Genomic DNA, 288,358 nt, shown 5'->3' with positions numbered 1-288,358 from the left:
GAACTAACACCCTAAAACTTACCCTAAACCTAACACTTACACTAACAATAACCCTAACCCCAAACCTAACCCTAACACTAAACCTAACCCTAACTCTAACCTTAACCATTACACTAACCCTAACAATAACCCTAACAATAACACTAAACCTAAATCTATTCCTAACCCTAAAAATATTCCTAAAGCTAAACCTAACCCTAACCCTATCCCTAACACTAACCCAGACCCCAACTCTAACCCTAATCCTAATTGGAACCCTAACCCTAAACCTAACACTAAAGCTAAACCTAACACAAACTCTAACCCTAACCCTAACCGAAACACTAAACCTAACCCTATATCTTACTTTAACACTAGCACAAACCCTAACCCTAACACTATACCTAACACTTACCCTAACCCTAACCATAACCATAATCCTAACAACTAACTCTAACCTTAAACCTCACCATAAACCTAACCCTAACCTAAACTAACCCTAACACTAATCATAAACCTAAATCTAACCCTAACCCAAACACGAATTTTAAACCTAAGCCTAACCCTAACAGCAACCCTAACCCTAGCCTTAATTCTAAACCTAACCCTAACCCTTACCCTAAACTTAACATGAAACTAAACCTAATCCTAACCCTAACTCTAACTCTAACCCTAAACCTAAAATTAACACTAACACTTAACCTAACCCTAACTTACCCTAAATTTAACACTAACCCTAAACCTGACCAAATCCTAACACTTAACCTAACCCTAACCCTAACTCTAACCCTAACTCTAACACTCACCCTAATACTCACCCTAATACTAACCGTAACCCTAACCCTAACTCTAATGTAACCCTAAATTTAACCCTAACCCTAACGCAAACCTTAACCTAAACCATAACCCTAACTCTAACCTGCCGCAGTCTGCCTGGGCACAATTCAGGAGCCACTTGTCAAAAGAAATTAACTTTATTTTTAGAACACACACACCACACCACACAGTTCCTCAGGAAAACCCTCAGAGCCCAACTGCCACCACCAGCTTCCCACAAGCCTCTCAACCTCCCCCACTCCTCCTGCTCTTGAGACTGATTGGCTGGGTCACGTGGGCAGAGCCAAAAAAAAAGTCTTACAATGAGCAGCTCTGTGATCTGAAAGGGCAGGGAAACAGCCCAATGAGCATCACTGCAGAGGAGCCAATCAGTTGGCAGCTAGAAGATTGCTGGGGCCGCTGTGAGCCAATCATCAGCTGGCAGCTGGAAGTTTGCTGGCAGCTGGAAGTTTGCTGGGGCCCCTTTGGCTGTGGCTCTCAACATCTCCCCCTCTCTGCTAAAAAAAAACAAGCATGTGGCTTAGGGACTGTGCCTGCCTTAGGTTGTCCAATACTACATATGGTCCTTACCCATCATCAGATGAGCTGACCTCAAGGCATCAGCCTCCTGTCTTAGGTTGGTACCATTGCAATTGGATCTTACCCACCATTGACTACAGGTACAGCATACACCCACACCTGTGGATAGGTCTTTGTACCAGCAGGGGGGGTGAGGTTTTTTGCCTCACCTCTGTTGGCACCCAAATTTAGCTGAATGACCATCACAAGCAGAAGGGAGGAAGATACATCAAGCCAATTGACAGCTCCTTTTGGAAAAATTGTACGACCAATGACACCATCAGCAAAAATACCCCAACACTAGCAAAAGTCGCTGCACCAACAGATAGTTCACAATGCATACAAGTGAGTTCACAATGCACAAAAGTGATACATAGTCCAGGCAAGTTCTGAAAGCATACAAGTGAGTTCACAATGCATACAAGTGATACATAGTACAGGCAGGATCTGCAAGCATTTCAGTGATAGCTACTGAGGAAGCTTAATCCTAAGCCTATGCATTATTCTAAACCAAACCTAAACCCTAAACCTCATCCTATCATTATACTAACACTAACCATAACTCTAATTCGAGCCCTAACTTTAAACCTTAACCTATCCCAAACTTCTAACCCAGAACTTGACCCTAATAATACCCCTAGCTCTAAAACTGTCCCTAACGCTAAACCTAACCCTTACATTACATGTAGCCATAAACCTAACCCGAAAACTATCTTTAACCATAACCCTAGATCTGATATTAGCCCTAGCCCTAAACCTAGCCCTAACACTAAAATAAACCATAGCCCTCATCCTAGCCCCAAACATAGCCTTAATCATTACCCTAAGCCTAACCATAGCCCTGACCCTAATTCTTACCTTCACCTTATCTCTAAACCTAGATAAAATGCCATTCCTTAATCGAAACTTAACCCTAAACCTAATCCTAACTCTAGGCCTAAGGTGAACACTAACCCTAGCCATAATCCTAGCCCTAATTTAACCCTATCCCTAACCCTAACCCTAACACTAGCCCTAAGACTAACTAACTCTCACACTAGCCCTATTTCTACTTCTAACCCTATTCATTACTCTAGTCCTAAACCTAGCCCTGACCCTAGCCCTAAACCTGGCCATAACCATTGTTGAATCCTTATTTCTAGTCCTAATCCTAGATCTAACCCTAACTCTAAATCTAACCCTAAACCCAAGCCTAAGCCTAACATTAACACTAGCCCTAGCCATAATGCTAATCATAAAACTAGCCCTAACACTAATCTTTGCAGTAAAAAAAAAACCTAACAATAGCCCTAACCCTAAACCTTAACTTAAACCAAACCTTAACACTACACGTAGACCTAATCCTAGCCCTAATTCGAGTCCTAATCTTAACCTTAATACTAACCCTAACTCTGACTCATATCCTAACACTCACCCTAGCTCTAAACAACACCCTAAAATTAAACCGAACACTTAAAGTAACCTTAGCCTTAATTCGAGTCCTAATCCTAACCCTAAAAATAAACCTGACCCTAACTATAAACCTAACACTAACACTAGCTCTAAATTTCACCCTATCCTTAAACCTAATCCTAACACTAGAGGTTTAACACCTAACCATAACCCTAAGACTAACCCTAGAAACCATAGTTCTTACATTACCATTGCTCTCACCCTAGTTATAACCCTAAAACAAAAAAGCCCTAATCTGAGCCCTAAACCTAGCTTTAAACCTAACCCTAGACCTAACCCTAGCTCTAACCCTATCCCTTACCCTATGCCAAACCCTAAACCTAATGCTAATCCTAATCCTAATTCTATTCCTTAACCTAACCCAAACACTAGCCCTATTAGTAGTCCTAACCCTAGTCCTCATTCTAACTCTAACCATAACCCAACCCTAACCCTAACCCTGACCCTTATTCTGACCCTAACACTAATCATAGGTCTAAACCTGAACCTAACCTTAAACCGAATCCTAACACTAGCCCAACTGGTAACCTTATAACTAAACCTAACCCTAACACTAGCCCTAGAGCTAAACCTAATGCTTATCTATCCATAACTCTAGCCCTAGACCTAAATAAAAACCTAGTTCTAGCCCTAATAATAACCCTTAGCCTAAAGCTAAAAACTAACCCTTCTCCTAGTCTTAACCCTAGTCCTAATTCTGCCTTCACATTAGCCATAACCCTAAGCTGAACACTGACCCTGACTCTAACACTAACCCTCGCTCTAAACATCACCCTAACCCTAAACCTAACCCTAAAACTATACTTAGCTCTAACAGTAACCCTAAAACTAGCCCTAATTATAACAAAGTTCTTACATTTGCCATAGCCCTAACATATTGCAAAACCTAACATGAAGCCAAGTTCTACCCTAGCTTTAACCCTAAAGCTAACCATAACCCTAACCTTAGCCCTAACCCTAAACCTAGGCCTAACCCTAGGACTAATCCTAAGCATAACACCAGCCCTATCACTAGCTCTAACCCTATCCATTACCCTAATGATAACTCTAACCCTTCTGCTAATCCTAGGCTGAACACTAATCCTAGCCTTAACTGTAACCCTATCCATTACCCTATACCTCACCTGAACTCTAAACCTAAAACTATCATTAACCTACCTAACTGTAATGATAACTCGAGCCTTAACCCTAAAACTTAATCTAATAAAAACCCTAACCTGACTCTGACCCTAATAATACCCATAGCTCAAAACCTGACCCTAACCAGAAACCTGAACCTTACAATAGACCTAGCTATAAACCTCACTCTAAAACTCTCCCTAACTGTAACCCTAGACCTGAACATTAGCCCCAGCTCTAACTCTAGTCCTAATTCTAACACAAACCGCTACCCACATTCTAGTCATAAACCTCGCCTTAATCATAAACATATCCCTAACCATAACCCTAAATCTAATCCTCACCCTAGTCCTAAAAGTAGCTATAATCCCATTCCTCAACCTAAACCTAATCCTAACCCTAACCCTAACACTAACCCTAGCCCTAAACCTAGGCCTAACCCTAACCCTAACACTAACCCTAGCCCTAAACCTAGGCCTAACCCTAACATTAACCCTAGTCCTAATCCCACCACTAATTTAGCCCTATTCCTCACCCAACCCTAACCCTAGCCCTAAGACTAACTCAAACACTCACCCTAGCCTTATACCTAGTTCTAACCCTATCCCTTACCATCACCCTATACCTAGCCCTAAACTTAGCCCTAATCCTAGTCCTATCCTTACCCCTAGCTTAAAGCCTAGATGTATACCTAACTCTAATCTAACCCTAAACCTAAGTCTAAACCTCACACTAACACTAGCCCTAATCCTAAAACTAGCCCGAACTCTACCCCTAGACCTAAAACAAAACTGAATCATACCTAGGCCTAATCCTATCTCTAATTTTAGTCCTATCCCTAACCTGAAAACTAATCTGGACTCTGACTCTGACCCTAACATTAAACCTAGCTCTAAACATCATCATAACCGTAAATTTAACCCTAACACTAGACATAGCCTTATCCCTGACTCTATCACTAGCTCTAATCATAACACTACTTTGTACATTAGCCATAGCCTTAACCCTAGCCCTAACCTAACCCCAAACCTAGCCTTAATGCAAGTCCTAAACCTAGTTTTTTTAATATTTATTTTTTAGTTTTTGGTGGACACAACATCTTTATTTTATTGGTATGTGGTGCTGCGGATCGAACCCAGCACCCTGTGCATGCCAGGCAAGCACAGTACTTCTTGAGCCACATCCCCAGCTGCTAAACCTAGTTTTCACCCTAATCGTAAATCTAACCCTAACCCCAAAAAGCCCTAATTCTATACATAACCCTACCCCTAATCTTATGTCTAACCCTATCCATTACCCTAATGATAACCCATTATGCTAACCTTAGGCCTATCACTAGTTCTAAACCTATCCCTTACCATAATCCTAAACTGAACCCAAACCTTAGTCCTAACCCTTGCCCTATCCTTAGCCCTAACCCTAACCATAGATCAAAACCTAACTCTAAATCTAACCCTAACCCAAAGCATAAGCCTAACCATTATAAATAAATTTATAGTTAGACTCTGTGTCTACAGATGTTGGCTTCAATTATTATTTATAATATAGTCATTTGTTTCATAAAAGGCATACCATTTCTGGTGGTGAATAGAGAAGTGAGGATCAGGGGTAGGATGCTATGTTAAGGGGGAAAGGAATGAGGGTATGTGATTAATCTAACTTAGCAACTTTGGAGGAGAACTCTAATGAATAGACAGGGAGAATTTATGGAAGAAGGTATAAATTCAAACTTCTTATCTGTATCCATAAAATTACCCTATGTATGAAAAATAAAAGTTAGGAGGCTAAAAGTGGGATAGAGGGCGAAAGAAAAAAGATGAAAAAATTATAAGGAAAGAAAGAAAGAGAGAGAGAAAGAAAACGAGCAAATAAAGAGGTGGTGAGGTGGGGCCAATGCAATTTCTCTATATCATACAATTCTAGTGATCCAGTTCTTAAAGTCCAATTTCATGGAAAGTTTTTGGTTTCACATATGTTGAGGTTGTGAGGAGGAACCGAGAAGGAAGTGTAGATAATGGATGAGAAGAGCAAGAAAAGAAAAGTAAGAAAGAAAAAAGTCTCTCAGAATGCTGTTTTCTTTTCTTGCAGTAGGTGGAGTTGTCTATTCCTAGCTTGTGCTCAGGGTGGTGGAGGTAGCCAGGGTGAGAGATCTTGAGCTTCTACCTAGAGCCTCCCTACTCTTAGTCTCTGAATTGAAAACAGGTGTCTGTACAGTTATTTTTCTGCATTGATAGCTACATCCCCAAAAGCTTGAGAGAAAAATCTTGATTTATCACAGCTGGACATAGGAGAGTTGGAAACCAGGTACATGGTAATCTGCAGAACCAAGCTGGTAGCCATGCCCACTGATAGATGGCGAGTAAGGTTTTGCATGATGGATTCCATCTATTACCCATGTATGGTGTTTGGTGAAGTGGGTGGATCTGAAGTGACCTTGTTCTGTGTCCAGAGCTCAGTCTGGTGACTTGCAAGCAAAGCCTCTGTGTTCTGTGCTTCCTTCCATCTTTGCAGAGAGTGCCTGTGTGTCTGAGACTGCTGTGTATGCCCAGAGAAACTGTGCAGCCCAGCCTTCCATCTGCACTGAGGGCACCCATGCGGCCCTAATTTTCTTCAAATTTCTATGATACTGGGCAGGATTCATCTTTTCCTTGGCCTTACTATGCTCCACAGGTTTGGGCCTTGTCGGTTCAATGGTTCACTGTCAGGAACATTTTGTATTTTAAGGTTTCCCTTCATTATGACTTATTGATGTGAATGAAAATTGAGCTGGAAATCAAACAGGGTTGGCAGGAGGTACTTGAAACTTCACACAATGAGTTCTCAGTGGGGACTCTCTTGTTTCTTTCTTTTGAAGGTAGGCCAAAGATGAAGCATGCAAACGAAACTGTATCTGTGAGCCCTTAAGGAGAAAACAGAAAAACATGTGCCGCAGCCTGGCTGGGCACAATTCAGGAGCCACTTGTCAAAAGAAATGAACATTATTTTTAGAACACACACACCACACCACACAGCTCCTCAAGAAAAACCCTCAGAGCCCAACTGCCACCACCGGCTTCCCACAAGCATCTTAACCTCCCCCCCTCCTCCTGCTCTTGAGGACAATTGGCTAAGTTACGTGGGCCAAGCCAAAAAATGTCCCCAATGAGCAGCTCTGTGGTCTGAAAGGGCAGGGAAACAACCCAATGAGCATCACTGCAGATGAGCCAATCAGTTGGCAGCTAGAAGTTTGCTGGGGCTGCTGTAAGCCAATAATCAGCTGGCAGCTGGAAGTTTGCTGGCAGCTGGAAGTTTGCTGGGGCCCCTTCAGCTGTGTCTCTCAACATCTCCACCTCTCTGATGAAACAATGTGGCTTAGGGACCGTGCCCGCCTTAGGTTGTCCAATACTTCATATGCTCCTTACCCGTCATCAGATGAGCTGACCTCAAGGCATCAGCCTCCTATCTTAGGTTGGTATCATTGCAATTGGATCTTACCCACCATTGACTACAGGTACAGCATACACCTACACCTGTGGATAGGTCTTTGTACCAGCGGAGGGGTGAGGTTCTTTGCCTCACCTCTGTGGGCACCCAAATTTTAGCTGAACGACCATCACAAGCAGAAGGGAGGAAGATACACCAAGCCAAAAAAATTGGAAAAATTGTACCACCGATGACACCATCAGCAAAAATACCCCAAAACTAGCACAAGTCACTGCACCAACAGATAGTTCACAATGCATACAAGTGAGTTCAAAATGCATACTAGTGATACATAGTCCAGGCAAGTTCTGCAAGCAGTTCAGTGATGGCTTCTTTTGGAAAAATTGTACCACCGATGACACCATCAGCAAAAATACCCCAAAACAACCACAAGTCGCTGCACCAACAGATATTACACAATGCATACAAGTGAGTTCACAATGCATAAAAGTGATACATAGTCCAGGCAAGTTCTGCAAGCAGTTCAGTGATAGCTATTGCAGAAGCTGTAGATTGGTTTTATCTTTGTCTTCACCGGCATTGGGATGAAGATAGGAATTCTGGCAATAATGGCTAAAGGAAAAATTATGTAACATTCCAGATGGCAGTAAAAGAAAATAATTTTCTGAACAATTTACATTATCTTGAACAGAATTATTAAATATAATAAAAAGGAAAGGTGAAAGTAAACAAACAGATCTGTTAACTTCCTTTTTTATCACATACTAAAACAATCCTCAACAGCTGTTTACCAATTTAAATTAAACCATTTAAATCACGTGAAAATAAAAATATTTGGATCCATTTTTTCATGAGCACTCATCATATATGATATATGGACATACATAAATACAAACATACAACACAAAACACAAGTGTGCACACATAATATAATACATACAACACATAACATAATAGTAAAGGCCTTATAACTTTTTACAGGTGAAATCTCCATTGCAATGTTTAAAAACTCTATAATCAAAAAATAGAACTGATCAGCAAAACATTAACCTGGGTCTGTATGAGCACAAAAAACAAAATAGAACTTCATGATGTGGGAAAGGGTAATAATAAAATAGATATTGAAAAAAGCATCCTGGTTCTGTTGCAGATTTAAGGATAACCAAACTGGAGTTTTGGATATCAGCTGTTATGGATTTGAGCCAAATCATCTTCTTTTTGGTCTGTAGAAATCCCTTTAGTTAATCTCTCTGGAATACTAGTCTGTATGTGCCCTGATATGTCCTATAAAGAATGGATCTTTTCTGTCTAGTGTAGAGAAAATATGTATGTCATGTGTAGTATTATCTGCTAAATCATTGCCCAATTTAAGGACTCCAGGCAATGCTGTATGTGCACTGATGTGTTCTATAAAAAATGGATATTTTCTGTCCCAGATTAGGCTTTGTATAGTGAAAAACAAAGAGAAAAGAGTAGAGGAAGGGGAAATCCTACCAGCATTTTCAAGGGATACTATAGCATTAACTATATACTGACTACCGGAAAATAAATTAAATACAGAATCTTTAAACATCACAAAAGCTTAGAATACTGCATTAAGCTCTACCTTTTGAGCTGATTTTAGTACTGGGTACTAAAAATTTAAAAGTTTCATCAGGGGTAACTACTGCTGCTGTACCATTATTTGACCCATCAGTGAATTTATTTGGATCATTCATGATAGGTGTTTTTCTTGTCATTTTTAGAAAAATTACAGGATGTGATGACCAAAAAGGCAACAAAGGATTAGATGGTAAGTGGTTATCAAATGAAACATTAGATTTGCACATGATTATTGCCCAAGTATTTAACTCATTAGCTAACTCATCAATTTGATCCATAGTATATGGAGTAATAATTTTATTGGGAGAAATTCCAAACACTCCCTTTGCTGCTTTTATTCCTTTGAGTATTAATTGTCCTACAGCCTCAGGATACCTAGTAAGAATAGTGTTAGGAGAATAAGATAGATGTATCCATAATAATGGACCTTCTTGCCAAAATACTCCTGTAGGGATATTTTTTGTTGGTAGTACAATAAAAAATAAAGGGAAACTTATATCAATTCTATCCAAATGCATATTTTCCATATATGTTTCAATAATTTTTAATGACTTTCTTGCTTCAGGCATTAACATTCAGGGTGAATTTGGATCTGATGGAAGTTTTAGGATATCAAATAATGGTACCAACTCTCCTGTTGGTATAGCTAGATAAGGCCTTATCCAATTTATGTCTCCTAATAACTTTTGAAAGTCGTTAAGTGATTTGAGTTGATCTACTCGTATTTGAATTTTTGGTGGATGGTCTATGGTTGAGGATAATAGAACTCCTAAATAATTAATTGGAAAATTTAATTGTACTTTATCTATTGCTATCTCTAGATTATAATTTTTAATATGTTTGTAAGTGTGGCATAACACTCTAGCAATGTGTTTTTATCTTTGTGTGCTAATAATACATCATCCATATAGTGAAATATTTGTAGTTCAGGATTTTGATTTCTAAGTGGCTGGATTACTTTGTTAAGATAAATTTGAAACATAGTTGGGCTGTTAGCCGTCCCTTGAGGGAGTACTTTCCATTCATATCTCTGATCAGGACCTTCATAATTCAGTCCACGGATAGTAAATGAAAAACGTGGACTATTCTCGGGATTAATTGGAATTGAAAAAAAAAAACAAACTTTAATATTTATAACTAAGACATACCAGGTTTTTGGCAAAGCAGACAATTGACAAATCCCCGATTGAGCAGGTCCCATAATAACCATCTCATTATTAATGGTTCTTAAATATTGCAATAATCTCCATTTACCAGATTTCTTTTTGGTGACAAAAATGGGAGTATTATGAGGAGATACAGAAGACTGTATATGTCCTTTTTCTATTTGTTGTTTGACCAGGTCATGGGCTACTTGTATCTTTTCTTTAGTCAGGGGCCACTGAGGAACCCATACTGGTCTTTCTGATTTCCAAGTAATTAAGTAATTTTTATTGTCTCAGTGGCCCCTTCTGAAAATCCAACCCATGTCTGTTTGTTCCTTGATCTCTTTGTGTTGGTGCTGCTATACCTTATTCTTGTTTTTCTAATCTTTTTCCTTTCCTAAAACCTTGTCTAGTCATAATAGTGGTTGCATTTTTGTTGATGTTATTTGTTAATATCAAACCTAATTGATCTAGGACATCTCGTCCCCATAAATTTTCCAGAAGATGATCCAATACATGTGGCTGTATAGTTCCTTCACATCCTTCAGGATCCTTCCAATCTAATACCATTGCACTTCTATGGGGATTAGTCACCACTCCTAGGCCTCGAAGCATTTGAGTGCCTTGTTGTAATGGCCAGTGTTTTGACTATTCTTGATGAGAGATGATGCTAAGGTCTGCACCTGTATCCAGTAGCCCATGAAATTCATGTCCTTGAATATTTAGTTTTAGCATGGGGCAAGAATCTAAATTTAAAGAAAGTATAGCCCAATCTACACCTGTGAAGCCGAATCCCTTCAAACCTCTTTCTACAGTATGACTGGAAAATTTATCCTGTAGGCTTTGTATTATTAGTAACTGTGCTATTCTATCTCCTGGTGAAATTACTGATATACCCTTTGGAGAACTGATGATAATTTTTATTTCACCTTCACAATCAAGATCAATTACCCCAGGACTTATTTTAAGTCCTTTTAGAGTAGAAGAACTGCGTCTTAATAGTAAGCCTACAGTTCCTTTGGGAAGAGGTCCTTTTACCCCTGCGGGAATGATTTGAACTCTCATCTCTGGATTTAGTACTGCTCTGGTGGAAATGCATATGTCCAACCCTGCACTCCCTTTGGTTTGTCTGATGAGGGATCTGATGGACAATGTGTCCTGGGCACTACCCTGATGGGGTTGCTGGGTTCCTCCAGTGCTCCATATATTTGTGGTCTTGGGCCCCGGAGCATTGGACCCCCCTGTCCATTTTTTGGCAACCGAGCCCAATGCCTTTCTCCATGATATCGTGGATAAACACCTGGTCCTTTTTCATTTTTTGATAATGGAGTATCCTCTATGGTGGTTTGAGAACGGCATTTATTAGCCCAATGTCTCCCTCTATGGCATTGTGGGCAAATACCCGGTATTGTTCTCCTTTTATACCTAGTTTTGTTAAACCCTCCTCCTATTAGGCAATTTCTTTTAAAATGTACTCTTTGTTCACAATTGTAGCATGTTCTTGGCCTGGCATCTAAAACCTGTTGTACCGCAGCCTCCACGATTTACCCTAATTTAATATATGTGTTTAAATCTTCATGTTTCCATGGTCTAATGACTTCTCTGCACCAATGATTTGCTTGCTCATTAGCCAGTTGTTTTAGTAATGGCATTGCTTGTTCTGTATTCCCCAAAACTCCGTTAGCTGTTTGAATAAGCCTATCTACAAATTCAGCATAAGGTTAATTAGCTCCTTGTATTACCTTAGATAATTGACCTTGTAAACCTCCATGTCCTTGTAATGTCCTCCATGCCCTAAATGCATCTGCAGCAATTTGTGAGTATATGCCAGGATCATATGCAATTTGTTGCTGCTGATCCTCATAAGGTCCCTTTCCTAACAACATATGTAGATTTCTCTGTGGATAGCCAGCTGCTGCATTTCGCCTAGTCGTCTTTTTGCAAAATTCCTCATTGGCAACCTTGCATAACAGGTATTGTCCTCCATTTAGCACAGCTTTATATATATTAGCCCAATCTGCTGGCATCATATTCAAGTTGTTAATGGATTCGACCATGCTTACAGTGAAGGGTGCTTGAGGACCATAGGTTGTTACAGCCTCTTTTAGCTGCTTCACTCTTTTGAAATGTAAAGTATTTGAATTCACTGCCCTCCTGCCTCAAATACAGGGCATGTTAATATTTGAGATCCTGTCTCAGGATCCCATCTATCAACTGCAGGGTTTGGGGGCCTCCCAGCATATGGAGGTGGCCTTGTTGGTTGGACACTTACATCCTCTGGTGATAGAAAGGTGTTAGTAGCAGTCTCCTGTAGAGGTGGTGCTGTTGGTTGGACACTTACACCCTCTGGTGGTAGAAAGTTGTTAGTAGCAGTCTCCTGTTGTAACTTTCCCCCTGATGGCTTTTTCTGCTCTAAACTTTCTTTCTCTGTCTGACTAGCTTGAGAGGCCTTCTCTTTTACTTGAATTTTTTCCTCTGTCTGACTAGTTTGAGAGACCTTCTCTTTTACTTGAATTTTTTCCTCTGACTAGCTTGAGAGACCTTCTTTTTTACTTGAAATTTTTTCTCTGTCTGACTAGCTCAAGAGACCTTCTCTTTTAGTTGAATATTTCTACTATAACTATAATACAACCCAACAAGATAACACCAAACAAAACTGAAACAGAATGAAACAAAAGTGGAACAACAGAAAATCATTATAGCTTTTCTATCCTCCTAAAATGTCCATCCGTCCTTTCTCCCTATCTGTTCCTCAGATGTGAGCATTTTGGTTTTTTTTCTTTTCCATCTTACACATCTCCAGGGACAGGCAACTTAAAACAAAAGTGGAGCAAAACAAAAGAAGAATCTTAAAATGGCTACCCATCCTCTCGCCCTGCCCTCAAGGGCAAGCAGTTTACCTTATCACTTACCCTCAGTCATTTTCTGTGTGGGCCACCAAGTGCCCCAGTCTGGCTGGGCACAATTCAGGAGCCACTTGTCAAAAGAAATGAACATTATTTTTAGAACACACACACCACACCACACAGCTCTTCAGGAAAAATCCTCAGAACCCAACTGCCACCATCTGCTTTCCACAAGCCTCTCAACCTTCCCCCCTCCTCCTGCTCTTGAGGCCGATTGGCTGGGTAACATGGGCAGAGCCAAAAAAAAAGTCCCCCAATGAGCAGCTCTGTGGTCTGAAAGGGCAGGGAAACAACCCAATGAGCATCACCACAGAGGAGCCAATCAGTTGGCAGCTGGAAGTTTGCTGGGGCTGCTGTGAGCCAAACATCAGCTGGCAGCTGGAAGTTTGCTGGCCGCTGATAGTTTGCTAGGGCTTCTTCGGCTGTGGCTCTCAACAAACATGCATGTACTGAAACAAGTCTCCCATCAATTTGATCAGATTTCTTTGATACTGCACACTATTCATTTTTTTAGCTTGCTTCACTAGGCTCCCCAAAGTTGGCACTTCTAGGATCAATGTTTTTCTAAACAGGTAAGGGTTAGTGTTATGGTTAGGGTTAGGTCTAGCATTAGAGCTAGTGTTAGGGATTGAGTATGTTTTGTTCAAATTTCTTTGATACTGGGAAGATTTATCTTTTAACTAGCCTTAGTATATTCCCCAGTTTGGGGCCTTCTCGGTTCAATGGTTTGCTGTTGGGAATAGTTTGTTTTTAATGCCTCACTTTATTTTGACCTATATAGGTTAATGAGAATGAAGCTGGAAATCAGAGGGTTGGTGCTAGCTGGTTGAAATTTCACATACTCAATTAATTGTCTGTGGGCACTCTCTGTTTTCTTCCTTGTAAAAGTAGCGATAAGCTGAAGCATGCAAAACAATTTTATCCAAGTACACTTTAGGAGAAAACAGGGCAATATGCATATACTGAAATACCTCCCCCAATTATTTGGTCAGAATTCTTGGATACTGTGCAGGATTCATATGTAAGCTCGCCCCAGTAGTCTCCCCAAGTTTAAAACTTTTATGATTGAAGGTTCTCTTAACAGGTTAGGCTTAGTGTTATGGTTAGAGTTAGGGTTAGAACTAGTGTTAGGGTTAAAGTTAGTTTTTTTCAACCTTTTGGATACTGTGCAGGATTTATATTTTTTCTATTATTAGTATGCTCCTCAAGTTTGGGCCTCCTAGTAAAAGGGTTTACTCTCAGGGGCAATTTTAATTTTCATCTTTCACTTCATTTTGCCTTATAGGGGTGAATAGAAATGGAGCTGGACTCAAACAGGGTTTGTGCTAGCTGCTTGAAACTTCACACACTCAATCAATTCTCAGTGCACATTCTCTCATTTGTTTCTTGTGGTAGTAGCCCAAAGCTGAATTAGACAGAAACAGCTTTATCTGTGAGCACTTTAGGAGCAAGCTTCAATTTTTTTTGCATGGATTACTTTGATATTGTAAAGGATTAATCCTTTTCCTAGTCTTAGTATGATCCCCAACTTTGGGTTTTCAAGGTTTGCCAGTTTACTGTCAGGAACAGTTTGTATTTATATGTTTCACTTTGTTATGGCCTATAGATGTGAATGAAAATGGAGCTGGAAATCAAGCCGAGTTATTACTAGCTGCTTGAAACTTCACAAACTCAATCAGCTCTCTGTGGGCACTCTCTGATTGTTTCTTGTGAAAGTATCTTAAACTGAAGCATAAAAAAATAATTTATCCAAGAGCACATTATGAGAAAACAGGAAAATATGCAAGTACTGAAATACCTCCCCCAATTATTTAGTCAAATTTCTTTGATACTGCACAGAATTCATCTGTTAGCTTGCCCCACTGGGCCCCTTTATTTGGGAACTACTATGATCAATGGTTTTCTAAACAGGTTAGGTTAGATTTAGTATTAGGTTAGGTCTAGGGTTACAGTTAGTGTTTTGTTAGATTTAGTTTTATTCAAAATTCTTTGATTCTGGACAGGATTCAACTTTTACCTAGCCTTACTATATTCTTTTGGTTTGGGCCTCTTGGGTGAAGGTTTTGCTATCCTGAACAGTTTGTATTTTAAGTTTTCATTTCATTTGACCTATGCGTGTAAATGGAAATGGAGCTGGAAATCCAACAGGGCTGGTGCTAGCTACTTCAAACCTCACACACTCAATCAGTTTTCTATGGGCATTGTCTGATTTATTCCTTGTAAAAGTAGCCCTAAGCTGAAGCATGCAAAGCAACTTTATGTGAGAGCACTTTAGGAGAAACCAGTAAATATGCGTGTACTGAACTACCTCCCCAATTATTTGGTCAGATTTCTTAGATATTGTGAAAGATTCATCTGGTAGCCTACCATACGTGGCTCCCCAAGTGTGGGTCTTCTGGAATCAAAGGGACTATAAACATGTTAAGGTTAGTGTTAGGGTTAATGTTAGGACTAGGATTAGACCTAGTGTTAAGGTAAGAGTTAGCTTTGTTTTCAAATTTCTATCATACTAGGCAAGATTCATCCTTTTCCTATTTTGACTATACTTCAAATGTTTGGGCCTCCTACATAAAGGGTTTTTCTTCAGGAACAGTTTCAATTTTCATGTTTCTCTTCTTTTTGCCGTATATGGGTGAATGGAAATGAAGCTGGAAATCAAACACGGTTTGTGCTAGCTACTTGAAACTTCACACACTCCATTAATTTTCAGTGAGCATAATCTGGTGTTTGCCATGGAAGTAGCCCTAAGATGAAATAGAAAGTAACAGCTTTATCTCTGAGTGCTATAGAAGCAAGCAGAATATTCATGTACTAAAAGAGCTTCAATTTTTTTTGTTGGATTAATTTGATATGGTACAGGATTCATCTTTGACCTAGCCTTAGTAGGCTCCTCAAGTTTGGGCCTTCAAGGTTCAAAGGTTCAGTGTCAGGAACAGTTTGAATTTTTAGGTTTCACTTCATTATAGCCTATAGGTGTGAATGCAATAGAGCTGTAAATCAAACAGGTTGGTGCTAGCTTCATGAAACTTCACACACTCAATCAGGTCTCTCTGGGCACTCTTTGTTTTTTCTTTGTGAAAATACCTTAAGCTGAAACATGAAAAACAATTTATCCATGAGCACTTTAAGAAAAAAACAGGGAAATATGAATGTAATGAAATACCTTTCACCAATTTTTCATCAAATTTCTTTGATACTGCACAAGATTCATCTGTTAAGTTGCACCTCTAGGCTCCCCATGTTTGGGTAGAATTAGGTTAGGGTTGAGTTAGATCTAGTTTTAGAGTTAGAGTGAGTTTTGTTCAAATTCATTTGATACTTGGCATAATTCGTCTTTTACCTAGCCTTACTATTTTCCCCAGGATCGGGCCTTATCCCTTCAATGGTTTGCTGTCAGGAACAGTTTGTATTTTAAGGTTTCCTTCATTTTGACATATACGGGTAAAAGGAAATGGAACTTGAAATCAAACAGGGTTGGTGCTCACTGCTTAAAACTGCACACACTCAATCAGTTCTATGTGGGCACTCTGGTTTCTTCCTTGTGAAAGATTTCCAAATCTGAAGCATGCAAAAACATCTTTATCTGAAAGTACTGTAGGAGACAACAGGGAAATATATATGTACTGAACTACCTCCCCAAATTATTTGGTCAGATTTCTTTGATACTAAACAAGATTCATTTGTTAGCTTGCCCCACTAAGCTCCATTAATTTGGAACTTCTATGATAAAAGATTCTCTAAACAGATTAGGGTTAGGTTTATGGTTATGGTAAGGGCTAGGTTTAAACCTATTGTTAGGGTTAGAGTCAGTTTTGTTCATGTATCTTTAATAATGGGCAGGATTATCTTCTACCTAGCCTCAAAATATGCCCTGATTTGGGCCTTCTCGGTTCAATTGTTTGCTGTCAGGAACAGTTTGTATTTTAAGGTTTCACTTTATTTTGAAGTATTTTGTTGAAGAGAAATGGATCATGAAATCAAACAGGGTTGGTGCTAGCTGCTTCAAACTGCACACACTCAATCAGTTCTCTGTGGGCACTCTCTGTATTGTTCCTTGTGAATGTTGCCCTCAGCTGAAATATGCAAAACAACTTTATCCCAGAGCACTTTTGGAGAAATCTAGGAAATATGCATATACTGAAACACTTCACCCAATTATTTGCTCAGATTTCTTTAATACTGTGCAGGATACATTTGTTAGCTTATCCCACTTGTCTCCCTTAGTTTGGGTCTTCTATCATCAAAGGTTCTCTAAACAGGCTAGAGTGAGCTGTAGGGTTAGGATTAAGGATAGATCTATTGTTAAGTTTACAGTAGTTTTGTTCAAATTTCTTTGATACTAGGCAGGATTTATTTTTTACCTGGCCTTACTATGTTCCCCAGGTTTGGGCCTTCTAGGTTCACTGGTTAGCTGTTAGTATTTCAGTTTTTATTTTAAGGTTTCACTTCATTATGACCTATATGGGTAAATGGAAATGGATCTGGAAATCAAACAGGGTTTTTGCTAGCTGCTTGAAACTTCACACACTCAATCAGTTCTCAGTGAGCATTCTCTGGTTTGTTTCCTGTGAAGTATCCCTAAGCTGAAGTAGAAAGAAAAAACTTTATCTCTGAGTGCTTTAGGAGCAAGCAAAATACTCATGTACTGAAAGAACTTCGGATTTTTTTGGTCAGATTACTTTGATACTGTACAGGATTCATCTTTGACCAACCTTAGCAGGCTTCCCAAGTTTGGGCCTTCAAGGTTCAATGGTTCTGTGTCAGGAACAGTTTGAATTTTTAGTTTTCACTACATTATGGCCTATAGGTGTGCACAGAAATGGAGGTGGAAATCAAACAGAGTTGGTGCTAGCTGCATGAAACTTCACACACTCAATCACTTTGCTGTGGGCATGCTCTGGTTTGTTCCTTGTGATTGTACCTTAAGCTGAAATATGAAAAAACAATTTATCCAAGAGCACATTAGGAGAAGACAGGGGAAATAGGTATGTACTGAAACACCTTCCCCAATTATTGGTCAGAGTTTTTGATACTGGGCAGAATTCTTCTGTTACCTTGCCCTACTAGGCACCCCAATATTTTTACTTTTATGATCAAGCTCTATAAACAGGAAACTTTAGTTTTAGGATTAGGGTTAGGGCTACAGTTAGAACTAATGTTTGGGCTAGAGTTAGTTTTGTTCAAAATTGTTTGATACCAGTCAGAATTCATCTTTTACCTAGCATTACCATGTTTCCCAGGTTGGGCCTTCTCATTCAAGGTTCACTGTCAGGAACAGTTTGTGTTTTAATGTTTCACTTCATCTTGACTTTATGGTTTAGGGTTAGGGTTAGAGCTATGGCTCTGGGTTTTTTTTTGTTTTTTTTTTCTTTTTGGGGGGGGCTAGGGCTAGGGTTAGGGCTAGATTTTGAATTAGTGTTAGGGTTAGGGCTAGTGTTAGGGTGAAGTTTAGGCTTAGGGTTAGGGTTAAATTTAGAGTTAGGGTTAGATGCAGGGTTAGGATTAGGGCTAGGGTTAGTGTTACCATAAGGGATAGGGTTAGAACTAGGGAAACGGCTAGGATGAGTGTTAGATTTAGGACTAGGCTTAGGGTTAGGGTTAGGGTTAAAGCTAAATTATGGCTAGGATTAGGACTAGGGTTAGTGTTAGTTTTAGCCCTAGGGGTAGAGCTAGGTTTAGGATTAGCATTGGGTTTAGGATTCAGTTTAGGAATGGGTGGGATTATAGCTAGTTTTAGGGCTAGGGTAAGGGTTAGAATTAGGATTATGGCTAGGGTTAGGATTAAGGCTAAATTTAAGTCTAGGGTTTCTGTTAGGTTCAGGGCTAGAACAAGGGCTAGAGCTAATGTCATGTCTAGGGTTATGGTTAAGGATAGTTTTAGGATTAGGTTATGGCTATGTCTAGTGTCAGAGCTATGTTTAGGGTAAGGGTCAGGTTTAGAGTTGGGGGTATTATTAGAGCCATAGTCAGGGTTAGCATTTGATTTAGGTCAAAGTTTAGGGTTAGGGCTTGAATTAGTGTTAGGTTTAGGCTTAGGGTTAGGGTAATGGATAGGGTTAGGTTTAGGTTTTAGTTAAGGTTTAAGGTAATGGATGGGTTAGGTTTAGCAATAGGGTTAAGGTTAGCATTAGGTTAGGGTTATGTTTAGTATAGTGGATAGATTTAGAGCCAGGGTTAGGGATATGTTATGGTTTGTATTATGTCTAAAATTAGAGTTAGGTTTAGGGATAGGGCTAGGTTTGGTTTACAGTAAGTGTTAGATTTAGGGCTAGTGTAATGGTTAGATTAGGGTAAGGGTTAGTGTTTGAGCTAGGGTAATGGTTAGGGCGAGGTTTAGGTTCATGTTTAAGTCTAGGGCTATGTTTATGGTTAGGTTTTTTTTTAGGGTTTTGGCTATGGATAGAGATTTCATTACAGTTATGGTTAGGTTTAGTGTAATGGATAATGTTAGATTTAGGGTTGGAGTTAGGGTTAGGGTATGGATTCAGGTACTCTTAGGGTTAGGTTTAGTGTAAGTCTTAATGTTTCAGCTAGGGTTAGGGCTATGGTGAGGTTGAGGTTTATGGTTAGGTCTTGGGATACGTTTATGGTTAGGGTTAAGTTTAGTGTTAGTGATAGGCTTACAATTAGGGTTAGGGTAATTGACAGTGTTAGAACTAACGTTCGAGCTAGGATTAAGGTTTGGATAAGAGCTAGGGTTAGGGTTATGGTTTAGGATAGGGCTAGGGGAATGATAAGGGTAAGGGTTTGGCATTGAGCTAGGGTTAGGTCTAAGGCAAGGATTAGTGTTAGGGCTAGGGTTAGGGTTAGGGTTATACTTAGGTCTAAGTTTAGGCCTAGGATTATGGCTAGGTTTTCTGTTAGGTTTAGGGCTAGGGTTAGGACTATGCTTAGGGTTAAGGCTACTATTAGGATTAAGATTAGAGTTAAAATAGGGTTTGGCCTAGGGTTATGTTTAGAGCTAGTATTAGGGTTAGTGTTATTGCTAGGTCTAGTGTTAGGATTAGGTTTTGGGTTAGGATCAGGTTTAGAGATAGGTTAATGTTAGGGTCAGGGTCAGTGTTCTGGATAGGATTAGAATTAGGGTTAGAGCCAGAATTAGGACTTGTGTTATTTCTATGGGTTGGGTAAGTATTTAGTTTAGGTTAAGGTTTATTGTTAGGGCTAGAACTAGGATTTTGTTTAGGTCTAGGGCTAGAATTATAGCTATATTTAGGATTAGTTTTGGGTCTAGAACTATGTTAGGGTTAGGTAAAGGTATAGGCTTACCAGTAGGGCAAGTGTTAGGGTTAGGTTTAGGGTTAGGGTCATGTTTAAACCTAGGGTTACTGTTAGGATCAGAATAAGGGTCAAGGTTAGGGTTAGAACTAGAATGAGGGCTAGGGTTAGTGATACTGTTCATGTTTAAGATAGGTTAAGGAATAGGGTTAGGACTAGGGTTAGCATTTGGTTTAGGGTTTGGCTTAGGGTAAGTGATAGCGTTAGAGCTAGGGTTAGGGCTAAGGCTAGGGTTAACGTTAGGGTTAGTGTTAGGGTTAAGATTAGGGTTAAGCGAGGGTTAGGACTAGAATTAGGGGTTGGATTTGTGTTAGGGTTAGGACTAGGGTTATGACAACAACTAATGTATGAACTAGGGTTACAATTAGGTCTAGTTTTAGGGTTAGGGTTAAGGCTAGATCTGGTGTTAGGTTTAATTTAAGGTTAGGGTGATGTTTAGAGCTAGGATTAGTGTTAGGATCAGTGTCTGGGTCAGGGTTATTTTTAGAGTTAGGGTTAGGGCTAGGTGTAGGGTTAGGGTGTGGTTTAGGTTAAGGGTTAGGGTTAGAAATATGGCTTGGTTTTGTATTAGGGCTAGGGCTAGAGTTATGGCTCGTTTTAGGAGTAGCATTAGGGTTAGGGTTAGGTTTAGTGTTAGGTTTAGGTTTAGGCTTTGCATTAGGGTTAGATTTAGAGTTAAGGTTAGATCTAGGGTTAGGAATAGGGTTAAGGAAATGGCTAGGTTAGGCCTAGGGTTAGGGCTAGGTTTAGAGTTCCAGTAAGGGATAGGGTTAGAACTAGTTTTAGAGCTAGGGAGAGAGTTAGACTTAGTATTAGGGTTAGGGTTAGGATTAGGGTTAAGGATAGGGCTAAGTAAGGTCTAAGATTAGGGGCAGGGTTGGTTTTAAGTTAGGCCTAGGTTTAAAGTTAGGGTGATGACTAAGGCTATGTTTAGTGCTAATATAGGCTAGGTTTTGTGTTTGGGTTAGGGCTAGGATTATATCTAGGGCTAATGTCAGGTCTAGGGTTATGGTTATGGATAGTTTTAGGGTTAGGTTTTGGCTAGGTCTAATGTAAGGATTAGGTTTAGGGTAAGGGTCAGGTTAGAACTAGGAGAATTTTTAGGGTCTGGGTCATGATTATGGTTTCTTTTAGGTTTGAGTTTAGGGTTAGGGCTGAAATTAGCATTAGGGTTATGGTTAGTGTAATGATAGGGTTAGGTTTAAGGTTCAGGTTAACTTTAGGGTAATTGATAGGGTTGGGGTTAGTGATAGGTTTAGGGTTAGGCCTAGGGTTAGCATTAGGGAAAGAGTTATGCTTAGGGTAATGAATACAGTTAGAGTTAAGTTTAGGGCAAGTGTTATGGTTAGGATTAGGTCTTGAGATAGGGTTAGGCCTAGAATTAGCATTAGGGTATTGGTTATGTTTAGGGTAATAGATTCAGTTAGAGCTAAGGTTATAGCTAAACTTATGGTTAGGATTTGGTCTTGAGTTAGTGTTAGGGTATGGGTTAGAACTCGGGTTATGGTTAGTGTTATGTTTAGTGTAAGATTTAGGTTCTGAGCTATGATTGTGGTTAGGGCAAGGGTTAGGTTCAGGGTTACGTTTAGGGATAGGATTACAGTAGGTATAGGGTTAGTTAGGGGAATAGTTATAATTAAGTTTAGGGTTAGGGTTAGGGTAATTAATATGGTTAGATGTAAGTTTAGGATTAGGGACAGGGTTAGATTTAAGTTTATGGTTTGGTTTAGGTCTATGGTTATGTTTAGGTTTATGGTAAGGGTTAGGGTTTGATCTATGCTTAGGGCTATAGTGAGTATTACTTTAGGGTTAGTTCTAGGGTTAGTTTTCTCTTTAGGGTTAGGATTATGGTTAGGGTTAAGGCTAGGTTTACATTTAGGGTTAGGGTTAGGATTAGGGTGATGGATAGGTTTAGAGCTAGGGTTAGGGCTAGGTTTAAGGTTAGGATTAGGACTAGTTTTAGAGTTAGACTCAGGGATAGTTCTAGGTTTATGTTTATAGTAAGGGTTAGATTCTGAGCTAAGGTTCAGTTTTGAGCTAGGCTTAGGATTAAGGTGAGGGTTAGGTTTTAGTTAGGGCTAGGGTTTGGGTTAGGGTTATGCTTAGGGCTAGGTTAAGGCCTAGGATTACCTTTAGGTTTTGTGTTAGGTTTAGCCCTAGGGTTAAAGCTGTCGGTAATGTAAGAGCAATGTTTATGATCAGGGCTAGTTTTAGGGTTAGATTTATGCCAAGGTTTAATGTTAGGTGTAGATTTTCAGTTAGGGTCAGGTTTAGAAATAGGTTTACAGTTAAAGAAAGAGTCAGTGTTTGGGTTAGAGTTCAAATTAGGGTTACAGCCAGAATTAGGACTAGGTTTAGGTCTAGGGGTAGGGTTAGTATTTGTGTTAGGATAAGGGTTATTGTTAGGCCTAAGACTAGGTTTTTGTTTAGGTCTAGGGCTAGAGTTAAGGCTATATTTAAGATTAGGTTTAGGTCCAGAGCTAGTGTTAGGTTTTAGTCTAGTGTTAGGGTCAGGTTTAAAACTAGGTTTTGTGTTAGGGTCAGATAAAGGTTCAGGGTTAGCGTTCGGGTTTGGGATAATATTATAGCTAGAATAAGGGCTAGGGTCAGGACTATTAATAAGGTTAGTATTTTGGTTAGCCTAAGGATTAGGCATAGGTCTAGGGCTACCATTAGGGTTAGGGTTATTCATAGGGTAAGAGATAGCCTTAGAGCTAGGGTTAGGGCTAGAGTTAGGGTTAGGGTTAAATCTAGGTTTAGGGCTCAGATTAGGGCTAATTTTTGTGTTAGGGTTAGGGCTAATGTTAGGGCAATAGCTAATGTAAGAACTAGGGTTACAATGAGGTTTAGTTTTAGGGTTAAGGTTAGGAGTAGGTCTAGTGTTAGGGTTAGGTTTAAGGTTAGGATGATATTTACAGCTAGGGTTAGTGTTAGGATATGAGCCAGGGTCAGGTTTAGGGTTAAGACTCAAATTAGGAATAGGTTTACTTTTAGGTTTCAGTTTAAGGTTAGGAGGGTGTTTAGAGCTAGGGTGAGTGTCAGGATATGAGTCAGGGTCAGGGTTAGATTTAAGGTTAGGGTTAGGACTCGAATTAAGGCTATGGTTAGGTCTAGCTGTAGTATTAGGGTTTGGTTTAAGCTAAGGTTTATGGTTAGGGCTATTGCTCAGTTTGTTTTACTGCTAGGTTTAGGGTTAGGGCTAGTTTTATGATTAGCATTAGGGTTAGGGCTAGTGTTATTGTTAGGATTAGGCTTAGGGTTAGGGTTAGATTTCAATTTAGGGTTAGATCTAGGGTTAGGGCTAGGACAAAGGATATGGCAAGGGTTAGGTCTAGGGTTAGGGTTATGGTAATGGATACACTTAGAACTAGGGATAGGGATAGTGTGAGAGTTAGAGTTAGTCTTAGGGCTAGGGTTAGGGTTAGGTTTAGGTATAAGTTAGTGGTATGGACAGTGTTAGGGTTTGCTCTAGGTTTAGGGTCAGTTTTAGACCTAGTGTTTGTGTTAGGGTCAGAATAAGGGTCAGGGTTAGCGTAAAGGTTTGGGATAGGATTAGAGCTAGAAAGAGGACTAGTGTCAGGACTTTTAATAGGGTTAGGATTTTGGTTACCCTAAGGATTAGGGATAGGTCTAGGTTTACCAGTAGAGTTAGGGTTTCACTTCAGGTAAGGGAGAGAGTTAGAACTAGGGTTAGGGCTAGAGTTAGGGTAGGGTTAGGGTTAAAGTTAGATTTAGGGTTCAGATTAGGGCTAGTTTTGTGTTGGGTTTATGACTAGGGTTAGGGAAATAGCTAATATAAGAACTAGGGCTAGTTTTAGGGTTAGGGTTAGGGGTAGTTTTAGTGTTAGGGTTAAGTTTAAGGTTATCGTGATATTTAGAGCTAGGTTTAGTTTTAGGATATGAGTCAGGGTCAGGGTTAGGGTTATGACTCAAATAAGAGCTAAGGTTATTGTTAAGTTTTGGTTTAAGTTTAGGATGGTGTTTCGAGCTAGGGTGAGTTTAGCATATGAGTCAGTGTCAGGTATACTTTTTAGGTTAGGGTTAGGACTCTAATTAAGGCTATGGTTAGGTCTGGGTGTAGTGTTAGGGTTTGGTTTAAATTAGGTTTAGGGTTAGGGCTATTGCTTGGTTTTGTTTTACTGCTAGTTGTAGGGTTAGGGCTAGTTTTATGATTAGCATTTGGATTAGGTTTAGTGTTAGTGTGAGTCTTTGGCTTAGGGTTAGGACTAGGACTAAGGATTGAGAAAGGGTTAGGGCTAGGGTTAGGGTTATGTTAAGGGCTAGGATTAGAACTAGTGATAGGGCTAGTGTGAGAATTATTGTTAGTCTTAGGGCTAAGGTTAGGGTTAGGGTTAGGAATAGAGCTAAATTAGGGCTAGGATTAGGTCTATGATTAGTGTTCAGTTTAAGTATAGAATTAAGGTTAGATTTAGGATTCAGTTTAGGGTAAGCTAGGCCTAGGGTTAGGTCCATTTGTAGTTAAGAGTTAGAGTTATGATTAGGGCTAGTTTTAGGTTTAGGGTTATGGCTAGTTTAGTGTTAGGCTTAGGTTTTGAGTAGGGTGAGCTTTGGAGCTAGGTTTATGTTAGGGTCAGGGTCAGTGTTCATGTTAGAGTGGGTGTTTGGGTTAGTGCCAGAATTAGGACTAGGGTTACATATAGAAGTAAGGTTAGTGTTTGTGTTGTGTTAAGGGTGATTGTTAGGGTTAGGGAAATGTTGTTGTTCAGTTCTAGGGCTAGAGTTATGGCTAGATTTAGGATTAGGTTTAGGTCTAGGACTAGTGTTAGGTTTAGGTTTAGGTATAGGATTAGCAGTAGGGCTAATGTTAGGGTTTGGGTTTGGGTTAGGTTCAGGTGTAGACCTATGGTTAGTGTTAGGGTCAGTATAAGTTTCAGGGTTAGGATTAGGGTTTGGGTTATGGTTAGAGCTAGAATGAGGTCTAAGGTTAGGACTAGTAGTAGGATTAGGGTTTGGGTTAGGCTATGGATTAGGGTTAGGACTAGGGTTGGCATTAGGTTTAGGGTTTGTCTTAAGGTAACAAATAGGATAAGAGCTAGGGTTAGAAAGGGTTAGGGACTGGCTTATGGCTAGGTTAGTGTTAGGGTTAAAGCTAGGGTTAATGCTTGGATTAGGGCCAGGTTTGGGGTCAGGTTAGTGCTAGTGTTAGGACTACAGCTAATGTACGAACTAGGGTTATGATTGCAGCCACATTTTGGTTTAGTGTTATGGCTAGTTTAAATGTTAGGGTTAGGGTTAGTGTTAGTGTGATGTTTAGAGCTAGAGTTAGTTTTAGGGTCAGGGTCAGTGTTCAGGTTAGAGTTAGCTTTAGGGTTAAATGCAGAATTATCACTAGGGTTAGGTCTAGGGGTAGGGTTAGTGTTTGGGTTAAGTTAAGGTTTATTATTAGGGCTAGGGTTAGGTTTTTGTTTATGTCTAGGGCTAGAGATATGGCTAGATTTAGGATTAGGTTTATGTCTAGGGATAGTGTTAGGGCTAGTTTTAGAGTTACATCCAATTTTTGCAGTAGAGTTATGATTTGGGCTAGTTATAAGATTAAGGTTAGTTCTAGGTCTAGTGTTTGGGTTAGGTTTAACATTAGGGTGATGTTTAGAGCTAGGGTTAGTATTAGGATCAAAATTAAGGTTGGGGTAGATTTAGGGTTAGGGTTTGGACTCAAATTAGGGCTAGGGTTAGGGATAGGTGTAGGGTTAGGTTTTGGCTTAGGTTAAGCTTTAAGTTAGGGCTATGGCTCAGTTTTGTTTTAGGGCTAGGGCTATGGTTAGGGCTAGTTTTAAGATTAGCATTAGGTTTAGGACTAGTGTTATGGTTAGGTTTAGTCTTAGGTTTAGAGTTAGATTTAGAATTAGGATTAGATCTAGGGTTAGTTCAAGGCTAAGGATATGGCTAGCATTAGTTCTAGGTTTATAGCTAGGATTAGGGTTATGATAAAAATAGGGTTAGAACTAGGTATAGGGCTAGGGTGAGAGTGAGAGTTAGTCTTAGGGCTAGGCTTAGGGTTTGATTAGGTATAGGGCTTAATTAGGGCTAGGAATATGGCTAGGTTTATGTTTATGTTTAGGCTTAGGGTTTGTTTTGTGCATAGGGTTAGGTTTAGTGTAAATAATGGGGTTACAGCTAGATTTAGGGCTAGAACGAAGGTTAGAATTAGGGTTAGGGCTAGGGTTTTGTTAGAGTTATGATTAAGGCTAGGTTAAGGGCTAGGATGAGGGTAGGGTTTGTGTTTTGGTTAGGGCTAGGATTAGTGTTAGGGCAAATGTCACTTCTAGGGTTACCTTTAGGAATATTTTCAGGGTTAGATTTATGGTTATGTTTAGTGTAAGGGTTAGATTAGAGTAAGGGTCAAATTTAGAGCTAGGCGTATTATTAGGGTCAGGGTCATGTTTAGGGTTCTTTGTAGGTTAGGGTTTAGAGTTATGGCTCAAAGTAGCATTAGAGTTTGGGTTAGGGTAATGATAGGGTTAAGTTTAGGGTTCAGGTTAGGTTTAACATAATGATTAGGGTTAAGGTTAGGCATAGGGTTAGATTGAGGCCTAGGGTTAGCATTAGAATTAGGGTTATGTTTAGGGTAATTGGTAGGGTTAGAACTAAGTTTAGGGCTAGGTTTATGGATAGGATTAGGGCTAAGGTTAGGTATAGGGTTAGGGTTAGGGTTAGAGCTAAGGTTTTTGTTAAGGTTAGAGCTAGGATTACAGCTAGGGCAAATGTCAGGTCTATGGTTACGTTAGGAATAGTTTTAGGGTTAGGTTGATGGATAGGTCTAGTATAAGGGTTAGGTTTAGGGGTAGGGTCAGGGTCAGAGCTAGGTATATTATTACAGAAAGGGTCAGAGTTAGGGTTTGGCTTAGGTTAAGTTTAGGATTAGGGCTCAAATTAGCATTAAGGTTAGGGTTAGGGTAATGATAGGGTTAGGTTTAGGGTTCAGGTTAGGTTTAGGTTAATGAATAAGGTTAGGGTTTGTGATAAGGTTAGGGTTAGGCCTAGGGTTATGGTTATCGTTAGGGTAATTGATAGGGTTGGAGCTAGTGATAAGGCTACGGTTATGGTTAGGATTCTGGCTAGGGTTAGGGTAAGGTTTAGGGCTAGGTTTTGGGTTAGTGTTAGGTTTAAAACAAGAGTTAAGTCTCAAATAAAGGCTATGTTTTGGGTTTGGTTAGGGTAAGTGTTAGGGCTATTGCTAATGTATGAACTAGTGTTACAATTAGTGCCAGTTTTAGGGTTAGGGTTAGGGTGTAGTTTAGAGCAAGGGTTATATTTAGGGTCAGTGTCAGGGTCAGGGTTGGTTTTAGTGTTAGGTTTAGGACTCAAAATAAGGCTCCAGTTAGTGCTAGGTGTAGGGTTAGGATTTGGTTTAGGTTAAGGGTTATGGTTAGGCTATGGCTCAATTTTGTTTTAGGGCTAGGACTAGGATTAAGGCTAGATTTTGGATTAGCATCAGGGTTAGGGATAGTTTAAGAGTGAAGTTTAGGCTTAGCGTTAGGATTAGATTTAGAGTTAGGGTTGATCTAGGTTAGGGCTTGTGCTAGTGTTAGGGAGAGGGTTAGCATTATGATAAGAAATATGGTTAGAACTAGGGATATGTCTAGGGTGAGAATTAGAGTTATTCTTATGAGTAGGCTTAGGGTGAGGGTTAGGGTTAGGGCTAAATTAGGGCTAGGATTAGGACTAGGATTAGTGTTAGGGTTAAGCCTAGAGGTTGGGCTAGGGTTAGGGTTAGCACTGGGGTTATGGTTAAGTTTAGGGTAATGGGTGGGGTTATAGCTAGGTCTAGGGCTAGGGTGAGTGTTAGCATTAGGATTAGGCCTAAGGTTATGGTTCAGTTTAGAATTAAGGCTAGGAGTAGGGCTAGGATGAGGGGTAGGTTTTCTGATAGGGTTAGGGCTACAACTCAGGCTAGGGATAATATGAGGTCTAGGGTTATGGTTAAGGACAGTTTCAGGGTTAGGTTATGGCTAGGTATGGTGTAAGAGTTAGGTGAATTTTAAAGGTCAGATTTAGAGCGAGAATTATTATTTCTATCACAGTCAGGGTCAGGGTTAGCATTTGGTTTATGGTAAGGTTAAGGGGTTAGGGCTTGAATTATTGTTAGGGTTAGGTTTAGAGTTAAGGTAATGGAAGGATTTACTTTAGGTTTTATTTAAAGTTTAAGGTAATGGATGGGTTAGGTTTCAGTGATTGGGTTAGGGTTAACATTAGAGTTAGGGTTATGTTTAGTATAATGGATAGTTTTAGAGCTAGGGTTCAGGCTAGGTTATGGTTTGGATTAAGTCTAGGATTAGGGTTAGGTTTATGGATAGGCTAGGATTTGGTTTAGGGTAAGTGTTAGTTTAGGATTAAAGTTATGGTTAGGTTAGGATAAGTGTTATTATTTGACCTAGGGTTAGGGCTAGTGCGAGGGTTCAGTTTAGGTTCACTTCTGAGTTCAAGATTATGGTTGGAGTTAGGTTTAGTGTTTGAGATAGGGTTGGAATTAGGGTTGAGGTTAGGGTTAGGGTAATGGATATGGTTAGAGCTAAAGTTTGGGGTCGGGTTAAGGTTAGAATTAGGGCTAGGGTTAGGATTAAGGTTTTGTTTAAGTTAAGTGTTTGGGTTAGGGAAATGGGTTGGTTTTGTATTATGCCAGGCCAGAGCTAGGGAAAGTTTTAGGATTAACATTATGGTTAGGGGTAGTGTTAGGGTTTGGTTTGGCTTATGATTACTGTTAAATTTAGAGTTAGGTTTAGATTTAGAGTTAGGTTTAGATCTAGAGTTAGGATAGGGCTAAGGATAGAACTAGGGCTAGGGCTAGGGCAAGAGTTATAGTTAGTCTTAGGGCTAGGGTTAGGGTTAGGATAGGATTAAATTAGGGCTAGGATTAGCTCTAGGCTTAATGTTAGTATTAGGCCTAAGGTTAAGGTGGGACTTAGGGTTAGGTTTAAGGTTATGGTTAGGTTGATGGTAAGGCATGGTTTTATAGGTAGGTTTAGGGTTAGGGTGAGGGTTAGAATTAGGTTTAAGGTTAGGATAATGGTTTGGTTAGGATTAAGGCTAGGTTTAGGGCTAGGATTATGATTAGGGCTAATTTCAGGTCTAGGGTTATGGTTAAAGATAGTTTAAGTTTAGGTTTATGGCTACGCCTTGTGTAAGCATTAGGTTTAGGGTTAGGGTCAGGTTTAGAGCTAAGGTTATGTTTAGGGTTCAGGTTAGGTTTAGGGTAATTGACAGTATGGGGGATAGTGATAGGGTTAGGCCTAGAGTTACATTAGCATAAGGGTAATGGATACAGTTAGAGTTAAGGTTATGGCTAGGGTTATGGTTAGGATTAGGTCTTGAGTTAGGGTTAGGATGAGGGTTAGAACTAGGGTTTGGTTTAGGGTTATGTTTAGCCTAAGGGTTAGGTTCTGAGCTATGGTTATGGCTAGGCTGGGAGTTAGCTTCAGGTTTAGGTCTAGGGATAGGATTAACATAGGTTTGGGGTTAGAGCTAGGGTTACAGTTAGACCTAGGACTAGTGGTAGAGTCAGTATAAGGGTCAGGGTTGGGTTAGAATTTGGGATAGGGTTAGAGCTAGAATGAGAGCTAGGGTTAGGGATATTAATAGAGTTAGGGTTTTGGTTATTCTAAGGATTAGGTATAGGTCTAAGGTTAACCTTAGGTTTAGGGGTTTGCTTAGAATAAGGGATTGGTTTAGAGCTAGGTTTAGGGCTTTGGTTAGGGTTAGAGTTAGGGTTAAATCTAGGTTTAGGGCTCAGATTAGGGCTAGTGTTTGTGTTAGGGTTAGGGATAGGATTAGGGCCACGGCTAATGTAAGAAGTAGGGTTAAACTTAGGTTTAGTGTTAGGGTTAGGTTTAAGTTTAGAGTGATATTTATAGCTAGGGTTTGTGTTAGGATAAGTGTCAGGTCAGGGTTCATTTTAGGGTTAGGAATTATACTCAAATTATTGTTAGGTTTATTCTTAGCATTTGGTTAAGTTGAGGGCAGTGTTTAGAGCTAAGTTGAGTGTTAGGATATGAGTCAGGGTCAGTGTTAGTTTCAAAGCTAGTGTTAGAACTCGACTTAGGGCTAGGGATAGGTCTAGGGTTAGTGTTATGGTTTTGTTTAAGTTAATGTTAAGGGTTAGGGCTATTGCTTGGTTTTGGTTTAGTCCTAGGGTTAGGTTTAGGTGTAGTGTAAGTGTTAAGCTTAGGCTTAGTGTTAGGGTTTGATTTGGAGTTAGGGTTAGATCTAGGGTTAGGGCTGGGACTAAGGATAGGACAAGGGTTAGGGCTAGGGATAGGATTATGGTAAAGAATAGGGTTAGAACTAAGAATAGGTATAGGGCGAGAGTTAGAGTGAGTCTTAGGGCTAGGGTTAGTGTTAGTGTTAGAGATAGGGCTAAATTAGTGCTAGGATTAGGGCTAGGTTTATTGTTTGGCTTAAGCCTAGAGTTAGGGTTACAGCTAGGGTTAATCTTAGGGTAAGAGATGGCATTATAGCTAGGTATAGAGGTAGGGTGAGGGTTACAACTTGGGTTAGGGGTAGGGTTAGGGTTAGGGTTATGATTAAAGCTAGGTTTAGGGCTAGGATGAGGGCTAGGGTTTTTTTAGGTTTAGGACTAGGATTAGGGCTAGGGCTAATTTCAGGTGCAGAATTATGTTCAAAGATAGTTTTAGGGTTAGGGTTATGGCTACATCTAGGGTAAGGGTTAGGTGTAGGGTTATGTTCAAGTTTAGAGCTAGGGGTTTTATTAGGGACAAGTTCAGGGTTAGGGTTTGGAATAGTTTAAGGTTTAAAGTTAGGGCTTGAATTAGTGTTAGTGTTAGGGTTAGGGTCATGATAGGGTTAGGTTTAGGTTCAGGTTAGGTTCAGGTTAATAGATTGGGTTAAGATTAGGGTTCATGCCTAGGGTTAGCATTAGGGTTATGGCTTTGGTTATGGTAATGGATAGAGTTAGAGATCAGTTTAGGGCTAGGTTTATAGTTACAAATAGGGCTAGGCTTAAAGCTAGGATTAGGGCTAGGTTTGGGGTTAAGTTAGGGATAGAGTTAGGGTTAGGGCTAATGTAAATACAGGGGTGATATTTAGGGCTAGTTTTACGGCTGGAGTTAGTGTTATGGTAAGGTTTAGGGTTAGGGTGATGTTTAGAGCTAGTAGTGTTAGGGTCAGTGTCAGGTTCAGGGTTAGTTTACGGGTTCGGCGTACAACTCATATTAGGGCTAGGGTTAGGGCTAGGTTTAAGGTTAGGGTTTGGTTTAGGTTAAGGGTTAGGGTTATAGCTATAGCTAGGTTTTGTTGTAGGGCTAGGGCTAGGGTTAGGGCTAGTTTTAAGATTAGTGTTATGGTTTGGCCTATTGTTAGGGTTTGGCTTAGTCTTCGGGTTAGGGCTCGATTTAGAGTTAGGTTTTGTCTAAGGTTAGTGCCAGGGAAAAGGATAGGGCAAGGGTTATGGCTAGGGTTAGGGTTATTGTAAGGAATAGGGTTAGAACGAGTGAAAGGTATAATGTGAGAGTTAGAGATAGTCTTAGGCCTAGTGTTATGGATAGGGCTAAATTAGGGCTAAGATTATGGCTACTGTTAGTGACAGGGTTAGTCCTAGAGTTTGGGTTAGGATTGTAATTAAGGCTATGTTTAGGGCTAGGATAAGGGCTATGGTTTGTGTTAGGGTAGGGCTAGAATTATAGCTAGGGCTAATGTAAGGTCTAAGGTTACAGTTAGGGATAGTTTTAGGGAAAGGTTTAGGGCTAGGTCTTTTGTAAGGGTTAGGTATACGGTAAGAGACAGGTTTAGAGCTAGGGGAATTATTAGGGCCAGGGTCAATGTTAGGGCTTGCTTTAGGTTTGAGTTTAGGGTTACACCTCAAATTAGATTTAGGGTTAGGCTTAGGGTAAAGATAGAGTTAGATTTAAGGTTCAGTTTAGGTTTAGGGTTTTTAATAGCCTATGGGATAGCTATACAGTTAGGCTTAGTCTTATAGTTATTATTTGGGTTAGGCTTAAGTTTAGGGTAAAAGATAGGATTACAGCTAGGGTAAGGGCTATGTTTATGGTTAGGATTAGGGCTAGTGTTTGGGTTAGGGTTAGGGTTATGGTTAGGCTTAGGGTTAGGGTTAGGTTTAGGGTAAGGGTTATGGTTGGATCTACATTTAGGGCTAGGGTGAGGGTTAAGGTTAGAGCAGGTCTAGGGTAAATGTTAGGTTTAGGGCTACGTTTAGCATTAGGGTTAGGGTTACGGTTAGGGTTAGAGTTATGGTAATGGATAGAGTTAGAGCTAGGGTTTGGGCAATGGTTACAGTTAAAATTAGAGTTAAAGTTAGGGTTAGGGATAGGGCTATGTTAATGTTTATGGTTAGGATTAGGGCTCAGTTTAGAGGTAGTGTTAGGATTAGAGTTACTTTATTTGAATTTCTTTGATACAAACCAAGATTCATCTTTAACTAACCTTACACTGTTATCTAATTCTAACCCTAACTCTCACCCGAAACCTAAACTTAACCTAACCATAATTGTAAAACTAATAGCAACCCTAACAAAAACCATAACCCTAACCATAAATTAACCCTAACCCTAACCCTTACCTAACCCTAAACCTAAACCTAAACTTAATGCTAATCAAAACCCTAAATCAATCACTAACCCTAAGCCTAAACCTAACCCTAACACTAACCCTAACTCTAACCATAACCCTAAACCTAACCTTAAAACAAACTTTAACCCTAACCCTAACCCAAACACTAAGGCTAACCCTAACATTAACTCTACACCTAACCCTAATGCTAAACCTAACACAAATCATAACCCTAACCCTAAACTTAAACCTAAAACTAACAGTAACCCTAACCATAACCCTAACACTTACTCTAAACCAAACCCTAACCCTAACCCTAACTCTACCGCTAATCCTATCTATAATCCTAACCCTAACTCTAAACGTAACCCAAAACAAACCCTAACACTAAACCTGAACCTAACTCTTAAACTAACCCTATCCCTTACCATAACCTTAACCCTAACACTTACCATTACACTAAGCCTAACCCTAATGCTAAACCTAACACTAAACCAACCCTAAACCTTACCATAACCCTACACCTTACCAAAACCTAAACATTAAACCTAACACTAACCCTAACAATAATATTAACACTAACACCAAACCTAACCCTAACTATAACCCTAAGCATAACACTAACCATAAAAGTAACCCTAACACTAAGCCTCAACCTAACCCTAATGCTAACCCTAACACTAACCCTATCACTAACCCTATCCTTAATCATAACCCTAAACATAAAAATAACCCTAAACCTAACCCTAACCCTAAACATAACACTAACCCGAACCCTAACACTTACCCTAAACCTAATCCTAACCCGAACACTAATACTAACCCTAAACCTCACCCTATTCCTAACCCTAATCCTAACACTAAATATAAACATAACACTAACCCTAACAAAAGCATTAATCCTAACCCTAAACCTAACCCTAACCCTAAATTAAACATAACACTAACCCTAAATATATACCTAACATGAACCCTAACCCTAACCTTAACCATAACTTTAACACGAACCCTAAACCTAATCCTAAACTTAACCCGAACTCTAAACATAACCCTAACCCTAACAATAACAATAACCCTATCCCTAACACTAACAATAACCCTAACACTAATCCTAACCCTAACCCCAAAACTTACCCTAACCGGAACACTAACCCTATCACTAACACTAACCTTAAATATAACCCTAAACCTATCACTAACCCTAACCCTAACCCTAATACTAACACTAACCCTAATCCTAAACCTAACCTAAAAGTAACACAAACCCTAACCATAAAACTAAATGTAAACTTAATGCTAACCCTAAAACTAAATCTTATCCTAACACTAATCATATCTCTAAACTTAACCCTAAAACTAACACTAACCCTAATCATAACATTCACCCTAAACCTCAGCATAACACTAACCCTAAATCTATCCCTAACCCAAACACTATCCATAACCCTAACCTTAACTTTAACTCAAACACCAAAACTAACCCTAACTCTAAACCTAACCCTAACCCTAACCCTAAAACTCACCTTAACTCTAACTTTAACACAAACTCTAACCTTAACCTTAACACTAACACTACCCCTAAACCTAACACTAATCCTAAACCTATCCCTTACCATAACTCTAACCCTAACCCTAACACTAGCACTAACCCTAACACTAACCCTAACCCTAACCGTAACACTTACCGTAACCCTAGTCCAAACTGTAACCCTAAACCTAATACTAATTCTAACCCTAACACAAACCAACACTAAGCCTAAACCTAACCCTAACCTAACCCTAACACTAAACCACACCCTAACCCTAACCCAAACCCTAACACTAAACCTAACCTTAAAAATAATCCTAAACCTAACCCTCAAGATTACCCTAACCCTAAACCTAAATCAAGCACAAACCCTAACTCTAACCCTAACACTAACCTTAACCCTAACAGTAAACCTAAAACTTACCCTAACCCTAACACTAATCCTAACCCAAACTAAAACCCTAACCCTAAAACTAACCACAGCGCTACCCATCACCCTAAAGGTAACACTAAACCTAACACTAAACCTAACTCTAAGCCTAATTCTAACTGTAACTCTAACCCTAACCCTAAACTTAACACAAAACCTATCCATAACACTAACCCTAACATGAACCATAACCCTATCCCTAACACTAACTCTAACGCTAACCCTAACACTAAACCTAACCCTAATACTAAAACTATCCCCAACCCTAATCCGAAAACTATCCCTAAACCTAACACTAAAACTAACGCTAACCCCAACTGTAATTCTGAACCTAACACTAACCCAAACCCTAAACCTAACCCTAATCCTTACCCAAACACTAACCCTAACCCTAACCCTAGGTCTAACACTAAACCTAACCCTAACCATAAACAGAACCCTAACACTAAACCTAACACTAACCCTTACCCTAATTGTAACCCTATTCCTAACTCTAACCCTAACTGTAGCCCTAAACCTAAGCATAACCCTAACCCTAACATAAACTATAACCCATAACATAACCCTATCCGTAACCTAAACCTAATCCTAACCGTAGCCCTAACCCTAAACCTAATTCTATTTCTAACATGAACAATGACACTAACCCTAACACTAAACATAACCCCAACCCTAACCCTATCACAAAGCCTAACCCTAAACTTAACTTTAAACCTAACACTAACACTCACGCTAATCCTAACCCTAACTAAACCTAATATTAACCATAACCCTAAACATAACCCTATTTCTAACCCTAAAATTAACACAATCCCTAACCAAGACCATAACCCTAACACAAACTATAACTCTAACCCTAACCCTAACCCTAACACTAACCTTAAACTGACACCTATTTTAAAACTAACCCTAACCCTAACCCTAACACTAAACCTAAACCTAAAACAAAACCTAACACTTACCCTAACACTAAACCTAACCCTATTCCTAACTCTAACCCTAACACTAACACTAATCTTAACCCTAACGTTAACCTAAGCCTATCACTAACACAAACCCTAACTCTAACCCTAACACTAACACTAACCATAACCTGAACCCTAACCCAAACACTAACCCTAACCCTTACACTAACACTAAACCTGCCCCTAACCCTAACACTATTCCTAACCCTAACCCTAACATACCCCAAAACCTAACACTAACAGTAACACTAACTATATCATGAACCCTAACCCTAATACTAATCCAAACTCTAACCCTAACCCTAACAATAACATTAAGCCTAACCCTAACCCTAATACTAACCCTAACCCTAATACTAACACTAACCCTAACACAAACCCTAACAATAACACTAAACCCAAACCTAACCCTAACCTTAACCCTAAACATAACAATAAATCTAACCCTAACTTTAACCCTAACACTTACCCAATACTATCTTTAACACTAACCCTAACCCTAACACTAACCCAAAATCTAACCCTAACCCTTACACTAAGCCTAACCACAACTTTAACCCTAAAACTAAACCTAATGCTAAAACTAACACTAACCCTAAACCTAACACAAACCCTAACCCAAACAAAAACTATAACCTGAACCCTAACACTAACCCTAACATTAACCTGAAGCCTACACCTAACTGTAAAATTAGCCATAAACATAACCCAAACCCTAACCCTTGCACTAACCCTAACACTAACAATAATACTAACATTAACCCTAACCCTAACACTAAACATAAACATAACCCTAACACTAAACCTAACACTAACCCAAACACAAAACCTAACCCTAACCATAACACTAACCCTAAACGTAAAGCTAACCCTAACCATAACTCTAACCCTAAATGTAAACCTAACCCTAACCATATCACTAATCCTAACCCTAACCCTAAACCTAACACTAACCCTAACACTAATCCTTATCCCTGACCCTTACTTTTCTCTAACACTAACACTAACCCTAACCTTACCCTAACACTATACCTAAATGACCCATAACCCTAAAACTAACCCTAACCCTATCCCTACACCTCACTCTAACCCTCTTTCTAATCAACCAAAACCCTAATTTTAATTCTAACCCTAACACAAAACCTAAACCTAACCCCTACCCTAACACAAACCATAATTCTTACCCTAACACTAATCTTAACAATAACCCTAACAAAAACCCTAACCCCAATTCTAAAACTAATCCTAACCAGAACCAGAACCCTAACCCAAACCCTATCCCCAAAACTAACCTTAACCTTAAACATAACCCTAAGCCTAACACTAAACCTAACCATAACCCTAACCCTAACCGAAACAATAACCTTAATTCTAATTCTAACCCTAAACTGAAAATTAACCATAATCCTATCCCTAACCCTAACACTATCCATAACCCTAACACTAACACTAATACTAATACTGAACCTAATCCTAAACCTTACCCTACGACTAACCCTCACCCTAACCCTTACCATAACACAAACCTTAACCCTAACCATAACACTAATCCTAACCCTTACCCTAACACTAACCCTAACCTACAAGTAACCCTAAAACTAAGCCTAAACCTAACCCTAAGTCTCACTCTAACCCTAATTCTAATCACAACCCAACTCTTAACCTAACACAAACCATATCCCTCACATGAACACTAATCCTAACACTAACCCTAACCCTAACCCTAACACTAACCCTAACTCTAAAACTAAGCCTAAACCTAACCCAAACCCTACACCTAACCCTAAACCTAGAACTAACCTTAAACATAACCCTAACCCTAATCCTAAAATGAACCCTAACCCTTACTGCAACACTACCCCAACACTAAAATTAGCCCTAACCATAAACCTAACCCTAACCCTAACACTCTCCCTAACCATAACCCTAACACTAACACTAAAGCTAACACTAAACCTAACCCTAACCCTAACCCTTAAACTAATCCTAACCCTCTTACACTAACCCTAACCTAACCCAAAACCTAACACTAACTTTAACACTAAACCTAACCCTAATCCTAAAACTAACCCTAACCCCAACACTAACCCTTTCACTAACCCTAACCCTAAACCTAACACTAACCCTATCCCTAACCCTTACTTTGACCCTAACCCTAATACTAACCCTAACCCTGAAGCTAACACTATACCTAAACTACCCGTAACCCTAAAACTAACCCTAAACCTAACGCTATGCCTCACAATAACCCTCTTTCTAATCATAACCAAAATCCTAATTTTAAATCTAACTTAACACAAAACCTAAACCTAACCCTTACCCTAACACAAACCATAATTCTTACCCAAACACTAAGCTTAACACTAACCCTAACTGAAACCCTAACCCTAATTCTAAAACTAAGCCTAAGCCTAACTTGAACCCTAACTCTAACCCTAACCCAAAAACTAACCTTAACAATAAACCTAACCCTAATCCTAACACTAAACTTACCCATAACTCTTACCCTAACCATAACACTACCCATAATACTAATTTTAACCCTAAACCTATCTGTAACCCTAACACTATCCCTAACCCTACCCTAACACTAACACTAACACTGAACCTAACCCTAAATTTCACCCTACCCCTAACCCTCACCCTAACCCTTCCCATAACACAAACCCTAACCCTCACACTAATCCTAACCCTAAACTTAACACTAACCCTAACCTACAAGTAACCCTAAAACTGACCCTAAACCTAACCCTAAGTCTCACTCTACCCCAATCCTAACCCTAACCCTAACCCTAACCTGTACTCTATCCCTAGCTCTAACACAAACCCTAACCTTTAACCTTACCATAACACCAAAAATATCCCTCACACAAACACAATGTTAACACTAAACCAAACCCTTACCTGAACCCGAAACCTAACACTGACCGTAACCCTAAAACTAACCCTAAACATAACCCTAACATTTAGCCTAAAATGAACCCTATGAGGAACCATAACCCTAACTGTAACACTAACACTAACCCTAACTGTAGCCCCAAACCTAAACCTATCCCTAAACCTAACACTCTCCCTAACACTAACCCTAACACTAACACTAAAACTAACCCTAAACCTAACACTAACCCTATCCCTAACACTAACACTAACCCTAACCCTAACCCTTACACTAACCCTAAACCTAACCATAACCCTCACCCTAACCCTAAAACTAACGCTAACCATAACCCTAACCTAACCCTAATACAGATCCTAACCCTAACCCTAAACCGAGCCCTAACCCTAAAACTAACCCTAAACCTATCCTTAAGCCTAACACTATCCCTGACCCTTACAATAACCCTAAACCTAACCCTAACCCTAACACTGACCCTAAACCTAACCCTAACACTCTCATGAACCGTAATCCTAACACTAACACTAACCCTAAACCTCACCATAAATGTAACAATAAACCTAACACCTACTCTAATCCTAAAGCTAACACTAAGCCTCAACCTAAATCTAACACTAACCCAAACGCTAATGCTAAACCTAACACTAATTCTATCTGTAACTCTAACTGTAATCCTAACCTAAATCCCTAAACCTACAAGTAACCCTAAAACTAAAGCAAACCGAAACTCTAACATGAACCCTAAACTTAACCCTAACCGTAATCCTAACAATAACCCACACCCTAACCCTAACAATAACACAAACCCTAACCTTAATGCTAACCCTAATGCTAACCCTAACACAAACCCTAAAAAAACCTAACCCTAACCCTAACCTAATTTTAACCCTAACCCTTACCTAACACTAACCCTAACACTAACCCTCACACTAACCCTGAACCTAACCCTAACACTAACCCTAACCCCAACCCTAACCCTATAATTAACCGTAATCCTAACCCTAACCCTAAACCTCACACTAATCACAACCATAACTGTAACCCTAAGCCTAACCCTAAATCTGACTCCAAACTTAACCATAACACTAACGATAACCTGAATGCTAACCATATCACAGACACTAACCTAACCCTAACAGTAACCCTAACATTAACCCTAAACCCAACCCTAACCCTAACTCTAAATCTGCCGCAGTCTGGCTGGGCACAATTCAAGAGCCACTTGTCAAAAGAAACGAACTTTTTTTTTAGAACAACACACGCCAAACCAAACCCCCTCTCTGTTTAAACAACAAGCATGTTGCTTATGGATCATGCCTGCCTTAGGTTGTCCAATAGTATATATGGTCCTTACCCGTTATCAGATGAGCTGACCTCAAGGTGTCAGCCTCCTGTCTTAGGTTGGTACCATTGCAATTGGGTCTTACTTGTCACTGACTACCGGTCCAGTATAGAGCCACACCTGTGGATAGGTCTTTGTACCAGCAGGGGAGTGAGGTTCTTTGCCTCACCTGTGTTGGCCCCCAAATTTTAGCTGAACGACCATCACAAGTAGAAGGGAGGAAGATACACCAAGCCAACTGACGGCTCTTTTTGGAAAAATTGTACCACCGATGACATCATCAGCAAAAATACCCCAACACTACAACAAGTCGCTGCACCAACAGATAGTTCACAATGCATACAGATGAGTTCACAATTCATACATGTGATTCATAGTCCAGGCAAGTTCTGCAAGAAGTTCAGTGATGGCTATTGCAGAAGCTGTACATTGGTTTTATCTTTGTCTTCACCGGCACTGGGATAAAGATAGGAATTCTGGCAATAATGGCTAAAGAAAAAATTATGTAACATTCCAGAAGGCACTAAAAGAAAACAATTTTCTTTTTCTTTTTCTTTTTTTTTTAGAAAACAATTTTCTTAACAATGTACCTTATCTTCAACAGAATTATTAAATATAATGAAAACGAAGGGTGAAAGTAAACAAACAGATCAGATAACCTTTTTTGTTCATATATTAAAACAATCCTCAACAGCTGTTTACCCAATTTAAATTAAGCCATTTAAATCACGTGAAAAAAAATATATTTGGATCCATTTTTTGCATGCGCCCTCATCATATATGATATATGGACATATGCACATTCAAACATATAACACAAAACACAAGTGAGCACACATAATATAATACATACAACACATAACATAATAGCAAAGGCCTTATAACTTTTTACAGGTGAAATCTCCATTGAAATGTTTAAAAACTCTATAGTCAAAAAAGAGAAATGATCAGCAAAACATTAACCTAGGTCTGTATGAGCTCAAAAAACAAAATAGTATTTCATGATGTGGGAAAGAGTAATAATAAAATAGATACTGAACAAAGCATCCTGGTTCTGTCGCAGGTGTAAGGATACCCAAACTGGAGTTTTTGGATATCAGCTGTTATGGATTTGAGCCAAATGGTCTTATTTTTGGTCTGTAGAAACCGCTTTAGTTAATCTCTTTGGAATCCAAATCGGCTGCTGTTCTCCCTGTGGAAACACAAACAGAACTCCGACTCCAGTCAGGACCTTTCCATTGTCCTGTTAGTATATCCTTCCAAAGTACCTTGGGCTTATGCACAGTTTTTGGACACATATGCCTTTCTGCAGCACTAAGTCCTGATGAATCCAAATTTTTAAAGTTTAGAGTAAAAAAGGTTATTTTAAGTTTATCATTGGGGAATATATACCCCTTCCCAATTCCCACTTTTTGCTTTAATAAGTACATTTTAATAGTTTGATGAACTCTTTCAACTATGCCTTTTCCCTGTGGATTGTATGGGATTCGTGTTATATGAGTAATGCCAAATGATGAGCAAAATTGTTTAAAAGAGGTAGAAGTATAACCAGGGGCATTATCTGATTTTAACTGTTTTGGAACGCACACAGTGGCAAAATTTTGTAAGCAATGAGCTACAACATCTTTAGTTTTTTCTCCGGCATGAAGGGAGCCCATCAAAAATCCAGAAGTATCAACTGTAACATGCAAATATTTTAATTTTCCAAATTCTGGCAACTGTGTGACATCCATCTGCCAAATATGGTTAGGTATCAATCCTCTAGGATTGACTCCAAGATTAACTTGTGGTAAAAAGGTCACACAATTTTGACATTGTTTTATTATTTGTCTAGCTTGTTTTTAATTATTTTAAAACGCTTTTGTAAACTATTAGAATTGACATGGAATTTTTATGAAAATTTGTAGCTTCTTCTAGTGTAGAGAAAATATGTATGTCATGTGTAGTTTTATCTGCTAAAGCATTGCCCAAACTAAGGGCTCCAGGCAATCCTGTATGTGCCCTGATATGTCCTATAAAGAACAGATCTTTTCTGTCCCAGATTAGACTTTTTATAGTGAAAAACAAAGAGAAAAGAGTAGAGGAAGGGGAAATCCTACCAGCATCTTCAAGGGATACTATAGCATTAACTCTTTACTGACTATCAGAAAACAAATTAAATAGAAAATCTTTAAACATCACAAAAGCTTGTAATACTGCATTAAGCTCTACCTTTTGAGCTGATTGTTTGGGTACTAAAAATGTAAAAGTTTGATCAGGTGTAACTATTGCTGCTGTACCATTGTTTGACCCATCAGTGAATATATTTGGATCATTCAAAATAGGTGTTTTTCTTGTCATTTTTGGAAAAATTGCAGGATGCAATGACCAAAAAGACAATAAAGGATAAGATGGTAAGTGGTTATCAAATGAAAGATTAGATTTGCACATGATTATTGTCCAATTATTTAACTCATTAGCTAACTCATCAATTTGATTCATAGTATATGGAGTAATAATTTTATTGGGAGAAATTCCAAACACTCCCTTTGCTGCTTTTATTCCTTTGAGTATTAATTGTCCTACAGCCTCAGGATACCTAGTAAGAATAGTGTTAGGAGAATAAGATAAATGTATCCATAATAATGGACATTCTTGCCAAAATACTCCTGTAGGAATATTTTTTGTTGATAGTACAATAAATAATAATGGCAAACTTATATCAATTCTATCCAAATGCATATTTTCCATATATGTTTCAATAATTTTTAATGCATTTCTTGCTTCAGGCGTTAACATCCAGGGTGAATTTGGATATGATGGACCTTTTATGATATCAAATAAAGGTACCAACTCTCCTGTTGGTATACCTAGATAAGGACTTATCCAATTTATGTCTCCTAATAACTTTTAAAAGTCGTTAAGTGATTTGAGTTGATCTACTCATATTTGAATTTTTGGTGGACAGACCATGGTTGAGGATAATAGAACTCCTAAATAATTAATTGGAAAATTCAATTGTACTTTATCTATTGCTATCTCTAGATTATAATTTTTAATAAGTTTGTAAGTGTGGCATAACATTCTAGCAATGTGTTTTTATCTTTGTGTGCTAATAATACATCATCCATATAGTGAAATATTTGTAGTTCAGGATTTTGATTTCTAAATGGCTGGATTACTTTGTTAAGATAAATTTGAAACATAGTTGGGCTGTTAGCCATCCCTTGAGGGAGTACTTTCCATTCATATATCTGATCAGGACCTTCATGATTCAGTGCAGGGATAGTAAATGCAAAACGTGGACTATCCTCAGGATGAATTGGAATTGAAAAAATAAAACATCTTTAATATCTATAACTAAAACATACCAAGTTTTTGGTAAAGCAGACAATTGAGGCATCCCCGATTGTGCAGGTCCCATAATAACCATCTCATTATTAATGGCTCTTAAATCTTGCAGTAATCTCCATTTACCAGATTTCTATTTGATGACAAAATGGGAGTATTTTGGAGAGATACAGAAGGTTGGATATGTACTTCCACTAACTGTTGTTTGATTAGGTTATGGGCTGCTTGTATCTTTTCTTTAGTTAGGGGCCACTGAGGAACCAACAGTGGTCTTTCTGATTTCCAAGTAAATTTTATTGTCTCAGTGGCCCTTTCTGAAAATCCAACCCATGTCTGTCCGTTCCTTGATGTATTTGTATTGGTGCTGCTATACCTTGTTCTTGTTTTTCTAATCTTTTTCCTTTCCTAAAACCTTGTCTAGTTATAATAGAGGGTGTATTTTGGTTGATGCTATTTGTTAATGTCAAACCTAATTGATCTAGGACAACTTGTCTCCATAAACTTATGGGAAGATGATCGAATACATATGGCTGTATATTTCCTTCACATCCTTTAGAATCCTTCCAATCTAATACTATTGTACTTCTATGGGGATTAGTTTCCACTCACAGGCCTTGAAGCATTTTGAGTGGCTTGTTTTAATGGCCAATGTTTTGGCCATTCTTGACGAGAGATGATGCTAAGGTCTGCACCTGTATCCAGTAGCCCATTAAATTCATGTCCTTGAATATTTAGTTTTAACATGGGGCAAAAATCTAAATTTAAAGTAAGCATAGCCCAATCTACACCTGTGGAGCCTAATCCCTTGGAACCTCTTTGTACAGTACGACTGGAAAATTTATCATGTAGGCTGGGTATTATTAGTAACTGTGCTATTCTATCTCCTGGTGAAATTACTGATATACCCTTTGGAGAATTGGCTATAATTTTTATTTCACCTTCATAATCGGGATCAATTAAACCATGACTTATCATAAGTCCTTTTAGAGTAGAAGAGTTGCATCCCAATAATAAGCCTACTGTTCCTTTGGGAAGAGATCGTTTTACTGCTTTGGGAAGGATTTGAACTCCCATATCTGGAGTTAGTACTGCTCTGGCGGAGGTGCAAATGTCCAACCCTGTGCTCCCTCTGGTTTGTCTGATGAGGAATCTGATGGACAATGTGTCCTGGGCACTACCCTGATGAGGTTGCTGTGTTCCTCCAGTGCTCTGTATATTTCTGGTTTTGGGCCCTGGAGCATTGGGCCCCCCTATCCATTTTTTTGTCAATGGAGCTCAATGCCTTTCTCCACGATATCATGGATAAAAACCTGGTCCTTGTTCATTTTTTGATAATGGAGTTCCCTCTATGGTGGTTTGAGAACGGCATTCATTAGCCCAATGTCTCCCTCTATGGCATTGTGGGCAAATACCAGGTATTCTATTCCTTTGATACCTACTTTTATTAAACCCTCCACCTATGGGGCAATTCATTTTAAAATGTCCTGTTTGTTCACAATTGTAGCATGTTCTTGGCCTGGCATCCAAAGCCTGTTTTACTGCAGCTGCAATGACTTGCCCTTGTTCTAAAGCCTATTTTACTGCAGCTTCCACGACTTGCTCTTGTTCATTAATGTCTCTACATACTTTAATATATGTGTTTAAAACTTCATGTTTCATGGTCTAATGACTTCTCTGCACCAATGATTCGCTTGCTCATAAACCAGTTGTTTTAGTAATGGCATTGCTTATTCTGTATTCCCCAAAACTCTGTTTGCTGTTTGAATAAGCCTATCTACAAATTCAGCATAAGGTTCTTTAGCTCCTTGTATTACCTTAGATAATTGACCTTGTAAACCTCCATGTCCTTGTAAAGTCTTCCATGCCTTAAGTGCATCTGCAGCAATTTGTGCGTATACACCAGGATCATATGCAATTTATTGCTGCTGATCCTCATAAGGTCCCTTTCCTAACAACATATCTAGATTTCTCTGAGGATAACCAGCTGCTGCATTTCACCTAGCATTCTCCTTGCAAAATTCCTCATTGGCAACCTTGCATAACAGGTATTGTCCTCCAGGTTTACACATATTAGCCCAATCTGTTGGTGTCATGTTCAAGTTGTTAATGGATTCGACCATGCTTACAGTGAAGGCTGCTTGAGGACCATAGGCTGTTACAGCCTCTTTTAGCTGCTTCACTGTTTTGAAATTTAAAGCATGGTGAATTCGCTGCCCTCCTGCCTCAAATACAGGGTGTGTTAATATTTGAGATCCTGTCTCAGGATCCCAACTATCAACTGCAGGGGTTCGGGGCCTCCCAGCATATGGAGGTGGCGCTGTTGGTTCGACACTTGTACCCTCTGGTGATAGAAAGGTGTTAGTAGCATTCTACTGTAGAGGTGGCACTGTTGGTTGGACACTTACACCCTCTAGTGATAGAAAGGTGTTAGTAGCAGTCTCCTGTTGTAACTTTTCCCCTGATGGCTTTTTCTGCTCTAAGCTTTCTTCCTCTATCTGACTAGCTCGAAAGACCTTCTCTTTTATTTGAATCTTTTCCTCTTTATGACTAACTTGAGAGACCTTCTCTTTTACTTGAATCAATATGTCTTCTCCTTCCTCTACCTTTGTCTGAACTGAAGGCTTTGGACTAAGCAAACGAGATACCAGCACCCACAATGTCAATGTGCCTACTGGCAGAGTTCCTGGGCTTTTCTTTTCTATTCTTTTTAAATCTTCTCCATGATGGCTCCATTGTGATATATTTAACAACTCCTCCTTAAAAAGCCATGGGCTACATTTTTTTATTGTATCAACGTATGCCCTGACTGCTCTTGATTTTACTGGGATGCCTCTTTCATCTAACAATTTACTTAACACTCTTTCAGTTTGTTTTTTTTTTACTAATTTCTGATCCCATATTTCTACTATAATACAACCCAACAAGATAATGCCTAACAAAACTGAAACAGAGTGAAACAAAATTGGAACAACACAAAATCATTGTAATAGCCTCCTGAAATGTCCATCGGTCCTTTCTCCCTATCTGTTCCTCAGATGTGAGCAGTCTTTCTTCCATCTTACATGTCTTCAGGGACAGGCAACTTAAAACAAAGGAGAAGCAAAACAAAAGAAGAATCTTAAAATGGCTACACATCCTCTCACCCTGCCCTCAGGGGCGAGCAGTTTACCTTATCACTTACCCTCAGTCATTCCCCGTGTGGCCCACCAAATGCCACAGTCTGGCTGGGCACAATTCAGGAGCCACTTGTCAAAAGATACAAACTTTATTTTTAGAACAACACATGCCAAACCACACAGCTCCACAGGAAAAACCTTCAGAGCCCAACTGCCACCACTGGCTTCCCACAAGCCTCTCTACCTCCCCCACTGCTCCTGGTCTTGAGGCTGATTGGCTGGGTCACATGGGCAGAGCCAAAAAAAGTCCCCCAATGAGCAGCTCCATGGTCTCAAAGGGCGGGGAAACAACCCAATGAGCATCACCGCAGAGGAGCCAATCAGTTGGCAGCTAGAAATTTGCTGGGGCCACTGTGAGCCAATCATCATTGGCAGCTGGAAGTTTGCTGGCAGCTGCAACTTTGCTGGCAGCTGGAAGTTTGCTGGGGCCCCTTCGGCTGTGGCTCTCAACATAAATCTAACCCTAAACCTAACCTGAACCCTAACCCTAAAACTAACCCTTTCACAAACTCTAATCTTAACCGTAACAATAACACTAACCTTAAACCTAACCCTAATGCTAACTGTATCACTAGACCTAATCCTAACCGTAACCCTAAAATTAACCCTAAATCCAATCCTATTTCTAACACCAACCCTCACCCTAACACTAATTTTTACACTACTCCTAAACCTAACTTTAACCCTAACACTAACCCTAACCCTATTCTTAACCCTAATGGTAATCCTAATTGTAACCCTAACCCTAACCCTAACCCTAACCCTAATCCTAATACTTACCGATCTCTAACCCTAACACTAACCCTAACCCTAACACTAACACTAACAATAACCCTAACACTAATTTTAACATTAAACCTAACACAAATCCTAACCCAAACCATAACTCTATAACTAACACTAACACTAACCCTAAGCCTAAACCAAACACTAACCCTAAGCTAACCTTAACTCTAACTGTAACACTAACATTACCCCTAACCATAACCTTAACCATAATACCAAACCTAACCCTAATTCTAATGCTAAATCTAACCCTAATGCTAACCCAAAACCTAAGCCTAACGCAAACCCTAACCCTAAACCTAACACTAAACCTAACACTAAACCTAAACCTAACCCTAACTCTAAAACTAAAGCTAACCCTAACCTGAACCCCAAACCTAAACCTAACTCTATCACAAACACTTACCCTAAACATAACACTAACCCTAACCCTAATCCTAACCCTGACTCTAACCCTAAATATAACCTTAATCTTAACAGTAACGTTAACACTAAACAAAACCCTAACCATAACACAAACCCTAACACTAACCCTAACACTAACCGTATCCCTAAACCTAATCTTACCCCTAACCCTAATCCTAACTCTACACTTAACTCCAACAATAAACCCAACCCTAACCCTAACACTAATACTAACACTAACACTTAACCTTTTTCTCACCCTAACCCTAACCTGAATACTAACACTAACCCTAACCATAACCCTAACCCTATCACTAAACTTAACATAACCTTATCCTAACCCTAATCCTAACCCTAACACAAACCCTAAACTAACCCTAAACCTAAACCTGTCCTAACCATAACTCTAACCCTCAAACTAACCCTATCTGTGACCCTAACCCTAACCCTAACACTCACCTAATCCTAACCTTAAACCTAACACTAACCCTTAACCTAACAATAACAGAAAACCAAACACTAATGCTAACCCTAACCCTAACTCTAACACTAACCCTATCTCTTCCCTAACACTAACCCTATCACTAACTCTATACCTTACTCTAAGCCAAATCCTCACCCTAATGCTACCCTAGTCCTAACCATAATTCTTAGACTTCCCCAAACCCTAACCATATTACTACTCCTAAATGTAGCCCTCATTCTAGTTCTAACACTAACTCTAACCCTGAACTTATTCTAAATCTAATACTAACCCTAGATCAAAACCTGAACCTAACCATAAACCGAACCCTAACACTACCTCTACCAGTAAACCTATACCTAAACCTAACAGTAACACTAGCACTAGACAAACATATTTTTAAATAGAGTCATAAATCTAGCCCAGGCCCTAAAAAATATCTAGCACTAGCCCTAAGAATAATCCTTAACCTAATGTGAAGACTAAACCTCTCACTAGACCAAACTTAATCCTAATTGAGGCCCTAAAATTAAAACAAACCCTAACCCCACAATGACCCTTAATGTAATAAAACCCTAGCTCTAAACCTTATCCTAAACCAAAACCTAATCCTAAAACTAGTCTTATCCATAACCCTGACCCTAACACTAGCCAAAATCATATCCCTAGCTCATAAATTACCCATAGCCCTAATGTTAGCCCTAAAAATCACACAAAACCTAGCCCTTATCCAAGCTCTAAACCTAGCCCTAATCATAACCCTAACCAAAACCTTAGGCCTAACCCTAATGCTAACCCTCGCCCTAGCCCTAACCCTGGATCAAACTCTATTTCTTAGTCTAAACATAACCCTAAACCTAAATATAACCCTAGTCCTGACTCAAACCCTAACCCTCACACTAGCCCTAATCCTAGCTCAAATGCCTACACTTACCCTAAACCTAATCCTAACCATAACCCTAGCCCTAACCTTAGCTCTAACCCTATCCATTACCCTAAAGATAAGACTAACCCAAATGCTATCCCTAGGCCTAACGATAACCCTATCGGTAACACTGACACTATGCATTACTTTAAACCTAACTGGAACCATAAGCCTAATCCTATCCATTACCCTATTCCTAACCCTATCCCTAAAGCTAATCCAATCATTAACCCTAAAACATATCCTAAACCAAACCCTACCCGGACCCTGACCCTAATAATACACCTAGTTCTAAACCTGACCCCTAAACTAAACCTAACCCTTATACTAAACATAGCCATAACTTAACACTAAAACTAATACTAAACATAAACCTAGACCAAACATTAGCCCTAGCCCTAATCCTAGCCCTAACCCTAACACAAACCCTCAGCTTAACCCTAAACCTAGCCTGAATCATAACCTAAACCCTAACCTTACTCATAACCCTAATTGTAACCCTCAACATAGACCTAAAGCTAGCTATAACCCTATCCCTTGCTGTAAAACAATCCTAACCCTTACACTAACCCTAACCATAACACTAGGCCTAAACCTAATACTAACTCTAACACTATTCATAGCCCTAATTTAGCCCTAAACCTAAACCTTAACTTAACCCATAGCCTAACTCTGACTCTGACCCTAAAAATACCCCTATCTGTAAATCTGACCCTAAAGCTCAACGTAACCCTTACAATACACCTGGCCATAAACCTAAACCTAAAACTATCCCTAATAATAACCCTAGAACAGACATTAGCCCTAGACCTAATCCTAGCCCTAACCCTAACACAAAACCTATCTCTAAACCTAGCACTAAGCCTAGTCTTAATCCTTATCCTAACCTTAACCAGAGCCCTAACCCTAATTTTATCCCATGCTCTAGCCCAAAAGGTAGCTGTGACATCATATTTTACCTTAACCCTAACAATAACTCTAACCCTAACCCTAACGGTAAGCCAAACCTAACACTAACCCTATGGCTAATCCTAGCCCTAATTTAAACCTAATCCTATACCTAGCCCTAAGACTAACTCTAACTCTCACCCTAGCCCTATCCAAAGTTCAAACATTATCCCTTACCATAACCCAAACCTAGTCCTATCCCTAGCCCCAACCCTAAATCTAACCACCATCCTAGCCCTAAACCTGGTTGTAAACCCTAAGCTTAAGCCCAAACCTCACCTAACACTAGCCCTAAACCTAATGCTATTTGGAAAACTAGCTCTAACCCTACCTTAGCCCTAAAACAAAATCGAGCCATAATCCTAACCCTAAACCTTAACCTAAACCAAACACTAACCATAAACCTATTTCTAAACCTAGGCCTAATTTGAGTCCTAACCCTAACCATAGAAGTAACCCTAACTCTAAGTCGGACCCTAACAGTCCTCCTAGCTCCAAACATTGCCATAACGCTAACCCTAGAACTAGCCTTAATCAGAAAACTAGTTCTTTTTTAGTCATTGCCCTAATACTAACACAAATCCTAACCATAATCCGAGCCCTGACTCTAACCCTAACCCTAACCGTACCTCTAAACCTATCCCTTACACTAAGGCAAACCCTCTTCCTAATGCTACTCGAGTCATAACCTTAATCCTTAGCATACCCTAAACCCTAACACTATTAATAGTCCTAAACCAGCCCTCATTCTAGCTTTAACCCTAATCCTAACTCTGACCCTTATTCTGACCCAAACACTAACCCTAGATCTAAACCTGACCCTAACCCTAAAACGAACCCTAACACTACCTCTACCGGTAAAACTATACCTAAACCTAACAGTAACACTAGCACTAAACCAAACCTAATCCTAAATATAGTCATAAATCTAGCCTTAGCCCTAAACAAAAACCTAGCACTAGCCCTAACATTAACCCTTAACCTAACGTAAAGATTAAACCTATCACTAGACCAAACACTAGTCCTAATTGTGGCCCTAACCATAATACTAACCCTAACCCAACAATGACCCTTAACCTAATAGAAACCCTAGCTCTAAAATTTATCCTAAACTAAAACCTCACCCTAACAATAGATTTATCCATAACCCTTACCCTAACACTAGCCATAACCATATCCTTAACTCTTATATTACCCATAGCCCTAATGTTAGCCCTAAACATCACACAAAACCTAGCCCTTATCTGAGTCCTAAATCTAGCCCTAATCATAACCCTAACCATAACCTAATGCCTAACCTTAATGCTAACCCTCTTGCTAGCACTAACTTTAGCTCAAATTCTAATCCTTAGTCTAACCATAACCCTAAACCTAAACCTAACCCTACTCCTCACTCAAACCCTAACCCTCATCCTAACCCAAATACTAGCTCAAATGCCTACACTTACCCTAAACCTAATCCTAACCATAACCATAGCCCTAACCTTAGCTCTAACCCTATCCATTACCCTAAAGATAAGCCTAAACCAAATTCTATCCCTAGGCCTAACCATAACCCTATCGCTAACACTAGCAATATGCATTACTCTAAACCTAACCGGAACCATAAGCCTAATCCTATCCATTTCCCTATCCCTAACCTTAACCCTAAAGCTAATTTAATCCTTAACCCTAAAACTTATCCTAAACCAAACCCTACCCGGACTCTGACCCTAATAATACACCTAGCTCTAATCCTGACCCCTACCATAAACCTAACCCTTATACTAGACATACCCATAACCTAACACTAAAACTAATACTAAACATAAACCTAGACTAAACATTAGCCCTATTCCTAATCCTAGGCGTAACCCTAACACAAACCCTCAGTTTAACCCCAAAACTAGCCTGAATCCTAACTCGAATCCTAACCTTAATCCTAATCCTAATTGTAACCCTCACCATGGTCCTAAAGCTAGCTATAATCCTATCCCTTCATGTAAACCTAATCGTAACCCTAACACTAACACTAACCCTATCCCTAGGCCTAACCCTAACACTAACCCTAGCGCTAATACTAGCCCTATTTTAGCCCTAAATATAAACCTTAACGTAACCCATATTCTATCACTGACTCATATCCTAATAATACCCCTAACTTTAAATATGACCCTAATGCTCAATGAAAACTTTACAATAGACCTGACCATAAACCTAAACCTAAAACTATCCCTAATCATAACCCTAGAACTAACATTAGCCATAGATCTAATCCTAGCCCTAATCCTAACACAAAACCTACCCCTAAACCTGGCACTAAGCCTAGTCTTAATCTTTATCCTAACCTTAACTGGAGCCCTAAACCTAATTCTATCCCATGACCTAGCCCAAAAGGTAGCTGTGATTTCATACCTTAACCTAACCCTAACTCTAACCCTAACCCTAACCCTAACTCTAGGCTAAAACCTAACACTAACACTAGGGCTAATCCTAGCCCTAATTTAAACCTAATTCTAAACCTAATCCTATACCTAGCCCTAAGACTAACTCTTACTCTCGCCCTAGCCCTATCCAAAGTTCAAACCCTATACCTTACCATAATCCAAACCTAGTCCTATCCCTAGCCCCAACCCTAAATCTAACCATCATCCTAGCCCTAAACCTGGTTGTAAACCCTAACCTTAAGCCTAAACCTCACTCTAACACTAGCCCTAAACCTCATGCTAATTGGAAAACTAGCCCTAACCCTACCCTAGCCCTAAAACAATACTGAGCCATAATCCTAACCCTAAATCTTAACCTAAACCAAACAATAACCTTACACCTATACCTAAACTTAGCCCTAATTTGAGTCCTAACCCTAACCATAGAAGTAACCCTGACTCTGATTCGGACCCTAACAGTCCCCCTAGTTCTAAATGCCATAATGCTAACCCTTGAACTAGCCTTAATCATAAAACTAGTTCTTTCATTAGTTGTAGCCCTAATGCTAACACAAAGCATAGCCCTAATCCGAGCCCTGACTCTAACCCTAACCCTAGCCGTACCTCTAAACCTATCCCTTACACTACACCAAATCTTCTCCCTAATGCTACTCTAGTCCTAACCTTAATCCTTATCCAAACCCCAAACCCTAATTTTTTTTTTTATTATTGGCTGTTCAAAACATTTCAAAGCTCTTGACATCATATTTCATACATTTGATTCAAGTGGGTTATGAACCCCCAATTTTACCCCAAATGCAGATTGCAGAATCACATCGGTTACACATCCACATTTTTACATATTGCCATACTAGTGACTGTTGTATTCTGCTACCTTTCCTATCCTCTACTATCCCCCCTCCCCTCCTCTCTCATCTTCTCTCTCTAGGCCATCTACTGTAATTCATTTCTCTCCCTTGTTTTTTTTTTCCCTTTCCCCTCACGTCCTCTTATATGTAATTTTGTATAACAATGAGGGTCTTCTTCCATTTCCATGGAATTTCCCTTCTCTCTACCTTTCCTCCCACGTCTCGTCCCTGTTTAATGTTAAGCTTTTTCTCATGCTCTTTCTCCCTGCTCTGTCCTACTTATGGCCCTAATGATAATACTAACCTTAACCCAACAATGACCCTTAACCTAATAGAAACCGTACCTATAAACCTTATCCTAAACCAAAACCCTAAACCTATACCTAACCCAAGCCCTGACTCAAACCCTAACCCTTGCCCTAGCCGTAACCCTAGCTCAAATGCCTACACTTACCCTTAACCTAATCCTAACCATAACCCTAGCCCTAACCTTAGCTATAACCTTATCGATTACAGTAAAGATAAGCCTAACCCAAATGCTAACCCTAGCACTAATCCTAGCCCTAATTTAGTCCTAACCCTAAACCTACCCCTAACACTTGCCTAAAGACTAACTAGAACTCTCGACCTAGCCTTATTTGTATTTCTAACCCTATCCATTACCATGACCTGAACAATAGCCCTAACCTTAGCCTTAACCCTAGCCATAGCCCTAAACTTAGATCTAACCATAACAATAAATCTAAGCCTAAACTTCACCCTACCACTAGCGCTAACACTATCACTAATCCTAAAACTAGCCCTAACCCTAGGCCTAGTTCTAAAACAAAACTGAGCCATAGCCCTATCCTTAATCCTAGCTAACCTTAACCCTAGGCCTGACATTATCCCTATTCCTAGACCTAATCCTAGTTTTAAGGCTAGCCTTAATCCTAACCCTAATTTTAACCCTAGCCCTAACCCTAATTTTATCTCTTGTCCTAGCACTAAACATAACTGTAACATAATACCTTACCCTTACCCTAATGTTAATCCTAACCCTAGCCCTAAACCTAGGCCTAAATCTAACACTAACCCTAGCGCTATCCCTAGCTCTAATTTAGCCCTAACAGTAAACCTAACCCTATCTCTATCCCCAAGACTAACTCTAACTCTTGCCCTAGCCTTATCCCTAGTTCTAAACCTATTCCTTACCATAACCCAAACACTAGCCCTATCCCTATCCCCAAAGTTAGCCCTAACATTTGCCCAATGCTTAAACCTGGATATAAAAGTAAAATTAAGTATAAACCTCACCCTAACACTAGCTCTAACCCTAGTGCTAATTAAAAAACTAGCCCTAAATCTACCTAAACCTAAAACAAAACTGAGCCATAACCCTAATCTTTAACCTAAACCAAACCCTAAAGCTACACCTAGCCCTAAACCTAGCCCTAATTTGAGTCCTAACCCTAACCCTAGATAATCTTGACACTGACTCAGCCCCTAACACTAACTCTAGCTCTAAACATTTCCCTAACACTAACCCTAGAACTAACCCTAAGCAGAAACCTAGGTTTTTCATTAGCTTTTATCATTAGTTCTTATCATAGCCCTAATAATAAAACAAATTCTAGCCCAAATCCAAGACCTAACTCTTTTTTTTTAAAGAGAGAGTGAGAGAGGGGAGAGAAAGAGAGAGAGAGACAGAGAATTTTTAATATTTATTTTTTAGTTCTCAGTGGACACAACATCTTTGTTGGTATGTGGTGCTGAGGATCGAACCCGGGCCGCACGCATGCCAGTCGAGTGCGCTACCGCTTGAGCCACAACCCCAGCCCCAAGACCTAACTCTTTTATAGCTCTAACCCTAACCCTAAACCTAGCCCTAAACCTAACCCTAACCCTCCCTTAAACCTTTTCTCTTTCCCTAAGCCAAACCATCACTCTAATGCTACCCTAGTCCTAAACTTAATCCTTATGCTACTTCAAACCCTAACTCTATTACTAGTCCTATCCTAGCTCTCATTCTAGCTCTAAACCTAACTCTTACCCTGACCCTTATTCTGACCCTAACACTAACCCTAAATCTAAACCTGATCCTAACACTAAACCGAAACCTAACACTTCCCATACCGGTAAACCTATACTTAAAACTAACAGTAACACTAGCACTAGACAAATCCTAATCCTAAATATAGTCATAAATCTAGCCATAGCACTAGCTCTAACAATAACTGTTAACCTAACTTAAAGACTAACCCTATGCCTAGACCCAACATTAATCATAATTCTGGCACTCACCCTAAATCTAACCCTATCCTGAACAATGACCCTTAACTCTAAACAAACTCTAGCTCTAAACCTTATCCTAAGTAAAACCAAAGCCTAACACTGACATATCCATAAACCTGACCCTAAAACTAGCCATAAACATATTCCTAACTTATATTTTCCATAGCCTTAACGGTATTCCTAAACCTCCCACAAAACCTAGCCCTTATCCTAGCCCTAAGCCTAGCCATAATCATAACCCTAATTATAACCCTAGACCTAAGCCTAATCCTATGCTCACCTGAGCCCTAAACCTAGCACAAACTCTAACCCTTACCCTAAACATAATCCTAACCCTAACCCTAGACTTGACTCTAACCCTAACCCTCGCCCAAGACCTAACCCTAGCTTAAATGCTAATACTTATACTAAAACTATTCATGACACTAACCCTAGGCCTCACCCTAACACTAGACTTAGGCATAACCTTATTCCTAGCCCTAACCTTAGTTCTAACACTACCCTAAACCTAATCCTGTCCATTACCCTATCCATAACTCTAACCCTAAAGCTAATTCAATCCTTAACCCTAAAACTTAACCTAAACCAAATCCTACCTTGACTCTGACCCTAAAAATACACCTAGCTTTAAACCTGACCCTTACCTAAACCTAACCTTTACACTAGACCTAGCCATAACCTAACCCTAAAACTAACACTAACCATAAATCTATACCTGACATTAGCCCTATCACTAATCCTAGCCCTAGCCTAACACAAACCCTCCTCCTAGCACTAAACATAGCCGTAATCCTAACCCTAGCCCTAAATCTAATTCTAACCCTTGCCCTAGTCCTAAACCTAGCTATAATCCCATCCCTTCCCCTAAACCTAACTCTAAACCTAGCCCTAAATATTGCACTGATTTAGCCCTAACCATAAACCTAACCCTAACCCTAGCCCTAAAACTAACTCTAACTCTCGCCCTAGCCCTATTTCTAGTTCTAACTCTATCCGTTATTAACCTGAACACTAGCCCTAACCTTAGCCCTAAACACAGCCATAGCTCTAAGCATAGATCTATCCATAACAATAAATCTAAGCCTAAACCCCATCAAACCACTAGCGCTAACACTATCGCTAATACTAAAAGTAGCCCTAGCCGTAAAACAAAACTGTGACAAAGACCTAACCATAACCGTAAACAAACCATAATCCTAGACTTGACATTAGACCTATCCCTAATTCTTACCCTAACCCTTACACAAATCGTAACCCTACACCTAGCCTTAACCCTAGCCCTAATTTGAGTCTACCCCTAACTCTGATCAGTAACACTGATCCTGACTCTGACAGCAACACTAACCCTATTTCTAATCATCACCATAAACCTAAACCTAATCTACACACTAGATTTAGACATAATGCTAAACTTAACACTAGTCCTAAACATAACCCTAGTTTTAACATTAGCCCTAGTCCTAAATAGCCCTAACCTAACTCAAAACCTAGACCTAATCAGAGCCCTAACCCTAGCTTTAACCCAAGTCCTAACCCTAACCCTATCCCTAACACTTAACTAAACCTAATCATAAACCTAAACCTTGTCTTAACCCGAAATATAACCCAAAACCATAGACCTAATCCTAATCATAATCCTAGCCCTATCCCTAGCTCTAATCTTTTTTTTAAATTAATTAATTTATTTTTTATTGGTTGTTCACAACATTACAAAGCTCTTGACATATCATATTTCATACATTAGATTGAAGTGGGTTATGAACTCCCAATTTTACCCCAAATGCAGAATGCAGAATCACGTTGGTTACACATCCACATTTTTACATACTGCCATATTAGTGACTGTTGTAATCTTATCCATTACTCTAACCATAACCATAACCAAATTCTAACCCTAGGCCTAACCCTATCCATTGCTCTAACCTAACCATAACCCTAGTCCTAACTATAGCTCTAATCCAATCTATTACTCTAAACATAAGCCTAATAGAACTCTATCCCTAGGCCTAAACCTAACCCTATCCCTATCCCTAAACCTGTTTATTGCTCTAAAACTGACCTTATCCCTAAACTTAACCGTTTCCATTATCCTAACCCTAACACTAACCCTAATGCTAATTTGAGCCCTAAGCCTAATCCTTAACCTAACACATACCCTAACCCTGACCCTGGCCCTAATAATACCCCTACCTGTAAACCTGACCCTAACCTTCAGCCTAACTCTTACAATAGATCTGGCTATAATCCTTACCCTAAAACTGTCACTAACCATAACCCTAGACCTGACATCAGCCCTATCCCTAATCCTAGCCCTAACCCTAACACAAATCCCAGCCCTAATCCTATCCCTAACTCTATCCTTAATCCTAACCCTAATATTAACCCTAGCCCTAACACTAATTTAATGCTTTGTCTAGCCCTAAATGTAGCTATAACATCATACCTTACTTAACCCTAATGCTACACCTATCCCTAGTCCTAAACCTAGGCCTAAACCTACCACTCACCATAGCTCTAATCTAGCCCTAATTTAGCTCTAACCCTAAAGCTAACACAATCCCTAGCCCTAAGACTACGCTCTCACCCTAGACCTATCCCTAGTTCTAAATGGATCCGTTACCATAACCCCAAACCTATCCCTAGCCCTAGCCCCAACCCTAGCCCTAATGTTCACTCTAGCCCTAAACCTGCATCTAACCCTAACCTTTAGCCTAAAGCCCACTCTAACACTAGCCCTAACCCTAATGCTAATTGGAAAACTAGCCCTAACTGTACCCTAACTCTAAAACAAAAACGAGCCATAAACCTAACCCTAAACCTTAACCTAAATCAAACCCTAACCCTACACCTAGCCCTAAACATAGCCCTAATTTGAGTCCTAACCCTAACCCTAGATGTAACCCTGACCCTTACTCGGACCCTAACAGTAACCCTAGCTCTAAACATTGACCTAATGCTAACCCTAGAACTAGCCCTAATCAGAATCCTAGTTCTTTCATTAGCTGTAGCCCTAATACTAATACAAATCCTATCCCTATTCCAAGCCCTAAACTTAGGTTTAACCCTAAACCTAAACCTAACCCTAACTCTACTTCTAAACCTATTCCTTACCCTAAGCCAAACCCTCACCCTAATGCTACCCTAGTACTAACCATAATCCTTAGCCTACATCAAACCCTATCTCTATTACTAGCCCTAACCCTAGTCCTCATTCTAGCTCTAACCTTAACTCTAACTCTGACCCTCATTCTGACCCTAACGCTAACTCCAGGTCTAAACCTAACACTAACCATAAAGTGAAACCTACCCCTACCCCTACTGGTAAACCTATACCTAAACCTAACAGTAACACTAGCACTAGACCAAACCTAATCCTAAATAGAGTCATAGATCTAGCCTTAACCCTAAACAAGAACCTAGTACTAACCCTAACAATAACAGTTAACCTAACGTAAAGACTAACTCTATGCCTAGACCCAATGCTAGTTCTAAATCTGGCCCTCACCCTAAACCTAACCCTAACCCAAACAATGACCATTACCCTAAAACAAATCCAAGCTCTAAATCTTATCCTAACCCAAAATATAACTAGAACACTAGACTTATCCATAACTGTAACCCTAAAACTAGCCATAACCATATCCCTAGTTCTTACATTACCCATAGCCCTAATGCTAGCCATAAACCTCACGCAAAACATAGACCTTATCCTAGCTCTAAACCTAGCCCTTATTGTAACACTAACCATAAACCTAGACCTAACCCTAAACCTAACCCTCACCCTAACCCTAATTCTAGCTCAAACTCTAACCTTAATCTAAACATAACCCTAACCCTAACTTAGCTCTGACTCTAACCCTAATCCTCACACTAGCCCTAATCCTAGCTCAAATGCTAACACTTACCCTAAACCTAACCCTGACACTAACCCTAAGCCTAACCCTAACCCTAGTCCTAATTCTAACCTTAACCCTAGCCCTAACCTTAGCTAGAACCCTATCAGTTACCATAAAGTTAAGCCTAACCCAAATGCTAACTCTAGGCCTAACGCTAACAGTATTGCTAACACTGACCCTATTCAGTACACTAAACCTAACGTGAACATTAATCCTAACCCTATAAATTACCCTAACCAAAACCCTAACCCTATTCCTAATGATAATTCAAGCCTTAACCTTACATCTTAACCTAAACCAAACACTTCTTGAACACTTACCTTAATAATACACCTAGCTTTAAACCTAACCCTTAACCTAAATCTAACCCTTACACTAGACCTAGCAATAACCTAACCCAAAAACTAACCATAACCATAAACCCAGACCTGACATTAGCCCCAGCCCTAATCCTAGCCCTAACCCTAACCCAAACACTAGTGCTCATCTTAGGCCTAGACCTAGCCTTAATCCTAACCCAAACCCTAACTCTAGCTCTATCTCTAATTTTAACCCTCGCCCTAGACCTGAAATTAGGTATAACCCCATCCTTTCCCCTAACCCTATCACTAACCCTAATCCTAACACTAATCATATCTCTATCCCTAACCATAGGCCTAACCCTAACACTAACCCTAGTACTAATCCTAGCCCTAATTTAGCCCTAACCCTAACTCTACCCCTAACCTTGGCCTAAGACTAACTTTAACTCTCCCCCAGCCCTATATCTAGTTCTAAACCTATCCATTACAATAAACCTAACACAAGCCCTAACCTTAGCCCTAACCCTACCCCTAAACCCTACCCTAGATCTTACCATAACTCTACATTTGACCCTAACCCTAAGCCTAATCCTCAACCTACCACTAGACCTACCACTATCACTAATCCTAAAACAAGCCATAACCCTAGCCTAATCCCTTAAACAAAACTGGGCCATTGTCCTAACCCTAAATGTTAACCTAAACCAAACACTAATCCTAAACCTAGCCAAAACCTTCTAGCTCTAATTCATATCCTAGTCCTAAAATTAACCCTAACCCTGACTTATATTCTAACACTAACCTTAATTCTAAATGTCACACTAACGCTAAAGATAGCGCTAACACTACATCTAGACCAAATACTAACTTCAATCATAACCTTAGTTCTTATATTAGCCATAGCCCTAACACTAGACCTAAACCTAACAGAAAAACTAGACCTAATCTGAGTCCTAACCCTAGATATAAACCTAAACCTAAACCTAGCCCTAGCACTAACCCTAACCCTAACCCTAGCCCTTATCATTGCTCTAACTCTATCACTTACCCTAAGCCAAACCCTATCCATAATGCTAATCTTAGTCTTAATCCTAATCCATAGCCTAATCCAAACCCTAACCCTATTACTAGTCCTAACTCTAGACCTCATTCTAGCCCTAACCCTAATTCAAATCATTACTCTAACTCAAATCCTCAGTCCAAATCTGACCCTAACCCTAAAACAAACCCTAAAACTAGCCCTACCAGTAAACTTATACGTAAACCTAAGCCTAACTCTAGCCCTAGACCTAAGCCTAATCCTAAATATAGCTATAACTCTAGACCTAGACCTAAAAAAATCTTGAGCCCTAGCCCTAACATAATCTTTAACCTAAAGCAAACACTAACCCTATCCTTAGACCGAAACCTAGTTCTAATTTTGGCTTTCACCCTAAACCTAACTCTAACCTGAACACTGACCCTAACACTAACACTAAACCTAGCTCTAAACCTGAACCTAACCCAAAACCTAAATCTAATACTAGACATAGCCATAACCCTAACCCTAAAACTAGCTCTAATCAGAAACCTAGATCTTACATTACACATAGCCTTAACCCTGGGCCTAAACCTAATACAAAACCTAGCCCTATTCTGAGGCTTAATCCTACCCTAAGCATAACCATAATCCGAAATGTAGCCCTAACCCTAACCCTTGCCTTACACATAACCCTAGCTCAAAGTCTAACCCTTAGCTTAAACATAACCATAGCCCTATTCCTAAAAATAAACTTAACCCTATCTCTAATCCTATACTTAACCCTAGTACTAACCCTAGCTCTAAACCTAACCTTACCCTAACCCTAACCCTAACCCTAATAATAAGCCAAGCCCTAAACCTTACCCTATAGCTAACCCTAATCATAAACCTAACCCTCGACTTAACCCTAAACATAACCCTTGCCATAAACTTAACCCTAAACTTACCATAAATCAAAACTAAACTTATCCCTAAACCTAAATTTAACCATAACCTAAACTTAACCCTAAACCTAATCTTACATCTAATCCAATACATTACTCTAAAACTAACCCTAACGCTAATGAAAACTCTAGCCCTAACCCCAACCCTAACCATAACCATAACCATAACATTAGCCTAGATCTAACACTAAACCTAACACTCCCACTATCCCAAAGTGTAGCTTAAACCCTAACCCTAACCCTAACCTTAGCCCTAGCTCTAATCATAACCCTAACTCTAGCCCTAACCCTAATATTAAACCTAGCCCTAATACTAGCCCTAATATAGCCCCATTTCTAACCCTAACCCTAACCATATAATTTAGACTAACTATAATTCTCAGACAAGACCTATCCCTACTTCTAATCTTTTCCCTTACCATAACCCTAACCCAAGCCCTAGCCCTAGTCATAATCCTTGCCCTAGCACTAATTCTAGATTGAAACCTATCTCTAAAACTAACCCTATCCCTTACAGTAACCCTAACCCAAGCCCTGATTCTAGTCATAATCCTTAGCCCTAGCACTAGCTCTAGATTGAAACCTATCTCTAAAACTAACCCTAACCTGATGCCTCAGCCTAACACTGAAACTAGCTCTAACCCTAATTCCTAAAATTAGCCCTAATCCTAACCCTAGCCCTAAAACAAAACTGAGCCATACCCCTAACACTAACCCTTACCCTAGACCAAACCCTAACCCTACACCAGCCCTAAACCTAGCCCTAACTTGAAACCTAACCCTAACCCTAAACATAACCATGACCCTGACTCATATCCAAACACTAAACCTAGCTCTAAACATAACCCTAACCATAAACCTAACGCTAACACTAGACCTACCCCTAAACTTAACCCTAAAACTAACCCTAATTGTAACCCTATTTTTTACAATAGCCATATCCATAACACTAGCCCTAACCCTAATACAAAACTAGCCCTAATATAAGCCCTAACACGAGTTTTAACCCTAAACCTAATCCTAACCCTAGTCCTAAACTTAGCTCTAACCCTATCCCTTACCCTAAGCCAAACCCTCACCCTAATGCTAACCATATTCCTAGCAGTAATCCTTAGCCTAACCAAAACCTAACTGTATAACTGGCCCTAACCCTAGCCTTCATTCTATATCTAACCATAACCCAAACCTTAACCCTATCCCTGATCATTATTCTGACCCTAACACTAATCTTAGGACTAAATCTAAACCTAACACTAAACTGAACACTAATACTAGCCCTATTGGTAACCTTATACCTAAACATAACCCTAACACTAGCCCTAGACCTAAACCTAATCCTAAATCCACCATAAATATAACTATAGACCTAAAGACAAACTAGCCCTAGCCTTAACAATAACACTTACCCTAAACCAAACTCTAACCCTACCTCTAGACCTAACCATACTCCTAATTCTGGCTTTAACCCTAACCATTACCCTAATCAAACACTGTCCCTGACACTGACAATAACACTAGCTCTAAACTTCACCCTAACCATAAAACTAACCCTAAAACTACACCTAGCCCTAACATTAACCATAAAACTAGTCTTAATCATTACACTAGTTCTTACATTAGCCATAGCCCTAACCTATCACAAAAGCTAGCCCTAATCCAAGCCCTACCTTAGCTTTAACACTAAAGATAACCCTAACAATAACCCTAGCCATAACTATAACCCTAAGCCTAATCCTAGACCTAATCCTAACCATAACCCTAGCCCTAACCCTAGCTCTAACCCTATTCATTACCCAAAGATAACTATAATTCATATGCTAACCCTATGCAGAACACTAATCCTAGCACTAGACTTAACCCTACCCATTAACCTACACCTAAGCTGAACCCTAAATCTAACTGTGTCATTACCGATCCCTAAACATAAGAATAATTTGAGCCCTAAACCTACACCTTAACCTAAACTTAACCCTAACCTTGACACTGACTCTAATAATACCCATAGCTCTAAACCTGACCCTAACAAGAAACCTAAGCTTTACAATAGACCTAGCCATAAACCTAACCCTAAAACTATTCCTAACCATACCCTAGACCTGATATTAGCCCTAGGTCTTATCCTAGCCCTAACCCTAATACAAAACTTAGCCCACATCCTAACCATGAACCTTGACTTAATCATAACCCTAACGTTAACCCTAACCTTAACCCTAATTCTTACCCTAGTTCTAACCCTAGGCCTAACCCTAACACTAACCCTAGTCCTAATCCAAGCCCTAAATTAGTCCTATCCCTAATGCTAACCTTAGCCCTAAGACTAACTCTAACTCTCACACTAGCCCTATATCTAGTTCTAACCCTATCCCTTACCATCAACATACACCTAGCCCTAAACGTAGCCCTACCCTAGCCCTATACTTAGCCCTATCTCAAAACCTAGATCTAAACCTCACACTAAATCTAGCCTTAACCCTAAGACTAAATCTAGCCATAACTCTACTCCTATCCCTAATCCTTAACCTAAGCCTAAAACTCACACTGACTCTAGCCCTAACCCTAAGACTAATCTTAAAACTAGTCCTAACCCTAACCCCAGCCCTAAAACAAAATTGAGTCATAGCCCTAACCTTAACCCTTAACCTAAACCAAACCCTAACCCTATACCCAGTCCTAACCCTATCCCTAATAATAGTCTAACCCTAACCCAAAAACTAGCCCTGACCCTGACTCTGACCCTAATACTATCCCTGATTCTAAACATCATTATCACCATAAACCTAACCTTAACACTAGAACTAGACCTAAGTCTAACTCTATAACTAGCTGTAATCATAAACATACTTCATACATTAGTGGTAGCCTTAACCCTAGCCCTAACCTAACCCAAAACCTAGCCTTAATCCGAGTCATAAACCTAGCTTTAACCCTAAACTTAAACCAAACCCTAACCCAAACATTGGCCCTAATGCTATACATAACACTAGCCCTAACCTTAGGGCTAACCCTATCCATTATCCTAACGATAACCCTAACCCTTCTGATAATCGTAGGCCTAAACCTAACCCTATACATTACACTAAACCAAACCTAAACCCTAAACCTAACCCTGTCATTACCCTAACCATAAATCTAACACTAATTCGAGCCCTGCACCTAAACACTAACTTAAGCCAAATCCTAATCCTGACCATGATTCTAAAAATAACCCTAGATTTAAACCTGACCCTAACCAAAAACCTTACACTGGACCAAGCCATAAACCTAACACTAAATATATCCCTAACTGTAACCCTAGACCTGACATTAGCCATAGCCCCAATACTATTCCTAACCCTAAAACAAATCCTAGTCCTCATTGTAGCCCTAAACATAGCCTTAATCATAACCCTAACCCTAACCCTAGTTCTAATGCTAATACTAACCCTCATCCTTGTTCTAAGTCTAGCTATAACCACATCCCTCACCCTGAATTAAACCCTAACTCTAACCCTAACCCTAGTGGTAACCCTTGCCTTATCCTTAGCCCTAGCACTAACACTAGATCAAAATTTAACTCTAAATCTAACCCTAACTCGATGCCTAAGCCTAACCCTAAAACTAGCCCTAACCCTAGCCCTAACATAACCCTTGCTGTAATTCAGCCCTATCCCTAAACCTAATCCTAATCCTAGCCCTAAGACTAACTCTCTCATACTAGCCCTACCACTCATTCTAACCCTGTCCTTTACCATAACCCTAACCCTAGCCTTAACCCTAGTGCTAACCATTTCCCTATCCTTATCCCTAGCACTAACCTTAGGCAAAATGTAACTCTAAGTCTAGCCCTAAACTGAAGCCTAAGCCTCAACCTAACACTAGCCCAAACTATATCACTAATCCTAAAATGAGCCCTAATGCTAGATCTAGCCCTAAAACAAAACCAAGCCATAGCTCTAACCCTAAATATTAACCTAAACCAAATCCTAACCTTACATCTAGACTTAAACCTAGCCCTAATTCGAGTTGGAAGCTGAACCCTAAAACTAACCCTGAACCTGAAACTGACCTTAACATGTCTAGCTCTAAACATCACCCTAACAGTAAACCTAACTCTAACACTAAACCTAGCACTAAAACCCTAAAACTAGACCTAATTGTAAACCTAGTACATACATTAACTGTAACCCTAACCCTAGTCCTAACATAACCCAAAACCTAGCCCTAATCAGAGCCCTAACCCTAGCTTTAAACCTAATCTAACCCTAACACTAGCCCTAATTGTAACCATAACTTTATCCTTATACTGATCTCTAACTCTATCCATTAACATAAGCATAACCCAAACCATAATGATAACCCTAAGCATAAACCTAACCCTATCCCAAATCCTAACCCTTCCATTACCCTCAACCTAACCTCAATCCTAAATCTAAACCTATATTTACCCTAACCCTAATCCTAAAACCATAGGTCTGACACTACTACTCATAGCCCTAGCACCAACCCTAGATCTAAACCTAACTTTAAATCTAATCCTAACCCTTAGCCTAAACCTAAACCTAACACTAGCCCTAACCCTAAGGCTAATCCTAAAACTAGCACTAACCCTAGCCCGAAAATAAAACCAAGCCATAGACCTAACCCTAACCCTTAATAAAAACTAAGCCCTAACCCAACACTTAGCCATAAAACTAGCCCTAACTCGAGTTTTAAATCAAACTCTAAAACTAACCCTGACCCTGACTCTGACCTTAACACTAACCCTAGCACTAAACATCACCTTAACCCTATACCTAAACCTAACAATAGACCTAGCCCTAACCCTAACCCTAAAATTAGCCTGAATTGCAACCCTGGTACTTATATTAGCTGTTACCCTAAACCTAGCCTTAACTTAACCCAAAACCTAGCCTTATTCTGAGCACTATCCCTAGATTTACCCCTAACCCTAACACTATCCCTAATCATAACTATAACCCTAGCCATAACCCTAGATTTAACCCTAACCTTAACCCTAAGCCTAACCTTATCAACAATCATAACAATAACCCTAGCCATACCCCTATCTCTAACCCTATCCATTACCCTAACCGTAACCCTAACCCTAATGCTAAACCTGGCCTAAACTTAACCGTATCCCTAATCCTAACTCTTTCCATTACCCTTAACCTAACCTAAAACCTAAACCTAACACTATGTTTACCCTAATCCTAACTCTAATGCTAATTTGAGCCCTAGCATTAAACCTTAACATATCCAAAACACTAATTGCGACCCTGACCCACAGAGAATCCTTAGCTCTATACCTGACCCTAACGCTAAACCTAAACCTTACACTAGAGGTAGCTATAAACCTAAACCTAAAACTACTTATAACCGTAATGCTAGACCTGAAATTAGCCATAGCCATAATCCTAGCCCTAAACCTAGGCTTAATCCTAGCCCAAACCATAACCCGAGTCCTAACCCTAATTCTATTCCTCACCCTAGCCCTAAACCTAAATATAACCTCATCCTATACCCAAAAACTAACCAAACCCTAAACCTAAACCTAACCCTCGCCCTAAACCTAGCCCTAACACAAAACCTAGTGGTAATCCTAGCCTTTATTTAATCCTATTCTAACCCTAAACCTAGCCATAAACTAACTCTAACTCTTGCCCTAGCCTTAGCCCTAGCCCTAGTTCTGTCCTTAGAATTAATCCTAATTCTAGATCTAAGCCTAAATCTAAACCTAACTCTAAATTTAACTGTACCAATAAGCCTAAACCAATCCCTAACACTAACCCTAACCATAACACTAATCTTAAAACTTGCCCTATCCCTAGCTCTACCCATAAACCAAAACTAAGCCATAGTCCTAATCTTAACCTTAAACTAAATCAAACCCTAACCCTACAACTAACCCTAAAACTAACTCTAAAACTAACCCAACCCTGACACTGACCCTAACACTAATTCTAGCTCTAAACATCACCCTAATCTAAAATCAACACCAACACTATATCTAGCCTTAACCTAACCCTAAAACTAGCCTTAATCATAACCCTAGTTCATGCATTAGTCATTGTCCTAACCGTAGCCCTAACCCTAACACAAATTCTACCCCTAATCCAAGCCCTAAACCTAGCTTTAGCCATAATACTAGCCCTAACCCTAACCCTAACACTAGCTCTAACCCTAACTCTAACCCTATTCCTTACACTAAGACAAACCCTAACCCAAATGCTAACCCTAGTCCTAATCCTAATTCTTAGCCTAACTTAAACTCTAACTGTAATACAAGTTAACCCTAGCCCTCATTCTACCTCTAAACCTAACCCTGACCCTCATCTGACCCTAACAATAACCCTAGGTTAAACCTGACCCTAACCCTAAACCAAACACTAACACTAGCCCTACTGGTAACCCTATACATATACCTAAGCCTAACACTAGACCTAGACCCAAAGCTAATCCTAAATATAGATATAACTCTAGCCCTAGATCTAAACAAAAACCTAGCATAGCCCTAACAATATCCCTTAATATAAACTGAACACTAATCCTACCCCTAAACCTAAACCTAGTCCTATTTCTGGCTCTAATCCTAACCCTAACCCTATCCCCAAAACTGACCTTATTTCTAACATTGAACCTAGCTTTAAACATGAAACTAACTCAAAACCTAGACTTAACACTAGACCTAGCCATAACCATAACCCTGAAACTAGCCCTAAACATAACCCTAGCACTTACATTACCCATAGTACTAAACCTAGCCCTAAACATAACACAAAATCTAGCCCTAATCCTAGGCCTAAACTTAGCTCTAAGCATAACCCTTAGCCTAACCCTAGCCCTAAACCTAGTCCAAACCTAAGCCTCGCCTTAGACCTAAACCTAGCTCAAAGCCTCACCTTTACACTAAACATAGCCCTAGCTCTATCCTAAACCCTATCCCTAACCCTAGCCCTAATCCTAATGTTAAACCTAGCCTGAACTTTAGCTCTAACTATATCCATTACCCTAACCCTAACTCTAACCCTAATTAAAACCGCATCCCTTACACTAAACCTAACTCTAACCATACATGTCAACCTAGACCTAAAACTGAAACTTACCCTCACCTTAGCCCTAACCTTAGTTCAAACACTAACCCTTAACCTAACCTAAATATAACCCAATCCCTAAACTTAACCCTTACCCTAAACCTAAAACTTACCCTAAATCACACCCTAACCCTATCCCTAAACCTAGCCCTAATCCTATAGTTAATCCAAACCATAATCTAGCCCTAACTCTAGCTCTAAACCTGTCCATTACACTAAACATAACACTAACCCTAATGGTAACCCTAATCCTATTGCTGAACCTAACTCATCCATTACCCTAAAACTTATCTGAAACCTAAACTAAACCCTATCCATTAACTTAATCCTAAACCTAACCCAATGCTAATTCGAGCCTTAACCCTAAACCTTTAGTTAAACCAAATGCTAACTCTGACCCTGATCCTGATTCTAATAATAACCCTAGCCCTAAATCTGACCTTTAACCTAAACTAACTCTTACACTAGACCTAGTCTTAACCAAACCCTAAAACTCTATTTATTATTAACCCTAGACCTGATATTAGCCCTAGACCTGGTCCTAGCCATAACCCTAACAGAAACCCTAGCCCTTTACCTAGCCCTAATCCTAGCATTAATCCTAAACTGAACCATAACCCTAGGCCTAATTCTATTTCTAACACTCATCCTATCCCTAAAGAGAGCTATAACCTCACTCATTTCCCTAAATTTAACCTTAACACCAATGCTAACCCTAACTCTAGTCCAGCACCTTAGTCTTACCCTAACACTAACCCTAGCCTTAATACTAGCCCTTTTGTAGCCCTAACCATACCACTAACCCTAGCCCTAATTCTAACCCTAATTTAGCTCTAACCATAAATAACCCTAACTCTAGCCCTAATCCTAGCCCTAATTTAGCTCTAACTCTAACATTAACCCTAGTCCTAATCCTACCCCAATTTAGCCCTAACCCTATCCCTTACCCTAGCCCTAATCCTAGCCAAAATTTAGCTCTAACCCTAATCCTAACCCTAAGACTACTACTATAACTAACTCTAATTCTCACCTAAGCTGTATCCCTAGTTCTAACCATATTGGTTACCATAACCCTAACCCTCACCCTAAACCTAGCACTAGCCCTAGCCCTAAACCTAGATCTAAACCTATCTCTAAATCTAACCCTAACTCTAAACCTAAACCTTAACCTAACACTAGCCCTAACCCTGATGCTAATCCATAATCTAGCCGTAACCGTAACCCTAGCCCTAAAACAGAACAAACCTATACCCTAAACCTTAACCTAAACCAACCCTAACCTTACAACTAGTACTAACTTTAGCCCTAATTCGAGTTCTAACCCTAACCCTAACACTAACCGTGACTCTGAAACTAACCCTAACAATAACCCTTGCTCTAAACATCACCCTAACCCTAAACCTAACCGTAACACTAGACCTAGCCCTAACCCTAACCCTAAAACTAGCACTAATTGCAACAATAGTTCATACATTACCATAGCCCTAATCCTAGACATAACCAAACTCAAAACCAAGCCTTAATCTGAGCCTTAACCCTAGCATTAAACCTAAACCTAAACCTAACCCTAACACAGAACATAACACTAAACTTTACCCTAACACTAGCCAGAATTCTAAACATAACCCTAGCCCTATCACTAGCTCTAACATTATCCACTATCCTAACCATAACCATAACTTTAATGGTAACCCTAGGCCTAACCCTAAACTTATCCCTAACCCTAACCTATTTCATTAACCTAAACTTAACCTGAACCCAAAACCTAACACTATCATTACCCTAACTCTAACCCTAGTGTTAATTCAAGCCTAACCCTAAAACTATCCCTAACTATAATCCTAGACCTGACATTTGCCCTAGCCAGAATTCTATCCCTAAACTTAACAAAAAACAAACCTGTAACCCTAACCCTAACCCTAGCTCTAATCCTATCCATAACACTAGCCCTAAATTTACCTCTAACCCTATCAATCACCCTAAACATAACCCTAATTATAAGGCAAACCCTAGGCCTAAATCTAACCCTATCCCTAACCGTAACCATATCCATTATGCTAAATATAACCTGAAACCTAAACCAAACCCTAACATTACCTAAAAACAAACCCTAATGCTATTTGGGCCCTAACCCTAAACTCTAACCTAAACAAAACCCTAAACCTGACCCTGACCCTAATAATACCACTAGCTCTAAATTTGACCCTTACCAGAAACTTAACACTTACACTAAACATACCCATAAACATAACCCTAAAACTATCCCTAACCGTAACCTTAGACCTGACATTGGCCCTAACTCTAATCCTATCCCTAACCATAACACAAACCCTAACCCTCATCTAGCCCTAAACCTAGCCTTAATCATAACTCTAAAGAAACCCTAGCCCTAATTCTAATTCTGACCTTCACCCTAGCCCTATACCCAGCTTAATCCCATCGCTTACACTAAACATAACCCTAAACCTAAAACTAAACCTAGGCCTAAACATAAGCATAAACCTAGCCCTATTCCTAGCCTGAATTAAGCCCTATACCTAACCAAACTCTAAGCTTAGCCATAAGACTAACTCTCACTCTCACCCTAGCCCTATTCCTAGTTCTAACCATATCTCTTACCATAACCCTAATCCTAGCCATAAACCAAGACCTAACAGTAGCCCTATCCTTAGCCCTAGGCCTAACCTTAGATTTAATCCTAAATCTAAATCTAACTTTATCCCTAAGCCTAAACTTAAACCTAACACAAGCCCTAAACCTAATGCTAAGCCTAAAACTAGCCCTAACCATAGCCCTAGTCCTAAAACAAAACTGAGTCATAGCCCTAACTGTAAAACTTAACCTAAACCAAAACCTAAACCTACACCTAGCCCTAACTCTACCCCTAATTTGAGTCCAAACCCTAACCCTAAAACTACTCTGACCTTGAATTTGACCCTAACACTAACCCTACTTCTAAACATTATACCTAAACCTAACACTAGACCTAGTCCTAACCCTAATCCTATAACTAGCCCAAATCATAACCCTAGTCCATACATTGGCCATAACTCTAAAACTAGCCCTAAATCTAACCAAAACCTAGCCTTAATGCAAGACCTAACCCTAGCTTTAACCCTAAACCTAAACCTAACACTAGCCCAATCCCTAACCCTAAACATAGCCCTAATCCTAGCTCTAATCCTACTCCTTACCCTAAGCTAACCTTAACCATAATGATAACCCTAGGTCTAAACCTAATCCTTAGCCTAACCCAAACCCTCACCCTATTACTAGTCCTAACCCTAGCCCTCATTCTATCTATAATCATAACCAAAATACTAAACCTAACCCTGACACTTATTCTGACCCTAACGATAACCGTATGCCTAAACCTGACCCTAACCATAAACTGAACCCTAACACTAGCACTAGCAAGAAACCAATACCTAACCCTAACCCTAACCCTAGCCCTATACCTAAATCTAATCCTAAATGTAGCCATATCTCTATCCCTAGACCTAAACAAAAACCTAGCCTTAGCCCTAATGATAAACCTTAACCTAACACAAACAGTAGCCCTACCCCTAGACCTATTTCTAGTGATAATTATGGTTTTAACCCTAACCCTAACTATAAACTGAACACCGATCCTGAACCTACCACTAACCCTGGCTCTAAACATCACACTAACGGTAACCCTAAATCTAACACATGATCTAGCCATAATACTTACCCAAAAAGTAGCCCTAATCATAACCCTAATTTATACATGAGTTGTAGGCCTAACACTAGCCCCAACCTAACCCAAAACCTGCCCTTAAGCCAAGTGTTAACCCTAGTTTTAACCCTAACCCTAGAACCAGTGCTAATCCATACCCTAAGCCTAGATCTAACCCTAGTTTTTACCCTACCCATTACCTTAAGCTAATCCCTAAACCTAACCCTAGTCCTAACCTTAATCCTTAGCCTAACCCAAACCCTAACCCTATTACTAGTCCTAACCCTAACCTTCGTTCTATCTCTAACCCTAAACCAAACCCAAACCCTAACCCTGACACTTATTCTTAACCTAACATTAACAGCAGGTATAAAACTGACCCTAATCCGAAACCGAACCATAACATTAGCCCTACTGGTAATCTTATACTTAAACCTAAACCTAACACTAGCCCTAGGCTTAAACCTAATCCTAATTATAGCCATATCTCTAGCCCTAGACCTGAACAACAACCTAGCCCTAGCCCTAACAATAACCCTTAACTTAACCCTGAACCTAACCCAAACACTAACCCTACCCCTAGACCTAACCCTAGTCCTAATTCTGCCACTAAACCCAACACTAACTCTAACCTGAACACTGGCCCTGACCCTAACATAATCCTAGCTCCAAAGCTCACCCTAAACCAAAACCTAATCCTAACAATACACCTAGCCATAACCCTAACCCTAAAACTAGCCCTAATCATAACCCTAGCTCTTACATTACCCATGGCCCTTACCCTAGGCCTAAACTAACACAAAAATTAGCTCTAACCCTAGGCCTGAAAATAGCCCTAAGTGTAACCGTAAACCTAACCCTAGCCCTATCCCAAACCCTAACCTAACACTAGCCCTAATCCTAACATTAATCATAGCCCTAACCATAGCTCTAATTATATCAACTACCCTAAACCTAGCCCTAATCCTAACCATAACCCTAGATCTAACCCTAGCTCTAATTCTATCCATTACCCTAACCATAATCCTAACCCTAATTCTAACCCTAAGCTTAACCCTAACCCTATCACAATCCCTAAACCTATCCATTGCCCTAAAACTAACATGAACCCTAATCCTAAACCTATTCATTACCCTAACCCTAACTCTAACCCTAATGCTAATTTGAGCCCTAAACCTAAACCTTAACCTAAACAAAACCTTAAGCCAAACACTGACCCTAATAATACACATAGCTGTAAACTTGACCCTTACCCTAAATCTAACACTTACACTAGACCTAACCATAAACATAACCCAAAACCTATCCCTAACTGTAACCTTAGACCTGACATTAGCCCTAGTCCTAATCCTAGCCCTAACCTTAACACGAACACTACCTCTCATCCTAGCCCAAAACCTTGCCTTAATCATAACCCTAACCCTAATTCTAACCCTTTCCCTAGCCCTAAACCTAGTTATAACCCCGTTGCTTACCCTAAACCTAACCCAGCCCCTAACCCTAGCCCTAACCTTAACCCTAGGACTAACCCTAACACTAACCCTAGCCCTAATCCTAAACCTGACCCTATCCCTAACTTTAAGACTAACTATAACTCTCACCCTAGCCCTAGCCCTAATTCTAACCCAATTACTTACCATAATCTTATTCCTAGCCATAGCCTAGAATAACCCTAGACCTAACGTTACACTTTGCCCTAACCCTAGATCTAAATCTAAGTCTAAATCTAACACTAATTCTACACCCAAACCTAAACCTAACACTAGCTGAATCTTAATGCTAATCCTAAAACTAGCCCTAACCATAGGCTTAGCTCTAAAACAAAACTGAGACATAACACTAACCCTAAAATTTTACCAAAACCAAACCCTAACATTATATCTAGCACTAAGCCTAGCCCTAATTTGAGTCCTAATATTAACCTTAAAACTACCCCTGAACCTGTCTCTGACATTAACACCAACCCTACCTCTAAACATCACCCTAAACCTAAACCTTAACCTAACACTAGACCTGGTCCTAACCATAATTCTAAAACTATTTCTAATCATAACGCTAGAGCGTACATTAGCCATAACCTTAAACCTAATGCTAACCAAAACCTAGCCCAAATGAGACCTAACCCTAATTTTCTCCCTTAATCCTAACCCTAACACTAGTCTTAACACTAACCTGAACTCTAGCTCTAACCCTAGCTCTAAACTTATACTTTATCCTAACCAAACCCCAACCTTAATGCTAACCCTAGTCCTAAAAGTAATCCTTAGTCTAACCCAAACCCTAACCCTATTACTAGTCCTAACCCTATCCCTCATTCTTGTTATAACAATAACCAAAATTCTAAACCTAATCCTGACCCTTATTCTGACATTGAACCTAAACCAAACCCTAAAACTAGCCCTACCCATAACCCTGTATCTAACCCTAACCCTAACACTAGCCCTAGGTTAAACCTAATCCTAAATCTAGCCATATCTTTAACCCAGACCTAAACAACAACAACAACAAAAAAAAAAAAAAAAACTAGCCCTAGCTCTAATGATAACCTTTAACCTAAGCCAAACATTAACCTTACCTCTAGACCTAACCATTCCTAATTCTGGCTCTAGCCCTAACCCTAACCCTAATCCAAACACAGACCCTGACACTAACACTAACACTAGCTATTCAACTGACCATAACCAAAACCTAAACCTAACACTAGACCTAGCCATAACAGTAAACATAACACTTACATTACCATAGCACTAAAACTAGCTCTAAACCTAACATAAAACCTAGCCCTAATCCTAGGCCCATCTCTAGCCCAAAGCATAACCCTAACCCTAACCTAACCTTATGCTTTACCCTAAGCCTAACCCTCACACTAACCCTAACACTTGCCTTAGACCTAACCATAGATAAAACCTAAAACAGAAACCTAAACCTAACCCTAGCCCTATCCATAAACCTAATAATAATCTAGCCCTAATCATAATGTTAACACTAGCCCTAATACTATTTCTAAAATTATCCATTACCCTAAACCAAACTTTAACCCTATAATAACCCTCGCTCTTATCCTAATTGTAAACCTAATCCTAGACCAAACCCTAAACCTAACCCTTATCTTAGACTTAACCCTAGTTAAAACCCTAACCCTTACTCTAACAGTAACCCTAGTCCAACCCTAAAACTAACCCTAAACCTAAAACTACCCCTAAACCTAACCTGACATCTAACCCTATCCATTACCCTAACTCAAATGATTATCTTAGCCCTAACCTTAACACTAACCCTAAACCTAAAACTACCCCTAACCCTACCCAGCATCTAACCCTATCCATTAACCTAACTCTAAAGATAACCTTAGCCCTAACCCTAACACTAACCCTAACCTTAACTGTAAATCTAACCCTGCACATAATTCTAAACCTAACCCTCACCCTAGCACTAACCCAAGTTCAAAAGATAACCTGTATCCTAAACCTAACCCAAAACCTAACCCTAGCCCTAGCCATAACCCTAACCTAACTAAAGCCCTAATCCTATCCAAAACCCTAGCCCTAACCCTAGTTTTAATGCTATTTATTACCCTAATAATAACCCTAACCCAAATGCTAACCATAGGCCTAACCATAACCCTACCACTAACCCTAACCCTACCAATTACCCTAATCTTAACCTGAATTCTAAACCTAAACCTATCCATAAACTTAACCTTAATTTTAACCCTAATGCTAATTTGAGCCCTAACCCTAATAATTAACCAAACACAAACCTGAAACCTGATCCTGACCCTAAAAATACACCTTACTTTTAACCTGGGCCTTACCCTAAACCTAATATTAGACCTAGCCATAAACCTAACCCTATAACTATCCCTAGCTGTAACCCTAAACCTGACATTATCCCTATCCCTAAAACTTACCCTAACTCTAACACAAACCCTAGCCCTCATCCTAACCCCAAATCTAGCCTTAATTCTAACACAAATGTAACTTTAGACCTAAACCTAATTCTAATCATCTCCCTAGCACTAAACCTAGCTGTAACCCCATCCCTTCCCCTAAACCTAACCCTAAACATAATCTTAAACACAGCCCTAACCATAGGCCTAACCCTAAAACCAATCCTAGACATATTCCTAGCCCTAATTTCACCCTAAACTTAACCCTAACCCTAGCCTGAAGACTAAGTCTAACTATCGCCCTAGCTCTAATCCTAGTTCTAACCCTATCCCTCACCATAACCAAACACTAGACCTAACCTTAGCCCTAACCTTAGCCATAGCCCTAACCCTAGAATTAACCATAACTCTAAATGTACCCCTGAACCTAAACTCACCCTATCACTAGCAATAACACTAACATTAATTGTAAAACTACCTTAACTTTAGCTTTAGCCCTAAAACAAAATGAGTCATAGCACTAACCCTAAACTTTAACCTAAACCAAATCTTAACCCTACATTGAGCCCTAAGCCTACCCATAATTCGAGTACTATCCCCAACCCTAAAACTAACCCTGACCCAGACTCTGAACCTAACACTAACACTAGCTCAAAACATCACTGTGAACTTAAACCTAACCATAAAACTAGACTTAGCCCTAACCATAACCCTAAAATTAGCCCTAATTATAACCCTAGTTCTTATATTAGCTGAATCCCTAACCCTAGCCCAAAAGCTTTAACCCTAACTCTAAACCTAAACCAAGTCCTAACCCTTACCCTAAACCTAACCCTAACTTTAATCCTTGCACTAACCCTAAACCTAACACTAACCCTACTACCAACACTAACCATAACCCTAGCCCTAACCCTAGCTCTAGCCCTATCCATTACCCTAATTCTAACCCTAATGCTAACCCTTGGCCTAACCCTAACACATTCACTAACCCTAACCTATCCATTACCCAAAACATAACCCTAATGCTAAACCTAACCAAACACTAAACCTAGACATAACACTAACCCTAAAACTAGCCCTAATTGTAACCCCAGTTTTTACATTAGCCATAGCCCTAAAGCTAACACAAAACCTAGCCTAGCCTTAATCCAAGCTCTAACCCTAGCTTTAATCCTAAACCTAAACCTAAGCCTAGCCCTAATCCTAACCCTAACCCTAGCCCTAACACTAATGCTAACCCTATCTCTTACCCTAAGCAAAACTCTAACCCTAAAGCTACCCTAGTCCTAAACCTAATTCATAGCCTAACCCAAAACCTAACTCTATTATTAGTCCTAACCCTAACACTCAATCTAGCTCTATCACTATCCCAAACCCTAACCCTAACCCTGAACCTTATTCTGACCATAACACTAACCATAGGTCTAAACCTGACCTTAACCCTAAACTGACCCTTAACATTGGCACTACCTGTAACCCTATATCCAAACCTTACCCTAACACTTGACCTAGACCTATCCTTAATCCTTTATCTAGTGATAACTCTAGGCCTAGCCCTAAACAAAAACTTAGTCTTAGCCCTAATAATAACCCAAAACCTAACACAAACACTAACCCTACCCCTAGACCAAACTATAGTCCTAATGCTGGCCCTAACAATAAACCTAACCCTAAAGATAACACTGACCATTACCCTAACAAAAACCCTAGCTCTAAACCTTATTCTAACAAATAACATAACCCTAAGACTAGACCTAGCCATATCACTAACCCTGAAACTAGCCATCACCATAGGCCAAAACCTACCTCTAACTCTATCCATTACCCTAACCCTAACCCTAATGCTAACCCTAGTTCTAACCCTCACAGTGACTCTAACCCTAATCTTCATCCTACTCTAAACACTAGCTTAATCCCTAACCCTTAAACTTAACCTAACCCTAACACTAACACATGGCCTAAACCTAAACCTAACTTTAACCGTAGCCTTAATCCTAACCTTAACCCTATCACTAATCCTAGCTCTAAGCCTACATATTACCCTAACTCTAACCTTAATATTAATGATAACCCTAGCCCTAACCCTAGTTCTAACCCTACCCATTTACCTAACCCTAACCCTAACTCTTATCATAACCCTAGCCCTGACCCTAAATCTACCCTAACCCTAACCCTGGACATACCATAAACCTAACCCTTGCCATAGAGCTAACCCTTGCTTAAACCCTAAACATTACCCTAAACCTAACTCTAAACCTATCCCTAACCCTAAACTTAAGCCTAACCCTAACCCTAAGTCTAACCCTAACATGACATCAAACCCTATCCAATACTCTAACCTAACGATAACCCTATCCCAAACCTTAACACTAACCTTGAACCTAACCGTAACTAAAATGTAGACCTAACCCTAAATCTAACCCTTGCTCTAGTGCTAACCAGAGCTCAAAGTCTAAACCATACCCTAAACCTAAACCTAAACCTAACCCTAGGCCTAACCCTAACTCTAGCCCTAATAATAACCGTAACCTTAGCCCTAACCCTATCCCTTACCCTAAGCACAATCATAACCCTAAGGCTAACCCTAGGCCTAACCCTAAACCTTTTGCTAACTTTAACCCTATCAATTACCCAAAATCTAACATGAACCCTAAACCTAAACCTATCATTACCCTAACCAAACACTAATGCTAATTCAAGCTCAAACCTAAGCCCTTACCTAAACCAAACCCGAAATCTACTTCGAGCACTAATAATACCCCTAACTCTAAACCTGACCCTTACCCTAAACTGAACCCTTACACTAGAACTAGGCATAAATCTAACCCTCAATCTATCCCTAATGTAAGCCTAAACCTGACACTAGCCCTAGCCCTAATTCTTGCCATACCCTAAAACAAACCCTAGGCCTCAACTTAGCCCTAAACCTAGCCTTGTTACTAAATCAAATCATAATCCTATCCCTAACTGACATTCTAACAGTTGACCTAGCCCTAAAACTAGCTCTAACCCCATCCCTTCCCCTAAACCTATCCTTATCCCTAACCTAAATCTAAACCTAAGCCTAAACTAGGCCTAACCCTAATACAAACACTAGACCTAATCCTAGCCCTAATTTAGCCCTAAACCTAACCTAATCCTAGCCCTAAGACTAACTCTAATTCTCGCCCTAGTCCTATTTCTAGTTCAAGTCTATCCCTTACCATAATTTTATCACTTGCCTTTACATTAGCCCTAAGCCTAACTCTAGCCCCAATCCTATATCTAGCCCTAACTATAAACCTAACCCTAACCCTAAACTAAACCTCTCACTAACACAAACTGTAACATTAATGCTAATCCTAAAATTAGCCCTAACCTAGCCCTAGCCCTACAAAACAATGAGCCATAGCCCTAACCCTAAACTTTTACATAAACCAAACCCTAAGCCTACATCTATTCCTAAAGGTAGATCTAATTTGAGTCCTATCCCTAACCCTAAAACAAACCCTGACCCTGACTCTGACCCTAACACTAACCCTAGCTCTAAACATCACTCAAAACCTAAACCTAAACCTAACCCTAGACCTAGCCCTAACCCTAACCTTAAAACTAGTTCTAATCATAACCCTAGTTCTTACATTGGCTGTAGCATAATCCAGGCCTAACCTAACCCAAAACCTATCTTTACCTTTAACTCTAACCATAAGCCCAATTCTAGCCCTAACCCTTACCCCAAACCAAACCTTAAACCTAATTCCTGACATAACCCAAAACCTATCCTAACCCTAGCCTTAATCCTAACCATAAACCTAGTTCTAATCCCAGCTGTAACCCTATCCATTACCCTAATCCTAATCCTAGCCCTAATTCTAACCTTAGGATAACCCTAAACCTATTCCTATCCCTAAACTTATACATTAACCTAAACCTAACCTGAGTCCTGAACCTAACCATATCCATCAATCTCATCCTAACCATAATAATCTTAACCCTAAAACCATCTCTAAACATAACCCTAGACCTGACATTAGCCCTAGTTCTAATGAAGCCCTAACCCTAAAACAAACTCTAGCCCTAATCCTAGCCCTAATCTTAGCGTTAATCCTAAACCTAATCCTATCTGTAAACCTAACCCTAATTTAACCCCTGCCCTAGTTCTAAAGCTAGATATAACATCATACCTAACCATAAGCGTAACCACAACCCTAGCCATAAACCTAGGCTCAGCCTTAATACTAAACCTAGCTCTAATCCTAGCTCTAAATAAGCCCTAATTTTAACCCCAAATTTAACCCTAACACTAACTCTAAATCTCGCCCTAGCCCTAGTTCTAACCCTATCCCTTATGATAACTCAAACGCTGACTCTATCCCTAGTCCTAACCTTCACTGTAGCCCTAAACCTAGATCTAATCCTAACTCTAAGCCTAAAACACACCCTAACACTAGCTCTAACCCTAATGCTAATTTGAAAACTAGCCCTAACCCCAGCCATAGCTCTCAAGCAAAACCGAGCCATTTCACTGACCCTAACCCTTAACCTAAACTAAACCCTAACCCTACACCTAGCCCTAACTTTAGCTCTAATTCGAGTCCTAACCCTAACCCTAGAAGTAATACCTACCATGACTCTGACCTTAACACTAACCCTAGCTCTACACATCACCCTATCCCTAAACCTAATCCTAACACTAGACCTCACCCTAAACCTAACCCTAAAATTATCCCTAATCCTAATGCCAGTTCTTAAATTAGCCATAGTCCTAAACCTAACACAAAACCTAGCCCTAATCCAACACCTAACCCTAGCTTTAACCCTAACCCTAACCCTGGCCCTAATTCTAAACATATCCCTAGTCCTAATCCTAGCTCTAACCCTATTTCTTTCACTTAGTCAAACCTTTACCCTATTGCTACCCTATTCCTAACCCTAATTCTTTGCCTACCCCAAACACTAACTCTATTACTAGTCCTAACCCTAACCCTAATTCTAGCTCTTAACTTAACCCAAACACTAAATCTAATGCTGACCTTTATTCTGACCCTAACATTAAACCTAGGTTAAACCTGACCCTAACCCTTATCTGAAACCTAACACTAGCCCTAATTTTAACCCTAAAACTAAACCTAACAATAACACTAGCCCTAGACCTAAACCTAATCTTAAATATAGCCATAACCATAGCCTTAGCCCTAACAATAATCCTTAACCTAAACCAAACACTAACTCTAGCCCTAGACCTAACCCTAGTCCTCATTCTGGACCTAACCCTAAAACTAAACCTAACCTGAACCCTGACACTTACCCTAACAATAACTCTAGCTCTAAACCTTATCCTAACCAAATAACTAACCCTAACACTAGACAAACTCTAAATCTACCCATAACCATAACTCTAGCTCTTACATTACCCATATACCTAACACTAGCCCTAAACCTCACACAAAACCTAGCCCTAATTACAGCCCTAAACCTAACCCCAAGCATAACTCTAACCCTAAACCTAGCCCTAACCCTAACCCTAACCCTTGTTCTAGCCCTGACCCTAGCTCAAACCCTAAACCTTACCCTAAACATAACTCTAGCCCAAACCCTAAACCTCTGCCTAACTCTAGCCCTAATCCTAACTGTAACCATAGACCAAACCCTAGCTCTAATTCTATCCATTACACTAAGAATAACCTTAAAACTAATGCTAACCCTAGTCCTAAACCTAACCCTAAAACTACACTAGCCCAGACTGTGAACCTAACCCTCGCCCTAGCCCTAAACCTAGCTCAATCGCTAACCCTTACACTTAACCTAACCCTAACACTACCCCAAGGCCTAATCCTAACCTTAACCCTAGCCCTAACCTTAGCTCAAACTCTACCCATTACTCTAACCCTAAACATAACCTTAATGATAACACTAGACCTAAGGCTAAACCTACCCTAACCCTAAACATAAACCTAACCCTAGATCTAACAGTGAACCTAACCCTAATTCTAAACCTAAGCTAACTCAAAATCTAACCCTAATTCTAAACCTAAACCTAACGCTATCCTAAACCTAAACCTATCTTTTACTTGACATCTAAACATATTACCCTAACCCTAATGATAACCCTAGCACTAACTGTGACACTAACCATGACCATAACCCTAGACCAAACCCTAAATTAATCTTAGCCATAGAAAAAATCCTAGCTCAAACCCTAAACCGTACCCTAAACCTAATTCTAAGTGTAACCTCTGCCCTAACCCTGACCCTAAACATAACTATAGCCCTAATCCTAACCATTATCCTAGCCCTAACCCTAGGTCTAACCCTATAAATTACCTTAACGATAACCATAACCCTAATGCTAACATTATGCCTAACCCTAAACCTATCACAAATCCTAAGCATATCCATTACCTTAAACCTAACCTAAGCCTAAACCTAACACTATCCATTACTCTAAACCTAATTCTAACCTTAATGCTAATTTGAGCCTTTACCCTAAACCTTAACCTAACCCAAACCTGAAGCCTGACCCGAATAATACCCCAGCTCTTAATCTGACCCTTCCCTAAATGTAACACTTTAATTTGACCTAGACATAAACCTAACCCTAAAAATATCACTAACTATAAACCTAATCTGACATTAGTCCTAGCTCTAATTCTTGCCTTAAACCTACCACAAAACCTAGCCCTAATTCTAGCCTTAAATCTAGCCTTAATCCTAAACCTAACCATAACCCTAGAATTAACCATAAAGCTAATCATAACACTAGCCTTAACCCTAACCATAGCACTAAAACAGAACCGAGCAACAGGCCTAACACTAACCTTAACTTAAACCAAACACTAGCACTACACCTAGATCTAACGTAGCCCTAATTTGAATCCTAATCATAACCTTAAAAATAACCCTGAACCTGACTTATATCCTAGCACTTATCCTAGCTCTAAACACCACCCTAAAATTAAACTGAATCCTAACAGTAACCCTAGCCCTAATTCGAGTCCTAACCATAACCCTAAAACTAACCCTGACCTGACTGATAGCTATAAATATTACCCTAATCTTAAACCTAACCCTAACACTTGACCTACCCCTAAACCTAACCCTAATTGTAACCCTAGTTCTTATATTAGCCATTGCCCTAACCCTAGCCTTAAACCTCACACAAAAACTATCCCTAATCTGAGCCCTAAACTAGCTTTAACCTTAACCATAAACCTAACCCTAGCCCTAAGCCTATCTCTTACCCTGAGCAAAACCTTAACCCTAATGGTAACCCTAGACCTATCCCTAAACCTTAGGCTAACCAAATCCTAACCCTATTAATAATCCTAACACTAGATCTCATTCTAGCTCACACTATCCCAAACCCTACCCCTAACCCTGACCCTTATTATGACCATAACATAAACCCTAGGACTAAACCTGTCCCTAAACCTAAACCAAAACCTAGTCCTACTTGTAACCTTATACATAATCCTAACCCTACCACTAGCTCTAGACCTAAATCCAATCCTAAATCTAACCTGAACTCTAGCCCTAGACCTAAACAAAATCCTAGCCCTAGCCCTAATTATTGCTTTAATCCCAACTTTAACTCTAACCCAAACACTGACCCTGCCTTTAACACTTAACCTACCTCTAAACCTGAAATTAACCATAATCTAAACCTAATTCTAGACCCAGCCATAACCCTAACCCTAAAACTAGCCCTAATCATAACCCTACATCTTACATTACCCATAGCCCTAACCCTAGGCCTAAACCTAACACTGAACATAGAGCTAATTTTAGGCCTAAACCTAGCCCAAAACATAACCCTAATCCTAACACTAGATCTATACTTAACCAAAGTCCCTGCCTTAGTCCTAAGGTAGCTCAAAGCCTAACCCTTACCCTAAACACAAGCCTAGATCTATCCCTAACTCTCACCCTAACCCTAGCCCAAATCCTAAACTTAACCTAGCCCTAAACCTAGGTCTAAATCTACCCATTACCCTAACCCTAAACCTAACCTTATTGATAATCCTAGCCTGAACCCTAACGTTAACCCTAACCCTAACCCTAACTGGAAAACTAACCATAGACATAACCCTAAAATTAACACTCAGAATAGCCCTAAATCTAGCTCAAACCATAAACCTAACCATAAACCTAAACATATCCACAGCTCTAATCCTAACCCTATCACTAATTGTAAATCTAAACCAAAATCTAAACCTATCCTAACCCTATCCATTTCCTTAACCCTAACCCTAACGTTAATGATACCCTAGCCCTAAATATAGCACTACACCAAGATCTACCCTAGCCCTAATTCGAGTCCTAATTATAACCTTAAAAATTACCCTGAATCTGACTTGTATCCTAAAACTTATCCTAGCTCTAACACCACCTTAACCTTAAAACTACCATAATCTTATCCCTAGACCTAATCCTAAACCTAGCCCTAAACCTAGCTCAAAACCTAAACTTTATGCTAAACATAACCCTAAACCTAACCCTAACCCTAGTTCTAACACTAACTCTAACCAGAACTCAAGGCATATTTCTAATCATAACTCTAGTTCTAACCCTATCAATTATCCTAACCATAACCCTTACCCTAAAGCTAACCCTAAGCCTAACTCTAGCACTATCACTAATGCTAAACGTATCAATTACCCTAAACTAAATCTGAACCTTAAAACAAACCCTAACTATACCCTAAACCTAACCCTAATGCTAATTTTGAGCCATAAACCTAAATCTTTACCTAAGCCAAACCCTAATCCTAATATTTTCCCGAGCTCTCAACCTGACTCTTACCCTAAACCTAACCTTTACACTAGACATAGCCATAAGCCTAACCCTAAAACTATCTTTAACCATAACCCTAGACCTAATAGTAGTCCTAGCTCTAATCCTAACCCTGAATCTAAAACAAACACCATCCCTCATCCTAGCCCTAAAACTAGCCTTAATCATAGCCTTAACCCCAACCCTAGCCCTAATCCTAATCCTAACCCTAACCCTATGTCTAAACCTAGCTATAACACCATTCTTTATCCTAAACTTAAACCTAACCCAATCCCTATTGCTAGGCCTAATCTGAACAGTAACCCTAGCCCTAATCCTAGCCCTAATTTAACCCTATCCCAAAACCTAACACTAATTTAGCCCTATCACTAACTCTCACCCTAGCCCTATCCCTAGTTCTAACCCTATCCCCTACCATAACTCTAACTCTGGCCCTAACCCTTGCCCTATCCTTAATCCTAGCCTAATCCTAGATCTAAACCTAACTATAAATGTAACCCTAACCCTAAATCTAAGCCTAAAACTAACCCTAGCTCTAATCCTAATACTAATTGTAAAACTAGCCGTAAACCTAACCCTAGGACGAAAACAAAACCGAGCAATAGACCTAACCCTAAACTTTAACTTAAACCAAACCCTAAACTACTAGAAGAACTAATCCTCCCCAAAATAGAGTCCTAACCCTAATCTTAAAACTAACCCTTACCCCGACTCATATCCTAACACTCATCCTAGCTCTAAACATGATGCTAACCTTAAACCAAACCCAAGCAGTAAACCTAGCCCTAATTTGAGTCCTAACTCAAACCCTAAAACTAACTCTGACCCTGACTCCTATCCTAAAAATAACTCTAGCTCCAAATATCACCCTAACCTTAAATGTAACACTAACACTACAACTACCCCTAACACTAACCCTAAAGCTAACCCTAAAGCTAACCCTAATTATAACCCTGGTTCTTACATTACCTGTTGCCCTAACCCTAGCCCTAACACTAACACAAAAACTAGTCCTAATCCAAGCCCTACACCTAGGTGTAGCCCTAAACCTAACCCAAACCCTACCCCTAACACTACCTCTAACCTTATCCCTAAACCTAAGCAAAACCCTAACGCTAATGGTAACCCAAGACCTATCGCAAATCCTCAGGCTAATCAAAACTCTCACCATATTAATAGTCCTAACCCTAGCCGTCATTCTAGCTCTAACTTTATCTCAAACCTCAACCCTAACCCTGAACCTTATTATGACCATTACACTAACCTAAGTCTAAACCTGACCCTAATGCTAGACCAAACCGTAACACTAGCCCTACCAGTAAATTTATACTTAAACCAGACCGTATCACTAGCCCTAGACCTAAACCTAATCCTAAATCTAGACTTAATTCTAGCTCTAGACCAAAACAAAAACCTAGAATTAGCCCTAAAAATAACCCTTAAATTAACACAAAGACTAACCCTACCCCTAGACATAAACCTAGTGCCAATTCTGGCTTTAACCTTAACTCTAACTCTAACCTGAACACTGACCCTGCCTTTAACACTGAACCTATCTCTAAACCTGACCCTAACTGAAAACCTAAACCTAACACTAGAACTAGCCATAACCCTAACCCTATAACTAGTCCCAATCATAAATCTAGCTCTTATATTATCCATAGCCTTAACTCTATGCCTTAAGCTAACACAAAACCTAGAGTGAATTCTAAGCCTAAATCTAGCCCTAAGTGTAACACCAACCCTAAACCTAGCCCTAACCCTAACCCTAACCTAACCCTAGCCTTAGTCTTAAACCTTCCTCAAAGCCTAAACATTACCATAAATATAAACTTAGACCTATACCTTACTGTAAACCCTAACCCTAGCCCTAAACCTAAACTTAACCCTATCCCTAAACCTAGCTCTAAAATTACACCTTACCCAACCCTACACCTAACCGTATTGATAACTAGCCTTAACCCTATCTGTACCCTAACCCTAACCAGAAAACTAACAAAGACCTAACCCTATAACTAACACTTGCCATAGCCCTAACCCTAGCTCAAAACCTAACCCGTACCATAAACCTAAATATAACCATAGCCTTAACATTAACCCTAAAACTAAATGTAACCCTAAACCTAAACCTAAACTACATCTAACCTTACCCACTACCCTAACCCTTATCCTAACCCTAATGATAACCATAGTCCTAACCTTAATCCTAACCCTAAACCTACCATAATCCTGTCCATAGACCTAAGGCTGAACCTAATCCTCAACCTAGCCCTAGCACTAACACTAGCTCAAACCCCAGCCCTTACCCTAAACATAACCATAACACAAACCCTAGCTCTAACTCTATCCATTACCCTAACGAGAACCTTAAATCTAAGGCTAAACCCAGCCCTAACCCTAACCCTAATTTTATCCCTAGCCCTGATTCTAACCTGAAGCCTCAACCTAGACATAAAACTTACTCAATTCTAGACCATACCCTAAACCTAACCATAAGAAAATGATAAGCCAACCCTAACCCTAAACCTAGCCCTCATCCTAAACTTAAAACTAGACTTAACCTTAGCACTAACCCTACCCATTTCCCTAACACTAATCATAAACGTCATGATAACCCTAGCCCTAACCCTAAACCTACTCTAACCCTAACTGTAAACCTAACCCTAGACCTAACCATAAACCTAATCCTTGCAGTAGTCCTAACTCTAGCTCAAACTCTAAGAATTATGCTAAACTTAACACTAAACCTAGCCCTAAACCTAACCCTAACCCTAACCCGACTTCTAAACCTGTCCAATACCTTAACCCTAATGATGACCCTAATCCTAACCCTAGAACTAAACCTAAACTTAACCCTCTCCTTAGCACTAACCCTAGCTCAAACCCTAACCCATACCCTAAACATAACCCTAGCCTTAACCCTAACCCTAACCCTAAATCTAGTCCCAATCCTAAACATAACCCTAGCCCTAACCCTAGCTCTAATCCTATCCATTACCCTAATGATAACCATAATCCTAATTGTAACCCTAGGCCTAACCCTAATCCTAACTCTGACACTAGACCTAGCCATAAATCTTACCCTAAAACTATCCCTAACCATAACCCTAGACCTGATATTAGCCCTAGCCCTAATTCTTGCCATAACCCTAACACAAATGGTAGCCCTCATTCTAGCCCTAAATGTAGCCTTGATTCTAACCCAAACCCTAACTCTAGCCCTATCGCTAATTTTATCCAACACCCTATTTCTGAACCTTGCTATAACCCCATCCCTTACCTCAAATCTAACCATAACTATAACTCTAGACTTATCCCTTACACTAATCCTAGACCTTATCCTAACCCTAATTTAGCCCTAACCTACCACTACCACTAAGACTAACTCTAACTCTCACCCTAGCTCTATTCCTAGATCTAACCCTCTCCCGTACCATAACCCTAACACTTGTCCTAATCTTAGCCCTAAAACTAGCCCTAGCCCTAATCCTAGAACTAACCATAACTCTAAGTCCAACCCTAACCCTAAGAGTAAATCTCACACTAACATTAGCCCTAACACTAACACTAATCCTAAAACTAGCCCTAATCTAGTTCAAGCCCTAAAAGAAAACCGAGCAATAGCCCTAACCCTAACCCTTAACCTAAACCAAAAAAATAACCCTACACCTAGCCCTAACCTTAGCCCTTATTCCAGTCCTAACCTAACTCTAAAACTAACTTGAGCCTTAGTATGACCTTACACTAACCCTAGCTCTAGCATCACCCTAAAAGTATACCTAACTCTAAAACTAGAGCTAGTCCTAATTGTAGCCCTAAAGTAGCCCTATCATAACTATAGTTCTTACATTAGCCTTAGCGCTAATCCTAGCCCTAACCTAGCACAAAACCTAGTCTTAAACTGAGCCCTATATCTCGTTGTAACCATAACCCTAAACCTAGCCCTAACCATTATCCTAAACCTAAACCTAACCCTAAAACTTGTCCTAACCCTAAACCTAACCCTAAACTTAATTCTAAATATAATCCTAGCCCTAACTCTAGCTCTAACCCTATCCATTACCTTAAACATAACCCTAACCTTAATGCTAACCCTAGCCTTAAACTTAACCCTAATCCCAAACCTAGACCTGACACTAACCCTAAACATCGCCCTAGAACTAACCATAGCTCAAACCCTAACACTTACCCTAAACCTAACCCTAACACTAAACCTAGTCCTAACCCTAACCCTAATCCTAGCCCTAATCCTAACCCTAGACCTAAACCTATCCATTACCCTAAACATAAGCCTAAACCAAACATAGCTCTAAACATAGCTCTAACCACACTCATTACCCTAGCCCTAACTATAAACGTCATGATAACACTAGCCCTAACCCTAATCCTACTCTAAACCTAACTGTAAACTTAACCCTAATCCTAACCCTAAACCTACTCTAAGCCTAACAGTAAACGTAACCTTAAACCTAATCATAAACCTAAACCTTGCCGTTGTCCTAATCCCAGCTCAAAACCTAACACTAAACTTAACACTAACCCTAGTTCTAAACCAAAATCTAATCCTACCCATTTAGGCCTAACACAAAACCTATCACTAACACTCCCCTATCCATTACCTAAACCTAACCTAAACACTAAACCTAACCCTATCAATTACGCAAACCCTAAGCCTAAACCTAATGCTAATTCAAGCCCTAAAACTAAACCAAAACCTAACCGAAACTCTGAACAAGACACTGTTTCTAATAACACACCTAGCTCTAAACCTGACCCTTACTCTAAACATAACCCTAACTCTAGCCCTAGACCAATTTATAGTACCAACCTTATCTATTGCCTAACCCTAACACTAGCCCTAAACTTAGTCCTAAACCTAGCCCTAGTCCTAAACTTAGAACTAAACCTAACTCTAAATCTAACCCTAACTCTAAACCTAAACCTCACCTTAACACTAGCCTAACCCTAATTCTAATATGAAAACTAGCCCTAACCCTAGCCATAGCCCACAAACAAAACTGAGCTATAGTCCTAATCCTAATCCTTAACATAAGCCAAATACTAACACTACACCTAGTCCTAACCCTATCCCTACAACTAATACTGACCCTGAATCTGACCCTAAAATTACTTCTAAACATCACCCTAATCCTAAACTTAACCCAAACACTAGACCTAGCCCTAATCCTAACCCTAAAACTATTCCTAACCGTAAAGCTAGTTCTTACATTAGCCATATACCTAATGCTAACACAAAAACTAGCCCTAATGTGAGCCTCAACCCTAGATTTAACCCTGTCCCTAACCCTAACACTAACCCAAATCATAGCTCTAACCCTATTCCTTGCCCTATAATAACTAACCCTATCTAACTAACCCTATCCATTGCCCTCAACATAACCCTAACCCTATGCTAACCCTAGTTTTATACTTAACCCTAATCCTAAATGTAGACCTGAGACTAATCCTAACCATCACCCTAGTCCTAGCCATAGCTCAAACTCTAACACTTACCCTAAATCTAACTCTAAACTAACCCTAGGTCTAACCCTAACCCTAACCCTAGCCCTAATCCTAACCATAACCCTAGACCTAAACCTATCCATTACCCTAAACATAAGCCTAAACCAAACATAGCTCTAAACGTAGCTTTAACCCAACCCATTACCATAACCCTAACTATAAACGTCATGATAACACTAGCCCTAACCCTAAACCTACTCTAACCCTAAATGTAAAATTAACCCTAGTCCTAAATCTAAACCTACTCTAACCCTAACTGTAAACCTAACCCTAGACCTAACCATAAATTTAACCCTTGCCATAGTCCTAATCCTAGCTCAAACACTAACAGTTACCTAAACTTAACACTAACCCTATTTCTAACCCTAAATTTAATCCTATCCATTTAGGCCTAACCCTAAACCTATCACTAAAACTACCCCTATCCATTACCTAAACCTAACCTGAACACTAAACCTAACCCTATCAATTATGCTAACCTTACCCCTAACCCTAATGCTAATTCGAGCCCTAAAATTAAACCAAAACCTAACCCAAACTCTGAACAAGACACTGACTATAATAACACACCTAGCTCTAAACCTGACACTTACCCTAAACATAACCCTTAAAGTAGACCTAGCCATAAAACTAACCCTAACAGTATCCATAACCATAACCCTAGACCTGACATTAGCACACTACCTAATTTTTGCCTTAAACCTAAAACAAATCTGAACCCTCATCCTAGCCCTAAAACTAACCTTAATCCTAACACGAACACCAGACCTAGCCCAAACCCTAATTTTAACCCTTTCCCTAGTTCTGAACCTAGGTATAACCACATCCCTTCCCCTAACTGGAACCCTACCCTAGCACTGTCACTAACAATAACCCTCGCCTAACCCTAATCCTAATTCTAACACTAACCATAGCTCTAATCCTAGCCCTAATTTATTACTAACTGTAACCCTAACTCTAATCCTATCCCTAAGACTAACCCTAACTCTAGCCCTAGACCTATTTCTAGTACCAACCTTTTCTATTGCCTAACCCTAACACTAGCCCTAACCTTAGTCCTGACCCTAGGCCTAGTCCTAAACCTAGAACTAAACCTAACTCTAAATCTAACCCTAACTCTAAACCTAAACCTCACCCTAACACAAGCCTAACCCTAATTCTAATTTGAAAAACTACCCCTAACGCTAGCCATAGCCCATAAACAAAACTGAGCTATAGACCTATTCCTAATCCTTAACCTTAACCAAATCCTAATGCTACACCTAGTCCTAACCCTATCCCTACAACTAATACTGAACCTTACTCTGATCCTAAAATTAATTCTAAACATCACCCTAATCCTAAACTTAATCAAAACACTAGACCTAGCCCTAATCCTAACCCTAAAACTATGCCTAACCATAAAGCTAGTTCTTACATTAGCCATAGCCCTAACCCTAACACAAAAACTAGCCCTAATCTGAGCCTCAACCCTAGATTTAACCCTAACCCTAACCATAACCATAACCCTAACCCTAACACTAACCCAAATCCTAGCTCTAAACCTATTCCTTACCCTAAGCCAAACTCTCACCCTTACACTACCCTAGTTATAACCCTAATCCTTAGCTTACCCTAAAAACTAACTCTATTACTAGTCCTAACCCTAGCCCTCATTCTATCTTTAACCCTAACCCAAAGCTTAAGCCTAACCTTTACCCTTATTCTGACCCTAACACTAACCCTAGGTCAAAGCCTGAACTTAACACTAAACCGAACCCTAACACTAGCCCTGCCAGTAAACTTATACCTAAACTTAACCATAATACTAGCACTAGACCTGAACTTAATCCTAAATATAGCTATAACTCTAGCCCTAGTCCTAAACAAAAACCTAGCCTTAGCCCTAAAATAACCATTAACCTATCACAAAGAACTAGACCTAACCCTCGTTCTAATTCTGGCACTAAACATAAACCCAATGCTAACTTGAACACTGATGCTTACACTAACGCAAACCCTATCTCTAAACCTTATCCTAACCCAAAACTTAAACCTAACATTAGACATATCTATAACCATAACCGCCCAAAATAGCCATACCATAACCCTAGCTCTTATATTACACATAGCCCTAACACTAGCCATAAACGTCTCACAAAACCTAGCCCTAATTCAAGCCCTAAACCTAGACCTACGCATAACCCTAATCCTAATCCTAGCCCAAACTCTAAACCTAATTATTGCCCTAGCCCTCATTCTAGCTCAAAATCTAACCCTTACCCTAAACATAACCCTAGCTCTAAGTCTAACCCTTACCCTATCCCTAATCCTAACTGTAACCATAGCCCAAATCCTAGCTCTAACTTTATCCATTACCTTAAACATAACCCTAACCCTAATGATAACCCTACCCCTACCCCTACCCCTAACCCTAACCGTAGACCTGATTCTAAACCTAACCCTCACCCTAGCCCAAACCCTAGCTCAAACCCTAACATTTACCCTAAACCTAACCCTAAAACTAACCCTAGGAGTAACCCAAACCATAGCCCTAATTCTAACCTTAACCCAAGACCTAACACTAGCACTAAACCTATCCGTTGCTCTAAACATAAGCCTAAGCAAATGCTAACCCTAGGCATAACCCTAACATATCCCTAATACCAATCCTATACATTACTCTAAACCTAACCTGAATTGTAAACCTAACTCTATCCATTACTCTAACCCTAACCCTAACCCTAACCCTAACCCTAATTTGAGCACTAACCTTAAACTTTAACCAAAACCAAACCCTAACCCAGACTCTGACCCTAATAATAACCTAGCTCTATACCTAACCACTACCCTAAACCTAACCCTTACACTAGACCTAGCCATAAACCTATCCCTAACACTGTCCCTAACCATAAACCCTAGACGTGACATTAGCCCTAGCCCTAATCCTAGCCCTAACCCTAACACAAATCCTAGCCCTTTATACTAGCCCTAAACCTAGACTTAATCCTAACCCAAACCCTCACCCTATCCCTATTCCTAATTATAACCCTTGCCTGAGCACTGAACCTAGGTATATAACCTCATCCCTTCCCCTGAAACTAACCCTAACACTAGCCCTAATCATAGGCCTAAACCTAACACTTTTCATAGTACTAATTCTAGCTCTATTTGAACCATAACCTTAACCCTACCCCTAACGCTAGCCCTAAGACTAACTCTAACTCACACCCTAGCCTTATTTCTATTTATAACCCTATTCATTACCATAACCCTCACAATACCTCTAACCCGAGACTTAACCCTAGCCATAGCCCTAATGCTAGATCTAACCATAACTCTAAATCTAACCCTAATCTTAAGTCTAAACCTCATTCTACCACTAGCTCTAACAATATTGCTAATCCAAAAACTAGCCCTAACCCAAGCCCTAGCCCTAAATCAAACCCAAGCCATTGCTCTAACCCTAAACCTTAACCTAAACCAAACCCTAACCCATAACTAGCCATAACCCGAATTCTAATTCAAGTCCTAGGCCTAAAATTAACCCTCACCCTGACTCATATCCAAACACAAATCCAGCTCTAATTATCACCATAAGCCTAAATCTAATGCTAACACTAGACTTAGCCACAACCCTAACCCTAAAATTAAACCAAATCATAACCCTAGTTCTTACATTGGCCTTAGCAAAACCCTAGCCCTAACTCTAACACAAAAATAGCCCTAATCCGAGCCTAACACTAGATTTAACCCTAACCCTAACCCTAAAACTAGCCCTAAACCTAAACCTAATCGTAGCCTTAACTCTAGCTTGAATCCTATCATTACCCTAAGTCAAACCCTATTCATAATGCTAACTCTGTTCTAATCCTAATCCTTACCCAAACTCAACAATAACCCTATTACTTACCCTAACACTAACCTTCATTCTAGATCTAACCCTAACCCTAAACCTCACCCTACCCTTCACAATTATTCTGACCCTAACATTAATTATAGGTCTAAACCTGACCCTAAACCAAAACCGAAACCTGAAACTAGCCCTAACAGTAAACTTATACCTAAACCTAACACTAACACTAGCCCTAAACCTAAACCTAATCCTAAATCTAGCTATTACTCTAGCCCTTGACCTAAAAATCTTAGAGCTAGCCCTAACAATAACCCTTAACCTAAACCAAACACTAATCCTACCCCTAGACCTAACCCTGGTCCTATTCTGGCTTTCACCCTAACCCTCACTTTAACCTGAACACTGGCCCTGACACTAACATTAAACCTAGCTCTAAACCTGACCCTAACCAAAAACCTAAACTAACACTAGACCTAGCCATAACCCTAACCCTAAAACTAGCTCTAATCAGAACCCTAGATCTTACATTACACATAGCACTAACACTAGGCCTAAACCTAACACAGAACTTAAATAACCCTAACCCTAATCGAGCACTAAACCTACCTTAAGCATAACCCTCACCTGAACCCTAACCATAGTCCTAACCCTAACCCTAACCCTCACCTTAGTCCTAACCCTAGCTCAAAATCTAACCCTTAGCCTAAACATAACCCTAGCACTATCCCTAAGCATAACCCTAACCGTAGCCCTAATCCTAAACTTAACACTAGACCTAACACTAGCTCTAACCCTAGCCATTACCCTAACTCTAACACTAACCCTAATGATAACTATATCCCTAACCATAAATGACACCCTAACCCAAACCATAAACCTGACCCTAGACCTAACCCTAAACCTAAACATTGCCATAGCCTTAACTCTAACTCAAACCCTAACTCTTACCCTAGAACCAACTGTAAGCCTAGCCCTAAAACTAAATTTATACCTAAAAGCTAAACTTACATCTAACCCAATCTATTACCCTAAACCTAATCCTAAACCTAATGAAAAACCTAGCTCTAATCCTAAACCTAACACTGACCACAACACAAAACCTAACCCTCGTCTTAGAACTAACCCTAGCTCAAAACCTAACCTTTACCCTAAATTTAACCATAACCCTACACTAAGCTAGGGTTAATAGCCCTAACCCAAAACCTAACCTAACTCTAGCCCTAATCCTAACTTAACCCTAGCCCTAATCTTAGGTCTAACCCTATATATTATCCTTATTATAAACCCTAATCCTAATGCTAACCCAGGCATAACCCTAATCCTTTTGCTAATCCTAAAGCTCTCCATTGTCCTAAACCTACACTGATACCTAAACCTAACCCAATCAATTAGCAAAACCCTAACCCTAACCCTAATGCTCATTTGAGTCCTATCCCTAAACCTGAACTTAAAACAAACCCTAACCCTGATCCTAACCCTAAAAATACACCTAGCTCTAAACCTGACCCTTACCCAAAGCCTAACACTGACACTAGACATAGACACAAATCTAACCCTAAATCTACCCCTAAATGTAACACTAGACCTGATATTAGCCCTAGCCCTAATTCTAGACCTAACCCTACAACAAACCCTAGCCCTCATCCTAGCCCTAAACTTAGCCTTAATCATAACCCTAAACCTAACCCTAGCCCTATCCCTAATTCTAATCCTCACCCTACCTCTAACCCTAACTATAACACCATATCTTACCCTAAAATTAACTATAACCCAAGCCCTAACACTAAGCCTAAGCTGAACACTAACCCTAGCCCTAATCCTAGCCCTAACTTAGCCCTATCCCTAAAGCTAACCAAAACCATAGGCCTAAGACTAACTCTCTCACCCTAGCCCTAGCTCTTGTTCTAACCCTATCTTTATCGTAACCATAGCCCTAGACCTAACCCTTTCCCTATAGTTAGACCTAGCCCTAATCTTAGATCTAACACTAAATTTAAATCTAACCCTAACCCAAAGCCTAAGCCTAACACTAACACTAGCCCTAACCCTAATGATATCTTATAACTAGTCCAAACCCTAAACCTAGGACTAAAACAAAACTGAGCAATAGCCCTAACCCTAAACCTTAACTTAAACCAAACCCTAACACTACACCTAGACATAACCCTAGCCCTAATTCGAGTCCTAATCCTAACCTTAAAACTTACCCTTACCCTTACTCATATACTAACACTGACCCTAGCTCTAAAGACCACCTTAAACTTAAACCAAATCCTAACAATAACTCTAGCCATAATTCAAGTCATAACCCTAACCTTAAAGCTAACTCTGACCCTGACTGATATCTTCACAGTCACCCTAGCTCTAAACACAGCCTTCACCTAAAACCAAACACTAACAGTAACCCTAGCCTTATTTGAGTCCTAACCCTAACCCTAAAACTAATCCTGATGCTAACTCATATCCTAACAATAACCCTAAATATTACCCTAACATTAAATCTAAACCTAACACTAGACCTAACCCTAACCCTAACCCTAAAATTAACCCTAATTGTACCCTGGCTCTTACATTAGCCAATGCCCAAATCTAGCCCTAACCTAACACAAAAACTAACACTAATCCGAGCTCTGAACCTACATTTACCCCTAACCCTAACCCTAACTCTAGCGTTAACCCTAGCTCTAAGGCTATCCCTTAACCTAAGGAAAACCCTAACTTTAATGGTAACCCCACACCTATCTCTAATCCTTAGGCTAACCAAAATCCTAACCCTATTAATAGTCCTAACCCTAGCCCTCATTCTAACTCTAACCCTATCCCAAACCCTAATGCTAACACTGACCCTTATTCTGACCCTAACACTAACCCTAGGTCTAAAACTGACCCTAACCTAGACCAGTCCCTAACACTAGCATTAGACCTAAACCAAACCATAAATCTAGCCTTAAATCTAGCCGTAGACCTGAACATAATCCTAGCCCTAGCCCTAACAATAATCCTTAATCTAACTCAAATATTAACCCTACCCCTAGACCTAAACCTAGTCCTAATTCTGGCTGTAACCCTAACAATGACTCTAACCTAAACACTGACCCTGCCTTTAGAGTAAATCTATCTCTAAATCTGATCCTACCTGAAAATCCTAACACTAGACCTAGCCATAACTCTAACCCTTCAACTAGCCCTCAACATAACCCTAGTTCTTACATTTCCCATAGCCCTAACCCTAGGCCTAAACCTAACACAAAACCTAGAGATAATCCTAGGTCTAAACCAAGCCTTAAGTATAACCATAACTCTAACCCTAGCCCTAACCCTGACCTAAACCTCGCCTTAGTCCTAATCCTAGCTCAAAGGCTAAACATTACTCTAAACATAAACCTACACCTATCCCTCAATCTAACCCTAAGCTTAGCCCTAATTCTAACCTTAACCCTAGCCCTAAACCTAGCTCTAAACCTATGCATTACTCTAAACTGAAACCTAAGCTTATTGATAATCCTAGGCTTAGTGCTAAACCTAAACGTAAATGGAAAACTAAACCTAGACCTAACCTTAAACCTCACACTTGCCATAGCCCTAACCCTAGCTCAAAACCTAAATCTTACTATAAGCCTAAACATAACCATAGCCCTAATTCTAAGCCTAAACCACAATTTAATGTTAAACATTGACCTAAATCTACATCTAATCGTATACATTACCCTAAACCTAACCCTATCCCTAATGATGTCCCTAGCCCTTATCCTAACCCTAACCCTACGAGTACTATAATCTTATCCCTAGACATAACCCTAAACCTAACCCTCACTGTAGCCCTAACCCTAGCTCAAACCTAACCCTTATGCTAAACATAAACTTAAGCCTAACCCTAGTTTTAACCCTAACCCTAACCCTAATTCAAGACCTATTCCTAACTATAAAGCTAGCCCTAAACTTAGCTCTAATCCTATACATTATACTAATCATAACACTTATCCTAATGTGAACCCTAGGCCTAACCTTAACCCTATCGCTAACCCTAACCATATCCATTACCCTAAACCTAATGTAAACTCTAAACAAAACACTATCATTACCCTAACACGCACCCTAGTGCTAATTCAAGCCCTAACCCTAAAACCTAACCTCAAACAAACTCTAACACTGACCCTGTCCCTAATATATCTCCTAGCTCTAAAGTTGAGTTTTAAACTAAACCTAACCCTTACACTAGACCCAGACATAACACTAATCCTAACCCTATCCCCAACCATAAGCTTAGACCTGACATTAGCCATAGCCCTAATTCTAGCCCTAAACCTAACACAAACCCCAGCCCTTATCCTAGCCCTAAACCTAGCCTTAGTCCTAACTCTAAACCTAACTTTAGACCTAACCAAAAAACTAACCCTAGCTCTAATCTTACCCCTAATTTAGTCCTATTCCTAACCCTAGCCCTAATCCTAGCCCTATGACTAACTCTAACTCTCACCCTTGCCCCATCCCTAGTTCTAACCCTATCCCTTAACGGAAATCTAATCCTAGCCCTAAACCTATCCCTAACCCTAGTCATATTCTTAGCTCTAGCCTTAACCTAGATCTAATTTTAACTCTAAATCAAACCCTAACCCTAAGTCTAACCCTAACCCTAACCCTATCTCTAAATCTAAATTTAACCCTAGCCCTAAAACAATCCAAGCCATAGTCCTAAACCTAAACCTTAACCTAAACCAAACCCTAACCCTAACCCTAACCTAGCTCTAATTCTAGTTTTAAGCTGAAAACTAGAACTAACACTGACCATGACACTGACCATAATACTAACCCTAACCCTAAACCTAACACTAGACCTACTACTAACCCTAACCCTAAATTTAACCCTAATTGTAACTCTGGTGCTTACATTAGCCTTACCCCTAATCCTAGCACTAACTTAACCCCAAACCTAGACCTAATTCAAGCCCTAACTCAAGTTTTAACCCTAACCCTAATCCAAATCCTCGCCCTAATCAAACCATAACCCTAGCCCTAACCCTAGCTCTAAATCTGTCCATTGCTGTAACCATAACCCTAGGCATAAAGCTAACCCTATCCCTAATCCTAAACCTATGCATTATTCTAAACCAAACCTAAACACTAAACCTCACCCTATCATTACACTACCACTAACCATAAAGCTAATTTGAGCCCTAACCTTTAACCTTAACCTATCCCAAACTTCTAACCCAGAACATGACCCTAATAATACCCCTAGCTCTAAACCTGACCCTAACCCTAAACCTAACCCTTACATTACATGTAGCCTTAAACCTAACTCTAAAACTAACTTTAACTATAACCCTAGATCTGATTTTAGTACTAGCCCTAATCTTACCTATAAGCTTAAAATGAACCATATCCCTCATCCTAGCCCCAAAATGTGCCTTAATCATAACCCTAACCCTTACCATAGCCCTAACTCTATTTCTAACCCTCACCCTATCTCTAAACCTAGCTATAATGCCATCCCTTACCATAAACTTAACCCTAACCATAACCCTAACGCTAGGCCTAAGGTGAACACCAACCCTAGCCCTAATCCTAGCCCTATTTTAAACCTATCCCTAACCCTAACCCTAACCCTAGCCCTAAGAGTAACTCTAACTCTCACAGTAGCCCTATCCCTACTTCTAACCCTATCCATTACCATAATCCTAAACCTAGCCCTAATCCTAGCCCCAAACCCAGCCATAACCATTGCCAAATCTTTATTTCTTGTCCTAAACATAGATCTAAACCTAACTCTAAATCTAACCCTAACCCTAAGCCTAAGCCTAACATTAACACTAGACCTAGCCCTAATGCTAATCAAAAAACTAGCCCTAACACTAACCCTTGCTGTAAAACAAAACTGAGCAATAGCCCTAACTCTAAACCTTAACTTAAACCAAACTTTAACACTACACCTAGACCTAACCCTAGCCCTAATTCGAGTCCTAATCTTAACCTTAATACTAACCCTAACTCTGACTCATATCCTAACACTCACCCTAGCTCTAAACACCACCCTAACCTTAAACCAAACCCTAGCCTTAAGTCAAGACCTAACCCTAACCATAAAATTAAATCTGACCCTGACTATTAACCTAACACTAACACTAGCTCTAAATTTCACCCTAAACTTAAACCTAATCCTAACACTAGAGGTTTAACTCCTAACCATAACCCTAAAACTAACCCTAAAAACTCTAGTTTTTACATTAGCCATTGCTCTAACCCCAGCCATAACACTAACACAAAACTAGCCCTAATCCAAGCCCTAAACCTAGCTTTAACCTTAAATCTAGCCCTAACACTTGCTCTAACCCTATCCCTAACCCTATGCCAAACCCTAAACCTAATTCAAATCCTAATGCTAACCCTAATCCTTAACCTAACACAAACCCTAACCCTATTAGTAGTTCTAACCCTAGTCCTTATTCTAGCTCTAACCATAACCCAAACCCTAACCCTGACCCTTATTCTGACCCTAACACTAATCATAGGTCTAAACCTGAAACTAACCCTAGTCCAAACCCTCACACTAGCCCTACTGGTAATCTTACACCTAAACCTAAACCTAAACCTAACACTAGCCTTAGACGTTAGCCTAATCCTAATCTATCCATAACTGTAGCCCTAGACCTAAAGAAAAACCCAGCCCTAGTTTTAACAATAATCCTTAGCCTAAAACCAAACACTAAACCTTCCCCTAGACTTAACCCTAGTTCTAATTTTGGCCTTCACATTAACCATAACCCTAAATTGAACACTGACCCTGACAATAACACTAACCCTAGCTCTAAACATCACCATAACCCTAAATCTAACCCTAAAACTGTACTTAGCTCTAACATTAACCCTAAAACTAGCCCTAATCGTTATGATTAGGCATTAGAAAGTTCTTACATTTGCCATAGCCCTAACCTATCGCAAAATCTAGCCCTAACACAAGCCCTATCCTAGCTTTAACCCTAAAGCTAACCATAATCCTAAGCTTATCCCTAACCCTAAACCTAAGCCTAACCCTAGACTTAATACTAAGCATAACACTAGCCCTATCACTAGCTCTAACCCTATCCATTACCCTAATGATAACCCTAACCCTTCTGCTAAACCTAGGCCGAACCCTAATCCTATCCTTAACCGTAACCCTATCCATTACCCTACATCTCACCAGAACTCTAAACCTAAAACTATCATTAACCTATCCCTAACCATAATGATAACTCGAGCCTTAAACCTAAACCTTAATCTAATAAAAACCCTAACCCTGACCCTTACCCTAATAATATCCATAGTTCTAAACCTGACCCTAACAAGAAACCTAAACTTTACAATAGACCTAGCTATAAACTAACCCTAAAACTCTCTCTAACTGTAACCCTAGACCTAATATTATCCCTAGCTCTACTTCTAGTCCTAATCCTAACACAAACCTTAGCCCACATCCTAGCTATAAGCCTCACTTTAATCATAAACCTGGCCCTAACCATAACACTAATTCTAATCCTCACCCTAGTCCTAAAAGTAGCTATAATCCCATCCCTTAACCTAAACCTAACCCTAACCCTAACACTAACACTAACCCTAGCCCTAAATCTAAGCCTAACACTAACACTAACCGTAGTCCTAATCTCAGCCCTAATTTAGCCCTATCACTAACCCAAACCTAACCCTAGCCCTAAGACTAACTCAAACACTTACCCTAGCCTTATACCTAGTTCTAACCTTATCCCTTACCATCACCCTAAACCTAGACCTAAACTTAGCACTAATCCTAGCCCTATCCTTACACCTAGCTCAAAGACTAAATCTAAACCTAACTCTAAATCTAACCCTAAAACTAAGCCTAAACATCACACTAACACTAGCCCTAATCCTAACATTAATCCTAAAACTAGCACTAACTCTACCCCTAGCCCTAAAACAAAACCAAATCATAACCCTAACACTAACACTTAACCTAAACTAAGCCCTGACCCTACACATATCCCTAATCCTATCTCTAATTCTCGCCATAAAACTAACTTGAAAACTAATCTGGACCCTGACTCTGACCTCACCATTAAACCTAGCTCTAAACATCATCGTTACCGTAAACTTAAGCCTAACACTAGACGTAGCCCTAACTCTGACCCTATCACTAGCTCTAATCATAACACTACTTCATATATTAGCCATAGCATTAACCCAAGCCCTAACCTAACCCAAAACCTAGCCTTAATCCAAGTCCTAAACCTAGTTTATTTTTATATATATATTTTTTTTTTTAGTTTTCGGTGGACACAACACTTTTATTTTATTGTTATGTGGTGCTGAAGATCAAACCCAGCGACCCATGCATGCCAGGAGAGCATGCTACTTCTGCTGCTACATCCCCAGCCCATAACCATAGCTTTAACCCTAAATGTAAATCTAACACTAACCCAAACAAAAGCCCTAATCCTATACATAACCCTACCCCTAATCTTATGTCTAACCCTATCCATTACTCTAATGATAACCCAACCCTTATGCTAACCCTAGGCCTAACCCTAACCCTATCCATTACACTAAACCATACCTAAACCCTAAACTTAACACTTTCATTACCTTAACGCTAAACCTAGTGATAATTTCAAGCACTAAACCTAAACCCTAACCTAACCCAAACCCTCACCATGATCCTGACCCTAATAATAACCCAACCTCTAAAACTGACCCTTAGTATAAACCTAACCCCTACACTGGACCAAGCCATAAACCTAACACTATCCTTAACTGTATCCCTAGACCTGAAATTAGCCTTAGCCCTAATACTAGCCCTAACCCTAACACAAACATTAGCCCTCATCCTAGCCCTAAACCTAGATTTAATCAAAACCCTAAACCTAACCCTAGAACTAACCATAATACTAACACTTTCCCGAGCACTCAACCTAGCTATAACCCAATGCCTTACCCTAAATGTAACCCTAACTCTAACCCTAACCCAAAGTCTAAACCTAACCCTAACACTAGCCCTAATTTAACCCTATTCCTAACCCTAACCCTAACCCTAGTCGTAAAATTAACTCTAACTCTACCCTATCACTAGTTCTAACTGTAACCCTTACCATAATCCTAAACATAACCCAAACCCTAGTCCTAACCCTTGCCCTATTCTTAGCCCTAGCCCTAATGATAGATCAAAACCTAACCTTAAATCTAACCCTAACCCGAAGCCTAAGCCTAACCATTATAAATACATTTATACTTACACTCTGTGTCTACAGATGTTGGCTTCAATTATTATTTAGAATATAGTCAGTAGTTTCATAAAAGGCATACCATTTCTGTTGGTGTATAGAGAGCTTGGGGTCAGGGGTATGATGCTATGTTAAGGGGGAAAGGAGTGAGGGTATGTGATGATTCTAACTTAGCAACTTCGGAGGAGAACACTAATGAATAGACAGGGAGACTTTATGGAAGAAAGTATAAATTGAAACTCTTTATCTGTATTCATAACATTACCATATGTATAAACAGTAAAAGTTAGGAGGCTGAAAGGTGGATAGAGGGAGAAAGAAAAAACAACAAGGAAATAAAGAAAGTGAGGGAGAAAAAAATAAGAGCAAATAAAGGGGTCGTGAGTTGGGGGCCTATGCAATTTCTCTATGTTGTACTATTCTAGTGATTCTGTTCTTAAAGTACAATTTCATGGAAAGTTCTTGGTTTCACATATGTTGTGGTTGTGAGGACCAGAGGGAGAAGGGTAGAGGAGACTGGATGAGAAGAGCAAGAAAAGAAAAGTAAGAAAGAAAAAAGTCTCTCAGAACTCTATTTTCTTTTCTTGCAGTAGGTAGAGTTATCTATTCCTAGCTTGAGTCTCTGTGCTCAGGGTGGTGGAGGTATGCTGAGAGGGCTTGAGCTTCTTCTACCTGGAGCCTCCCTACTGGTAGTCTCTGAATAGGAAACCAGGTGCCTGTACAGTTGCTGTTCTGCATGTATAGCTACACCCCCCCACACAAAACCTTGTGAGAAAAATCTTGAGTCATCACAGCTGGAGGCAGGGGAGTTGGAAACCAGGTACCTGATAAGCTGCAGAATCAAGCTGGTAGCTGTTGAGAGCCACAGCCAAAGGGGCGCCAGCAAACTTCCAGCTGATTGGCATACAGCAGCCCCAGCAAACATCCAGCTGATTGGCTCACAGTGGCCCCAGCAAACTTCCAGCTGCCAGCTGATTGGCTCCTCTATGGTGATGCTCATTGGGCTGTTTTCCCATCCTTTCAGATCACAGAGCTGCTCATTGGGGGACTCTTATGGCTCCGCCCACATGACCCAGCCAATTGTCCTCAAGAGCAGGAGGAGTGGGGGGTTAAGAGGCTTGTGGGAAGCTGGGGGTGGCAGTTGGGCTCTGAGGGAATGCCTGAAGAGCTTGTGTGGTGTGGCATGTGTGTTCAAAAAATAAAGTTTGTTCTTGCTTGATAAGTGGCTCCTGAATTGTGCCCAGCCAGACTGCAGCATTTGGTGGCCCATAGGGGAACAACTGAGGGTAAGTGATAAGGTAAACTGCTCACCCCTGAGGGCAGGGCGAGAGGATGGGTAGCCATTTTAAGATTCTTCTTTCGTTTTGTTTTGCTTTTGTTTTAAGTTGCCTGTCCCTGGAGATGGGTGAGATGGAAGAAAAACTGCTCAAATCTGACAAAAAAACTATTTGCATGTGAGGAACAGATAGGGAGAAAGGACGGATGGACATTTCAGGAGGATAGAAAGGCTGATATAATGATTTTTTGTTGTTCATTTTTGTTTCATTCTGTTTTCGTTTTGTTTGGCATTATCTTGTTGAGTTGTATTATAGTTATAGTAGAAATATGGGATCAGAAGTTAGTAAAAAACAAACCAAAAGAGTGTTAAGTAAATTGTTAGAGAAAGGAGGCATCCCAGTAAAATCAAGAGGAGTCAGGGCATACGTTGGTACAATACAAAAATGTAGCCCTTGGCTTTTTAAGGAGGAGTTGTTAAATATATCACAAAGGAACCATCATGGTGAAGATTTAAAAAGAATAGAAAAGAAAAGCCCAGGAATTCTGCCAGTTGGCACATTGCCATTGTGGATGTTTGTATCTTGTTTTCTTAGTCCAAAACCTTCAGTTCAGACAATGGTAGAGGAAAAAGAAGACATACTGATTCAAGTAAAAGAGAAGGTCTCTCGAGCTAGTCAGGGAAAGGAAGAAAGTTTAGAGCAGAAAAAGCCATCAGGGGAAAAGTTACAAAAGGAGACTGCTACTAAGACCTTTCTATCAATAGAGGGCTGAAGTGTCCAACAAACAACGGTGTAGGCTCCACAGGTGTAGATTAAGCTATGTTTTCTTTAAATTTAGATTTTCGCCCCATGCTAAAACTAAATATTCAAGGACATGAATTTATTGGGCTACTGGATAGAGGTGTAGACCTTAGCATCATCTCTCGTGAAGAATGGCCAAAACATGGCCATTACAACAAGCCACTCAAACGTTTTGAGGCCTAGGAGTGGGGACTAATCCCCATAGAAGTGCAATGTTATTAGATTGGATGGATCCTGAAGGATGTGAAGAACCATACAGCTATATGTATTGGATCATCTTCCCGTAAATTTATGGGGACGAGATGTCCTAGATCAATTAGGACTAATATTAACAAATAACATCAATTCACATGGGTCCACTATTATGACTAGACAAGGATTTAGGAAAGAAAAAATATTAGGAAAACAACAACAAGGTTTAGCAGCACCAAAACAAATACAATAAGGAACATACAGACATGGATTGTATTTTCAGGAGGGGTCACTGAGACAATAAAAATTACTTGGAAATCAGAAAGACCAGTATGGGTTTCTCAGTGTCCTCTAACTAAAGAAAAGATACAAGCAGTCCATGACCTGGTCAAACAACAATTAGCAGAGGGAAATATACAACCTTCTGTATTTCCCCATAATACTCCCATTTTTTTTTCATCAAAAAGAAATCTGGTAAATGGAGATTATTGCCAGATTTAAGAGCCATTAATAATGAGATGGTTATTATGGGACCTGCTCAATTGGGGATTCCCCAATTGTCTGCTTTGCCAAAAACTTGGTATGTTTTAGTTATAGATATTAAAGATTGTTTTTTTTTTCAATTCCAATTCGTCCTGAGTATACTCCAGGTTTTGCATTTACTCTCCTTGAAATGAATCATGAAGGTACTGATCAGAGATATGAATGGAAAGTACTCCCTCAAGGGATGGCTAACAGCCCAACTATGTGTCAAATTTATGTTAACAAAGTAATCCAGCCACTTAAAAAATAAAAACCCTGCACTACAGATATTTCACTATATGGATGATGTATTATTAGCACGCAAAGTTAAAAACATATTGCGAGAAAGTTTTGCCACACTTACAAACTTATTAAAAAAATATAATCTAGAGATAGCAATTGATAAAGTACAATTAAATTCTCCAATTAATTATTTAAGAGTTATATTATCCTCAACCATGGTCCGTCCACCAAAAATTCAAATACAAGTAGATCAACTCAAATCACTTAATGACTTTCAAAAGTTATTAAGAGACATAAATTGGGTAAGGCCTTACCTAGGTATACCAAGAGGAGATTTCGGACATTTATTTCATATCCTCAAAGGTCCATCAGATCCAAATTCACCCCGAATGTTAACGCCTGAAGCAAGAAAGGCATTAAAAATCATTGAAACATATATGGAAAATATGCATTTTGATAGAATTGATTTAAGTTTGCCTTTATTATTTATTGTACTACCAACAAAAAATATTCCTACAGGAGTATTTTGGCAAGAACGTCCATTATTATGGATACATTTATCTTATTCTCCTAACACTATTTTTACTAGGTATCCTGAGGCTGTAGGACAATTAATACTCAAAGGAATAAAAGGAGCAAAGGGAGTGTTTGGAATTTCTCCCAATAAAGTTATTACTCCATATACTATGGATCAAATTGATGAGTTAGCTAATGAGTTAAATACTTGGGCAATAATCATGTGCAAATCTAATGTTTCATTTGATAACCACTTACCATCTTATCCTTTATTGTCTTTTTGGTCATCACATCCTGTATTTTTTCCAAAAATGACAAGAAAAACACCTATCATGAATGTTCCAAATATATTCACTGATGGGTCAAATAATGGTACAGCAGCAATAGTTACACCTGATCAAACTTTTACATTTTTAGTACCCATACAATCAGCTCAAAAGGTAGAGCCTAATGCAGTATTACAAGCTTTTGTGATGTTTAAAGATTCTGTATTGAATTTATTTTCTGATAGTCAGTATATAGTTAATGCTATAGTATCCCTTGAAGATGCTGGTAGTATTTCCCCTTCCTCTACTCTTTTCTCTTTGTTTTTCACTATACAAAGCCTAATCTGGGACAGAAAAGATCCATTCTTTATAGGACATATCATGGCACCTACAGGATTGCCTGGAGCCCTTAGTTTGGGCAATGATTTAGCAGATAAAACCACACATGACACACATATTTTCTCTACACTAGAAGAAGCTACAAATTTTCATAAAAAGTTCCATGTCAATGCTAATACTTTACAAATGCATTTTAAAATATCTAAGGAACAAGCAAGACTAATAATAAAACAATGTCAAAATTGTGTGACATTTTCACCACAAGTTAATCTGGGAGTCAATTCTAGAGGACTGATACCTAACCATATTTGGCAGATGGACATCACACACTTGCAAGAATTTGGAAAATTAAAATATTTGCATGTTACATTGATACTTCTTCCGGATTTTTGATGGGCTCCCTTCATGCTGGAGTAAAAATCTAAAGATAATATGGCTCGTTGCTTACAAAATTTTGCCACTGTGGGCATTCCAAAACAGTTAAAAACAGATAATGCCCCTGATTATACTTCTACCTCTTTTAACAATCCTGCTCATCATTCAGCATTACTCATATAACACGAATCCCATAGAATTTACAGGGACAAGGCTTACTTGAAAGAGCTCATCAAACTATTAAAATGTACCTATTAAAGCAAATAGAGGGAATTGGGAAGGGGTATATATTCCCCAAAGATAAACTGAAAATAACTATTTTCACTCTAAACTTTAAATTTGGATTCATCAGGGCTTAGTGCTGTGGAAAGCCATATGTGTCCAAAAAATGTACATAAGCCCAAGGTACTTTGTAAGGATATTCTAACAGGACAATGGAAAGGTCCTGACCCAGTGATTATCTGGAGTCGGGAGTCTGTTTGTGTGTTTCCACAGGGAGAGCAGCAGCTGATTTGGATTCCAGAGAGATTAACAAAGGTCCTGACCCAGTGATTATCTGGAGTTGGTGTTCTATTTATGTGTCTTCCACAGGGAGAACAGCAGCCGATTGGGATTCCAGAGAGATTAACTAACGTGATTTCTACAGACCAAAAAGAAGATGATTTGGCTCAAATCCATAATAGCTGATATATATGGAACTCCAGTTTGGCCATCCTTACATCTGTGACAGAACCAGGAGGCTTTTTTCAATATCTATTTTATTATTTCCCTTTCCCACATCATGAAGTTCTATTTTGTTTTTTGAGCTCATAGAGACCTAGGTTAATGTTTTGCTAATCAGTTCTAATTTTTGAGTATATAGAGTTTTTAAACATTGCAATGGAGATTTCACCTGTAAAAAGTTATAAGGCCTTTACTATTATGTTATGTGTTGTATGTATTATATTATGTGTGCACACTTGTGTTTTATTTTGTATGTTTGTATGCACGTATGTTCATACATCATATATGATGAGCGCTCATGAAAAAAAAATGGATCCAAATATTTTTTTTTTCTTATTCATGTAATTTAAATGGTTTAATTTAAATTGGGTAAACAGCTTTTGAGGATTGTTTTAATATGTGAACAAAAAAGGAGGTTAACAGATCTGTTTGTTTACTTTCACCTTTCCTTTTCATTATATTTAATAATTCTGTTCATGATAATGTAAATTGTCCAGAAATTTTTTTTTTCTTTTAGTGCCTGCTGGAATGTTACATAATTTTTTCTTGAGCCATTATTGCCAGAATTCCTATCTTCATCCTAGTGCCGGTGAAGACAAAGATGATAGCTATCACTGAACTGCTTACAGAACTTGCCTCGACTATGTATCACTTGTATGCATCGTGAACTATCTGTTGGTGCAGCAACTTGTGGTAGTGCCAGGGTATTTTTGCTGATGGTGTCATTGATGGTACGACTTTTCCAAAAGGAGCCATAAATTGGCTTGGTGTATCCTCCTCCCTTCTCCTTGTGATGTTTGCTCAGATAAAATTTGGGGGCCAACAGAGGTGAGGCAAAGAACCTCACCCTCCCACACACTGGTTCAAAGACCTATCCACAGGTGTGGCTGTATGCTGGACTGGTAGTCAATGATGGGTAAGATCCAATTGCAATGATACCAACCTAAGACAGGAGGCTGATACCTTTAGGTCAGCTCATGTGATGACGGGTAAGGACCATATGTAGTATTGGACAACCTAAGGCAGGCAAGATCCCTAAGCCACATGCTTGTTGTTTAAACATAGAGAGGGAGATGTTGAGAGCCACAGCTGAAGGGGCCCTAGCAATCTTCCAGCTGATTGGCTCACCATGGCCCTAGCAAACTTCCAGCTTCCAGCTGATTGGCTCCTCTGTGGTGATGCTCATTGGGCTGTTTCCCCGCCCTTTCAGACCATGGACCTGCTCATTTAGGGACTCTTTTGGCTCCACCCACACGACCCAGCCAATTGGCCTCAAGAGCAATAGAAGTGGGGGGTTGAGAGGCTTGTGGGAAGCTGATGGTGGCAGTTGGGCTCCGAGGGAATGCTTGAAGAGCTCGTGTGGTGCAGCATGTGTGTTCTAAAAACAAAGTTCTTTTCTGCTTGATAAGTGGCTCATGAATTGTGCCAAGTCAGACTGCGGCAGGTAGCCATGCCCACCAATGGATGGTGAGTAAGGTTTTGCAAGATGGATTCAATCTATTACCCATGTATCATGTTTTGTGAAGTGGGTGGTTCTGGAGTGGCATTGTGCTGTATCCAGAGCTCAGTCTGGTGACCCTCAAGCAAACTCTGTTTTCTGTGCTGCCTTTCATCTGCACAGAGAGCACTCGTGTGGCTGAGACTGCTGTCTGCCCCCAGAGAATCTGTGCAGCTGAGCCTTCCGCCTGTTCCGAGACCACCCATGGGGCCCTTTTTTTTCAAATTTCTATGATACTGGGCAGGATTCATCTTTTAATTAGCCTTACCATGCTCCACAGGATTGGGCCTTGTTTGTTCAATGGTTTGCTGTCAGAAACAGTTTCTATTTTAAGGTTTCCCTTCATCATGGCTTTTTGATGTGAATAAAAATTGAAGTGGAAATCAAACAGGGTTGGCAGGAGGTGCTTAAAACTTCACACAATCAGTTCTCAGTGGGCACTCTCTGGTTTCTTTCTTTTGAAAGTAAGCCAAAGATGAAGTATACAAAAGCAACTCTATCTGAGAGCCCTTAAGGAGAAAACAGAGAAACATGTATCTACTGAAATAAGTCTCTCAACAATTTGAACCAGATTTCTTTGATACTGCACAGGATTCATTTTTTTTTAGCTTGCTCCACTAAGCTCCCCAAGGTTGGAACTTCTAGGATCAATGGATACATATAAACAGGTAAGGGTTAGTGTTACCATTAGGGCTAGCTTTAGAGCTAGTGTTAAGTTTAGAGTTTGTTTTGTTCAAATTTATTTGATACTGGGAAGATTTATCTTTTACCCAGCCTTACTATGTGCCCAGTTTTGGTTCTTCTTGGTTCAATGGTTTGCTATTGGGAATAGTTTGTTTTTAATGTTTCATTTCATTTTGACCTATATGGGTAAATGAGAATTGAGCTGGAAATCAGAGGGTTGGTGCTAGCTTGTTGAAACTACACATACTTAATCAGTTGTCTGTGGGCACTCTCTGGTTTCTTTCTTGTAAGAGTAGCCATAAGATGAAGGATGGAAAACAACTCTATCCAAAGCTCGTTAGGAGAAAACAGGGAAATATGCATGTACTGAAATGCCTCCCGCAATTATTTGGTCAGATTTCTTTGATACTGTGCAGGATACATCTGTAGCTTTCCCCACTAGTCTCCCCAAGTTTAAAACTTTTATGATCAAAGGTTCTCTTAACATGTTAGGCTTAGGGTTAGGTTAGAGTTAGGGCAAGTGTTAAAATTAGTGTTAGGATTAGAGTTAGTTTTTTTTTCAACTTTTTGTATACTGGGCAGGATTTATCTTTTTTCTATTCTTAGTATGCTCCCCAAGTTTGGGGCTCCTAGTAAAAGGGTTTGCTCTCAGGAGCAGTTTTAATTTTTATGTTTCACTTCATTTTGCCCTATGGGGTCAATGGAAATGGAGCTGTACTCAAACAGTGTTTGTGCTAGCTGGTTGAAACTTCACACACTCAATCGTTCTCAGGGCACTTTCTCTCATTTTTTTTTCTTGTGAAAGTAGCCCAAAGCTGAATTAGAAAGAAACAGCCTTATCTGTGAGCACTTTAGGGAGCAAGCATCTATTATTTTACATAGATTACTTTGATATTATACATGATTCATCCTTTTCCTAGTCTTAGTAGTATCCTCAAGTTTGGGTTTTCAAGGTTTGCCAGTTCACTTTCAGGAAAATTTTGAATTTTTAGGTTTCACTATACTATGTCCCATAGTAGTGAATGAAAATGGAGCTGGAAATCAAACATAGTTAGTACTAGCTGCTTGAAACTTCACACACTCAATCAGCTCTCTGTGGGCACTCTCTGATTGTTCCTTGTGAAAGTACCTTAAACTGAATCATGAAAAATATATTTATCCAAGAGCACATTAGGAGAAAACAGAGAAATATGCACATACTGAAATACCTCCCCCAAATATTTGGTCAGATTTCTTTGATATTGTGAAAGAATCATTTGTTAACCTACCCAACTTGGCTTCTCAAGTGCGGGACTTCTAGGATAAAAGGTACTCTAAACAGGTTAAGGTTAGCATTAGGGTTAGTGTTAGGAGTAGGATTAGACCTAGTGTTAATGTATGAGTTAGTTTTGTTTTCAAATTTCTATGATACTGTGCAGGATTCATCTTTTTCCTATTTTGAATATACTCCAAATGTTTGGGCCTCCTACATAAAGGGTTTGCTTTGAGGAAGAGTTTTAATTTTCATGTTTCTCTTCTTTTTGCCTTATAGGGGTGAATGGAAATAAAGCTGGAAATTGAACACGGTTTGGGCTAGCTGCTTGAAACTTTCACACACTCCACCAACTTTTAGTGAGCATAATCTGGTGTTTACCGTGGAAGTAGCCCTAAGATAAAGTAGAAAGGAACAGCTTTGTCTCTGAGTGCTTTAGGAGCAAGCAGAATACCCATGTACTGAAAGAGCTTTAAATTTTTTGGTTGGATTAATTTGATACTGTACAGTATTCATCCTTGTCCTAGCCTTAGTAGGCTCCCCAAGTTTGAGCCTTCAAGGGTAAATAGTTCAGTGTCAGGAACAGTTTTAGGTTTCACTTCATAATGGCCTATTGGTGTGAATGGCAATGGAGCTTGAAATCAAACAGGGTTGGTGCTAGCTGCATGAAACTTCACACACTCAATCAGCTCTCTGGGCACTTTTTGGTTTTTCTTTGTGAAAATACCTTAAGCTGAAGCATGAGAAACAATTTATCCATGTTCTGTTTAAGAAAAAAAAAAAACAGGGAAATATAAATGTACTTCCCCAATTTTTCATCAAATTTCTTTGATACTGCACAATATTCATCTGTTAAGTTGTGCTGCTAGGCTTCCCAAGTGTGGGACTTCTATCATCATAGGTACTTTAAAAAGGATAGAATTAGGTTAGGGTTGGGTTAGATCTAGTGTTAGAGTTAGAGTGAGTTTTGTTCAAATTCATTTGATACTTGGCATAATTCGTCTTTTACCTAGCCTTACTATTTTCCCCAGTTATGGACCTTATCCTTTCAATGGTTTGCTGTCAGGAACAGTTTGTATTTTATGGTTTCCTTCATTTTGACCTATACGGGTAAATGGAAATGCAACTTGAAATCAAACAGGGTTGGTGCTTTCTGCTTAAAACTGCACACACTCAATCAGTTCTATGTGGGCACTCTCTGATTTCTTCCTTGTGAAAATTTTCTAAGGCTGAAGCATGCAAAAACATCTTTATCTGAAAGTACTGTAGGAGACAACAGGGAAATTTACATGTACTGAACTACCTCCCCAAATTATTTGGTCAGATTTCTTTGATACTGCACAAGATTCATCTGTTAACTTGCCCCACGAGGCTCCCTTAATTTGGGACCTCTATGATAAAAGGTTCTCTAAACAGATTAGGGTTAGTTTTATGGTTAGGGTAAGCACTAGGTTTAAAACTAGTGTTAGGGGTAGAGTCACTTTTGTTCATGTATCTTTGATACTGGGAAGGATTCATCTTTTACCTATCCTCACAATGTTCCCTGGTTTGGGCCTTCTCAGTTCAATGGTTCGCTGTCAGGAACAGTTTGTATTTTATGGTTTCATATTATTTTGAACTATTTTGTTGAAGAGAAATGGAGCACGAAATCAAACAGGGTTAATGCTAGCTGCCTGAAACTGCCCACACTCAATCAGTTCTCTGTGGGCACTCTCTGGTTTGTTCCTTGTGAATGTTGCCCTCAACTGAAGCATGCAAAGAAACTTTATCCCAGATCACTTTGAGAGAAATCAAGGAAGTATGCATGTACTGAAACACTTCGCCCAATTATTTGCTCAGATTTCTTTGATACTGTGCAAGATTCATCTGTTAGCTTGCCTCATTAGGCTCCCTTAGTTTGGAAATTATAGAAGTTCATAGATCAAAGGTTCTCTAAACAGGCTAGGGTGAGCTGTAGGGTTAGGATTAAGGATAGATCTAGTGTTAGGTTTACAGTAGTTTTGTTCAAATTTCTTTGATATTAGGCAGGATTTATATTTTACCTAGCCTTACTATGTTCCCCAGGTTTGGGCCTTCTAGGTTCACTGGTTTGCTGTCAGTATTTCAGTTTTTGTTTTAAGGTTTCACTTCATTTTGACCTCTATGGGTAAATGGAAATGGAGCTGGAAATCAAACAGAGATTTTGCTAGCTGCTTGAAACTTCACACTCTCAATCAGTTCTCTGTGAGGACACTCTGGTTTTATCCTTGTGAAAGTATCCCAAAGATGAAGCATGCAAAAAGAACACTATGTGAGAGCATTTTAGGAGACAACAGGAAAATATGCATGTACTGAACTACCAACCCCAATTATTTGGTCATATTTCGTTGATACTGGGAAGGATTTATCTGTTAGCTATCCCCGCTAGGCTCCTCAACTTTGAGGCTTCTATGATCAATGTTTCTCTAAACAGGTTAGGTTAGAGTTAGGTCTAGTGTTAGGGTTAGAATTTGTCTTGTTCAAATTTCTTTGATACTGGACAGGATACATTTTTACCTAGCCTTACTATGTTCCCCAATTTTCGGCCTTGTCAGTTGAATTCTTTGCTGACAGGAACAATTTTTATTTTACTGATTTACTACATTTTGGCCTACATGGGTAAATGGGCATGGAGCTGGAAATCAAACAAGGCTAACTGCTTGAAACTTCACACACTCAATCAGTCCTCTGTGGGCACTCTCTGGTTTGTTCCTTGTGAAATTAGTAATAAGCTGAAGCATGTGATGCAAATTTATCTGAGAACACTTTAGGAGAAAACAGGGAAATATGCATGTACTGAAATAGCTCCCCCAATTATTTTGTCAGATTTCTTTGAAACTGCCCATGATTCATCTGTAAGCTTGCCCCACTAGACTCCCCAATTTTGAAACTTCTATGATCAAAGGCTCTCTAAACAGATTAGGTTTAGGGTTAGACTTAGTGTTAGGATTAGGTTTAGACCTAGTGTTAGGGTTAGAGTTAGTTTTTTGTTGTTGTTGTTTTGTTTTGTTTTGTTTACAATTTCTATGATACTGGGCAGGATTCACCTTTTTCCTATCTTTACTATACCCCAAATGTTTGGGCCTCCTATGTAAAAGGGTTTACTCTCAGGAACAGTTTCAGTTTTCATGTTTCTCTTCTTTTTGCCCTATAGGGGTGAATGGAAATGAAGCTGGAAATCAAACAAGGTTTGTGCTAGCTGCTTTGAACTTCACACACTCGATAAGTTTTCAGTGAGCATTCTCTGGTTTGTTTCCTGTGAAGTATCCCTAAGCGGAAGTAGAAAGAAATAGCTTTATCTCTGAGTGCTTTAGGAGCAAGCAAAATACACATGTACTAAAAAACTTCAAATTTTTTTGGTTGGATTATTTTGATACTATCCAGGATTCACATTTGACCAATTTTAGTAGGGTCCCCAAGTTTGGGCCTTCATGGTTCAATGATTCAGTTTCAGGAACAGTTTGAATTTTCAGTTTTCACTACATTATGGCCTATAGGTATGAATAAAAATGGAGCTGGAAATCAAACAGTGTTGGTGCTAGCTGCATGAAACTTCACACATTCAATCACTTCACTGTGTGCATGCTCTGGTTTGTTTCTTGTGAAAGTGCCATAAGCTGAAGCATGAAAAATCAATTTATCCAAGAAAACAGGGGAAATAGGCATGTACTGAAACACCTCTCCCAACTATTGGTCAGATTTTTTTGATACTGGGCAGGATTCATATGTTACCTTGTCTACTAGGCACCTCAAGTTTGGGACTTTTATGATCAAGCTCTATGAACAGGAAAGGCTTAGTTTTAGGATTAGGATTAGGGCTACAGTTAGAACTAATGTTCGGGTTAGAGTTAGTTTTGCTCAAATTTCTTTGATACTGTTCAGGATTCATCTTTTACCAAGCATTACCATGTTTCCCAGGTTAGACCTTCTCAGTTCAAGGTTCACTGTCAGGAACAGTTGTGTTTTAAGGTTTCACTTCATCTTGACTTCTATGGGTTAGGGTTAGGGTTAGGGCTATGGCTCGTTTTTCTTTTAGGGATAGAACTAGTGTTAGTGCTAGATTTTGAATTAGTGTTAGGGCTAGGACTAGTGTTAGTGCTAGATTTTGAATTACTGTTAGGGTTAGGACTAGTGTTAGGGTGAGTTTTAGGCTTAGGTTTAGGATTAGATTTAGAGTTAGTGTTAGATCCAGGGTTAGGGTTAGGGCTAGGGTTAGTGTTTTAGTGAAGGATAAGATCAGAATTAGGGAAACAGCTAGGACGAGATTTAGATTTAGATTTAGGACTAGGCTTAGGGTTAAGATTAGGTTTAAAGATAAATTAGGGCTAGGTTTAGTGCTAGGGTTAGTGTTAGGATTAGGCCTAGGGGTAGGGCTAGGTTTAGTATTGGTTTTAGGATTAAGTTTAGGGAAATGGGTGGGGTTATAGCTAGATTTAGGCATAGGGTGAGGGTTAGAATTAGGATTAGGGCTAGGGTTAGTGTTTAGGTTAGGATTAAGGCTAAATTTAGGGCTAGGGTTTCTGTTAGGTTCAGGGATAGAAATAGGGCTAGGGCTATGTTTAGGGTAAGGGTTAGGTTTACAGTTAGGGGTATTATTAGGGTTAAGGTTAGGGTTAGCATTTGGTTAAGGTCAAAGTTTAGGCTTAGGGCTTGAATTAGTGTTAGGTTTAGGGTTAGGGTTAGGGTAATGGATAGGGTTAGGTTTAGGTTTCAGTTAAGGTTTACGGTAATGGATGGGTTAGGTTTAGCAATATGGTTAAGGTTAGCATTTGGTTAGGATTATGTTTAGTATAATGGATAGATTTGGAGCTAGGGTTAGGGCTATGTTATTATTTGGATTAAGTCTAGAATTATAGTTAGATTTAGGGATAGGGCTAGGGTTTGGTTTATGATAAGTGTTATGTTTAGGGCTAGGGTTATGGTTAGGTTAGGGTAAGTGTTAGTGTTTGAACTAGGGTTAGGGCTAGGGCAAGGGTTAAGTTTATGTTTAGTCTAGGGATATGTTTGTGGTTAGGTTTTGGTTTAGGGTTTGGGTTATGGCTAGAGTTTTCATTACAGTTACAGTTAGGTTTAGGGTAATAGATAATGTTAGATTTAGGGTTACGGTTAGGGTATAGACTAGGGCTAGTTTTAGGGTTAGGTTTAGAGTAAGGCTTAATGTTTCTGCTAGGGTTAGGGCTACGGTGAGGCTTAGGTTTTTGGTTAGGTCTTGGGATAGGTTTATGTTTAGGGTTAGGTTTAGTGTTAGGGATAGCATTATAATTAGGGTTAGAGTTATGGTTAGGGAAATTGACAGGCTAAGAACTAAATTTCAAGCTAGGATTAAGGTTAAGATAAGAGCTAGGGTTAGAGTTATGGTTTAGGATGAGGCTTGGGTAATGTTTACCATAAGAGTTTGGCTTTGAACTAGGGTTATGTCTAAGGCAAGAGTTAGTGTTAGGGTTAGTGTTAGGGCTAGAGTTAGGGTTAGGGTTATGCTTAGGGATAAGTTTAGGCCTAGGATTATGGCTAGGTTTTGTGTTAGGTTTAGGGCTAGAATTAGGACTATTGTTAGGGTTAGGGCTACTGTTATTGTTAAGATTAGGGTTAAAATTGGGTTAGGGCTAGGGTTATGTTTGGGGCTAGTATTAGGTTTAGGGTTATGGCTAGGTCTAGTGTTAGGATTAGGTTTTGAGTTAGGGTCAGGTTTAGTGATAGGTTAATATTACGGTCAGGGTCAGTATTCCAGATAGGATTAAGGTTAGGTTTAGAGCCAGAATTTGGACTAGTGTTACATCTAAGGGTAGGGTAAGGGTTTAGTTTAGGTTAAGGATTATTGTTAGGGCTATTGCTAGGAATTTGTTTGGGTCTAGGGCTAGAATTATAACTATATTTAGGATTAATTTTGGGTCTAGATTTAGTGTTAGGTTTAGGTATAGTAATAGCTTTACTGGTAGGGATAGTGTTAGGGTTTGTCTTAGTGTTAGGTTCAGGTTTAGACCTAGGGTTACTGTTAGGATCAGAATAAGGATCAGGGTTAGTGTTAGAACTAGATTGAGGGCTATAATTAGGACTAGTAACACTGTTAGTATTTAAGTTAGGCTAAGGATTAGGGTTAGGACCAGGGTTCAAATTTGGTTTAAAGTTTGGCTTAGGGTAAATGATAGGGTTAGATCTAGGGTTAGGGCTAGGGTTAGGGTTAGGGCTAGGGCTAGTGTTAGGGATAAGATTAGGGTTTAAGCTTGGGTTAGGACTAGAATTAGGGGGAGGATTTGTGTTAGGGTTATGGCTAGGGTTATGACAACGACTAATATATGAACTCGGGTTATGATTAGGGCTAGTTTTAGGGTTAGGGTTAGGCTAGGTCTAGAGTTAGGATTAATTTAAGTTTAGGGTGATGTTTAGAGCTAGGATTAGTGTTAGGATCAGTGTCAGGGTTAGGGTAATTTTTAAAGTTAGGGTTAGGTCTAGGTGTAGGTTTATTATTTGGTTCAGGTTAAGGGTTAGTTTTAGAGATATGGCTTGGTTTTGTTTTATGGCTAGGGCTAGGGGTAAGGAAAGTTTTAGGATAAGCATTATTGTTAGGGCTAGTGTTAGAGTTTGGATTAGAATTATGGTTATGGTTAAATTTAGAGTTAGGTTTAAATTTTGAGTTAGGTTTAAATCCAGGGTTGGGCTAGGGCTAAGGTTAGAACTAGGAATAGGGCTAGGGCAAGAGTTAGAGTTAGTCTTAAGGCTAGGTTTAGGCTTAGTATAGGACTAAATTAGGGTTAGTGCTAGTCTTAGTGTTAGTGTTAGCCCTAGGGTTAAGGTTAGGTTTAAGGTTATGGTTAGGTTTAGGGTTATGTTTAGGTTTAGGGTAAGGCATGGGGTTACAGGTAGGTTTAGGGCTAGGGCGAAGGTTAGAATTAGGGTTAAACCTCAGGTTATGGTTTGGGTTAGGACTAAGGCTAGGTTTAGGGCTAGGATTAAGGCTAGGGCTAATTTCAGATTCAGCTTTACACACAGTTTTAGAATTAGGTTAGATGTAGTGTAAGGGTTAGGTTTAGGGTTAGGGTCAGGTTCAGAGCTAAGGGTATGGTTTGGGTCAGGGTCATGATTAGTGTTTGTGATAGGTTAAGGTTTAAATTTAGAGCTCAAATTAGCATAGGATTAGGATTAGGGTAATGATATAGTTAGGTTTAGGTTTCAAGTTAGGATAAAGGTAATGGATAGGGTTAGGATTAGGGATATGGTAAGGTTTAAGCCTAGAGGTAGCATTAGGGTTAAGGTTATGGTTAGGGTAATGGATAGGGTTAGAGCTAGGTTTAGAGCTAAGGTTATCATTATTCTTAGTGCTAGATTTATGGTTAAGGTTAGGGTTAAAGCTCGGTTTAGGGCTCAGATTAAGCTAGGTTCTGGGTTAATTTAGGGCTAGGATTAGAGTTATGGCTAATGTAAGAACTAGGGTTACAATTAGGGCTAGTTTTATGGTTAGGGTTTGGGCTAGGTCTAGTGTTTAGGGTGATGTTTAAAGCTAGGGTTAGTGTTAGCATCAGAATCAGGGTTAGGGTTAGTTTTAGAGTTCTGCGTATAACTTGAATTAGGGCTAGGGTTAGGGCTAGGTGTAGGATTAGGTTTTGGTTTAGGTTAAGGGTTAGGGTTATGGCTATGGCTCTGTTTTGTGTTAGGGCTAAAGCTAGAGTTAGGGCTAGTTTTAGGAGTAGCATTAGTGTTAGGGTTAGGTTCAGTGTTAGCTTTAGGCTTAGGCTTTGCATTAGAGTTAGATTTAGAGTTAAGGTTAGATCTAGGGTTAAGGCTAGGGATAAGGAAATGGCTAGGGTTAGGCCTAGGGTAAAGGCTAGGTTTAGGGTTAGAGTAAGGAATAGGGTTAGAACTAGATTTAGTGCTAGGGAGAGAGTTAGACTTAGTTTTAGGGCTAGGGTTAGGAATAGGGTTAGGGTTAGGGATAAGGCTAAGTTAGGTCTAAGATTAGGGATGGGTTGGTTTTAAGTTAGGCCTAGGTTTAAGGTTAGGGTTATGATTAAGGCTATGTTTAGGGCTAATATGGGCTAGGGTTTGTGTTCCGATTAGGGCTAGGATTATATCTAGGGCTAATGTCAGGTCTAAAGTTATGGTTATTGATAGTTTTAGGGTATTTTTGGGCTAGGTCTAATGTAAAGATTAGGTTTAGGGTAAGGGTCAGGTTAGAGCTAGGGGAATTATTAGGGTCAGGTTCATGGTTAGGGTTTCTTTTAGGTTTGAGTTTAGGGTTAGGGCTCAAATTAACATTAGGGTTCTGGTTAGGGTAATGATAGGGTTAGATTTGGGTTCAGGTCAGCTTTAGAGTAACTGATAGTGTTGGGTGTAGTGATAGGTTTATGGTTAGGCCTAGGGTTAGTATTAGGGAGAGGGTTATGTTTATGGTAATGGATACAGTTAGAGTTAAGGTTAGGGCAGGGTTATGGTTAGGATTAGGTCTTGAGATAAGGTTAGGCCTAGAGTTAGCATTAGGGTATGGGTTATGATTAGGGTAATGGATACAGATAGACCTAAGTTTATAGCTATATTTATGGATAGGATTAGGTCTTGAGTTAGTGTTAGTGTATGGGTTAGAACTGGGGTTATGGTTAGTATTTAGTTTGTGTAAGAGTTAGGTTCTGAACTATGATTAGGTTTAGAGCAAGTGTTAGGTAGAGTGTTATGTTTAGGGATAGGATTATGGTAGGTTTAGGGTTAGGGTAAGGGTTAGGGAAATGGTTATAATTAAGTTTAGGGTTAGGGTTAGGGTAATAAATATGGTTGGATGTAGGTTTAGTGTTAGAGAGAGGGTAAGATTTAAGTTGAGGGTTAGGTCTATGATTATGTTTAGGTTTATGGTAAGGGTTAGGATTTGATCTATGGTTAGGGCTATAGGGAGTATTGGCTTAGGGTTAGGTCTAGGATTAGTTTTCTGTTTAGGGTTAAGATTATGGTTAGGGTTAAGGCTAGGTTAACAATTAGGGTTAAGGTTAGGGTTAGGGTAATGGGTTTAGAGCAAGGATTCGGGCTTGGGTTAAGGAAAGGATTAGGACTAGGTTTAGGGTTATTCAGGGATAGTTCTAGGTTTATGTTTATAGTAAGGGTTAGGTTTTGAGCTAGGTTTAGGTCTAAGGTGAGGGTTAGGTTTGGGTTAGGGCTAGGGTTCAGTTTGGGTTATGCTTAGGGCTAGGTTAAGGCCTAGGATTACCTCTAGGTTTTGTGTTAGGTTTAGGCCTAGGGTTAAAGCTATAGGTAATGTAAGAGCTAGGGTTATGATTAGGGCTAGTTTTAGGGTTAGGGTTATGCCAAGATCTAGTGTTAGGTTTAGATTTTTAGTTCGGGTCAGGTTTAAAGTTAGGTTTACTCTTAAAGCCAGAGTCAGTGTTTGGGTTAGAGTTCAAGTTAGGGTTACAGCCAGAATTAGGACTAGGTTTATGCCGCAGTCTGGCTGGGCACAATTCAGGAGCCACTTGTCAAAAGAAACAAACTTTATTTTTAGAACACACACACCAAACCACACAGCTCCTCAGGAAAAACCTTCAGACCCCAACTGCCAACACCAGCTTCCCACAAGCCTCTCAACCTCCCCCACTCCTCCTGCTCTTGAGGCTGATTGGCTGGGTCATGTGGGCAGAGCCAAAAAAACTCCCCCAACGAGCAGCTCCATGGTCTGAAAGGGCAGGGAAACAGCCCAATTAGCATCACCACAGAGGAGCCAATCAGTTGGCAGCTAGAAGTTTTCTGGGGCCGCTGTAAGCCAATCATCAGCTGGCAGCTGGAAGTTTGCTGGCAGCTGGAAGTTTGCTGGCAGCTGAAAGGTTGGTGGGGCCCCTTTCGGCTGTGGCTCTCAACATCTCCCCCTCTCTGTTTAAACAACAAGCATGTGGCTTAGGGACCGTGCCTGCCTTAGGTTGTCCAATAGTACACAGGGTTCTTACCCGTCGTCAGATGAGCTGACCTCAAGGCATCAGCCTCCTGTCTTAGGTTGGTACCATTGCAATTGGATCTTACTCGTTGTTGACTACCAGTTCAGTATACAGCCACACCTGTGGAGAGGTCTTTGTACCAGCAGGGGGGTGAGGTTCTTTGCCTCACCTGTGTTGGCCCCCAAATTTTAGCTGAACGACCATCACAAGCAGAAGGGAGGAGGATACACCAAGCCAATTGACAGCTCCTTTTGGAAAAATTGTACCACCGATGACACCATCAGCAAAAATACCCCAACACTACCACAAGTGGCTGCACCAACAGATAGTTCACAATGCATACAAGTGAGTTCACAATGCATACAAGTGAAACATAGTCCAGGCAAGTTCTGCAAGCAGTTCAGTGATGGCTATTGCAGAAGCTGTAGATTGGTTTTATCTTTGTTGTCACTGGCACTGGCATGAAGATAGGAATTCTGGCAATAATGGCTAAAGAAAAAATTATGTAACATTCCACTAAAAGAAAACAATTTTCTTTACAATTTACATTATCTTGAACAGAATTATTAAATATAATGAAAAGGAAAGGTGAAAGTAAACAAACAGATCTGTTAACCTCCTTTTTTGTTCACATATTGAAAGAATCCTCAACAGCTGTTTACCCAATTTAAATTAAACCATTTAAATCATGTGAATAAAAAAAAATGTGGATCCATTTTTTCATGAGCACTCATCCTATATGATATATGGATATGCATACATACATACAACATAAAACACAAGTGTGCACAAAACACATAACATAATAGTAAAGGCCTTATAACTTTTTACAGGTGAAATCTTCATTGCAAAGTTTAAAAACTCTATATTCAAAAAATAGAACTGATCAGCAAAACATTAACCTAGGTCTGTATGAGCTCAAAAATCAAAATAGAACTTCATGATGTGGGAAAGGTGAATAATAAAATAGATATTGAAAAAAGCATCCTGGTTCTGTCACAGATGTAAGAATAGCCAAACTGGAGTTTGGGATATAAGTTGTTATGGATTTGAGCCAAATCATCTTTTTTTTTTGGTCTGTAGAAATTGCTTTAGTTAATCTCTCTGGTATCCAAATTGGCTGCTGTTCTCCCTGTGGAAACACACAAACAGACCCTCGACTCCAGACAATTACTGCATCAGGACCTTTCCATTGTCCTGTTAGAATATCCTTCCAAAGTACCTTGGGCTTATGTACATTTTTTGGACACATATGCCTTTATGCAGCACTAAGTCCTGATGAATCCAAATTTTAAAAGTTTAGAGTATAAAGGGTTATTTTAAGTTTATCTGTGGGGAATATATACCCCTTCCCAATTCCCTCTTTTTGCTTTAATAAGTACATTTTAATAGTTTCATGAGCTCTTTCAACTATGCCTTATCCCTGTGGATTGTATGGGATTCCTGTTATATGAGTAATGCCAAATGATGAGCAAAATTGTTTAAAAGAGGTAGAAGTATAATCAGGGGCATTATCTGTTTCTGTTTTGGAATGCCCACAATGGCAAAATTTTGTAAGAAATGAGCTATAATATCTTTAGTTTTTTCTCCGGCATGAAGGGAACCCATCAAAAATCCAGAAGAAGTATCAACTGTAACATGCAAACATTTTAATTTTCCAAATTCTGGCAAGTGTGTGACATCCATCTGCCAAACATGGTTAGGTATCAGTCCTCTAGGATTGACTCCAAGATTAACTTGTGGTAAAAAGGTCACACAATTTTGACATTGTTTTATTATTTGTCTAGCTTGTTTTTTACTTATTTTAAAATGCTTTTGTAAAGTATTAACATTGACATGAAACTTTTTATGAAAATTTGTAGCTTCTTCTAGTGTAGAGAAAATATGTATGTCATGTGTAGTTTTATTTTGCTAAATCATTGCCCATACTAAGGGCTCCAGGCAATCCTGTATGTGCCCTGATATGTCCTATAAAGAATGGATCTTTTCTGTCCCAGATTAGACTTTGTATAATGGAAAGGAAAGAGAAAACAGTAGAGGAAGGGGAAATCCTACCAGAATCTTCAAGGCATACTATAGCATTAACTATATACTGACTATCAGAAAATAAATTCAATACAGAATCTTTAAACATCACAAAAGCTTGTAATACTGTATTAAGCTCTACCTTTTGAGCTGATTGTTTGGGTACTAAAAATGTAAAAGTTTGATCAGGTGTAACTATTGCTGCTGTACCATTATTTGACCCATCAGTGAATATATTTGGAACATTCATGATAGGTGTTTTTCTTGTCATTTTTGGAAAAAATACAGGATGTGATGACCAAAAAGACAATAAAGGATAAGATGGTAAGTGGTTATCAAATGAAACATTAGATTTGCACATGATTATTGCCCAAGTATTTAACTCATTAGCTAACTCTTCAATTTGATTCATAGTATATGGAGTAATAATTTTATTGGGAGAAATTCCAAACACTCCCTTTGCTGCTTTTATTCCTTTGAGTATTAATTGTCCTACAGCCTCAGGATACCTAGTAAGAATAGTGTTAGGAGAATAAGATAAATGTATCCATAATAATGGACGTTCTTGCCAAAATACTCCTGTAGGAATATTTTTTGTTGGTAGTACAATAAATAATAAAGGCAAACTTATATCAATTCTATCAAAATGCATATTTTCCATATATGTTTCAATGATTTTTAATGCCTTTCTTGCTTCAGGCGTTAACATTCGGGGTGAATTTGGATCTGATGGACCTTTTAGGATATCAAATAAAGGTCCCAAATCTCCTCTTGGTATACCTAGATAAGGCCTTACCCAATTTATGTCTCCTAATAACTTTTGAAAGTCATTAATGATTTGAGTTGATCTACTCTTATTTGAATTTTTGGTGGATGGACCATGGTTGAAATAATAGAACTCCTAAATAATTAATTGGAAAATTTAATTGTAATTTATCAATTGCTATCTCTAGATTATAATTTTTAATAAGTTTGTAAGTGTGGCATAACATTCTAGCAATGTGTTTTTATCTTTGTGTGCCAATAATATATCATCCATATAGTGAAATATTAGTAGTTTAGGATTTTGATTTCTAAGTGGCTGGATTACTTTGTTAACTTAAATTTGACACATAGTTGGGCTGTTAGCCATCCCTTCAGCGAGTACTTTCCATTCATATCTCTGATCAGGACCTTCATGATTCAGTGCAGGGATAGTAAATGCAAAACGTGGACTATACTCAGGATGAATTGGAATTGAAAAAAAAAAAAACAATCTTTAATATCTATAACTAAAACATACCAAGTTTTTGGCAAAGCAGACAAGTGAGGAATCCCCAATTGAGCAGGTCCCATAATAACCATCTCATTATTAATGGCTCTTAAATCTTGCAATAATCTCCATTTACCAGATTTCTTTTTGATGAAAAAAATGGGAGTATTAGGGGGAGATACAGAAGGTTGTATATGTCCTTCTGCTAATTGTTGTTTGACCAGTTCATGGGCTGCTTGTATCTTTTCTTTAGTTAGGGGCCACTGAGGAACCCATACTGGTCTTTCTGATTTCCAAGTAATTTTTATTGTCTCAGTGGCCCTTTCTGAAAATCCAACCCATGTCTGTCCGTTCCTTGATCTATTTGTATTGGTGCTGCTATACCTTGTTCTTGTTTTTGTAATCTTTTTCCTTTCCTAAAACCTTATCTAGTCATAATAGTGGTTGCATTTTGGTTGATGTTACTTATTAATGTCAAATCTAATTGATCTAGGACATCTCGTCCCCACAAATTTATAGGAAGATGATCGAATACATATGGCTGTGTAGTTCCTTCACATCCTTCAGGATCCTTCCAATCTAACACCATTGCACTTCTTGGGAATTAGTCCCCACTCCTAGGCCTTGAAGCGTTTGAGTGGCTTGTTGTAATGGCCAATGTTTTGGCCATTCTTGATGAGAGATGATGCTAAGGTCTGCACCTGTATTCAGTAGCCTATTAAATTCATGTCCTTGAATATTTAGTTTTAGCATGGGGCGAGAATCTAAATTTAAAGAAAGCATAGCCCAATCTACACCTGTGGAGCCTAATCCGCTGGAACCTCTTTCTACAGTATGACTGGAAAATTTACCATGTAGGCTGGGTATTATTAGTAACTGTGCTATTGTATCTCCTGGTGAAATTGCTGATATACCCTTTGGAGAACTGGCTATAATTTTTATTTCACCTTCATAATCGGGATCAATTACCCCAGGATTTATCATCATAAGTCCTTTTAGAGTGGAAGAGCTTCATCCCAATAATAAGCCTACTGTTCCTTTGGGAAGAGGTCCTTTTACCCCTGTGGGAATGATTTGAACTCCTATCTCTGGAGTTAGTACTGCTCTGGCGGAGGCGCAGATGTCCAACCCTGTGCTCCCTCTGGTTTGTCTGATGAGGGATCTAATGTACAATGTGTCCTGGGCACTACCCTGATGGGGTTGCTGGGTTCCTCCAATGCTCCCTATATTTGTGGTTTTGGGCCCAAGAGCATTGGGCCACACTGTTTATTTTTTGGCAACGGAGCCCAATGCCTTTCTCCATGATATCAAGGATAAACACCTTGTCCTTGTTCATTTTTTCATAATAGAGTACCCTCTATGGTGGTTTGAGAACGGCATTCATTAGCCCAATGTCTCCCTCTATGGCATCGTGGGCAAATACCTGGTATTCTACTCCTTTGATATCTAATTTTGTTAAACCCTCCTCCTATGGGGCAATTTCTTTTAAAATGTCCCCTTTGTTCACAATTTTAGCATGTTCTTGGCCTGTCATCTAAAGCCTGTTTTACTGTAGCTGCCACGACTTGCCCTTGTTCTAAAGCCTGTTTTACTGCAGCTGCCACGACTTGTTCTTGTTCATTAATGACTCTACATAATTTAATATATGTGTTTAAATCTTCATGTTTCCATGGTCTAATGACTTCTCTGCACCAATGATTCACTTGCTCATAAGCCAGTTGTTTTATTAATAGCATTGTTTGTTTGTTCTGTATTCCCCAAAACTCTGTTAGCTGTTTGAATAAGCCTATCTACAAATTCAGCTTAAGATTCATTAGCTCCTTGTATTACTTTAGATAATTGACCTTGTAAACCTTCATGTCCTTGTAAATTCTTCCATGCCCTAACCGCATCTGCAGCAATTTTTGCATATACGCCAGGATCATATGAAATTTGTTGCTGCTGATCCTCATAAGGTCCCTTTCCTAACAACATATCTAGATTTCTCTGAGGATAACCAGCTGCTGCATTTTGCCTAGCCATCTCTTTGCAAAATTCCTCATTGGCAACCTTCCATAACAGGTATTATCCTCCATTTAGCACAGCTTTACACATATTAGCCCAATCTGCTGGTGTCATGTTCAAGTTGGTAATTGATTCGACAATGCTTACAGTGAAGGGTGCTTGAGGACCATAGGTTGTTACAGCCTCTTTTAGCTGCTTCACTGTTTTGAAATTTAAAGCATTGTGAATTTGCTGCCCTCCTGCCTTAAATACAGGGCATGTTAATATTTGAGATCTTGTCTCAGGATCCCAACTATCAACTGCGGGGGTTGGGGACCTCCCAGCATATGGAGGTGGCCTTGTTGTATGGACACTTACATCCTCTGGTGATAGAAAGGTGTTAGTAGCGGTCTCCTGTAGAGGTGGCACTGTTGGTTGGACACTTACGCCCTCTGGTAATAGAAAGGTGTTAGTAGCAGTCTCCTGTTGTAACTTTCTCCCTGATGGCTTTTTCTGCTTTACACTTTCTTTCTCTGTCTGACTAGCTTGAGAGGCCTTCTCTTTTACTTGAATTTTTTCCTCTGTCTGACTAGTTCGAGAGACCTTCTCTTTTACTTGAATATTTATACTATAACTATAATACAACCCAACAAGATAACGCCAAACAAAACTGAAACAGAATGAAACAAAAGTGGAACAAGAGAAAATCATTATAGCCTTTCTATCCTCCTGAAATGTCCATCCGACCTTTCTCCCTATCTGTTCCTCAGATGTGAGCGGTTTTTCTTCCATCTTACACATCTCCAGGGACAGGCAACTTAAAACAAAAGTGAAGCAAAACAAAAGAAGAATCTTAAAATAGCTACCCATTTTCTCGCCTACCCTCAGGGGCGAGCAGTTTACCTTATCACTTACCCTTAGTCCTTCCCAGTGTGAGCCACCAAATGCTGCAGTCTGGCTGGGCACAATTCAGGAGCCACTTGTCAAAAGAAATGAACTTTATTCTTAGAACACACACCAAATCACACCACTCCTCAGGAAAAACCTTCAGAGCCCAACTGCCACCTCCGGCTTCCCACAAGCCTCTCAACCTGCCCTACTCCTCCTGCTCATGAGGCTGATTGACTGGTCACGTGGGCAGAGCCAAAAAAAGTCCCCAAATGAGAAGCTCCATGGTCTGAAAGGGCAGGGAAACAGCCCAATGAGCATCACCGCAGATGAGCCAATCAGTTGGCAGCTAGAAGTTTTCTGGGGCCACTGTGAGCCAATCTTCAGCTTTCAGCTGGAAGTTTGCTGGCAGCTGGAAGTTTGCTGGGGCCCCTTTCAACTGTGGCTCTCAACAGGTTTAGGTCTAGGGGTAGGGTTAGTGTTTGAGTTAGGGTAAGGGTTATTGTTAGGCCTAGGACTAGGTTTTTGTTTAGGTCTAGAGCTAGAATTAGGGCTAGATTTAGGATTAGGTTTAGGTCCAGACTAGTGTTAGGTTTTAGTCTAGTGTTAGGGTCAGGTTTAGAACTAGGTTTTTTGTTAGGGTCAGGATAGGTGTCAGGGTTAGCATTTGGGTTTGGGATAGGATTAGAGCTAGAATGAGGGCTAGGTTTAGGCCTATTAATAAAGTTAGGATTTTGGTTAGCCTAAGGATTAGGCATAGGTCTAGGGCGACCATTAGGGTTAGGGTTATTCATAGGGTAAAAGATAGCCTTAGAGGTAGGGTAGGGCTAGGGTTAGGGTAAGAGTTAAATCTAGGTTTAGGGCTTGGATTATGGCTAGTTTTGGGGTTAGGGTTAGGGCTAATGTTAGGGCAATGTCTAATGTAAGAACTAGGGTTACAATGAGGGTTAGTTTTTGGGTAAGGGTTAGTGGTAGGTCTAGTGTTAGGGTTAGGTTTAAGATTAGGATAATATTTAGAGCTAGGGTTAGTGTTAGGATATGAGTCTGGGTCAGGGTTAGGGTTAGGACTTGAATTAGGAATAGATTTACTTTTAGGTTTTATTTTAAGGTTAGGAAGGTGTTTAGAGCTATGGTGAGTGTTAGGATATGAGTCAGGGTCAGGGTTAGATTTAAGGTTAGGGTTAGGACTCGAATTAAAAATATGGTTAGGTCTAGGTGTAGAGTTAGTGTTTGGTTTAAGTTAAGGTTTAGGGTTAGGGCTATTGCTCAGTTTGTTTTACTGCTAGGGTTAGGCTTAGGGTTAGTTTTACGATTATCATTAGGGTTAGGGCTAGTTTTAGTGTTAGGTTTAGGCTTAGGGTTAGGGTTAGATTTTGATATAGGGTTAGATCTAGAGTTAGGGCTAGGACTAAAGATAGGTCAAGGGTTAGGGATAGGGTTAGGGCTAGAGTTAGGGTTACTGTAATGTATAGGGTTATAACTAAAGGTAAGGCTAGTGTCAGAATTAGAGTTAGTCTTAGGGCTAGGGTTAGGTTTAGGTTTATGTATAAGGTTAACTGTAGGGCCAGTGTTAGGGTTTGCCCTAGGGTTATGGTCAGGTTTAGACCTAGGGTTTGTGTTAAAGTCAGAATAAGTGTCAGGATTAAACATTAGGGTTTAGGATAGGATTAGATCTATAATGAGGGCTAGGGCCAGGACTATTAATATTGTTAGTATTTTGGTTAGCCTAAGGATTAGGGATAGGTCTATGGTTACCATTAAGATTAGGGTTTAACTTAGGTAAAGAATAGGTTTAGAGCTAGGGTTAGGGCTAGGTTTAGGGTTAGGGTTAAAGCTAGGTTTAGGGCTCAGAATGGAGCTAGTGTTTGTGTTAGAGTTAGGGCAAGGGTTAGGACAATCACTAATGTAAGAACTAGGGTTACCATTAGGGTTAGTTTTAGGGTTAGGGTTAGGGTAGTTCTAGTGTTAGGATTAGGTTTAAGGTTAGGGTGATAATTAGAGCTAGGGTTAGTGTTAAGATATGAGACAGGTTCAGGGTTACAGTTAGGACTTAAATAAAGGCTAGGGTTACTGTTAGGTTTTGGTTTAAGGTTAGGATTGTGTTTAGAGCTAGGGTGAGTTTAAGATATTAGTCAGGGTCAAGGTTAGTTTTAAGGTTACTGTTAGGACTCGAATTAAGCCTAGGGTTAGGCCTAGGTGTAGTTTTAGAGTTTGTTTTAAGTTAAGGTTTAGGGTTAGGGCTATTGCTCGGTTTTATTTTACTGCTAGGGTTAGGGTTAGGCCTATTTTTACAATTAGCATTTGGGTTGGAGTTAGAGAGTGTTAGTGTTAGGCTTAGGGTTAAGGTTAGATTTAGAGTTAGGGTTAGATCTAGGGTTAGGGCTAGGACTAAGGATAGGGCTTGGATTAGGCCTAGGGTTAGTGTTATGTTATGTGATAGGGTTAGAACTAGCAAGAAGGCTAGTGTAAGAATTGGAGTTAGTCTTTGAGCTAAAGTTAGGGTTAGGGTTAGTGATAGGGCTAGAATTAGTGCTAGGATTAGAGTTAGAGTTAGTGTTCAGCTTAAGCATAGAGTTAGGATTAGATTTAGGTTTAAGTTTAGGGTAAGGGATTGTGTTATAGCTAGGTTGAGAGGTAGGGTGATGTTTAGAATTAGGGTTAGGGCTATGGTTAGGGTTAGGGTATTGATTAAGTTTAGGTTTAAGGAAATATAAGGGCTAGGATTTGTTTTATGGTTAGGCCTAGGATTAGAAGTATGGCTAATTTCAGGTCTAAAATTATGTTTAAAGATACTTTTAGATTTAGGATTATGGCTACATCTAGTTTAAGGTTTAGGTTAGGGTCAGGTTTATGGATAGGCCTATTATTAAGGTCAAGGTCTGGGTTAGGGTTTGGGATAGGTTAAGGCTTAAAATTAGGGATAGAATTAGCGATAGTGTTAGGGTTAGGATAATGTTAGGCTTAATATTAGGATTCATGTTATGTTTAGGGAAATGGATAGGGATAGGATTAGAGATAGGGTTAGGATTAGGTCTGGGGTTAGCATTAGGGTTAGGGTTATGGTTATTATAATGGATAGAGTTAGAGCTAGGTTTAGGGCTAGACTTATGGCTATGATTAGGGCTAGGCTTAGAGTAAGGGTTAGAGTTAGGTTTAAATCTCGGGTTAGGGCTCAAGATTAGGGCTAGGTTTTGTATTAAGTCAGTGTTAGGGTTAGGGTTAATGCTAATGTAAGTAACAGGGTTACAATTAGGGCTAATTTTAGGGTTGAGATTAGAGCTAGGTTTAGTGTTAGGGGTAGGTTTAGGGTTAGGGTGATGTTTAGAAATAGGGTTAGTGTTAGTGTCAGAGTCAGGGTCAGGGTTAGTTTTAGGGTTTGGCTTAAAACTCGAATTAGGGCTAGAATTAAAGGTAGGTATAGGGTTAGGGTTTGGTTTAGTTTAAGAGTTAGTGTTAGAGTTATGGCTCAGTATTGTTTTAGGGCTAGGGCTAGGGTTAGGGCTATTTTCACGATTAGTGTTAGGCTTAAGGCTAGTGTTTGGGTTAGGCTTAGGCTTCGGGTTAGGATTAGATTTAGAGTTAGATTTTGATCTAAGGTTAGTGCTAGGGCTATGTATAGAGCAAGGGTTAGGACTAGGTTTAGGGCTTGGTTTAGGGTTATGGTAAGGAATAGGTTTAGAACTAGTGATAAGATAGTGTGAGAGTTATAGTTAACCGTAGATCCAGGGTTAGCATTCGGAATATGGTGGAATTAGGGCTAAGATTTGCTGAGGGCCATTACCAAGTAGGAATGACGCATCGATTTCCTTGCCAGCGTACCCCATGTTAAATTTGCTGTGACCTTGCATGTGTGTTTGAGAAAGATGACCCTACTCAAGGACGAGGGTGGATCCAGGATTAGGGTGTATCCTGCAGTTTGAGGAAGTATAGTATCCCGGTCCTTGGGCTTAGGGCATTCCCAGTTTAAGACCTTGGGTTTTAGGGAAGTTCGATGTTGAGGATTATTGCTGCTGGAAATAGGGCGTTCCTGCTACCTGAGCTCCCATTGAGCTCTCGTGAGATTCAGAGAGCATTTTGGGGGAAAAAAGCCTCGTGTAGTAGGTGAATTGGGTGGCAGCAGAACTGGGATTGCCCCAGAGCGTGTGTAGAGACCAGTGTGAGTTCAGGAATAAAGAATTGCTGTTTGAATCTACAAAGCTGTGTGGTGGCTCGTGATTCTGTGCCCAGCCAAGACTGCGGCATTTGGTGGCCCGTACTCGGGATGTCTGAAGCTTGGGGGTAAGTGAATTTGCTCGCTCCTGAAGGAGAGCAAAAAAAATGGGTGACAATTTCAAAAAACAATGTGTTCTTGTTTTGATTTATTTTGTTTTTATTTCAAGTTGCCTGTTCCTAGAACTTTCTCAGGCAAACTGGGGAAAATGGTTAACTCAAGGTTTGAAGTTGTTTGCCTCCGAGGAAGAGAAATTGTTAGAGGAAGGAGGCACCCCAGTAAGACCAAGAACAATAAGGGCATATGTTGATACAGTACAAAAATGTAGCCCATGGCTTTTTAAAGATGAGTTATTAAGTCTATCAATGGGACCGTCATGGTATCCTGTAGAAGGATTTTTCTTCAACAAGAAAGAGATGCCTAGTTCTGTTTACTATACTTGTCTAAGATCTTGGTTTTTACAGACATCTGATTAATTTACAAAGCTAACGTGTTAAAATATCAACCACTAAATATGAAATCAAGTACTCTTTACTTATTAAGTTCCATAAGGTAATATATTTAAACATTATGTGTGTTTTCATAAATTGGTAAATAGAAAAAAGTTTAATATTGCTTTGGTCTGTGTCTTTGCTGAAACAAGGTTACTAAGTCTTAAGATTCTATCAGGTGTAATTTATATACAAAGAGTATAAGAAGTTTCAGTTGATTTATATAAAGGGTTAATGGTTAAAAAAGAGATAAAAAGATTCAAGATGTGGAAATATATTTTAATATAAAAGGTTAAAGGAAAAAGAAATGTTTCTAGATGAGATAATCTCTGTGTGGTAAAGTAAAATGTTGTAAAATGCCATTTAAAAAGATTTTGAGGAAACTAGACTTAATTTAAAAGCTTGAGAAAGGAAGAAAGAAGAAAAAGGTATTTGTACATGGCAGGTTGAGATAAAGCTTCTTAATGGAGAAAAAAAAAAGCCTTTGGTTGAAGGGCAGCCATGTAAACTAACATTTAAGTGATTTAAACAGAATTGAAGCCTCGTTTAAAAGAGTAAAGCTGTAGGTGGTGAAAAAGTACATTTAAAAGTACAGTATAGATGATAATTGAAGGCTTTAAAAGGTTAAATTGAAGGTGGTTGAGATACCATTATGGCGGAAAAAAGATTGCTTTACTCATCAAACTATTAAAATGTACTTATTAAACCAAAAAGAGGGAGATGAGATAATCTTTGTGGTAAAGTAAAAAGTTGTAAAATGTCTAAATAAGTTGCAAAAAGCTTTAAAAGGTTAAATTGAAGGTGGTTAAGATGCCTTCATGATGGAGAAAAAAAACCCATGAAAATGGGAAGATAATAAGATAAAAGATATTTAGATAAAGAAGATTAAGAATTTAAAGTGAAAAACTTTAAAAACAGAAGTACAGAAAGGTAAAAAAAAGAGAGAAGATGTAGAAAGATAAAAAAGATATAGGAAGATAAAAAAGATGTAGGAAGACAAGAATTTTAAACCCACAAAATAGGAAACAAGAGAAAAAAAGCAACTAAGGGTAAATATAAAAACCTTAGAAGAAAACTAGAAGATAGAAATAAGATAGAAAATGGTTGAAAATATCAAGTAAAGGTATTTCAGATAGAAAATGCAAGAGGCTAAGACAACTATGGTTTAAAACCACATCAAAAAATTAAAAGGACTAAAGTAATTCTAAAAACTAAGGCAGAATGCTTTTGATAGACTTAAATTTAAAAGGATCTTAAAGGGGTATATATCCCCCAAAGAAAAACTTAAAATAACCCTTTTTACTCTAAACTTTTTAAATTTGGATTCATCAGGACTTAGTGCTGCGGAAAGACATATGTACCCGAAAAATGTACATAAGCCTAAGGTACTTTGGAAAGATAGTCTAACAGGACAATGGAAAGGTCCCGACCCAGTTATTGTCTGGAATCGGGGTTCCGTTTGTGTTTTTCCCACAGGGAGAACAGCAGCCGATTTGGATTCCAGAGACACTAACTAAAGCAATTTCTACAGACCAAAAAGAAGATAATTTGACTCAAATCCATAACAGCTGATATCCAGAGCTCCAGCTTGGCTATTCTTACATCTGTGACAGTGATTAACCAAGGTGTTTTTGTCAATATCTATTTTATTATTGCATTTTTCCCACATCGTAAAGTTCTATTTTATTTTTTGAGCTCATACAAACCTAGGTTAATGTTTTTCTGATCAGTTTTATTTTTTGACTGTGTTTTATTTTTTGATTAGAGTTTTTAAACATTGCAATGGAGATTTCACCTAGGTAAAACTACAAGGCCTTTATAGTCTTATGTGTTGTATGTTATGTGTGCACTGTTTTGTGTTGTATGTCTGTATGTGTGTATGTCCATATTTCATATATGAGGAGCGCTCATGAAAAAATGGATCCAAATTTTTTTTATTCACGTGATTTATATGGTTTAATTTAAATTAGGTAAACAGCTGTTAATGATTGTTTTTAAAGGTGGTTAACAGATCTGTTTGCTTACTAATTTAAATTAGGTAAACAGCTGTTAAGGATTGTTTTTTAAGGAGGTTAACAGATCTGTTTGTTTACTTTCACCTTTCCTTTTCATTATATTTAATAATTCTGTTCAGTATAATGTCTCTTTAGCGTCATTGCCAGAATTCCCATCTCCATCCCAGTGCCGGTGAAGACTAAGATAAAACCAAACTACAGCTTCTATGATAGCTATCACAGTAAACTGCATAAACTGATGCATCAATGAATATAACTCAACAAGTAATGCTCAATCAAGGACTCGATTTACTTTGGGAGGAAATGGACATATTGATAGACTCCTCCAATTTGAACTGCCTGCAGAACTTGCCTGGACTATATATCAGTTGCATGCATTGTGAAATATCATCTGATGCAGCGAATTATGGTACTACTGGCATATCTTTGCTGATGGTGTCACCAGTGATGCAATTTCCTTGCCAGCGCACCCCATGTTAATTGTGGTAATGCTGGCATATCTTTGCTGATGGTGTCACCAGTGATGCAATTTTTCCAAAGGAGCCGTCAATTGGCTTGGTGTCCTGGCATTTCTGTATCCTCCTCCCTTCTACTAGTGATGGTCTAAAATTCGGGGGCCAACAGAGGTGAGGCAAAGAACCTCACCCCCCCACTGGCACCAAGGCTAAATTTGGGGGCCAACAGAGGTGAGGCAAGAACCTCACCCCCCCACTGGTGCATAGGCCTATCCACAAGCATGGCTGAATGCTGGACCGGTAGTCAGTGACAGGTTGATCTGATTGCAGTGGATTCAACCTAAGACAGGAGGCTGACGCCTAAAGGTCAGTTTTCCCATGACGGGTAAGAACCATATGTTGAATTGGACAACCTACCAGGCACGGTACTTAAGCCACATTGCTTGTTGTTTAATTCATCAGAAGGGGGGAGATGCTGAGGGCCATTACCAAGTAGGAATGATGCATCGATTTCCTTGCCAGCGTACCCCATGTTAAATTTGCTGTGACCTTGCATGTGTGTTTGAGAAAGATGACCCTACTCAAGGACGAGGGTGGATCCAGGATTAGGGTGTATCCTGCAGTTTGAGGAAGTATAGTATCCCGGTACTTGGGTTTAGGGCATTCCCAGTTTAAGACCTTGGGTTTTAGGGAAGTTCGATGTTGAGGATTATTGCTGCTGGAAATAGGGCGTTCCTGCTACCTGAGCTCCCGTTGAGCTCTCGTGAGATTCAGAGAGCATTTTTGGAGAAAAAAGCCTCGTGTAGTAGGTGAATTGGGTGGCAGCAGAACTGGGATTGCCCCAGAGCGTGTGTAGAGACCAGTGTGAGTTCGGGAATAAAGAATTGCTGTTTGAATCTACAAAGCTGCGTGGTGGCTCGTGATTCTGTGCCCAGCCAAGACTGCGGCAAAGATTAGTGCTAGGGTTAGTATGAGGGTTAGGGCTAGGGTTAGGGTTAGGGTTAGGGTTAGGATTTAGGCTAGTTTTAGGGCTAGGATAAAAACTGGAGTTTTTGTTAGGGTTAGGGCTACGATTAGGGTTAGGGCTAATGTCAGGTTTAGGGTTAGGGTTGAGAATAGTTTTAGGGTTATTTGTGGCTACATCTAATGTAAGGGTTATGTTACGGTAAGATTCAGGTTTAGAGCCAGGAGAATTATTAGGGTCAGGGTCAGGGTTAGAGTTTGGTTGAGTTTAGGGTTTAGGGTTAGGTCTCAAATTAGCATTAGGGTCAGGGTTTGGGTAATGATAGGGTTTTGTTTAGGGTTCAGGTTAGGTTTAGGGTAATTGATAGGGTTAGGGTTAGCTATAGGGTCAGTTTTAGGTTTAGGGTTAGCAATAAGGTAGGGGTAATGGTTAGGATAATGTATAGAGTTAGAGCTAAGGTTAGGGCTAAGGTTATGGTTAGGAATAAGTTTTGAGTTAGGGTTAGGGTTAGGGTTATAACTAGGGTTAGTTTTAGTGCTATGTTTAGCATAAGGGTTATGTTTTGGGCTAGGGTTATGTTTTGGGCTAGGGTTAGGCCTAGGGCGAGTGCTAGATCTAGAATTAGGTCTAGGGATAAGATTACAGCACACTTAGGGTTAGAGTTAGGATTAGGGCTAGCTTCATCATTAGGGTTAGGGTTAGGATTAGAGTAATGGATAGTGCTAGATGTAGATATTGGGTTATGGGTAGTTTTAGATTAAGGTTTAGGTTTATGGTTAGGGCTGTGGTTATATTTAGGTTTATGGAAAGGGTTAGGGTTTGAGCTAGAGTTAGGTCTATGTCAAATGTGAGGTTTAGAGTTAGGTCTAGGGTTAGTTTTCTGGTTAGGTTTAGAGATATGGTTAGGCCTAGGGTTATCAATAGGTTTAGGGTTAGGTTTGGGATAATGGGTAGGTTTAAAGCTAGGTTTAGGGCTAGGGTTATGTTTAGAATTAGGGCTAGTGTTAGGGGTATATTTAGGGATAGGTGTAGGTTTATGTTTAAGGTAAGGGTTAGGCTTTGAGCTAGGGTTAGGACTAATCGAGTGTTAGGTTAGGGTTAGGGTTAGGATTACACTTAGGGCTAGGTTTAAGGCCTAGGATTAGCTCTAGATTTTGTGTTAGGTTTAGGCCTAGGGTTAGGGCTGTGGGTAATGTAAGAGTTAGGGTAATGATTATGGCTAGTTTTAGGGTTAGGGTTATGGCTAGGTCTTGTGTTAGGCTGAGATATTCGGTTAGGGTCAGGTTTAGAGTAGGTTTTCTTTTAAAGGCATGGTCAGTGTTTGTGTTAGGTTAAGGTTTATTGTAATGGCTTTGGCTAGGGTTTGTTCAGGTCTAGTGCTAGATATAGGCTAGATTTAGGATTAGGTTTAGGTCTATGGCTAGTGTTAGGATTTTTTCTAGGCTTAGGGTCAGGTTTAGACTGAGGATTAGTGTTAGGGTCAGAATAAGGGTCAGGGTTAGAATTAGGGTTTGGGATAGGTTTAGAGCTAGGGTTATGGCTAGAGTAGGATTAAGGTTAGGGTTAAATCTAGGTTTAGGTCTCAGATTAGGGATAGTTTTTGTGTTAGGGTTAGGACTAGGGTTAGGGCAATGACTAATATAAAAACTAGGGTTACAATTAGAGTTAGGGTTATGAGTAGGTCTCGTGTTAGGGTTAGGTTTAAAATTAAGGTGATCTTTATAGCTAGGGATAGTGTTAGGGTATGAGTCAGGGACAGTGTTAATTTTAGGGTTAGGGTTAGTACTCAAATAAGGGATAGGATTACTGTTAGGATTCGGTTTAAGTTGAGGGCAGTGTTTAGAGCTAGGTTGACTTTTAGGAGATGGGTTGGGTCAGGCTTAATTTTAAGGTTAGGGTTAGGATTCAAACTAAGTCTATGGTTACTGTTAGGGTTCTTTTTAAATTTAGAGTGTTGTTTAGAGCGGGTGAGTGTTAGGATATGAGTCAGGGTCAGGGTTAGTTTAAGGTTATCGTTATGACTCCAATTAGGGCTAGGGTTAGGTCTAGTTGTGTGTTAGGGTTTAGATTAAGTTAAGGTTTAATTTTAGGGCTATTGCTCAATATTGTTTTAGTCTTAGGTTTAGGGTTAGGGCTAGGTATAAAATTAGTATTAGGTTTAGGTGTGGTGTTAGTGTTAGGCATACATATAGGCTTAGGTTAAGATTTGAAGTAAGGGTTAGATCTAGGATTAAAGTTAGGTTTAGGGTAATGGATAGGGTTAGTTTTAGGGTTCAGTGTAGGTTTTGGGTAATGGAGAGATTTAGGATTTGTGATAGGGTAAGGGTTAGGCCTAGGGTTAGCATTAGGAATAGGGTTATCATTAGGAATAGGGTTATCATAGGAGTAATGTAGAGGGTTAGAGCTAGGGTTATGGTTAGAATTAGGGCTAGAGTTAAGGTTAGAGATTAGATTAGGGCTAGTAACCCTAGCTTAGAGTAGGGTTGTATTTAGGATTAGGATAATGAAAAGGTTTTGAGCTACGGTTAGTTCTAGGGTGAGGGCTAGATTTAGTGTTAGATGTAGTGATAGGGTTATGGTAATGATAAGGGTTAGGTTTAGGGCTAGGGCTAGGATTTTCATTAGAGTTAGGTTTAGGTTTAGGGTAATAGATTTTATTAGATGTCAGGTTAGCTTTAGGGTTGAGTTTAGTTTTAGGGATAGATTTACTCTTGGTTTTAGGGTAAAGGTTATGGTTTGAGTTAGGGTGAGGGTTATGGCAATGATTAGGTTTAGATTTAGGTCTAGGGTTAGGTTTATGGTTTGGATTAGGGTTTTGGTTAGTGTTAGGGCTAGGGTTATCATTACAGTTAGGGATAGAGGTTGTGTAACTGTTAGGGTTACGGTTAGGATTAGGACTAGGGTTAGGGTTATTGTTAGTGACAAGGCTAGGATTTTGTTTAGGCTAGGTTTAGGCTTTGAGCTAGGTTTAGGACTAAGGTGAGGGTTAGGGTTAGGGTAGGTCTATGGTTAGAGTTAGGGTTATGCTTAGGGTAGGTTTAGGCCTCTTATTAAGACTAGGTTTTGTGTTAGGTTTAGGCCTAAGGTTAGTGCTATGGGTAACGTAAGAGCTAGTGTTCTAATTGTGGTAGTTTTAGGGATAGGGTTTGGCTCGGTCTAGTGTTAGGTTTATATTTTGGTTTAGGGTCAGGTTTATAGCTAGGTTTATTGTTAGTGGCAGTGTCAGTGTTCAGGTTATAGTTAGGGTTAGGATGAAAGCCAGAATTAGTTCTACAGTTAGTCTAGGGGTAGTGTTAGTGTTTGGTTTAGGTTAAGTGTTATTGTTAGGGCTAGGACTAAGTTTTTGTTTAAGGCTAGGGCTAGAGTTATAGCTAGATTTAGCATTAGGTTTAGGTCTAGGGATAGTGTTAGAGTTAGGTTTAGGTAAAAGTTTACTGGTAGGGCTAGATTCAGAGTTCAGTTTAGGGTAAGGATCAGGTTTAGACCTATAATTAGCGTTAGGGTCAGAATAAGGGTAAAATCTAGGGTTAGGTTTTTGGTTAGTGTTAGAGCTAGAATGAGGGCTAGGGTTAGGAATAGTAATAAGGTTATTGTTTGGTTTAGGCTATGGATTAGGATTAGGACTAGGATTAGCATTGTGGATAGGGTTTGGCTTAGGTTAAGGGATAGAGTAAGAGCTAGGGTTAAGGCTAGTGTTACCTTAGGTTTAGGGCTAGGGTTAGGGTTAGGGTTAGAGTTAAATCTAGTTTTAGGTCTCAGATTAGGGCTATTTTTGTGTTAGCGTTAGAGCTAGGGTTAGGGCTAGTGTTACGGTTAGGTTTAGGGCTAGGGTTAGGGTTAGGTTTAGAGTTCAATCTAGTGTTAGGGCTCAGATTAGGGCTATTTTTGTGTGAGGGTTAGAGCTAGGGTTAGGACTATGACTAATGTAAGAACTAGGGTTCTGATTAGGGTTAGTTTTAGGGTTAGGGTTTGGGCTAGATCTAGTGTTAGCATTAGCTTTAGGTTTAGGATGTTATTTAGAGCTAGGGTAAATGTTCAGATATGAGTCTGGGTCGGGGTTAGTTTTAGTCCTAGTACTCAAATTTGAGCTAGTGTTATGGCTAGTTTTAGGGTTTGATTTAGGTTAAGGTTTATTGTTAGAGCAAAGACTTGATTTTTTTTATGGCTAGGGCTAAGGTTAGAACTAGTTGTAGGATTAACAATAGTGTTCAGCTAGTGGTATGGTGAAGTTTAGGCTTAGGGTCAGGGTTAAATTTAGAGTTATGGTTAGATCTAGGGTTAGGGCTCTGTCTGGGGTTAGGGCTAAGTGTAGGCCTAATGTTAGGGTTATAGTAATGGATAGGGTAAGAAATAGAAATAGGGCTAGGTTGAGAGTTAGAGTTAGTCTTAGCACTAGGGTTAGGAGTTCACTTAGGGTTAGTGCTAAATTAGGGCTAGGATTAGCGCTAGGTTTAGTGTTATGTTTAGGCCTATGGATAGGGCTATGTTTAGTGTTAGTGTTAGTTTTAGGGGAAGAGATGGGGTTATAGCTAGGTTCAGGGATAGAGCGAGAGTTAAAATTAAGGAAAGGGCTAGGGTGAGGGTTTGGGTTAGGATTAAGGCTAGGTTTAGGACTAGGATGAGGGCTAGGGTTTGTGTTAGGGTTAGGTCTATATTAGGGCTAGGGATAATTTGAGGTCTAAGGTTATTAGGGATAGTTTCAGGTTTAGGTTTATGGCTAGGTATAGTTTAAGGGTTAGGTTGAGGAATAGGGTCACTTTTAGAAATAGGGTATTGTTAGGGTTAGGGTCAGGGTTAGGGTTTGTTTAGGTTAAGGTTTAGTGTTAGGGTTCACATTAGTGTTAGGGTTAGGTTTAGGGTTAGGGTAATGGATAGGGTTAGGTTTAGGGTTCAGTTTAGGTTTAGGGTAATGGATAGGTTTAGGGTTATAGATAAGGTTAGGCTTATCCTAGTGTTAGCATTAGGGTTAGGGTTAAAATAATGGATAGGATTAGAGGTAATCCTAGGGTTAGGGCTAGGTTTATGTTTAGTAATGAGGCTAGGTTTAGGATTAGGTTTAGGGTTAGGGTTAAAGCTAATGTTAAAGCTCGGATTAGGGCTAAGATTTAGATTAGGTTAGGACTAGGGTTAGGGCTATGGCTAATGTAAGATCTAGGGTTATTATTTGGGTTAAATTTAGGGTTAGTGTTTGGCCTAGGTCTAATGTTAGCATTATCTTTAGGGTTAGTTTGATATTTATAGCTAGGTTTAGTGTTAGGTTATAAGTCAGGGTCAGGTTTAGTTTTTGGCCTAGGACTCAAATTAGAGTAAGGAGGTTATGGCTAGGTGTAGGGTTACAGTTTTGGTTGAGGTGTAGGGTTAAGGCAATGGCTCTGTTTTGTCTTAGGGCTAAGGCTAGGGTTAGGGCTAGTTTTAGGATTAGGGATAGTGTTAGGTCTAGTGGTAGGGTGAAGTTTAAGCTTAGAGTTAGGATTAAATTTAGAGTTATGGTTAGATCAAGGGATTGGTCTGGAGCTAGGATTAGGGCTAAGGTTAGGGCTTGTGTTAAGGTTATGGTAACTGATAGGGTTAGAACTAGAAATAGCGCTAGGGCGAGTGTTAGAGTTAGTTTTAGGCCTAGTGTTAGGAGTAGGGTTAGGGCTAAATTAGGGCTAGGATTAGCACTAGGGTTAGTGTTAAGGTTATGCTTATGCTTAGGGCTAGAGTTTAGGTTACTGTTAGGGTAAGGATTAGGGTTAGAGTTAGGGGAAAGGATGGGGTTATAGCTAGATTTAGGGCTAATGCGAGGATTAAAATTAGGGGTAGGGCTAGGGTTAGGGTCCAGGTTAGGATTAAGGCTAGTATGAGGGGTAGGGTTTGTATTAGGATTAGGGCTAGTATTAAGGCTAGGGCTAATGTCAGGTCTAGGTATATGGTTAGGGTTAGTTTTTGAGTTCGGTTGTGGCTAGGCCTAGTGTAAGGGTTAGGGTTAGGATAAGTTTAGAGCTAGGGTTTGGGTTATGGTAAGGATCATTGTTTGGGTTAGAGTTAGGTGTAGGGTTAGGGCCAGAATTAGGACTACTATTGATTCTAGGGATAGGGTTAGTCTTTGCATTAGGTTAAGGGTTATTGTTAGGGCTAGTTCTAGGATTTTTTAGGGCTAGGGCTAGATTTATGACTCTATTTAGAATTAGGTTTGGTCCAGTTCTATTGTTATGGTTAGGTTTATGTATAGTTTTACCGGTAGGGGTACTGTTATGTTTCCATTTAGGGTTGGTGTCAGGTTTAGACCTAGGGTTAGTGTTAGTGTCAAAATAAGGGTTAGAGTAAGGATTTGGGTTTCAGTTAGGGTTGGAGCTAGAATGAGGGCCAGGGTTAGGACTAGTAATAGAGTTAGGGTTTGGGGTAGGCTAAGAATTAGTGTTAGGGCTAGGGTAGCATTAGAGTGAGGGTTTGGCTTAGGGTAAGGGATAGTTTTAGAGGTAGGGTTAGAGTTTGTGTTAGGGTTAGGTTTAGGACTATGGTTAGGGTTAGGGTTAGGGTTTAAACTAGGGTTAAGCCTTGGATTTGGGCTAGGATTTGTGTTAGCATTAGGGCTAAGGTTAACGTAAGAACCAGGTTTTCAAATATAGCTAGTTTTAGGGTTAGCATTAGGACGATGTTTAGAGCTAGGGTTAGTGTTAGGGTCTGAGTCAGAGACAGGGTTATTTCTAGGGTAAGTGTTAGGGTTCAAACTAAAGCTAGGTTTAGGTCTAGGTTTAGGGTTAGGGTTTGGTTTGTGGTAAGGTTTAGGGTTATGGTTATGGCTCGGTTTGTTTTATAGCTAGGGTAGGGTTTTGACTATTTTTCCAATTAGTATTTGGGTTTGGGCTAGTGTTAGGGTGAGGTTTATGCTTAATGTTAGGGTTAGATCCATGTTTAGGGCTAGGGTGAAGGTTAGGGCTAAGGTTGGGGCTAGGGAGAGGGCTAAGTTTTGGATAATGGTAAGGGAAAAGTTTAGAACTAGGACTAAGGCTAGGGTGAGAATGAGACTTAGTCTTAGGGCTAGGGCTAGGTTAGATTTAGGGTTAGGCTAAATTAGGACAAGGATTAGCACTAGGGTTATTGTTAGGTTTAGGCATAGGTTTAGAGCTAGTGTTAGGGCTAGTGATAGGGCTAGGGTAAGGTATGATGTTACAGCTAGGTTTAGGGTTAGGGCAAGGATAAAATTAAGTTTAGGGATAGGGTTAAGATTAGGATTAGAGTTAAGGCTAGGCTTAGAGCTAAAATTCGAGCTAGGGTTTGTGTAAGGTTTAGGGCTAGGGATAATGACAGGTTTAGGGTTATGGTTAGAAATAGTTTTATGGTTAGGTTAATGGCTAGGTCTATTGTAATGGTGAGGTTGAGGGTTGGGGTCAGGTTTACAGCTTGCGTATTATTAGGGTCAGAGTCAGGGTTAGGGTATGGTTTAGGTTCACGTTTAGGATTAGGGCTCAAATTAGCATTAGGGTTAGGGTTAGCGAAATGGTTATGGTTAGGTTTAGGATTCAGGTTAGTTTTAGGGTGATGGATAAGGTTAGGGTTAGTGATAGAGTTAGGATTAGTACTAGGAATAGAATTCAGTTAGGGTTATGGTTAGACTAATGGATAGGATTAGAGCTACAGGTAGGGCTATGGTTATGGTTAGGTTATGCCTATGATTAGGGTTAGGCCTTGGGTAAGAATTTGGTTAGGGTTATGGTTAGTCTAATGGATAGTATTCAAGCGAGGGTTATAGTATTCAAGCGAGGGTTAGGGCTAGGGTTATGGTTGAGATTAGCGCTATGGTTCAGGTTAGGTTTTAGGTTAGGACAGGTTTAGATTTAGGGTTAAGTTTAGGTTAAGTGTGAAGGCACAAGTTAGGATTAGGTTTAGTTTTAAAGCTAAGGTGAGTGCTCGGATTAGGGATAGGTTTTGGGTTAGGTTAGGGCTAGTGTAGCACTATGTCTAATGTAAGATCTAGGGTTATGAATAGGGATAGTTTTAGGGTTACTGTTAAGTCTAGGTCTAGTGTTAGGGTTAGGTTTAGGTTCAGGGTGATTATTAGAGATAGGGTTAGTTTTAGGGTCAGAGAAAGGATCAATGTTACCTTTAGGGTTAGGGATAGGACTCGAATTAGGGCTAGGTTTACTTCTAGGTATAGGGTTAGGGTTTGTGTTAGGGTTAGGGTAAGAATTAGGGATAGGGCTAATGCCAGGTCTAGGGTCAGGGTAATTGCTATGGCTCACTTTTATTTTAGAGCTACAGCTAAGGTTAGGCATACCTTTAGGGTGATCAGTATTGTTAAGGCTAGTGGTAGATTGAGGTTTAGGCTTAGATTTTTTGTTATGGTTAGTTCTAGGTTAAGGGCTAGGGCTAGGATTGGGGTAAGGTTAAGGCTAGTGTTAGGGTTATGGTAATGCTAGGGATAAAACTAGAAATAGGGCTAGTGCTAAAGGTAAAGTTATTCTTGGGCTAGGGTTAAGAGTTGGTTTAGAGTTGGGGCTAAATTATGACTACAATTAGCGCTAGGGTTAGTGTTAGGGTAAGGCCTAGTGTTAGGGCTAGAGTTAGGCTTAATACTAGGGTAAGGGTTAGTTTTAGAGTTAGGGGAAAATGGGGTTATAGCTAGGTTTAGGGCTAGGGTGAGGGTTATACATAGAGTTAGGGCTAGGGCTAGGGTACAGTTTAGGATTAAGGCTAGGTTTAGGGCTAGAATGAGGGTTTGTGTTAGGAATAGAGTTAGGATTAGGGCTAGGGCTAATGCCAGGTCTAGTATTATGGTTATGGATAGTTTTAGGGTTAGATTATGGCTAGGTCTAACGTAAGGGTTAGGTTTAGGGTAAAGGTCAGGTTCAGAACTAGGTGTATTATTAAGGTCAGCGTCAGGGTAGGGATTGGTTTAGATTAAGGTCTAGGGTTAAGGCTCAAATTAATATTAGGTTTGGGTAATGAATCAGGTTAGATTTAGGGTTCAGGTTAGGTTTACAGTTTTGAATAGCATTAGGGATAGCAATACGGTTAGGTTTAGACCTATTGTTAGCATTTGGGTTAGGCTTATGTTTAGGGTAATGGATAGGATTACAGCTAGGGTTGGGTCTAGGATTATGGTTAGGATTAGGACTAGAGTTAGGGTTAGGCTTAGGGTTAGGGGTAGATTTAGGGTACATGTTAGGGTTTGAGCTAGATTTAGGTCTAGGGCAGGGTTATGGTTAGAGCACGTATAGGGTAAAGGTTAAGGTTAGGGCTACGATAACCATTAGGTTTAGGGTTAGGATTAAGGTAATGGATAGAGTTAGAGCTAGGGTTTGGTCAATGGTTACAGTTAAAATTAGGGTTAAAGTTATAGTTAGGGATAGGGCTATGTTAATGTTTAGGGTTAGGATTAGGGCTAGGTTTAGAGGAAGTGATAGGGGTAGAGTTACTTAATTCAAATTTCTTTGATATAATCCAGGATTCATCTTTAACTAACCTTACTCTGTTCCTCAGGTTTAGGTCTTTTGATCCAACTCTCTGGTGTCAGGAACAGTTAATATTTTCATTTTACTTCATTTTGAAATGTACAAGTAAATGGAAATAGACATGGAAATCAAACAGGCTTATTCTAGATGTTTGAAACTGCACACACACACCCTCAATTCTTTGTGGGGACACTGTGGTATGTTCCTTGTGAATATAGGCCAAAGCTGAAGCATGCAAAAACAAGTTTATTTGAAAGCCCTTTTGGAGAAAGCAGGGAAATATGCATGTACTGATATACTCCATCAATTATTTGGTCAGATTTTTTTGATACTGCACAGCATTCATCCCTTAGCTTGCCCTACTAGGCTGCCCAGGTTTGGAACTTCTATGGTCAAAGGTTCCGTAAAAAAGTTAGGGTTAGGGGAACGGTTAGGGTTAGAGCTAGTGTTAGGTTTAGAGTTAGTTTTATTCAAAATTCTTTGATACTTGGCAGGATTTATCTTTTAGCTAGATTTACTTTGTTTCACAGGTTTAGGCCTTCTCTGTTCACAGGTTTGCTGTCAGGAACAATTTGTATTTTAAGATTTCACTTCATTATGACCTATACAGGAATGTTAAAGGAGCTGAAAATCAAACAGGGTTTGTGCTGTGTGAAACTTCACACACTCCATCAGTTCTCTGTAGGGAGTCTGATATGTTCCTTGTGAAAGTAGGTCTAAGCTTAAGCATGCAAAAACAACTATATCCAAGGGCCCTCTAGGAGAAAACAGGAAAATATATATGTACTGAAATACCTCCCATAATGATTTGGTCAGATTTGCTTGATGCTGCATAGGATTCATTACTTAGCTTACCCCACAAGGCTCCCCAAGTGCGGGACTACTAGGATCAGTGGTTCTCTAATCAGGTTAGGGTTAGTGTTAGGTTTAGGGCTAGGGCTAGGGCTAGGGTTAGAGGTAATGTTAGGGTGAGAGTTAGTTTTGTTCAAATTTCTTTGATACTGGGAAGTATTCATCTTTTATCTAGCCTTAGTATGCTCCCAAGATTTGGGCCTTCTCAAATCAATGGTTCCTTATTATGAACACTTTGTATTTTAAGGTTTCACTTCACTTTGACCTATATGAGTAAATGGAAATGGAGGTAGAAATCAAACAGGCATCCCTTCCCCTAAACTTAACCCTAAACCTAACCTTAACCCTAGCCCTAAGACTAACTCTAACTCTCGCCCTAGCTCTATTCCTAGTTCTAACCATATGCCTGACCATAACCCAAACAGTAGCTGTATGGAGTGAATAGTAGTTAAATAAGTATTAGGTATTGTATGGAGTGAATATTAACTTTAGGTAAACATGTTTTGATGTTGTGCCACAAGTGTGCAGTGTGTTAGGTATAGATAAGATAGCGATGAGTGCGAAGTGTGTTAGGTATGGATAAGGGAAAAACCCCAATAAGATGTAAACAAGTTAGGCTTAGTATAAATATAAGGCACGGAGGACAGGCAGCACCTCTCAGGTCGGGCACTGACACCAGCCGCCTGATTGGTCCGTCCGGTCTCTGCTCCGCTGCTGCTGTGTGAGGACTGCTGTGAGAATAAACGAAGCATTGGAAAGACATCTCCGTGAGTCGGTGTGGTGTGTTCGTGTCGCCGGGGATTCTGGTCCGGGTAGGACACGGCCGGGGACCCGCCTGCGGTTGACCTCCGAGACCAAGGCCCGCTCCAGCTTCGGGAGCTGCTCGCGACAGTAGCCCTACCCTTAGCCCTAACTCTAGCCATAGCCCTAACCCTAGAATTAATCATAACTCTAAAACTAACCCTAAGCCTAAACTTACACTATCACTAGCAATATCACTAACACTAACTACCCTTACTTTAGCCTTAGCCCCAAAACAAAACCGAGCCATAGCACTAACCCTAAACATTAACCTAAACCAAATCTTTACCCCTCATCTAGCCCTAAGCCTACCCCTAATTCGAGTCCCATCCCTAATCCTAAAACGAACCCTGATCCTGACTCTGACCCTAACACTAACCCTAGTTCAAAACATCACCCTACGGGCTGCAATTATGGCTCAGATGTAGAGCACTCACTTAGCACATGTGAGGCCCTGGGTTCAATCCTCAGCACCACATAAAAATAAACAAAAAACAAAAAGCAAAACAACAAAACATCACCCTAAACCTAAACCTAATCCTAAAACTAGACTTAGCCCTGATGGTAACTCTAAAACTAGCCCTAATCATAACCCTAGTTCTTACATTAGCCATATCCATAACACTAGCCCTAACATAACCCAAAACCTAGCCCTAATCTGAGACCCAAATGTAGCTTCAACCCTAACACTATCCCTAAACCTAGCCCTAACCCTTACCCTAAACCTAACCCTAACTTAATCCTTGCACTATCTTTAAACCTAATCCTAAACCTACCTCCCACCTTAACCATAAACCTAGCCCTAACCCTAGCTCTAACCCTATCCTTTACCTTAACCCTATCCCTAAACCTAATGCTAACCCCCAGCCTAAATCTAGCACTATCCCTAACGCTAACCTATCCATTACCATAAACATAACCTGAACCCTAAACCTAACCATATCCATTACCCTAACTATAACCTTAACCCTTATGCTAATTTGAGCCCTAACCCTCAACTTTAACCTAAACCAAACCCTATCCATGACCCTGATCCTAATAATACTCCTACCTCTAAAGCTGACCCTAACCCTCATCCTAACCCTTACACTATACCTAGCCATAAACCTATCCCTAAAACTATTCCTATTCATAACCCTAGACCTGATATTAAACCTAGTACTAATGATAGCCCTAACACTAAGACAAATTGTAGCCCTAATCCTAGGCCTAACACTAGCTTTAATCCTAACCCTAAACTTAACCCTAGCCATAACCCTAATTTTAACCCTCGCCTTAGCCCTAAACCTAGCTGTAACATACCTTACCCTACCCTAACCCTAAAACTAAACCTAGATCTAAACGTAGCCCTAACCCTAACACTAACCCTAGCACTAATGCTAGCCCTAATTTAGCCCTAACCTTAACTGTAACCCTAACTCTAGACCTAAGCCTAACTTTAACTCTCACCCTAGTTCTATTAATAGTTCTAAACCTATCACTTATCATAACCAAAAACCTAGCCCTAACCCCAGCCCAAACCCAAGACCTAACCTTCACCCTAGCCCTATCTCTAGATTTAAACCTAACTCTAAATCTAATCCTAACCCTAAGCCTAAACCTCACCCTAACACTGGCCATAACCCTAATGCTAATCCTAAAACTAGCCCTAACCCTACACTTAACTCTAACCCTAGGCCAAACCCTAACCTTATCGGAACCCCTAAACCTATCCATTACCCTAACCCTAACGCTAACTCTAACCTAACCGTAGCTCAAACCCTAACCACTATCTTAAAACTAACCCTAATCTTAAACCTAACCTAACCTAATGTGACATTTAATACCCTGAACCTAATGATAACCCTAGTCCTAATAGTAACAGTAATCCAGACCCTAATGTAACGCTAACATAGACATCATCTTAAACCTAACCCTGGTCCTAGTGCAAACTAACCCTAGCTCAAACCCTAAACCGTACCCTAACCCTAAACCTAACCCTATTCCTAAGCCTAAGCCTAAACCTAACTCTAGGCCTAACAGTAACCATAACCCTAGCCCTAACCCTAGCTCTAACCCTATCCATTACCCTAATCATAACCCTTAACCTAATGCTAACCCTAGGCCTAACCCTGACCCTATTGCTAACTCTAACCCTATCAATTACCCTAAACCTAACCTAAACTCTAAACATAACAGTCTCACTACCTTAACCCTAACCTAATGCTAATTCAAGCCCTAACCCTAAATCCTAACCTAAACTAAAGCCTAAACCTGACCCTAACGTAATAATACACCTAGCTCTAAACCTGACCCTTACGCTAAACCTAACCCTTACACTAGACCTAGCAAGAAACCTAACCCCAAATCTGTCCCTAACCATAACCCTAGACTGTACACTAGCCCTAGCCCCAATTATTGCCATAACCCTAAAACAAACCATAGCCCTCAACCTAGCCCTAAACCTAGCCTTATTAATAACCAAAACCATAACCTTAGCCCTAACCATAATTCTAATTTTCTACCTAGCCCTAAACCTAGCTATAATACCATCCCTTCCACTAAAACTAACCCTATCCTTAAACCTAAACCTAAGCTTAACACTAGGACTAACCCTGACAAAGACCCTAGACCTAATTCTACCCCTAATTTATCCCCCAAACAAGTACTAATCAGAGACTTAACATTACCTTTAACCCTAACCATAACCCTAACCCTGGCCATAACACTTACCCTAAATCTAACCCTAACCCCAAAACTTGCCCTAAACCTAAACCTTACCTTTGCCTAATCCTAACCATAACCCTAGCCCTAACCATAGTTGTAATCTTATCCATTACCCTAACACTAACCATACCCTAATGCTAACCTTAGGATATCCCTAAACCTATTCCTAACCCTAAACCTATCTATTACCCTAAACCTAACCTGAACCCTAAACCTAACCATATCCATAACCCTAATCTAAACCTAAAGCTAATTTGAGCCCTACACTTAAGCATTAATCTAACCCAAAAGATAAACCTGAATCTGACCCTAATAATATCCCTAGCTCTAAACCATACCCTAAACCTTAACCTAACCCTTACACTATAGCTAGCCATAATCATAACACTAAATCTATCGCTAAATCTAAACATAGACCTGACATTAGCCCTAAGCTTATCCTTAATCCTAACCCTAACCCTAACCCTAGCCCTAACCCTAACCCTTTCCCTTGTCCTAGCCCTAGCTCTAACCCTATCCCTTACACGAAGTCAAATCTTCACCTTATTGCTACCCTAGTCCTAACCTTAATCCTTAGTCTACCCCAAACCATAACTCTATTACTAGTCCTAACCCTAGACCTCATTCTAGCTCTAAACTTAATCCAACCCTAACCCTAACCATGACCCTTATTCTGACCCTAACAGTAACCCTTGGTTTAAACCTGACCCTACCCCTAAACTAAATCCTAACACTAGCCGTACAGGTAACCTATACCTAAATCTACACTAACACTAGACCTAGACCTAAATATAATCCTAAATATAGCCATAACTCTAGCCCTCAACCTAACAATAACCCTTAACCTAACCCAAACACTAACTCACTCTAGACTGAACCTAGTCCTAATTATGGCCATAAGCTTAAAACTAACCCTAACCCGAACACTGGCCCTTACCCTAACACAAACCCTAACTCTAAATATTATCCTAACCCCAAAACTAATGCTAACACTAGACTAACACTAAAACTAGCCATAACCATAACCCAAGCTTTTAGATTTCCCATAAACCTAACACTAGCCCTAAACGTCATACAAAACCTAGCCCTAATTGTAGCCCTAAACCTGACCCTAAGCATAACCATAAACTTAAACCTAGCCCTAACCCTAACACTAACCTTCGCCCTAGCCCTAAGCCAAGCTCAAATCCTAAACCTTACTCTAAATATAACCCTAACCCTAACCCTAATCCTACACCTAAACCTATATATAACCATATCCATTACCCTAATCCTAATCCTAAATTTAATGATAACCCTAGCCATGACCCTAACCCTAAACCTAAACCTAACATAATCCTATCCCTAGACCTAATGCTGAACCTAACCCTCCACCTAGCCCTAGCCTTAACTCTAGCTCAAACCCTCATCCTTACCCTAAACATAACCCTAGTCCAAACCCTAGCCTAACATTTACCCTAACTCTATCCCTAGCCCTCATTCTAACACAAACCCTCAACCTAGCCCTAAACCTTACTCAATCCCTGTCCCTTACCCTTAACCCAACTGTAAGACTTACCCTAAGCCTAAGCCTAACCTTAAACCTATTCCTAATCTTAAACTTAACCCTAGCATTAACTCTAACTCTAACCTCACTCATTATCCTAATCCTAACCATAAACCTCATGATAACCATAGCCCTAACCCAAAACCTATTCTAATCCTAACCATAAAACTAACCCTAGACCTAACTTTAAAAATAATCCTTGCTGTAGCCCTAACCTTAGCTCAAACCCTAACCATACCCTAGATCTAACCCTAACCCTAGTCCTAAACCTAACCCTAACCCTAACCTGACATCTAACCCTGTCCATTACCCTAAAACTAATGATAACCCTAGACTTAACCATAATATTAACCCTAACCCTAACCATAACCTTAACCCTAGTCCTAACCCTAAACCTAACCCTAGCCTTAGCACTAACCCTAGCTCAAACCCTAAAGCATACCCTAAACCTAACACTAACCGTAGCCTTAACCCTAACCCTAACCCTAAATCTAGCCATAATTCTTACCATAACTCTATTCCTAACACTAGGTCTAACCCTATCAATTACCCTAACAATAATCATGGCCCTAATGCTAACCCTAGGCCTAACCCTAACCCTATCCATTACCCTAAACATAATCTGAAGTCTAAACATAACCTGAAGCATAAACCTAACCCTATCCATTACACTAACCCTAACTCTAACCATAATGCTAATTTGAGTCCTAACCCTAAACCTTAACCTATCCAAACCCAAAACCTGACCCTGACCATTTTAATACCCTTAGCTCTAAACATGAACTTTACCCTAAACCTAACTCTGACACTAGACCTAGCCATAAACCTTACCCTAAAACTATCCCTAACTCTAAACCTAGACATGATATTACCCCTAACCCTAATACTTGCCATAACCCTAACACAAACGCTAGCCCTCATCCTAGCCCTAAACCTAGCCTTGATCCTAACCTGTACCCTAACTTAGCCCTATCCCTAATTTTATCCCTCGGCCCTAGTTCTGATCCAAGCTATAACCCCATCCCTTTCCCTAAACCTAACACTAACCCTAGTCCTAGATCTAAACCTACAACTAACCCTAGACCTGATACTATATGCGCTCCACCCAACACCCAGGTTCGAGGCATCTCCCGCCTAGAGGGGCTAGCCCCCTCTACACTGGGAGAGATGGTATTCGCGATCCCCCTGACACCCATTTTCAAGGCGACTCCTGCCTAGAGGGGCTAGCCCCCTCTACACTGGGAGCGATGGTATACGTGCTCCCCCTGACATCCAGTTTCAAGGCATCTCTCCGCTAGAGGTGTGAGCCCCCTCTACCCTGGGCGCAATGGTATATGAGCTCCCTCCGACACCCAGGTTCAACGCGTCTCCCCCCTAGAGGGGCAAGCCCTCTCTACACCGGGCATGATGGTATACGCCCTCCCCCACGACACCCAGGTTAGAGGCGTATCCCCCCTAGATGGATGAGCCCCTATACCCTGGGCTGAATGGTATACCTTCTCCCCCCAACACCCAGATTCAAGATGTATTTCCCTAGAGGGGCGAGCCCCCTCCAACCTGGGTACGATAGTATATGAGCTCCCCCCGACACCCAGGTTCGAGGCCTCTTCCCCCTATAGTGGCGAGTGCCCTGTACCCTGGGTGCGATGGTACATGAGCTCCTCCAGACACTCAGGTTCGAGGGGTCTTCCCGCTAGCTGGCAGAGTCACCTCTACCCTCCCTAGGTGTGATGGTATATGACCTGCCCCTCATACCCAGGTTCAAGGGGTCTCCTCCTAGATGGGGGAGTCCACTCTACCTTGGGTGCGGTGGGATCTCCACCTGACACCCAGGTTCCAGGGGTCCCCCCCTAGAAGGGGCATCTTTCCTACCCTGGTGCAGTGGGAACTCCCCTTGACACCCAGGTTTGAGGGGTCTCCTCCTTAGGGGGGGAGTCCCCTCTACCCTGGGTGAGGTGGGAGCTCCCCTGGACACCCAGGTTTGAGGGGTCTCCTCCCTAGAGTTGGGAGTTCCCCTCGACACCCAGGTTTGAGGAGTCTCCGTTCTAGAAGGAGGAATCCCCCTACCCTGGGTGCAGAGGGAGCTCCCCGGGACCCCTAGGTTCGAGGGATCTCCCCCCTAGAGGGGAGAGTGGCCTCTACCCTAGGTGCTATGGGAGCTCCCTCCGACACTCAGGTTCGAGGGGTCTCCCCGCAAAAGGGGGGAGTCCCTTCTACCCTGCTTATGGTGGGAGCTCCCCCCGACACTCAGGTTGAGGGTTCTTCCCCCAGCGGGGGAATCCCCTATACCCTGGGTGGTGGGATCTTTCCCCAACACCCTGGTTCGAGAGGTCTCCTCACTAGAATGGGGAGTCTCCCCATTCTGGGTACAGTGGGATCTCCCCCTGACACTCAGGTTCAAGAAGTCTCCCTGCTAGAGGGGGGAATCCCTTCTAGCCTGGGTGCGGTGGGACCTTCCCCCGACACCCAGGTTCGAGGGGTCTCCCCCTTAGAGGAGGGAGTCTCCCCTACCCTGGGCAGTGGGATCTCCCCCTGACACCCAGGTTCCAGGGGTCTCCTCGCCCTAGAGGGGGGGGGAGTTTCCCCTAGCCTGAGTGTGGTGGGAGCTGACACTCAGGTTCAAGGCATCTACCCCTAGAGGGGTGAGCACTGTCTACCCTGGGTGTGATAGTATACATGCTCCCTCCAACACCCAAGATCCAGGCGTCTCCCCCCTTGAAGGGTCAGTGCACTCTACCCTGGGTGCGATGGTATATGTGCTCCCCCCAACACCCAGGTTTGAGGCATCTCCCCGCTAGAGGGGCGAGCGCCCTGTACCCTGGGTGTGTTGGTATATACGCTCCCCAACATGCAGGTTCGAGGCATCTCCCCCCTAGAGGGGCAGTGCCCTGTACCTTGGGTGTGATTGGATACGGCTCTGCCCAACACCCAGGTTCGAGGTGTCTCCCCCCTACAGTGGCATGCGCCTTATACCCTGGGTGCAATGGTATATGCGCTCCCCCCACAACCAGGTTCGAGGCATCTCCCACCTAGAGGGGCAAACACCCTGTACACTGGGTGCGCTTGTATACTCGCTCCGCCCGACACCCAGGTTCCAGGCATCTCCTCTATCCAGAGGGGGAGCCCCCTCTACCTTGGTTGCGATGGTATATGCGGTCCCCACAATACTCAGGTTCGAGGAGTGTTCCCCCTAGAAGGGGGAATCCCCTCTATTCCTGATGCGATGGTATATGTGAACCCCCGACACTCAGGTTCAAGGGGTCTCCCCCCTAGAGGGGAGACCCCTCTACCCTGGGTGTGATGATATACATGCTCCCCACAATACCCAGATTTGAGGGGTCTCAGCCCTAGATGGGGGAGCCCCCACTACCATGGTGCGAGAGTATACTTGCTCCCCCCCTGACACCCAGATTGGAGGGGTCTCCCCCCAGAGGAGGGAATCCCCTTTAACCCGGGTGCTGTGGGAGATCCTCCGACACCAAGGTTCGAGGGTTCTCCCCCCTAGATGGGGAAGCCCCTCTACCCTGTGTGAAGTGTGAGCTCCCCCCAACACCCAGGTTCAATAGGTCCCACTCTTATTGGGAGGAGCCCCCTCTACCCTGGGTGCAATGGTATAGGCGCATCCCCTGACCCCCAGGTTCCAGAGGTCTCCCTGCTAGAGCAGGGAGTCTCCTCTTACTTGAGTGCCATGGGAGCTCCCCTGGACAGCCAGGTAGGAGGGGTTCCCACACAAAGGTGGGAGTCCCCTCAACCCTGTGTGCAGTGGGAGCTCTCCCGACACCCAGGTTGAAGGGGTTCCCCCTAGAGGGGGGAGTCCCCTCGACCCTGGGTGCTATGGTATAGGAGCTCCCCTGACACCCAGGTTGGAGGGGTCTCCCCCCTAGATTGGGGAGTCCCCTCTATCCCCTGGATCCTAGGTGTAGTGGGAGCTCCCAAAAAAAAAAAACAGGTTGGAGGGGTCCCCCCAGAGTGGGGAGTGCCCTCTACTCTTTGGGTGCAGTGGGAGTTCCCTCAGACACCCAGGTTGGAGGTGAAATAAAAACATTCTTGATTATAAAAAAATGTTTTAAAAAGTTATGTTTATAAAGCCTAAACTAGAAAACATACTCAATAATTTTTTTTTTTAGAAGGAGAGATCAAATGATGAGAAAGGAAGCCAGAGGACATGGAGGGACTAGTCTTGTCTTTTTGTGTGTGTGTGTGTGTGTGTGTGTGTGTGAGAGAGAGAGAGAGAGAGAGAATTTTTTTAATATTTATTTTTTAGTTTTCTGCGGACACAACATCTTTGTTTGTATGTGTTGCTGAGGATCGAACCCAGCGCCACATGCATACCAGGCAAGCGTGCTACCACTTGAGCCACATCCCCAGACCAAGCCACATCCCCAGCCCCTAGAAAAAGGAGAACAAATCAACATTAATAGCAGTAGAAAACAGAAAATAATTAAAATCAGAGCAAAAAATCAATGAATTTAAAACAAAAAAAAAGATTTCAAAAATCAAAAAACAAGTTTGTTCTTTGACAAAAATAATAAATTGATAACCCCTTAAAACAAGGTAACAAAGATAAAGAGAAACAAAACTCAAACTACTAAAATTCATAATAACAAAATATCACCAATGACAAACAACAATGATAATCAGAAACAATTTAAATATTTATACTCCAATAAACTAGAAAATATTGTAGACATCACCAAACTTCTAGAGACATATGACCTGCCCAAATTTAATCATAAAGATATAGGAAATTTAAATAGATCAATTCAAACAATGAAATTGAAGACACCATCAAAAACCTGTCAAAAAAAGGTCTAGGACCAGGTAGACTCTCAAGCAAGTTCTACCAGACCTTAAAAGAACAAATTACACCAATACTTCTCAAATTATTCCATGAAATAGTAAAGGAGGGAACATTGTCAAACTCAATGTACGAAGCTAGTATCATAATTATACTAAAACCAGACAAACACACCTCAAGGAAAGAAAACTTAAATCTAATATCCCTGAACACAGATGTAAAAGTTGTCAATAAAATACTGACAAATCATATCCAAAAACATATAGTGCCCTATTATCAAGTGGGGGTCATTCCAGGATGTAAGGTTGGTTCAACATATGGAAGCTAATAAAAGTAATTTGTCACATCAATAAACCTAAAGAAAAAAAATCACATGATTATTGAAATAGATGCAGAAAGAGAATTTGACAAAACTCAGTATCCATTCATGCTCAGAATATTAGAAAAACTAGGAATAGCAGAAACATTGTAAGTGATATATATGCTAAATCCAAGGACAATATCGTTTAAATGGAGAAATATTGAAAGAATTCCTTCTAAAAACTGGAACAAGACATAGATGTTCTCTTTTACCACTTCTATTTAACATAGTCTTTGAAACTTCAATCAGATAATTAGTCAAAAGAAAGAAATTAAAGTGATAAGAATAGGAAAAAATGAACTAAAACTATCCCTATTTGCCAACAACATAATTCTACATTTAGAAGATGCAAAAAACTCCACCAGAAATTTTTTAGATCTCAAAAGCCTAGGATATATCAGCAAAGCAGCATGATATAAAATTAATATCCATAAATATTTTGCATTCTTATACACCAATAATGAATAAGCTGAAAGTTAAATTAGGGAAACTATCTCATTCACAATAGCCTCAGGAAAAAACTTGGAATAAATCAAGCAAAAGAGAGTGAAGGGCTTTACAATGAAAACTATAAAACATTAAAGAATGAAATTGAAAAAGACCTAAGAAGATGTAAAGACACTCCATGTTCTTGTATAGGTAGAATTAATATTGTCAAAATGGCTATACAACCAAAAGTCCTATACAGGTTTAATGCAATTCATATTAAATTTCCAAGGACATTATTTATAGAAATAGGTAAAGATGGCATGAAATTCATTTTTTTTCTTTTTTTTTAATTGGATGTTCACAACATTACAAAGCTCTTGACAAATCATATTTCATACATTAGAATCAAGTGGGTTATGAACTCCCATTTTTACCCCAAATACAGATTGCAGAATCACATCGGTTACACATCACATTTTTACATACTGCCATATTAGTGACTGTTGTATTCTGCTACCTTTCCTATCCTCTACTATCCCCCCTCCCCTCCCCTCCCATCTTCTCTCTCTACCCCATCTACTGTAATTCATTTCCCTCCATGTTTGTTATCCCATTCCCCTCATAACCTCTTATATATAATTTTGTAAAACAATGAGGGTCTCCCTCCATTTTCATGTGATTTCCCTTTTTTTCCCTTTCCCTCCCACCTCATGTCTCTGTTTAATGTTAAACTTTTCTTCCTGCTCTTCCTCCCTGTTCTGTTCTTAGTTGCTCTCATTATATCAAAGAAGACATTTGGTATTTGTTTTTTAGGGATTGGCTAGCTTCACTAAGAATAATCTGCTCTAGTGCCATCCATTTCCCTGCAAATTCCGTGATTTTGTCATTTTTTAGTGCTGCGTAATACTCCATGGTGTATAAATGCCACATTTTTTTTATCCATTCATCTATTGAAGGGCATCTGGGTTGATTCCACAGTCTGGCAATTGTGAATTGTGCTGCTATGAACATCGATGTGGCAGTATCCCTGTAGTGTGCTCTTTTAAGGTCTTCAGGAAATAGTCCTAGAAGGGCAATAGCTGGGTCAAATGGTGGTTCCATTCCCAGCTTTCCCAGGAATCTCCAAACTGCTTTCCAAATTGGCCGCACCCGTTTGCAGTCCCACCAGCAGTGTACAAGAGTACCCTTTCCCCCACATCCTCGCCAGCACTCGTTGTTGTTTGACTTCGTCATGGCTGTCAATCTTACTGGGGTGAGGTGGTATCTTAGGGTGGTTTTGATTTGCATTTCCTTGACTGCTAGAGATGGTGAGCATTTTTTCATGTACTTGTTGATTGATTGTATGTCCTCCTCTGTGAAGTGTTTGTTCATGTCCTTGGCCCATTTGTTGATTGGGCTGTTTGTTTTCTTATTGTCTAATTTTTTTGAGTTCTTTGTATACTCTGGATATTAGGGCTCTATCTGAAGTGTGAAACACTGGCCAGAGCAATTAGACAGACGAAAGAAATTAAAGGCATAAAAATAGGAAAAGAAGAACTTAAATTATCACTATTTGCAGATGACATGATTCTATACCTAGAAGACCCAAAAGGGTCTACAAAAAAACTACTAGAACTAATAAATGAGTTCAGCAAAGTGGCAGGATATAAAATCAACACACATAAATCAAAGGCATTTCTGTATATCAGCGACAAAACTTCTGAAATGGAAATGATGAAAAACACTCCATTCACAATATCCTCAAAAAAAATAAAATACTTGGGAATCAACCTAACAAAAGAGGTGAAAGACCTATACAATGAAAACTACAGAACCCTAAAGAAAGAAATAGAAGAGGATCTTAGAAGATGGAAAAATATACCTTGTTCATGGATAGGCAGAACTAACATCATCAAAATGGCGATATTACCAAAAGTTCTCTATAGGTTCAATGCAATGCCAATCAAAATCCCAATGGCATTTCTTGTAGAAATAGATAAAGCAATCATGAAATTCATATGGAAAAATAAAAGACCCAGAATAGCAAAAACAATTCTAAGCAGGAAGTGTGAATCAGGTGGTATAGCGATACCAGATTTCAAACTATATTACAGAGCAATAGTAATAAAAACAGCATGGTACTGGTACCAGAACAGGCGGGTGGACCAATGGTACAGAATAGAGGACACAGAGACTAATCCACAAAGCTACAACTATCTTATATTTGATAAAGGAGCTAAAAACATGCAATGGAGAAAGGATAGCATCTTCAACAAATGGTGTTGGGAAAACTGGAAATCCATATGCAACAAAATGAAACTGAATCCCCTACTCTCGCCATGCACAAAAGTCAACTCAAAGTGGATAAAGGAGCTAGATATCAAATTAGAGACTCTCCATCTGATAGAAGAAAAAGTTGGCTCCGATCTGCAGATTGTGGGGACGGGCTTAAAATTCCTCAACAGGACACCCATAGCACAAGAGTTAATAACAAGAATCAACAAATGGGACTTTCTTAAACTGAAAAGTTTTTTCTCAGCAAGAGAAACAATAAGAGAGGTAAATAGGGAGCCCACATCATGGGAACAAATTTTTACTCCTCACACTTCAGATGAAATTCATTTGTAATAAGATACCCAAAATATCAAAGCAATACTTAGAAAAGTTAAGCAGGAAGCATTACAATGCCAGATTAGAGCTATAGTAACAAAAAGACATTATTTGCACAAAAATGGGCCAGAAGACCAATGACATACAATAGAAAAGATAGTCTCTTCCACAAATGATGGTGGTGAAACTGGAAATTTATATGTAGAAAAATGATATTTAACCCCTATCTCTTATCCTGCACAATAAACTCAAAGTGGATCAGAGACCTGGGGAATAAAACAGAGACCCTGCACCCATGAGGAAAAAAAAATACAAGCCAAATTCTCCCTTATGTAAGCTTCGGAACTGACTTCCTCAACAAGACTCCTAAAGCACAAGAGTAAAATCAAGAATTAATCAATGAAATGGTATCAAACTAAAAAATTCTTCACAGCAAAAGAAACAAAAAGCATACAGAATGAGAGAAACTCTTTGCCATCTGCACATCAGATAGATCATTAATCTCTAGGCTATATAAAGAACTCAAAAAACTTAAAATATAAATAAATAAATAAGCCAATCAATAAATGATAAAGGAAGTGAACAAACATTTAACAGAAGAAATATGATTGGTCAACAAATATACTCTAAAAAAGGTTCAACATCTCTAACAATTAGAGAAACGTAAATTAAAACTACACTAAGGTTCCATCTACTCCAGTAAGAATGGCAATTATCACTAGGCATGGTGGTGCACATCCATAATCTCAGCAGCTCTGGAGACTGAGGCAGGAGCATCACCGAATTTCAAGATAGCCTCAGCAAAATTAAGGATCTAAGAAACCCAGTGAGATTCTGTCTCTAAATAAAATACAAAATAAGGTTGGGGATGTGGCTCAGTGGTCAAGTGTCCCTGAGTTTAATCCCTGATACTCCCTGCTCCCCCACAAAAAAAAAAAAAAAAAAGAATGGCAATTATCAAGAATACAAGTAATAATAAATGTGGTCAAAGATATGGGAAAATGTGTACTTAAACATTACTGGTGAGACTATAAATGGTGCAATCATGCTGGAGGGCAGTATGGAAAGTCCTCAGAACACTTGAAATGGAACCACAATTTGACCCTGTTATCCCACTCCTCTGTACATACTCAAAGTACTTAAAATCAGCATACTACAGTGACACAGGCATATCAATGTTTACAGCAGCTCAATTCACAATAGTTAAGCTATGTATTAAACTTAGGGGACCTTAAACAGGTGAATGGATAAAGAATATATGATATATATAAACAATAGAATGTTACTTGGCCATGAAAATATGAGCTTTATTACTTTTGCCAGTAAATGCATTGATCTAGAGACAATCATGCTAAGTGAAATAAGCCAATCCCAAAGCCAATTGTTCTCTCGGATATGTGGATGCTATCACACAATAAGGGGAAAGGGAAGAATAGAAGTTCATTAGATTAGAAAAAGGGGAATGAACAGAAGAAAGGGGAATAGTAATGGGGAAGACAGTATAATGTTTGGGACATAACTTCCTATGTTCATATATGTAGACAGGACCAGTAAAACACTACACCATATACAACCACAAAAATGAGATTCTATTTAGAATAAGTTATAATCCATGTAGTTATAACATGTCAAAAAATACTTCAAAGAATGTATATCTAAAAAGAATTATTTTAAAAATATACTATATGCAAGATAATTACAAAAAAAATCAGCATAAAATACTTTTAATTCCATCCCACCTGTACTGCTGAACAAGAAAACTGAGGCCCATTAAGACAAAGTACACATGCAAGCCACTTCAGCAGGCAGAGTATTGGAAATCACAAACTGAACACGGGTTTAATAGTGCTCAGCCTTGCTCTAAGAATTGGATAAGTCAAGAAGAAAGAAAATGACAGCCTGCAATAGGATGTAAGTATCAACAATTTTAACCACATGAGTGGAAATATTCTGTCATTTTTCATTAAGAATTTAATTTTTTTTCTTTTTATTGATATGCTTTTGTTGTTGTTCTGGATATTATTTGATGATTAATCACACACACACAAAGTTTATATCATTAAACTTTTTTACCATTTATTTCTTTAACTCAGTATTTGAGTTAGTATTTTTATAGAGATCATAATTATTTTTCAGTTTGCTCAGTTTTCAGTTTTGAGAAAATTAAAGTTTACTTGTTTTGGTACTCTTAGTATAGTTGCCAGGGGGCAAACAAATTTTCATGTTCTCTTGTTCTATTGTCTTTTTCATTTCTACTCTCTTTATGATATTCATGTGATACCTCTCTTACACTTTCTCTATTCTCATCTTTAGAATATTCTAATTTATATTCTGCCTTTATACATGAAGCATATTTTTAAAACATTTTGATCTTTTTAGCATATTTTTGGGGAATTTAATAATATATATAAAAGTAGAATCAAAATAGCAATTCAGCACTGGAAAATTGAATCTATAAAGTGGCAAAGAAGGAAACAGGCAATCTGAGCTCTGGGATAAGGCAATTGGTTGATACTGGTGTGACAGGAAACTGAGACCAATTAAATTATGAGCAAAGCTGGTAATACCTGAGTTACCTCTTCTAAGCCTAGAATGGGTTGGGGGTAAGCTAATGCATACCCCTTGGCTTCAGCATATTTTCTGTGGTTTCCAAAAATGTTGTGTATCCATGCTGGACAGGTAAAAAGGGAATGAAAATCTACCTAGAGACTCCCAAACAGTTTTGGTCAAAACTGCTGCATTAGAACTGAGCATAAACAAATTGTACAATTGTCAGAACCGAAAAGGAAAAAAACTCTATTTCAAAAACTCCAACAAAAATTAATAAATAAATAGGCTACCAAAGGATGACTGAGAGGATACAGGCAATAAATCTCAATTAAAAATATTCTCAATGAGTTTGTTAAAATGTTTTAGTACAGAATTTTTTTAAGTTACTTGGGGTTAGTACCTCCTGTCAGTGAGGTGCTAGACACTGAACATATTAGAAAATTCATTGAAGTGGAAACATTGACACTAAAGTGTTTTCCCTTACCCATAGCAAATACTAAGGAGAAATCGGTTCAGTTTAAAGTCCCTTATATAAAATAAGAATAGGTAATCATCAAGAAAAATGTTTTTTTTTAAAAACTAACAATATGAAAATACAACGCAGCAAGTCACATTTAAGAGCTCACAGGAAGACAAAACTTAATTAATTGACACCTTAGTGGAAAAAATGCCCAGAAAACAATTTAGAAAGTTTAGTTATGATGACTAATGAACTAAAAGAAATTCTAAAATGAACTAAGGGAGGTAATACAAAAAGTGAAAGAATATTTCAATAAAGAGATGCAGGTTCTGGTAGCTCAGAACACAGAAGAATGGAGCTAAGCAGAAAATATTGATCTCACCAAAATATAGAAAGGAGACAATGAAGAAACCCCTAACCTGAGAGAACTTTTCTATAAGTTATGCATAAGAAAATATAAAGAACACTATCTACAAGAATTTAACTTTCCATATGATTGAATAATATGTGGCTTTGGTCTAAAGGGATTGTAGCATATAGGCTTCAGTGGCTTCTCTTGAAGTGGTGCAGATCCTGGGAACAGAAGAGGCCACATATTAATTAAAATATAAATACCTAGATAATCACAATGCCATGGCTGCTAAGAGGAAAAAAATCTCATGAAATAGTCCCTTGCAAAAAGTAAGAACAGATAACCTTCCTGTTATGGTTTTAATGTAATGTGTTCCTAAGAAGCTCATGTTTGAAACAATGCAAGGTTTACAGGAGAAATGAGAACAAATTTTAAAAAGTTTACAGGAGAAACTTGTAGGGTTATAAAAGCCTTAACCCAATCTGTGGATTAATCCCTTGATGGGATTAACTGGGTGTAAACTGAATGTAAGTAAGGTGTGGCTGGAGAATTAGAGTCATTGGGGTAGTGCTTGGAAGTCTATATATTTTTTATCTGACAAGTTGAGCCTCTCTCTCAGCTTTTTCTTCATCATGTGGGCGAATTCACTCTGCTGTTCTTCTTCCATGTTGTTAGCTGCACATCAAACCCTGAGAAAATGAACCAGCTATCTATGAATTAAGACGTCTGAAACTGTGAGGACATAAATAAAATTTTCTTTCCCTAAAAATGTTCTGGTCAGATCTTTTAGTCACAGAAGTGAAAAAGCTGACTAAAACATTTACCAAAAGTAGGTGGACCATAAGTAATATGAAAAAGTAAGAACACAAATAAACCCTAACATAACATAACCATTCCACAACTGAGACCTTCAACACAATGAAGGAAATGTCAAAGAAAGCATTTAGAAAGTTTGTAGTTACAATGTTCAACAAGCTAAAGAATGATATAAAGAGTGAAATATAGAAAATACAGGAAATGCAAGATCACTTCAATAAATAGAATAAAATTGTGGGGAAAAAACATAAATCAGAGAAACCCAACCAGATTAAAAATTTAAAATTCAATGGAAATCTTCACCAATGTGCCAGAACACAATGAAGATTTTTAGGGCTTGAAAACAAATAATGCAATGTTGAAAATAAAGTTAAAAATAAAGAAAAGGTGTGAAAAGATCATGATTAGACTATTTAAGAAATCTGAGATAAACCAAGAGACTGAACTTAATAATACTTCATATAGATGAACACTCCAAAATACAAAGTAAAGAAATACACAATGTCTTAAAGAAATAGTACAAAATTTTTGAATTATAGGAATCAGATAGAAATACAAGATTCATATAGAACCCCAAATAGGCAAGATCAAAAAAATGTTGTCTCCAACACACATTATAAGACAAATATCTAGTATATAGAATAAGGATTGAATTTTAATAGCTGAAAAAGAAAAATAGCAGATACCATTTAGAGGTAAAACAATTTGAATTTTAACTGATTTCTCAACCCAGACCATAAAATCCAACACAGGAATAAATTGCACTCAAAAAATAGTCAATTAAAGAGAATAAATAGTGATTGAAACATTAGAGAGAAATCAAAGTGATAAAAATAAAATTGTGTATAATAACTTTGAATATAAATGATCTAAACACTTCAATCAAAAGACAGACTGGCAGATTGATTAAAATTAAGACCCCAAGGGCTGGGGATGTGGATCAAGTGGTAGCGCGCTCTCCTGGCATGCGTGCGGCCCGGGTTCGATCCTCAGCACCACATACAAAGATGTTGTGTCCGCCGAAAACTAAATAAATAAATAAATATTAAAAAATTCTCTCTCTCTCTCTCCCCCCCCTCACTCTCTCTTTAAAAAAAAAAAATTAAGACCCCAAAATAAGTTGTTTACAAGATAATCACAATCATCTTACAAAGACATCAATAGACTGAAGGAGAATGCACAGGAAAAGATTTACCATGCAAATTGTAGCTCTACGCAAGCAAAGTAGTTACTCTAATATCAGAAAAAGTGGACTTCAAGCCAAAATTATTCAGAAGAGACAAAAAGGTCACTTCACTGCAGTTAAGGGAATCAGTAAACAACAAGATATAATGATTGTAAATATTTATTCCCAAATAGCATTGTACCTATATAAGATTACGCCTTCTCAATATTAAGAATCAAATAGACTACACTACAATAATACTGGGTGATTTCAGCACAGTTCTCTCACCACTAGATATATGATACAGATATACTCTAAATAAAGCTTCTTCAGGATTAAAAAAATGTTTTAAATCAAATGGATCTAACACACATATAGAATATTTCATTCATCAATGACAGAAATCACTTTTCTTCTTAGCAGAACATGAATATATTCTAAAATATTTCATATTTAATGTAACAAAATATTGTATTAAAGACAAAAAAAGATATTCCCTTGCATTCTATCAATTAATAGTGGAATAAAATTAGAAATCAATAATAGAATAAGAAAATAAATCATTCTATCATCTGGAGATTAAACAATACACTTAAATTAATAAATGGATAGTTTAAGCAATAAAAAAATTTTAAAGAAACAATTGAAGAATTTAAATTTAAAATTTATAGAAAAAAGAGATACAAAATATCAAATTATCTGGGATAGTATAAAAACAGTTTAAAAGAATATTTTAATACCAATGAGTTCATACAGAAAAATAGAATGATAACAATTAAATAATACAACATTAGGGGGCTGCAATTGTGGCTCAGCAGTAGAGTGCTCGCCTAGCATGGGTGGGACCCAGGTTCGATCTTCAGCACCACATAAAAATAAAGGCATTGTGTTGTGTCCATACACCAAAAAAATGAATAAATAAATATTTAAAAAAAAAATAATCCAACATTAGAGCCCAACTCCTAGAAAAATAAGTATAAACTAACACCAAATCAGTAGGAAAAAAAAAATATATATATATATATAATTGGAGCTGAAATCAATGAAGTTGAGATAAAACATAATACAAAATTTCAATTAAATAAAGAGTTGGGTTTGTTAAAGAATAAACAATATTTTTAAATCCTTATACAAACTAACCAAAAAAAGAGAAAGAATCCCAAATTAACAAAATTAGAGATGAAAAGAGAATATTGCCACAGACACTAATGAAATTCAGAGGATAGTTGGAAACTTGAAAATTTAACTCCAATAAGGTAAAAAGTCTTGAAGATATTAAAAAATTTCCAAAGCCATATGGCATACACAAATGGAATCATAAGAATGTAGAAAAATCAAGCAGGCTAATATTGAGTGACATAATTGAAGCAGCTATCAATGTTTCCAACAAAGAAATTCCGGGAACAGATGGGTTCTCAAACAAGGGTCTATCAGAACTTTAAAAAATAACCAATATTTTATCTCTCCAAATTATTCAATAAAATACTTAAGGGGAGAACACTGCAAAATTTATGGTGTGAAGCCAATATCACTGTGATAACAAAATTACATATATATATATATATATATATATATATATATATATATAGAGAGAGAGAGAGAGAGAGAGAGAGAGAGAGAGAGAGAAAGAGAAATTTTGGCCAATATCCGTGGTGAACATAAATGTTGGTAAGGAAGTCAGGGAAAGGGTTCACTAGGCTTGGCACAGTGGTACATGCTTGTAATCACATCAGCTCAGGAAGGTGAGGCAGAAGGATTGTAAGTTCAAAGCCAGCCTCAGCAATATTGAGGTGCTAATAAACTCAGAGAGAATCTGTTTTCTAAATAAAATACAAAATAGGGTCAGAAATGAGGCTCAGTGGTTGAGTTCCCTGAGTTAAATCCCTGGGAGGGAGAGAGAGAGAGAGAAAAGAAAAAGAAGAAGAAGAAGAAGAAGAAGAAGAAGAAGAAGAAGAAGAAGAAGAAGAAGAAGAAGGAGGAGGAGGAGGAGGAGGAGGAGGAGGAGGAGGAGGAGGAGGAGGAGGAGAAGGAGGAAGAGGAGGAGGAGGAGAAGGAGGAGGAGGGGGAGGGGGAGGGGGAGGGGGAGGGGAAAAGGCTCACTCATATGTTGTTGTTGGAACTGTAAATTGGTGAAACTACTCTGGAAAGCAGTATGAAAATTCCTCAAAAACTAAGAATGGAAGCACCATTTAACTTGGTTCCTCCAAATACTATATATATATATAATTAGCATACTATAGTGACACAACCACATCAATGTTTATAGCAGCAAAACTTACAAATTGCTTGTTTTTAGTAGCAAAATTCACAATAGCTACATTGTGGAATCAACCCAGAACACTTCAATATATAAATGAATAAAAAAAATTGTGGTATGTATACACAATTGAATACTACTCCTCATTAAAAGAGAATAAAATTATGGTATTTTCAGGTAAATGGATGGAGTTGGAGAATATTATGCTAAGTGAAGTAAGCCAATCCCCAAAAATCAAAGGCTGAATGTTCTTGCTGATAAGTGGATGCTGATTATAATGGAGGGAAAAGGAGAATTGAGAAACATTTATTGGGCCAATAAAAGGGAGGGAGAAGAAGACTGCACATGTGGTGTTACTCTACATCATGTATAACCAGAGAAAAGAAGTGTTCCATTTGTTGACAATAAATCAAAAGCTTTCTTCTATCATGTATAACTGATTAGAGCTAATAAAAAATAAAAAGAATTTACAAATTACTAAGCTATGGAGCCAATGTAGGTGCACCTCAACCCATGAACAGATAAAGAAAATGTGGTATATATTTACAATAGAGTATTACTCATCCATTAACAAAAATGATATTATGACATTTGCCAGTAAATGGACTAAGTAAAATAAACCAATCTCCTAAAACCAAAGGTCAAATGTCTTTGCTGATATGTGGAAGCTAAACAAAACAATGGGGAGTGGGGCAGTAGAAGTTCAGCATATTAGACAAAAAGAAATGAAGGAAAGGGAGGGGAGATAGGCAAAGGAAATGAAGTAGAAAGAACCTAACATAACTGTTCTATGTACAAATATGAATACACCACAATGAAACTTGTCATCATGTACATCCACAAGAAATTAAATAAGTAAAATAATTATGAGTAAACTGCAGAAAGATCGATATAAGGAAGAGGACAGGTAATGGGGAAAGGAAAGATGAAGGAGAGTTACGGGGGTTCTAATTAAAATGAGATATCACTCATGCTTTTATAATTATATCCTAATGAAATTAATGGTTAGGTATAACATCACACATATAAAAAGAACCAATAAAAAAAACAATGTCAAAAACATACACTGAAAATATTATGACCATTTTAACTTATGTTGCTGAGAAAACAAGATATTTGTATTATAATAATTAAACTCAACCCCATCTTACACCCTGCACAAATATCAGTCCAAAGTGGATCAAATATCCAGGAATTAGACTAGGAACTCTGCAACTGCTGGAAGAAAATATAGACACAAACCTTCAACATATTGTTACAGGGATCAATTTCGTGAGCAATATTTCTAAAACAAAAAAAAAGAAAACACTAAAAATTAATAACTAGGAAGGGAACAACAGTGTGGAGTCATGGCCTATGGACTGGGAGAAAATCCTTGCCACCTGCTCCTCAGGTAGAAAATTTATATGATATTTTTGTTTTAAAAAATATCTCACTGAGTGCAGTGGTTCATGCCTGTAATCTCATAATCCTAGGAGCTCAGGAGGCTTATACAGGAGGATAACAAATTCAAAGACAGCTTCAGCAAAAGTCACATGCTAAGATATTCAGTGAGACCCAGTATTTAGATAAAAACACAAAATAGGGCTACGGATGTGGCTCAACAGTCAAGTGTCCCTGAGTTCAATCCCTGGTACCCTCACAAAAAAACTCAAAATATTTAACAACAAACTTTCCCTTTTAATGATTAATGAATGAGCAAAAGAAGTAAAGAGAATAAATATAAATGGCAAAAAATAGAAAAAATACTAAATATCTCTAGCAATAAAGGAAATGCAAATCAAAACCACACTGAGATTTTACCTTCTTCTGGTCAGAATAGCAAGCAAGTATCAAGAATAGAAATAATATCAAATGGTGGTGAGTATTTCAATGGAATTGTACATAAATACATTGTTGGTGCAACCACTCTTGAAAGCATTATGAAAGCACCTCAAAAAACTAGCAATGGAATGACCATATGACCCATCTATCCCAATTTTGATTCAGAGCCAAAAGGTCTGAAATTAGCATACTATAAGAATAAAGTCACATCAGTGTTTATATGCTAAGAGCCACAGCCAAGTAATATGATGCATGGCACTTTTGGTTGTAAGGTGACTCCAGCTAGCCATTGAGATGATATGATTATGTTAAGATTTGCATTCATATGGATATTGGACTCCTGCTGTTCACCTTGGCCTGCTACGGGACTCCTGGAGAGTTCCCATTGGTTGGGGAAGTACAGTAGGAGGGAATTCCGGGGGAGGAACTTGTTCCCGGTTCTGGGAGAAAACCACCATGTGTGTGGACCGGCTTCTTCCCAGACATGTACGGGGTATTGGCGGCATTTTCAAAAATAAAGTTTGTTCCTGCTTGAGTGGCTCGTGATTTTGTGCCCAGCCAGACTGCAGCATTTATAGAAGTGCAATTCAGGCCCGGAGTAGAACATGGCCGCTGAGGAGGAAGCAGGGACTCTGATGTCTCTGCACTAACGGGATCAAAAAGACCCTTTGGAACAGCGGCAGTCTTCACACTGAGGAACTTCTAGCAGAATTCCATGAAGAGGGGTCCTGCAGGGATCTGGTAGGTCTATTAGAAGAGTCGGTGTGTGGCCGCCGGGACTCGGGGCCTGGGGACTGTGATACTTGCCGGAGTCAGGCCGTCGCCTCCCCGGCCCCGGGCGCCGCGAGCCATAAAGACACGGACCGGGCCGCAGTGCGGCTAGAAGCCGGGAACGCCGGGGGCGGAAAGAGCGAACAGGGCAGCGCCGGCTGTAGAAACCGCGGCGGAGAGAGGCGCGGGAGCTCGAAGCAGAGACACACCGGAGAGAGTGAGCCAGCACCCCGCCATCATCCCGAAATAGCGAGAGGAGAAAGTTGGCGGCGGGAAGTGAGTAAGCCCCTCCTGTTCCGTGCCCCGCACCACCGCGTCTGAAAAGCTGAGACAGACAGCTGCGACTCAGCATTAAGCTATCCGGCTGAGGCGGCTGGTCAGCGCTTCTCATTCCCCGGAGGTGGATGCCTGCCGGGCCTTCGTGGGTAGTGGCCGCAGGGTCCAGGCGGGGCTTGGGAGACAGTGGGGACCCGCCCGAGGCATTGGTCGCCCGGCAGGGGGAGGCGAACTGCAGCCGTTTGCTGAGGACACCACAGGGGCGGAGGGCTGGCGTGGCAGGACTGCGGCGGAGGAGATAAATTCATTGAAGCCTGCTGCAGCAGGTGTGTGGTCTCCTGGTTCTCCCTCCCCACGCATCAGGGAAACCTTAAGAGCCCCTCCCAGCTCTCCCGAGAGTGCTACAGCCAGCCCAAGGGAGTCAGAGGTGCTGCGGGACTGCTGCTCCCTCCAGGGATGGCTGTTGAGGTCTCTTGCACCAGCTACGGGGGTGTGGCTACAGGAGGGCAAGCAAAATTCGCTGAGGATTCTCAGCACCAAGCTCTACAAGCTTAGGGTCTGAGGGAATGGCAATGTGGAGGAGTGAGCCAAGTCGTTCATGAAAACAGGGCTCCCGGGAGCAGCAGACCTGGCCTGTAGCCAGTATTGTGGTGAGAGGGGCCTGGCTAGAGGAAAAGTGGAAGTGTTTGGACACAAGAGGAGGCCCTAGGCACTCAGGATTGGAGACTCGCCCAGTCTGGGAGGAGCTGCTGCACAGTGATTGGTTCCCGCGTACTGACGGGAAAGACTTGACCTGGGGGGCACAGCGCCACCTAGTGGAAGAGAAGTTAATCAAACTCTAAGACGGCATTTATTAGTCTTTTTTATTGTTTTTTTTTTTTGATTAATTGGGGTTTTTCTTTCATCTTCATTTTTCAATCTTGTTTTTTCTTTCTTTTCTCTTTTTTTTCTCCTTCTTTCTCTTCTAATCTCAATTTTATTTATTTTTTTAATTATTATTAATATTTTTTTAAATTTTTGTTCTTTTTTAGTTCCTATTTCTTTCTTCTTTTGTCTTTTCATTTTTCTTATCCCCCCTTCCTTGAATTCTACCTGCCTACTCTCATTCTCCTTAGTGACTCCTTCCCTTCCCTTCTAATACCTTTCCTCCCTAGCATCAAATAAATTTATAGGAAAATAACAGTAACCCAGCAGTCAACCAGAACAAGAAGCAACATGAGCAGCTTCAAGAAGCAAGGAAGAAGAGGAGTACAAGCAATGCAGGACAGCCTAAATATTCAGGAGGACCTAGAGTCATCAGAAAAATGGTCATATAAAGACCTCAAGGAACACCTTAGACAGATGGAATGGAACCTCAAAGAGGATACGAGACAGCAAATTCAAGCAGCGAAAGAACACATTGAGAATGAGTTACATAAACAGCTAAAAGAAGAAGTTAAGCATCTTTATAAGGAGATAGAGATTATAAAAAATAATCAAACAGTAATTCTAGAAATGAAGGAAACGATAAACCAAATTAAAAACTCAATCGAGAGTATCACAAACAGAGTGGAGCAAGTAGAAGCCAGAACGTCAGATAATGAAGACAAAATATATCAACTTGAAAAGAGTCTAGCCAACTCAGATAGGCTGGTTAAGAATCACGAGAAAAACATCCAAGAGATTTTGGATAACTTAAAAAAACCAAACTTACGAGTCATCGGGATAGAGGAAGGCACAGAGATTCATGCCAAGGGAATGAATAACCTGCTGAATGAGATAATTACAGAAAACTTTCCAGAAATAAAAAAGGAAACAGATATACAAATTGTAGATGCATACAGGACACCGAGCACACAAAATCACAGTAGACCAACGCCAAGACACATTGTTATGAAGCTATCCAATATACAGAACAAGGAGAAAATATTAAAAGCTACAAGAGAAAAGAGACAGATTACATTTAGGGGTAAACCAATAAGGATGACAACGGATTTTTCATCACAGACACTGAAAGCGAGAAGATCCTGGAACAACGTATTTCAAACACTGAAAGACAATGGATGCCAACCAAGAATTCTATATCCAGCAAAATTAAGCTTCAGATACGACAACGAAATAAAAATCTTTCATGATAAACAAAAGCTAAAAGAATTTGCAGCCAGAAAACCTGCATTGCAAAGCATTTTGAGCAAAACACTACATGAGGAAGAGATGAAAAACAATAACCAAAACCATCAGTGGGAAGTGCCTCAGTAAAGACAGAGGGCGAGGGGAAAGATAATCACGGAGAAACAAACTAAATATTAAAAAAAAAAAAAGGATAAACATTCAAACATGGAAGGAAGTTCAAACCATATATCCATAGTAACTCTGAATGTTAACGGCCTAAACTCTCCAATAAAGCGACATAGGCTGGTATCATGGATTAAAAAAACAAATCCAACAATATGCTGCCTCCAGGAGACACATCTGATTGGAAGAGACATACACAGGCTGAAGGTGAAAGGATGGGAAAAAATATACCACGCACACAGTTCTCGTAGGCAAGCAAGAGTGGCCATCCTCATATCGAATAAAATCGACTTCAAGACTAAGTTAATCAAAAGGGATAAAGAAGGTCATTATATACTGTTAAAAGGAACCATTCACCAACAAGACATAACAATTATCAATATTTATGCACCAAACAATGGTGCTGCGACATTCATAAAACAAACTCTCCTCAAGTTCAAGAATCAAATAGACCACAACACAATAATTATGGGTGACTTCAACACACCTCTTTCACCGTTGGACAGATCCTCCAAACAAAAATTGAATAAAGAAACTATAGAACTCAATATCACAATCAACAACCTAGACTTAACTGACATATATAGAATATATCAACCATCATCAAATGGATATACTTTTTTCTCAGCAGCACATGGATCCTTCTCAAAAATAGACCATATATTATGCCATAGGGCAACCCTCAGTAAATATAAAGGGGTGGAGATAATACCATGCATTTTATCTGATCATAATGGAATGAAACTGGAAATCAATGATAAAAGAAGGAAGGAAAAATCCTACATCACATGGAAAATGAACAATATGTTACTGAATGATCAATGGGTTACAGAAGACATAAAGGAGGAAATTAAAAAATTCTTAGAGATAAATGAAAATACAGACACAACATATCGGAATCTATGGGACACAATGAAAGCAGTTTTAAGAGGAAAATTCATCGCCTGGTGGTCATTCCTCAAAAAAAGAAAAAAACAACAAATAAATGAGCTCACACTTCACCTCAAAGCCCTAGAAAAGGAAGAGCAAAACAACAGCAAATGTAGCAGAAGGCTAGAAATAATTAAAATTAGAGCGGAAATCAATGAAATTGAAACAAAAGAAACTATTGAAAAAATTAACAAAACTAAAAGTTGGTTCTTCAAAAAAATAAATAAGATCGACAGACCTTTAGCCATGCTAACAAAGAGAAGAAGAGAGAGAACTCAAATTACTAACATACGGGATGAAAAAGGCAATATTACAACAGATGCTACAGAAATACAGAAGACAATTAGAAATTATTTTGAAAACCTATATTCCAACAAAATAGAAGATAGTGAAGACATCGATAAATTTCTTAAGTCATATGATTTGCCCAGACTGAGTCAGGAGGATACACACAATTTGAACAGACCAATATCAATGGATGAAATTGAAGAAGCCATCAAAAGACTACCAACCAAGAAAAGCCCAGGACCCGATGGGTATACAGCGGAGTTTTACAAAACCTTTAAAGAAGAATTAAAACCAATACTTTTCAAGTTATTTCAGGAAATAGAAAAAGAGGGAGCTCTTCCAAACTCATTCTATGAGGCCAACATCACCCTGATTCCGAAACCAGACAAAGACACCTCAAAGAAAGAAAACTACAGACCAATATCTCTAATGAACCTAGATGCAAAAATCCTCAATAAAATTCTGGCGAATCGAATACAAAAACACATCAAAAAAATTGTGCACCATGACCAAGTAGGATTCATCCCTGGGATGCAAGGATGGTTCAACATACGGAAATCAATAAATGTTATTCACCACATCAATAGACTTAAAGATAAGAACCATATGATCATCTCGATAGATGCAGAGAAAGCATTTGACAAAGTACAGCATCCCTTTATGTTCAAAACATTAGAAAAATTAGGGATAACAGGAACCTACCTTGACATTGTAAAAGCTATCTATGCTAAGCCTCAGGCCAGCATCATTCTGAATGGACAAAAGTTGAAGGCATTCCCTCTAAAATCCGGAACAAGACAGGGATGCCCTCTATCTCCACTTCTATTCAATATAGTTCTCGAAACACTGGCCAGAGCAATTAGACAGACGAAAGAAATTAAAGGCATAAAAATTAGAAAAGAAGAACTTAAATTATCACTATTTGCAGATGACATGATTCTATACCTAGAAGACCCAAAAGAGTCTACAAAGAAACTACTAGAACTAATAAATGAATTCAGCAAAGTGTCAGGATATAAAATCAACACGCATAAATCAAAGGCATTTCTGTATATCAGCGACAAATCTTCGGAAACGGAAATGAGGAAAAACACTCCATTCAAGATATCCTCAAAAAAAATAAAATACTTGGGAATTAACCTAACAAAAGAGGTGAAAGATTTATATAAGGAAAACTAAAGAACCCTAAAGAGAGAAGTAGATGAAGATCTTAGAAGATGGAAAAACATACCCTGTTCATGGATAGGCAGAACTAACATCATCAAAATGGCGATATTACCAAAAGTTCTCTATAGGTTTAATGCAATGCCAATCAAAATCCCAACGGCATATCTTGTAGAAATTGACAAAGCAATCATGAAATTCATATGGAAAAATAAAAGACCCAGAATAGCAAAAGCAATTCTAAACAGGAAGTGTGAATCAGGCGGTATAGCGATACCAGATTTCAAACTATATTACAAAGCAATAGTGACAAAAACAGCATGGTACTGGTACCAAAACAGGCGGGTGGACCAATGGTTTAGAATAGAGGACACAGAGACTGATCAACAAAGTTACAACTATCTTATATTTGATAAAGGGGCTAAAAGCATGCAATGGAGGAAGGATAGCATCTTCAACAAATGGTGTTGGGAAAACTGGAAATCCATATGCAACAAAATGAAACTGAACCCCTTTCTCTCGCCATGCACAAAAGTTAACTCAAAATGGATCAAGGAACTTGATATCAAACCAGAGACTCTGCATCTGATAGAAGACAAAGTTGGATCCGATATACAAATTGTGGGGTCGGGCTCCAAATTCCTTAATAGGACACCCATAGCACAAGAGTTAACAACAAGAATCAACAAATGGGACTTAATTAAACTTAAAAGTTTTTTCTCAGCAAGAGAAACAATAAGAGAGGTAAACAGGGAGCCTACATCCTGGGAACAAATCTTTACTCCTCACACTTCAGATAGAGTCCTAATATCCAGAGTATACAAAGAACTCAAAAAATTAGACAATAAGACAACAAATAACCCAATCAACAAATGGGCCAAGGACCTGAACAGACACTTCTCAGAGGAGGATATACAATCAATCAATAAGTACATGAAAAAATGCTCACCATCTCTAGCAGTCAGAGAAATGCAAATCAAAACCACCCTAAGATACCATTTCACTCCAGTAAGATGGGAAGCCACTATGAAGTCAAACAACAATAAGTGCTGGAGAGGCTGTGGAGAAAAGGGTACACTTGTACATTGCTGGTGGGACTGCAAATTGGTGCGGCCAATTTGGAAAGCAGTTTGGAGATTCCTGGGAAAGATGGGAATGGAACCACCATTTGACCCTGCTATTGCCCTTCTTGGACTATTCCCTGAAGACCTTAAAAGAGCATGCTACAGGGATACTGCCACATCGATGTTCATAGCAGCACAATTCACAATTGCTAGACTGTGGAACCAACCCAGATGCCCCTCAGTAGATGAATGGATAAAAAAAATGTGGCATCTATACACAATGGAGCACTATGCAGCAATAAAAAATGACAAAATCATAGAATTTTCAGGGAAATGGATGGCACTAGAGCAGATTATGCTTAGTGAAGCTAGCCAATCCCTAAAAAACAAATACCAAATGTCTTCTTTGATATAATGAGAGCAACTATGAACAGAGCAGGGAGGAAGAGTAGGAAGAAAAGATTAACATTAAACAGAGACATGAGATGGGAGGGAAAGGGTGAGAAAAGGGAAATTGCATGGAAATGAAGGGAGACCCTCATTGCTATACAAAATTACATACAAGAGGTTGTGAGGGAATGGGAAAATAAACAAGGAGAAAAATGAATTACAGTAGATGGGGTAGAGAGAGAAGCTGGGAGGGGAGGGGAGGGGGGATAGTAGGGGATAGGAAAGGTAGCAGAATACAACAATTACCAATAGGACATTATGTAAAAATGTGGAGGTGTAACCGATGTGACTCTGCAAGCTGCATTTGGGGTAAAATTGGGGGTTCATAACCCACTTCAGTCCAATGTATGAAGTGGGTTATGTCAAGAGCTTTGTAATGTTGTGAACAACCAATAAAAAAAAAAAAAAGAATAAAAAAAAAAAAAGAAGTGCAATTCAAAAACACCAAGCTATGGAACCAACCTAGGTGCCCCAAAAAAAAAGAGATAAATTGATTTTTTGGAAAGCATTCTATATACACAATGGAGTATTCATAAAAACACAGAATGAAATTATGGCATTTGCTAGAATTTGGAACCACTTTCTTTTGTGGTTGAACCAGGTTTTGACATAAATAAGCACACTTTTTCTTGCCAGAGTAAATATATCACAGAGGCAAACAGAGTCTCCACCCCCACAACTTCCTAAACTGACAACAAACCCCAGTGGCCCTCCATGTTACCCAAAGTTATAAATAGGCATGGGGGACGTGTAGCCAGTATTGTGGTGAGCGGCACCCGTGAGTGGGGCCTGGCTAGAGGAAAAATGGGAAGTGACTAGACACAAGAGGAGGCCCTAGGCACTCAGGATTAGAGACTCGCCCAATCTGGGAGGAGCTACTGCACAGTGATTGGTTCCCCCGTATTGACAGGAGAAACTGGGCCTGGTGGGCACAGCGCCACCTACTGGAAGAGAAGTTAATCAAACTCTAAGACTGCATTTATTAGGTTTTTTTTTTTCTTTCTTCTTTTTTTTTCTTTTATCTTTTTTTTGATTTGGGTTTTTCTTTCATTTTCATTTTTCTTTCTTGTTGTTTTTTTTAAATTTTTTTACGATTTTTTTAAGATTTTTTTTCTTCTAATTTTAATTTTAATTTTTTAATTATTTTTTAATTTTTTTCTTTTTTTAATTCCTATTTTTTCTTCTTTTGTCTTCTCATTTCTTTTAAATTATCTTATCCCCCCTTCCTTGAATTCTACCTGCTTACTCTCATTCTCTTTAGTGACTTCTTCCCTTCCGTTCTAATACCTTTCCTCCCAAGCATCTAATAAATTTATAGGAGTAAACAGTAACTCATCAGTCAAACAGAACAAGAAGTAACATGAGCAGTTTCAAAAAGCAAGGAAGAAAAGGAGTACAAACAATGCAGGACAGCCTAAATATTCAGGAGGACCTAGAGTCATCAGAAAAAATGGTCATATAAAGAACTCAAGGAACACCTTAGACAGATGGAATGGAACCTTAAAGAGGATACAAGACAGCAAATTCAAGCAATGAAAGAACACATTGAGAATGAATTACATAAACAGATAAAAGAAGAAGTAAAGCATCTTTATAAGGAGATAGAGATTATTAAAAATAATCAAACAATAATTCTAGAAATGAAGGAAACGATAAACCAAATTAAAAACTCAATTGAGAGTATCACTAACAGAGTGGAGCAAGTAGAAGCCAGAACGTCAGATAATGAAGACAAAATATATCATCTTGAAAACAGTCTAGCCAACACAGAAAGGCTGGTAAAAAATCACGAGAAAATCATCCAAGAGTTATGGGATAACATAAAAAAACCAAACTTACGAGTCATCAGGATAGAAGAAGGTACAGAGATTCAAACCAAGGGAATGAGTAACCTGCTGAATGAAATAATTAAAGAAAACTTTCCAGAAATAAAAAAGGAAACAGATATACAAATTGAAGATGCATACAGGACACCAAGCACACAAAATCACAGTAGACCAACACCAAGACACATTGTTATGAAGATATCCAATATACAGAACAAAGAGAAAATATTAAAAGCTACAAGAGAAAGGAGACAGATTACATTCAGGGGTAAACCAATAAGGTTAACAATGGATTTTTCATCACAGACACTGAAAGCAAGAAGGTCATGGAACAATGTATTTCAAACACTGAAAGACAATGGATGCCAACCAAGAATTCTGTATCCAGCAAAATTAAGCTTCAGGTATGACAACAAAATAAAAATCTTTCATGATAAACAAAAGTTAAAAGAATTTGCAGTCAGAAAACCAGCATTGTAAAGCATTTTGAGCAAAACACTACACAAGGAAGAAATGAAAAACAATAACCAAAACAATCAGTAGGAAGTGCCTCGGTAAATACAGAGGGCGAGGGGAAAGATAATCATGGAGAAACAAACTAATTTTTTTAAAAAAAGGATAAATAATCAAACATGGATGGAAGTACAAACCATATATCAATAGTAACTCTGAATGTTAATGGCTTAAACTCTCCAATAAAGCGACATAGGCTGGTATCATGGATTAAAAAAACAAATCCAACCATATTGTGCCTCCAGGAGACACATCTGATTGGAAAAGACATACACAGGCTGAAGGTGAAAGGATGGGAAAAAATATACCATGCACACGGTCCTCGTAAGCAAGCAGGGGTGGCCATCCTCATATGGAATAAAATCGACTTCAAGACTAAGTTAATCAAAAGGGATAAAGAAGGACATTATATACTGTTAAAAGGAACCATTCACCAACAAGATATAACAATTATCAATATTTATGCACCAAATAATGGTGCCGCAACATTCATAAAACAATTCTCCTCAAGTTCAAGAATCAAATAGACCACAACACAATAATTATGGGTGACTTCAACACACTTCTCTCACCATTGGACAGATCTTTCAAACAAAAGTTGAATAAAGAAACTATAGAACTCAATATCACAATCAATAACCTAGACTTAACTGACATATATAGAATATATCAACCATCATCAAATGGATATACATTTTTCTCAGCAGCACGTGGATCCTTCTCAAAAATAGACCATATATTATGCCATAGGGCAACCCTCAGTAAATATAAAGGGGTGGAGATAATACCATGCATTTTATCTGATCATAATGGAATGAAACTGGAAATCAATGATAAAAGAAGGAAGGAAAAATCCTACATCACATGGAAAATGAACAATATGTTACTGAATGATCAATGGGTTACAGAAGACATAAACGAGGAAATCAAAAAATTCTTAGAGATAAATGAAAATACAGACACAACATATCAGAATCTATGAGACACAATGAAAGCAGTTTTAAGAGGAAAATTCATCGCCTGGTGGTCATTCCTCAAAAAAAGAAAAAACCAACAAATAAATGAGTTCACACTTCATCTCAAAGCCCTAGAAAAGGAAGAGCAAAACAACAGCAAATGTAGCAGAAGGCAAGAAATAATTAAAATCAGAGTGGAAATCAATGAAATTGAAACAAAAGAAACTATTGAAAAAATTAACAAAACTAAAAGTTGGTTCTTCGAAAAAATAAATAAGATCGACAAACCTTTAGCCATGCTAACGAAGAGAAGAAGAAAGAGAACTCAAATTACTAACATACGGGATGAAAAAGGCAATATCACAACAGATGCTACAGAAATACAGAAGACAATTAGAAATTATTTTGAAAACCTATATTCCAATAAAATAGAAGATAGTGAAGACATCGATAAATTTCTTAAGTCATATGATTTGCCCAGACTGAGTCAGGAGGATACACACAATTTGAACAGACCAATATCAATGGATGAAATTGAAGAAGCCATCAAAAGACTACCAACCAAGAAAAGCCCAGGACCCGATGGGTATACAGCGGAGTTTTACAAAACCTTTAAAGAAGAATTAAAACCAATACTTTTCAAGTTATTTCAGGAAATAGAAAAAGAGGGAGCTCTGCCAAATTCATTCTATGAGGCCAACATCACCCTGATTCTGAAACCAGACAAAGACACCTCAAAGAAAGAAAACTACAGACCAATATCTCTAATGAACCTAGATGCAAAAATCCTCAATAAAATTCTGGCGAATCGAATACAAAAACACATCAAAAAAATTGTGCACCATGATCAAGTAGGATTCATCCCTGGGATGCAAGGATGGTTCAATATACGGAAATCAATAAATGTTATTCACCACATCAATAGACTTAAAGATAAGAACCATATGATCATCTCAATAGATGCAGAGAAAGCATTCGACAAAGTACAGCATCCCTTTATGTTCAAAACATTGGAAAAACTAGGGATAACAGGAACTTACCTTGACATTGTAAAAGCTATCTATGCTAAGCCTCAGGCTAGCATCATTCTGAATGGACAAAAGTTAAAGGCATTCCCTCTAAAATCTGGAACAAGACAGGGATGCCCTCTATCACCACTTCTATTCAATATAGTTCTCGAAACACTGGCCAGAGCAATTAGACGAAAGAAATTAAAGGCATAAAAATAGGAAAAGAAGAACTTAAATTATCACTATTTGCAGATGACATGATTCTATACCTAGAAGACCCAAAAGGGTCTACAAAGAAACTACTAGAACTAATAAATGAATTCAGCAAAGTGGCAGGATATAAAATCAACACGCATAAATCAAAGGCATCCCTGTATATCAGCGACAAAACTTCTGAAACGGAAATGAGGAAAAACACTCCATTCACAATATCCTCAAAAAAAAATAAGATACTTGGGAATCAACCTAACAAAAGAGGTGAAAGATTTATACAATGAAAACTACAGAACCCTAAAGAGAGAAGTAGAAGAAGATCTTAGCAGATGGAAAAATATACCCTGTTCATGGATAGGCAGAACTAACATCATCAAAATGGCGATATTACCAAAAGTTCTCTATACATTTAATGCAATGCCAATCAAAATCCCAACAGCATTTCTTGTACAAATAGATAAAGCAATCATGAAATTCATATGGAAAAATAAAAGACCCAGAATAGCAGAAGCAATTATTTTGTTTGTTTGTTTGTTTGTTTTTATTGGTTGTTCACAACATTACAAAGCTCTTGACATATCATATTTCATACATTAGATTGAAGTGGGTTATGAACCCCCAATTTTACCCCAAATGCAGATTGCAGAATCACGTCGGTTACACATCCACAATTTTACATAATGCCCTATTAGTAATTGTTGTATTCTGCTACCTTTCCTATCCCCTACTATCCCCCCTCCCCTCCCCTCCAATCTTCTCTCTCTACCCCATCTACTGTAATTCATTTCTCTCCTTGTTTATTTTCCCATTCCCCTCACAACCTCTTATATGTAATTTTGTATAGCAATGAGGGTCTCCCTTCATTTCCATGCAAGTTCCCTTTTCTCTCCCTTTCCCTCCCATCTCATGTCTCTGTTTAATGTTACTCTTTTCTTCCTACTCTTCCTCCCTGCTCTGTTCATAGTTGCTCTCATTATATCAAAGAAGACATTTGGTATTTGCTTTTTAGGGATTGGCTAGCTTCACTAAGCATAATCTGCTCTAGTGCCATCCATTTCCCTGCAAATTCTATGATTTTGCCATTTTTTATTGCTGCATAGTACTCCATTGTGTATAGATGCCACATTTTTTTTATCCATTCGTCTATTGAAAGGCATCTGGGTTGGTTCCACAGTCTAGCTATTGTGAATTGTGCTGCTATGAACACCAATGTGGCAGTATCCAGGCTGTCTGATTCGCACGGCCTGCCCTGCGGCTACAGAAGGCGTGGCACCGCAGAGAAGGGATTAACTGGTAAGCAGGGAGATAAGTTGCTGCAACACAGTGGTATCCCAACAGCCAAGCCCGCACTGACCACCGGGCTGAGTTCGGGATTGTAGACGGGGAAGGAAGCGGTACAGTCCCATCCCCAGCAAGGGACACTCCACTAAGGCAACCAACAGCCACCATCTTGGAGAGCTGAAGTATCCACCGCCACTCTCCCACAGATTGCAACAACAAAACAGGTGTGTGTCACTCAGTTCAGCCCCCATACATAGGGGGATTTTGCATAAAATCTCTCCTAGACTTTCAGGGGGAGGGAGTATCACAGTGAGCCTGCATAAAGACTAAAGTAGAACTAGAGGCACCTGACCTTCAACCCCCCCTCCCATCAGCAGCCAAAACAAAACCTGTCTAGCCAGCACTGGGGGAGGGGCAAGCAGAAAAAATCAAAAGCATAGAGTGCCAGGGATCCCAAAAGCCAACGGTGTGACCCCAGAGATCCAGGCTGTCTGATGCCCGCGGCCTGCCCCGCAGCTACAGAAGGCATGGCACCGCAGAGAAGGGATTAACTAGTAAGCAGGGAGATAAGTGGCTGCGACACGGTGGTATCCCAACAGCCAAGCCCGCACTGACCCCCGGGCTGAGTTCGGGATTGCAGACGGGGAAGGCAGCGGTACAGTCCCATCCCCCACAAGGGACACTCCACTAAGGCAACCAGCTGCCACCATCTTGGAGAGCTGAAGTATCCACCGCCACTCTCCGACAGATTGCAACAACAAAACAGGAGAAACCAAGACTAGCAGGAGAAACCAGGAGACTAGAGGCAAGGCCCTCGAGACTGGGCAGCTGTAAACTGCAGGCCCGCTGGCGACAGTTCACCCACTGCCCGCGTAACTGGTCGGTAGGAGAATGCCCACCCGCTGGCGACTGATCACCTGCCCGTGGCCTGTGATACTGGGCGGCTGGAAACTGCCCGCCTGCCCCGACCGGGAGCTGAAACCAAACAGAGACAGTCCAGTCACACCCCCCCCAATAGGGCACCCCGGCAAGGAGACTGGGGCCCGTCATAGCAGAGTAGTGTCGTCACTGGAGCTCGGATGTCGGAATTCCTTCCCGGGGGAATCCACGTTAGCAGGCATAGTTTAACAACACAAAGGAGAGAAATCAGAGTAATACAGAAACAAAACAAATCTATAGAAGAGAGCAGAAACACGACAATCAAAAAGAGCTGGAAAGTAACGTGGACAACATGAGAAAACAAGGGAAAAAAGGATTACAAACAATGCAAGACAACACAATTCTACAGGAGGACATAGAAACATCAGAAACTGGGATAGGGAAAGAACTCAAGGCATACCTAACTCGAATGGAAAGGAATATTAGAGAAGACATGAGACAGCAAGTCCAAGAAATAAAAGTATATTTTGAAAATGAATTAAACAAACAAATTCAAATGGCAAAGAATGAGTTCTACCAGGAGATAGAGATCTTAAAAAAAAATCAAACAATAATCCTAGAATTGCAGGAAACTATAAACCAAATTAAAAACTCAAACGAGAATATTACAAATAGACTTGATCAAGTAGAAGTCAGAACATCAGATAATGAAGACAAGGTTTATCAACTTGAAAAGAATATAGTCAACACAGAAAAGATGCTTAAATCCCACGAGCAATCTATTCAAGAGATATGGGATGTCATAAAAAAAACAAATATGAGAGTCATAGGGATAGAAGAAGGCACAGAGATTCAAACCAAAGGAATGGACAGCATATTAAATGAAATAATTCTAGAAAACTTCCCAGAGATGAAAGATGGAATGCATTGCCAAATCCTGGAAGCCTACAGGACCCCAAACATTCAAAACCATAATAGACCAACTCCAAGATGTATAATTATGAGGATAGCCAACGTACAGAACAAGGAGAGAATATTAAAAGCTACGAGAGAAAAGAGGCAGATTACATTCAGGGGTAAACCAATTAGGTTAACGACCGATTTCTCATCACAAACTTTGAAAGCGAGAAGATCCTGGAATAATGTATTTCAAACGCTGAAAAATAATGGATTCCAACCAAGAATACTATATCCAGCAAAATTGAGCTTCAAATTTGACAATGAAATTAAAATCTTCCATGATAAACAAAAGGTAAAAGAATTTGCAGCAAGAAAACCAGCTCGGCAAAGCATTTTGAACAAAACACTACAAGAAGAGGAATTGAAAAATAGTGCCCAAAACTAATAGCAGGAGGTATCTCAGTAAAGGGGGAGGAAAATAACCAAAAAGCAAAACTAGCCATACTAAAATAAATAAATAAAGAAGCATGACTGGAAGTACAAATCATATCTCAATTGTAACCTTAAATGTTAATGGCCTAAACTCACCAATCAAGAGACATAGGCTAGTAACCTGGATCAAAAAAACAAATCCAACAATATGCTGCCTTCAGGAGACTCATATGATAGGAAAAGACATACACAGGCTGAAGGTAAAAGGTTGGGAAAAATCATACCACTCACATGGCCCTCGGAAGCCAGCAGGAGTGGCCATACTCATATCGAATAAAATCAACTTCAAACCTAAGTTAATCAAGAAGGATAAAGAAGGTCACTATATACTGTTAAAAGGAACCATCCACCAACAAGACATAACAATCATCAATTTGTATGCACCAAACAATGGAGCTGCAACGTTCATAAAACAAACTCTCCTCAAGTTCAAGAGTCAAATAGACCAAAACACAATAATTATGGGTGACTTCAACACACCGCTCTGGCCATTAGACAGATCCTCTAGACAAAAGCTGAATAAAGAAACTATAGAACTCAACAGCACAATCAATAACTTAGACTTAACCGACATATATAGAATATATCAACCATCATCAAGTGGATACACATTCTTCTCAGCAGCACATGGATCCTACTCAAAGTTAGACCATATATTATGCCATAAGGCAACTCTTAGTAAATATAAAGGCATAGAGATAATACCATGCACCACATCTGATCATAATGGAATGAAATTGGAAATCAATGATAAAAGAAGGAAGGAAAAATCCTACATCACATGGAAAATGAACAATATGTTATTGGATGATCAATGGGTTATAGAAGACATAAAGGAGGAGATGAAAAAATTCTTAGAATCAAATGATAACACAGACACAACATACCGGAATCTATGGGACAAAATGAAAGCAGTTTTAAGAGGGAAATTCAAATTTCTTGGAGTTCTTACCTCAAAAAAGAAAAAAAACAACAAATAAATGAACTCACGCAACACCTCAAAAACCTAGAAAAGGAAGAGGAAAACAACAGCAAATGTAGTAGAAGACAAGAAATAATTAAAATTAGAGCAGAAATCAATGAAATTGAAACAAAAGAAACTATTGAAAAAATTGATAAAACTAAAAGTTGGTTCTTTGAAAAAATAAATAAGATAGACAAGCCCTTAGCCATGCTAATGAAAAGAAGAAGAGAGAGAACTCAAATTACTAACATATAGGATGAAAAAGGCAATATCACAACAGACACTACAGAAATACAGAAGATAATTAGAAAGTATTTTGAAACCCTATATTCCAATAAAATAGAAGATAATGAAGATATCGATAAATTTCTTAAGGCATATGATTTGCCCAGATTGAGACAGGAAGACACACACAATTTAAACAGACCAATAACAAAAGAAGAAATAGAAGAAGCCATCAAAAGACTACCAACCAAGAAAAGCCCTGGACCGGATGGGTATACAGCGGAGTTCTACAAAACCTTCAAAGAAGAATTAATACCAATACTTTTCAAGCTATTTCAAGAAATAGAAAAAGAAGGAGCTCTTCCAAATTCATTCTATGAGGCCAACATCATTTGATCCCAAAACCAGACAAAGATACTTCAAAGAAAGAAAACTACAGACCAATATCTCTAATGAACTTGGATGCAAAAATTCTCAATAAAATTCTGGCGAATCGAATACAAAAACATATCAGAAAACTTGTGCACCATGATCAAGGAGGATTCATTCCTGAGATGCAAGGCTGGTTCAATATACGGAAATCAATAAATGCTATTCACCACATCAATAGACTTAAAGACAAGAACCACATGATCATCTCGATGGATGCAGAAAAAGCATTTGACAAAGTACAGCATCCCTTTATGTTCAAAACACTAGAAAAACTAGGGATAACAGGAACTTACCTCAACATTGTGAAAGCTATATATGCTAAACCTTAGGCTAGCATCATCCTAAACGGAGAAAAACTGAAGGCATTTCCTCTAAAATCTGGAACAAGACAGGGATGCCCTCTATCACCACTTCTATTCAATTTAGTTCTCGAAGTACTAGCCAGAGCAATTAGACAGACAAAAGAAGTCAAAGGCATAAAAATAGGAAAAGAAGAAATTAAACTATCGCTATTTGTGAATGACATGATAATATACTTAACAGACCCAAAAGAGTCTACAAAGAAGCTGCTAGAGTTAATAAATGAATTCAGCAAAGTGGCAGGTTATAAAATCAACACGCATAAATCAAAGGCATTCCTGTATATCAGCAACAAAACCTCTGAAATGGAAATAAGGAAAACCACTCCATTCACAATATCCTCAAAGAAAATAAGATACTTGGGAATCAACCTAACAAAAGAGGTGAAAGATTTATACAATGAAAACTACAGAACCCTAAAGAGAGAGATAGAAGAAGATCTCAGAAGATGGAAAAATGTACCCTGTTCATGGATAGGCAGAACTAACATCATCAAAATGGTGATATTACCCAAAGTTCTCTACAGGTTTAATGCGATGCCAATCAAAATCCCAATGGCATTTCTTGTAGAAATAGACAAAGCAATCATGAAATTCATATGGAAAAACAAAAGACCCAGAATAGCAAAAGCAATTCTAAGCAGGAAGTGTGAATCTGGAGGTATAGCGATACCAGAGATCAAACTGTACTGCAAAGCAATAGTAACAAAAACAGCATGGTACTGGTACCAAAACAGGCAGGTGGACCAATGGTACAGAATAGAAGACACAGAGACTAATCCACAAAGTTACAACTATCTTATATTTGAAAAGGGGCTAAAAGCATGCAATGGAGGAAGGATAGCATCTTCAACAAATGGTGCTGGGAAAATTGGAAATCCATATGCAACAAAATGAAATTGAATCCCTTTCTCTCGCCATCCACAAAAATTAACTCAAAATGGATCAGGGAGCTAGATATCAAATCAGAGACACTGTGTCTGATAGAAGAAAAAGTTGGCTACAATCTACATATTGTGGGGTCGGGCTCCAAATTCCTTAATAGGACACCCATAGCCCAAGAGTTAACAACAAGAATAAACAAATGGGACTTACTTAAACTAAAAAGTTTTTTCTCAGCAAGAGAAACAATAAAAGAGGTAAATAGAGAGCCTACATCCTGGGAACAAATTTTTACCCCCCACACCTCCGATAGAGCCCTAATATCCAGAATGTACAAAGAACTCAAAAAACTAAACAATAAGATAACAAATAACCCAATTAACAAATGGGCCAAGGACCTGAACAGACACTTCTCAGAGGACGACATACAATCAATCAACAAGTACATGAAAAAATGCTCACCATCTCTAGCAATCAGAGAAATGCAAATCAAAACCACCCTAAGATACCATCTCACTCCAGTAAGATTGGCAGCCATTATGAAGTCAAACAACAATAAGTGTTGGCGGGGATGTGGGGGAAAGGGTACACTTGTACACTGCTGGTGGGGCTGCAAAATGATGAGGCCAATTTGGAAAGCAGTATGGAGATTCCTGGGAAAGCTGGGAATGGATCCACCATTTGACCCAGCTATCGCACTTCTCGGACTATTCCCTGAGGACCTTAAAAAAGCGCTCTATAGCGATACGGCTGCATCAATTATTATAGCGGCACAATTCACAATAGCTAGACTGTGGAACCAATCTAGATGCCCCTCAATAGATGAATGGATAAAAAAAATGTGGCATCTATACCAATGGAGTATTATGCAGCACTAAGGAATGACAAAATCATAGAATTTGCAGGGAAATGGATGGCATTAGAGCAGATTATGCTAAGTGAAGCTAGCCAAGCCCTAAAAAAACAAATGCCAAATGTCTGCTTTGATATAAAGAGATCAACTAAGAACAGAACAGGAAGGAAGAGCATGAGGAAAAGACTACAGTAAACAAAGACGAATGGGGGGAGAGAAACGGAGAGAGAAGGGAAAGCACATGGAAATAGTAGGAGACCTTCAATGATACATAAAATTATAAGAGGTCATGAGGGGCAAGGGGGAGGGAAAAAAAGGGAGAGAATTGAACAACAGCAGGGGAGGTAGAGAGGGAAGATGGGAGGGGAGGGGAGGGGAGGGGGGATAGTAGGGGATAGGAAAGGTAGCAGAATACAACAGTCACTAATACGGCATTATGTAAAAATGTGAATATGTAACAGATGTGATTCTGCAATCTGTATTTGGGGTGAAAATGGGAGTTCAAAACACAATTTGAGTCAAATGTATGAAAGATGATATATTATGAGCTATGTAATGCTTTAAATAATCAATAAAAAATAAAATTAAATAAATAAATAAATAAATAAATAATAAAAAATTTAAAATAAATAAATAAATAAATAAATAAATAAATAAATAAATAGGCATGGGTTCCTTAGCATAAAAAATGATTTTTAAATGTTGCCAGAAATAAAATTGGCTTGGGAGGCTAATTAAAATTCATAGACTTCATACCCCAAAAGTCTAATTGGACAGTCTTAGATGGATTCATAATGCTGGGGCCATATTCTCAAAGAAAAGAAAAGAAGAAAAGAAAAGAAAAGAAAAACTTTCTGGAGGTACTTTTCTTATGGTCAGCAACTGACATTTTTCTTGTACAAGAAAAGGAGAATAGCATAATATGTGTTAGATTCAGAATTCAGAGTATTCAAACTCTGTCCTGGATGTGGAGAAATGAAGGCACCCCTCCAAATCTGTGAGATCCCCCATGAATCTCTAACTATGCCTTCTTTAACTGTGACCTCATTTGCTAAATTTATTCTGAAACCTATTCTTCTACCTTCATTCTCCAAATTGCTCTAGACTTTTCACTCTCCCTTTATTTTCCCACCAGTGCTTTCAAGGGTTTATACTTGTACAAGTGTCTAGCATTTATGAATGAAACATTTTCTGTGTTTTACCATGTACCTAAAACAAGAAAAAATTAAGTATAAATTCAGAACCAATTAGATTGTGCAAAACCATAAATTATCAACTTGCAGCAGCAAAGGGATTATTTTCCTGATCCGGAGGGGATAATATTTTTCTCTGTGTTTTAAGATCATCTATAAATGCATCCTAGATAATCTCCTTTCTTCCTACAAAGCCAACTCCCACACATCTGATTTGCACATCTCAATGTATTTCAGGATTGGGTGACCAAGTCCAGTTAATATAAGGAAGTTCAACATTGCTTTTACTTGTACTTGAAGATACAGTGGTGAGATACATAAATAGACATTTTGAATTATATACAAAACCAGGAAGTCACTTTTTGTTACTTGTATGAGCTCCACAAGTTACAATGAATGTCAGAGAAAATGTTAAAATGATATTATATGAATTTAAACTTAAAATTAGAGTGAGACAAAACTGAAGCTAAAATCCTGATCTTTTCCAAGGACATCTTCATTTGATAGGGGATTTTTGACAATAGTGTTCAAGGCTTTTCTGGTTGATGAGTATTCCCCCTGAGTGGGACCTCAGTGAGGGCTAAGTGGAGTCCATAGTGTCTCCTAGACACAACCCAAAACAGAAGAATTCTGTAGGCTCAAAGTAATTCAGGAAAGGGGATATAATAAAGTAATTTAAGGAAAGAATTTGTCACGCAGTTTATCATATTAAATGCCCTGACAAATTCACATATGAAAACACATGCTTCCTGATCTTGTTTGAATGCAAGGACTTTACTCCTGTCTGTAGAACTGGGCTTCACAAAACACTTTTTTAAAAATACAGCTTTTGTTTCACTCCTCTAATTTTAAAAATGAGGAAACAGACCCAGAGAGAGAATGGAAAATTATATAAAGTAAAAGAATAAGATCCAGGTAGGTAACTCGGGCTATCTTCCTATCACTTTTTAAAAACTCAAAGGAAAAAGCCTCTAATAATTAAAAGGATAAGAAGACTGACAATTCTGGAAAGTAACATGTGTGTGTGTGTGTGTGTCTGTGTGTGTGTGTGTACACTTGTTTGAGACTTGATCTGCATGTATCTGTCAGTGGTATGGGAAAGTGGAACCTTTTCTACCAAGCTACATCCCTTTTCCAGGAGAATATAATATGCATAAAATCCACTTACACAATCAAATATGGATGGAGCAGTGGATGTGGGTCAAAAACATGAATACTAGTTCCAGCTTTGACCCATACATTTCCAGCTAGCCCCATAGCAATCACATACAGGGCTAATGGTAAAAGAGCTTGCTGGCAGGTTCAATTCTCTGAACTGCATATAAATAAAATAAAGACCCTAAACAACTAAAATATATATATTTAGAAAAATAGTTTGCATACATAGTTTCCAGAATTTGGAATAAGCCATTCTGTATAACCATATTTTACATACTAGATTTTTCTAGAAAATAAGAATTTGTACCTTTAAAACTACAATGCTGGGTTGGAGGTAGAGTTCAGTGGTAGAACATTTGCTTTATTTGAACCCAAATATCACAAAAATCTTTCAAAATATATTAATCATTTTGGAAGGGAAGATTTTTTCATATTTTATAAGCCTTCATGTCGTTTTTACAGAAATAATACAAAAATACATAGGAATATTTTGTAGGTATTTTTTTTAATTTTTAGTTTTAGTCTCTTATGCCTGATATATGGACTTTCCATCACTGTTTGAGAGACTTAAATGATTGATTGCTCCTGTAATAAGCACACCTAGATTTAGATACTATAGTCACTGTTTTATATTTTTATCCTATTTTCCCTTTAAGGTGAACTCTACAGCCTTACTTTTGCTCTTCCCTCTGCTTCCTACATCATCATATTTAATTTCATACCACCTCTTCCCTACACTACTAAATGTGTGATCAGGGAAAGTCACATTCCTCATGGCAAAATGATAGCAAAATTAGTTTCCCTGATGTAATGAAGTGTTCAGGCAGGGTAAGGATAGCTCAGGGTTATTATTTCTTCACGTCTTTGCTAGGAACCTCCTGCAGGAAACTCTCCAAAATCTAGGGAAAAACACATTCTCCTTTTCTAAATCATGCTTTTGTGTGTGTGTGTATATATATATATATATATATATATATATATATATATATATATATATATGGTATATATATATATATATGGTGATTTCTTCCAAAAATTTACCAAATTGTTGAATAAAACATTGTGTATAGTAGCATTACACTCTTGTTCTATCAGTTTAGTCTCTTTCTTAATTTTTTCCTTGTGATTTTAAACAGTTGGAGAAATAGTTCTTTCCAATTAAAGAAGATATTTAACCAATTAGAGAATGAAATAAAGACTTCTATTATTGTTTGTTTTTGTTTTTTCACTATCTTGTGTCTTGGGACAATGAACAGTGTTGGGGAATGCTCTGATACGTGGTTTGCGGAAAAAATCCATTGAGTAGTATTTTTTTTAAGAAGTGGCAAAAGGAATTTGAATTTTATTCTTATCACTCTCATGTGTGTAGTTAATCTGAGGCTGTGAACATAGGATTAAACTTTTAGCAGATGGCTTCAAGAAGGAGCAATGTGAAGGTTTTTGTATAAAATATTTAGTCACTTGCCTTTGCCTTCCCATGTTGCTTTATTATCAAAATAATTGGCACACAACATGCTAGACAGCATAGGTTACAGCATTCACACAAATTCCTGCTTGTATGAGGACTGAGGAAAATATGTGCCAGTCAGTGAGTTTATTTTTAGATTTTACTTCTTTAATACGTTTTATTTTTATTTTTTGTTTTAATTAGTTACACGTGACAGCACGATGACCTTGACATATCATACATTTGAATCAGATGGGATATAATTTCTCATTTTTCTGAGTGTACAGGTTGCAGAATCATATTGGTCATGCAGTCACAAATATGTACACTCAGTAATAATAATGTCTGTTTCATTCTAATATCCTTCCTATCCCCCCAACCCCTCCACTCTCCTCCCATCACTTCTTTCTACCTAATCTAAGGTAACTCTAATCTTTTCTTTCTCACATCTTCATACATGTGTTTTGAATAATGCTGAGGTCTCCTTCCACCATCCATGCAATTCCCCTTCTCCCTCCCTTTCTTTCCCACCTCTCTTCCCTATGTAGAGGTAATCTTCTTCCCCAGCTATTCCTCCCTACCCCATTTTGAGTCACCCCCTTATATCAGAGAAGACATTTGGCATTTGTTTTTTTGGAATTGGCTAACTTCACTTAGCATAATCTGCTCTAATGCCATTCATTTCCCTGCAAATGCCATGATCTTATTATTTTTCAGTGCTGAGTAATATTCATTGTGCATATATGCCACATTTTTTTATCCATTCATCCATTAAAGGGCATCTAGATTGGCTCCAGTCTAGCTATTGTGAATTGTGCTGCTATAAACATTGATGTGGCTGTGTCCCTGTAGTTTTAATTTGCATTTCTCTGATTGCTAGAGATGATGAGAATTTTTTCATATATTTCTTGATTGACTGTATATCCTCTTCTGAGAAGTGTCTGTTCAGATCCTTGGCCCATTTATTGTAATGAATTTTCCTCTTAGTACTGCTTTCATAGTGTCCCAGAGATTTTGATATGTTGTGTCTGAGTTTTCATTTACCTCTAAGATTTTTTTTAATTTCCTCTTTGATGTCTGTAATAACCCATTGTTCATTCAGTAGCATATTGTTCATTCTCCACATGCTGTAGGAATTTTTCTTCCTTATTTTATCATTGATTTCCAATATCATTCCATTACGATCAGATAAAATGCATGGTAGTAAATCTACTCCTTTGTATTTGCTAAGAGTTGCCCTATGACATAATATATGGTCTATTTTTGAGAAAGATCTGTGTGATACTGAGAAAAAAGTGTATCTGCTTGATGTTGGTTGATAACATATATATATATATATATATATATATATATATATATATAAATTAAGTCTAAGTTATTGATTGTGTTATTGAGTTCTATAGTTTCTTTATTCAACTTTTGTTTGGAAGATCTTTCCAGTGGTGAGAGAGGTGTGTTAAAATCACCCATGATTATCGTATTGTGGTCAGTTTGACTCTTGAACTTGAGAAGAGTTTGTTTGATGAACAATGGCTGCACCATTGTTTGGGGCATATATATTAATGATTGTTATGTCTTTATTTCTTTTGATTAACTTTGGCTTGAAGTCTATTTTATTTGAAATGAGTATGAACACCCCTGTTTGCTTCCAAGATCCATGTAAGTGGTATGTTTTTTCCCAACATTTCACCTTCAGTCTGTGTATGTCTTTTCCTGTGGGCAGCATATTGTTGGATCCTCTTTTTTAATTCAGTCTACTAGCCTATGTCTTTTGATTGGTGAGTTTAAGCGATTCACATTTAGGGTTACTAATGAGATATGGTTTGTATTTCCAGCCATATTTCTTTGTTTATTTGTTTTTTGTTATTTAACTTGATTTTATTTTCCTCTTTGATTAGTTTTTCCTTTATTGTACTACCTCCCACTATTGGTTTTCATTGTTATTTTTCATTTCCTCTTCATGTAATATTTTGCCAAGGATGTTTTGAAATGCTGGTTTTCTAGCTGAAAATTCTTCTAACTTTTGTTTATCTCGGAAGGTTTTTATTTCATCTTCAAACTTGAAGCTTAATTTTGCTGGATACAAGATTCGTGGTTGGAACCCATTATCTTTCAGCATTTGAAATATATTGTTCCAGGATCTTCTAGCTTTCAGAGTCTGTGTTGAAAGATCAGCCATTAACCTAATTGTTTTACCCCAAATGTAATCTGCTTTCTTTCTCTTGTGGCTTTTAAAATTATCTCCTTTTTCTGTATGTTGGGCATCTTCATTATAATGTGTCTTGGTGTGGGTATCTTGTGATTTTGCATATTCAGCATCCTGTAGACTTCTAGGATTTTGATTTCTGTTTCATTCTTCATGTCTGGGAAGTTTTCTAATATTATTTCATTGAACAGATTTCTCATTCTATTGGTTTGGACCTGTATACCTTCCTGTATCCCAATAACTCTTAAATTTGGTCTCTTTATGCTATCCCATATTTCTTGGATGTTCTTCTCATGGTTTTTTATTAATCTTGCTGTGCTGTCTACACTCTTTTGGAGATTATATGTTTTGTCTTCATTGTCTGATGTTCTATCTTCTAAGTGTTCTGCTCAACTGGTGATACTCTCATTTGAGTTTTTAATTTGGTTTATTATTTCCTTCATTGCCAGGATTTCTGTTTGTTTGTTGTTGTTGTTTTGTTTTGTTTTGTTGTTGTTGTTTTGTTTGTTTGGTTCACTGTTTGGTTTTTTATTTTTATTTATGTTTTTTTTAACCTCTATCTCCCTGTAGAGTTGATCTTTTGCTTCTTGGATTTGTTTATGTAATTCATTTCAAAGTGAACTTTCATTGTCTGAATTTGCTGTCTAATGTCTTCCTTGAGACTCCAGATCATCTGAACCATGTATATCCTGAAATCTTTATCTGACATTCCTTCTGCTGCAGATATTACCTCTTCTAATGTTGACTTGTCCTGCATTGTTTGTAGTCCTTTCTTTTCTTTTCTTTTCATACTGCTCACATTTCTTTCCAGCTCTGTGTGACTGTTGTGTTAATATTTTTCCCCTACAAATCTATATTGCTCTTGTATAGTTCCAAAATCTCTCTTTTCTGGAGAAAAACAATGTTAACAATTCCCAATATCAATAATACATCATCTATGAGCAAGTTTTCATTATTAATGCATTTATAGTTAGACTCTATGCCTTCAGATGTTGGCTTCAATTATTATTTAGAATATAGTCATTAGTTTCAAAAAAGGCATACCATTTCTGGTGATGTATAGAGAATTGAGGGTCAGGGGTAGGACGCCATGTTAAGGGGGAAAGGAGTGAGGGTATGGGATTAATCTAACTTAGCAACTTTGGAGGAGAACTCTAATGAATAGACAGGGGTAATTTATAGAAGAATGTATAAATTGAAACTCTTATCTGTGTTTAGAAAATTACCCTACGTATAAATAGTAAAAGTTAGGAGGTTGAAAGTGGGATAGAGGGAGGAAGAAGAAAAAAATAACAAGGAAAGAAAGAGAGAGAGGGAGAAAGAAAATAAGAGAAAATAAAGGAGGGGGTGAGGTGGGGCCTATGCAATTCCTCTATATTATAATATTCTGGTGATTCAGTTCTTAAAGTCTAATTTCATGGAAAGTTCTTGGTTTCACATATGTTGAGGTTGTGAGGACCAGAGGGGAAGTGTAGAGGAGATTGGATGAGAAGAGAGAGAAAAGAAACGTAAGAAAGAAAAAAAAATGTCTCTCAGAAATCTGTTTTCTTTTCTTCCAGTAAGTGGCATTGTCTATTACTAGTTTGAGTCTCTGAGCTCAGGTGGTGGAGGTAGCCAGTGTGGGAGGGCTTGAGCTTCTACCTGGAGCCTCCCTACTCTTCATCTCTGAGTTGGAAACAGGTGCCTGTACAGTTGTTGTTCCACGTTGATAGCTATGCCCCCCAAAATCTTGTGAGAAAAATTTTGAGTTATCCCAGCTTTGGGTGGGGGAGTTGGAAACCAGGTACCTGATCAGCCACAAAACCGTACTGGTAGCCACACTCACCGATACATGGCAAGTAAGGTTTTCCAAGATGGATTCCATCTATTACCTGCGTAGGATGTTTGGTGAGGTGGGTGATGCTGGGGTGACCTTGTGCTGTGTCCAGAGCTTGGTCTGGTGACCCGCAAGCAAAGCCTCTGTGTTCTGCGCTGCCTTCCATCGGTGCTGAGAGCGCCTGCAGGGCCAGGACTTCTGTCTGCCTTGAGTAGTATTAGTAGTAATCATGAGGGTTATAGCCAATTATTCCATTTTTTTTTCATTTTCAGAGCATAATAGAACAGAACTTTCCATCCCTCTTTGGTCTGTTGTGCCACATGATATGCTCTGGCTTATGAAGTGTGACTATAAATGCTGCATTTTATTTCCAAACTATAGTGTTAAGACCCTGCGTCCAAACTGCTATGTGGTCTTCCCTTCATTTAAACTCATGTAAACCTGAGTTTAAATGGAACAGAGTTCTCTAAAAGCCTGTGCTTGACTTTAGAGAATTAACAAGAAATAATATTTTTATATAAAGCCTTACATAGCATGCCTTGAAAGATATAGAGAATAAGTAAATAAAAGTCAGTAGTTTTCCTCAGACTACACATTTCCTCTTTGAGGCCAAGCAACTGGTCCTAATAAACAATCCATTTCCTTTTTGGATATCTTTGGAGGATAAATGTATAGCACTGGCCAACGGTTCGCCCTTTCCCCTAGCCCTAAAAACCTGGTTTAGGCTTAGCCTCACATTTATCCAGCATGTTCTGGACATGTATAACTGCATCTCTTCTCCTCTTTCACCCACTTTGAAAACAGTGAGAGTTTTTCTTCGACTATTTCATCTTTTCAGGTACTTGTCAGTTTTTTCATTGTATAATGTTTCAGTTAAATTAATTAAATCAAAAAGACTCTTGGATATGCTATATAGAAGACAAAAAATAGCCTCTTGGTATGAATAATAGATCCCTACTTCCCCTAACTTCTTAACGACTTTCAACTACAGAGTCACTTTCTTTCATTTGACTTCAAATGACATTTGCTAAGCATTTTAATTGTTCTAATATAAATTGTTATAATATGTAATGGTTATATCTTATAAAAGGTTTCCCATAGTATAAAAGTTCTTGGAATCTGCTGTGTGTGTGTGTGTGTGTGTGCAAATATGTATGTTTATATATTTGTAATTTTTTTAAGTTCTGACAAGAACTTTATCATTATTTTTCCAAAAATTTCTTTAATATCTCTTGTTGAACTGAGTCACAATCCTGGGTTTAGTATAGTTACTTATAATTACCTTCAGGTGCAAAAGAATTCTTAATGCTTCAAATTGTTTTCCTAGTATATTGAAATAAATAGAAGTAATTTATTATTGAATGCACTACTCCTATACCAGTTTGGTGGGTGGGAGTTCATATTTGGGATATTGTGTACTGTATAATGAGTGTGAAATGAGAGGTTCTGATCCAGTCAGCATCATAGGTAATTTCCCTTGTTAACCAAAATGCTTGCAAAAATGCTTGCATATCTTCATGAAGGCAATGAACGGCATAAACTGTGGAAATATTGATTTTGATTCTGCTCTTCTTATAAATTGTTTTGGATACATATTCAAAAACATACTCTCTCTGCGTCAAAACCCTATATTTCTGCCAGAGAGATATTTGAGACACATCTTTGATAAGGATTGTTTTTCAAATGTTATGGAAATAAAATCAATAGAGCTAATTTCTACTTGAAAGCTTCCTTGAATATCGCTTGATGGGGCTGCAAACTAGTTACAAAATTGGGCTGGGGATCACTGTTCTGTGCCTTCCCATCTTTCCCTCTCCAATCCAGGCTGTGCAGAATGGCTTTGCCCAAAGAGAGACACAAATGTGTTACTTGCTCAGAAATGACAAGCTGGAAATGTACTGTTTGTCCCAGGGAAGAAGAGAAAATAGCCAAAAGAGGAATAGCATGAATAGGTTACCAGGAGAAGATGAGGAAAAAAAGAGCTACCACTGTTTTTTTAAAAAAAATAAAGCAGCATTATTGAATTGGAATGTGTCAAAATGAAAGAATGTATAAATTTAGCCTGGAAATTTCAGTGAAAAGGGGTTATTTTTTCACAAAAGTGCAAAAAAATAGCATGTGTTCTGTCTCTCTGAGCTCAGCCTTCCATTCTCTCTCTCTCTCTGGCCTCAGTGTCTCATTCTCCCTCTTCTTACCCTTGCCTCCCAACTAGAATTCAAGAACTGCCTCTAAGACCATTAGGAGTAAATGATACAATATTGTTGCCCATGGAGACTTTTCTGCCATCTGACAAAATGGTTGTCTTGCACAAATTCACTCAATACTATTAAAAATGTTAGTCATCAATAATTTGCAGTGTTAATTTGTCTCACTTTTCTTACAGAATAACAGAAGCAGTAGGTGTCTTACAAATTTCTAAAAAATGCTTACTTTTTCTACCAGAGATTAAATCTTTGGGACAAAAATCACAGGCTTCATAAATCCTTGGGAGCACCCCAATAATTTACCTTCATGAACAGCTACCAAAATGAAAATTGAAATGTCAACACAGTGCTGGATGTCTTCTGTCACCTCAACCCCTTAAGTTTAGTTTACACCTTTCTCTATTCTCTGCTCAGACTCATCACTATTAATGTTAGCACAAGGACTTCCTTTCCTTTAGCCTTCAGTTTGATTTTAATAATGAAATACACTGTCATGAGATCTAAGGAAAGGAGAAAATAGAGGTTTATTTTTCCCTACTCCATCTCTGATTTAGTTCTATTTCTGTGGCTGTGACTGATCCTTCTGATAGAAATACTGCAAGGATGCTGCAAGGAATCAAACTTGTGCTCAGAAGTAGCTCAGCAAGGCAAACTTTACTTTTGCATAAGGATGTGCTACCAAACAAAGTCTGGAAAGCAAGCACACTTGGGAAGGCAGTCTTATTTTTGTCCTAATCCCACACTGCCCCTTGCTCTGATAGGAGCAAACTTGGGGTTATACTCTATGTGATTGTCTAATTTTAAAATTGGGGAGGGTAAAGGGAAGGATTATGGATAAAATGGCTACAACTGTATCTTTTATCCCAATTAAGGCTAAATACTATATTCTGAAGATGGACTGTGGGGATTTCTATTTCTCATACTTTATGAACATTGATCCTTTTGAATAGTTCCTCTTCAATATTTCAAGCTCTCACTGGGTTCCAGTGATATAATTTCTTCCCTTAATGCCTTCATTCCTAGGAATGCATGCTGTTGTTAGTTTCTGAAGTTTCAACCTCTCCTACTAGTTTCCTCTACCCACAACTCCATAAGTTGTCCCTTAATTATAGTTTCTTCTTTTTAATGTATCTGGGGTGCATACTGTTTCTTGCCTGAAACCAGTCTGATAGAAACATATAATCTGAGGTCAATAGTAATACAGAACCCTGCAGGTTAAATTTTTCAGGGATGCATCCCTGGGAAAAGTGAAGCTTGAACTATATCTTCAAGGAATTATATTTATATAGCCTCTCAGTTTCTCAATTTTCAGCTAAACAACCTGGCTTAAGCAAAAATAAGATATATAGATATATATATATATATACACACACACACACACACACACATACATACATATACACATACATACAGAAATCCATAGTTGGATACAGGACCCCAAACAAATCCATCAATACTATGTCTTTTTCTAACTCTTAGATGTTTTTTTCCTCTTGGTTCATTTTGTGACAGGCTTTCAAGATGAAAAATTGACCCAAGAAACCACCAGGGCATAATTAATCTTATTTGCCCACTGTCTCAGAAGAATAAGTACTTTTTTTTTTTTTTTTTTTTTTTTTTTTTTTTTTTTTTTTAGTGTTCTAGGCAACTTCTTTCAAATGATCACATTGTTGTTTGGGAGTGTCACACCCTTTATCCCCTTTCCTCTACCCTCCTTCTCCCTGCCAAGACCAACAATTGTGTCCATGGGATTAAGCTAACATCTCCACATCTACAATAAAGGATTAGGGGCCTTTGAATTGAGTATTCCCTCATGCCAGAAAGGGACACTTTCCAGAAGGAAGAGGTATGGAAGGGGAAGAGAAATCATGTATATCCACCATAGATCTCAACTCTTCTCTACCTCCCTGGACTTAAAATCAACCCAGGCCCATGTGGATGATGTTTTAAATGTCACCTCTCTAACATAAACTCGATCCAGAAACCAAACATGGGCCTCTAAGTCTAATAAAATAATTTCAATGATATTTTTAACATTTGAAAGCACTTTGCTGAGTTAATCTCCCCTGCCTTGTAACTAAGACTAAAACTTCTACAGACCTACTTCACACACAAACCCACAATTGAATTATGAAAGTCAAAAAACTGAAAGTAATATCAGATAACCACCATCCTGAGAGCCATGTTCACCTAGAGAGAAGCTAAGGCTAATAGCAGTCTCTTATTTCTCAAACAGTGAAAAATCTTGTGTTAGCATTTTGTCTATTATGATGGCCAAATCATTCTCCCAAGCATTAACTTGATATTAATTACATTTATTTATCCTTAACCAATCATCCAATGACTTCCAGAGAAGCTAACTATAACTTCTTAGAAAATTTATATTTCATACAGTTAATTCAGTGGTAGCTTTCAAAGCAGGGAAACTGCCTTAAACAATAGAGCACTATGATCACTTTGCTGAAACCCACAAGGTCAGTTTCACATGAATCTCTTCTGGAAATTTTTCAAAGGTCAAAAGTATGTGTTCATCATGCTAGAGGTATGGTGGTACGATGGAGCAAAATGACACCTTCATTTAGGAGGCTTAAGACTGTATTTCTAACATGCTGTGGCTTTGAAGGAACTCCTCTAGGTCATTTTAGGATACATCATGCTTTAGAGCCATATCTAATTACTTGTATAATATCTGGCTTTATCATCCAATACCCACATTTTATTCCTCCTTAATCAATTCAGCACTATTAGTTTGCCCAATGAAACCAGAATCCCACCTTTATATTTCATAATGTTTTCTGTTTACTTTTAGGCCTGAAGTTTAGTAGATCCTCAATTTGCATGCCAAATTTAAAGACTCACCTTGCACTGATCATATCAGAAATAACAGGATGCAATGTTCTTTTATAGTTATGAACATTTTTGGCCCCATGCAACACTCTCACCGATTGGCTCTAAAATGAAAAAAAATGAATACTCAGGATGCACAAGGAACTTGGTGTCATGTTGAATTTGAAATCCACACTCTTAGAATCCTCAAGGAAATTTCGGGGTAAGGCAGCTAGCTCCCAAAAGAAGAGTGAGTGAGGTACTTCCTTAAAGTGCATCCAAAGCACACCAAAATATCACCCTATGCTGGCTGTAGGCCAGCCTTATACTAAGCCCCTGGGAGGGAAACCAGTCTACATTGGACACCAATATCTGCAAGAAACTCTCATTTTAAGAAAAAAAAATATCCCTCAGCCGTTGGAGACAGGGTTTATTATCAATTCTGTTTTACAAACAGGAGCTTGGAGAGGTAAAAAAAAAATACTTCTTGAGGCTCAAGAGGTGATAAGTGGGTACTTCAGACTCCCAGGCTTTGTGACTCCTCATCTTAGGTTTCACAGTTAACTTCAATTATAATCTAGTGAACAGGCAATTTGTGAGAAAGTCATTCTCTTCCTGATAAATGGAGAAGAGACAGCAACTATGAAAAATTTGAGTAACCAGAATATTTAAAATGGGCACTTCTAATTAATGCAGACTTTCTTCTAAGAAGAATGTAGAGGGGATAGTGTAAACAAGAAAAATAGTCAACTCTGTGGGCACCTACTAAACTGAATCATGATCCTCCAATTATGTTCATACCCCCCATCCCTAGAATTTGTGAATATGTTATCTTACATAAACAAAGGAACTTTGCAGATATTCCTAAGTTAAAAATCTTAAGATGGAAATTTTTATCATGAATTACTGATATGGGCACAAGTTAATCATAAAGACTCTCAAAAGAGTGAGGCAGGAGGAAGAGAATCAGTGAAGGAGAGGTAAAAATGCTATTTCTTACTGGCTATGAAGGTGGAATGTGGACACTCTCTAGAAGTGAGCAGAAAAAAAAATGTCAATGCAAGGAAACAGACTGCTCCCTAGAGCCTCTAGAGTAAACCAGCCCTCATTTATCTAACCAATATTTACATTAGGCAAATGAGATTGATGTTAGAGTTCTGAATTTCATAACTGTAAGATAACACATGTATCTATTTTAAGCAAGTACATTTTTGTAATTTGTTAACATAAACAAAAGAAATCAATAAAATAGACTTCACATTTGGTGTTTTAAACAGTAATATGCCAAAAAAAAATCACCAAGGGTATTTTTAAAATCCCATACAGCCAGTATGGAGTAAAATCTAGCATTCTGTATTTCTAATAAGCTCTAAAGGATGCCAAAGATGCTATTCTGCAGGTCACGCTTTCAGAAACAGGGTTTATACAATGATACTTCCCTTAATCATCACAGTAAGTATAAAGTTGTTCTTATTTTGCATTTTACAGTTGAGGAAATAGAGGTTGACTGTTTGAGTAAGTGATAAAAGATCAGACAAAAAGTAAATGCCAAATCAAGTAATTGAATTCATTTTTATCAGAATTCAAAACTTACACTCTTCCCACTAAGTTCCAAAAAATGTAATGTAGGTCAGGAAGAAGAGGACAGTGGTTTATCATTATTTTTACATGGGCATTGGTGACATCTCTCTTATCTGAAGAGTTTGGAATCCGAGTAGCACTTACTGGATGGTAACAGCATGTCAGGATGCAATCCACACCCTTTCCTGCCCTCATAAACATGATGACTTCATTTACATATTAAAAATGGAACTGAATAAACCAAAAAATAACAAAATTTGGTGTTTTTAACTTACCTTCAGGAAAGGCAGTAGTTCAAATTCGCCTTTGTGTTGAAGGGTTCATATTAGTTATAAAGAAGACATTGAAAGAGTTTTTATTTTCATCTATAATGTCTTGATAATTTTCGGAACCCTTCTTGAGATTATTAACAAGTAATATTATGTACATTGGAATTCTGTCCTGATATAAAGCCCTTCTTTTACATATTTATTTATCTTTGCTTTAAGCATTTTAGAAAAACACTCACTTCCCAACTAATAAACACCACCAGGTGGTTTATTTGTAATGCCCATCACACTTACACAGACTTGAATCTCACTTTCTCATCAGATCATTAACTATATATAAAGCAGGAACTGTGTGGCCTTCTTTATTGCTACCATCCCAGGAAACACTTCCCCATGCCTTGCATATATTAAACTCACTGTAATTTTCCCACAGCTAAATCAAAATCTCTTTATAAGTAGAGGTAAATTCTTATATGTATTTCACTAAACCTGGGTTTTCCCATATGTACAATTTGGGTTAAGATAGATGGACACTGCTTTTCCATGTCTTTGTGATCTTCTTTGGGAATCATCCTTGTATTTGATAGCAGAAATAAACAGTTTAAGTCATGGATCCATCACTTTCTTGCTAAGTAGCCATGGTAATGTGGTTTTACTTTTCTGAGTTAGTTTCTTCAATTGTCAAACATGGGCAAGCAAAGAGTGAATGGTATAAAATCGTTTTGAACAATCTAAAACATGACAGAAGTCCAAATAAAAGCTCCCTCTAGTGTTTTGCCTATAGTAAGGCAGAATCAAATGTTAATGAATTGATTTAAAGGTTGGTTCTTCTGCCTGAGTGAATGTAGCCTAGTGAACATTCCTGATTCTTTCTTTAACACCGGCATCCCTTTGCAAAACTTCAGGGCTGCAGGAAGTATCAGTGTTTTCCATCCCTGAATTGAAGAAATTGAGGACAGCATTTAAGAGGTAGACTTAGGCCTCCCAGGTTTGCGTCCTCACTCTGCCCTTACAAAAGGGACAATGGTAAGTTACCCATACAATGAGACCAACTCTCACCAACCACCTCATGGGGATAATATCAATGCCAATTTCACCAGACAATGTACAATACAGTGCTTAGCACCTACCACCATGGCTGGCCCAGAAGGCAATCAGCAAATAATAGCTATCAATTAAATGGGGAAATCAGTGCCTCTGAAGTCAGTCAGCAAATGGTAGTTATCAATTGAATGAGGAATCCAGTGCCTCTGAAGGCAGTCAGCAGCTGGTAGTTATCAATTGAATGAGGAATCCAGTGCCTCTGGCTTGATTAACTGAGGTCTAGTTTTGTTTCTATATTTCTATTTGGTAATTCCCCATCTGATCTATATTCAACTGCCCTTAGAAATAAAAAATCAAGCATTCTCTGTAATTTCCTAGCTCCAGATTTTCATAAATTCAAGGATTAAAGGTATGTTAGTCAACCTTGCATTGCTGGGTGGAAAAAAAGTACCTTACAATAGACAACTCAGAGAAGTTGGAGTTTATTTTGACTCGTGATTTCAGAGTTGTCGTCCTTAGGAGGCCAACTCCATTGCTCTTGACCCCAAGGTGAGGCATCCCATCATGGCAAAAGGATGAGATGAAGGGAAGCTGCTCAGGCCATGGAAACCAGGAGGCAGAGAGAACAAGGGGAAGGAGCTGTAGGGCATATTCACTTTTTCAGGCCAGGACCTTAGTGACTCACCTTTAGCCATGCCCCACCTACCTAGATTTACCACCCTGTCAGTCAAGCTGGGGTGATCTGATTAAGTTACAGTTCTCATAATGCAATTACTTCACCTCTGAAGATTCCTACATTATAATGGAGGAGCTTTGGGGGTGGGAGGAACATCTCAAATGATAACAAAGAAGAAGGAAGACTGCAGACAAAATGTTTTCTTTTATTTATATCTTAGTAGAATTGATGATGAGAAAACAGAATTTTTTTTTATTTCTTGATGTAGAAAAGGTAATAAAAACATTGCAAAAAATGAATCCTACAGAAATTTTACATGGAAAAGAGCTCTTTAGAAATATAGGGAATGATGTCCTTGTTCATTTGTCTGAAACAAAAATGTGATGCCCCACTACAGTCTCCTCTTTGCAAATCATGTGGAAACACATGACTAGATAAATTCTGACTATTGGCTTTTCCCCATTCATTGTAAGGAAAATATGCTTAGGTTTGGTTTTGTTTTTTTCGCACAATTGAGCATTTTAAGCAACTGAAACCTACCTGAGGATTTGACAGCCCCACCAAATATCTAATGTTTAAAGCAAATGTTTATTCTTCTGAAAAAGGCTCCCAGAGGCACTTTTGTTGAAGAGGTCAGTATCTACCATCCTGACTTTCTCTTGCCAAAACACACTTTGAAAGCCTCAGACCTGACACTTTTAGTAGCATTTGAAATTTGACAGTCTTGTTGCTTTTATCCACGAACAGCTAGCTTAGTGCTTTTATTTTACACTTTATCCTCTTTCTAATCAATAAAGCTATATATTTAGTATTTAAGATACTACAGTAGATACTGAGGCCAACAGACAGTACATGCTAATCAATTTTTAATTATGACTTTAATTTTATATGGCACCATTTAATATTATTATATACATATATTAAAGCAAGGCTGTGATATCAAAGGATCTACTGCTCAAGCCAGAGAGAAAAATGTCCCAGAGGCTGCATGTGGGTGTATGGCATCATTAAGAAGGTCACAAGAGGGTTGCATCACAATGTGCATATTGTGCACATAAATGCCACATATGGCTGCATAGCTGCAATGACTTCTTCATTGACAATAACTGAGTTAGCAAAGCTGCTATGCTCAGTGCAGCTCAAAGACCACATGGAACAATGAACTGGAAGCTTCAAGTTATATCTGGTGTTGCTATACAGTCTCATGGCCTTGTTTAGTACATTTTATTTTACATCATATATATAATATTTCATATTATGCATATATATGCATTTATATATAAGCATCTGTGTGTGTGTATGAGCAGAATGTTAAAGATTGTTCTCTCAGTGGAGTAGGCTTTCAAGCCCTGAAAAAGGAACCAAATGGGATAGAATGGCATTATGATAACATCTGATTGTCTCATGAAAAACTATTGTCATAAGGAATCTGTATTCCTGTGCATTAACTACTTGCCTGAATTTCCAGAACAAGCCACAAATGCTACATGTAGCCAACCATTAATCAAATAGAAAGGATTCACCTGCATAGAAAATGGAAAGCAGAGGCTTCCTAAAGTGGAATATAAATCAACTTAACAAAGCAGTGTAATAACTGATGGCATGAAATTGTATTGAATGTATTTCAAAACTGTCGAGAAATGTGCAAAGTTGCTTACTGTCTTAATTTCTATCTTGTTACATTTTCATGATGCAGAAGGAGCATACTCTACAGATACTGACAATTTGGAGTCTTCTTTTAAGCATTTGTTAACTATCATTTTTGAGCAGACCTGGGGCTGTTTGAAAGGAAACAGACCAAGTTTGTTTTGCTGCCTATCTTCTGTCAATAACATTTAATCCAGCCCACATGCCATCTTCTCCGGGAAGCTCCTATGCTCCTGGATAGAATAAATTACTCCTCCCCATTTTTTTCTCCTTGTGTTACTGGGGTTTGAACCCAGGGGCACTTAACCACTGCACCACATCACCAGTCCTTTTCATTGTTTTAAATTTTGAGACGGTCTTGCTAAGTTGCTTAGGGTCTTACTAAGTTACTGAGTTTGGCTTTTAACTTGAAATCCTTCTGCCTCAGCCTCCTGAGCCACTGAATAACTCCCCTTTCGTGCACCTTCCCATCCTTATTTTCACTTCTCCACAGGCACTTATGCCCTTTCCCTAACTGGCTGGGTACATGAATATCTCTCGTATGAAATTCTTCTCAGTTCATTCATTCAGTCATGACTAAACACATTGGTCAATGTGCAGACCAAACATCTAAGTATTCTGCTTTGTTTATTGATCACCTACTATGTGTCCATGTTGTCATAAGCACATTTTGATCAGAGGTAAACAAGTAAATGTGCAGTCTATGAAGGGGATAAGTCAATACATAAAATAATTCCAGGGAATTGCTATGATGAAAATGAAGCAGTGATATGAAAGGTTGCAGCTATATTGAAAGTATTGGAAAGTAGGGTTTAGGACAGTTTATGAAGGGCACACTTTTTCTGAGAAAGAACCATGAGAATATGGGAGAAAAGTGATCCAGGGTGAGGGAGGAGCAACTGCTGGGAAACTTCCAAAAACAGAAGGAGAGTATGGCCCTAGTGGACCAGGTGGAAGCCAGCAGGAAATAACACTAGTAAGGTAGGAAAAGGCCAGACTGGCAGAACTTTGTGACCATGGGAAGTAGCTGAGGTTTTCTGCCATGTATTCATACTGGAACACTCTATTTGTGTTTTTGCAAAATCTCTCCTTGAAAGTTGACCAGGTATGTGTGGTCAAGGACCTGGATAGCTGCAAGGGCTGTGAGTTAGTAGTTGAATAAGTTGCTGCCCTTCAATGGCAGTATTTTGTTGGCTTAAACTTTGGACTGAGACCTATGACTTCCACCATCAGAAGGCCCACATGACAGAGGGCTTTTGTCCCAGTCTTGGCCTGGAGCACTCTATTCCTCACCCCATAGTTCCTTATTCCAGGTCACACCCTCCAGATCCATATCCTAGCCTGACTTTTCTTCTGCTGCTTCACCTCAGAAATAGGAAATGTATCTTACAAGTTTCTATGTCAAATGCACAGTAGATCAACACTCAATTAAAGGTAAAGACTTGAATGTCAAAGCAGAGCCAGGTGAGTGGCATGGAAAAGTAATGACACCCAGGCAGAATCTCTGATGTCCTGGAGGGAAAATCACAGCAGTAGGAGTCAACTGCTAATCATTCAAACATATCAGTACAGCATTGGCAAGAAAAAAAAAAAAAAAAAGTCTGATTCTTCAAGAAAAGATGAAAGCCAAAATTATTTTATGAACTGATTTGAGTTGTGAACATTGATAATTAATTTACAATTTTACAATGTGTGAGTCAAATATGTCTATTGGCCCAATTATAAGAATCAAAAGTGCAGTCGTAAAGTTGCAGGTACTCTTGCAAGCATTTCCATATACTTTAATACAAGTAATCCTAACAATCCTGGGGGGAGCACACACATTTCACCCCCATTTTCCAGATGGAAAAACTAAAGTAGAGAGATATTAAGCAACTTATCTCAAGTCATTCATAAAGTAAGTGAAGAATTTGAATGTGACACAAAGCATTGCAGGTGGGGAACCATGTTTTCTGGGGCCAGGTAGGCCACAGGTCAAGCATGGAGCAGCCTCTGCCAAGTGTGCTCTGTGTTTATTTGCCATCTATAAGGAAGCTCTGGCACCTCACTACACCTGCTGAGAAATCAGCTTGAAGATCAGAACTGGTTAACTGAGGCTGGGCCAGGAGCTTCTCATGGATAAAGAATAGTTTAATCTTGGATGTTAAAACCTCCTTAGGTCCCAAGGTGGAATAGTGACTCATGTATCATCTGTGCTTTTTCAGTGAGGCAGCCTGGGAGAGTCATCAGCTACATCCTGCACCAGCAGTATGATCTTGGGCTGTACTCTGGTTAGGAACAGGACTCAGGGATCTACACCAGCCTCTGCAATCCCGGTGTCTGAAGTTCAGTTCTTCATTCATAAATGAGCATAATAAGTTCTCCTTTGCAGGGTTGCTTTACATAGAAGGGAATATAGTAAAGTGATGCTCAGGGTATAAAACTAAAAGAGGACAACTGCATATGTAAGAGAGTGAGCGTCTTCTCATATTTTTTACCCTGGGCAGCACTAGCCTCATTATTATCCACCTCTGAAAAAGGAAATGGAAGTAGAGTGTTTAGCACTAAGCTAGGCTCATAGGAAACAATCATCATTACTGGTTGCTATGTATCATATGACTTTTAGGGGTCTGTCATTTTATCTGCAATATGGAAGTAGAATGAGAGCGTAGAAAACATTTTAATTTAATACTATCACTATAAAGTTTTAATAATTTTAATCTATGAAATAAACAACTGACAAGTGGACAGATAACAAGAAAAAGAACATATTTTAAACATTCCTGAAGCATGGAAATTTTAGACTCAAAGAGGGGTAAAATTGTTGACCCTTACATAGAGCTTCCAGATTTGAGCTTCCCTATAGGGGAAGAAGGGAAGGAGCACAGGCTATACAAGTTTGGCATGCACATTAAGCAAGGGTCATTTTATGATGCAAATGAGTCTCCAAGGTAACAGCCTTCTATGGTAATCTCAATTCAGGTCAGGTGTCAGGCTCCCAAAACCCCTATCTCTTCTTACTGTGGAAAGATCCCTCCTTAGTAGAAAGAGGAGTAGAAAGAAAAGTCTTTATTTGCATTTGATATTTTTATGAAAAGACAGGTTTTGGGGCCCATTTCTGTGTTTGCAAAATATGTAAATTTCCTAAATAACCAATTCAAAATATACCAAAGAATACATTTGCAGTGAGATATTTTATTCTCCCACAAGAGTCTGTGACTAGCTGTCTGGGTCTATAGAACTGAATGGAGTATTTGAGATGAGGCCATTGGCTATGGTGCCAACACATAGTAGGGACACACAAAGGTCATTCCCAATGATTCAGACAACCCTAAACCTCTTGCCTCACAGACAGAGGCCAACCTTGGACAGACACTATAAAGTACCTGGAAGTGCCTGGGAGTAATGATTCCTTTAATAGGGCACTCACTGCCAGCTTCAGAAATGCTATTGAATGAGTCCTTCAGTCAAAAAAAAAAAAAAAAAAAAAACTGTGAGTGATAAGCATTCCTGCCCAATTTCTTGTAGTTGACACACAATGCTGACTTGAATACAGCTGATTTTAAAAGGAGAAGATTATATAAAGATGTTTTCTCCCTTACAGAATTCTGGGGAAAGCCAAGACACTACTGCTACCAAGAAGTTGGGGCAATATGAAACACAGTTTGATGGTGGGGAAGGCATGTTTGTGATTATGACTGCCAATTCCCAGCTGTTGAGCCAGACTCCACCTAAACCAGCATGCCCAGTACATGGTGCAGTGTCATGGGGAAATTTTTTTATATACACCTTTCCCCATCCAATCACTTACTATATCCTGAGTGTGGACTCAGTTCCAGGTTTTATACTAGGAACAGTGGGGGCAAAAAACAGAATGGCACAGCCCACATACTGAAGCTACCTGCAGAGGAAGAAGGAACTGAACAAGTGAAATCAAGGCAGTACTAGACCACTATAACAAGGCAGGGAAAAGACAGATTCGTCACATGGCCTTCCCTGTCATATATAAATTCCCCAAAGCAAACACCCACTTTATACGTCTTTGCATGTGTAGCTGAACAATAGAGAATAAAGGATGTTTAATAAAAACGTGTTAATCAAAAATACCATAATATGAAGAAAAATCATATTTAGAAATCCAAACACACATGATGTCCAGATTAAAGAGACTTTATTTTACAAAATCTTTGTTTCCCTGAGACTCACCACAACACATATAGCATTAAGAAGAAAGAGAGAGAAGGAGAGTAGAGGTAATTATAAAGGCCTTCAGGAGACTGGCAATTAGCAAATAGAGTTACTCTTCCAAACATGAGGATTCAGTACCATGGGGATTTAGCAAAAAAATGTATAAACTCTCTTGCTGTGAAACAAAAAATCAACCCTTCTGGGGAAAGCTGTGCCTTCCCTGCAGCTTTTTGTTAAGAATGGCCAGAAAAAGTGCTAACAGCCAAGTCATTCTGGAGGCAATTATGGCCCAAAATCACAAAGCAGAGAAATCAGCAGGTTAGCAATGATCTTCTGGCTGGGATAAGTCCCAAACCACTCAGTTCTCAGGACTTTGCATAGGTCACTCAAGTTGGGAACTTTGGGCGTATGTCCAAATCTGGGACTTCCTTTGGAGTTTTGGATAGAAGCCAGGTTCTTGGACATGCTCTGTCAAGACAAGTTTGTGAAATTAGTCTGCTGTTTACATACTAGAATGGGAAGGGGAGAGTGCAACATTTAAAATGAATAAATACATAAAGATCCCAAAGAATGGTAAGTAATTGTGCAATTAGAAATACATGAATTGACTCAAGTGACATTAATAGTTATTCCTCAAATTCCTATAGCTTATATACTTTTGCGTTTTGTGTCTATTGTTTCATTCATTATCATTTTTAATAATTTGAAATTGAGTTTGTATACATATAAGTTTTCACTGAAGTTTCATAAGTGTACTGGCCTATTTTCACAGATCAATAGAGGCCTTTGCAGAGACATTGTAAAGATTTGCCCTAATCCATGAAGCAAAAAAAAAAAAAAAAAAAAAAATAACATGGATCAAAACCATTAGTTTCCTACTCCTCATTCTTCCCACCCAATAAAGGGAATCCATCTTGCTCCCTGCAGGATTCCAGAGGTTTTTCTTGTCTTTGCCTTTGCCTAAACCCTTAAACTCTTCTATTAGGTTTGGGTTTGTGCTTCTCACATCCTCCGGAAATCCTTCCTGTATGATCTCAGGGCTTGTTACCAATTGTTGAGCCTCAGTGCCTAGCTCAATAAATGCACAATTTAATAAGCAAATACTAATATAAGTAGTGCTATGGTATATTAAGAAATATATTTGGCCATTCCCTAATTTCTATTACAGAGCTCCTTAAACTCTTGAAATTTCCTAAATGAGAGCAGTGTTTTATTTTTATTTTTCCTTTTTTTTTAACTGAGATTGAATCCAGGAATGCTTAACCACTGAGCAACATCCCCAGCTCTTTTCATTTAAAAAAAAAAAAAAGTATTATTTTGAGACAGAGTCTCACTAAGTTCCTTAGGGCCTCACTCAGTTGCTGAGCCTGGCCTTGAACTCTTATCCTCCTGCCTCAGTCTTCTGAGCTGCTAGGATTACACTCTGTGTCAAAGCACCCGACTTTCATTATTCTTAATGAGCCCTTTGCAAAACACCTGAGTTTTTGCTAATGAGATGACAGGGTGGGAACCCTACATAGCCTCAGGATGGGGCCAGTCATAAGCGAGAAGATGTCAATAGAGGGTTAGAATTTTCAGCCCCATCTACCTACCTCTGTGAAGAACTGGATGAGTGGGGGTGGCTGGAGGTGATCTCTATAAAGTCTTCAATGACATTTTTTGAATTTTCAGGTAGCTGAACTAGTGGAGACACTGGTAGCATGGCTTCCCTAAAGAGGACATAGAAGCCCCACTCGACACCATCACCCATACCTTATCCTGTGCATATTTTTATCTAGATATTCATCTGTATCCTTTGTGGCATCCTTTATGTTTAAACCTGGTAAAAATAAGTGTTTCCCTGAGTTCTGTGAACTACCTTAGCAAGTCAATGGAATCCAAAGTGGGAACCCCAGTTTTTAGCTAATTAGAAGAATAGATGGCAACCTACTACTTGTAATTGGTGTCTAAACTACAGGAAAGTCTTATGGGGCTTTACCCCAGGGTATCTGACTGTAACTCCAAAGCAGGTGATGTCAGAATTGAATTGAATTAAAGCACCTTCAATTGGTGTCTGGTAGAGAATTACTTGGTGTGTGGCGAATGCCACCCACATGCCTGGCCACAGAAATGATCTAGGTTAAGTGTAAGAATAGAGAGAAATTATTTTTTTCTTTACAAATGTCTCTGAAATATTCCCTGTGTTTGGGTTGTGGTTTTACTTTTGAGATACCTAAGACACACATTCCCAGGTAGAATGTATGTTTCTAAGAGCAGTAAGTATGTGTCATTCTTTCCTTTTGACTCCTTCAGCATTTGATTAAATGATTCACAGATGCCAGATGTTCAGTAAATATCTGCTAAATAAACCCAAATTTTCTTCCTAATTTGAACAGGAACCATTAAAGAACACAGAAAAAGTCATGATTAGGGACCTCTGTCTCCTTGGGATCCTAAAGATAGTCTTAGTATAGTTTTCTCTGAAGCAGATCTTGAGACAAAGATTTGAGTACAAGTATTGTTTGTAAGAAATTAGGAAGGTATGGGAAAGCAGCCAACGTTGTATGTGTCATCATACCAGCTTCTACCAGGGCAGCTGAAATTGAATCCCACCATGAGGATTCAATCATTTTTAGCCTGCTTCAAAGGGTGTTGATTTCCCAGCAATTTAAGCCTGGGATGATACCAGTAGACAAGAAAAGTCTTCAGGCAGCAGAACACAAGTCCTGGCTATTATAAATCAGACCAGAGGGCCAAGAAATGATGAGACCTGTTGGTATATGCATGGATACTGACAGCATCTGCTGTGGTTGTGCTTTAAATATGGACCCAGGTGATGTACTGGGCTAACTTGGACCATAAGTTCTAGGTTCTAGCTCTGAATGAGAGTACTCAGGATTTGCATTTCTCTCTGATGCCTCAGGACAAACAGAAAATGTCCCATCATTCTTTGTTTCCAGAGCTTCATGACAGAAGTGAAGAAGTGTGTCAGGAATTTGTGCTGCAAAAGAGAACACCAGCTCAGGAGAGGAGTCCTGCTTGAATCTCAGCTCTGCCTCTATGTAGCTATTTGGAAGGTTGAATGGATCACTTTTTCTGGGCTTCTACTAAAGACCCATTCTGCCTGGATTGTAAGAATGCTTCTTCCCTGCTCTGCTAATGTATATGTTCCCTCATTGTGTAGCAAGCAGTCTTATTTTTTTTCCAATGATATATTTTAGCTATTATATAAGTAATGTAGAAAATATGTTTATTGTAGCAGCATTAGGAGAATGTAAATAAATAACCCATAATCTATGACACAGAGGGAAAAAAATAAACATTTTAGGATATAGATTATACATCATCTCCCCCACACACATACATAATTATTTAACATTAGAGCATATGTATGCTCTACCAAAACCTCTCCTAGGAATTCAACATATCAATAAGAATGAACCAAACAAGTTTCTTGGAGCTCACAGAAAATAAACAACAAAAATAAGACTTTCATAGGATTGGATGGGGGGGGGGGAGTAAGGGGATGGGGATGGGGAAGACAGTAGAATGAATTGGACATAACTTTTCTATGTTCATATATGAATACATGACCAGTGTAACTCTACATTATGTACAACCACAATAATGGGAAGTTATACTCCATGTATGTATAAAATGTCAAAATACATTCCACTGTATGTATTCTACTATGTCAAAATACATTCTACTGTCATGGATAAATTAAAAAAATTAAAAAATAAGAAATAGGACTTTCAAATAATGTTGGTACTTTACCTTTAAAAACAGGTAGTATGATGAAAAAAGAGATAAACTTTAGTTAAATGTGAGGTTATGTACTGCTATTCCTAAAAATAAAGTAGGTTTTAGAATAAGCTGAAAATAAGATAAGTCAAGTGGAATATAAATGGTTTTAGGCATGCAGGGTCTAGTACAGAAGTGCTGGGGGCTTTAAAAAAATATTTTCTTACTTTCTCCAAAAAACTAAAAATCAGAGATCTATATGCCATGTCAACTGCTGAATACAAGGATAAACAAACTTGAAAGAATATTTAACTACTTTAGACAAGAAACAATCCTAGATTAAAACAGCAAGAGTGAGTGAAATCAGTCCTGCATAATTTGGTCTTGATCTACTATTTCTAAAGTCCCACACACATACATACATACATACACACCAGAACCAAGCCCTGAGCTATTATTTCTTCTACCATTATTTTGTGGCTCCTTCTTCATGAAATAAATCCTCCCTCACTATTCCAGGTGCTGGCTCAAATATCAGAGAAGTCTTTCCTGACAAGAAAACTCCCAAACACACACACACACACACACACACACACACACACACACACACACAAACTCAGTTCCCCACCTGCTTCATTGACCTTCATAGAACTTCTATATTTTACCTCTCCTCCCAAGCTTCAAGCAATGATTATCAAATCTCAGGAATCCAGAACATTTCTTAGCACACAATACATACTCAATAATAAATTTATTTTTCTGTTGATGGAGAGTGGGTATCTCAGTCAGGGAAAGGACCCTGTGCTAGAATGAAGAGGTTAAGAAAAGTTTCTATGGGTCAGGCACATTATAAGCACAGTGATATATGCTTACAATCCCAGTGACTCAGGAGGCTGAGGCAGAAGGATTGCAAGTTTGAGGCTAGCTTCGGCACTTTAGCAAGACTCTGTCTTAAAATAAAAAAAATTTAAAAAGTCAGAGGATGTATCTTAGTGGTAGAGTGCCTCTGGTTCAAGCTCCAGCACTGGAAACATCAACATTTGCTCTAAAACCCAAATGACAAGAAGGAGCCACCCAAACAAAAGTCTAGGTCAAGATTTGGTAGAATGCAGACCGGGGTAGAATGTTTGCCTCGAATGCATAAGGCCCTGGGTTCAATACCCAGCACCAAAAAAAAAAAAAAAAAATGGTAGAATGCAAGATAGTAAATATTTTAGCTTTGTGGAACACATATGATCTCTGTCATATCTTTTAATAAATACCAAATCCTTTAAAATATAAAAATATTTTTTGTATTCTCACGTAGCAAAATAACAGGTGATGGGCCATGGTTTGTGGATTCTAGATGTGCAGGGAAAGCAACTCATATGAGGGAAAAGCTAATGCACAGACCCTAAAGTGATATCATTTGAAGTATCTGATGGACAGAAAGAAGACAAGCTTGGATAGAACATAGTGAACATCACTCAGTGAGAGATGGGAGAACACAGATCCAGAGGGGTTGGAGGGCTCAGATATACACAGGCTAAGAGGTCATAGGAGGAGTTTCTATTCAATTCTAAATGCAACAGGAAGATGCCCTTTCAGGATTTTAAGTAAGAGGATGATATAATGGCATTTATATTTTACAAAAGACCACTACGGATGCTGTTTGGAGAAAGTCTTACAGTAGGAAGAGGTGAGGCAGAGAGTCCTGGTAAGGGTTAGATAGGAAGCAGATGAGAAATGATGGTAGCTATGGTGATGCAAAGATGTAGCCTTACTTGGGACACCAAAGGCACTACAAATGCAGTTGTTCAAACCACTTCTTTTCATTGAACAAGAATAATTTTATGTGACCCATAATATCTTTTTTTGCATTATTTTAAAAGTCTGCAGAATATCACATTGTGCAGTATGTCAGTAATTTCTAAAAGGGAGACATTGAAGTTGTTTCCAATTACTCAGTATTAGGAATAATCTTCCAGTAGCACCTGACTTGCTTATTCTATCAGCCTCACCAAGATAATTTCTTTGAAATGCTCTCTAGTGGTCTCTGAGAGATCTTACATTTTCTCTATTTCAGAAGAAACTAGAAGAACAAGTAAATAAAGTCCTCTGTCCAGTGACCCTTCTGGGGCTTTGTGACCTCTTGTGGTCCTTATCAACATACCTTCCCTTTCAGCAGCTCCTTCTCTCTTTTCCCACCCATACCTACCTGCCCTTGGCTACACTCTTTTTCCTTAGACTAGCTTCTTTGAATCTTATCTCCTCCCAAATTGTTATCTCTTCCAGTCAGTCTGAGAGATTTTTTTTCCTCCTCAAATCAATAGTATTCTTCAGAACACATAAACAGACCTAAGAGCCATACAACGTGACCCTTCCCAACCATTGGCTCCACTCTCTACCCAAATAATCCTCCTGTGTGATGGGCTCTGCCCAATCATCTCCTCCATAATTGCCTCTATCCTATGACTGGCTTTTCTTCTTCCTGGTGGTTGATCCTCTTCTAAATGGCTCTTCTTGAGAGGATGGCTCCATAAATGGGTGATCCCACTTTTTCCTTCTCCACAATGTGGTTTTTCCCTGGCTATAGGCCTTTTCCTCCAATTGTATTTCCCCCTCAATATGACCTACCCCTCTCTGTCTGTCTCTTCCCGAGACATGCCCCTTCCCAGTGACTGATCATCCCCCCAGAAATTCTTAGAATCTATGAAGATCTTGGAGAGAAAGGAGACCATCCTGCTAAGTAAGAGATCATGACCTAGATGTTCCATAAGTCACACAGTTGAGAGAGGGCAGATGGGAGGGAAACTCAAGCATGGGAGGAAAACTACTTCCCTGTAAAAACTTCACTGGATCATCTGGTTGGAAATCCAGGAGGCAAACTTTCTCATCCATAGGCAATAATTAAGAGAAACCAATCCAGTTATCTCTGGTTGGCTGATATTGATTCTCTCTCTTACGGTCCTCCATTTTTTCCTCCCATTTGCTCCTTCTGCCCATTCAAAATATTTTCTGCATTTACCACCCTTTATATAGAATGCAGATCTGGGCTTAACTGTGAGGAATAAAGAAGGCTGAGGAGAAGGCATGCAGACATTTTAAAAGTCTCTGACATGAGTTGAAAAGTCCCTGACATAAGTAAAGGAAATAGAAATCTAGAAAGGTAGAGTAATCTAAATTCAGAGAGTGCCTATGTTAATTTCTAAGTGGACACTCTAAAAACTGTAGATCTCCAGGTATTCCTTTAACATAAGATCCCCACAAAAATCTATAAAACTGTAGCTAGAACATTGGGACAGATGCTGTCATCTCTCAAAGCTCATGCTGGGCAGAAACTGTAGTACCTAACAACTCAGAAGTGCTCATACAACATAGCCAGGCACATCCAGGACTGGCAGGCACTACTGTCCTTATAGCTAGGATATTTCAGACATTGTAGTCCCACATGGCCCAGGACAGTGCAGACATATTCTTCTCTCATACTCCAGGATTGGACAGTCACCATAGTCTCTCACGATCCAGAATTAGTCTGCACTGTATTTTCTACAACCCAGGTTCATGAAGACCTTCCCACAGAGCCCAGAATTGTGCAATACTGTAGACCTCAAGGCTCATCGGTGGGCAGGCAGATGCTGTAGTATCTCACAACTCAAGCCTCAGGCCTAGAATAATGAGAATGTGACTAAAAGAGGTCTTGTTTTCAGAATCTTGGGTTTTCAGAGAATTTGCACAATGACTGAATATAAATGACAACCAGATAGCTCTACAGATGTAAAGACAGAAATTGCCCAAAGAACAAAACCTCTCCTCCCCAAAAACTAATGTTTAAAAGTCATATAACTCTTGTATATGTAGACACTACTCTCTGGAGAACATTTTTAAATTAATGAATCTAAAATTATGATCAATTATTAAGGAATTAAAATAGCCAAGTTTCCACATTTCCTAGGTTCCATAACTTTTTTATTTGAAGTTATGATATTCTCACATAGGATTCCCTGAATGTCTTTGTGCCACACTTTCATGAGACTATTTCTAATGCCAGTGAAATTTGAGCTATTTAGCCCTCAGTAACAAAATGAAAATATTTCACAGAAATTAACCTCCTGTCCTCCAACTCCAGTCAAGTTACAGATCTGTATAGGTCAAGGCAGTATGGGTTACCTGAGAGGTGGGAGCTTGATTGTTCACAAAGATAGTTCTTCAACTATCTCTTTTCAGCCAGAAAGCCAGGTCTTATCTCTGCCTTTGATGAGAAGCCTTTTATACTGACTGTTGCTTTTTCTATGCTTTTCTCCTTTGTATTTAGACCAAGACAGTGAATTTAAGTATTATTAAATAGTGGAAGGCCCAGATAATCAATTAGCAAGCCCAGTGATCAACAGTACTCAGGATCAATGACATATATCAAGCTCTCATGATTCCCAGGTAGCACGCAAGTTCCTCACATGCATTATCTCACTTCTAACTCATTTGTTAGAGAGATAGAGGTTAAAATGAAACCATTAAGTATTAGATAAGGATTTGAAAGCAGATTTTTACAACTCTGTATACTTTGCACTAATCTTCTGGTACTGCAGCGAAAGATACCTCACACCTCAGTAACTTCAGTGGGGTGTGGAAGTGACTGTGAGCATCCTAGAAGGAACAGTGTGAATGATTTGTGTGCCTTCCTTCCTACAAGTTGGTAATTTGGGCTCCTTTATTGTTTCATTTTTTGCTTTTTTTAATTTGAAATAACACCATACAGTTGGCAAAGCCTGCAGGGAGAACTGATTTATTACTTTTTCTAAGTATAATATGAAAAAGTTACTGACCCAGAGCTCTGTAACAGGAACAAATTGTGCAATGTCTTTTAAGAAGAGGATAGATAGCCATCTGGGATTGCAAAAGAGGGGCTTTCCTGAACAGGTTTCTGTGAGAAGTTAATGCCCACATTTTGTTCCCTTCCTGCTATAATCATCACATTAGAGTAAGAATAATCACTTTTTTTTTTCATGAGCTTTATTTGAACTTGGTGATGCTGTTTGCAAAAGAGAGCCTCTGAACTCTGATTCAAGGCACACCTCCCCCAGGAAGCATTTCCTGAGTCTTGCCTGCCAAAGTGAGAGACATTCTACTTTCAGGTGCTTCAGTGTATGCAGTATTAGACTGTTACTGTCTTTCTAAAGCTGTCTCTCCAGGTTGTTTTCTGAGGAGGTCGGAACTGTTTCTCTCTTTTGTCCACATCCTCAGTATCTAGCAGTGATTGGCATCTGGTCAGTTCTTCATAGTCACTTGTTTAATAATGCCTGAGTCTCAAATCTTACTCTTTGAATAGTACAAATGATACATGCATATCCCTTACAGTTGTTAGGAGGATTAAAGATAATATATGTAAAGCATTCATCACATTGCTTGGTATGTAGTTGGCAATTAAGTAATGATGACTATTGTAATGTGTTTCAGAAATAAATAGCTGCAAATGGAGCTCAGGTTGTTTTCCTTCAGGGAGGGAGATTATGTGTCCTGGAACTCTGAAAAGGTCAGTCATCTGTGTCATCATTTAACTTTCTTATCGATCTTAATCCAGTCACTGATGAGACCTTCTGGTGATGCTGCCCTGGAAAGTGTAATTAAAATTAAAGTGAAGCAAAGCAAAGCAAAACAAATATATTAAAGATTAGAGCTCTGGGAGAGATATGAAAACAGGCTGGAAATGCAAAAGAGGCTGTTCTCAAAAAGCCCCCACACCCAGAAGAAAAAGAGTGACCTGGGACCTAAGGGTTTTCTAAGAAATGGTCAAGGCAGTGTAGGAGGACTGTGGAGATGAATCACAGATCTTGGCAAGTCAGGTCTGGCTCCATCAGGTCAAACTGTCTCATTGTGTGTGTAATGCGAAGAAAGGTCAGAGGTGGAGAAACTTGCCCAAGATTCCAGATGAAGTAAACAACTGTCCTTTTGGGTTGTGTTCTGCTTTTTTTGTTCTGTGTTTCAAGTTACATTTACATTCTTCCGGGAAATCACTCCCACTCCCACATTGGATCCACAAGCTCAGTTGGGTTAAATGATCTTCTGGTTCTGAGGGCATTTCCTATGACCTAAGCTTGGCCAGTTAGCCCTTCGAATGACCCTAAAGCTGATAACTAATTCATGGCACACATTGTGACCCACACTGGCCCAATGAGAACATTATCCAACTTGTGTAGAGGAGCTCTCAGGAGCTTTCATGAGTTCTTTCTCACTGGATATGATAATGGAACAATATGAGGATAGTGCATTTCTTTTTTTATTATTTTTAATGTTTTAGATGTACATGAAAATAGAGTCTATTTTGACATGTTATACATACGTAGAATATTACTTATTCTAATTAGGATTACATTATTGAGGTTGTACATGATGTGGAATTTCACGGATGGTGTATTCATTTCTGTATTCACCACAAGGTGGAGCCTGAGAATAAAACATCAGAGAGGAGAGCAGAGCCAGAAGACAGAGACTGAGCTCTGGTGACATTTGTTTGAATTCCTAAATCAAACCACACCTGAAGATAATATATTTGTTAGGTTTTTATATGAAGCATTTTTGTTAGGTTTTTATATAAATTCTCTTTATTCTTGACAAGTTTGTGGTGAATTTTCTTTTGCTTTCAACACTAAGAACTCTGAGACACCTAGTGTCAGTGGGAGATACAGTTGTTGTTGTACACAAGTTGGTGTACACTGCAATTATTTCAATCTCTTTCAAGTGGGTGTTTCTTACTGCAGGAGTCAGGGGAATGATAAATGCACCACTTCCAAGGCTCCTCCTAACTAGGACTCTGGATATGACTGAGTTTACCCACAATCAGATGCTCTCATGGGAGACTTGATTTGAAACCAAGTTAAATGAAGGTAGAAATGAGGTATCTGTTTGCTGGTGTGCATTTAGAAGGTGTAGAAGTGCTTCCTGACCCCCATATCACTGCCAAGGTAGTGGAAGCTGGAGTTAATGTGTAGTACAGCAGGTTGATTTGCCCCCAGCTTTGTTATGGCAAAGGTAGCAAAAAATTTCCCTGATAGGCCAATTCTAAGGTCATGTTCTAGGTCTCAGTCTTGCAGAGCCTGCCTCTCCAGGCCTCTAGGGGATTTTGTGAGTACCTTATTTCCGATAGTATATCTCTTTCTGCTTAAAAGAGATGCTTTCTACATCTTACAATTGCAACTTGACTAATATAAAAGCAGGAATCCTGCCTCTGTACATGGCATTTGCTTTCCATGGCTAGGTGTAGCATCCCAGACTCTCCGTAGCTCAGGGCATCTTACCACTATTGGGTGACAGGAGGCTGGTGACTGCCACTCACACTCCCCAATGTATGGATTGACTGTGTGTGTGTGTGATGCTTGGCACCTAGCTGACCCAGATTTGGAAAAGAGAGTTGAGGTATGAAGGGTAGTGAAAATTGATAAATGGACTGAACTCAAAGAGAAAATGCTATAATTGGCATTGATCTCCCCCCCACACAGAAGGCTATTTAGGACTTGTAAACAATTTGAGGCTTTCTGGGCATACTCCACAGAAATATCTTAAAGGCAGATCTACTAATGGATTGTTGATCATGCTGCATCCCAGTCTCACCTAGAGGAGTGAGGCAACACAAATGGAGGTAGATTATTGATTACTTATCAAAAGTCATGACATGGAATTATTAGCATAAAATCAATGTACTTATAATTTCACACTAAGGGATTAGAGCCACCTGCCCCTATACCATACAGATATGCTCCAGCTTTTCTGAATCTTTTTCAAATATATAAGGTTATTACCAGAGATCAAGGATAGAGCAACAGTGTAATTGGACCTCAATATTTGATATTTTCTTTACATCTTAATTCAAATCCTAAATAAGATCCCCTAAGCATAAAGATTCTACAGAATCACTGACTCAATACATCTCTGAGTCCTGCCAGCATGCCGTGTTGTAGTCTAGAACAATGATCTCTAAATATGGTCATTGAACCAGGAGCAACAGCACCACAAAACTTACTAAAATGAAAATTATCAAGCCCTACCTAGACCTACAAAACCGGAGCTTTTTCATAGGGTGATTGTGGTAATTAAATTAAAACCAAATGTATAGCACATCTGCTTGTGAACATGCAGCTACATGGCTAACTCATAGATCTCTTATCTCTGTATGCAATGATACTCTCTCCCTTAGTGTGATCAACGTGTACTCATCCTTCATATTTTAACTCAAACAGCACTTTGAGTATTTGTCCCTGAACTCTTTTCTTATCTTTTTTTTTCTCTCCCAGTACTAACTCCTATCTTTGAGGTTCCATTCTGTCATAAATAGGTGGTACCCCGAGAATCCTTGTTTACACCTCTACAGAAATTATTGCACTAGCCAATCTAGAATTCATTCACCCCTCTCCCGTTTATGGCATTCTGATTTTATTCTGGAAAATTTGCCTCACCCAGTCTAATTCCATGTAGCGATGTAAAGAGAGATAAAGGTATGTCCCAGTATTCTGCATATCTTTCATCACTGGCTAATTTTACTCTACTTCATAGCCAAAGTGATTGTTCATAAGAAATGGATTCAAGGAGAGTTACCCTATGGTCTTTGGCTTGAAATATGGGCTCATTTTTGACAGATCAGAGAGGACTATATTGAGGGGATGGGAGAAATCCTGTTCAGCCACCTCCAGCTTCAAGGGAAGGAGAATGAGAGCAATGAAAACAAATTCCTGGCAACTTTTTGTACATGAAATCTTTTACTACCTGCATTTCAAACCCTGTGAACTTATGGCTGCATCATTAACCAAGACCTCTTTGTTTGTTTCGTAGGGAAGATTTTGTCGTGGTTGCTGTTATTTTCTTACATTAGTGTGAATGTAGTCTCCAATACTTGCCAAAATAAGAAGTTGTTGCCTTTTGTCATCTTATTAAGGGACTTTATTCACACTTGCCTTAATAATGCTGGGCTCCTGCAAAGTACTTGATCTGTGGTAGGTTCCTTAAAGAGAGTTGAATGACAGAATAAATATCTAGAAAGATTAAAGGGCTGGATTCCTTTCCTCAGTGCACCTGCCCTTCGGTCCTTTCCACATCTCTTTAGCATGCATTCACTCGTACATCCCACCACGGGCCAAACATCTAACCACTGTGCAATTTGCCTTGCTGGGCCTTCACTTCTCTGACTGCCCCAACTTAAGCAATGACTCTGAGACATCTTTAAGGGATAGATATAAACAAATGTCTTCACCCCAAAGTCCAGACCAAGATCCTTCCATGACTCCCTTGGCTGAAAGCCTTTTAGCTTAGATGGTCATGCCAACCAGTTGCCTGTTGACTGGGCCTCACAAGTGTAGATCAAACACTTGTCAAAATGGAACTGGCTCTGTATGCCCCAAAGTATGAAACATTTTCTCTTGTAAATTAAACTAACCAGCCTGTAGTTTCACTTACTGTAGTTTCACTTGCAAAGCACATGTGTCAGTCAGATGGTCGAGTGACTGGTAGCCAATCTACTGGGAACACTTTGGATGGTGGAATTCTCAACAGAAAATAGGCTGTTCTCTATATGAATGCCCTTTTGCACCATGATTCATCTTCTACCCAGAAAACAGTCTTAAGCTTTTCTGTAGCTGGGTAGAATTGCAGATGGGTATAGGAAATATGCCCTGGAAGAGACCCTTGGAGGTACCTTAGAAAGTTGGAAAGTAGTATCCAAGGCTGTCTTTTTTACTCCCCAAGATTAATAGTGGGGGGAAATAGATTCATAGATTTTGTTTTATTAGGGTCAAGGAGTCCAAAACTGTTTTTGCCTGAGAAAGACTGCAGTTTATAAAATTAGTGGGGCTCATTTTACCTCTGTTTCACAATAAAGTTAGGAGTTATCCTTAGTGTCACTTGCCCAACAATGAGTTCTTGGAAAAACCTGCATCTGAATTCTAAGGTGTAGACATCTGAGAAGTGGGCACCCATGCTTCTGTCACTTGAAGTAGGAATGGAATGAGGAAAAAGATAGTTAAAGGATAAGACAAGTGGGAGACAATAGTGGAACAGACATGTGTGACATTCTGTTATACTTTCTAAAACTGTAGGCTAAATTGTTGAACTCTAATGCCAGGAGTTTCTGATAGAAAAGCGCTCAAATCCACTGAAGCAACTAGTACAAAGAGGCTCAGAACAGGAGGCCCTCTTCTTGTGATGTCTTCATAGTCACGGTTTCACTCTCAGAAGGAGGGAGGGCAGGATTTCACATCAAGAAAAACTCAGGGACAATTTTGGCCCAGTTCTCTCCTGTCATACTTAAGGACCCAGATTGTTGATGACTACAATGTAAGAAACGGGAAAAATGCAAAGTTGAACGGAAACTAGAATCTACTTCTGGACTTCTAGCCCATTTTAATGGATTATACTTATAGCAAACAAAAACTATTCAAAAATATGTCTATTCTGAACATGTATGGACTTTTTTCTTGTCATTGTCCCCTAAGCGACACAGTATAACCACTATAACTTATTTTATATTATGTATCCTAAATACTCTAGAGATGACTTTAAGAAATAGGAGAATGGGTCTGGGAGGGTAGCTCAACGCTCACCTGCTATGCAGGAGACACTAGGTTGGATGTTCACCAATGAAAAAAAAAAAAAATCAAACAAGCAAACAACAACAACAACAACAAAAAGATGTGAGTAGACTATTGCAACTACATATACCTACAAATATGTGTGTGTGTGTGTGTGTGTGTGTGTGTGTGTTTCTTTTATATATAAGGAACTTGGATGCCCTTGGATTTGGGTATCCCTGGGGTGAGGAGAGTTCTGGAACAAATCCCTTGAGGTTATTATTGGAAGTGAGCCTTATGTCTGAAGGAGTTTTTGTTGTTGTTGTTGTTTTGTTTTGTTTTTAACTCAACTTAGTTTTAAAGCCTCAATTAACTATATAAATCACAGATTTACTGTAGTTTCACTTGCTTTAAGTAATAAATTATCCTGCAGCTCCCCCTGGTGGATTTTTGAAGTATGTTCCTATTAAATTTCAGAAGCACTAAAGTGGCAATGATCCATCTCTATCATGATATAATCCCATTTCCTGGAAAGCTGTGAGGTACTTGGCTCCATTTGCCTCCAAGCAGCACCTTCTCACCACCTGTGTCAAGAACCTTTCCCCTTCCTCCTCAAACTTCATGTAATGATTTTCCGTACTTTAGTTTTCTTTTTGATTTAACAATTTTAGATTGTGGATCTAGGGGCTGGGGCTGTAGCTCAGTGGCAGAACGTTTGTCTAGCATATGTGAGACACTGGGTTTGATCCTTAGTAATACATTAAAAAAAACAGAATAAAAGCATTCTATCCATTTACAACTACCAAAAAAAAGAACAAAAGAAAAGATTGTGGATCTAGAGAGCTACATGAGCTGCACGTGTAGTGTGCTTAAATTGTTTTTCTCCTTACCTGGGAGGTCTTCTAAGGAAAGGGGTTTGGCTATTTGCTGTTTTAACTATACCAGTGGATATCTAACACCTGGCTCTGGAGCAGATGGGCAGATATATAGCAAGCACTCACATATTACTTTTTTTCTTTTTATTTATTTTTTCTTTCGGTAATGGGGATGGAACACAGAGCCTTGCAAATTCTAGACAAGACCTTTACCATTGGGCTACATCCCCAGCCCCACTCAAATATTTCTTAAATGGTGGAAAAGAGGCAGCAGGGAAGTCAAAATACCTACCTGAGATTGGTATGTGTGTATGTATATGTGTTTTTATTTTTTTTTTTGCTTTTGTTGTTTGGTTTGTTGTATTTATTTTATTTTATTTTTTGGTGCTGAAGATTGAACTCAGTACCTCTAACATACTGAGCCCATGTTCTACCACTAAGCAATATCCAAGAATCTCATCCTGAGAAATCATGGAATAGCTACCACATCTAGCATAGAATTTGACAAAATAGCTTTAAACCATGAATGGACAAGTGAATGGATGAAGAGATGAACCTCTCTCAAGTTTTTCTCGTCAAACCTATGCTTCAAATATGAAGCAACACTGTGCCCCTGTTCTACTGCCTTATAGCTACGACCCAGGTATAAAGTGAGCAGGACTGTGGGAGCTTTGTTTTCTCCTTCATAATTATCCTTTGTGTTTTCTTTCAGATTTTATCCAATTTTTATCACACTCAGCAACATGTGCCAAGCAGTAAAATGATGAATAAATTATAGCCCCTGCACTCAAAAAGCTGAAGTCTCCTTGCAGAGAGGGAGCAAGTCTGGAGACAGGGAAACAATAAACAAAAATTTACAAGCCAGAAGAGTCATGATGAGTTTCCAAAACCAAAACCTGATTAGCAGGATGTTAGACTGCTAGATAAATCTGGAGTCTTGCTGCCCATGACTTTCTGAGGTTTTGTTCATGTTTTCATGAGCAATGGAGCCGAGAGTTTGAGTGTTCTGTTTATTGGTATGAAAGCCTGGTGACCTTGAGTTCTTAAGACAGAGTTTCTGAGAGTCCAGGAAAAAAAGACCTGTATCTAACAGCATCAAGATTCATCTAATCTGACCTGATCATTTCAAAAAATGTCTTTGTCATTAGATGGAAAATTTCAATGGAGAGGCAATGTGGGGACAGGGCTGAAGCTCATTTGCCTTCTAAGCAAATGCATCAGAGACTGTTCTAACAGGGAAAGAAAGTATAACTAATGAAATTAAATTCAAGGAAGAAGGATAAGCTCTGCTAATGATTAATGTTCAACCTAATAGATCAGCAGGACATGCTGAGTTGAGAAGTTGCCCAGAGGGTTCCAGTCCAATGCCCACATAAAGGAAGAACAAAGAAAGAAACAATTTCAGCTCCCCCCACTGTCCACAGCTTGTCTCTAGGGAAAAACAATTATTAATTGCTCCGAAACATCAGTTGCTTCTCTATAATGGCAGCCACTTCCTCAGCCACTTTCTGATCTCTCCCCTGAAAAAATGACTTCCAATGGGAAAACCAGGTCTTCTGTTTGAAATCGAATTTAGGGTCCGGGTCCTATTCCATCTGTGAACTGGCTTTTTACAAAGGGATACATCGGCCCCATTCAACACTTGTGAATGAGAGACTGCTGTTCCTGGCCCCTGTCTACAAGGAAGGCAGACACTCACAATGGGACATAGACAATCTCAGGACAGTGCCAGGGAGGGTCTTTGGGGACACCCAGAGAAGAATCAGATCAGAAAGGGTGTCAGCTGAGGCAGTATCCAGGGGCCAAAAGAGGCAGCACCATGTTCCTGGAGGGCAAGACTCTGAGCTCCAAGCAATGAGTAAAGTGGGGTCAGATCCTTTTCTTTCTTTATCAGGCACAAGTACAAAGTAGAAAAAGGCCACTCCCTACTGGCTCTCTTCCTCCCTTGAGTTTCTTAGAGCCCTTGATATGTTCTAGACACTGGAGCAGCTGAGGATTCCAACCCTGTAGTTTACAAGAGAATTGGAACTCCCAAGCTGGTTGGAAGTGGGAAATTGGAGAGTAAAACACCAGAAGGACTCAGGGAAGGCAGGAGCAATGGGGAAGGGACTTATTTATTTATTTTTTCCCCAGAGGCAGACATCTGTGTGACAGCCAAATAATCCCCTATTTTGGACTTCATTGTATTTAACTCTGCAGTCTTTAAAATAATGTAATCTCTAGGACTCTGTGGCTTCCCCAAATCCTATTGACCTGTGAGTCGGATAAGAATTGATCTCATTTGTGTCTGAATGAATGAATGTTGTCTGTGCAAGCAACAGACTTCAGGGCCAGGCTGGTATCCAGCATAATAAAAGCAAATGCATGCTTTGTGGTTACAGATTGGCACAAAAGTGATCCAGCCTCCCTTTCTTATGGGGCCTGCAAGGGTCTGGGGGTGAGGGGAGCAGGCGTCATAGGCCTGCCTCAGTGCTTGTTTGCTGAGTACCCCATGACCTTGCTGGGAGTGTGTCCGATCAGCTCTTTCCCCTGTGACTAAATATTTGGTCATGGCAGTAGGAGAGAATTCCATCCGTGGACAGCTCTATTTTTAAGGCTTAGGTTTTGTTTTCTCTTTCCCATTAGGGAGCCCCTCTGGCAGGCCTGAGCATCTCTCACTGACAGCCACCCTTGCATAATGTTAAGCAGGTGTCTGATACTTGCTGGAAGGCAAGAAACTGCAATGAAAAAGGATGGAGGTGAAGCCAGTTTCTGTACTACTGGGATCTATTTACCAAGTCAAGGTGATGCCTCCTTACACTCTCCCTGTGCTAGGGGTGTGTGAATGTGTGTGCATGCACATGCACACACACAAGTATAAAAGGATGAAGGCATGCGGGTCTCCCATCACACCCAAAGCACCCCTCTCCCAGCCAGTAGCCAGCTTATTTAGTCATCTTCCCCCACTAACATACTTCTGCTCCCATCCCTTTGCCAGGGACAGCCCACCCACCTCAAGACCTTCTCATCTTCCACCCAAACCTAATGTAATGCATTATGGTCTAGTAGCACAATCCAAACCCTCCTGCTAGCTGTCACTGTGGTCTTTGAAAAAGTCACTTTATTGACTTGGGGCTATTACTCATCTGATAATTTTGCCCCCTCACAGGGTATTGTGGAAATTACTATGTGCTCTTCAGCTTCATTTGAAGCACTACAATTTTTTGTTTTGTTTTGTTTTGTTTTGTTTGGTAGCAGAGTTTGAATCCAGTGTCACTCAGCCACTGAGCCACATCCCCAGCCTGTTTGTGTATTTTAAATTTGAGACAAGGTCTCACTAAATTTTTCAGGCTTTTGTTAAGCTGCTAAGGCTGTCCTCAAATTTACAAATCTTCCTGTGAGAGCCTCCGAAATCACTGGGTTTACAGGCCTGTACCATCACACCCAGCAGCAATACAACTCTTTTTGTATACACCTGCCATTCATGATCTAAGGAATAGAAGCATTGGGTAAGCAATGCTTCTGGCTTCAGGGTGAGGAAAACAGGCCCCACCTTGCACCCTGTAGATCTTGTCCTTAGAGGACATGGGCAATGGGATCATGGCTGGAGACCAGTCTGCAGATGTTAGTCTCTGTCTGACCACTCCTTGGTAAACGCTTCTTTCAGTTATACCTCCAGGAGGATTTTCAATTATAAGATTCCACCCTGTTGGAACACAGTTCTATTGGACTATCTTATATCCCTATTTCTGGCCATAATGTTTGGTCCATAACTGAGCATTTCAAACATTTGAATTTTCTTGAGCTATTTTGCATAGAGTCAATGGTAAAGTACGCAATCTTTGTACTACCAAACATTGTCATATTCCAGCAGGAGTCTGCTGGGAGAAGGGGGCAGACTCTGAGAGCTCTACCTCACCATACATGTATTCCTAAATACTAAATTATTAATGTAAGCACACTGAATTGAATGTTGTAACACCTGTAGTTAGATTTTCAACACTGTTATATTCAGATGTCTGTAGGCTTCAAAAGGAAATAAATCTAAAGAGTGTAGCTACTGAACTAAGCCAGTAGAGAGCAGTATGGTAAAGCCACCAGCCTAGTCTGAAAGGTATCTGGATTCTTTCTTTTCCTTTCTTTCTTTATCTTTTCTTTTAATTTTTTTCTTTCTTCTTTTTAATGCCAATATTGTCCCCTTAGAGGGTATTGTGGAAAACGTTGAATGTCTCTAGTCCCATCAGGGTATTTGCTGTTCTTGTTGTCCAGCCTCATTTAAAGCATTATAACTCTTCTGCCTACATGCACCATTCATAAACTTTCCTGAGATAACTTAGATGGAGTTGGTAGTAAAAAAAAAAAAATGTTTGTGATGCAAATCATATCCTCAGCTTCAAGCAGGAGTCCACCAGAACAGAACTGTCATATAGAGAAACAGAAAGACTTAGCCAAACGTCTCCTGGATACCTGAGCCCTTCTCCACTGCCATTTGCTTATTGTGGACCCCCCGTTTTTTTTTTTTTTTTTTTTTTTTTTTTTGGACCACAAGGACCAAGAAGAGATACAACAAAGACTTTGAATGGGGCATGAAGTCATAAAAATTATAAGATTCAGTAACTTCATAATAAACCCCAAAGGAAGGTGGACTTTAAAAAACAATAAAAGAGCTTGACCTTTGCAACTGCCCTCATAGAAATGAAAGTATAGAAGGAGTCTAAGTGAGAGGACAATATATCCGTGGATACACCCAGTAAGGTGTTTGGAACATTGACACAGGGCCAGCCACCCCTGCCATTTGTATGGTCCCTGTGGGTGCCAGGGTGAACAGAAAGGAAAGCCACAAAGCAGGGTCACGTTAACTTGGAAAATGTTATTATATTCAAAAAGCCAACTCATATGCAGGAGTGAGTCAGGCTTCTCTAGCCCACCTTCACAGGACATATCTTGACACCAAAGTTTTTGGGTTCAGGGATGCCCCTTTCCAAAAAGGCCAGCAAGAAGGAAACCCTGTTTTTTAATTGGTGAATTATAATTATACATTAGAGTGCAATTCATCATTACATATTCACATGTGCACACAATAAGGAAGGAAAGCCTTTGACGCACTCTTACTGTGAATTCAATGATTATTTTGTTCATTTGGGCTAAATGGTTCTTCTGGTTGATTTTTTTTTCCTTCAAACATCCTGGATTTAAACTCAGTATCTCATTTTTAAAGATCCCAAATACGTAATTTTGAAATATTATCACTTCCAAGTGGCAATATGACATTTTTAGGATCTGAAATAAAAATAAAGCAAAAAACAAATTATAATAGTAAGTAAGATAGGTAAGATAGAGGCAATAGCAAGGATATCAAAATAATTATGTTAGGTGGAATCACAACCTGGTGACTTGTTGAATCCAGTCTAATTGCATAAAAAATAAAAAATAAACTGAATATATTTTAGACCAGGCTGATGGCTTTACCATACTGCTCTCTATTGGCTTAGTTTAGTATCTACACTCATTTAATTTTCTTTGACTCCTGCAGACATTTGAATATATTAATGTCAAAAATCTAAATTTGGGCTGGGGCTGTAATTCAGTTGGTAGAGTGCTTGCCTAGCATGTGTGAGGCACTGAGTTTGATCCTCAACACTACATAAAATAAAATAAAGATACTGTGTCCATCTACTATAAAAAATATTTAAAAAAAATACAAGTACACTCAATTCAGTGTGCTTAAATTAGTAATTTAATATTTAGGAATACATGTAAAGTGAGAGAGAATTCTATTACATTTTTGTTTATCTTTTAAATTTCTTCAATTTCATTTAAATAGGAGTCTCTACAATGCTAATTCATGTCAGCAGCCCTCATTTTACAGGTGAGGAAAACTGAGACTTTGAGATGTTGAAGCAATCAGCCCAGAAGTAACTATCAGACTCCTATTTTAATGTTCCCTGTCCCTTTAAGGAAACAACAGAGACCTTTATTGTAAGGGTTATAGGAAATTGCTTCAAAGGGGCTTTGAGATCTATTTGCACAAAGTACCTTAAAGGAAAGGTCAGTAAAGCACAATGTAAACTCCAGGGAATTTTGTTTTTAAATTGATTCAACAGCCCACCCCTGTCAAGTTAAAGAAGCAGAAAACTGGTGTGTACACTGTGAACAGAACTTGTACAACTTCTGAAAATAAATTGTTTTTCTCTAATGGGTCTTGGCTATGAATCAAACTGATATGATTTTTCCCTTTGACCACTTGTGAGTTTTGTCTTGCTAGAACCAGAATCTTAGTGAACACAGACCCCAAACTTCCCTTGGGACACAGGGCACAGAGTACCAGCTCACATAGGACCCCAACCCACCTCAACCTTGCTGCCTGGTGAGTTGCTGTACATTTTGTGTCCATGACCCAAATCAGGATGGCTGTATGGAGCAACAGGAGCAGTCAGGTGGAAGGAAAGTGAAGATATCCCAGTATGGGTTTGCTACCTGCTGTTTGAGGTGTTTGAAAACTGACAGATGCTATCTACCTTGGGGTTTGCAGGCACCAACATCACTTTGAAATCAGCACCCAGAGTCCTTACTGAGCTTCACACTGAACTCTAATAGGCATCAGATTCTCCCTGGGACCTACAGCAAGAGTTAAAGATGGACTGGAGGCAGAGTTCTGGGAGATGAGAGATAAATGTGGTCATCTTATAATTTGGGTGAGAGTCAGCTCTAGGCACAGAGGGCCCAGAAAAGCTATGTACATCTTCATGAAATCTGATAAGAAAAAAGATGTAAAGAGCTAAACAGAGAGAACCAGGTCTCCAGGAATAGCAATGGAGACTCTAAATTATCAACCATGTATATGCTTGTGGTTTTGATATTAGCCCTGGTAAGTATGTGGGAGGAGTTATAGAAGGCCTGGGATCCTGATGCCCAGAAAAATCTAGTGGGTCAAGCCTCTGTTTCAGGCAGGGGAGTGAAGGGAAGACAAAGGACACTCTCCTGCTAAAGGCTGTTCTTGAGGCCTTGTGGGCATGATTTAGATATGCCCTCAGTCTAAGAGAATTCTGGCAGAGATAAACCAAGAGCTAACTAATTCTCTCAGAAGCCAATGGGTGCTTTAGCTGGACTTCAAGGAAGCACTGATGTACCTAACAGCACTTCCTAGTAGGGCACTGAGTGGGACACAGGTTTGAACAAACTCTTCCTTGTCTTTCAAGAGGAACACCTGGGGAAGAAGTAGGCATAGGGCAAGTGACCTGTTCTGGGATTCTCAGACACTGTTGTTTGGGTCTAAAGGGACTCAACCAAATCCACTCACACGATAAGCAGTTCTTCTCACAAAGCACTTGTATTTCAAATGAGTTTTTACAGCAAATCACCCAGAAACCATTTCTAAATAACTACTTAATAAATACAAATTTCTACAATAGGTCCTGTTGTTTTCTGAAACAGGTTGAGATGGCTGAGTGAGCTCCTGTGTGTCTGGCATCTAACTGGGCGCTCAAGCATAAGGGCTCTGTGTCTGTTGCAGGCCTGGGTCCAGTCTGTCTCTGGATGGAATGTTAGCCTAGCACAAAGGGAACAGAGCCACAAAAGGCAAGCCTCATACAGCAAGTCTTCCATGGGAGGGAGGACACGGATGTGGAATGAAGGTATACTTTGAGCAGGGGCTAGAAGCACAAAAGAAAGGCCATCTAATTCTGTACTGAAAGAAAGATAATAGCAGTTTTCACAACCTTGCATGTTTCCAGTTGAGACTCTTAAGTTTTAAAAAACCCTACTTTTGGGGTGATACATGTGGGCATGTGGGTACCTACAGTGAGTGTGGAAAGGTAATGGGGCAATTATGTCAGGACATATAAACAAAAACACAAAGTGGTCATCTGTGCTGGGTTTTAAAGAGGACTTAGGAAAGGTTTGAGTTGATATATTTTAAACAACATATTTCCTAATATTGTTACAAGCAGTCCTGTAGATGTTTCTCAGGGGAGGAAGATATCTCTGACCATATTTTAGAGACCAGGTTATAACTTTATTCACATCAACAACAGAAATAACAACAGGTGACAAATGTGCAAAAAGAAGTCTGTGGAGCTGTCTTGAGGATTCAACCATTCAGACTTGCCCTCCAGAAAGAAGACCACACTGGATAGTTCAGCTATGCTCCACTGAGCTTTTGTAAGCATTGTCTGAAAGCAGAGCACATGTTTCCATACACTGTATCACAACTTGGACTTAAATGCAGTGACTGCAGCTGTTCTCCACTGAGGGAGTTCAGTGTAGTAACACTCACTGCATGGATCTGCATGGATCTGTCCCTAAAAGCCTGCCTTTCTGAAAAAAGCCACCATGATGAATCTAGACAGTTTGCAATCATGACAACAGTTTTGATATTTATAAGAAAATAGAAAGAAAGAAAGAAAGAAATGGTGACAAGTATTAAATAGTGGCTATTTGAGGAAATAATAATAAATATCTTTGGCAGCAAGAGGGTGGTGAGTGCTTGAGTATCCGTGGCTGAGACTGTCAACCTTTCTATTGCAAAACCAATTTTTCAGGGTTTACAACTTGGAAGTAAAAATGTGCTCCAGGCAGAAACCTGGCAAACGAGGTCTCTGTCCAGAAAGAGGGACTTGAGCAGATTTGTTCTGATCAACCTGGGAGTTGTAAAGGAAAACTGACCTGTGTGTGAAGATGGGTTGGCACTGAGACAAATCATCCAGTTTTGACTACAAGAAAACTAGCAATGCGGGGAACGCTAGAGGAAACTTTGCCCCCCCCCAAAAAAAACACCTGACTGGTGCAGTTTACCTGGCAGAACTTATAGCTGAGTCAAATCCTAAGGGCAAAAGGTATTTGCACAATGATTGATAGGGAAAGCAACTCCTAAGTGGTATGAGGCCTGAGGCACTGTCCCCAGCTCCCTGACCTGAGGACATTTATCAAACCTGATTTCTAAAGGATAAGAAATTAATAGAAGCTAATCTAAAATAAAGGGGAAAGGGATTAAAAAAAGAATGGAAGTGAAATCAGAGGGGCAAACAAAGAAGAATGAAAGGAAGGGAGGAGGGATAGGACAGGGAAAGTCCATGGAATGAATCTGACCTGAATTTTCTATGTACATGTATGAATAGACCACAGTGAATCTCACCATCATGTATATCCACAAGCATATATATGTTTTACACACACACACACACACACACACACACACACACATATATATATATATATATATATATATATATATATGTATATATATGAAAGATCAATAGAGTAAGGGAATAGCAGAAAGGAAGGGAAAATATTGGGGGCAGAATAGAACAAATTCTATTTTCTATTCCATGCTTTTATAATTATGTCCTAGTATATACTATTGTAATGTATAAGTAAAAGAACCAATAAAAACATATTTAAAAAAAAAGAAAAAGAAATAGGACTTACGTAGGCTGGCTGACCATCCTGATGATATAAGTTGACTGTCCTTCTGATGATAAAAGCTCAGTTCATTTTTCTAAATCATCCAGGCTCCCAAAGAATCAATTTACATAATAAAGGAGGACCCATAAGTAGAACCCTAGTTCTCCATCATCAGATGCCTAATTCCCAAAGAGGATAGAAAGGTTAGCCAGATTCCTGACCAAGCACTATTTTCAAGGTCTAGGAAATAATGAAATGAAATGAACTCCCTTCCTCTTTAATAAGACCCTCAGTATTACTAATAGTCCAGTGGTGTCTTTCTGATAGAACTGTTGGTTCAACAGTGGACACGGATGCCACTCACATGGACTGTTTATAATTAGAGGGTGGAGAGATACATGGCAACGAGCTGAGGCAGTGCTAGTGCTCTCAGGGAACTCTCAGTTCCAGGAGACACAATCTCTTTATTGAGTTTTATTGGGAAGCTCCATTGTTGATCATCCAGGGACCAGATTAGAAAATTAAAAACCTGCTATTTTTTTACTTGAAAATTTGGAAAACAAAAGGGAAATAACAAGAAAATAAATAAGACTCAAAGTGCGTCATCTGTCCATCATCGTTATCTATTCAGTTTTGACATGTTTGTTTTTTAAAAAATTCTATCCAAGCATTTCTGAATGGTACAGAGCTAAACATTTTATAAAATTATAATTACATTGCATATTTCTACATTTTGATTTATTTATCTAGTATTTTATTAGTTGTATTTTCCTGTCTCATTAAGTATTCTTAGAAAAAGGCCATTTAAAATTAACTCTGTAATAATCACTTCTATGGGTTTAAATATTCTATTTCTGGGTACATTGTTCTTTTGTGGTATTATAAAAATGCATTGATGAGCATCTTCATACATATTTTCTTTATTTCCAATTATGTACTATCCTCCTGGCAACTTCCAAAAGAAACTATTTTAAAAGATAAACCTATTAAAAATTATAAGATTGCTTTGATGAAAATCCAGGCATTGGCTCCATCATATACAACATAAAATACTTCTGCTCCTTCTTACAACAAGCAAAGATGAAGTTCTTGGGTTGGTTGGTGTTGATGGTGCCTCACTTTTTTCCCTTCTGTTGTTGAGGTGAAAATATCAAAATAATATTCTTGGTTCATTTTTATTGAACACTTACTATATATCAGGCACTAAATTAAATACTTTTCCTTGTGTGATTTTCACAACCTTGTCAGGAAAGCACTATTTGAACTAGTTGGTAATATTTTTCACAATGTTTCCTTTCTTCTTTTTCCCAGCCCTAGTTCATTGAAGGCTGGGTATATGTCCCCACCCTACTACTTTGGGCCATGGCTATGTCTTGACTAGGAAACATGGTATGAACACATCAGAGGCTTTAAATTATGTTTGAGAAATTTTCATTTATCCTCTTCCAATCCTGCACTCCTACATGACTAATGTAGCCCCAGCAAGACAATGTTCCCAGAATGATACTTATGGGACATATCTAAGGCCAAATCTCACTTGAACCAAGCCAGTCAAAGCCAGCCAAAGAGTGGCTAATGTGCTAATCCCTGAGTGGATGTAATTGATTGTCACTGTAAACAGCTGGGATTTGAAAGATGTTTGTTACACAGTATTATCACAACAAAACCTAATTAGACCTTCTGTGCTTGTTAGATAAGGAATAGGGAACTCAGAAAGAAAGATTAAGTAATCTGGCCAAAGTTGCACAGAAGAAATGGAAGAACCCTAACTAACACTTAAGTCTACCCTACTGCTGGAAGCAATATTGCAAAGTGGTCAGTACTCACAAGCAGTTAGGGCACCCACACATGGTGTTATAATTTTCTGTATGTTGGCTGAATTTCTAGAGTTTCCATGATTGCTAAAGACAGCTGTGGACCCAGAATCCTGCTTCTCTATAGGTAGATATTTGCTGTCATAAACAAGGTCATGGACAGGATTAGAGCAGAGCCAGGGTAAAGCTTCACCTATGCAAAACTTCAGCCTGTGCAAAAGGACTGGCTCATTTAAGTCACTTATTATAATTAACATTCATTTAGAATTTTAGGGACCTAATATCAAACTTAGATGCCTCATACCAAAAAAAAGTTAATATTTATGAGCATGAACAAGAGAGTCCCACTGCTTGGTTTTAAATTCCAGCTCCACCATTTACTGCCTTTCTTATTTTAGGTTCATTATGAGACAAATGTGTATTTGTTTCAATTTCTTCAGCTATAAAATGAGACAACAAGTATACTTTCTTCATACAAATTATGTAAATATAGATGAAATAATTCTTATAAATTCAAAAAGTAGTGTTTTATTATATCTTTATTATATATATTTATTATATATATCTTTATTATATATATTTTTAGATATAATAAAAACTCAAATGATATTAACTAACTACTAGTTTTATTTTATACCCTTCACAGTCCACATGGACATCATATAATAAACTGGCTGCCTTAAATTATTTTGTCTGATAATTGAACGAGCCAGGAATCCCATGGTTAAGGTTTGATGGTTTCTGGACCTAAAGTAAGCTAGCATTGTTTAAAGTACATTCTTTGGGTCATTAGTAAGGTTGGACATAGACAATGGCAGATGGTACAATAGGGTACTTTGTCATCAAGAAAGATGTTTGAAATCATATCTCCATTCCACTTTCAATTTTATCTTTGTCAAAAATCTGCAATTATGATCATATTGCTCAGAGAGTAATACTGATACAAATTAGGAATTCCATGTGCCCTAAAATTTCTACAGCACCTTTTTATTTGTACATCCTATTCACATGTTTTTGATATTGAAAATCAGTACACAGTATACTTTGATATTAAAACTTAGAAGCTAAACCACAAGAAAGGGGGGAAGGGGAAGAATAAAAGTTGAGTAGATTAGACAAAGGGAAACAATGAGAAGGGCTGGACATGGGAAAAGGGAAAGACAGTAGAATAAATCTAACATGATTTCCTATACACAGATATGAATATACCTAAATGAGTCTCACCATTGTGTCCACCCACAAAAAAAAAATGGGATCCTAATTTGAGTAAGATATATGTTATGCTTGTATAAGTCTATTAAAATGGCTTCTACTGTCATGTTTAATCAATAAGAAAAAAAGAAAAGATAATAATGTGAAGGGGAAAAAATCAGTACCCAGAAGTAAGGGGTAGAGTAGTAGCCACCAGAGCCTAAGAAAGGGAGGAGGAGGCAGAGTAGTTGGAGGCTGGATAACAGGTACTAATGTACAATTAGAAAAAAGAAATAAGTTCCAATGTTCTATGGCACATAGAAGAGAGGAACTTGAAGCTTCCCAGCACACAGAAATGATGAATGTTTAAGAATATGAAGGAGCTGGACAGGGAGAGAGAAGGGAAATTGCTTGGAAATGGAAGGAGACCCTTAGGGTTATACAAAATTACATACAAGAAGAAGTGAGGGGAAAGGGAAAAATAATACAAGGGGGAGAAATGAATTACAGTAGAGGGGGTAGAGAGAGAAGAGGGGAGGGGAGGGGAGGGGAGGGGAGGGGGGATAGTAGAGGATAGGAAAGGCAGCAGAATACAACAGACATGAGTATGTCAATATGTAAATCAGTGGAAGTGTAACTGATGTGACTCTGCAATCTGTATACGGGGTAAAAATGGGAGTTCATAACCCACTTGAATCAAAGTGTGAAATATGATATATCAAGAACTATGTAATGTTTTGAACAACCAATAAAAAAAATCATAAAAAAAAAAGAATATGAAGGAGCTGGGACTGTGGCTTAGTGGTAGAGTGCTTGCTGAGCATGGGTGAGGCAGTGGCTTCGATTCTCAACACCACATAAAAATAAAGAAAATAAAGATACTGTGTCCATCTGCAACTGAAAAGCACATATACAGAAAAAGAATATGGAAATGCTTATTACCTTGATTTGATTATTACATCTGTGAAATATATGGAATCATCATCCTGTACCTCATGAATATGTACAATTATTATGCCAATTAAAATGCAGTGAAAAAGTCAGTATGTAAAAACTTGAACTAGAATAAATACATGCATTTGAGATTATAAGTGATACAGATTTATGGCTGTGACTAGATTCCCAGAGTCATCCACGAGTTAGCAGAGTTGTTAACAGAAGGTTAGCTCACAGACAGTCTTTGAGAATCTGGGATCCAGCCAAAGACCAGCATAGTCTATGCGGGAACAGACTTAGGAAAAACGGCTAGCTTTGCAGATTGAGTCAGCTGCTTAGCCCCCACAGGGAGTTAGTTGTTGGGTTCTGTTGAGAGCCACAGCCAAAGGGGCCCCAGCAAACTTTCAGCTGCCAGCAACCAGCTGCCAGCTGATGATTGGCTCACAGCAGCCCCAGCAACATCTAGCTGATTGGCTCCTCTGCGGTGATGTTCATTGGGCTGTTTCCCTGCCCTTCAGACTGCAAGCTGATGATTGGCTCACAGCGGCCCCAGCAACATCTAGCTGATTGGCTCCTCCACGGAGCTGCTCATTGGGGGACTTCTTTGGCTCCGCCAACGCAACCCAGCCAATCGGCCTCAAGAACAGGAGGATTGTGGGAGGTGGTGAGGTTTGTGTGGGGGTGAGAGGCTTGTGGAAGCCGGTGGTGGCAGTTGGGCTCTGAGGGGTTTTCCCTGAGGAGCTGTTTTGTTTGGCCTTTGTAGTTCTAAAAATAAAGTTTGTTTCTTTTGACAAGTGGCTCCTGAATTGTGCCCAGCCAGACTGCGGCAGGGTTCCTCTGCATGGAGGATGCCACTTCCTGCTGACATGAGCTTGGCCTGATGCATTTCTCCCCCTCCCTGCAAACTCCATCAACTCCTGGATAGATGCTGAGATTCAGGCACAGGCCTCTCTTTGGGTCAAGCCTGGATATATTCCTGATAACAAATGAAATGGAAGAGGTGGGAGAGCCATACAGAAGTTGCAGTGCCCAACAGTCAAGAATGACATTGGTGCCAGGGACCTACTTATGAGGAGAAAAAGAAAAATCTTCTAGATGGTTGAAATCCTCTCTAAGACCGAGGGTCTGTGGTTTCTGAACTACTTCTATCAGAGTGATTACTATGCTATCAATACTCAATCTTTGTTTATTTTTACCTTTTTCTAAGACTGATTAGTGTGTTATCTTTAATGATATTGAGAATCAAATAAACACAATCTCTATGAGTAAAAAGGGACTTCAGATAGTATGCATTGCATATCTTCCAAAGTTTATTTAACTGTCTTTGTACACTTTCATATGAGAGAATCTCCTATATGTGAATATAATTAATTTCATTGTTGGACAGCTATGCATGTTTAGAAGTTCTTCATTATACTGAGTGGAAGTTTGTTAAATTAGGGAGAAAAGATGTCTTAGGCCCTGTAGGCATGTCCTTTTCTCCCCCTCCTATTCTCATTACAGATAGTTCTTGGTTTGGTAGAATGTATTTAGGTGAAACTTGGATTAATGAATAGACGGTCCTTCCAGGTTTGCTAGCAGGAAGAAGTTTGGTCTCCAATTATCTCACTAAGAGGTCCAGGGTATGTCAAGACTGAGTAGAAATAAAAGGACCCAATGTAGAAACACCACCACCAAATGCAAAGTTTGAATATATGTTTCAGATTCCCCCATTGTGAACCATTTATTATGATCACCCTCTTGGTAGTCATTGAAAAAGATGATGAGCTTTTCTTAATGAAGTACTTCTATATAAAAATATGTTTCCATTTATCTTCATGTTGGATGCTATGCCAACTGAATGGCAAATAAGGCAACAAGCCCGCAAATCCAGTAATGCACACAGCTCCCCTTGCCCAAGGGCAAGAGCTAACGGGTCTTCCCCCTATTGCCTTTAGAAGCCTCAAGCCTGAGCAATGTCTCCATACTGTGACTCTGCACCTCATTAATTACAGTGACATTTGACTTTGGTTGTATCCATGTCCCAGAGTCCATTATTCAAGGTGTTTGGTGGAAGCTGGGGAAGGTGTATATACATCTTTGGAAACTGACCTCAATTTGTGTGAAGAAAAGAGATTAACATTCAAATACAATTTGGAATTTGATTTTTACATTAATCCATGTCATAAACGAATCTACTTCAGTTTCCAGGAAAGGCTATATATAAGCTGTAATATCTGCTTAAATGAAATAAATGCATTTTGGGGTTAACAGCAACCCATCAAGCCTGAGAATTTCTTTGGAAGTCCCCTTTCCACAATTTATACTTATCAAATATGTTATATCTTAGAAAATGAATTACCAAGTTCATGGCTACTTTATATAAAATATGTATCTCAGGTCATACTGATCTAATTTAAATATCTTGGTATTAGGCATTCTCCACTTGACATTGTAAAGACGAACATAATGAAACAAAGATTAAAATATCACAGTGATATGGAGCAATTTCACCTTGACTATAATAAAAATCACATGTATTCTGGGGTTACACATTTAATTTTAATAACTATATCTATTGTTCATGATATCCTGGCTAACTCCTTCTATTTATATTTACATATTTATATTAAGCACGTAAACTTAAATAGTTTCCCTTTTCTTGGTCCTCTACAGAACTTCAATGCTCCCTATTCTTAAATTCCCATGAACTCCTGCCCCCATCCAAATGGGAATTGATACAGGAGTGAAGAAAATTCTTCTTCCCAACTAGGTTCCCAATCCCATATTAGACCATGGTGGCACCATTGTCCACCAGACCCCTGCTCTGCAGAAAACAGTGGACTAGGAAAATCTGTGGTGGACTCAAGAGCGTGATAAAGCAGAAGAGAGATTGGCCTTCTCCTTGGGACTCTACAAATTTCAAAGAGTGCCAACTGGGTTATATGACATGTGTTTTGCATCTATGGGATTATGCCCCAACTTGTACCCTGCATGAATTGAACCAAACATTCTTCTCAGCTAAGAGATATTTATAGAACCAAGCATAACCACAGTGTTATTCACTATTAGGTGAATACATATCCAATAACCAGAAAATAACTTTACCCACGCCCACAACAGTAAACCAAAAGTTAAGTCCTGTAACTAATAGTGGCTTCCTTTTCTACCTCCTCTTACTTTTTGTGCCTTTAATCACATTCAGTTACAACTTCCTAAGCCGGAAATCTAATCATGTTCCCCTCTGTTTCAGATTTTTCAGGGGTTCCATTTTAAATCTGGGATGAACTGGAGTATACTCACCATGACTGCTAAGGTCCTAGGTGACCTGCTATCCCCTCCCTTCTCTCAAACTTTCTCATGCATTGCTCTTCCGTTGTATGGTACTCTCCAGGCGCAAGGGCCTGCTTTTAGTAATCCAACATGCCACCTTCTTCCCAACTTCGGAGTTTCCACACATTTCATTCTCTCAGCCTGGAAGTGGGTTCACCAGTCTTTTCTTCACTAGTTCTAATTCACCATTCAGGCCACTACAGGAGAAAGTCCTGTGGTCAGCCTCCTTCTAAGCACTTTACCACTATTGAGTCAATAATGCTCATAACAAACTGTGAAGTATGAACTACTATTGCGATAGCCCCATTTTATAGAGAAGGAAAATCGCTTAGAATCATGGAAGTAACCAAGCCAGCATCTGAACTTGGGCAATCACTACGTTATGCTGCCTCTTGTCCCCTTTTCAGGAACGTAATAAATCAGAAGAGAGACTGGCCTTCTCCTTGGGACTCTCCCTCCCCCCTTTCTTTGGTAACTTTCAAACACCTTAACAGCTTTTCACTTCACCTGGGCCAGGAACCCCACCACAAACTCTAATGAACTCCAACACAAAGGAACCCCACCACAAACTTGAATGAACAGTTACAGTCAGCTTTTTTGTTGCTGCGACTAAAAGCCCTAACAAGAACAATTTTATAGGAGAAAAAGGTTATTTGGGGGTTCATGGTTTCAGAGATTTTAGTCCATAGACAGCAGCTACTTTTCTCAGGGCTCTAGGTGGCAGAACATCAGGGCAGAAGGGTGTGATGGAAAGAAGTGGCTCAAGACATCAAGCAGAGAGAGAGTTCCTCTCAACAAGGACAAAGTATATACCCTAAAGGCACACTCACAGAGATCCACCTTCTCTGGCCACATCCTACTTACCTACAATTATCACCAGTTAATCCCTATCAGGGGATTAATTCACTGATTGGGTTAAAGCTGGTATAACCCGATTATTTCACAGTCAAACTTTCTTGCATTGTCTCATACATGAGCTTATTGGGGACACCTAATATTCAAACTGTAACTTTTACTTTATACTGTTCACCACAGTACATAATTTTATAATCATCATTACCATTACCATTTCAAGTGTGTCTCTCCTGCTAAAATACTTAGTCCTGAAGTTAGAGCCTTGTCCATTTTGCTCACTGTGTGTGGCCCCTTTGCCTGGCAAAGTCTCTGGCCCGCAACTGAGCTGAGCACTTGTTCTTCTGCTGAGCATTTCAACTGTCTTGCTGGTTGTGGACAGAGTGAGGAAGCTATTTCCAGAGGTTTCATCTACACTTTGGAATGCTTTCTTCTTCAGGCTTCTATGTGTGGAAGATAGAGAAGACATGACTCCTGGACTAGTAAGGTGTCTCACAGTCTGGAAAGGAGGCAAACTAATCCAGTGCTGTGGTTTAAATATGTTCCCCAAAGTTCATGTGTTGGAGATATAATCCCCAACACAACAGTATTAAGATGGGAACTTTAGAGGTGATTAGGTCATGAGGTATCTGACCTCATAAACGGATTAATGTCATTATGGTGGGTTAGTTATCACTAGAATAGGTTACCATAAAAGAATGAATTCATATTTCCTCTCCCCTCCTCCTCCTCCTCTGCCCTTTTTACCTACTTGCATGAGATGATTCAGCAAGAAGGCCCCTGCCAGATATGGATCCCTAGACCTTGAATTTCCAAGTCTCCATTACTATGAGAAAGAAATCTCTGTTATTTATAAATTATCCCATCTCAGGCACTCTTTCATGGCAGCATAAAATGGCCTAAGACACCTCAGTACAATAGGTGTGAGAGCAGCTCCACTTGGGGGCCTTTTACTTAAGCATCTAACTGCTGAGTCCCTTTGAGAATAACAAAATTTAGAAGAGTGATTGAGAGGCACAGAGAAAGAAGGGGTCAGTGAGTTCTCCCTGAAATTCCTTGTTGTCACACTGTTTGTTTTTAAAAGATATCCCTGACTCTGCTATCCTGGTCTATTAATGGAGAATGAGGTTGTTTTGCTATGATATGGGCTATCAAGGGACAAAAAAAAAGAAAAACATTACACTCAGACAAACCATCCTGCAAAGGATGTATTAATGTCAATAGACAGGTGTCTGGGGTGTAAATGAAACTGCAACTGTCAACAGGAAGGGCATATTTTGGAAGCTGTTGGGCATCCAGGAACAGGCAGTAATTTCCTCATGCAGCTAATTCAGAGGAGCCTCTACAAAGGCCCTGGCTTCCAATCCCTGTTTTGTCAACTTCCCCACTGTGTGAGCTCAGGTCTCAGTCACTGTATCCTACAAATAGTGAGAAGTGATATTTTCCTCCCAATAAATGGCAAGTTAAAAGAATCTGAACTTGGGAAACAATTTAATACACAGTTCACTCTTTCTTTTATTCAGTATCAACAACTGGGATGAGATAGATAGAATAGATAGATAGATAGATAGATAGATAGATAGATAGATAGATATCTGGTAGATACAGGCAAATTCTCTGTTATAGAAAACGTCTATGAGGTCAGATTCTTCTTTTTACCTTGGGTAAGTCCTTTGAGCCAACTATTAGATTTGACAACCTGCTGGGTCCCCATTCTCATCTCTGTCTCCTGTGGAAGACATCTGGCATATTCCCTGGCTAGTACCCGTCCTCCTTCTGCCAACATATCTTAATTGCTCTTTGTTGAATGACATTCTCTTATTCTTGTTTGCTGAGGTCCAGACAAGGTGTGATCAGTTCCTAGCTCTAGAAGGATTTGTGTAACTTATGTCTGGCCATCAGTGACCTTCATCCCCCAGGCACTGTGACTGATTCATTTGGGGGGAAGGAACAGATTGAAGCCTATTAAATTGGTAGAAACCACTAGAAAATATTTTCATTCTTTTATCTAGGGCTGCTTAGCTGGTAAAATAGATAACTAAAACTGCTGGATGCTACCATGTGACCAGAATCACAGGAATGAAGCAGAAGCAAGAGATAGAGAGACAGCCTTTGAGGTTCTTTTATTAGAACCACTTCTCAACTTGTCAATTACATGAGCACATAGAGTCTGTTTTCTGGTTAGTTAGTTTCAGGTTGACTCTTAATTCTTGCAACTAAAAGTGTCATAATACGTATTTTTCTTTCATTTGTTTGCTTCTTAATCAGGAATTTTGACTTTCTACAAGAGTCTGGAGATGTAGTTTCAGTGGATGTAGACAATATTTACCAGGCCCTGGATTCATCTCCAGCACAGAGAAAGGAAGAGAGGGAGGGTCTATACTGGGTGTATAACAAAATTGGGGATGATAAAGACACTATCTTCTGTCCTTGAGAAGTTTATAATCTAGTGGGGGAAATATGTCAGATCCATATCAGTACTACAAAAGGCACTATGCAGGAAGTTTCCTGTGGAAAATAGTGAATGTGGAAGGCCAAAGAGGATGAATTAGTGAGAGTCCTCCAGATTGAAAATGAATGAGGATATGTGAAAGAAGTCATACTAGAACAGGGAATTCTCCTGAAACTTCTTTCTCATCCAGTGTGGCGCTTCTACAGAGGTCATATGAGTGAGTAGCTTTCATATCCTCTTTCTCACACTCTTGAGCTCATGGATCCAACGCCCAATAATTTCCAGGATCCTGATGGGCATGAAATCACAGATCCAGAAACAGGCAGCATCAAAAAGAAGATACAAGTATTAGGATCACGAGTTAATCTTCTATAGAAGTTTTAAATTTTTGTTTCCCAACAAGTTCCCCAGCAGGAACATAATCAAGATTATAAGGGATAGACAACATCTTTCTGAGAATAGTGTCAATACCTTCTCCTCTCTACCCTGTGGATACACACATACACACACACACACACACACACATACACACACACACACACACACACACACACACTCACACACAGACAAGATATTTAAAAAAATTTCTTGACTCAGTTTAAAAAAAAATGTGCCAGCTCTCAATAGAATGAATCAGAGATAAAAAAAGGAAAATCAAAATAAAATATCATGTTTTTTCAGATGTGGATTTTTTAGAAGAGAGACAATATAGTATGTTGGTTAAGTCTGGTGCCAGATATTCTTGAGTTTAAATCACACGTCTTCACTAACTTATTTGCAATGTGAAGTTGGGCAAATTACTTCATCTCTCTGTGCCTCAGTTTCTACATTTATAACACAAGAATAATATTAGTACATATCTCATTAGATCATGGTGTAGATTGAATGAGGCAATGCATATGAAGGATTCAGAGTAGCATCTAAATGTCCATAATAAAGAGTATGCATCTGTCAACTATTGCTAGTTAGAAAGAGAAAAGGAAAATATTATAAAAATGAAATCCAGGAATACAAAGGTGTCATGTCCTTATTGGTAAGCACTAATTTATACAATGGATTAAAAAGAATATCTGTTCAACCTTTTACAGAAAGGAAACCAAGGCATTGAAAGAGGGAATATTTTACCCAAAGTTATACATACAGCAAGATAGTGGCTGACCATAAAATAATACCAGATTTCCTGATTTTCAGTCTGAAATTCTTTCTGCTCCTGTTTCCAAATCTTGTGTTGACTACCAACCAAACATGCAAGGATGCCAAAACCATCTTCTCCCAATAGAAATCTGGACCCAAATCCCATAGCAGGCTTTTCCCGCTAGGAGGGCAACATGCCCAAGAGGCAGACTGAGAGGAATATGAATGCTAGGGCTGCCTAAGAACGAAAGAGTAATTTTCAACAGCATATAAATCTGCCAATTGCCAAGGCTCATTCTCGTGTTCCCCTGGAAAATGTGCACTTTGTGTTTATGCAGCTTTGAAGCAATTATTTTACAAGAATGAAAATCTCTTGATCACATTCCTTAATGTTTTCTAAGTGAACATTTGGTATTTAGTGGCTAAGCAAATTTACTTTTCTATAATGAACAGAGCGGATGATTGAAAAACATTTAATATACTGAGGTATGGTTGCCCGCTGTCCAAAGGATTACTTAACTCAGAGTTTAAACTCTCATATTTTTTTTTGAAAGGCAAACAGATTTCCTTTATACTAGAGAGTTTGGGATTAACTGCTTTGTTCCCATTAAAGTCTAACTAAATATGTGAATTATGTGTTTTTGTTCATGCACTCAATGGGGATATAAAGACATACTTTTTTCAATGTTGAACATACCAGCAATTTGCCAGGATTTCCCCTTGGATGGAGACCACTCTCTGTTGGTCCATCCCTGCTGGGTAGAGATGAATGGAGATTAAATTGGCAAATGCCATTGATTTAAACAAAAACCTGGGCAATGACTATTACATTCAGATACAAAAGGGTTTTTGAAATTGAGCACACATAAATGCAATCATATCATATTGATAGCAAACAACAGAAAAGAAACCTTGATTCTCTTCATATACCTAGTGGGGAGAAAAGAGAGACCTGAGAGAGAATTATAAGATTGTGGAATGGGAAGAATTGGGGGAGGGACAGTATTTAGGAAGGTGGGGAGGTAGTAATGGGAGTGTTCTACTCTCGACATTCAAATGTCAAAAGACTTTCTATAAAATGCATTTGCAGTAACTTCAATTCCTTGTGTCTTTTTGTTTTAAGTTTCAAATTCATGGGAAGAGAATTTGAATGGCCCAGTTTGAAAGAGATGCCTACCAATGGATTAATCATCTAAAACAAGGGAACGTCACTGAGACCATTCCCAAATGAGAGGAGATTATCGTGAGAGAGGAAGCAATACCAAAATGCATTCATTGGTCCAAACTGGAGACATAACCAAAATCCTTTTCTAATTTCAAACTGTTTTCCTTCGGTAACAGATATTACCTTTCAAACCTTCCCACCCATTACCCTTCTGCACTATTTCAGAACAAACCCATGATCCTTCCTTTGGAAGATAAATACTTAAGATTCCTCGCCTCTCAGATATAATGACTCCAAGTAGTTTCTACATTGTGTTCTACAATTCCCCAGTAGAATAAGCCCTAATCGTCCTGCTGGTTAACTTATACTATATTCGTTTCTTAGTTTCTATCAATTCCCCTTTCCCCTTTCAGTGCTTTTTGGGATCAGTTCCCAAAAAAAAAAAAAAAAAAAAAAAAAACATTTGCCATTGAATTCTTGTTTCAGCATCTGCTCTGGGAGACCTCAGCATAAGACACATTTCCTTTCAAGGAAAATGCCAGTGGACTTGTGATTGATGGCTATTATCCTTTAATGGACTTGAATACTACCTTGCTGGATAGGATATCTCGTAGTCCTCTGTTCTGCTAGCTATGGCATGACTGGGGAATGGGCTGGTGGCTAAAGAAATGTCCTTGCACTATGGCTGGCCACTGAGATAATCACAATTTCCTTTATTTGGAAAGAGGCTGTCTGCACTCCTCACAATCAGCTCTGTAGCCTAGTGTCTGTTTCACTGAAGTTACTTTTCCAAATGCATGGTGAGCTGCTTGAAGTCAGGGATCATATCTTCGCTTTCACTTGTTTCTCCCACTGGACAAAACAGAAGGATAGAAACATTGAAGATGCTCAAAGAAAATGTGTTGGTTGATTAAAGAAACACAAGATGAACAAGCATAACAATTTCAAGTTTTCTATAGGCCAAAGGGGTTTTGCTATACATGTCCAGTGATAACCCAAATTGTTTTCAAAGGGTTGTTGCAGCAGCTGTTTAAATTCTGCTCCTTTCCTCTGGGCACTAACTATATCTGTGTAAACCAAAGGCCTCTTACTAGTAATACCAGACTCTTGCCTTTTTGTCAGCAGAAGTATACTTGATCCTCCACACAAAACAGACTTACAAGGGCCAGGAAGTAAATGTGCCTTAAAGCAGCCTTCCACTGATTAATAAAAGCTCTAGCTCCCTTGCCCCTCAGTTAGTCCTGAAGTATACTCCACAGTATCAATTCCAAAAAAAAAAAAAAGTGAGAGAGGAATCAACTGGGCGGGGAGTGGTGGTGCATGCCTGTAATCCTAGTGGCTCAGGAGGCTGAGAGAGGAGGATCTTGAATTCAATGCCAACCTCAGCAAAAGCAAGGCGCTAAACAACTCAGTGAGACCCTGTATCTAAATAAAATACAAAATAGGGATGGGGTTGTGAATCAGTGTACAAGTGTCCCTGAGTTCAATCCCTGGTCCCCCCACTGCCACCAAAAAAGGAATCAACTGGATTCAATCCCAGTTACCTATGTGGTAAACTGCTCTTTAACATACCTTGTACTGTCTTTCTTTCCTGTTTTCTCAATTTCCTCCTCTGTGGGTAGTACTTCCTGAAGATGCTGAGAGCACCAAAATTTGCATCACAAAGTCTGCTCTGTTTGTATCTAAGACCATGGAGAACTGCCTTCTGTATGTGTAGAAAATTCCTTCAGAGTATAGGAAATGACAAAGGGAAATTTAGTAATTTAGTGACAGTATACATTTACATTGTATTAAATTTATCTTCTATGTGGACCTACTTCTGTAAGAAGCCGTTCCTTTTAGAGGTCCCATTTTTTTTTTTTTTTTTGTCTTCCAGAATGTGTGTGTCTCCATTCATGCAGAACATTATTTTACAAGATAAAAAATATTTTCCCAAGCTGTTGTAAATTGTTACCGAACAATGGAGGCCCTTCTCTAGCCATCATTCCAGTGCCACCTGGCCAGGCTCAGATAAATGGCCTATTCTGGAGGCGTTTAGAACTGGATGAATCATGATGTTATCCTGGGAATAGGGCAGCCATGGTGCGTGGGTGATGGAATATCTGTAAGTGTGGCCCTGGATGAGCTCCTAGAGGGGAGGGCTTTCACTGATCAAAACCCATCCTGTTGCTGAGTCTGGATTACTCTGTGGGCACAAGTCCAGTTGCTCAGGTCTGGGTTTACATGATAACATTTTCCTTATGGCCTCATTCCAAATACCTAAGTTTCATGAGGAATAAGCCATCCAAAATCCAGTTAGTAGACAAATGAGTGGTATAAGTTTCCTAATTTTTCTTTCAGTCTGTGGGTATCAAGACTCATTTGCTGAATCAAACACTGCCACTATAATCCCTTTCTTAAATTGGGATTCAATGAGTTTACAAATGAAGGCCCCAGTTGGAGATGATCTTGGATATGTTTGGGTTTATTTTATAGCAACAAGTCTTTGAAGCATTTAACAGCAATTTCTTTCTTTCTTTCTTCTTTCTTTCTTTCTTTCTTTCTTTCTTTCTTTCTTTCTTTCTTTTTTGGTTGGTGGGGAGGGGGAGGGGGTACTGAGGATTGAACTCAGAGCCATATCCCTAGACCGATTTTGTATTTTATTTAGAGTCAGGTGTCAGTGAGCTGCTAAGCACTTCATTTCTGCTGAGGCTGGTTTTAACTCAGGATTCTCCTGTCTCAGCCTCCCAAGCTGCTAGGATTAAAGGCATTTGCCACCACGCCCAGTTTAACAGCAATTTCTTAAAGAACGTAATAGCAGTTCTCAAAATTTGGGAATCACTCTGAGATTTGATAAAATGTTTATAGGATTTCCCCAGACAAAGGCACTTAGGCCCATGCTCAACATTTTACATACAAAGATGATGACAACTCCCATCCAGGGAGTTACTAGTGTTTCACAGATCACCCTCTTTGGGAGTGAATATTCATCCTGAATCATCCTTCTAATGAAGTCTTCCTGATAATAAAAATTAAATGTATTTATAAGAACACTGTGCAAAAAATATCCTGTATTAGACTATAGAAAAATTCATCCCAAAGCACTTGTTGATGAATACTAAACTTGAACACTGAGTCTAATGTCCCCCTTCTGGCCCAAGAGATTGTTTCCAAAAAAAAAAAAAAAATCAAGAAATGGAGAGTTAAATTCAAAGAGCCCAGGGGCATTCTACCATTGAACTATATACTCCCACCCACTTTTGTTTATTTTTTGTTTTGATACAAGATCTTGCTAATTTGCCCAGGCCAGCCTCAAACTTGGAATTCTCCTTCCTCAACCTTCTGAGTTGCTGGGATTGTTTTTCTTTCAGATTTGTGATGTAATACAATAATAAATTTTATGTGCCTTGCATAGATCATTTGGAAGTATGAATTTTTATATAAAATAACATTTAAATTCATCTATAATGCCACCACTCAAAGACTAACACTTTGAATAATTTGATGTTTGGAAAACATCAAATTCTCATTTCCTATTCATGTGTTTATATAGTTTTTATTAATTTACTCAATATATTGTTTCTTTTTCACATGTCATCAGATGTTATTTATAAAGCCATCTTTGAAGATTATATAATTTTTCTTACTGTATTTAACCATTTTTCTATTGCTAAAAGCTTCAGAATGCTCACAATTTCTCACTTTTTACATTACCCTTGATACTCAAAGCCTTTTAAGAATTTCCTCTTGACATTCTGACATGATCCTGAGCTTCCTGGGATCACTCACTCCAAAGCAAATCACTTGCACTTGAATCCTGGGTTTTCAAGTGCCTTATCAGAGAATTTGTTTTTTCCCAAGCAAACATAGTCTTTCCTCTGAATGATGGTGATTATGATTTTCTTTGGCTTGTTATAAATTTTGTCTCATTTTGCCTTTCCTGTGTGTCAGGTGAAGAAGCCAAGACTCTGAGAGGTTATGTATATTTCTCAAGACCATATGTATTTTCCAAACTGTGTTTCTCTGACATTTGTTCTGTTCACACCAACACCAAAGAACATCCGGGAAAGTGAAGCCTTAGAAATGACTTAACTTACCCCAATGTCATCCCCTTGGTGCATCTATCCCAGGACTACAACCAGTGCCTCTAGAACTGTAAACTCTGTGTGGACTGGGTAGAGACTCCAGGCCTCTGCTGCTTTCATAATATAAATCATGCATTTACTTGATACTTACTATGTTCTATGTAATACTATAAATATTTATAGACATTAATTTATTTTATTCTCATTGAGGTAATTTAGATATTCCTAATTTATGTATGAGGAAATAGGTGAGAAGAGGTTATATAATGTGCCTCAGTCGTACAGTTCTGATTTTGCAGGAGCATCAATGAGCCTCTTGTTCTGCCTTGGAATGGAAGTGAGAAGTTTTCTTCCTCTTGCCTATTTATGCCTTCAGTCACCAGTAACTTTCTGAGGCTGTTTGGCCAACAGAATCCCTCAGAGAACAGATTAAGAGTCATTTGAATAAATGTATTATGGTGAGCTTCTTATATTAGAAGTGAGTAGTAGGACCAACATAAATTGAGTACCAGCTCAATGACATATAGTAAGCTTGATGCTTCTTCTTACCCAACTCAGGATATTTATACAAACACAATGGTTAAAGGAGAAGGAGATTAATGCTTATTCAGCAAATATGACATGTCAAACATTTTACTTCAAGTGAATTAACTCTTTGGTCCATGGAAAAATGAAGAACCCAATAGCTGCTGAACTCTTGTATGCTGCCTTTGCTTAGTGATTTTGGCCACTAGGCCTTGTGTCTCTATTTCTAAGAATATAACTGCTCTTCCACATGGCTCTTTTGTTAAGATCATCTGACATAGACAGGGTATAGTAGTATACTTTGTCATGTTCACAATAAGAAATGAGAGTCTACACAATTACTTAAGAAATTAACAAGAAGAAAAGTAGCAACAAATAGTAGACCTCCATTGTTTTTCCTCCTTAGAGGTAATAGTGTTAATTTTTAGCTATCTCCCAAAACAGCACATGTGCTATCTCCCAAAACAGCACATGTTCTGGATCTTCAAAAGGCTAATTTGAAGTACAATGATTGCAAGCAGAAATTCATCCTTGTTTCTCACCAATATCTTCTGTAGTGCTTCCTGACATTCAAATGTAGTCACAGGGAATCCCAATATCTTGGCATGAAGCCCACCTCCTCACCAACATCTCTTCCTCCTGCCTGGACTCAGGAAACAACCCTCCGTCCTCTCTCCCTCCACTCTCACCCCCTCCAATTTCTCTGATTCAGCTGAGTGTTATGATCACTTGTGATGTGTATTGACAGAATTTGGTACCAAAATTAGTTCTAAAGTGTGAGTACAGGCATTTTAAAATTATTTAGTTGCTTCCCTTTTTATTGAACTTTGGCTGAAGTACAATATACACAGGAAAATACATAAATTGCATGAATATAACTTGATGAATTTGAACAGACTTAATACCTTATATAACCAACTTCTAGATTAAGGAGCAGAACATAACCAGCTCCCACATATCTTGTCTTGTGACCTCTTATAGTCATAATCCCAAAGATAACAACCATCCTAACTTCTAACATCGTTGATTAGTTTGGCTGCTCTTGGTATTTTTGCAATTTTAATCTTTAGGACTCCTGATTCTGGCCTTTTCCCCCATAACATAATGTGGGTGAGATTCATCTATATTTGAGTGTGCAGTTGTAGATCATTAATTTTCATTGTGATCTGTGTTCAGTATGCAATTTATGTATCTATTCTCTGGTTGGTGGACATTTGAGTAGTTTCCAAATTTTGCTATTATATATCAGGCTGCTGATGAACCTTTTTATAAATAGCTTTTTGTGCACCTAAGTATGGATTTCTTTCACATAACTATCTAAAAATGTAATGGCTGGGTCATAGTGAAGGTGTACATTTGGTTTTAGTAGGTATTGACAAATGGTTTTCTAAAGCAGTTGCACTGATATACTTACCCAGCAACAGTGCATGAGCGTTCAGTTTACGTTCTCGCCGACACTTGATAATTTCAGCCTTTGAAAAATTTTTATTATGTTTAAAAAATTCAAAATTTTTCTTAAAAATACATGTCTTCCTACTTTTATCTACCTAATTTTTAGAGGAAAAGAAATTTGAAACTAGATTTTTCCAGACTACATACTGATTGGAGATACACTCTCTCATACTTAGTATTGTGGTTTTGATATTAGATATCCCCCCAAAACTCACGTGAGACAATGTAGAGGTGAAATGATTTGGTTAAGAGATCCTTAATCCAATCAGTGAATTAATCCCCTGATAAGAATTACCTGAATGGTAACTGTAGGCTGGGAGAATATGGCTGGAGGAAATATGTCCCTGGGGGTGCGCCTTTGGGGTATATATTTGGTGAGCTGAACTTAGTCTGTACTTCCTGGCATCATGATCCCAGTTGTTCTCCTCTGCCATACTCTTCATCCCAGGCCCTAAACAATGGAGTTGGCCATACATGGACTGAGACCTCTGAGACCTGGGGCCCCCAATATTCCTCTAAAATTGTTCTTGTCAGGTCTTTTGGTCAGGACAGCAAGAAAAAAAACTGTCTTAAACACTTTCGCAAAACCTCTAGCAGGTACCACCTATTGACTTCAGTTGACAAAGTAACAAATCATGCAAGTGTTCCTACTGACAGAAACTTTTGAATATTATCAAAACACACCTGCCTGTGAATATCATCCAAGATGATCATCAAATCTCCCAGGACCTGGTCCCAAGTTGTTTATCAGCCTGCTATCTCATATCTCCCTTTCAGACATTTAAGGCTTAAGATAGACACAAATTGGGCAGCTCACTCCCAGCCTTCACCTATCCAAGTGTTTCACATTCAAGTGCTATCTTCACAGTTTTAGCCATAATTGTATGCCAATCATATGCTTATTTACTTAAACTTTTAAAAATAAAGTTATCATGTGCAATGTTGCATGTTTCTGAAATACATGAAAATAAACACATATGTCTACGAATGATAAGATAGTGTCTCTGTATTGTCCACATTTCTTGATATGTCACTAGTCATAACCGGTGATGCTCCCTGGTTATGAAACCATTGTGGTTTCCACCATAGGTCAAGTAACCTTTTGAAACTGCTATTCCTTACCCTCAGGTATTCACAAGCACACCTCAAGAGTATCTCTTCCCCACTTCTCTTGCATACCTCTGGCTGATACTCTGGGATTTCCCTGATGCTACTGAAGTATGAATCTCAGAGAAATCCATAGGAAAGCAGGAAAGTCAACTCTCTGTAAGAGTACAATTTAGACCAGTGGAAGATGAGTCCATCTAAAGCCCTTTTCCTCTGATCCTAGTCCCCTTACACCAAGCTGTGTTAAGAGACCAAGCATCTCCCCCAGGGTTCCCTAAAGACATTCTATGATGCTTGGAAATCAGCTTATAATAAGCATGCTCAGCTTGGTTAATAGTCTTGCTAAAAGTAAGTAAGGATAAATTAGTCTTCTTCTTTTGTTTGTCTCGCTTCATTCCTGGTATTGTGCTCTGCAATAAAGTATTAGAAAAATAGTCTTTTGCCTCCTGATTTGTGTTTTAGGGAAGCCAGGCTAAAACAAGCACACTTTCCCACCAAGTATATACATTCCCCTTCACCAAATGCCCTCAGTCCTTCAATGACTCATGGTATTTCCTCATCCAGTATTCTGCCCTCCATTCTACTGCTGTGTCTGAGATGTTCCATTGAGCCCTCTCTCCTCCAGCCTGGAAGTGGCCCACTTCAGTGTCAGTGTAGTCCCAATTCTGCCTTCTTGAAGTTTGTAGCCAGTTCTTCCTTGTACATAAATAATTAGAGTCCATACTTACTCCTCTGATAGGCATGATCCTCTTCCTGGCAAAAACAATTTAGGCTGTATTGCTTTCTTCTCCACAGATGGTACAGTAGAGGAAGATGAAAATTACCAAGAAGAAAATTTTAAAAACTTAAAATCAAGTTACCATTCGGAGTACTTGCATTTGTACCTGGGCTCAATCCCACAGCAGAATTTTACGAGTCAATGTAGAACAAACTTCAGGGTGGTAACACCATGAGGTAAGGACTTTGAGGACTCATCTGTCAACTTTTCTCCACCACCAGTTGAGGGCTCCTTCCAGCTTCTGTGAGAATGGCCATAAACAAAAATCTCTTAGACCTAGAGTCAAAGATTGGTGCGTCAGCAAGTTTTGTCTTCATAAAGGCATGGTGGGACACCAATAGTGTCAGAATCATTGTGCCTTCATCATTGCAGTCACTGTCTTATGGTGAACACGTAGGTCTAAGTAGAATCCTGTCTATCAGAAGCCTTATTGACCACTTAAGGGAAATATTATAGGTATCTAGGGTGTGAACGTGATCACTTTAGGAGCAGCCTGGCATGAACCCCCTTCCTTTGTTCAGCCAGGCTCATGTGTTCTTCCAGGGCACATGCCTAGAGCCTTTCCTTCGGCTTCATGAAGCACAGAGCTTAACTTGAGCACAGAGGCTTAACTTCTTGGCCAGAGCTTACAAAAGGTTTTATTTATTTCCAAAAAACCAAATCTACCCTGCCTACCTTGGCATCCAAATAGCCCTGTTAGAGGCCCAGTGTGATGGATAAGGCCTGCTGCCTCTGTCTACAGGGCTGCTGTACCCTGCTAGGCTGTAGGGTGGTAGGGGAATGAGTGGCCAGCTGATGGATCTCTTCCCTGCCATTCTGAAACAGAAATTCATTCCATCTCCAGGCCAAATGCTCACTCTCCTCAAAAGCCTTACCAGAACTCTTAAGTGAGGATTTCATTTTAACTGAGGGCTTCAAAGCCCAGCCCTGGGCCCTGAAACACTTCAATTGCCTCCTCTCTCTTGAGAGAGAGAGTACTGGAAAGAAAGGAGAGGTCTCTAGAGGCCAGAAACTGCAGTTTAATCAGAAATCTGAAGAACTAGGTTTTGAGATTCTGATATTTCTACAGGATGTCTAAGGAAAACATTACATGTTTGCATAGCTTCAGAGGTTGCCAGGGCATTTTAAATGGCAAACACTGTGTTGAGGCTGAAATGATGTCTCTATTTTTTCTTAATTATAAATGATCAGGATGACAATATTGATCAAGTTATGCACGTATTACTTATAAAATTAGACTCATTCTCTTTTCTTGGGGCTGTACTGATCTCTACTCTCAGGCTAAAAGAATGTCAGAAATGATTATGAGATAAAGTGGGTAGAACTGGTATTGGGGATACATGACCCAGGTACAACTATCCCTATCCTCTCCCTAAGGTAGACCTCATTAATTAATACCAAGTCTGGAAATGGCCTTCTCAGCATACTATTTTAGGCAGCCCTAACTAATCAATCAGATTATGCATATGAGATAAACTGTATCCCTGGTTTGTTCTCTGTTGAAACTGGCACCCATAATGAGCATCATGAGATCTGCACAATACCCTTGAACTACATAGCCTATTTCCCACATATGCCATAAACACATATTATAAGAAAAGTTCATTCATTAATTCATTATATAAATAACTTTTGTCAAACATTTATTGTATACCAGGGACTATACTAAGATGACGGGGATTCAAAAAGGAAATGCAAGACAAAGCTGTCCACTGAGAGAAGCCTGCCAAGATCAGACTGTTTACTGGAACTACAGAAAGTGTTCAATTTATAGGTCTATAGTACCCCAAGACATGTCACAGCCACCCTCCAGGCAGTGAATTTTGCTGATGAAAAAGTAGGAGTCCAGGGGAGAATAGGAGGAGTGAATGGAGGTGGGAAGTCAATGAGAGGCTGATTGAGCCAAATTGTGAGTTCTTCATTCTACCTTGTTTCTCAGTCATTTCCTAGCAATACCTCAGGTCTTGAAGAGAAGAGACAAAAACCAGACCTTGCTGGGATGGGTGAGAAGACTGGCCACACCTTTTTCCCAGTCCATCAGCCTTACTCTTGGAGAAATTATACAGAACTATTCACACACAGGACTGATGAGATCACTGGCTTGAGAGCCAGCACTTACACCAAGGGCAGCTGTCCAGAGGCTAGAAAGCAGCCTACAAAGAGGCCACCACACAGGAAGCTGACTAATTAAGGGAGGCAGTATCTAATGGAGTCAATCAATCCAATGCTTACAGATAGAATTGGCCATTTGGAGCATAAGAAGAATTTGCAAGCTGTAAGAGAGGGAAAGCACGTAGCTGTGCCCTTAACAACTATGGTTCTCCAATGTCCTCTGGCAGCTCCTTTGGTCTGTTTGTACCCTCTTAATTATAACTTTTTCCTTCTTCTTAAAGTAGTTTATTCTCTGTTACTGTAGGAACCCCCCCACACACACACATAAAAGTATAATGAACCTAGGAACCAGTGCATGTGAGTCACAGTTGAAGGTTATAGAAAATTTACCCAGAACAGAAGCATTGCCACCTGACACCTGGAGGGCTGTCTGGAGAAGAAAGCATAATAGAGGGAGAAAAAAAAAGGAGGGCAACTAGTGCTATAAAACACCTACTGGGGGGTGGGGGGGTCTTTAAACTCACAGTGTTATGAGAACAACTTTATAAAGTAAGTATAAATAAATGCTATTCCTTTATCTCAAAACTGTGAGGTGTCGAGGACCACATTATTTGCTCCATCTACATGGCTGACCCGAGACTCAAATTCTGATGACAATTTCAGATCAGAACAAAACCTAGCTATTGAAGAGTTAGATGTTCTCACTGAGATCTGCATAACCCATGGTATATCTAGTTCTCTCATGGTGCTTGACACCAAATCTTAAATCTGGAAAATGCCAACTAAATGTTCAAGGAAAGGAATAAGGAAAAGGAAGGCAATACCTTGGGTTAGAAAAAGTCAGAGGGAGGGAGGGAAAAATAAAACAAATCCAGGATACAGGGTCCATTCTGGTGACAAGAGTGGCTTGCTGAAAAGGCTTTTACCTTGCTTTGCAAGAGGCCCAGTGTTTGGTGCTCCCTCCATATTCCTTGGACCTTGTGACATTCTGGTGCACACCAAGTCCATGTAAGTTCACTCCCACATCCTCACTTGGGTCTCTATGTCAGCAGCCACGACTGATCTTGTCTGTTTATACTGAGGGTTAGGTATACCTCATAATTTACATCTCCCCCAGGATCAGCCCCTTATTAATGATGGGGGAAGTATAATTGTCCCTTATTTCTGAGCAGGACAACTCTGTGCATCTTTGTAACTCTGTTTTGTAACTGGACCATCTTTTCTTGATGCTGTATTATTTATCCTTTTCCTCCCTGCCCAAACTTTGCACCCTCTTACCAGTGTTTCCTTAGTTTATTTCCACATAAGTCATATTCACACAGATCCTTATTTTCAGGTCTTCCTAGAAATCCACGCTAAAATAAATTCTTATCAGAATCTTCCTTTCAAGGGCTAAAGCCTTCCAACTGCTTCTCTTCTAGGTCATGTTGGAGCTTTAGTAGAGTCAGGCTCAATTTCAAGTTCCAAGCAAGCTTTTAAAGGTTTATGCTCACCCTTTGCTATCTTCCAGCCTTTGGTATGTGAGTATTATGAGGCAGGGCTTAAAGTCCTACATCCTTTGCTCAAAACCTCTCTAGAGTTACCAAACTATCCTCCATCATCAAAGATATTTTATAACCTGCCTTGGAAAATTTGGATTAAAGTAAATATTCAAATAGAACTTTTATGGGTAAGTACTCAACATTGATTTAGACCACCTGGAATTACAGGCACTGTGTTAAATTCTAGTTGTGGGCTATCACATTAATTCCTGCTGCAACCCTGAGGAGACTATATTATCATACAACCCTCCTCTTTACAGATGAGAAGGAATTTGGAGTTGAACCACTAAGAAATTCATCTCAGGACACTTAGAGTTCAGGAAAAGGGGCTGTGCAATTGGCAAAGCTGTTCTCTGAAGGAGTGAGCAGTAGTCATGCCTTGGCAAACCTAGAAGTTAGCAAGTTCCTCCCAGAGAGTCTGATTCTGATCTCCTGCCTTTCAGGACAAGTAGATGCAAACAACAGAAGTATGATTTAGTGAGGAGACAGCAGGCTATCTTTCCAACTTAAAATCCCATGTGCTCAGGAGTCCTTTCTAGGACCCCATCTTTTACCCTCTGGTGAGTATAGAAAAAGATTTGGTAAGGCATATCCAGCTTGGAGAAGTCAAGACTTATTTATTCAAAAACCAGTAGAACAATCCAATTAGGGCTAAGATGATCTAAAAGTAAATACCTAGCACACAGTAGGCTCCAATGGCATGCATCAAGACTTACCCAGCTATCATTCTTTGGGCACCGACCATGTTCAATCCATTCTTCCATTTTCACAGCAGCCCATGTATAGTTTCTATTCTTATTTCTGTTTAGCCATCTGAAATATGGGGACAATTTATGTAGGATAAGACCTTTACTCAAAGTCATAAAGCTTCATAAAGGGGCATCTTAGATTGGAACCCACCACTTTCTAACTGGGCTGTTAGTCACAATACTGAATTAGCAGAGTTGGAAAATTTCTGGGCTACAGAGCTTGAGATATTGGACTCTTAGGGGTGGGACCCGGTGTGTCCTGCCCTTGACCTTACCTAGGAAGAAGAGAAAGGGGAGGAGGGATGACTCAGCACTTGCTGATGAGGCCACATGGTGCAGCTCTGCTTCTCCCTGGCTCTCTTGGGATAGTCCTGGGTTGTGTTACCATGATTTCTACCTTCTTGTCGACATCAGAGCTATTAATAACAAATGAATAATTCAAACAGTAAACTTTGAGCATCGGGCTCCTTTTCTGCCCTCGGAGAGCTGCCAAAGATAGCTCAGCCCCTGGCAGCCCGTAGAGCTGATTGGGAAAGAGCAAGGAAATGTTCATTTCTCCCAGTTGATTACATTTTATATCTCCAAATGGATTTGAAGTCGTGTTTTACCAGTGAAATTCCTCTTGTGCACCAGAAACTAGTGGATTAAAGGAGCAAAGTGGGATGACACTAACTTCTGTTTTAAGACCTGTCAACTGATTTCCCCCCTTCCCTTTTACCTTCCTTATACAGGGGTTGTGAGGCCAGGTGCCAGCAGAAGACAGAGATAGAATTCTGGGATGCAACTCTGTGTGGCAATGGATGGTCTCCTGTGGCCTCTCCTGGCTAGCTCTTAGGTGGAAGCATCTAGAAGAATCTGTGCCTTTCCCATCCAAAGGAGGAGAAGTCTGGGCAGTACAAAGGGAAGATAGCCTTTGCTCAGTCTAATCTGGACCACTGCTAGACCCAGTGGCTCAGTAAAGAGGTCTATGGTCCCCAGTAGTGAATCTGTTACTGAGTAGCTAGCCAACCCTATTCTTCCAGGACTGTTCCAATTTTAATCCTCAAATCCCACACTTTAAAAAATACTCCTCAGACCAGCAAACCAAGATGGTAAGCCCAGGTTCAGTGAAGGCCCATGGATGATATTTTCAGAAGACAAGTCTGTTTTCCTGAGAAGATTTTGACTTAAAATCTCAAAACCAAATCCAAACATTCTCAATCCTTGTGAGAGTGCATGAGGTGGATGGATCTGCACAAGAAACACAATCTGTATGCACTAGACATCCTAAAAATATTGAACTTTACCCAGAAACTTTCTCATGTAGCTTTCTTAAGATATTATCAGAAAATATGGCACAATTTTCTTCTTTTCCTCAAAGTGTCATAAAGCAGAAAAGAACAAAGGAAACATCGTTTACTACAATACAAAATGGTTAAAATTATAATTCATGAGCAAAGTTTTCCATCTAATAAACACCTTGTTTTCTATGACCAATCTTGTCTTTCACACTCGTCATTGAATAATCCCACATTTGTAAACAAATATGAAAATATGCACATGTACGTGTTGATTTTAGAAAGAGAATAGAAAAAAACACAGGATAAAGGGAAAGACTTTGATGTTGTAAAAACGACACCACATTTTTCCTATTCTATAATATAAGCAATATTAAAATTCTAGTGGAGAGAATTTTCTGTTTAAAGTTAAGAATTTCTGTAGCTTTGAGGTAAAGGAAACTCTGAAACCTAATAGTAAAAAATATCAATGCCACCGAAAATTTCTAAAACCATTGCAGTTTCTAGAGTTTTGTCACTCATGTATTTGAGAGACATTATCATTTCCAAATCATGAATGAGGGAATCAAGACTCAAGCTCAAGAGAGCTCAAGCATCCAGTGTTGGGTTGCTACAGTTCACAGCTAAGACCTCAGACAAAGTAAGCACCTTAGCACAGGTGAGACCTCACTGTAGCAGACCTCAAATGCCCCAAAACCTAGCCCCATGCCCCTGTGAGGCAGATTACCTTTTCAAACTTTAAGAGTGATTGTGCTTTCTCTAAAAATCAGCTAGACTCTTTCCCTGAGTGATGTTATTTCTAATTTTCCTAACACAGTCCCAATTTTTGCCTGTCATTCTGGCTTATTTATTAGTAACACCCTTTTTAAACTTGGAAATAGTCCAATATGGAAAATAATATACCTAATCTCTTTACAGAGACATATCAATCCTCTCTAAATTAGCATATTTTCAAAACACTGCCTTCCTAATGCTAGGTATATAGGCAAGGAAACGGTTAGCCTCTTGATGGGGAAGTGCAGTCTCTAGCTGTGAATTCTGGTTGTCATTCTGAGCAGTAGTGCTCTCCTCAGAGATGTCACTGTGAATAAGCAACACAGCAAGGAGCAGCACCCTCAAGCACTTAGATTAAATGTGACTGAGGGCAACTCCACTCCACCCATAAACATGTGTTGTAACAACAGGCTTAGCTGGACCCACCAGAGGGCTTGCTGTGGACTCAAAGGTCCTAAATGGGTTCTGATTTTTCTTTTGTTCTTTCAACAGTCACACATTCAACAAATGATTATTAGGGAGCAGCTAAATTCCAGGCTTAGTCACAGATCAAAGAACAACAAAGAAAAGGTCCCTGTGATTATAGTACTAATATTCTAGTTGCAGATACAGGCAATACACATGAAGTGTGCATGGATAAATACAAGAATGGACATAAATAAGTGTTTTTTTTAAATTGCTTTTATTTTTTAAATACACGACAGAATGCATCACAATTCTTATTACACATATAGAACACAATTTTTCATATCTCTGTATATAAAATATGCTCATACCATTTCATGTCTTCATACATGTAAAGCTGCTTTTTCCTTTTTTTTTTTGATAGAATGCTAGAATTCAATCTATATTAAGAAAAATCTGGATTACAGAGGTAACTTTCATCCTCTTAAATCAATAACATATCATTATTTTTTTTGTTGGTCGTTTAAAACATTACATAGTTCTTGATATATCATATTTCACAGTTTGATTCAAGTGGGTTATGAACTCCCATTTTTACCCCGTATACAGATTGCTGAATCACATCATTTACACTTCCATTGATCTACACATTGCCATTCTAGTGTCTGTTGTATTCTGCTGCCTTTCCTATCCTCTACTATCCCCCCTCCCCTCCCCTCCCCTCCCCTCCCCTCCCCTCCCCTCTTCTCTCTCTACCCCCTCTACTGTAAATCATTTCTTCCACTTGTATTATTCTTCCCTTACCCCTCACTTCCTCTTGTATGTAATTTTGTATAACCCTGAGGATCACCTTCCATTTCCATACAATTTCCCTTCTCTCTCCCTTTCCCTCCCACCTCTTATCCCTGTTTAATGTTAATCTTCTTCTCATGCTCTTCGCCCCTACTCTGTCCTTAGTTACTCCCCTTATATCAAAGCAGACATTTGGCATTTGTTTTTTAGGGATTGGCTAGCTTCACTTAGCATAATCTGCTCTAATGCCATCCATTTCCCTCCAAATTCTATGATTTTGTCATTTTTCAATGCACAGTAATACTCCATTGTGTATAAATGCCACATTTTTTTATCCATTCGTCTATTGAAGGGCATCTAGGTTGGTTCCACAATCTTGCTATCGTGAATTGTGCTGCTATGAACATCGATGTAGCAGTGTCCCTATAGCATGCTCTTATTAGGTCTTTAGGGAATAGACCAAGAAGGGGAATAGCTGGGTCAAATGGTGGTTCCATTCCCAGCTTTCCAAGAAATCTCCATACTGCTTTCCAAATTGGTTGCACCAATTTGCAGTCCCACCAACAATGAACAAGTGTACCCTTTTCCCCACATCCTCGCCAGCACTTGTTGTTGTTTGGCTTCGTAATGGCTGCCAATCTTACTAGAGTGAGATGGTATCTTAGGGTGGTTTTGATTTGCATTTCTCTGACTGCTAGCGATGGTGAGCATTTTTTCATGTACTTGTTGATTGATTGTATGTCCTCCTCTGAGAAGTGTCTGTTCAGGTCCTTGGCCCATTTGTTGATTGGGTTATTTGTTATCTTATTGTCTAATTTTTTGAGTTATTTGTATATTCTGGATATTAGGGCTCTATCTGAAGTGTGAGGAGTAAAGATTTGTTCCCAGGATGTAGGCTCCCTATTTACCTCTCTTATTGTTTCTTTTGCTGAGAAAAAACTTTTTAGTTTGAGTAAGTCCCATTTGTTGATTCTAGTTATTAACTCTTGCGCTATGGGTGTCCTATTGAGGAATTTGGAGCCCGACCCCACAGTATTTAGATCATAGCCTACTTTTTCTTCTATCAGACGCTGTGTCTCTGATTTGATATCAAGCTCCTTGATCCATTTTGAGTTAACTTTTGTGAATGGCGAGAGAAAGGGATTCAGTTTCATTTTGATGCAAATGGATTTCCAGTTTTCCCAGCACCATTTGTTGAAGATGCTATCCTTCCTCCATTGCATGCTTTTAGCCCCTTTATCAAATATAAGATAGTTGTAGTTTTGTGGATTGGTTTCTGTGTCCTCTATTCTATACCATTGGTCCACCCGCCTGTTTTGGTACCAGTACCATGCTGTTTTTGTTACTATTGCTCTGTAGTATAGTTTGAAGTCTGGTATCGCTATACCGCCTGATTCACACTTCCTGCTTAGCATTGTTTTTGCTATTCTGGGTCTTTTATTTTTCCATATGAATTTCATGATTGCTTTATCTAGTTTTACAAGAAATGCCGTTGGGATTTTGATTGGCATTGCATTGAATTTATAGAGAACTTTTGGTAATATCGCCATTTTGATGATGTTAGTTCTGCCTATCAATGAACAGGGTATATTTTTCCATCTGCTAAGATCTTCTTCTATATCTCTCTTTAGGGTTCTGTAGTTTTCATTGTATAAGTTTTTCACCTCTTTTGTTAGGTTGATTCCCAAGTATTTTTTTTTTTTTTTGAGGATATTGTGAATGGAGTAGTTGTCCTCATTTCCATTTCAGAGGATTTGTCGCTGATATACAGGAATGCCTTTGATTTATGCGTGTTGATTTTATATCCTGCCACTTTGCTGAATTCATTTATTAGCTCTAATAGTTTCTTTGTAGACCCTTTTGGGTCTGTTAGGTATAGAATCATGTCATCTGCAAATAGTGATAATTTAAGTTCTTCTTTTCCTATTTTTATGCCTTTAATTTCTTTCGTCTGTCTAATTGCTCTGGCCAGTGTTTCGAGGACTATGTTGAACAGAAGTGGTGAGAGAGGGCATCCCTGTCTTGTTCCAGATTTTAGAGGGAATGCCTTCAATTTTTCTCCATTCAGAATGATGTTAGCCTGTGGCTTAGCATAGATTGCTTTTACTATGTTGAGGTATGATCCTGTTATCCCTAATTTTTCTAGAGTTTTGAACATAAAGGGATGCTGTACTTTGTCGAATGCTTTTTCTGCATCTATCGAGATGATCATATGGTTCTTATTTTTAAGTCTATTGATGTGGTGAATAACATTTATTGATTTCCGTATATTGAACCAGCCTTGCATCCCAGGGATGAATCCTACTTGATCATGGTGTATAATTTTTTTGATATGTTTTTGAATCCGATTCGCCAGAATTTTATTGAGGATTTTTGCATCTAGGTTCATTAGAGATATTGGTCTGTAGTTTTCTTTCTTTGAAGTGTCTTTGTCTGGTTTAGGCATCAGGGTGATGTTGGCCTCATAGAATGAATTTGGAAGTTCTCCCTCTTTTTCTATTTCCTGAAATAGCTTGAAAAGTATTGGTATTAGTTCCTCTTTAAAGGTTTTGTAAAACTCTGCTGTATACCCATCCCGTCCTGGGCTTTTCTTAGTTGGTAGTCTATTGATGGTTTCTTCTAATTCCTCAATTGTTATTGGTCTGTTTAGGTTGTCTATATCCTCCTGACTCAATCTGGGCAGATCATATGACTTAAGAAATTTATCGATGCCTTCACTATCTTCTATTTTATTGGAGTATAAGGATTCAAAATAATTTCTGATTATATTCTGTATTTCTGAAATGTCTGTTGTGATATTGCCTTTTTCATCCCATATGCTAGTAATTTGAGTTCTCTCTCTTCTTCTCTTTGTTAGCATGGCTAAGGGTCTGTCTATTTTATTTATTTTTTCAAAGAACCAACTTTTAGTTTTGTCAATTTTTTCAATTGTTTCTTTTGTTTCGATTTCATTAATTTCAGCTCTGATTTTAATTATTTCTTGCCTTCTACTTCTTTTGCTGTTGTTTTGCTCTCTTTTTCTAGGATTTTGAGATGAAGTATGAGATCATTTATTTGTTGTTTTTTTTTTATTTTTTTAAGGAATGAACTCCAAGCAATGAATTTTCCTCTTAGAACTGCTTTCAGTGTGTCCCATAGATTCCGATATGTTGTGTCTGAGTTTTCATTTAACTCTAAGAATTTTTTAATTTCCTCCTTGATGTCTTCTAAAACCCATTGATCCTTCAGTAACCTATTGTTCATTCTCCAAGTGATGCATGATTTTTCCTTCCTTCTTTTATCGTTGATTTTCAGTTTCATTCCATTATGATCAGATAAGATGCATGGTATTATCTCTACTCCTTTGTATTGTCTAAGAGTTGCCCTGTGACATGATATATGATCTATTTTTGAGAAGGATCCATGTGCTGCTGAGAAAAAGGTGTAACTGCTTGATGTTGGGTGGTATATTCTATATATGTCAATTAAGTCCAGGTTGTTAATTGTGTTATTGAGTTCTACAGTTTCCTTATTCAACTTTTGTTTGGAAGATCTGTCCAGTGGTGAGAGAGGTGTGTTGAAATCTCCCTTGATTATTGTATGGTGGTCTATTAGACTCTTGAACTTGAGAAGAGTTTGCTTGATGAACATAGCTGCTCCATTGTTTGGGGCATATATATTTATGATTGTTATGTCTTGTTGGTATATGGTTCCCTTGAGCAGTATGTAGTGTCCCTCTTTATCCCTTTTGATTAACTTTGGCTTGAAATCTATTTTATTTGATATGAGTATGGACACTCCTGCTTGTTTCCGCAGTCCATATGAGTGTAATGATTTTTCCCAACCTTTCACCTTCAGTCTATGTATATCTTTTCCTATCAAATGCGTCTCTTGTAGGCAGCATATTGTTGGGTCTTGTTTTGTGATCCATTCAACTAGCCTGTATCTCTTAATTGGTGAGTTTAAGCCATTAACATTTAGGGTTATTATTGAGATATGGTTTGTTCTTCCAGCCATATTTGTTTATTAATGTTACTAAACCTGATTTGTTTTCTTCTTTGATTATTTTCCCCCTTTATTGTCCTACCTCCCACTGTTGGTTTTCATTGTTATTTTCCATTTCCTCTTCCTGTAATGTTTTGCCAAGGATTTTTTGAAGAAATGGTTTTCTAGCTGCAAATTCTTTTAACTTTTGTTTATCATGGAAGGATTTAATTTCATCTTCTATCCTGAAGCTTAATTTCGCCGGATACATGATTCTTGGTTGGAACCCATTTTCTTTCAGTGTTTGAAATATGTTATTCCAGGATCTTCTAGCTTTCAGAGTCTGTGTTGAAAGATCAGCTGTTATCCTGATTGGTTTACCCCTAAATATAATCTGCTTCCTTTCTCTTGTAGCTTTTAAAATTCTCTCCTTATTCTGTATGTTGGGCATCTTCATTATAATGTGTCTAGGTGTGGATCTCTTATGATTTTGCACATTCGGCGTCCTGTAGGCTTCTAGGATTTGGGATTCTGTCTCATTCTTCAAGTCTGGGAAGTTTTCTCGTATTATTTCATTGAATAGATTGTTTATTCCTTTGGTATGGACCTCCATGCCTTCCTGTATCCCAATGACTCTTAAGTTTGGTCTCTTTATGTTATCCCATATCTCTTGGATGTTCTGCTCATGGTTTCTTAACTGTCTTGCTGAGCTGTCTATGTTCTTTTCAAGTTGAAATACTTTGTCTTCATTGTCTGATGTTCTATCTTCTAAGTGTTCTACTCTGCTGGTAGTATTCTCAATTGAGTTTTTAAGTTGGTTTATTGCTTCCTGCATTTCTAGGATTTCTATTTGTTTGTTTTTTATTACCTCTATCTCCCTGTATAATTGATCCTTTGCTTCTTGGATTTGTTTATGTAATTCCTTGTCAAAGTGATATTTCATTGTCTGATTTTGCTGTCTCATGTCTTCCTTGAGACTCCAGATCATCTGAAGCATGTATATCCTGAATTCTTTATCTGACATTCCATCTGTTGCAGCTATTGCCTCTTCTAAAGTTGAGTTGACCTGCATTGCTTGTGGTCCTTTCTTGCCTTGTCTTTTCATACTGCTCGCGTTTCTTTCTGCTTGGTAAAACTGTTGTGTTTTTGAAATTTTCCCCCTATTTATTTATATTGGTCTTGTATAGTTGAAAAATCTCCCTTGCAGAGCGGGTAGTGGCTGTGCTCCTCCTCCAATTGGGGTGATCTGTCTACTACGCTAGCGGGCCGCTAGGCCTGCTCTGCTGGTCGGTCGCAGGTCTGCCCACCCTGCGGGCGTGGGTGGTGGCTCTGCTCTGGCCCCACACCAATTGGTGTGACGTGTCTACCACGCTGGCAGGCCTCTGGGCCTGTTCCGCCGGTGGGTCGCAGGTCTGCCTACCTTGCGGGCTCGGGTGGCAGCTCTGCTCGGCCCCCACTCCAAATGGGGCTACCTGACTGCCACTCCGGCGGGTCGCTGGGCCTTTTCCGGACACGGGCGGCGGTCTGCTCTGCCTCCACTCCGACCAGTGGACGTGTCTGTCTTGCCGGCCAGCCGCTGGGCCCGTTCCACCTGTGGGCCACCGGTCTGCCTACCTAGTGAGCTCGGGCGGCGGCTCTGCTCGGCCCCCACTCCAAATGGGGTGACTTGACTGCCACGCCGGTGGGTCACTGGGCCTTTTCCGGGCACAGGCAGTGGCCCCGCTCAGCCCCCACTCCAATCGGTGCGACGTGTCCACCACGCTGGCAGGCCACCGGGCCTGTCCTGCCGGTGGGTCGCAGGTCTGCCTACCTTGCAGGCTCGGGTGGCGGCTCTGCTCGGCCTCTACTCCAAATGGGGTGACTTGACTACCACGCCATCGGTTTGCTGGACCTGATCCAGGCGTGGACGGCTGCTCTCTTCGGCCCCAGCTGCAGTTGGGGTGACGTGATACCACGCCGGCGGGTCGCTTGGCCTGTTCTGGGAGCAGGCGGCAGTTCCACTCTGGCCCCCACAGCACCCAGCAGGACCTGGACCGAGAAGCAGTTTCCGCGGGATCCCCAGCCCAGGGCCAAAGCAGCTCCAGGAGCCAGAACCCGGCCGCCCCGAGCTCGGTGCACACTCTGCTGGGAGCGGGCTCCAAGAAGCAGACTCCACGGGTTCCCCCAGCCCTGGGCCAAAACAGTTCCGGGAGCCAGAACCCAGCTGCTCAGAGCTCGGTGCACGGTCTGCTAGGAGCAGGCTCCAAGAAGCAGTCTCCATGAGTTCCCCAGCCCTGGACCAAAGCAGCTCCGGGAACCAGAACCCAGCTGCTCAGAGCTCGGAGCACGCTCTGCTAGGGGCAAGCTCCAAGAAGCCATCTCCGCGGGTTCTCTAGCCCTGAGCCTGAGCTATCTGTCTGCGAGACGCAGGCAAATAACAGCCTGAAATCACCTGTTCCATAGCTGAATGAGCTGAGATCAGTAGAAAACAAGGATGATTACGTCAGCTCTCCAAGATGGCGGCCGCTGGCCTCCTCCGTGGACTGACCAGTGTGGAGAACCGAACTGAACCGCTTCCCTCCTCCATCTCAAACCCAGAACTAAGCACTGAGCGCAGCCATTCCACTGCTGGCAGAAGCCCACAGAATCCGCAGCACTGCACCTCCTCGCTGCCACCTCTCCGCTTCCCAGCGCGCGCTGCAGACTCCGGCGCCGGGCAATCCGCCGAACAAGCCGTGGGACCCTCCATGCGGAGAAATCGCCCGCAACCGAGCCCCCGCCGCCGATCCTCATGCGATGAAAATCCCTCCACTAGATTCTGGAGCACCTCAATTTCGCTGGAAATTCCCAACAAGACAGCCTTCAGCTGTTTTAACTCGTCATTCTCCCGCACGGTGACGCGGCACACGGGGGTGATGCACTCCCTTTTCCGCCATCTTCCCTTCGATAAATGTTTTGATAACAGATAATGGGTTGGTCATGGAAGCATTTAGGAGATAATTATTTGGTGAAACTCAAAAAAATGAAGAGTAAGCAAACACAGAAACACTTGGACTGGAAGAGACTCCTATTAACATGGACATATCAAGTGCAATGTCCCGGGATAGAAAAAGCCTTAGCAAACTTGAAGGCTGAAAGAAGGGTGGTGTGGCTGGCTGTAGTGAGCTAGTCAAGTGTAGCATGAAGATTGGGTAGGTCACTTAGGGGTTGTGAGGATTTGGGACTTGACTCTAAGTATAATCATGAATATTTGAGGTACCAAGTAATGCAAATAAGTCAGGCTGGCTACTTGGAGAAGATGGACAGGAAAAGAAAAGAAGGTGGAATGCAGCAGAGACAGAAGGTAGATTCATGCAGAAGTCTAAGCAAGAGGGAATGTGCCTTAGGTCAGTGATGCTGCAGTTCAGATAGAGAAATGTAAAGGTATTCAGGGCTAAATTTGAAATCTGAAAACAATCTGAACAAAATCTGAATACAATGTGAACTTTGAAACATTGAAAAGGGCAAACATTTAAAAAGACAGAACTTTCTAGGCTGGCATATAATGGGGAAGGAGGAGCTGAAAAAAATAATCAGGGATTAAGCAGTGATGTAAGTTTCCAGCCTAAGGAAATGGCAGGTGATTTGTTATTCTCTTAACTGTGACAGGGGTGACAGAGGCATGGGGGTGCAGGTGAGGAGGGAGTGGGAGAGGGAATCTAGAAGTGTGTTCAAATCACACTTTCCTGGGATGTTTCTGAATTCTCCAAATGGAGATATCATTAATTAGATAAATTAATTAGATAAGGTTGGAGTTCATGACTGACATCTCTATGAGACATATAAGTGTGGAAAGAATTGACAGATATTGAAGGCAAGATGATAAAATTCTTCAAGAAGAAATGGTGCCTTCTGTCAAAAATTTACAAAGAGGGTGAAAAGACACAGATAAAAAATGTTTTCTATAGATTTGGCCAAAACAAAGGCCGTTGGTAACATTTATGAGAGCAGTTACTACGAATTATACAGCAAAATTCTCATTGGGTAAGGCCAGAGAATAGATGGGGAGTCCTTTTTTAGCAGCATGGTCAACTAACTAAATAAAAAAAAAATATTTCTAAGGTCTGTTCCAAACCAAAACAACAACAACCACAAAAAAAAAAAAAACTGCTGAATAAAAGGCAAAATAAACATTTTAATTGCATAGATTAGCTCACAAAAATAAGACAAGTACTCAGAGGATAAAAACAAACCAGAAACTAAAAACTAAACTTATAACCAAAACCTTCCAGTCTCATTAGCCAGGGCATTTAAGTTTTCATGGCTGTAAAAAGCGTTGACCTGAGAGAGGCAGGTAGTTGTAACTGAGACTTCCCTTCTATCCCACATAAAGCCAGGAGCTCTGGAGGGCTATATTCCCATAAAGGATGGGTTAGAAACACTCATGCTATTTCTCAGAGAAGCAATGGAGAAATGTTTTGACTTTGTATCTCTGCTTTAAGATGGTATCTACCTCACCACTGAGGGAAACTTCACTCGTTCTTAACTACAATACCACATGATTTTCTGGCCATTTTTCTGTTCCTCACCTTAGGAATTGCCCCTAGGAACTCAGAATCCCTCTCCCTGTTTCACATGGAATCATGTCATTCCATAGCCTCTCTATCAAATATCAGTCTATGTTTCTAATGTTGAACTCCAGGTTCCGCTTCCCCTTCAAGATGTCCAGTTGAATAAATAGGACTTCCACTCCAATATTCCTATCTGAAATCAAGAAATTTGAGGATTGAATACCCCCCCAAAAAAACCCAAACTATATGTATACATTTTCCTCCTGTTTTTTTTTTTTTTTTTTGCTAGCCTCTATTAACCAACCCAAACAATGTTAACTTTGCCCAGAGTCTCAAGAGCTTGTAGTTAAATAGCTCTGATATCCACAGTCTTTCCTCTGCATATTTCTCAAATATGAATCCTTGAGCAATTGGGCTAGTAGATGCTGTTTTTAACAGGCAGCACGTACCACAGGAATTTCCATATTAAACAAGAAACTTAAGAAACTTAAGCCTTTTTCCTGGGATGACCTTACTTTTCTTGGGTACTTACGGTGCATACTCTGTTAGAAAACTTCTTAGTGCCTTGAAAAAAGGTCTTCAGGAAGCCAACCCTTCCAGTTTAGATGCTATTCCTGGATTTCAGCTGTGCAATGTTTAGATTCAGATATCAGGATACCAAGAATCCTTACAGGGTACCAAGCATTCACTTAAACTTATTTTATTCATTTACAATTAGTGTTCTACTTGTTTTTTTTTTTTTTAAGATGAGAGTAACTCAAAAATATATCTATACACACACATACATACATATAAATGTTATTAGTTTGAGAGATAAAAGGAAAATGTAGTTAAAACTAAAATCAGAACTGAGAAGTTGGGATCATTTCTATAATTGTGTACTAAATTTAACACAGCACTTCCTCCCAGTCCAGGCAAAACAGAAATAAGCTCAATTGCCTAGTTCTTTTTATCTTATCAAAGGAAGCCTATCTGTTGTTAAAGAGAAAGACATGATAATAATCAAGCCAATCACCAGGGAAAAGATAGTAATTTTTTAAAATCCTTTAATACTTTTTTTGTTTACAGAAAACATGAAAGGCCTTGTATGTATTGCCTGAGCCTGGAATCTGAATAGTGGTCATCTTCCAGTTTTTTCTAGTGGATTATTCTGGAAGCTCCAAGGATAATCTTCTTTTGCAGATAAGAAAATAAGAATGTTTTGTTAGAAAGGGAATAACCAGCAAAGAGAAGAAAGAAGTATCACAAATAAAATTATCAATAAATTTTAGAAGACAAACAGTTTTATGGAACAAGTTAATGAAGTGGACAGAAAGAGCTCCAATCTAGAAAACCTCCTGGAATACAGAAAAGGTAGAAGTCAGCCTGCCCTTCAGCAGTCAGAACAGGATCTTAACACAGAGTCCCTACATGTGACTGGAAGCAGTAGAGTTCTTACAGTCAACAATATCAGTAGTCACCGTCTCCATCCACTACTCCCCAGGAAAGACACTCAGTACAACAACATTCTTCCAGGCAAAGCCCCCAAATGCCTTTTCTCTACAGACTTTCAAAAAATAAACGAGAAATACAAACCCTCCTTGTTATGTCAAAGGGGTGATGGACAACAGACTGAAGTCCCACACTAGCATTCTTCCCCATACTACACACAACTCCTAGTTAGAAATGTGGTATCACCCAAGATCAGCAAATATATAATAACTAGCTAGATGGAGGGGAAAGACAAAATATACACATGAAAACATGACCCTAAAGGGAACGGGCAATTTAAAGACTAGAAGAGAACATGACTCAATGATTTAAAAAGATTCATAAAGGTCTATAACTATACAACAAAGGAAATACTTAAATTATCAAATCTAATACAAAGAGTAGAAGGAATGAAAAACATGGAAAGTAAAATTGGAACAATATTCCAGAATAAATATCAAAATGACAAAAAAGATAAAGAAATAATACTGAAGACTCAATGCTTAATAGAAGTCCTAGATAAACAGAACAGAGACAACACATTAGGGAAATTACCAAATAAGTAATAGAAGAAGTTTTTCTACAGCTAAAGGATTTATGTTTCAGATTGAGAGGACCCACCAAGAGCCCATTCCTGAAACAGTCCCATGATAGATAAGAAGCATATCTTACAGAAGGATGGAAATAAATTCACCTGTGAAGTGTGAGAATGAAAAAAAGAGATATTTCTTGTGATTAACCTTGGGTGTTATAAAAGTTAAGTATTATATACAAACAGCAAACAGTTGTACATTCAAAATATTAAAATGGTAGCATTAAAAAAGGAGAGAATAAAAAGAAAGAAAAGGGAAGGACAGAAGGAAGGAAAGGGAGAAAATTAAAGGAGGGATTAAGGGAGGACTGTGCATACATATGAAATTATTTTCATAGGTCTTCCTACAAAAAAAAAAGGTGGGGGAAGGAGGATACTGGAAATCATCTATTCTACACTAGAGAGCAGAAAAAGAATCTCTCTGGCTGAGCCATGTGCCATGATTGTGGAATGTTTGCAAGAGAAGCACAGAGGGCAATGCAAGGGAGATACCTGCAAACAGGCAAATGTAGCAAAATGCTAGGTGAGAAAAACAATAACAAGAAAGGAATAGATATTTTATTATAATTCATTTTTTCTTCAAGTTGTTAATTGCATTTTAAAAATAGTGCAAACTTAAGTTCAAAAGTGAAACAAACTAAAATATAACATGATTTTAGGCAATTAATAAAGAGCAAGGAAAGAAATCTCATTTGACCTTAATATTAGGAGCATTGTATTCTGGTACAGGAATAATGTATCTGCACTCATAGAAAATGAAATGCAAGCCTGCTTTTATGAATACAATACTTATCTAAACAATTAAATTATTTAATTATCTTTTCACTGATTGTCTGCACCCCACCCTGAGGAGATTTTGCCTATCTGCTCCTCACAATAATTTCAGCACCTAGAACATTTATTTTAATCAGTAAATGAATAAATGAGTGAGTACTTATACTTTCTTAACAACATATTAATCGTTTATTAGAGTTTAATAATGAGAACCCTGTTGGACAAAGAATGGAAGACTCAATTGAGGTGGAAATATGTATTAAAATGTTAGTGATTCACAGGAAAATAGAAAAATAGAAGTATAGTTGACAGAAAGTGGGGTATGGAGGGGGTGAAGTACGGAGTAAGTGAAAGAGGCAGAGAAAACTTATGCTAAATTGCATTTATTTTACAACAACAAAATATCATTGCCTAAAGCAAATAGTATGCTATCCCAAGACCAAATAAAGTCAAGCAAACATATAGTTCTCCAAAATAAGGGAAATAATGTGTTGGCCAAATGGTACAAGATACAACAAAGTCAATTATTCCATCAAAATAACTTTTTGATTTATGCATCCTGTTTTATCAGACTGCAACATCTCACATTCCTTAAGCATCTATATTATGAACCTTAGAGGCTACTTGCTACTACTCTTACCATGAATGGATGTATTCATTACACATTTGAAAACTTTGTGTGCTCTTCATCTTTCTTTTGTGTGTACATAATATATGGATAATGCATATGTGTGTATAACATATATATATATACATATATATGTATTCATATGACTTACTTTGCATGCACATATATACATCTAAGTGTGTATACATATTTTCTTGTATATATATATATATATATATATATATATATATACACATACACACACACACACACACACACATACATACATATACATAGAAGTAGCATTAAGTGTTATTTTCAAATAAAAATAAAAGTGTCAGCTACTTGGCAAAATAAATAAATAAATAAATTGAATTAGATTCTCCTTTGATTGACTCTTTTTCTGGTATAGTTGCTCCTTTTAGTTTTTATTTTTATTTTCCTTTCCTCTTTGTGAAATATTTCATTATGTTTTGTAGTGCAGTCTTTCTAGTTGTGAATTATTTTAGTTTTAGTTTATAATGGGAAGCTTTTATTTTATCTTCAATTCTGAAGCTTAATTTTGTAGGGTATAGTACTCTTGGTTGGCATCCATTTTCTTTCAGTTTGGTATGTATTATTCCAAGTCCTCCTAGCTTTTACAGTCTGAGTTGAGAAATGAGTTAGTAATAGGATTAGCTCACCTCTAAATGTGACCAGTACTTCTTCTCTTGTAGCTTTTTAAATCCTATTCTTATTCTATATGTTAGTCAGTTTAATGTGTCTTGGAGGGGATCTGTTGTGATTTGGAGTATTTAGAGTCTTGTATGCCTTTTGTTTTGTTTGAATTTGAATTTCTATTTCATTTTTATGGTTTAGAAAATTTTATGATATTATATCATTGAAAAGATTGTACATTCCTTTATGAATCATAAATTTGGCCTTTTGATGTTATCCCACATTTCTTGAAAATTCTGGTGTTCTCTATACATCTTTTCTCTATGGGCAACTTAATTTTTAAAATTATATACTTTGTTTTTGATGCCTGAAAACCTGTCTTCCAAGTGGTCTAGTCTATTGGTGGTGCTTCCCATTGAATTTTTAGTTGGGTTTATTGATTCCTTAATTTTCAGGATTTCCAATTGTCTCTTTTTCAGAATCTCTATCTCCTTATTAAAGTGATCTTTACTTTTTGTATTTTTCTCTCTGATTCCACTAGTCACATAATTTTTTACCTTGTAGAACAGTATAACTATGAACTTTATAAATCTCTTTGTGACATTTCCTCCACTGTGATATCAATGATGTCTGTTGTTGAGGCATTTTGGGTTGTTTGGAATGGTTTGTTCTTTTGTTTTATTCATGTTGTTTGTGGGTCTACCCACCTATCAGTCTGATTTTGAAGCAGCAGAGTTTCTACCCTGTGAACTTTTAGTGTTCCTATAGGTTTCCAGTACCTCACAGATTAGGGGAAGACAAATAATAGCAACAACCAATAAAAATAGCTAGAATTAAACTGAATACTTGGTTCTTACTATGACACTTACAATGCTAATTGGAATTAAAAAAACAGAAGTGGTAGGGTCAGCAATCGCCATCAGTAAAAACAATGAATAATCATGTATTATATCTGGTATTAAGTCTAACAAAAGTTGTCAACTATGGCATCCACAGCAATAACAATTGCAACAGTATTAGTGGTGGGGATGGACATTATATAAACAAATTAGTGCTAAAAGATGGTCAGGATAGAGTTAATTAAGAGAATTCTTAGCAAAGGAGCCTAAATATAGACATTTTGGGCCTGTCCCAACATAGAAACACCTTTGATCTTCTGGCAAGCACTTGTCAGGACAAAGTAGCCAACTTTCTTTAGAACCCCTAGTTCCCACAGTAGCAGCTGCAACATGGCCACCTCATAATGCCTCCTGCATCAGCGCTTCATGGACATTTGGGAAACACGGGCACCCTTCATTCACCATCGTGCAGTGCAGAGCAATGGTCAAATTAAATTGACCATAGAGAAAAGATGTATAGAGGATATGACCAGAATTTTCAAGAAATGTGGAATAACATTAAAAGGCCACATTTATGATTAATAAAGGCAGGCTGCCCCTCTGATCTTGGGATCTTCCTCACTAAATCTTTCCATTGTGTTTCTCTGTGTTTTCCCTCTCTCTGTGCTGTGGCAGTGCTATTACTGCTCCTGCCACTATCAGCTTGACTCCAATGTAGTTTTTTTCTTTGTTTAATGTACCCAAATTTCTGAGTCTCTAAGGCATTCTGACTATTCAATATTGAATTTTAGTGAAAACCCTCTTTCACCCATCTCACAGAGCAGTAGTATTCCTGCTGCTTAAATCCCGGGTATTGTAGCCACAAGAAGTACAGCCTTCTTCTAGCTTGCCATCTTGCTTTTATCAATAGTATATTTTAAAATCTAATAAGTAAAACTTCTGGAAGAAAATTATAGACTATTCTTGTGACTTTGGTCTAGAAAAATATTTCTTAGACATTTCCAGAAAGCAAGAATTGTAAATTTAAAAACATAATTTTAATCAACATTTAAATATTCTAGTTATCAAAAGTCAGCAATAAGGAAGTGAATAGGAAAGTCACAGACTGGGATAAAATATTTTCAAAAGATATATTTGATGAAAAGATAAAATGAAAAACAACATGTTTTGTTTTGTTTAGTTTGGGACTAGAAACTGAAATCAGGGCCTTTTGCATGCTAAGTTTGTCTTCTACCACTAAACTATAGACTCAGTTTAACACATTTTCTTAATAAGCAAAAGATTTGTGCTGGGTATGGGCTCAGTTGTAGAGTGTTTGTCTAGCATGTATAAGGTCTTGTGTTCAGTCCTTAGCACCAGGAAAAGAGAAGGAGGAGAAGGAGAAGAAGATTTGACCATCCATTTCATCTATATATGTATAGGCAAATGCCAATAAATATAAAAAATGACCTAACATCATTAGTCAACAGAAAAATGCAAATTAAAACTAATGAGACAACCCCACACACCTATCAAAATAATGGGATATTGGCAAAAACATTGAACAACTAAAATTCTCAAACTCTGTTAGTGGGAACACAAAATGGAAAAAAGTTCTGGTGTTTTTTTTTATGGTAAAACTATGTATACAGCAATTTTACTTTTAAGTACTTACCCTAGGGAAATAGATCTGCAAAACACACACACACACACACACACACACACACACACACACACCAAAAAATCTTATACACTGGTGCTTATAGAGGATTTATTCATGATGATCACAACCTGAAAACAGTCCAGGATTTTATCAAGAAGAGAACACACAATGAGAAAAGACTATTGATATAAGTAATGCTATAAATAACCTCAAAAATATGCTGAATGGGGAAAAATTTATGAGACAATATTTATAATATGGATTCCTTTTGTATAAGCTAGGGAAAAGGGAAAAAATGTACCTTAGACAAAATTTTGAAGAGTGATTTTTCTCTATGGTAGAAGTAGTTGTTTGAGAAAATGAAGAAACAATCTAGGGTAATGGTAATGTTCTATATCTCAACAAAGGTACAGTTTACACAGGAATATCCATTCATTAAAACTCATTGGATGGCACAAATAAGATTTTTGCATTTAATTTTATGTAAATTGTACTTCTAAAGGAGAGAATAAAAAGGAAACTATAAACAAATACTGAACTCTGAATCAGTGTTGCACACTGAGGTGTTTAGAGATAGAATGTACTAGTATCAATATCTCCAACTTACTTTGAAACTCATCCAAGACAAAGATACAAGGTTACAGGCATCGATGAATGACAGATAGAAGATAAAGAAAGGATAGTAAAATGTTAGTTGCAGAATCTAAGTGGTGTGAATATAGGTAGTCCCTATAAAATTCTGTCACCTTTGTATGTTTGAAAACAGTCATAATAAAATTATGGAGACACTGTAGCCAATAAAAGAAGTAAAAATATTATATCTAACATGGAAAGGAGGAACAGGAGATGAGATGTAGTTGAGCTAAATCCTTATTTCTTCTTTTAGAGAGTCAATAGATACTATTTTAATTATATAAGTCCAAAAAAAGATGTGTGTATATATAATTTAGATCAATTAAAGAACAAAGGAAAGAAAAAGAAGCTGTTTAAAGAAATTATCTATCAGGCATGAAAAAAAAGGATGTGCATTTTACTTGCCTTTCATAATAATCTATTCTTTACCTTTTGATTTTTTTTACCATACAATGCATTACTTTGATAAAAAAAAAAAAGAACACATAGAAATGTCTCTGAGCCCACAGACACATTTATCAGCTGAAGGACTGCTGGGGATCTTAACCCAAAGCTCTCTGCCCACTCTCCAGGGCTAGAGTGATTGATGATGTCAAGGAGTGTCACTGCTGGAAGGAATTCAGGATCAGAACCACTTTTATCTTGTGTCAAGAGTTTGAACTCTATGGCAGTCTAGCATCTACCAGGTAAAGTGCACAGCTGAAATGTGTTCAGATTTATTCCAGAATGGATCATTCTTACAGTGGCCATAGACAGTTAAATTACACATTGAGTTTTAATTGATTTCCAAAATTCTTCTCTTACTTCCAAAATAACATATGTTGTACAACATGACAATTCAGAAGTTAATAATCATATCAATAGAAATAGATGCAATTAAGATACCCTTTCGGCCAGGCATTGTGGTGCATGCCTGTAATCCCAGCAGCTTGGAAGAAGGCTGAGGCAGGAGGATCATGAGGTCAAAGCCAGCCTCAGCAAAGGCAAGGCACTAAGCAACTCAGTAAGACTCTGTCTCTAAAAAAAATACAAAGTAGGTCTATGGATGTGGCTCAGGGGTAAAGTGCCCCTGAGTTCAAACCCCTGAGTTCAACTGTCCCTGAGTATCTCCCACCCCCACCCCCCCAAAAAAAACCCAGATTCCTTTGCCCTTTGTCCTATAATAGATTGACTCTTATTTGAATTATCTTTTATACTTGATGGTAATCTATGCTTAATAAGTTTACTTCTCACCACCTGTTCTGTGGCACTAAAACCCTATAATTATTTGGTTATAAAATTTCTTTTGTTCAGTACTTCAGGTTGAGGATGGCTGCCTTTGATAGAGACCAGAAACTGCACTGTCATACAAAAATCATCACTTATCCACCTATCTGTCCATTCATTCCTCTGTTTATTCAACAAATACTACTTGAATACTGAATATGAAGCTCATTATAGAATCAAAAAGAATTGCTGTGGACAAGATAGACAATATCCATACCCTTGCATAGCTTACTTTTGATAATAAAGAGGCAATATAATTACATATTTGAATGTTACAAAAGAAATCATCAGGGTTACCTATATTAGAAACTGATTGAGGGAGGGGAAAGATGGTGGCAGAGAAGGCCTCCTTGGAGAAAAAGAATTTTAGATGTAACAGAAAGTTATAAATTCAACTGCACAAAGGTAGTATATTCAGGTAGAGGGGACAGCAAGAATACTGAGATAAGTATAGAGATGTGTTTGAGAAACAAAATAAAGCCTATTGTGGCTTGATTTTAGAGAGGTAAGAGTTGAAGTAGAAAAGGTAGTTAGGGACAGATCTTATAGGGCAAAATTGATCATGGTAAAAAACTGTAATTTTATTCTCACTTGAATGAGCAGTCTGAGGCTTTTAAGCATGAAAGTGGCTTAACAATTTCTGTTTTCAAAGATGGATCTGGATGTTTTGTGGAGAATGGACTATAGGAGGATATGAATGGAAACTGAAAAATGTTTTAATTATTCAGGGAGAAGCAGTGGTGGTCTAAAAAAAATGGTAGGGTATGGAATGATTCAAGATACTATAGCACTCTAGCTTCCCAATCAGTTTTGCCCAATGTTGCCACTTCAGGATTCAATTCCTATATGTAATATTTCCTTTAGTTCCATCCAACCCCATGTTCTCTGGGCTCACCTTGGAAGGAGGTTTTAGTGTGCAATACTTTTAGGTGTCAACATAGCTTACTTGGGACTAAACCTTGACTACAAGTCTCTTTATAACATAACTCAGAAAACCTCCTGATTTCTTATATAAATGCTGATACTAGAAAGGAGTCATCTGGAGCCTTCCCCTCCTACTCCTCTTCCCCCTCTGTGTCTCTTGTTTCTACTTTTGTTCTTTACCCATACTTTTAATCAGGCCACTCCAGAGACTTGCTGATCACAGTCCTAATATAAGTTCCCAGATCAAACAAAGGTTATAGGATTAGTCTTTATTAGACTGACCTACTTAACAATCCCATTCCTGAACCAACTGTGAGGATCAATATATAGCACACATATTGGCCAGGCTTGAGTCACCTGTCAGCTGCTCAAACTGGTATATCAGGCAGGGGAACCATATAATCTGAGATCAAAAGAAGGAAGATTCCTCAAGGAAAACCAAGATTCTTGTATCAGAAAGGAGAATAGTTGTCTGGAAGGTGAACACCAGATCCTTAAAGTATGTTTCCAGTTGTGACTCATGAGTTCTATCTATTCCAAGAAGCATTCTTTATCTAGCTCCCTCTTAGAGAGCCTGGTTTAATCAGTGCAGTTGACTTTCTCATCAAAGGGAGATGTAACAAATACCAGGAACTTCAGGCCTGATCTTTCAAGGAAGTCTTGCTAAAGGAAAAGAATGAATTTTCATGATGGTCTGATTGCCTGAAAAAAAAATAGTATGAAGTAATGTATTCAAACACAATTGTTTCTACCCTGTACCCAGAATGGTGCTACACCTATCTCCAATGAGCTCCAATGGTCAAACATACCCATGTTGCTCTTGCAAAGAGCCTGTGATAATTGTATGGACAAAGCACAATGCAGGCATAGTTGTGAGTAAATAAATGACAGCTCAACACATGTGTGGATGTGGAGAAGGAGTGAGGTCACTGATAAAAAGAAGGTTGTATTTTCAGAGGCCTTATAGATGTCCTATATCCATGGGCCATTGTTCTGATCAGATCACTGGCCTGCCAAGAGCTCCTCTGTGGCTTCCCTTGCCTACAGAAATACAATCTGTTCCTATCTTGGATATCTAACCCAGACTGTGGATGCCCCTACACTGTGGATGCCCCTCTGCCTGGAATAACTTCCAGGCCCGTGAAAATCCTCTTTGGTTCTCAAGAACCAGCTGCAAATAGCCCTACTTCCCTGGGCAATTGCTTCCTGTTTCTGCTTCTATGAATTTGAGCTTATACCCACAATGTCATGCACTTACTATTGTATTCACTATTATGAACCCTGTGCTCATCTCCCTACCTTTCCAGATCTCAGGACACTTGCAAGCAGTTTGTCCTCATATAAACCTGGTCAAGACTCTGAGAATACAGAGAATATTCTCACCAAATCCCTGCTAGCTCAATTTCATTATTTTCCTCTTGTGAAAATCTTCCTAATGTGATCAGTCTAAACAGCTAAAACACTAAGGGAAACCATTGTTTCTTTTCAGAGACTTCTTGTGCTATGGTTCCCTTAGTTATAGAAAGCTATCTCATCAAACAGTGGCAAGCATTCCTTCAACTACTGGTTGTCATCCTGTTGATTCAGCAATAATTTACAATGCTTGTCAGAGTGCTTGCTGGTTTCTATTTTGTTGCCACTTATGCTGAGAGTCCACCAAAGGCACCAACTTGCTGATTTTGAACAAAAAAGAATGGAGATCAGAGCTGTCAGTCTCTGCAGACTCACCTTCGTCATCTGTCATTGAATGAGATAGGAAGAGTGGAAGGGGAGGGAAAGAGAAGATGCGTGACTTTCCTTTTTTTCCCAGCACTCCTAATATGTCTGTAATTTCTGTAGTTAATGTGACACTGCCACTCTGTGTTTCCTTTAAAATTCCCAGATTGGAATCAGTTAATGCAGTACTCTTGAATCAATTTATGCTGGATATATTGCAGCAGTAAATACTCGGACTGTAATTTGAAAATGACATCATTTTAGATAACATTCATGGTAGCCTGTTCTTAGTAAGAGCTGAGATGGATGGTTCTGAAGAAAGTTTCCTGGATTTCAAGGTTAAACTCCTAGTCCACTGAGGGAACAAGAGGGCCAAGGACAGGGCAAAGAAGAGTATGGCAACAGTTCAGTGGTTTATCCCCATTGTTACGTAGTTCATTAAGATTTTGCTGTGAAAAATACTTATCTATGACAGCCAGAAAGCCTTCTGGAAAAGTTTTTCAAGTGATTGATGAATTTTCAACAAAAAACAATCCAAGGACAATGACAGTAGGCTATGCATTCCTGCTTGCAGGAGGTTTAAGTTTCCAACTTACACGTCAGATCTGTCTGATTAGAAATGGCTTCTTATAGTCCTGTGTTGAAAAGGATTGCAGAGAAGCTTCTGGAAGCCGTGGGTAAATATGCCAGGATTAACTACTGATGTTTTTGCCATGCTTGTAAAATGGATTCATGAAGACACAAGGAAATTCAAATACATTATAAGGCAACCAAAGACTCTTACTCCACCAGGAGAGTCTATGGGAAAAGAAAAGCACCCATCAGTTATAAATTTTTCTCTAAGATAAATTATATTTTGTTATAGAGAAGCACATGGTATTGAGATTGTGCAGATGAAAACAGAATTCTGGAGTTTCTGGTGGTCCCTTGTCTTCATGAAGAGAAAAACTACCTTAAAAATAAGGACAACCCAAAGAAATAAAAAAATATTATGGTTTGGATCTTAAATGTCTCCCAAATGCACAGGTATTGAAGGCTTGGTCCCCATTGCAGCAATGTTCAGAGGTGAGGCTTTTGGGTGGTGATTGGATCTAAGGACTCTGACCTCCTGACTGGAATAGCCCATTTATGAATGTATAGCTTAAGGTTTGTAGAGAGGGACTCTGTTATAAAAACTCTTTGTTGTTGGGCTGGGGATGTGGCTCAAGCGGTAGGGCGCTCGCCTGGCATGCGTGCGGCCCGGGTTCGATCCTCAGCACCACATACCAACAAAGATGTTGTGTCCGCCGAGAACTAAAAAAAATAAATAAATATTTAAAAATTCTCTCTCTCTCTCTCTCTCTCTCTCTCTCTCTCTCTCTCTCTCTCTCTCTCTCTCTCCTCTCTCACTCTCTCTTTAAAAAAATATTAAAAAAATAAAATAAAATTCCTTGTCAGATAGAAAATTCCAAAAAAAAATAAAAAATAAAAAAAATTTAAAAAAACTCTTTGTTTCCAAGCCCCCAGGACCTAAGCAGCTTTTTTTCACCATATGCTCCTCACCATGGTGCCTGCCTCACCACAGGCCCAAAAGCTATGGGTCTACCTGATCATGAACTAAAATCAGAGCCAAAATGAACCTTTCCTCCTATAACTTGATTTCTCTCAGACATTTTGCCACAGTGACATAAGGCTGACTAGAACATCAAAAGAAAGATAATTGATGATTATATCCTTTCCAAATCTGAATCTAGCTATCCTTTTAGTCAAGAAAATCTACCATGGTTTTTAACCAATTTCTTCCTCTTTTGTTTAAGGCAAAATGAGTTAGGGTTATGTTATTTGAAACCTAATGTGTCCTAAAAGATTTTAAAGAAGAGCCTAGAGTGGAATATCTTTTAGGAAGGTCATTTAGTTTCTTTTGACTTTGAGCAGTCTTATCTATCAATGAAAATATTTAATAAACTTATCTGTATTTGTTTAATACGACTGCAGTAGAAACAAGCTGAGATAATAGATATTAAAATTCTTTGGAAAATGATTGTGGAATTTAAAAAATTAAATTCTGGGAATGTTTGTGCAGTTTGTGTGAATTTTAAGGAAGAGAACTAGGTGATGGGTATGTCAGATAAGGAGGTAAATAATTTACTGTTTTCTGTTTTTGATTTTGGAAACACTGGCCCATAGAATACATTGCTATCTGTATCATTTCTGCCACATCCATCAAAGCCAGCAAATTATTTCCTTTGCAGGATCTGCTTTTTGAAAAGAATTTTCAGTATGATTGAACCCTTTGACTATGCATTTATTTTTTTATTATATATTTTCTTATAATGTACTGAAACTTTGTCTAAGCATGGTGCTTTCTACATAATGCCCCCAATGCTCCCCTCCCTCTGCACTTTAAGATAATTTCTCTGTGGACCTGTCCCTTCCATTGATTTTGAGTCTCTTATTTAAGACCTAGGTAGCTCCCTCTTTCTCCAGAGTATTCTAAGAGAGCTGCTGGAATAACAATGCTGGAAGCCTTCTTTAGCACTCCTCAGGTTTACAAATGTCTTGTTCCATGTATCATCCTTCCCACAGGCTCCATCAAGAATCTGTGTGGTGTTTATTCCCAATATCTAGTCACCCTTTAAAGGGCTCACATGACTGAGAATGTGTCCCACCAGCAAGGGAGAGCGTTCTGTGCTTTGGTCCCACCACTTAAGATCTTTTCTGGTTTGATATTCAAAGACCAAGTCTACAGATTCCAAATACAAAAGGATCATTTAATCTTTCAGGAACAGCCATAGTGCTTAAAATTTTTGCTGAGTTTTTTTTTTAAATTATTCTTTAAATATGAACTCCTTGAAAGATCACCTATTTCCAGGAAATAAATCCATATATCTCTTAAAGTCAAGCCCTTCTTCCATCATCCAAACAGAAGGCAGTGTAACTCCCAAGATTTCAGTTCTCATCGTTACTGCTGGCTCCTTTGATTTTGTGCTTTCTTTTTACATCATGCTTTTAAGAGAACTTTCCCTTTCCATCCCCAAATTACTGGGCACAATCATGATTCTTTTGAGTGGTAGTAAATTCCAAAAATATACTATCTCAAAGCTGTGTATGGAGACTTCTCTGAAGATTCAGAACAATGGAGGGATCACACTGTACTCACCACAGGAAACAATCCAACTTTGAGGTCAATATTTCTGCCCTCAGTCATTTCTACTATTATAACCATTTCATGTTTCCTTACAGCCTTCTGTACTATTGCTGGGTCTCCTCTCCATGATCTTGTACCTCTCTGTACTTTCCTCTGCTGATATCCCAAAATATTAATTGGAGCAATTTTGTTTTCCCTCCTCACTTTGTCATTTTGTTCATATGGCAGCCCCATCTACCCCATGCTGTGCTCAAATGGTTTTGCTTCCATTCTTCATATGCTTCTCAAGTGGTATTCTAAGACTAAGAGGGTTGTCTGTGATTTTATCTCTAAAGAGCATTGTATACTCAGCTCTGGGAATAAATTATTTCATTCTCACCATTATTCTCAGAATAAATTTTCAGAATTTCATGGTAACATGTAAAAAAGTACCAGGGAAATTGCTGGATTCTTATTGTATCTACCAAATGTAGCTATTGCTATTGGTGGTATTATTGCACAGAGTAGTTTCTTAGTTTATATTAGAAAGTTAAATAAGTAAATAAATGAATTAAATGATCATGGGTTTTGGGATTCCAAAGTCTAAGAGAATTTGGGGAAGATCGTAATAGTCTTTTTTGTCTGTCCTTGGTTTCATTCACTTTTTTATTTGAGGGGCTTTTAATAACCTGATGATACAGGGAATATGTGTATCACTAATTCTATTTTGAAAATAACAATGCTGAGTCCTAGATATATGACTTTCATAAAAGCTAGTCAGATTCTAGACAGACTGATAAATGCTCTAGAGTAAACCTGCTTGAGACCAAATCCCAGGTGTGCCACTTAATAATTTGTGACACTCCACAAATATTATTACATTCCTCTGAACCTCAAAAGAAGTTTGCTATCTTTATGGTAAAGATGGTGATTATAAAGGTACCACCTCTTAGGAGTGTTGAACTATTAATTAAGAGTATTTGTGTTACTCTATGCCTGGGATGGTGCTAGACACAAGTCATATCTGATTAAAATTTTTTACGGGTTATCTAATCTGAACATGGTCATTTCTGGCCAATCACTGTTCTCTTCTAGGATTTGGTATAATGTAAACAGACTGTAACTCAAGTTGTGCCCTGGGTTTGCTGGAAGAGTACTGACCATGCTATTCTCCTGGGCAAAAGACATCATAGTGCTGTGAAGCCCAGAAAAGACATTTAGGGCCAGGTCTTTCTACACATAAAACATGAGGCCAGTATTGTTCAGGACATTTCTCAGTAGGGCTTTTATTAACCTACAGAACCAGGAAACAGGGTGGGGATTTAAAATATATATATTCTCTCCCTTAGAATATGTTACCAGTTTACTTTGGAATATTGATCTACTCATGAAGGTTGATAGGTGTTTTGAGTAACTAATTAGGATGTATCTACACAATCCTACTGAATCTTTAATAGCTGATTGAAGTTATGTAATTAATTGGGATGCAGTTAGATCCGTGGAATCTTTAAACACCTATAATAGATGTTATAAACATTGTAATCCCTTATTTAAAAAAAAATCTTTCAGAAATGGGTGTCCCCATAGAACCTGTGGTTACCAATGATATGAATTAGATATCTTGAAAAACAAGCCTTAGGGAAATCATCTGGAGTATGTACTCAATATTTCAAATCAGAGTGTAAGACAGGAACTTTTAGAAAAATTCATTCAAGGTTTTTTATTACCTGTGTAAAGAAAACTTTAACACAAAAACAATTATGCCTAGAATGAAAATGATAATCGTTGTCTAGACTATCTTTCTGAAGTGGTAAAATGAAAGTTTTTAGTTTGATAGATTTTTTTTTTTAAAAGAGAGAGT

Source organism: Spermophilus citellus, assembly GCF_964194105.1.
Source record: "Spermophilus citellus genome assembly, chromosome: 18".
Lineage (NCBI taxonomy): Eukaryota > Metazoa > Chordata > Mammalia > Rodentia > Sciuridae > Spermophilus > Spermophilus citellus.
The sequence above is the reverse complement of the archived record's forward strand: the minus strand, read 5'-3'. Positions refer to the sequence as shown.